This window comes from Python bivittatus, unplaced genomic scaffold, assembly GCF_059951505.1.
Source record: "Python bivittatus isolate LINGU-HERP-01145 unplaced genomic scaffold, Pbiv_v1 ctg000080_np1212, whole genome shotgun sequence".
NCBI lineage: Eukaryota > Metazoa > Chordata > Lepidosauria > Squamata > Pythonidae > Python > Python bivittatus.
In genome coordinates, this window is record NW_028277035.1 from 42,622,609 (window position 1) to 42,910,966 (window position 288,358).

Consider the following 288,358-nt stretch of genomic DNA (forward strand, 5'->3'; position numbering starts at 1 on the left):
GGCTGAGAGACAGAGTGACTGGCCCCAGGTCCCCCAACTGGCTTCATGCCTCAGGCAGGATTAGAATTCACAGTCTCCCGGTTTCCAACCTGGTGCCTTAACCACTACGCCAAACCGGCTCTCCTATATAACATTATTTGCCTTTGATATTGAATGACATTTAATATTAACATTACTTAATATTAATAATGACATTGAGAATTAAGATAAACCACTTAAAATTTGCAAGGGGACTGCCATAAATCTCTTAGGATGATCACAAGTCCTTTATAGCAGGGCTGTGGAATACTTTGGATTCGAGCCAGAAGAAATGCTTTAGTCTGCAAAGGAGTGCAGCTCCTTTCTATGACTCATTAAAAGCAACCTTACATTTTTTTTCAGGATTGCATCACTGGTGAAGGGAAGCTTCTAAAGTACCTTTTGTCAGTCAGATTGGAAGCACTGCACAGCTGTGGTTTTTAATACCCACGATCCATTCTGGTGTATCATTCTAACACTCCAGCTGAATTTATATGATCCAATCACAGAGTCTCCAGAACAAATACATAATTATTTTTAACATCTCTATATTAAGTCATTGGTATATATAATAGTAGGAGGTGATTTAAATCATCCTTTGGATTCCTTTCTAGACTGTAACATTTGATCACCCAAATTATATTCTCATTGTTCTAAAATTTTGCAACAGTATATGTCAGCATTTAATTGGGTAGATGATGGATGTTTGTTTAAACTTTCCAAATGGCATTATATTTTCCTTGATTCTATACCCAGAAATTGTTTCTGGCTAGATTATTTCCTGATATCACATTCTCTGATATCTGAAATTAAATGCATACTATAGATTCTATTATACTTTCAGACCATGTTGTATAAAACATATTGATTGTATTGGATTAATATAAAACTTTATTTAAATGGTTCTTGAATGCAGATTTGTTGAATGTTAAAAGATGCTATTAATGAGCTGGAACAGAGCTGAGTTTTTTATATCAACAGGAATTCAGTTATTATACTGTCTTTGCTATGGATTACCATTAAAGCATTTATTCAAGGTTAAATGATTGTATATTCTTCTTATAAAAAGAAGTAACAATTGGGTACAGTTAATATTTTAGAGGGAAAAATCAAAGAGTTATTAAATTTTTATGTATCCAATCTATCTCCTGACCAATACAGAGTTTTGATCTTCACTAAACACGAACTTAACAAGCTTAATATTTCCCAAATCAAAATTTTACAACATAGCACCAAAGAACAATATTTGGGGGAGAGTGGGAGGATCATTTCAAGATATCAAGAACTGTAGCTTTTTCATTTGTAGGGACTGGCTAAAAGCATTGTCATTCAGTACAGGAAGGGCACATATATACCTGCTTTGTAACAATGGATTGTTGATATGTCTGTCAATATTTGAATTAGCCTTTCCCCCACTCTTTTTTTTTCCTTTACAAAGTGACAGGGAAGAGGTCTTCTGTTCATATCTTTAGGAACTGTTCTGTTATAATATAATATCCCAAATCCTTTTTCCTTTCCTCCCTCCATTTTTCCTTTTGTGCTTGTTGTAGTGATCAAGCTTCAGAGAGCCCTAGATGAAGTGGATTATCTGATATTTGGACTTGGGTTTCAGACCTAGGGACAGGAGAGAAATAGCACTGGAACCTTGAGAGTAGGAGCATAGCCCCCTTGGTCCTATTAGACTCCCCAGTGGCTTTTGAAACCATCAGCCATGGCATCTTACTGCCTGCGGTTTGGAGGCAGCATGCTGTGCTGGTTCTATTCATATTTTAGCAGGTGGTTCTAGTTTGGGGGGTTGTGGTGGGACTCAAGCCCATGGGTATTCTGACATGGGGTCCAGCAAGGCCCAGTGCACTCTATCACATTTTAAGTAGTGGACCTGCTAGGGGAGGTCATCCATCAATTTCGGGTGAGATATCATCAGCACTTTAATGATACTCAGCTTCACATCACCATCCCAAGCCAGGCTGGAGATACTGTGGTAGTCCTAACCCAGTGCTTGGAGCTTGTAAGAATCTGGATGTGTAAAAACAAGACAGAGTTGCTATTAGTTCAGTGGCATTCCAGTTCCATGAGTGCCCTAGAACTATATTTCTCTAAACATGGAATGTCTTGTTTGGAGTTATATATACAGATTCATCTGAATCATCTTAACATAGCCATTGTTTATACTCATATTGAATTGAATATAGAGCTGCAAACATAAGATTCCTCTATTTCTTCTTTTCCTCAGTGCTTAACTATAAATAGAGTGAGAATTTTAGGAACTGTCAGTATGAAATTAAGAGGGAATAATTTTGCACAGATTATCCATTAGAGTTTTTAAAATGTGATTGTAGGTCCATGCCTGAATAGGGGCCAGTGTGATGTGTTGGTGAAAAGAACCTGACTGGGTGACTTTGGGCCAGGCACTGTCTCTCAGCCCCGCCTACCTCACAAAGTGGTTCCTGTGGAGCCAAATAGGAGGGAGCACTACATACATGACCTTGAGCTCCTGTAAAAAAAAGGTGGAATATAAATCTTATAAAAAATAAATATTATATATGAAGGAGAATTAAAGACAAAATACCTAGAGTTCTATTTGCTACTTTGCTCTTAAAACTATTAGATTTCATTCTTTTCATCTTATGTAGAACACCTTGAGGTGTAGTTTTCTCAGTTGAGCCTTTGCTGCACAAACTTCCCTCTTGCAGAACTGTGCATCTTATTCAATGTTAACACATGATTTAAGGAAGGATTCTGCTTCTCATTCCTTTGAAATAAGAAAACGTAGCTAACTGCAGACCTGATTGCTGCAATCCAGATATTAAATTAAAATTCCTTAGCCGTCTCCTGGAACTTCTTTACTATGAGGCTCACAAACCTGAATGGGAAATAGGATGATGAAGAGAGGAAATGGTCCAGTGTATCAGAGCTAGCTGAACTGGAATACTACGAGTTAATGCGAGCTGGCAGTTTGGGTACTGCAATACAAAAGTTAGATTGATCACAGAATATGAGCCATGAGTCCTGACCACTTCAAACAAGCAGTTGTGATGTGTAACTATATATCACGCATCACACTTGCAACCATGAACTTTGTGATGTACAACAATTCCATGTTATCATTTAACATGGAATTATTTAAATCAGGGATGAAAAACTTCTCCATTATTGATTCCCTTCTATCAGCCTCAACCAAAATAGCTTGTGGCCAGGAATAATGGGCTGAATTATATGAGACTGCACTGCTCCTTTGCAGAGGTATTAGATGAAGTGCAGTAAGGACTTGATTTATATCAAGCAAAATTACAAATAACACTGGGGATAATGCAACCATGTTATTGCAAAAATAATATTAGAGATCTGAACCCAATTTCTCATAGACTATCTAGTTTTTCAGACCTTGGATATGAGATAGCTTGGAAAAGGAGAATGTTCAGGAAGAAGATTCAGATAGCCAGGCAGTATTCTTCTAAAGCACATAGATTTCCAAATAATCTAAGGCCTTTTTTCTTTCTTTCTTTTTAAACTATAAAATAGGAATAGGTGATGTGGTGCTTTTCAGTTGTTTTGAATGAAAACTCCCACAATCTCCAACTATTGGCCATGCTGATTTCCACCCCAACAGAGAGCTCAAGATTAAATGTTCTAATTCCGGGTGGATCCATATTCTCTCAAAAGAATTTGAACAGCACCCCGGACAGCTCCATGGGGAGTTTCAGGCTGCAGATCTGTAAGAATATGTCCCCCAACTGAGACGTAAATCTCCCTGACTAGATCCAGTTCAGCTGAGAAACCCCTGTTCAGTTCAAGGGACCTAGCCTTCTCCAACAGCCATTAAATCCAAAGGTGTACAGAAAACTATTATTCTTCGGGATTGGTATCCTTGGACGTAGGGAAAGGAACACAACCTCCTTGACAGACAGATGTTGACAAAACAGGCAACTCTTGCACTGCATCTTTCAGGACAGTGGCCTTTGAGGATAGTTCTCTCTACCATTCTGATGCAACCTCCAAATGTCTCCTCCACTTCCACTGCCTGGAAGGTGCAAGAAAAGTGGCTACTACCCCTGTTTGCTCATTCCAGTCCATGACTGGAGTCACTTCTATGTGTCTTTTCCTTCCAGTCACAGTTAAGAATAATGAACAAAGGGGGAGAAGGTGAGAGTTAAAAAGAAATCAGTGATGCATGTGATATATTTACTTTTTGCAGATTTAGTTCCCATCTAAACCCCTGCCCCACTCCACTCAGAGGACTAAGTGGCAAACCTGTGCTGCAGCATGGTGAAAAACTCACCTGAAGAAATGCCAACAACTGGAGAGGATCCAGCAATCTTTTCCTTAGTTCTAAAGCTAAGAGGTTACAGTGAGTCACTGGTCTCTGCCACTCGAAAGAGCCAGGAGCTAGAACCCCAACATTACACAGGTCTGATACAGAACGCTGCGCAAAGATAGTGTGAGCATGTGTATCAACAAGCAGGCACCTCAAAACAGAAAGAGAACTGCTTCACAAAAAATAAGGATCCAAGATGACAAAAAGGGAGATACTACAAGCACATTTTTTGAAATGTAACATAGCAGCTTTGATATATGAGAAGTGCCAAGTCTCTGTTATTCTAACAAGCTGACTCTGAACTTTACTGCAGAAGGAGGAAAGAGATAAGAAGGCAACACCACGTATCTTTAAATCTGTCGCTTAGCTAAAGGCATACATTCGGTAAGCATCTGAATCATTGACAGCACAGCAGCAGTAAAATTCCACACTTAAATAAGCATGTGCAAAAATATAACTAAAAAGATGCACTATAACTGTATCACTGTAAATTGCAGATAGGATTCACATCACTGAATGATTAAATCCATATCAATAAATATGAGTATGTGTTTTGCACATGAAAATTAAATGTTATAGGAAAAGGGCTTTTTCCTGAGATGCAGATTTTCTGTATGCAAGGATATTGCTTTGTGGGAAAACTTTCTATTGCATGAATCTCCACTGATAGCCATCCAGTACAACCTGCAATGATGAAAAAATATTTTTTATTTATTACTGGAATTTATATGCTGCTCAGTTCCAAAAAAGATTGGACAACACATGCGTTTTGAATATGCACTGGGTACAAATACTTAAGTCACGGGGTTGCATTGTGATATCATAAGACGTTTCATTTTTTGCTCCCTCACTTGCTCCCTGCTGTGGACACTTACGTCTCCATCAGAAGTTTGAAATGGCACAGTCCAGATATTTGCATGCCACTTTAGTAATAATGGAGCCGCAAATAAAGAATAAGAAGATTACTGCTCCATATGTTTCCTTTTTTGCCTGATTCCAGACAACAAGGAAGTTCCCTAATGAATGTTACAGCTTTCTGAGCCTCTAAGAAAGTAGCCATGAACGTAATGCATTATGAGAAAGCAGGACATCTATGCTAAACAGGAATAAAGTTCCTATGGAAAGATCTAAAGCAAAGTAATGTTCATTTATTTCAATTTGTGGTAGCTTTTTCCTCTTTCATTTCACCTTCAGACTGTGCTCATGTTTATCTGTTCATGAGAGACGGAAACTGTCTATCACTAAAACAATGCTTATATTTAAACAATTAAATCTAGAGTAAAATAGCTATAATTCAGGAATGATAGAAAGAGCTACTATGCCCTAATGTGCTACTGTTGAAAAAAGGAGTAAAATCCAATACAGAGTATTCAAGGCTAGAGATGGAGGGTCAAGAAATCAAATTGGCTGGCCTAGCTAATTTATGGTACAGGGCCATGAAAGAGGATAAAAATTTAAAAGGACATATTATAAGACAAAGCTTGATAAAAGTATGGAACATTATGAGAAAAATAATAAGCTCAACAATTTCACCATTAGCCTCTCTTTTAAATGTTTTTTATGCTGGAGATAACTGTAGTAAGAAAAGCGCAATTACCTATGCATATATGATGCACTCAGATCCCATTAATAGACTAAAGACAAAAATTACTTGGCAAAGGCTGGAACATACCATGGTTAATGTACCTACAAATTGTTGGAAGAATGAAAATTGACCTCGAAAATGAGGGAGGGCTCTAAGAATAATGGCAGAATTTGAAATGCTCATACAGAATCAAGACAACCTATTAGGGCATATAAATAAATTGTTACTTAGATATGACATGGAGACAGAACAAGTAAAAATAGCATAATAAATGGATGCAAAGCTTCAAACAATCACAGTATAACAATGGGAAGAACTATGGGACAAATTATAAAATTTACTCCAAGTTATAACTTAAGTGAAAACAGGTATAAAATGTTTTATAGATGGTATACAACTCCATCAATAACTGCCAGGCTAGACAAATCATATAGTAATAAATGTTGGAAATGCCATGAGATAGAAGGAACATTTTACTATATGTGGTGGACATATTAAAATCTCAAAAGTATTGGAAAGATATACACAGCACTATACAGAGAATTTTAGAGATCAAATCTGAAATGAAACTACATTTTTTTTCTTACTAGGCATAACCAAGTCATATCAACAAAAAAATCACAATTTACTAAGATATATATTCTTGACCACAAGGATAAACTTAGCACAACATTGGAAAAGACATACATTACTGATGATACCAGACTGGGGAACTTAAACTTGGAGAATATGCAGAAATGGGGAAATTAACAGCATATATTCATAACAGAAGTTTTACTAAATTTAAGCAATAATGGCTTCCATATATATTACATATTACGCAACAAAGCAAATATAAGTAAAGTATGTTTTTTAAAAGGAAAAAGAACTGACCAAAGAAATGAAATCAGAAATACATGAACATTTTAAATGCTTATAAATATTGTATATCAGTCATAGTACAACAAAGGGGAAGTTAGAAACTAAATGTTCACTATAATGTTTTTAGTAGTTCTTCTTTTCCCTTTTTTTAATGTTACCTTTAAACAACAAATTAATGGAGACTTTGGCACTCAGCTCAGAGATTCAAAAAGATCTATAAAATCCTTTTCCTTATTGCTAAAAATAACATATGCTAGTTTTTATGGCTAGTTTTTCATCAACAATATACTGAGCACCAACTGTACAACTTCTGTAACTTCTTTGTCCACTTATTGATACTATACCTTTGCATTCATTCTTTTTTTCTTTTTTTCTTTTCACTTGTACATTTTCCCTTTAAAAAAAAAAAGTCAGCATAAAAATAAAAGCAATCAAGCTGGAAAAAAATTGTCCAGAGTCCTGATTCAGCTTGTTATATAATTATGAAGCTAAAATGTGCCATTCCAAATGATGGTTAGCCACTTTTGGCTTTAATATATCCAGTGAAGATGAGCTCCATCCCTCTGGATAACTGATTGTGTTGCTGAACTGCTTTTAGGATTAGAACAGACTCCCAAATTTTCTCAGTTCACTTGGGCTTAAAAGAAACAGGAATTTTGGCTAGTATTCATGCAGTGTCCAACAGATATCAAGTACAACATTGTTGTATTTTCCCTTGAAAATTTAAAGTATCCTACAGAGCCTCTGTGAGTTTGCTGTGGTGCCTCAAGGCACCACAGTGCAGTTTGAGAAATAGGGCTTTAGGACATTTTTCCTAACCTTCAATTAGAATTAATTTTCCTATAACTTAAATCTATTATTACATATTCTGCAACCTGGAGTGACTGAGAATGGGTCTTGGCCTTTTCTTGAGATGTTTCCTAGTTCTTTCCATTTCTTTTCATAAGACTTAGTTTCTAATACCCTGATCATCTTCATTGCCCTTCTCTAGACCTATTCCAATTTGTCTGACTCCTCAAAATGTGGCACTGGATACAATACTTACAGTGGTTCTGATCAACACAGAATAAAGTAGAACTATTACTTCTGGGTTGGTGCAATTTAAAACGGCATTCACCTGTTTTGCAGTCACATCCCAATGTTGTATCATCTGCTGATTTGATAAGCCTGCTCTTTACCTGTACCTTGTGGAAGCCCACTTGATGCATTGCTCCAATTTGACAAGGACACACGGATGAATATTTTTTTGAATATAATTTTCAAGCCAGCTATATGTCCACTTCCTGCTGTCCAGTGCACACATTGCTAGCCTGCTAATCTGATATCATGTGTACTTGCCAAACACATCTCTGAAATCAAGATATATAATGTCTATAGCTTTCCTACAGTTTAGTAAGGAAATTATATGAGTTTTTAAAAAGGGATAAAATTAATCTGGCAAGATTTCCTCTGGATAAAGCCATGATTACTATTCGTATTCACTGCTTTGTTTTCAAGGTGCTTACAGATTCAAGCACATTATGCTCTGGTCTGGAATCTTTTTAGATAATGATATCAGAATGATTGGGCTGTAGTTCCTTGGGTCTCCTTTTTCCTTCATTTTGAAGACAGAGACATTTGTAGTCTTCCAGTTATCATTTCTCCAGGACCTCTAAAGATAATGCATAACGATTCAGCTAATTCATTAACAAGCTTCTTCAGTAATCTAGAGAATCCTGGAGACTTAAACTTATTCAGAATAAATAGATATTCCTTGGCCTTGTTTCTATCAATCTCAGCCTTCACTTCTGCCCCTGCATCCTGCTCTTCAAAACCTCTTGTTGGAGAAGACTGTTATAAAAATATGAATGGAGTGATTCCACCTTTGTTATCTGTTGTTATTTTGCTCTTTTCATTGTATACTGGTTTTTTTTTTTAATTTTCTTTGCTAATAACTCAAAGTCATGTTTAAAGTTACAACAGCACAATCACATAAAAGGCACTGACAGCTTTATGGTTTAAACCATATAGGAGAAAACACTGTGAACATTGCTAACTCTATATGGCCTTCATCTGTTCCTATACTGGAAGTCATTGTCAACCATACTCAACAATTTGTATGCAGAACCCTAAACTAAGAATGAATGTAAGCATGCATGTTCTTCATCTCATAACTAACACTGAGTGATAGCATGTACTTTTGTGAAAGAACCATACAGATCCAAAGAACACCCTCCCCACCCCCACCCCAAAGATAGCAAGACAACTTCCATGTTGTCTTAAAACATCTTAAAGGCATACAGGTAAAGAGTTATCATAGAGCACATGATCTAATAACTTGTGATCTTACAGTATGCTTGTTGTTCATGTGTCAGCTTACATATGGAAGATTATATGACTTAGGTTATTCCTTATCTTTTACCTCTTGAGAAAAGAGGATTGTCTGCTAGACTTATAGATTTACCCAGAATCTATAGCTGTTTCTAGTATTTCTGCCCTGTCTACTTTACTTGGACAGTCACTTAGCCTGTCACATCTGTCAGGGATAATAATGTCCTATAATCCCCATACAGAGAAGGTTACACTTCATCACAGACCACAGCAGATTCTGTGTAATGCTGTTAGAGCAGAATTGACACAAGAATACATTAAAACACCATTTGACCTACTATATTTCCAAATCACACCCAAGGCAGTTAAGGCTGGAAATCAGCAAGTAGGTCAAGTGCTTTTGCTGATTTCTTTTCCAATCAACTATAACAAAAGAATATTGGCTATTATGGTTGAAGCCAGCACACACAATATTGGGGATAACTAGAAGGTTTTGCCACCAGATTGTAATGCTGAATGAAGAGGTAGCAGTACTGACCAGCTTCCTCTGTTGAAGAGATTATTCAAATACACAATGGGGGGTTAAAAAATGACCCCTATCAGAAGTGACCATCTAAATGAAGAAGAGCTAAGAGGGATGGCGGGTGGGGGGGATTGTCAATTTTACTTTTTTTTTTTTCCCAAAGAAAATAAATCTAGGTAATGCAGTCCCTAGAAATCTCTCAACTTGGGGAGTGACAGGTGTGCAGCAGAATGATATTGATCTTACCCAAGACAAAGTAAAGTGGCTCTCTAAGATCATCAAAAGATGGATGCATAGTCTGATGGCCCCAGGGACCATGGAGGTATCTGGCTGCCTCAAGGCAATTTTCCTCTTTGCATGTGCCAGCAACAGCAGGGACTTCCTGTTTAGAGAAAATCAGCACCAGCATTTTCAGTACAATCAGACTACTTTCATCTGTACAGTTATTATTTATTTGTTTGTTTGTTTGTTTATTTATCACATTTATATAGCCACCCATCTCACACAAGGTGATTCTGGGTGGCGTACAACAATTAAAAAAATAAATACATAAAAACAACTACATATAAAAAACTGTAAAAAACTGTTACATCTTAAATTCTGAATAGTTTTCATCCTAGTGAAGTGGGACCAAGCTCCATTGTTTCCAGTTATGTCATACTTTAGTACAGTGATTCTTAAACTGTATGACCCAATTACCCCTTTTCCTGGTCTTGATTAAGGTCACTACCCCCACAAAGCAAATAAACAAACAAGAGTCTGTTGTTTTACACGAGCACCTTGGCAGTGGCAGTCCCAAAAAGGATCCTCGACTCTCAAACAAGCAATTACAAATTGCTCCATTACCCCCAGGATACGCCCAAATTACCCCTTGGGAGTAAATGCACCCAGTTTAAGAACCACTGCTTTAATACATACATACTTACACACCCATCACACTACAGTATTTACTTTTAAGGTAAACAACATTACACAAATTTGAAAAAGGAGTAAGAAATAGTAGCCAAAGATGAGGGGGGAAAAATGAAAGGAAATATAGCTAAAATCTAAATTACACCAATACCGCATACTGTAACTGTCCATAACTTTCTATCCTTGCAAACCATTTTTGTTCACCATATCCATACACCACTTCATACATTGACCTTTTTCTTTAAACTTCTCACCTCTCATCCACATAAAACTTTCTGTCTTCCTTTTCCCCCTCAAGCCATTCACTCTTCCTTCATATCTGTGTTCTGTGATTTGATCCTCATTCATTTTTTCTATATGGCCTAGTACTTCCTTTGTAGTAGTCACTCACTTTAGTATTCACTCTACATTCATTCACCATCCATTCATTCTTGACCTTATCTCTTCTTGTTTTACTGCACATAGTTCTTAACTAACCCATTCATATTGAATTCAATTTAATTCTATGTTTTTTCTCAACATATCAAACTCTCCATTTCATATAAAAAGCAGGCATAAGTGCACATTCATGCACATTCATGCACATTTTACTTCTTTGAGCAAACATTCACTCCTCACAGCAGACCACATACTGCCTAGTATCTTGCTATCAGCATCTGAATGTCTTAAAATTTCTGCATCCGTTTTTCCACCTTTAGTAAAACATGTTACCAAGAAACAAAAATTCTTCTCCTTGCTCATGGACTTTTTTTTTCATTTATGTATAATTTGCAGTTGTTCAGTCAGTCTTCCCTGTCAAACACAACTACCTTATTATTTGATGCATTAAGTTTCAAATCCATGCACCTTCTTCCATAATGCAATCTCCCTAACATTTGCTGCATATCATTCGGATTCTCAGCTAACAACACTGTATCTCTGCATATAATACTATATACATATTCAGGTTCTCAGCCAACACAAAAAAGAATAGCTATAAAATTCTTCATAGATTTGTTCATAAGGACATTAAATAACCAATTGGATATTACATATCCTTGTCTTACTCCATGCTTTTGGTTGAATCCTACAGTAAACATTCTGTTTATCTTCATGCATGCTTTATAACTATCATATACCACTCTTAATTGAATTAATTAATCAAACTTCAACTCCATATCCATGCACAATTTTCCTTAAAATTCAAAATATTGTTGATTTGTCGATTTACCCAAACCATATGATATTCATTTTATGGTGAATAACTATATGATATTCATTTTATCATATGGTTTTGATAAATCAACAAATATACAATATTTTTTCTCACAAGCATTTCTCAATGGCTGAAGAAAAAAATAATAGCATTGTTTGAATCATCAAGTGCAATCTTCATGTACACATTAAATAACTCACACAGCCATTCCATAAGCAAACCATATCCACACTTTTCTCCACTTACACCACCTATACCTGTAGCCTTACCATTTTCAACATTCTCACAGCATTTATGACTTCATTTTCATTATTTCTGTTGAGTACTAACATTTATAGTATTAGTTTCTATTCCACTATTGAACAAATCACTCTCCTGCCCATACAAATCTTTAAAATACCTCTTCCAGATTCCCTCATTTCAGTTTCATCCCAAATAATTTCTTTTTTTTTAAATAACTTTGTTAGATTTTAAGATAAGCAAAATAAAAACGAACAAAAACTAATATTAAAGATAGAGAATAGAAAAGAAAGAATGAAAAAGAAGAAAGAGAATAAATTCAAAAGGAAGGAAGGAAGGAAGGAAGGAAGGAAGGAAGGAAGGAAGGAAGGAAGGAAGGAAGGAAGAAAGAAAGAAAGAAAGAAAGAAAGAAAGAAAGAAAGAAAGAAAGAAAGAAAGACTATACAAAACCATCCCAAGTAATTTCAACATTATTTATTTTTAATTCCACTCATTTTGCTGGAAGCTTGTTGTTCAGCTGTTTTCGCCTACTGTTGACTTCTATCTAGAATAAGGTTGGCTCATGTAACGGGCTGTGAGAATAACCTTGAGGAAGAGGAGGAAGAGCCACAGCCAAGGCAACAGTCAGAAAAGAGAAATCTGAGCCCACAGCAGGAATGGAATTTGAAAAAGCATCTCAGGCTTGTTGTTGTTTAGTTGTTAAGTCATGTCCGACTCTTCATGACCCCATGAACCATATTCCCCCAGGCCTTCCTATCCTTCACTGCCTCCCTGAGTTTGCTCAGTTTCATGCTCATTGCTTCAGTGATGCTATCTAACCATCTCATCCTCTGCCATCCTCTTCTCCTTTTGCCTTCAATCTTTCCCAGCATCAGGGTCTTCTCCAAAGAGATCTCTCTTCGCATTAGGTGACCAAAGTATCTGAGCTTGAGCTTCATTATCGATCCTTCCAATGAGCAATCAGGGTTGATTTCCTTTAAGATTGACTGGTTTGACCTCCTAGCAGTCCAGGGGACTCTCAAGAGTCTTCTCCAGCACCACAGTTCAAAGGCATCAATTCTTTGGCGCTCAGCCTTCTTTATGGTCCAGCTCTCACAGCCATACATTACTACTGGAAAAACCATAGCTTTGACTATGCGGATCTTTGTTGGCAAGGTGGCGTCTCTGCTTTTTAATATGCTATCTAGGCTTGCCATAGCTTTCCTCCCAAGGAGCAAGCGTCTTTTAATTTCATGGCTGCAGTCTCCGTCTGCGGTGATCTTGGAGCCCAAATAAATGAAGTCTGTTACTGCTTCCATTTCTACCCCTTCTATTTGCCAGGAATTGATGGGTCTAGATGCCATGATCTTAGTTTTTTTAATGTTGAGTTTCAAGCCAGCTTTTGCACTCTCCTCTTTCACCCTCATCAAGAGGCTCTTTAGTTCTTCTTCACTTTCTGCCATTAGGGTGGTATCGTCTGCATATCTGAGGTTGTTGATGATTCTCCCTGCAATCTTAATTCCGGCTTGTGATTCTTCCAGCCTGGCATTTCTCATGATGTACTCTGCATATAGGTTAAATAAGCAGGGTGACAGTATACAGCCTTGTCGTACTCCTTTCCCTATTTTGAACCAATCGGTTGTTCCATGACCGGTTCTAACTGTTGCTTCTTGGCCTGCATACAGATTTCTCAGAAGACAGGTAAGGTGGTCTGGTACTCCCATCTCTTTAAGAATTTGCCACAGTTTGTTGTGATCCACACAATCAAAGGCTTTTGCATAGTCAATGAAGCAGAAGTAGATATTTTTCTGGAACTCTCGTGCTTTCTCCATGATCCAGCAAATGTTGGTGATTTGATCTCTAGTTCCTCTGCCTCTTCGAAACCCAGCTTGTACATCCGGTAGTTCTTGGTTCATGTATTGCTGAAGCCTAGCTTGTAGGATTTTGAGCATAACCTTGCTAGCATGTGAAATGAGTGCAATTGTGTGATAGTTTGAGCATTATTTGGCATTGCCCTTCTTTGGAATTGGAACATAAACTGACCTTTTCCAATCCCGTGGCCACTGCTGCATTTTCCAAACTTGCTGGCATATTGAGTGCAGCACTTTAACACCATCATCTTTTAGTATTTTAAATAACTCAGCTGGAATACTGTCATCTCCACTAGCTTTGTTGTTAGCAATGCTTCCTAAGGCCCACTTGACTTCACTCTCTAGGATGTCTGGCTCAAGGTCAGTGATCACACCAGCGTGGACATCAGGGACATTAAGATCTTTCTTGTATAGTTCTTCTGTGTATTCTTGCTACCTCTTCTTAATCTCTTCTGCTTCTGTTAGGTCCCTGCCTTTTTTGTCCTTTATCATGCCCATCTTTGCACTAAACGTTCCGTTCATATCTCCAATTTTCTTGAAGAGATCTCTAGTCTTCCCCATTCTATTGTTTTCCTCGATTTCTTTGCATTGTTCATTTAAGAAGGCCTTCTTATCTCTCCTTGCTATTCTCTGGAAATCTGCATTCAGTTGCTTATATCTTTCCCTTTCACCCTTGCTTTTCGCATTCCTTCTTTCCACAGCTATTTGTAAAGCCTCATCAGACAGCCATTTTGCTTTCTTGCATTTCTTTTTCTTTGGGATGGTTTTAGTTGCTGCCTCCTGTACAATGTTACGGACCTCCGTCCATAGTTCTTCAGGCACTCTGTCTACCAAATCTAATCCTCTAAATCTATTCATCACCTTCACTGTGTACTCACAAGGAATATGATCTAAGGCATACCTGAGTGGTCTAGTGGTTTTCCCTACATTCTTCAATTTAAGCCTAAATTTTGCAGTAAGAAGCTCATGATCTGAGCCACAGTCAGCTCCTGGTCTTGTTTTTACTGTCTGTATAGAGCTTCTCCATCTTTGGCTGCAAAGTATATAATCAATCTGGTTTCGGTATTGACCATCTGGTGATGTCCATGTGTAGAGTCGTCTCTTGTGTTGTTGGAAAAGAGTGTTTGCTATGACTAGCTTGTTCTCTTGACAGAACTCTATTAGCCTTTGCCCTGCTTCATTTTGTACTCCAAGGCCAAACTTGCCTGTTATTCCGATTACTCCTTGACTTCCTACTTTAGCATTCCAATCCCCTATGATGAAAAGGACATCTTTTTTTGGTGCTAGTTCTAGAAGGTGTTGTAGGTCTTCATAGAAGCGGTCATCTTCAGCTTCTTCAGCATCAGTGGTTGGGGCATAGGCTTGGATGACTGTGATATTGAATGGTTTGCCTTGGATACACACTGAGATCATTCTGTCGTTTTTGAGGTTGTACCCCATTACTGCCTTTCCCATTCTCTTATTGATTATGAGTGCAACTCCATTTCTTCTAAGGGTTTCTTGCCCACAGTAGTAGATATAATGGTCACCCGAATTAAATTCACCCATTCCCATCCATTTCAGTTCGCTGATTCCCAAGATGTCGATGTTCAATCTTGTCATCTCATGTTTGACCACATCCAGCTTGCCTTGGTTCATAGATCTTACATTCCAGGTACCTATACAATATTGTTCTTTACAGCATCGGACCTTCTTTTCGCTTCCAGATACATCCACAGCTGAACGTCCTTTCGGCTTTGGCCCAGCCGCTTCACTCTTTCTGGAGCTACTTGGAATTGCCCTCCGCTCTTCCCCAGTAGCATATTGGACACCTTCCGACCTGAGGGGCTCATCTTCCGGCGTCATATCTTTTAGCCTTTTAACATTGTCCATGGGGTTTTCTTGGCAAGGATACTGGAGTGGGTTGCCATTTCCTTCTCCAGTGGACCACATTTTGTCAGAACTCTCTGTCATGACCTGTCCATCTTGGGTGGCTCTGCACGGTATAGCTCATGGTTTCACTGAGTTACGCAAGCCCCTTCGCCACGACAAGGCAGTGATCCATGAAGGGGTCCTTGACCTTCCCTAATTCTCTTGTAGATAAAGAGATCCTTTTTCAAACTTCCCATTAGGGTATCTTCACACACCACCATGGCATAATTCGTTTCACTCTGTTTTTCAGCTTCCACATGCTTTCCATTCATTCTGTCATATTTTCTGACATACATTTTAGTCCTTTCATTGATAATTACAAGCTTCACTTCCTTGCATTTATCTCTCAACTCCACAAAATCTGACCATCCTTCAAAATCATTACATCTTGTCTTTTCTCTAAGTTTCACAAACATAAGTTTCTTTCTTTCTTTCATACTAGTTTATATTGTTTCATTTCATTTATATTAATTCATTCATTCTCTTTGCCATTTACTCCTCTTACAAACTGCAGTCTTCCATCTGTCATGGTCATCACCAACTGGTCCCATATTTACTTCTGCCATACATTATGGCTTAGGTCAATTGAGGTTTACCTATAACACTTTTTAGTAACCTCCAGAAAGGGTAAATTAGCTTTCCAGCCTTAGTCAGATTCATACCGAATCTCTCCAACACCTTTTGGATTAAAAACAGCAATAGCAGTAACACTAAGGTACTGTAAACAAAATCATTTGGTTCTTAATTTTGATAAATTGAAAATGATGGTATTCGCTAAGAGAGCCATTCAACATTCCTGGAGAGTGGAAGGGCATAAATTAGAGCAAGTTAATACGTTCAAATACTTGGGGGTCGTTTTCTACTCAAGAGGCATTTGGAATTCTCACCAGAATTATGTGATGCAATCAGCCTTCAGGTCGATGATGCCATTAAACATTTTTTTATATGGATGGAGGACGATTAATTCCTGTAGCTTTAAAACTGTTTGAGGCCAAAACATTGGCTCAAATTCTTTATGGAGTACAAACAGGAATTTATGTGAAGAAGGAGCCGCAGGAAACCATGCAAACAAAATTCTTACGATCAATTTTAGCTGCTCCCAATGGAACTCCAAATGCCCAGCTAAGCCTCAAGACAGGTTAGGGCCTGGAAGATGATGATAATCTACTAGCTTAAAATACAATTCTTCCCAGCTGGACTAACTCCCTTAGTTTTAACATATAGTTTTTCTTCTCCCTGGAAACAGGCAGTAGAGCATAAGGTGGCTTCATATGGGCTCTCTCTGTCTTCCAACTTTGATATCAGTGGGCTTCAGGTCGATGATGCCATTAAACATTTTTTTATATGGGTGGAGGACGATTTGATTCTTACGATCAATTTTAGATTATGTGATCAATTTATCAATTGCATCACATAATCAAGCCAAACATCTAACTATTCAAAGAATAAGGGATGTAGAGTTCCAAACTGAAGTAAACAGGCCGTCCCAACATGATAGAATGTGGATAATAAAGGGAGGTAGGACCTATTTAACTGGTCCGCCCCGGGTGACTGATTGACCCAATTGGGTTCCAAAAGGAGCTGGGGGTTATACCCGAGGATCTGCTGCATGGTCCAGTGGAGGCCTTGGCTGCTGAGGCCTTGGACAAGATTGCGCCCGTGCGACCTCTCTTGACCCATCGAGCTCGACACTACCCATGGTTTATAGAGGAGTTGAGGGTCCTGAAAAGGATTAAGAGACTCTAGAGTACTGCTGGAGGAAAACAAGGACAGAACCCAACTGAACACAGGCTAGAGCCGCTATTAAGGCCTACCTTGTGGTGGTAAGAGCAGCGAAATGTCAATATCTCTCCAATCTTATTGCATCTGCAGAACGCCACCTGACAGCCCTGTTTAAGATAATGTGATCCCTCTTGGGAAAGGAGGGCCCAGTGGCCCATTTACAGGGCTGCGCAGAGGAGTTTTCTGGGCATCTGGAGGATAAAATTGCTCAGATCCATTCCCAGTCAGATTCCAAGCATGGGGCATGGCCTGTGGAGATGCCCAGGGTACGGACTTACCCTGTTATCTTGGAACAGTTTGATCCTGTTGGACCTGAGGAAGTGGACAGGGTCCTCTGGACTGTTAATGCCACCACTTGTCAACTAGACCCATGTCCCTCCTGGCTGGTCAAGACCACTCAGGATGTGACATGTGGGTCCAGGCGATGGCGAATTCATCCTTGAGGGAGGGGGTGTTTCCATTCATCTTTAAAGAGGCACTGGTGTTTCCCCTCCTCAAGAAACCATCCCTAGATCCCACCACATTGGACAATTTTCATCCAGTCTCCCACCTCCCCTTTTTAGGGAAGGTGGTTGAGAAGGTGGTGGCGTTGCAGTTCCAGGGGATACTGGATGAAACAGATTGTCTGGACCCAGTTTCAGGCCCAGATATGGGACAGAAACAATATTGGTCACATTCATGGATGATCTCTGGCAGGAGCAGGATGGGGGTAATGCATCCATCCTCACTCTTCTCGACCTCTCAGCAGTTTTCAATACCATTGACCATGGTATCCTTTTGGGCCAACTTAGGGAGCTGGGAGTGGGTGGCACAGTTTTCTGCTGGTTCACTTCTTTCCTCCAAGGTCAGTCCTAATCAGTGTTGCTTGGGAGCGAGAGGTCCAGCCCACAGTCCCTCTGTCATGGGGTGCCTCAGGGTTCGGCACTCTTTCCACTCCTTTTTAACATCTACATGAAACCACTGGGTGAGATCATCCATCACCATGGGATGAGGTATCATCAATATGCAGATGATACCCAGTTATACATCTCCTTCCCGGGTGAGGTGAGTGATGCTGTCACCACCCTTTCATGGTGCCTGGAAGCTATGGGGGTCTGGATAGGGTGCAACAGGCTTCACCTGAACCCTGGTAAGACAGAGTGGCTGTGGATTGGAGGCTCCTCTGTATCTTGGGGTTTACCATCTTTGGTCCTCGATGGGGTTGCACTGCCCCAGACGGACCTGGTATATAATCTGGGGTTCCTCCTGGCCTCATGACTCCTGCTCAAGGAGCAGGTGGCAGTCGTGGCCAGGAGGGCCTTTGCTCAACTTCATGTTGTGCACGAATTACGCCCCTTCATGGATCAGGAGTCCCTCCAGTCTGTCACTCACACCCTGGTCTTCTCTCATTTAGACTATTGCAATGCACTCTACATGGAGCTACCCTTGAAGAGTATCTGGAAGCTACAGTTGGTTCAAAATGCAGCCGTGCGGGCAATCTTGGGTACCCCAAGGATGGCACATGCAATACCTTTGCTGCGGGAGCTGCACTGGAGTTCCAGTTTGTTTCCGGATCCAAATCAAGGTGTTCGTTATCACCTTTAAAGCCCTACATGGCATGGGTCCAGGGTACCTGAGGGACCGTCTCACTCCCATTACATTGACCTCTCCCACCTGGTCCGGCAGAGAAGGCATGTTGCAGATCCCGTTGGTGAGAGAATGTTGACTGGCAGGTCCTAGGAGGAGAGCTTTCTCTGCTATTGCCCCCGCCCTATGGAATACTCTCCCCCCCAGAGGTGAGCTGGGCCCCTACCTCCCAATTTTTCAGAGGGAATTGAAGACTTGTCTCTGCCAACTTGCATGGGGCAAGGAAAGATACAACCTACCCTAGGGATGGCTGGCGCCTTGACAACACTCCCTGAGTTTATTAACACCTAATTAACATCAGCCTCTTGGAAGTATCATATAGGAAGTTTGTTTTGTAGCATTCATTAATTGATATTTATCCATTTTAATTAATGTTTATTCTGTTTTTACTGTAAAGCGCCCAGAGTCACTCTAGTGAGACGGGCAGTGACAAATTTGAAATTGTTGTTGTTGTTGTTTAGTCGTTAAGTCGTGTCCGACTCTTCGTGACCCCATGAACCATATTGTGCCAGGCCTTCCTGTCCTTCACTGCCTCCCTGAGTTTGCTCAGTTTCATGCTCATTGCTTCAGTGATGCTATCTAACCATCTCATCCTCTGCCGTCCTCTTCTCCTTTTGCCTTCAATCTTTAAATTTGAAATATAAATAAATAAATAAAAATAAAATAAACAGGGGTATATGGGAACCAGCATGGTATTTACAAACCGTAACTTTCTCCAAGTTGAGAATAGCTTTTTTTAAAGCTAGATACAACATTCTTCCATCAGCACTACTTCAAGGCAGGTATAATAAAATTGCCATAGTGGAGTGTATCTGTCCATGTGGCGATAAGGAAGTAGAAAACATCTCACACGTTTTATTACGTTGCAAATTTTATAGGGATATAAGATCTAATTACATTACACCCCTAACAGTCACCCAGGGAGACCAGACAAATTTTATCTGAATCATCTTCTCCAGGATCTAAAACCCGCTAATTACCTGCATAGTAGATAAATCTTGTATTGCTGCAATGAATGTAAGGCAAAAACGGCTAAAGGAGTAATTGGTTTAAGAGGATCGTTTTTACTTTTATTTTTTATTCTTGTTTTTACTTTTTACTTTTAATATCATATTTTTATTTCTTAATTAATAAGCTGCTAGGGGTATATTTACTCAAAATCATACTCTTTAGTTTTTAAACTTATTATTACTCAGGTAATCAATGTATTAATATGATTATAGAGGAGTGAATGTAATATTATTGTGTGATCTTTTCGTATATTATTTTATCAGTGTTTTATTCTGTCATTGTTCTCTTACATTTGCTGATCATTGACCACATAAAGACATGTTCTGTTCTGTTCATACTGAAGCCAGGATTCTCTATCAATGGTAAGGACAGTACCACCACATGCTGGCATATTGTGGCCACTATGCCACATGTATACTTTATCATGTTAAAATATTGGCATTGCATACTTAGTTCTTTTTTTAATCTAGAGGTAGAACCCCATTATGCCAAAGGAAAGTCAGAAGCACAGTCTGATGCAGATGCTCTCAGACTAATCAGTAACCCATCTGCTCACCCGCTAGGTGAGGACATTCTCAGCAGTCACATCCTTTATAGAACCATCTAAGACAGAAGTATGGACTTAAAAAAAAAAATACCACTTGAGCTTTGGTTTGGAAAAAGCAACAAGTTAACAGGGCTTTCCTACTCTGAGAAAACTCTATGAAAAATGAAGCGTTTGATTAAAATATCCACCAGCCAAAAAACAAAGCACTGAAATGAAAACTATAGTTAAGCTTGGAGCAGTAAGTAGTTAAGACAGCAGTGCAGCTGCAGAGAGAATTCTGGGCAAATCTATGAAGAGAAAGAATTCTAATTATTCTTCAGCATAATCAAAACTTTCCAAAAGGAAATCTTCCAAAGCAGTTCTTCATCCTCCTAAAACCGGCAAACTCTTCTTCTTGGAGATTACACTTGAAGCATGACACCTGAGGAATATTTGACTTTTGTTTACCCTTGACTGAAGAGAATTTCATATTTATGTGGCACTATGCACAGGGCTGCAAAAACGTAATTTCACTTGACACCTATTACAAAATTATTTTTCTTCCTTTAGGTGACAATTAATCTCTGTATTACAAAAGTTAACATTTGGAACTGCTCTGGTTTGATTGACTGTAAATTTCTCTTATTATCTGACAAAATTAATGAAATTAAATGCAACTTCTTGCTAAATCCTTGAAAAACAATATTAATTCACTTACCACAAAAAATGTTAGTAGACCATTTAGCCACAGATAAATAAGTCAATCACTGCAACATAAAAGTGTATTAACTAAAGTGTTTCTGCCTGAAGTGACTTCAGGTAAGTAATTATTTATATATCACATCTAAGAGATATTTTATTAGCAGCAAGGATCAGTACCTTAAAGTAAGGTTACATCTTTATTTCAAGCTAGCAGATAGGGAACATTTATCAAGTCACCAGAATGCATTCTAGAGCCCTTCCTTTCATTGTGTCTATGATATAATACAGGTATGTGATACAATAATGGGGAGACACATGTGTTTCTCTTTTTTTGCATGACATCCTGGATTCCCATACAAATGGCACATGAGTTTTTCATGCTTCTTGCATTTTGTCATGGTTACATTTAGTATACGTGTAATATATGTATACATACACACATAGATACACAGACCCTTCAATATATCATAGAAAGCAAAATATTGCATAACCTTTCAAATCTAAAATGCCTTTTGAAATGTTTTTATTTATTATTTTCTTCTTTGCAGTTATATACCACTCACTCCTACACATCATCCTGATCCACAATAGTTAACAGTCCATTTGCATCTGACAGGAAACAATCAAGAAATATATCAAAATTATTATCTCAAACTGTGACAAGAAATTAAAAGAAACCTTGAAAGATGGAAGAATTTAAAGTTATCCTGGTTAGGATCGATTGCAATTAGTAAAATGTACATATTACCCAAGATAAATGATTTATTTCAAATGGCCCCAATCAGAATTTCAGACAGATTCTTACAAGAATGGCAAGAAACTGCCAGTAAATTCATATGGAGTGGGAAAAGAGCCAGAGTCAAAGAAAAACTTTTACAAGGTTCCAAAGAGAGTAGTGGCCTTGCCCTTCCAAATCTAAAACTGTATCATAAAGCAAGCTGGCTAACAGAGTGGATAAAATCCCTGAATAGTTAACAACAGAATAAGTCAAAGTCAACATTAAAATCACTCAAAGTAAACTACAACCTTCATTAAGCTACCAAAAACATAAACAAAAATTACTTCATTGAAACAGTAAAAAGAAAAGCAATAAAATATATGATTAAAACAAGTTAAAATATATCAAATACATGAATAAAAATAGACAGCAAATAGACATGGCTACTATAGGGTAAAACTAAGGGGGGGGAAAGTACATTTTGATATTTTTCTTAAACAATAAGAAAGAAAAGGCCAGGTTAGAATTCAGTCTGGGCAGAAGGCAATCAGGGAGCTCAGCACATCTGGCAAGGACAGAAAATAAAAGCAGCCCTAGGTTCACATACAAATTCACATACAAATGATACTCAGCCTCACAATGTCTATTGTCCCCAGCAGCCATGTAAAGATGTTAAATAGCATAAGGACAGAACGGAGCCCTGCAGTATTCCATAGCCTAAAGATCACAGGGTGTAGCAGAAGTTCTCCAGTGCAACTTTCTGAAACCAACCCCCAGCTCCTGAAGGTGGCCCAGAAGACAACCATGGCTGATGGTATCAAAGACTGCTGAGATATCCAAGAACACAGGCAGGGACATATTACCCTCTCTTGTGCTTCCTTAGTAGATCAGGGTGATCAAAACCATCTCTTTGTTATGAGCCAGCCCAGACTAGCCTGAAATGGATCTAGATAATTCAGAAACAGTCTCTTAAAGAATTCTGCCACAAATCCAAGTTTTCAGAGCAAACCTGGGTGTTCATTCATAACGTATTCATAGGAGGATGAATTCCAGCAGGAATGAAATCTGGCTGGTGATTACTTTAAAAAAAGAGTATGCAGTAAGGACAAATGAAGGATTCCTTTACTTTTTAAAATGAATGAGGTGTCCAAGCCCTCTTTGCCACCTTTCTTTAAGCTTTAAAGATTCTGGCACACTTATTGCAATGCCAGCTCTTTACCAATGTTAGGCCTTTCTTTGGTACTTTCTGGAATGGCCGTGTAACAATAGAATTACATATCTGCTGGAAATTAAACATGGAAAAGTCTGAAAAGTTATTCTTTCACCCTGTAGTTTCACTCCCCGACGCCATTGCTCTCTTTCCATTCTTTAAAAAATTGAGTAAAGGCATCTGTCAAAACAGCAAAGCTATCACTGAGCCAAGACCCACCCAGCACCCCTATTAAAGTCCTTAACCTGTTCATCTTCCATCAATATAGCCTTTAATTTGGAAAATGACTTATTATAAACTGTCTGATTTATCCGTATTCCGTTTGCTGATAAAGGCTGAATTGCCAAAGCTCCCAACCATCAACATAATATTGAAACAATTTATTTCATACCCACTGTTTGTTGTGAAATTGGATGTGTTCTCTCTCTCTTTCACCCTCTTTCCCTCCCTCCTACTATCCCTCTCAATAAAGGAGAAAATCCATTTGAGGGATGCAGAGAAATGAGCTTCTTACTGAGATCCACACTTCACAGTTGGGATGGTGGGGGGAAGGTTTTGTTATCAGTCGAAAGATATTTTATAAATGAAAGTGTTTCCAGATTTTATAAGGAATTCCCTTATTTCTAGGCTTTTGTAAATCGTCTGTTAAAGGTATCAGCAATGGCTGGACAAGCTACTTCAGGAAAGCATTAACATTCTCAGCATGTTACACCTTTCAAAATGTGTTCTCTGGGCTGACTTGAACGGATGTATACTTTCTTCAAGGGGATGTTCTCTTATTCTGGTACGTGTGCAGAAATTTCCAATAAACCGAAAGACACTGGAAGTGAGCTATTTAGAAAGGGTGATAGGGAAGGGAAGGGAAGGGAAGGGAAGGGAAGGGAAGGGAAGGGAAGGGAAGGGAAGGGAAGGGAAGGGAAGGGAAGGGAAGGGAAGGGAAGGGAAGGGAGTACTGTCTGTGGATAGTTCTGACCCTGTCATTTAACCACTATAGTTTTTCACTGTAGTCCTGAGTCTCTGCAAGAGCTGATTCTCAGAACAACAAGAATTCTACTAGCCATTTCCAAAACAATCAGCAAGTAGAGTCTGCCCCTCTTTCACAGAAAATACAAGCTTCCTCCCGTACATATTGAAAGAGCACAAGAAAAAGAACTTGAATCTCCATATCCCAGTGTTTCTCAACCTTGGCAACTTTAAGATGTGTGGACTTCAACTCCCAGAATTCCCCAGCCAGGATGGGGGAATAAGTCCACTCATCTTAAAGTTACCAAGGTTGAGAAATGCTGCCCTATCCTAATTTCCCAATCTATAGGTTTAAAAGTACAGTACTCACTGGAATCCTTCTGTTGTTACTTTAACATTTTTTAAAAAATCAATTTTACTTAAAGTTCTGAGAGACATGAGATTGACCACTTCCTGTCCAGGCTGATACCAAGAAGCAATAGATACTGTAGCAATAGATATTGCTACAAATAGTTCTAAATAATATTTATTCATTTGTTTATTTCAATGGTTTATTAATTGTTTCTCAGAGCCAACTCTCATAACAATGTAACACACATGCCCCAATATAAACATCATAGGGAAAGCATAAAATAGATATAGTAACATAGATGCATGCGAAAAACTACTTCTGACAACACAATTCACTTAAGGAAATGGAAACATAAGAAAATTAACTCTTAGTGTTTCCTTAGGTGGCAGAACTAAAAAGACCAAGCAGAGCTACCAGTAATCAGATCTGTCTGTTGTGCTCACACAAGCTAAACAATTTTACTGCCAAGTACACAAGTCAGATCTTCAGTGTAGATCTTAGATTACAGGCAGAATCAACAAATGCAAGCAAAGACCCAGTTCCACCGTCATATTAAGGATTTTTTTTTTCAAAGATTATTGCCAGCACTTGGAACTTGGAATCAGAATTAAACTACAGAGCTCCTGATACTTCATGGAGTATCACCTTCTCAGCTTGACTTGACAGAAGACTTGGCAGAAGACTCCCAGATACACATCAGATAGATGAGAATCCTTACTAAAACAATAATTAAGCCATTTACAACAGTTGATGATTACAAATATTGGAAAGTTGTAATATTAGAGCTTATAAGTTTAAATTCCTGAGGCATCTTCCTCCTATCTTTCCAAATTAATAGTTGCTGGACGTGGTGCTTGGTATTCTTGAAGCTATGCACTTCTAGTATGTTTGCATACTTGCCCTCTCTAGCTTGGGAACCATCAGTTTCTGCCTTGGCTGCTTCAAGTCTTATCCCTGAACATCTACTGGAGTCAGCTGAGATAATAGGCAAAGTTTGACTCTCCTTCTCCATGACCAATTCACTTGGTTACATGATTATGGACAAATCCATTTCATTTATCTTACCCTATATCAAGTCATTACATCTTACAAAGATTGAATTGGTTGCCCTTAAAGTCACTCTCTTCAAAGGAAGGTCCAGGATTTGCTTGGAAGATCAGGATGTAACATCTGCCGTCAAGAAGTGTTTCAGCCTGTCCATTTAGAAATCTTCTAAGAAAAACATCTCTTACTTTATGTAATAAAGACAGTCCATTGACACATGAAACTTGCCTGCTAAAAGTGTATGGCTGGATCCATTTGTAAGAATTTCGAAGAGTTCTCCGGTAGTAGCAAACCCCTTGGCAACTTTCCCCTTTCAATTCCTCTTCTAAAGGCTAATGACTTCGATTATGGCCCACAATTAGATCAAACTCAGTGTCTAGACTAGCAAACAACATCTTCATGATTCCTGATTGATTTAAGTTGATGAGAAATGAGCCAAGGAAACCTTTTCATGCATGCCTCCAGCAGGATTTCGTGCAAACACGGCTGGTACTTCCGCTTCTGAAATGAGCTGACATAAATGTGTTATTAAACAAAACTATTGCTATGATTGATCTTCAAGGATTTTTTTTAATCTGTGGATATATTCAACAGGTTTTGGGGCAATAATCCTAACAGAGCTACTAGCTGATATCTGCAGTTGCCTTTTAGAATCTATATATTTAACGTTCATAGCCAGAAAACATTTTGTGATCCTAGCTAAAGATAATTTAATGTACCTAGTTAATTATGAGCACATATAACTGCTGTCAGTTTCAGTGGGCAGGTAAAACATGCTGTTTGATACTTAAATCAAATGGATCATAGGAAAAACTTATTTCCTTAATTGCCATAGCTGATCGTTTAGTGTCCTTTCATGGCTCGGAGTAGACTTGAAATTGGGCCTCCTTTTTCCTTGTGAAACACTGCAGGTTGGAGGAGATACTAAATATATGTGAACAGGTCAATAAAGTTTAAGAAAAATATGGTCTTTTGTCAAAATCCATGTACTATGTGTAAATCAAAGAAAGAAGAAGTAATTGGCTATTATTAAGTGATAACTGGGGAACAATGTTCTTACATTCCTAACATATACTTAATTCATTTTGACATTAAGTTTCTCAACCCCTAGCAAATTAAAATTGCAGTAATTTAAAAAAAAGAGCCAAAGAGCTCTTGAGATCTGAAAAATATTTATGAAGTACCCCAAAACACACACACACACACAATCTCTGTCTGTCTGTCTGTCTGTCTGTCTGTCTATCTAAGGAATGTCTGTCATCTTGATGCAATCCTGGGCAGCTGCAGAAGATAATCTTGTCGGCAGCAGCCATGAAATCCCTTCAGCCCACCAAGTGGGCCTGAGCGACTTCTTCTAATTTCCTTTGTCAACAAAAAAAAAATGGAAGAGCCAATAGCTCCCATTAGCAGACTCAAGCCTAATAAGTGTGAGGATTATAGAGTGGCTCTCACAGTGTCTCTCACACTGTACACATACACCCAGTTGCCAAGATTAATAATAGTAAGAGCAGTCTCATTTCATTATATCTATTTTTAAAAAAATCTCAGCACCCTCCCAAGAGCTCAGATATGGTTTATGCATTCTGAGGAGTTGAGCTATTTCAGGACTTGCTTATGATCTGTATTTGGGAGTTTTTTCCTTTGCAAACCAAAGGATGCTTTGCAAAGGAGGCTGTATCGCTAGGAGGAGTGGAATGGGTTAGTGTTAGGGCGGCCAGGGGTTCTACTATAGAAAGGCTATTCCTCTGTTTGAAGGCAAATTAGATTTGAAGAAAGTCCAAGTCAAGTTTTGTCCAAAGGTAAAATGACTTTAAAAGAGAAGAGAGTAGGGGTTGTTCATGAAGTAACCTATGAACAACAAACATAGGGGCAGAAGATGGAGTAGATACACAAGGCATTAGTTCACTGACTTCCCCACCATGCTAAAATAATTGTATTACATCAGATTATAGTAATGTGGGTTGGGTGGGTTTTTGGCAGCTGTACATGAAGCATTAGCAAATGGAAAGTTATACAATCTGTATCCTCTTTGGGTGATGTATTTCCCCCCTTCCTTTGGTGATGCCTCAATGCTGTTTAGAAGCCAGTGGCCATCTGCACAAAAACCTATAACCTTATTAGTGGTTGTAGTATTTTCTTCTACCTTTGCCAAGCAGGATCAACATGCAAACTATCTTCTCAGCACAGCCAACCAGATTTGGCAATGCCCCTCCTTATTCTGTTTATGAACTCTGAGGTGCAGTGCTTTTGAATGTCATGGTTCCACTTACTGATATTAGTGATACTAAAGACAAATATTTAATCTTCTCCCCTACCACACACAACTTCTACATACCAGTAAAGAAAACCTGAAAGCTGCAAAGACGGACGCACATTTCTAGCTGTTACTAGCAATCCACCCACTTACAACTCATTCAAATGCATTAAGTAACAGAACTCCCCCAAACCACTATTCTGGCACCTGGGTGTTTTTGCTGGCAATATGATGGATTATTGCTTTGCCTTGTGAGATAAACTGCATGACCTAAGTTTCACTGTGCATGTGTTTACATGTGTGTGATAGACAGAAAGAGAAACACAATCCCATTCATCAGAGCATTCTAGATAAGGCAAGAAGGGCTACTTTTGCTACTCTTAAGTATAATTCATGTGCTTCTGAAAGTCCTTTTGATTTGATTGATTACCTGCCATCAAGTAGCTGTTGACTCTTAGTGACCACACAGATAGATTTTCTCCATGACAATCTGTCCCTAACCTGATCTTTCAGGTCTTCCAGCCATATACTCATCACCACTGTAACTGAGTTCCTCTGCCTTGCTGCTGGTTGTCTTCTTCTTCTCTTGCTTTCTTTATACTTTATTGATATAGGCTATAGTGACAGAATCTTGCAAGCCTGATTGTGTTTTACCTCCCCTCCCTCCTACATCACAATGAATGCCTGGGAGTCTCTTCGGAATACGATCTTTTTTCCTAGGACTTAAGGTATGTGATTCCTTGAATAAGATTCCAGTTTATGTGGAAGCCTCCACACATACCTTTGTACATGCACAGACACAGATGAGAGGGAATATTGGTGACTGAATTGGAGGAGGGAGTACTACATCACTGTCATGGTTCTGTTTGCATTTTGGTTTGATTATTTTTCATAAAACAAGAATAAGGTTAATATCAGGCATATATTCATCCTGTAACAGATATTTAATGCTCTGCTTTATTTTTGTTAACAGTTTATCATTGTTTTACTGCTGGAATAGCTGTACATGACCCTCCCATTTGGCCATTGGAGACTTGGAAATGGTTTGCATGGGTATGTTCATCTGGATCACTACAACAGTAAATGTGATTTGCAACCCTGAATGGGACACTTGGATGTATCGTATGTTCCATTGTTGGGCAAACCTGTTCATTAGAGTCCGTTCAGACATCCACTTGCCAAAATTCAAGAGTAATTGATTGTACAAAACTCAAATTCATTCATCAATCACCCCTTGAAATCAAGTTATAAACTGATGGTGTAGTCCCTGAGATGCTTGGTATTAAGGAGCTAACATTTTACAAAGACAGTTTGCTGCTGGATCTGTTTTAGGATAGATGTCTTCTTCCTGCTGCAAAGGTCTCACTTTATTATAATAGTTTCATGCTAAATTACTGTTGCAGCAAACAGTAATATACTTCTCTTTGTGTGAGGTTTGAAAGATAGCGAAGACAGTTCTGAAAAGAATCATAGAGTGAAAATTGCAGGAAAACAGATTCTGGCTAAGCAGTAGAGACTTTCTAATGGTTAGAGCTATTTACCAGTGGCACAATATGTCTCAGGTGGGCATGACCTGAATTGCTATCTGTCAGAATGTTGAAACTGTAAGATTGCAATAAACTCCACAATTCTATGAAATGCAGTATAACTGCATAATTGTCAACTGAAAATAACAGTTAAAATATCCTTCATATTGCTACAGGTTTTATTGGTCCAGCAATATACAAGTAGGCCGCAATAAGTGCTGATAATGAATCCCATGAAACGATCACATTATTCAGATTCGCACTATTCAAAGTGATATTTCTATAGAAAATAGGGTAATTGGTTCCAGCTCAATGGAAATAGGCAATGAAAAATTTTAAACATAAATTCATTTATGTTTATTAATGAAATATAGCAGTAAAAGATTAAAAGAATATACTTACAACTTACATTTATTTTAACAAGTCTGCCTTTGAAGACTGCTCGGAGGCTGTAAGTAATGCAGAAAATGGTAGCGAGATTATTACCTAGACCACCCTTTGGTTATTTTTTTAACATAGTTTTAATGTTTTCTGTTGTTTTCTAATGGATTATAACCTGAGATCTTCTAGATAGATCTCATAAATATTTGAAATAAATAACTCAAGTGAACAAAGGACAAGCAGGAGGATAAATCCATATCCAAAGCATACCTGCTTTCTCCTGTATTCTGCTGTAGTTCTTCAAAATGAGCCTCTCCTTTTTTGACCTTTCCTTGAATGGAACCTTCCTTTTCTCCAATTTGCACACGCAATGATTAGCGCCTAAAACCCCAGTGGCAACTGCACATGCACTAGCCTCAACTGTACACATGCTAGCTTCACATTAACTGAATTTTGGCTCGCATTAAACATGGCCTGGTATCAATTTATAATTTGCACTAAATTAAATATCACACTATTCAAACTCACATTAATTGCGACCTACCTGTACTCCACATATGGACAAAGCAAAAACCAAGAGTAATATTTTAAGAAGAGCAGTAGTCAACTGCACCCCCTGCCCAAGTCCTGCTGTGCTGCCTTATCATGGCAGGAGGGTATTCCTGGGAGGGCTGAGCAAAGAACATCTGGAATATATGCCAAGAGTATATATTCCCAGCAGGGTCACCAAGGTATGAAGATCATTCCAGCTGCCCAGCTAAAGCAAGCAAGCACCTATATTGGGCATCTGTGATATGGGAAGATGCCAGAGACAGATGATCACGTTAGTGACAATGGCAAAGGCATCAGTTCATACTGTGTGGGAGAAGGCAGTGGTAAACCACTCCTGTATTTTTACCAAGAAAACCACATGGATAGAAAATATAAAATGATTGATGTTATAGTACTGGATCATGGACACCTCAGGTCATAGCACTCAACATAGTACTGAGGAATAGCTGAGGATCTTTCAGAGTACTAATGATGTTTATGACAATGGCTAGATTAAAGGCTTTGGGATGTCTAGTTGCTGATGTTGCCATACAGGAAAAGAAAATCTGAATCTGCAAAGTAGCTTACAGAAGGAACATGGAATGTAAAAAGCATGAACATGGGAAAGTTCAACACAAGATGAAATGAAACTACCATAAATTGACATCTTAAGCATCAGCAAACCAAGATGGCCTGGGATCAGACATTTTCAGTTAGAAGATCACACTGTTTATTACTCAGGAAATGAAAAACAAGGAAGACATGGTGTTGCTTTTATAGTTAGGAAGGGTATAGCAAGAACAGCACTGGGCTACAATGCAGCAATGACTGAATAATATCAATTAGGCCTCATGGACAATCCTTTAATATGACAATAATTCATGTTTATGCTCCAACCACCAATGCAGAAGAAAAGGAGGTTGATGAGTTTTATTATCAAGTTCAATTTGAAATTGATAGAACATGCAAGCAAAATGTGTTGCTTATAATTGGAGATTAGAATGGCAAAGTTGAAAACATGAAAGAAGAAAATGTAGTTGGACTGAAATGAAGCAGGAGACCAACTTATCAATTTCTGCCAAGCCAATTATTTCTTCTAACACTGTCTTCAAGCAACCAAAATGATGCGTCTACACATGGGCATCACCAGATGGAGTATACAGAAACCAAATTGACTATATTATTGCTAAAAGGAGGAGCTTAATTATGGCATCAAAGATGTGGAACAGATCATGAACTGCTCATGTGCAAGTTCCAAGTTAAGCTGAAGAAAAAGAAGAAAGCCAATCAGTTTTCACAATAAGATCTTGAACATATACCCACCATTTTCAAGGAGAACATCAAGAATTACTCTGAAGTCCGAAACCTCATTGATAGAGAACCAGAGGAATTATGGAATGAACTTTAAAAAATAAGTTGTTAAGGATGAATGTGGAAAGATACTGCCAAAAATGAAGAAAGAGAAGAAAGCAAACTGAGTGTCAGAATAAACCACGGAAATTGCCAGGAAGAGAAGAGAAACTGAATCCAAGAAATACAAAAATCTCAGGAAGAAACTTAACAAAGAGTTTCAGAGAGCTGTTAGAAGAAACAAGAAGGAATATTACAACAACATCTGTAAAGACATCAAAGATGGAAACAGAATAGAAAAGCAATGAAAATCTTTCAAAAGATCTCTGAACTCAGAAAGAGGTTCTAACCTTGAATTGGTATGCTAAAGGACTCCAATGGACAGTTAGTAATCAATTCAAAGGAGATCAAAGGAAGATGGAAGAAGTGTACTGAAACACTGTACAGTAGAGATGTCAACATCCAAGATACCTTAGAAGATATTCCCTACTTACAAGAACCTCTAGTACTAGAAGATGAAGTTAGATCAGCACTTTGGTTATTGCCAAGTCAGAAGGCTCCAGGAACTGGTGGAATACCCACTGAAATATGGCAAGCAACAGAAGAAGAATCAGTCAAGGTTCTAACCAAGCTATGCCAGCAAATCTGGAGAACAATACAGCGGCCAAGAAATTGGAAGAGGTCAATCTACATTCCAATACGAAAAAAGAATGTGCAAACTATTGTACAATTTCCTTAATTTCACATGCTCGCAAAATAATGCTTAGGATTATCCAATGCAGATTAAAGCCCTACATGGAAAAAAAGATGCCAGATGTTCAAGCTAGCTTTAGAAAAGGCTGACTTGATGACATTATTAGACATTATTATTGATGCATGCTGGATAACTAAGAAAGCGAAAGAATACCAAAAAGAAGTTACTATGTGCTCCACTGATTATAGAAAGGCCTTCAATTGTGCTGATCACATCAAGTTGTGGAATGTGCTCAGAAAAATGGGAATCCCAGAACATCTCATTGTCCCCATGAGAAACATATATACAGGTCAGGAAGCCACAGTATGGACAGAACATGGTGAAACAAGCTGGCTCCAGGTTGGCAAAGGGGTGTGAAAAGACTGTGTACTCTCCCCTTATTTATTCAGCCTATATGATAAAAGTATATTAAGGGAAGTTGGATTAGAGGAAGATGAGCATGGTTTTAAAATAGGAGGAAGAAATATCAATAACCTGTGCTATGCTGATGACACCACCCTGATAGCCAAAAATGCAAAGGATCTGCAACCTCTACTAATAACAGTTAAAGAGCAAAGTGAAAAATGGGACTAAAATTAAATATAAAGGACAAACTAATGACAACAGATAGAACAACCAGCCTTAGAATTGGCAATGAATATTTAAAATAAATATTAAATAAATATTTATTTATTTAATAAATTTTATTTATTTATTATTAAATTTGTATGCCGCCCATCTCCCCCAACGGGTGATGCTGGGTGGCTCACAATTAAAAATCAATAGCCCATAAACAATTAAAATACCCCACCAATAATTAAATTACTCAATCCATAAAAATCCACTATAAAACAAACCCTATACATAAATACTAAAGACATTCAAGATGACGGGGGGGGGGGTTAAAATCAATTACCCCACAAGCCACATCCACTGATGCAAGCCCCCATCTGGCCCCCAGGCCTTCTGGCATAACCAGGATTCCACACCTTTCCTAAAGGCCATGAGAGTAGGGGCACACCACACCTCAGGAGGCAGATTGTTCCATAGAGTGGGGGCACAGCAGAAAACGCCCTCTTCCTAGATCCCACCAGTCGAAATTCCTTGACTGGTGGAGTCTGCAACATGCCCCTTCTGCTGGACCAAGTTGGGTGGGCTGAGATAACAGGGGCGAGACGGCTCCTCAGATAACCTGGTCCTGTGCCATGAAGGGCTTTAAAGGTGATGACCAACACCTTGATTTGGACCCAGAAGCAAACTGGCAACCAATGCAGCTCGCATAACAGCGGGGTTATATGTGCCCCCCAAATGGCATTCAGAACTGGTTACCTGAGGGACTGCCTCTCCCCCACGAGTTCATCGCATCCCACCCGATCACACAGAGAGGGCATGCTCCAGACCCCTTCAGCAAAAGAACTCCGACTAGCGGGGTCCAGAAGACGGGCCTTCTCTGCTGTAGCCCCTGCCCTTTGGAATATCTTACCCCTGGAGGTGGGTTTGGCCCCCTCACTCCTGGCCTTTCGGAGGGATCTGAAGACCTGGATCTGCCATCTGGCCTGGGGCGAGGAGGGGGATCATCAAGTGTGGGGTTGGCTAGTCCCTTAGTGGCCTGGCACTGCTGCCTTGAACCATCGGCCTCCTGGATTTTTTCCCTTTTATTTTTGTGAATGTGAATTGTTATAGGTTTTAATTGTATATTTATTTATTGTTTTAACGTGTTGTGAGCTGCCCAGAGTCCCCCATTGGGGGGAGATGGACGGGGGACAAATTTAATAAATAAATTAAATAAATAAATTTCCTGTGACACTCGATGAAAGTGAAAGTTAAACTTTGAAGAAGCAGGATAGGAAGAATATTGACACCTTTCAACTCCTGTTGCAGAAGACTCCTGAGAATATCACAGACAGACAAGAAAACAAACCAGTGAATCATCAAACATATCAACCCAGAGTTCTCACTTGAGGGACAAATTACCAGGCTCAATTATCCTACTGTGGACACATTATGCAAAGACCCAGGTCTCTGGAAAAGGCTCTGATGCTGGGAAAGGTAGAAGGAGAGGATAACCAGCAGCAAGAGGGATGAACTCAGTTACAGTGGTGATGAGTGCACCACTGGAGAACCTGAAAGACCAGGTTAGGGACAGATTGTCATAGAGAAAATCTATGTGGTCACTAGGAGTCGAAAATGATTTGATATCACATCATCATCATCAATACTCAGCTGAAGTACTTGATTGATGAAAGCAATCTAGGAATGTATTTATTTCAAATGCACTCATCATCTTTCTCCTGAATTTTCTGTGAAAGGAAGGGTAGTAGTTTAGTTGTACAGCACAGGCTTTAGAGGCCGAAGATCTTAGGTATGATCCATAACAAGCTGCTGCCAGTCAAGGTAGACAGTAAATAGATCAGTGACCAGACAGAATGTAAGGCAGTTTCCTTTCATTTCATCCAGTCTTAAATTCACATAAGAATTACTTGGAGAATGTGGTATGAGAGGTATTCTTAATCTCCTCAAATTTTCTATTGCATGATCGATTACAGCAAGCATCTTCCTGTGCCAGAGAAGAGGTTAATGCACAAAGGAATGCTTGCCAAGTCTGGAAAAAGCTATACTTTGAAAAAGAGGTTATTTAAATATCTTTATAGCCCAATTATGAAGAATTGACTGCTTAGCTCAGTTATAAAGCAGGACTAGGGAACATCTCCAAACCCTTGGCAGATATTTATAATCACAATTGTTCTATTTAATGTAGCTCTCTTCAGAATTGGTTTAAAAATTCTGTGAATACTTTGTATTTATGTTTTTATTCAAGTAATAAAAAATCTTTCATAAAAGAGCAATATACAGTAAATATATACTGATTAGTCATGAAATCTTGGTACAAACCTTGTCATTTCAGTACTGGTCCCTCTTATTTCTAGATAGTATCTGTACATTTGTACTTGTTTTCCTCAACTTGGTCTTCCAAAGGTATTGGGAATATAAATTACATGATTCTGTTTGCCACATTGTCTGAGAATTCTGGAATATATATTCCCAACACATCTAAAGGGTACCAGGTTGGGGTAGACTTAGTTAGTTCACCTTCATGGGATAAATGGAGGATATGGAAGACAGATGAATCAATTGAATGTCAAGAGAATACTGATGTAACCTTGATTTGCCCCATTGTATTACAGAAAATAAATCTGTATCCACAGTAACAGCACTTAGAAGCCATATGTTTTATCTGTTGATTCAAGTAATTTACACTCTGCCCTCTATTAAACATGGTTTAAAATGGATCACAGTAACACATATAAAAATACAATACTGAAGCTACAATAAACTATACAAATCAAAACAGCAGACTGGGAGATTGGAAGACCAGCTAAAACCTTTATCTATTCAACAAAACATTTTTTTCCATGCTTCCACCAAAAGAGGTTTTAGAGTTACTTACAAAATGCAAACCACATCCTTAGACACACATTCAATATACATAATATCATGAAAGAATTAGGGAGGAGAAATGGGGCAAAAATTATAATCGTGGTTCATTCAGCTACACAATCAAGGTCTTTACACTGCATCTGTTCTCTGTCTTGATTGGCTTGTGATAGATAGATAGATAGATAGATAGATAGATAGATAGATAGATAGATAGATAGATAGATAGATAGGCAGGCAGGCAGGCAGGCAGGCAGGCAGGCAGGCAGGCAGGTGTGTGCACGCACGCACACACTTTGCTGTCTTTGTCAATAGAGTCAAACCTATTTAAAATGTGGTTGGGAGATCCCAGGTCTGTAGGCTAAACTGGGAAGTTAAAAAAAAATCCCAAAATAAAGCAATGGGCAACCACTTCTGTTTTACAGACAAGAAAACAAGATGGATGTGTCCATGAAGTCATCTGAAATCAAGCTTGACTTGAGAGGGACTTTACTTTTTATCTTAAAGTCAGGCTTAATTTGCTTTTCTTCTACTCCTATCAAGGGAAGAAGCTTGAAAAGAGAGAGAAAGGGGAAAAAAGGAGAGAAAGAAGTGGTTATCATGAGATGTATGGTAGCAGCTCACCAAACTGTTTACATATCTGTTCTCTCCTCAGGTGAGATCACTTGACAGAAAACCCCTGGAGAAGGCCTCCATGGGGAGAGTCTGCTGCTGTCAGCCCAGCTGCTGAAAACAGGAGAAAGGCTTTTTAAATAAGATTTTAATTGGCCGAAGACTTAGGTGAGAGAAAAGTGCTGCATCGGACATCCTATTTAAGGCCAAACTGGAGACATTTTCACAACTACCAGTAAAAAAAATTACACTGTATTTACCTCAGCTTGTTTACCTGTTAACTGCAGAGCAGTTATTACTTCCCATGGAAACAGCTCTGAAATTATTTACATTCAATGGGACTGAAATGAGCATACATTTATCACTGGCTGCATTTTGCTGGACGTACTGGTCCCTTGGCAAGGAAGGAAGGAAGGAAGGAAGGAAGGAAGGAAGGAAGGAAGGAAGGAAGGAAGGAAGGAAGGAAGGAAGGAAGGAAGGAAGGAAGGAAGGAGGGGAAAGAAAGTTTAAAAAAAAGAAAGAGGCCCTTCAGATAAAAGAAAGGGGAAGGAACAAATGAATGGGATTCAGCAATAGAGAAAAATGCTGATCTTCTCTCACCAGGCCACACTGACACTTTTGGAACTTATTCAGCTATGAATAACTTGCTAAATAATCATTATAATTAAAAAGGCTGAAAGAAAGGACACCTGCCCTCTTTGTGCCTGCTATGATAACCTGTCTCCTGTTTCAGCACATCCAGTGTAGCCTGTATAGAAAATATATTCTGTTTGGTTCTTTGCATTTTTTTTTTATCATTTGCTGCCTTATTCCCCACATGCATGTCATAATTTGAAATTTAAAAAAAATATTGGAATGCTTCACTTTCACAACACACTCTTTGAAAAAGTGATCAAAGCCAAAAAAAATCTGCCTTACAATTCTTAGCAGTATGGAACTGTGGAAGAAGAGAAGAGACACGTACTCAGTCTTGCCAACGTTGGAGGCCAGCGTCCATGGGGATAGCCAGAAGGTAAGCAAAAGACCAAATAATTAATATGGAAAAAGAAAGAGAATCCACCCCATTGAGCTAAATAAAAAGATCCATTACCATCTTGGAAAAGACACATTTTATTATAAATTCTCTAATACATTCATCTTCTTTTGCTTCCCAATGATTGGAAAAGGGCAAGAAATAGTAATTCAGATAAACAAGCATTGCAAACTCAAAGTGATATGTTGGTATACAGTGTCCATACTGCATATTGTGAATTAATAAGACTATGAACTCATTTTTCTGCATTTGGTGGAGGCAAATGCCAATATAACAGACCAACTGCAGTCAAATCAGCTAGGGTTTTCTCAAGGCATATATCAGAGTAATTATTCCCATTTCTGACATATGAATTAGTAAGCCAGCTATGAAGCTGTGGCTTTTCATTTTCACCCCAAAAGTCTTTAATAAACAAAATGTGTGGTTTTAAATAAAGTAATGTCATCCACATTTGCTCATAGTACAAATACCATAGGGAAATTTATAAACAAAGCTCCTGTCAATTCCACTACACAAGTTTAGGGCAAAGATTGCTTGCATTAGTTCAAACATTTGTGTGCTCATATATTCAGATCTCTGCTGCTTCAGCCCCAGTGGGACTTCCAGTTGTATTCTAATGGGAATGCAAGCATATGATTTTTTAGTAGAAAATCATGGCAGCTCTTGACAGGGAAATGTTTGGCTTCCTAACTCTGATTCCACAAACTGTTGTGACTTAGTAAAAAATAATACTGAAAACTCTCTGACATATATTTTTCCCCTCTGGCCACGCATTTCTCTCTGAGATTTTGACTGAGTATCTCATCACCATATAAATTCACAGAGGTTTGTGCTGAAGCCATTTCTCTGGTGACTGCAGCCTTTCCTAGCCATTCAGTCTTCTCATCAAACACCACCGCTGAAACATTCCTCCTTCTCATTTTCAATATTTAATCTAAGTGAAGGCCCTGCTTAAATCCCTACATTGCCTTGGATCCTAGAGGCTTTTATTAGGAGAAGAAAAATATTTTCCCAAATACCCAGATTTTGACCACATCTTAAAAATCTTACATACTCTAGTGTTATGGCTTTGTAATTCTTAACAGGAAGGCATTCCAAAAGATGGGTGCTACGGCCGAAAAGACCCACCCAGAAATCACTCCTAAAGACTAGGGTGGAAGATCACATACAATTAGCACAGGCCTTATTCAAGAAGCTTGAAGTGCAGTCCTGGAAGTAGATTTCTATTAGCTATAGGTATCCTTGGTAGAGCACTATACTGGTCACTCAAAAGGACTACTACATGGAGCAACATCCTGACCATTATATGCTTCAGATTTACTTTCATATGATCAGATTTAATCACCCGTCCACCCTTGTTTATTGCCTATCTTGATGTCTGGACCTAATGGTTATTAACCCAACTGACTTTGTTATCCAGCTCTTCCAATATGCTTATATGCCATTTTCAGACTTATTTAATAGCTTTGACAAGCTACAAGTGAACTATGAAGAACTTGTTCCTTATATTAACTGAAGCTTAATGCCGGAGGCTTTGTGAAACCTGGCCTCTGACAGCATGGTAGTTCTTGGACTCAGAATCCCACTCTGAAGCCAACTGATATGAGTGAGGACGAAGGAAGATCCCAGCTGACAAAGAAACAGCAGATACAATGCAGTGAACACTTATATTGAAAGGTATCAGCAATGAAACAGGTTGTGAAGAGAATGCATAGGAATAGTACTGCCATCCTTCTTGCTCTGGCAGGCCCTCTACCTTTGATGGATATACGAAAGATGGCAAAGTTGTAGGTGTTCCCACACACATAAACCCCCAGAATTAGACCGACAATCAAAGAGGGAGATGTGGAATCCCATTGATCACAGCCACTAGTGGCACTGCTTTCAGTACAATGCTTTACTCTTGTACCTTCAACCCTACTTCACTGCTAATGCCTGAAGGATCTCCATGGTGTGTTGACTTTTTGTTGCCTAGATCCTGAGAATCATTCTGTTGACTTTGCCCTTTGGAATTGCAACCGGGACCTGCTGCTCTGACTTTTGGACTGACTTGACTGACTTCTCTGGCTTTGCAAATTAGACTTAGCCTACGTAGGGATACTTCTGCCTCTCCCAATCTCTAAACCTGGATGCCTGGCTCAGGGCATTCTAGCAGGACCACTATGAGCTAAGGAGAAGAAAAAAATGTTGATTATTATGCTGTAATAGAGGTCTGTGGGAGTTTTGACTTTGTTGTAGTCTTATTCTTCCTCTCCCAGTCTGGCCTGTAGCCTCTACATTTTGGTTCCTTCACCAGCAGACTGACAAGAGGGGTGAAAGAGATACATGGACCGGGGTGTTCATGGGGAGGGTCAGTTACATCAAAATGGTGAGCACCATGAAACAACTAAAGCTCCACCCTTTTTACGTGTGTGTGATGCAGATGACAAACATTAAAAAGAGGCAGGGCTTCAGTTACCCAGATATGTCTGCATTTTGATGTCATCAACCCCTCCTATTTTTGTCTCAGAATTTTCTTCATTTTCCATAGAAAGGGGAAGTTGAACAATTAATATTTTGATGATAATTAGCTCCTTGGGAAGGAAATTGTCTATGATTCTTAAGGCAGTCTGTAAAGTGAGAGAATATTATTATAGTAGTAGTGTTCTAATTATTATGTCTCTATATTTTGACTGTAACAGGTAAAACCTTCATATCAATGATGTTAATAGCTGTCATAGATGTATTTGATTATCAGCACCTAACCTTCAAATGCTGTAAAATACCAAAGATTAAATATGTTGTTCCTTTCATTTCTTCCTTCCATTTCCATTCCTACAGATCTATGGATACTGCTTAAGAAACTTTAAGTTTCCTTCCATGAAAGTTTAATTGAAATATTTAATTTTTTTTAAGCAGCCATTAAAAACCAGTGAGCCAAACCAAATTAGATACAAGCATGCCGGCTATGCACAAATTCAGCTGTATAGTTGAATTTTCATAAATGTCTTTATTTTAAAAATTGTATGACTGTGCACACTTTATAAAATAAGCCTAGGTAGCTAACAGACACCTATACAAATAACAGAATACACAAAGTTAGAAACTCCTACACACCACCATAAGTGCCATAACACTCAAGAACACAAATGCTGGGTTCACCTCCAACCCTAGCTTAATGCCTGAGGAAAAAGCCAGGTCTTAATGGCTTTCTGGAAGACAAGAAGGGTAGTGGCCCTGTGAACCTCAGGAGGGATGTTCTTCTATAGGATAGGTGCAGAATGGTACAGGAAATGCTCACTTCTTAGGTTCCACCAAATGACAAAGATTTAATAGAGGGGACCTTGCATGAGCATAATTTATTCCAGGAAAGAATCTGTAGTTGCAGTATAGCACTTTGGTATAAGATTTTATTTTGAAAGAAGGAGATGTTATTCAATAACATAAATTATCCTTAACTGGCCACTGTATGCCCTCTGTGATAAAGCTAGCTATGCATTTGAGGACCCCCAAACAAGCATCAGCTGCTTAAAACAATATGATAGATGTTTCAAAATATAACTTAATCTGTTGGATATATCTCCACCTAGATTAACTCTAACCCTAACCCTAATGACACAGCAGTCAAAAGTGCACCCTTCACAGACATTTAACTCACTTTTTTGTATCAATCAAGTCATTTGTAAATGTTATTAATTCAGTAATGAAGGTGAAAGAAAGTAAGTTTTAACCTAACTCTGCATTCTGAAGCCCAGGGACCAATCAGGACCCACGAATGAGTCATCCCTGACTACCTGGACAAAGCAGCCATAACTCATCAAGATAAGAACCCTTGTGCTGCAGAGCTGATGCTTTTCACTTTGTTGAGATGCAGTAATGATGTAATCCATTCCAACAGTCCCTTCTGTGCCTCTTCTGGCTGCTGGAGCTGCTGAAGGAGCAACTTGGGGCAAAACAAGGCTAGCTTCATCTCATGATTTAGAAGTGATGGGCTGTGTTACTTAATGAACCAACTTCAGGGAAGCACTTTGACAGCCCTGGGAGGCTGGCCATTTACCTTTCATTCTTTATTTTTTTTCTTTATAGAATGAGGAGAGGAGAGAGGAGAAAAGGTGGTCTCCACGTGGTCTTAGCATTGCTCTTGAATCAACATCACACTTCAGTGGCTCCATGACATAATCTTTGTTTGCCATCTGAAGCAATTTATTTGAGGCTCAGTTGCAGTGTATCCAAAAACATTGCAAGGCTGAAACACCAAAGAATTCCAGAGTCTGGAAAACTCCTGCCTTCTAGCTCTAGGGTTCCCTCCCTCTCCTTTAGAGGCCTAGCTATGGTGGCATTTATTTATTATTCAGTCTTAGAGGCCGCTTCACTCTCAGCTGACAGTTTATATCAGTAAAATAGTTGAACATGGTAAATAACAACCATACACCATAAACAATCGATTGTATTACACTGAGGAAAATACTCTCCCAATGTAAACAATCATCAACTGCAACCAGAACCTTGAATCACCCTCAAAAGCCAGTGGGTAACCAGTGCAGTTCTCATTTCCTTTTTTGCTCCTTAAACTGAAATAGGCTTAACATTGTAACATGTAAGGCCAACAGTCCCATTCATTTTAAAAGTATTAAAGCAGCTGTAACAACATTACTCTGAAACATTTTCCTTATTTGAAAAAGGCTTGCTCTTAGATGCTTGTAGACGCTTGGCCAAAAATAAGCTTATTCCCTGAAATATGAGAAAGAAGGATAGAAAGAGAGAGAGAGAGAGAAGAGAGGGAGAGGAAACAGGTAGTCCCATTAGCAGCAAAATCTTGAAATGTTTTTAGGAATCAGCTAGCATTATTTTAGATGACTCTACCCATCTTAATCCTCTAAAGCCTAGCCTTTTCCAGTTTTTATCTCTTTCTGAAATAATTGATTAAAAGTTTATATATTTATCTAGATGTTTTTCTTCTGTTTCACTTGTCCATGTGTTTCTTTTCCTCTGTGGTTCTCTTGTGTTGCCACGCTCCCTTCCTGTATTTCATTAACTCTTATCTCCAAGGATCCAGTAGCACAAAATGAGATATCCATTTATTTCCTGAGACACGTCAACTGAAGTGTCACCTTTCTGGGCTGCCATTTCTACATATGTGATCAGAGGAATGAAACTGCACCCCATCATATCTCTAGAGTTTCCACAATTACATCACAATAGTTTCTGAGCAAATTACCATAAGGCTCTCACTGTTGAACCTCACTTGTAGCAAACCATGACCATCCATTTTCCTTGGTAAATACAAACAATCCATGACAGTCTTTGGGGGTAATATGTGGTGATATAGAGCATTTCACATTATAGTAAGTGTACAGAAATGTATCAAGTAGTGTAAATGCACAACCTAACACCCAGTGCTCTGACCCTGGAGTGGAGGTGGTCAGCAGAAAGTCAGCAGAATGCAAACAAACACCAGTGTTTATGGTACACATTGATACCATTAGGAAGGATACTACAAGTGTGAAAAGTAAGAGTAAGGTCAATCAAATAGCTTATCAAAGCATTCCAGAGGAAATGACACTGGATTACTACATTACCCCCTTAATCTTTCTGTTATCTATCTGTTTCAGTGTTATTACCAACATATACTGTATAATGTGGGGAGTGGGCTTGCTCAGGTTCCCTCCTGCAGTCTGCCATCAGGGAGCCCAGTGACTCACTGTAAGTATTTCCAATGGAGTATACTTTGTTGTTTCTATCTCCAAAATGCTTTGGTTTTGCTTTTAGTGAGTGTTTTCCTCACAACAGATGCATAATGTATTTGCATAAGTTTTTAGATCCTGTGGTCTAAAGCATCTAGTTCAGCTTGTGTCCAGTCACCAATACCTGCTATACAGCATATTACAGGGACAGCCCAAGAATTAATGACTTTGATTGTATTATCACCTTTCAACTTTAATTTTAAAGCTTTCCTAATTCATTTTACATATTCAGAGCTGGTTTTCTTTTTCACTTGGGCATTCAAGATATTATTTGTTTCTCAAACACCCAAATACTTGTAACTTTCCTCCATTGTCAATGCTTTGGTTTTAATGTCATTACATAGTTTAATTCCATCTGTATATTCATCTTTTTTTCTTTTTTTCTTTCTCTTTTTTTTCTTAATTGCCAGTGTTGAGCACTTGTCAATGCAAACTCCATTTTGACGTCATCATTAAAGTTTCAAACTACATTGAAAAACAATTGCATTTCTCTGGATGATTTTGCACATTGTTTCAAGACTTTCATGTAGAACAAATAGAAAACTTTTACCCCTTTCTTGGATAATTCATAGCCCAATGGAGTTTTATTCAAAATTATCATCAATGGAGTCAGAGCTATCTTAAAAAGCAATGGAGACAAGAGCCTTCTTGAAAAATTCCTCTTCTGATTTTGAGTTCACCAAGTTTTTCTATGCTTGCCATCAGTGTTGTTTTCCATTGTGTCATTGCATTGGAAAAACTTTGTAATAACTTTAAAAAACTTTGTAATTGAGTTATTAATCCCCTCAAAAAAATTGAATCATTTTTTAATCCAACTGTTGAGTAGTGAATGAAATGCATTTTTGTAATCTATCCAAGCCTTTGTCTGTTTTAGGCCTTTTAGAATTGTTTAATACTGTTTTGTCAATCAAAAGCTGGTCTTCTGTATTTTTGAAATTCTCTTTTTGCTCTTTAGGAGACCATGAATTCGAAATCAGATATTTATAGATGTTACCAGCTATGATACCTGTTAACAGCTGAAAGCTGAGAGGCAAAAATTGTGTTGGGTGTTGTTTCTTTTGTTTTATGGTTTGTGATCAAAACATTTGGTCTATAACAATCCTTGCTGCAATATTTGATTGAAATTATTTAGAAGACAAGAATCTGAACTGGATGATATTTGAACTAAAATCCACGAAATTCATTTTCCGGTTCTTCACCTTCTTAGCTTGCTCTTTTACAATCTCTGCTGTTATTACAATATTTCCATTTGTTTGGGTTTTGTTTGTTTTTCTGTATCAGGTATCCATGTGGCCATTTCATCATGCTTTATTTGGTTAACCCAAATGCTTTTCCAAAATTCCAATATTTCTTCTACATTTTTAGGGGATTAAGTCTGTTTTGTGTTTTCAGTTAAGCTTTGAAAAAAATGATTTGCATTATTTGTTTGAATTATCTATGTTTCTGGAATTCTTTGAATTATCTATTTTTCTGGAATTGTTTTTTCCTATTTCCATAATGTTCAGTTTTCTTAAAAGTTGCCACTATACTCTGTTTCAATTCTTCCATGACTTTAGCAGTCATTTCACTTATCCAGATTGTATCACTTTTTCAAACATTTTTATTTTGACATTTTTCAGGATTTTGTTTTAAATATTGTATGTTGTTAATATATTTTTGAAAATTAATTGGGTTTTTTTCCCAGTCTAATTTTGCACTTTGAGATTTGATTTTTAATAGGGTGGCTTGCTCTCAGTTTATAACCCAGGTTTTTTGTTATTATTTTTTCAAAGCTGTATAAGAGCTGACTATCTCTTTGATCATTCTTGTCATAATTGAGTGGGCAACCATGTTTGCCTCATGCAAAATTTTATTTAAATGTTTTCTTTGAGTAGATTTCAAAGCAGGTAATCTTTGCTTACAATTTCTTTCATGCATTCCAAACCATTTCCTCCAAATTGTTGTTGATATTTAGACAACTGTAGTTCTATTTCATTTATTTGAATTGGCTGTTCATTGGTTGCATCCAAATGGATATTTATGTTAACTTATTCTTCTACTGCTTTTCTAGCACATTTTTCTTCTTCTTCAATTTCATTTTTTCCTAGTATTTTTCAATTGTTGTTCCAATTTATCAGCTTCAGTGAAATACCTTGTTTCTGAGTATGAAGCATCTCTGATCCACAAGTTGTTCAGTGATAATTGATTCTGGAAATTTTGTTTTCCAAATTTCATACCTTCGTTTTGGAAACCACTAGTCAGTAGTTTGACTCACAATAGCATTTCATAATTTCTTGATTTTCATTGAGTGTCCAAATTTGTTGATGATTTCCTTCCGGCATTTCTGCAGTTCCTTGCCCTGCTTTCCTATCAGAAAACACCACACCTGTAGTTTACCTGTCACCTGGTGCCCAGGACCCATAGCTGCTATTATTATTATTACGGTTGGTCACACAGTCAGCCAGATGTTTAGACTGGATTTGGCATTTTTATCCACCTATCCAAGGACCTGGGATAGGCAAAAGTTGTTGTTAGATGGTGTTAAAGGTATTGTCGCAGGATGTATACTGTTCCAAGTAAAACTGCCTTTTGCAATTGACTGATGGTGGATTTTATCAATGCCGATGGTGTTCAAGTATTCACTCAACTCCTATTATAGTTTACAATACCTAACAGAAATAAACAAAATAAAATAGGACCTAGCATGACCTGGTAGACTTATTTCTGTTTATAACACTATCAGTACTCAGTGTAGATTCTTACTTTGTTTATTTGATAACAAAATGACAGCTAACAAATGTCCTTTTTTCCCTCTGAATCTTTACTTCTCTTTGATCTCTTTGTAATCAATAGTCCTTGGAGAGTACACATGAGGATCAGGTATATTGTGTAATTCATCAACATATCTGTATATATCTGTATATCAACATATCTGTTTATCAACATATCAACATAATATTACTGTAAACCGCCCAGAGTCACCCCACAGAGAGATGGGCAGTGACAAATTTGAAAAATAAATAAATAAATAAATAAATAAATAAATAAATAAATAAATAAATCATGGCATTGCCCTATCTAATGTACTTGGGGAAAAATGGGAACAAAATGTTTTTTTCTTTATTTCATTTCCTGAGTTTGTTTTATTACATACTGTTTCCCATTGTTATCTAGCTTCAAGTAATAATGGACACAGAGCTAAACTTGAACATGAAATGTGATGGATTCCATGGAATCAAAAAATGCATTGCGAAGACATAAGAAGCACACACAAAAAAGTGTTTGTGTGATTACTAAGCCTGAAGAAGATTTTTGCAGATTTTGTTTTTGAATAAATTTGTAAAGATGAAGTATTACCATAAATTTACTGATGGACAGATTTCCTCCTTGATCTCTGCTTTCCTTTGGGAGTAACCCAACTGATTTCAGTGAGCTGAGTGATTCTCAGATATAAATGGCAGAAGACAGACTTTAAGGTTCTGAGCTCGAACATTTTCTAAGGCAAGAAAGAAACTTTCAAGTCAACTTTGTAGAAAGCTGCAAACCCCCTGACAAATACCTTAAATCATATTCCACCCACTCCCCTTCCTTCTAGTTTCAAAGTGTGCTACCTGGAAGTTGAGAAAGGAAAGCTTACCATTTGGTAGTGAATTTGCTAATGGTGTTTTTAAAATATTTAAAATGCTCGCAAATATCTTATGCATTAGCCCCCAGCTGAAAGCAATAATGCTATAGGTTACAAAAGTAGCACATGAATCCACAACTTGTTCAGACTTATGGATTAGTAACTGGCTAAAGAGGGAGCAATAACAAGAATAAATAAATGACTGGTTCAGAAGTGGGATCCCCCAAATATCTGTGTTATGGCCAATGTTGATGGAAATATGGAAATATGGAACAAAAAAGTAATCATGTTTTAAAATGTCTAGAATAAAGAACAGATTACTCAAAGAGGTGAAATTTAAAACATCACTGGCCAACCCCTTCTTCTGTGATTTCTTGGTTAAAAAAATGCTTATGATAAGCTGCCACCCGCTAGGTTGAACCTCTTGATACCCTCTGATCCATTCAGTTGGACCTTCTCCCTTCACCAGCTCTAGAAAAAATAGAAAGAAATGTGTTTGGATTCTTCTTGCCCCAAGCCCACAAATACAGAACTTAACAAACATGTGCCTATTCTGCCACATAAGGGATAGTCTGCACATAGGAAGAATTTAATGAAAAATCCCCTTATTAAATAATGAAGCCAAATCTCTAGATACAAAAAGAGTTTATTGGGAAAAGGAAGATACAAGGAAAACAAAAGAAGGCAATAAGCAGACAGAGAATTCCAAGAAACATTGATACAGTCATCCTAGCTAATTTAGTTATTTGTTACTTCCTTGAATAAGCTATTGGGTTTCACACATATTAATGGTTCATTGCAGAGAGATTCATTAAGACAGAAATCACCTGGGATCTCTGCTTGGAAGGTGATAGGCAGACCCTCCTTGATCCTTCTTTTTCTCTTGAGAACATTCCTCATTTTTATAGTATACTGAACATAACTGAAAGCTAGACTATTGTTTTGTCTAGTCAAACAAAATGCTCCAACACTGACGTCCTAGGACCAGTAAACAAATTAGAAATTATCTACTAGCTAAACCCATGTTTTTAATGACACCTGATGGGATGATGAAGTTGCAGATTAGTTTTTACCAGTTATGCTAGTATCTAAATGGCATTACATGGGAGAGCCTTTGTTTCAGGAAATTCCATTTACCTCTCAGCTTGAGTTCATTTTATCAGATGCTTCAGAGAACACTGTTCTGCCCTACTAAAGTAGGGTTTGTCACAGCGGGCAATCAAGGTATTATATTTTTTGATAGGGCACAATTGTATCTTTTACAGGAACAGAGAAGGGTGTTTATCACCATCTCCTTACTTATACTTACAGGTAGGTGATTAACCAATCTCTACACTTACTTCCATCTAAGTAGTTTTGTGAACTGAACTGTGAAATATCAGTTGAAGCATAGCTTTGCTAGTCCAGATGGCACCAGACATAAATAGTGTAAACATGACATAACAACCATAAGTTGAACATTGTTTTTGTTCTTGTTTATTAAATGCCTTTTTTAAAAAAATCAATATTTAAAAAATATAAAGTTATAAACAGGTGTAGAGGACATTCTGTAATTGGTAAATTGCCAAGGGTGGGATTATTATAACTTATTTCTTACTATTGATGAGTAATAGTAAGTTCTCTGCCCAATGAAGAATGTTAGAACATAATCTTTATGACCTTAGCAAGATGCTACTGGCAGAACTGCTAGAGGTTAAATTATGTATGCTTCACAGAAAATGAATAAAAATAACCCCCCCCCCACCACCACCTGATTCTTCCTTAATATTGGAACATAATTCTCCCTATGGCTTCCTATGATTTCACACAATAGCTGATTCTGTCTAAGATATAATTATGCCCTCTTAATTAGCTTTAAAGGGTCTATAAAAATAGAGAGAGGATTTGTTTTTCCATAGCTATTTGCTAGAATGGATAAATAAATAAAGCCTCCTAAGATTCAGAGGCTTAATGTCAGTAAGGCCCAGTATTCCTAGATATGTCTGAATAGCTACTCTTGGAAACAGGATATGGAAATATATAAACTTTCCCAGGCTCTCCCAAGTCTCTTTCATTTAATTTCAGGGCTTTCCCCCAATCAACATGAGCCATGTTGGTTGGTTGCTTGGTTGGGAATTCTTGGATTTGTTTTCCCAATGTATCCGGATGGTGTCAGGCTGAAGAAAGATGTCCTTATTAGCCTGTCCATTATTACATTTACTGCAACCATAACTATACAGATGTGATTACTTATTATGATAAAGTTATAAACAGGTGTAGAGGACATTCTGTAATTGGTAAATTGCCAAGGGTGAGATTATTATAACTTATTTCTTACTATTGATGAGAAGATGACGTTCTCTGCCCAATGAAGAATGTTAGAACATAATCTATATGACCTTAGCAAGATGCTACTGGCAGAACTGTACTTTGCAACCAGGGCTCCAGAAACCTGGCCTTTAATAAGTTATTTAGTATTGTTCAGTTTACTTGTTTAGAATGCTTTGGGCATGTCTTATTTCTTTTGGGAATTCCTTACAGTTAATGAATTCCACTCCACACAGAATACTAAGCAGATTCTCTTAGGGTATTTTTCAGATGCCAAGCTTCAATATTACACAGGCAGACAAATGGGCTGAGAATAAATAAGGTTAAAAAGTAAAGTCTCCTTCAAGTCAAGCTTGACATCCTGCAGTTTTCTTGGCAGCAATATAGAAGTGGTTTGCATTGCGTTTTTCCGGGATGTAGACAGGCAAACAATTCTTTGCTTCTGTCAACTTCAGGGCAAATCCTACATTAGTCAGAATACTCATTCATATTAGAAATGCTTTCCCCCCTTCAGCTTCAACACTCCTTCAGAGAGGCTTACCTCACACACAAAAAATTTTTCAGGTCACAGGCCGCCTTGATGCCTTGCTCAGCACTTTTGCCCCTCCTAAACAACTATACCTGAACTTCAGTAGGTCTTAAGAGCTCTTATAAAGAAAAGAAAGAGCAAGAATCATGTCAGATCACTAGCTGCAGCCTTTAATTCTAGCAAGCCTAAAGAAATCACCCAAAGTCACTCTTCTATGGAGTCTTAATCTTCGGCTTCTCTTCTCCCTGGGCTTTTGTCTCTAATGTTACCATAGAACAGAGCCTCCAGTTGTTCCAAAGCCAAGGTGTTCATCAGGATATTCTTCCTGGGATGTACCATAGAAATGTAAACAATCTATAGTATTTTCTCTCTCTCTCTCTCTCGCTCTCTCTCTCTCCCTTTTTCCTTACCATTCAGTCATGTCCAATTCTTGGAGACTGTCTAGACAAGTCCCTGCAATTTTCTCGGCAAGGTTTTTCAGAAGCGCCTCCTTTCTAGGGTTGAGAGAAAGTGACTGGCCCAAGGTCACCCAGCTGGCTTTGGGCCTAAGGCAGGACTAGAACTCACTGCCTCCCACTTTCTACCCTGGCGCCCTAAGCACTAAATCAAACTGGCTCAATTTGTCTCAGTATTGTCTCATACCTGACAACCAAATGATTAATGCCATAAGTCAGAGAATAGTCATAATCTGCTTGAATGTTATCCTCTTGGTCTCATCTGTAATTCCATCAAAGCCTCATGGAATGTAACTGATGAGCAAATTCCAAGTAGGCTTGACCACCTGCCCCAAGCTCTTTCGCTCCAGTGGGTCTTGCACTGGAAAACCTGCCTAGTTTGTGTACTTGACAGCAGCAACTATTATTCAGTCATGAGAACATTCTCTCCCCTGCCCCCCGCCCAATGTGGTTGAATTGATGAAATTCATCAACAGCTATGTTTAAAATAGCTAAGAATTCTTTGAAGTTCAAAGCCAACTTTATATTTTCTCTCCCTTTTAAAGAATGGCAAACATTTATTTCCAGGCTTTGCATCTCCCACCTGTTTGTTCACCTACCACTGGGAACAAAGTGTTCATTAACACATCCCAGCAGTGATGTGTGATCCCTGATGGTGATTGCATCACACACTTTCACAGTGAATCTCTCTGTAACAATGGGATGAACCTATGAATATGAACTAGATGTTGAAGATTTGGAGATGGAGACTACGTAACTTCAAGACTTAGTTCTCCATGCATTAATATTTCAACACGCAGGCTGAACATAAAGCATTCATTAGTGGGTGCTGTGTTTTTCTTCTGCAGAACTTAGATTAAGATATTATGTTAAGATTTAATATAACTATTAAGACCAGTTTATCTAACTACAGTCCTAATTTCCTTGGACAGGTTATGATGAGATGTATTTGAGTGGGCTGAGTGTCCCCTTCATTGGGGTGGAAGGAGTCTGACCAAAGGTACATAGTTTTATTCCTATTGATAGTAGATAAAAGAAGACCTTCTGGCCTGAGATGTTCTGGGACAGTGGTGGTGTAACCCCAAATAGTATTTCCTCTATTCTGACTTGAAACTAGTACATACATACACACACACTTTGGAATCAATGTATAAAACTAAAAATGAAATGAATTGCACAAGCATTCTAGTTTTATTTTAGGGGATGTTTATTAGATGTATAGTTTGGCTTCATCCATGTAAAGCTTTTCCAGCCTCCACCACTCCCATCTGCAGCTCCATCTACTCTTACACTTCCATGACATTTTAAAAAAATAGAAATTAACATTATTATTTTACTTTATTTCACTTTAGATATTTATGAAGCCCTTCTATTTGAAAGAATACCATGGTGATGTCCATATACAGAACATGCAAACAATTCTTATATGGTAATATAGAAGATGAAGACTCTTAAAAATGCATTCAGTGAAAACTATCAATAACATTTTTTTAAATGGGTTTGATGTGATGAAAGCAATTTTTTAAAAAGATTGTTGTGCTCCAGGAGATCAATTATGAGGCACGTGAGCTTCTTCAATAAAAGGGAAGATTTATTTCTGATCTTATTGACATCTATTCCCTGTTTAATCTATTTGCCAGACACTATACATAACTATTCTTAGAAACTTTTGGAATCCCAAATGAGAACATTTCATACCTCTGATGCACTATAACCTGCCTGAGATGATGGTGTAATTTTTTTAAAATGTTATGTCTTTAAGACTTTTGATTCAGCATTGTGAATTAAATTTTAGTTCCATGCTAAATCATTTGGAACATTGTCTTAGCTTTGCAAGCTATGACCAGCCACTGTGGGAGAAAAAGCCTGCAGGACTTGATAAACTAGTTTTCCATAACTTGTGTCCTGCATAAATAATGGAATAATTCTCATTCTCCTAGGACAGCACTGATCATCCAACATATTTGGAAGATGGCAGGTTAAAGGAAGATTGTGGTAGCCTCTAGTTTATATCAACAGAATTCTTTTTTATTGTTATTTAATTCAATTGTGGCACTGCTCAACTACAAAGGGACAAGTCACAATATAAAAACAAAATACAGTAAGATAATAAAAATACAATAAGAGAAATAAGAAACAGAAATTCACAAAATGGCAACCCAGACTCACATCAAAACTTATACAATATATACGTCAAATGCCTCTAACAAGGAGATTCCATCTACTCTATCCCAAGACCTGGGAAAACAGGCTTGTCTTTAATGCCTTCTGGAACACCACCTGGGCAGGAGGCATAAATTGCCCAGCCTACTTGTATATGTGATAAAATGGAGAATATGGAGAATATAGATGCTGCTGCCATGCATGACAGTGAAACTAGTGACTTTCAGATCTTTCTACAGATAGCTAGATGATCACTTCTTAGAATTGCTCTTCGCAGTTTGCATAATTACATCTCTGAATTATTAATACGACCCAAGAGGTCTTGTATTGTATAGCTTCTAACTGAGCTATCCTCATGATATGAGATCTCCCAGGGCCTCCCTTAACTGGAAGCCATCAATAATATGGAATTTTGAATGTGCTATCACCTTTCTGAAGGTCTTGACCAACATATCCAATCACTTCTTTAAAAAACTCTTTAAGTGGATCCTATGGCCAAATAACTTACACTTCTTAAATTCAGTACTCTGGGGAAAGAGGCCACAATAGGGTACAACTAACCAGTGAAGAATAAACCACATAACAGATGATCTCATCCTGGTTTCTGCTCAAGATGAGTTCTTAATAGCTTAGTGATGGACTGCAATTTTCCTCTTAACTAATGCTGCACCCCTAATTGTAGGGGAAATCTACTATTTATTCTTTTCTTATGGTCCTTTAATTTGACTCTTCAGGACTCTTCGGATTCATTGGTACTGGAATACCCTTAGGAAACCCTTCCCAGGTGTGTTACACTAAACCTCCCATAGTATAGTCAACCTGAAGACCACCGGCTTGGGAAACAGCGATCAGGAGCTTAAAGCTGGGGGGCAAGTGCTGCCCTCCGAGAACAAGAATGACCGAGAGGCTGGTGTGAGTGAACAGGGGGAGCGGTTCAACGACCAGTTTATATCTCGCCGGACCACTACCTGGGAATCACTGTAGGACACTCCAAGCAAGCGATCTAACAGCCTGGGCACAAGCCGCCTTCGGTCTGCGCTCTTTGTAGCCAGGCACGAGCTAGCCGCCCCCCACCCCACCCGCGCTCAACGGGGCCAGTGCCTCCGCTCTCCATCCTCCCCCAGTGCCAAAGTTCCTTAATCCACGCCCTCATCCCTCAGCCTCGGGATTCCCCAAGCAGCCGGCAGAACGCCGAGCCTTGTGTGGTGTGAAACTGTGACTCTTTCCTCTCCCCCACCCGCACCCTCCCCTTTATCTTCCCGACACATCTGCTTGAGCACCGGCAAGGGATGGCGCACGTCGCGCACAGGCCGTCCGCCTGAGCGAGAGAGCCGCTATCGCTCGCCCCTTGCCCAACCACTGCACGGGAACGATGGCCTGGAGCCCCAGGTGCAGATGATGTGCTAGCCTCCCTGCCAGGCGCGAGAGGCGGCTATTTTTAGAAAGCCCTGCGATTCCCCCCTTTCCCTCCCCTCGTAAAGCCTGGAGCAGAACAGCGGCGCCGGGAGAGCGAGTCTAAGCACCAACGATCCCCGCTGGCGGAGCTGCCCGGGCGGCCAGCAGAGCGGAGCCCTTCCACTGCCCAGCGCCCAGGTGGGTAGGTACGCTTTTGGTCTCGTCGCCCCTTTCTCCGTCACCCCCTCGCTCCCGTGCTCCTCGGCCGCTCAGGCCCAGCAGCTTCGCCTAGAGCGAGAGAAAACAAGCGTGGTTCTTTAAGCCCCTCGGGGCTGGGCGTGTCCCCAGCCGCCGCTCGGCTGCTCCAGCTCACGGAAGCTCCGCGCCGGCCAGCGCGGCTTCCAATTCCCGGGTCTTCCGGGCGAAGAGATGGTGGGCGCGCGGGGAGAAAGGCTCTCCCGTCGTCTCCGCACACAGAGACATTCCCCGCCGTGCTCCGCCCGGGGCTCAAGGCTGCTTTTCTGGACTCTCTTCAGCCAAGGAGGGAAATGGCTTCGTTTGAGGGCCCTCCCGGTCGATCCCCTCCTCCTCATTCTTCTTTCTCACCAGCCAACCCTTCCCTCTATTCTTGTAGGGATGTGTGCAATGGGGAAACAGCTCCGGGCTGCCTTTAGGTTGAACAGGCAGGCCAGCCTCAGACGTAAGTCATGGAAGCTTCTGCAAGCCTCCCATTTCCTCTCCTTTCCCCTCCCAGCTCCTATTAATAGCAAGAAAGCTTTTGTCTCTCTTTGCACCCATTAATTATTCCCGTGACTGGCATTGGGAAGGGAGGGGAGGAGAGGTTTACAAAAAGAGAAGAAGAAGAAGAAGAAGAGGGGAGAGGAGGGAACAGACTCCTCTTCCCCTCTTATATAATCAGAGTAATAAAAGAGCAGTTGCGGGGAGGTCTGGCAGCAGCCTGGTGGGTGTGGGGGTTAATGTGGGATTCCCCAGCACAACCCCTATACACAGCTCTGCTTGGTTGTTAGGCTGTGTGCAAGCTGCATGGTGGGCCTGTCAGAGCAGCTCTAAGGTTAGGCAGAGAGCAACTACTGAGAGATCACACCAAGGTGTGAGGGAGGGATCTGTGTGCCATGCAGTCTACCCTGGCATCTCCCTCCTGCCACCGTCACCACCACCCCTCCGCTGCCACCCCACAAGACTTTCTCCTTCAGGTTCCATTTGGAAGAAACATTCATGCACCAGGCTGGTTGACTTTTGAACATATAATGGAAAGTTCAGCCCTGAGCAGATAAGGGCCATAAGTATATTTGGAGACTTGCAGGATGTTTTGAGTCAATGCCCTCTTCACCCTCACCCCAGCCCCAGCAATCATATAGAAAAGTTTGTAAGGAGGGGAAAGGGGCTAAAAGAGAACTAAAGCCACCTGGAATTGAATCTCTGAAGGGGAATCTGACCCTAGGTCTCCTGAACATTTTTGCAAATGTATTTGCTTTGATGTTATTTGCACTATCAGCAATGGAATGATAGAGCTCTTACAGAGGAAATGGCAAGTTTTTGCATTTTGATGAGGCTGTACATGCTCTCAACCAGATTGGCATTGACTCCATAAACAATATGGTTTAATTCTCTGAATAAACTCACTCAGCCTGTTCCTGGGCTAGACTGTTGCACATCAGATTATGGAGGTCCTAAGCAAAACTTGGCTGCCTCAAGGCTCAGAACTGATACAGATATTATGCACAAGCAAATGATAGAAATCCAGTTATTCACCACCACTCTTTCACCATGTACTGTCAAAGTTATTATTTACAAATGGGCATCTATAACCAGTGTCTTGTATACCATTTCTTCTTTTGGCTAATTATGATAAAATGAGGAGTAATCCCATTTTAATTTAATGCAGGCCAATTAAACACTATTTCTCATTAAGCATTCTTTCCAAATTAGTGGAGGAAATTAGTTTTATTACTTTTTTTCAAAGGGTTTAAAAGACTGGAGTAATAACTGTAGTCTTCTTCGTGATTAAGATAAATTTTCAGGTTTGCTAATCCAGAATAAATCCAATTTCTTTAGGAATGGGAAAAAAACAAACAAACTTGTGAGCATGTACCCAAAGAGCAGAGGGAAGCGATTTCTTTCTGATGTTCTAATCACTCTGATATATGAATGAAAGCTCTGGTAGCTGTATCAGCGGTAAGCCAGCTGAAAATTGGATTTCAGTTTTAAGACAAAAGTACGCTCGCATATTTATACTATTGTACCTCTGAATTTTGGCAGAAGTAATCATGGGGGGTTTTGAGGAGACATGCACCTTGCTGATCGGAGGATGCTCACTCCTGATGTAGAGTGCGATAGCTTAGTTTCCTCCAGGTAATTGTTGAGTCTTTTAATTAAATTGTTTTACGATGGCTTGCACCTTGTGACTGCATGTGATAATAGCATTGTTCTGAAGAAAGGAGGGAATCTTGTGTGAAGAGTGACAAGAATATATGCACTATCTGAAGCTTCATTAAACAGTTGGGATTTCTACAGTGAAGAGAACAGGCCCTCTCTAGGTAGCAATCTGGCCTAGCTCTTGATTTGCCATTTCTAGCAATTTGTGTTTATCCAGGTGGATAAGCAGGGGTCAGCAATGGCACAGAGAAAAAAGAATAGAAAACTGCAAGTGTGAAAAGGCAGACATCTTTATTTAGGGCATTATAAATTGAATAAATATAATATCTGTAATCTTTAGATCCTCTATTGCTGTGCCATTTTATCCTAATTCATGTTTATCAGATGGTCATAAAAGAGAAAAAAGGGCATGTCTTAAAATCTTTGGAAGGCATATGGCATATACTATACAATATAGATACTACCAGCAGAAAAGATAAAATTCGAAAATACCTGTAGAAGCTGATTCAGGCGGACAGGTTTTTAACCTGGAATCATTAGTCCATTTAAAGCTTACGTGGAGCGCACTGCTTCCTTGAGATAACAGAATTAAGGTTTGATATATCCGAAGGGAGACAGGTAGTGGGAGGCTAACTTGTATCATAATCAGAGTGTTACTTTTACAATATTAATGTCATCCATAATTCTTGTTCTGGAGAAAGTTGGAGACTTTAGCCTCATTCAAAAATGCAGATCTCTAGGTGTTCGTGTGATATTCAGTGCAGATGCCTGTAAGAAAACAGCTAAGAGTGGACTTCCACTAGAAGATGCACTGACTTCTAGTGAGCAACAACCCTGATAAAGCAGCTATATGTGAAGATGCTTTGCTCCTGCAGACATTACTGTTCACTGTGTAAGTTGCCCATACAGATGAGAGCTTCTCTGCTACTTACTTAGTGTTCCAGAACTCCTGAATGAAGCTTTTTTCAAAAGCAAAATGACAGGTAGCAATGGATTTCTGAATCTTTTTTGAAAGCATCGGAGGGTTTGGCTTCTTTGGTTGCTGTATACACTGAAGTTGCATTTGAAATGATCCCAACTAGACACAGCTATTAACACCTTGGAGAGAAAGATGAGAAACCGAGTTCACACCTTAACTCCTCCTAATGTTTACTTGGAGCACTTTGCACTCAAACTCACTAAACAGGCCCGACAGTATTGCTCATGGATTTTTATATGCGAAAAGAAGACAGGCCTCCGATTGGTAGATTATGCTTGTTTTGTTTGCAACTAAAATCCTTCATCAGTTGGGCAATGATCACATGTAACAAGTCACTTATATGTGCACGTACACATGCACACAGCTTATTCTTTGAGGGGAATAAAATGAAAATCAGCAATTGATCAGTGACATTGAAAGAAAATCTAATTTTTTGATAAATTACTGATCTGGATGTGTTTTACTTTTCTGTTGAATAACATTTTTGCCCTCCACAGGAACAGTTTAAAGCTAAGATGAGCATTTTTATCTAAGCTTCCCTCAGTGAAGAAACCTTATGTATTTCATTAACCCTCCCACTGCCATGAGTAAGACTTAGGTTTATTTTTCATAAGAATCACTCGTTGTTCAGACTCTGTGAATCTGAACTAAGGGAGATTCTAGGCAAATAAAGGGATTTTTAAAATGAAATTTGCTATCATGAGTAGCAATGCCCAAAATTTGTATTTCAAAAGATTAGACAAATTAATGGATGATATAGTTATTGGTGGCTTCTATCTGTTGAGACAGCCAATTTGGTGTAGTGGTTAAGGTATCAGGCTAGAAACCAGGAGACCTGCCTTAGGCATGAAGTCTGCTGGGTGACTTTGGGCCAGTCACACTCTCTCAGCCCTAGGAAGGAGGCAATGGCAAACCACTTCCAAATCTTGCCAAGAAAACCACATGGACTAGTCCAGGCAGTCTCCAGGAGTCAACAGTGACTCAAAGGCACACACCGACACACACATACACTATCTGTTGCTTCCCAGGAGGCTGCTATTACACAGTTGTTTTCGAGAGGCTGCTATTACGTAGTTGTTCTGCTTCTGGTCCTCTCATAGGCATATCTGGTTGGCCACTGTGAGAAAGGATGCTAATGTAGATGGTTCTTTAATTTTATCCAGCACAGTTCTTATTTAAAATGTGTCAGACTCCCCCAATAAAGCCATCATACATGATTTCTTCCTCTAAATTAAATACATTTTACTTCACTGCTTGACAGTTAAATAGAAGAATCAGGATTTTTGTTTTAAGAGTTGGAACATACCTTGGAGGACATTTAGCCCAACCCCCTAGCCAGGATTGACCAACTAAAAGTCTTGGCAAGCTTGTTTGATAAACTGAAAGCCTGGCTTTATCTTACCTGAATCTGAAACATTTATTTTTTAAGTAAGAAAGTTTTTCCAAGGTAAGGCTATCTCTGGGAGGCATTGGTGGTATATAACCCTTTGTAAACAACCACATATAAGTGTTACTTGAGAAAAAGCCTGGAAGTCCACATCTTTGAGTTGCTGCTAAATGCATAGTAATTCTGGACTCCTGCAGGGAAAAGTAGATGAAGCTGCAACAGTGATGGTGGCATTGACTGGCACTGTAATGCTTTCTTCTGCCTGTGAGGTTGCAGTGATTTTTTTTTTCTAAATGCAGCCTGCTATGTGCTAGAGCACCAGGTGCTTTCAAGATTTATTGTAGTTTTCCCCCATTCCTTTAAACTATTTTATTACAGTTTGCTGAATTTTCCTTCTGTCTTTATAATGAAGGATGAATTTAACATGGAACCCTCTTGAACTTTATTATAATGTAATACCCATCTAATATGGGTGACAAGAAGTCCCAGTTTTCATTTGTTGAGGAAGTTATTCAACTCGAGCATTACATCCAGAGAGGCTGTTTTCTTATTTATAATGCAATAAATATGAAGCAGTGATGTTCTCATATCTAGGCAATGAAATTCAAAAGGATCTTAGTTCCCAATTTGACCCATAAATTGTTCCTTTTTCTAGGCCAGGGACTGTTGCCGGACCTTTAGGCATTGGAATGAGGGCCACAGTTTCAATAACAACTCAGAATGTGTAATAGTAGCCAGGTGTGAATGAGCCAACATCAGAGAAATATCGTTTCCAGCATAATTTCACTCATTAGTATATTAAACATGTTTCTTTAGACTTTATGAGGAATGTATCTTGGTGGCATATATGGGCATGTACCTGCAACTATCATTAGAGTCTAGTTTGAGTCTTCCACATAGAAGCTGTAGATGACATGTAGTCATTGAGATTGATGCAGTTTCAGAAATTCCTTATTACTAAGAAAGATGCTGAGTCTTGCCAGAAAATTCATTTTCACAATTATATTATAAAATACCTGAAGTTATTATGGAGAAAGAATCAGAATTTCTACCACATGGTTGATTCATTGAATCCTATGCTCAGCATCTGAATAATATAGTCCCTTGAATTGGTTTCCAGGATAAAAGCAATGGTTCAAATAGCCAAAATAGTTTCTACAGTGTGTCGGAGCTTGAACCAGGGCACAGTAATAAATTTCTCTCTAGAAACTCAACTAGCACTTGGGAGCTAACAGCGAGAGTCAAGGACAAGGCTCAGATATACAAGTTGCTTTTATTACAGAAAAAAGAAGCCCAACTAACAAGATCAGTTACTGCAGAATCTAGCAATCCAGCCCATTTTATATATAAGCCCCAAGTTTTATCTTACATCCCTTCTTCTTGCCTGTATGTGGTAATGGACTTCATTTCTCAGTTTTGTATGTGGAGGGCAACTGCTCCATATTTTGATAACAATCCTGGTTATCAAAATAACCAGGTTTCAGGCTGTTTGACTCCAACCTTCGCAACTTCATTCATTACACAATCTAGGACAGCTAATGTCGAAGGCACTGGAATCATTTGGTATATAAGGTGGACAGCCATATCTATTTTCTAAATAAATACATTTTTTAAATACAGTAAATTATAGCCTATCGTTCACTCATAGCTTTGGCCAAAGAGGCAAAAAGCACCTGGAAAATGACATTGTTATTTCCTGGCCAATTTGACTCCATATCATTGTGGAGTTTGCTCTCTTATTTTTTTAACTAATATATTATTTAATTTAGTTTCAATCTACCTCCTCCTCCTCATCCTAAACCAGTTCCTCAGATTAAACTGTGGAATTTTTTTCTTCCAAAAATTCAGTATGAAAGAATTTATTCTGCCACTTCAACATCATAGCTAGCTGTAGCTCCATAATCTTGCATAGATGGATATGATATGAAAATCTTGCCAAACTATGATAGATTGTGTTTCATGTGTATGCTACTCTTCTTTGGGTGTGTTTAATCCTTTTTGCATTATTCTGATTTTCCTATGGCAAGTTGGCTTTGCATGTGTTTGAATACAATTTCAAGAAGTAGACACATTTAAGTGAGCCTAGGCAAAGCCTAAAAAATTCCCACTATTCTTGGCCAAATATTGATGCGATGTTTTGAATTAATGTGCATTAGCCAGCCAAAACTGAGCACTTCGAAAGCTCATTTGCTTTACATTTAGTGAGACAACAGTTATTAATGCTTGCCAGATCAGAGCCCAAAGGTAGTAGTTGCCTTGGTCCATTAAAATGGGCTGATACAATATCTTTTTCAGACATACTCAGTTGTAATGTGTGCATTAATTCCTTTTGTGTGTCTGTGAATATTTGTATTATTGGTATATATTGACAAGCATAAAATATACAGGAAAGTTGTGCATAAGCACAAGTTAATTGATATTTGTGGGAGCTGCAACATGCTGTTATTACCCAGTCATCTTCAAGGCTGATCAGGTTTTGAACTTTACAAAGATAAACAAATGGCCAGCTATCTATTCCAGGCAAAATTTGCAAATAGAGCAAGCAGTCAGCAAAGAACAGCACCATGGAGAGCTTCCTGCAGAGGCTAGAGGAGTTCTAAGTCTGACAGTAGCATAGCAGGCCCAAATTTCAGTCTGGGAATCAGTTTCCCATTTTGTTTTTGGGTTTTTTGGGGGGTTTTTTTCTTGAAGTCTTGGAGAAATGAAAAGATGGCTTTTCAATACAATGGGAGTTGAAAAATTAAAAAAAAACAAAACTTTCTCTCCTACATCAGGCTTCCCTAAGTCTGATGCCTTCTAAGAGTTTTGGGAGAGTGGTTCCCACAGTTGCCAACCAACACAGAGAGACATGCTGTGTGGGAACTAGAGAAACTGTAATCTCAACACATCTGGAGCACTCCTGGTTGGAAAAGATGATCTAAAAATTGTATAAGAAATAGGAAACGATTTAGAGGAGAGATTACAGCTGCTGAAAGCTGTTGAATATAGTTGAAAATGTGTCATTTTTACATCAAGGTAGTTTTCACTACCAACAATAATTGTTCCACAAAATATAATACACACTCTTGTATTAGCAGAAAGAGAAGAATATTTCCTAGAAATGTGCATGATGGTGTTGACATTGCAAAGCTGGATCTTTTTACCTAATATACTATCTAGTTAACATGTATGCTTGACATCCTTAAAATTACACTTTTCCTTTTAAAATGTATCACCAGTTCTTATAACATAAGAAAGTGCCTTAGTACAGATTAGTAACCAGCTGTCTACTTAGCCCACTGTTATCTGTTCCAACTAGCACCAGCTCTTAGAAATCTAATTCTGCCCTTTTCTCATCAATCACCACCTAACCCTTTTAAGTAGAGATGCCAGGAACTGAAGCCAGGAATTTCTGTATATGAGCCAGATGTGCTGATCCACTCTCCCAATTATGAAAACTCTAAAAACATAACAGTGTATCCACTATAGAATGGTAAACCAGATGTCAGCTCAAACCTTCTGGTATATACAGCATTTTCATTACAATGTCCAGCTCAGATTTTTAAAATGCCTCTCCTCAAAACTCACCTGGAATAATTTAGGACTGAACAATGTATCTACCCAAATAAATAGGCCGGATGAGCAAGAGACATGGGTTTAATATTCACACCTACCTATAGGGCTGGCCTCTTCCCAGGTGGTGAAATTGTACTAATTTCTCTACCATACTTTTTGATTCCTCCGATTCATGCCGATGATCATTGTTATCCAAACATTTGGATTTTTGTTTGCAGGGATGGGGGGAACATCATAGCAAACAGCATACAGAATCTGTTATTTTGGAGAACTTGGCAGGATTCACACATTGATACAAGAGTGGCCTTGGCAGTCAGATAATTCATAGGGAAACAGCACGTGGTACTGCTACCCCCATGAAATACTGGTGCTATCCCTTAACAGATAGGTGAAACAGATATGCTGGAGAGGGAAGAATATTTGAAGACAAGTGAGAAGCTGTCCTAAGAGAGCCATTTCTAAGCACGTGCAATGTGCATTTTTCTCTTCTGTACCTTATGCTCTTTGCTCACAGTGGTAGTTACCACAATGGTTATAGTCGCAGGTTCTTCTGATGCTTTAGTAAAGATAATGCGGTCATCTTAGGAAAGCTGCATCATTGCTGGGAAGAATAACAGTGACACCAAAAGGAAGGACATGATTGCAGGTTCAAACTGTCCTGACCTTGTCCTCTTCATCTGTGTGCATTTCCAGGGTGTGCACTGCCTTTGACATGTACTGCCTGACTGAGGAACTATTGCATTAGTTGCCTGAAGGAGCACTGCCTTGGCAATATAAAAAGGTAGGTGCATTTCCATTCTGCTCCCAAGTTGCTGCTTATTTGTTTATTCATTTATTGTATTTATATCCTGCCTTTTTTCTGAGAGCTCAAGGTAGTTTGCATGGGAGATCACCTCTAATTTTATCAATGTATCAATAATCAGTTGAGGGGCTGAGAGATACTGGCATCAGCTAATAAATGCTGTGGTTGAGTGGGAATTTGAGCCAACCCTTCCCTGGTTGACCTTAGCAACTATATTATAAGTTGCTCTTCTTGATTTTTTTGCAGTTTTGATTTTGGCAATGAGAGGAAAAGCAATTTTCCCAGTGACTTGTTGAATTTGTGTGGAGAAAGGTACAGATTGCTAACCTGGCTCTAGGATGTTTCGAGAGTAGATGCCGTCTTCAAACAGATGGCAGAGTAACAGAAGACAAGTTTTTGTATCCTTTGCTTATCCCATTTCTTTGTCCTGAAGGAATATTTGAAGCAATAGAAAAAAATATTAAATAAGTGCTAAGTAAACAAGTAAACTCCTTTGGATCCAGTTACTGGAGTATCCAAACATGAGAGTTGTTTAGTATGTGTATCCTGTAATTTGATATAGAAATGGACATGTAAAATAGGGGGCCTGAAAATAAGGAGAGGATAAATGCTTGGGTCAGTAACTGCAAAATTTGGTGTGGGCCCAGTTTGGTGGTTTGAAAGATAGCTCCTGATTTGATTTAAGCAGGCTATTTGATTGGACATCAGGTCTGAACCCAAACTGAAATTTCAGAAACCAAAACCTTATAACTCACACTGGCTAACATAAGAATGGCTGTCAATTTTATTTTTTAATAGAATGGAATGAAACTTGCGGACCGAAAGAGAAAAGTCTGCCCAGATTTAGAGAAATAGTTCAAAGTCAAGTTCCTTTGGGGTAAGGTTGATTTCTGATGACTGTGTGGACACAGGATGAAGGCGTTTTTAAAATGTTCCCATCTGTTCTGTGGCTGTGGGATTTACTGGTGGTCTTCAGTCCAAGTACTAACTAGGTCTGATCGTACTTGGCTTTTCGATCAGCCAAGATCTGCTAGTGCTGCCAGTTAGCTGGGTGGTTTTGTTTGCATGACATTTTGTTTTTGTTTTGTTAGCTTGTTTTTTAAAAGACAGAAAGTACCAGCAACTTTTGTGTTTGTTTTGGACTGAATTAGTTGCCAAATATTGTTGTATTCACTTATGTAAGTTTTAACATCTCTCTCCTAAAGTACTGGGTTTGGATAACTCCTAATGAACAATTCTTGATGATTGCTAGAGCTGTCAGTCATTCCTCTTTTTCCCAGTTTGCACAATGTTTTGTTTTACCCAACAGGAAAGACTTAAAATAGCACTCTTTGCTGGCAGAATCTTTACTCCTTGTAGCAGGGTAGAGCACTTCACTGTGCATGGAATGTTTAGATTCAGCTCTGATCCCTTTGGAGAAGCTACAGGAGATGTCTATAGAAGCCCAGGTTTGATCAAATCCAGTGCATGTACCCTGTTTGTGTACATATTACTTCACATTGTTGTACATTTCTATGAATGACCAACGTTGCACCTTATATTATTCATGCTTAATTATAATCACTGCTTCAGAGCAGGCTGCTTCTTGCATATAGATAACTTAGCAACTCCAATCAAGAGTTGAAATGATATCTAGGACCAAATTATAAAGTCATAGAGTTGGAAAGCACCTCAGAGATAATGTACAGTATTCCATCTCTTGCTGATGTAGGCATTCAACTTCTACAATGCCCAAAGAAGTGACCATCTAGTCTTTATTTGGAGATAAAGACATGTCTCCTCTGGACATGTTCTGTTTTATGAATATCCTTCTAAAACTGTTGTGACCACACTCCAGGTGGGATATGACCAAGGTGGAATAAAGTGATGCTATTATTTCTCAAGATATGGATGCTATATTTCTGTTGATGCAACATAAAACTGCATTTATTTTTTTAGCTTCTGCATCCACGCATACCTCTTGTTTCAAATATGGAACCTAAAGAAGTTGTGCTGCTAAAGGCTAACAAAGAGACAAGCGCTCTCGCTCTCTCCCTCTCCCTCTCTCTCTCTCTCTCTCTCTCTCCAGAGAACTGACAATTAGATACACCACAGTGTTACTTTGAAGGGAAGTACCCCTTTGTGGCCCTGATCTGGATGGAGGACCCCACTGATTTTCCACCAACCTGCCTCCCTGGTTATTTTTTCACAGATGTGTAGCATCTGGATCCTGAGCCCCTCCCACCTCGGCCCAGGCCTTCATCCCACCAATTTTAGAGTTTGCCTAGGTTGGTGTTTTCCCAATCTTGGAAAATCCAACTGTAGAGGATGACTGGAAACGGAAGGGGATATTTTTAAGGAAGTGTGGTTTAACATTAAGCTGCAGCAGTGAATTGGACTAATGGTATGAGTTAGTATAAGGAAGTTATCTAGTAGTCTGTGACTAATTAATGAGTAGTCTAATGATTAAACAGAATTGTTCAATGCTTTGCATACTTCCTTGCCTTTCTCTATAATTAGCAAAGCAGAACAAATGATGCAATATTGAAATGAATTAATTTCATCCCACAAAACATTGAGTTGATCTGTTTATAGAAATGGATTGTATTTCTACTGTGGCGTTAGAATGCCTCCTGACATTCTAATGCCAGGAAATTGTCACATCCATCTTTGATATGGATGCTTGGTATCAGTTGTGAAACTGCCTACATACAAAGCATGTGCATTACTCTTGCATAAAATCAGAAATACATGAAAAGCAGAGAGATGAACAGGATGCTTTTTAACATTCCTATACATTATCCTTTGAGGAGAGTATGGTTGCTTTCTTCAAAGCTTGATACTGGCCTTCTTTGTCACCTTTGAAGCATCTTTTAATTTTTTGCTATGGGGTAAAGAACTTTCTTTCATCTGAGCTTTCAGCTTCTTTTGTCTGAGAGGGAACTAAAGGGCAGTTAGTACTGTATTCTCCACACAACTTCTTTTAGTTATCTCCTATGCAATGCATTGTGCATTGCCATAAATATTAGTAGGCTGAATTCCTAGCCAGGGTGCATTTATATACAGCAATAGGAATATAACGTTTTATCAATGCCTTCTTATGAAAATAGGCCAAAAGGAGCTGTCACCCTAATGATAACATTTAAGATTGAATGCATTACAGATATTTGGTAGAAAATGGTAGTCAGACATCTTTGCAAAGAATGGAACCAAGTTAAATAGAAGTCTTAAATCGTGGAAGAAAAGCTACTATCACTGTTGTAGAGAATAGCCTAGAGTGTCGATTTTAGGAGGGGAGAAATTCAGAGACTTCAAACTTTTGCAAAGCAAAGTTAAACCAGGAGGGGTTGTTGTCTGCATATTTAATAATGCATGGTCCTGAGACTTGAAACTCAGTTCCATTTGGCAGAGCCATAAGATTAAAGAACAAGTTTGGATAAACCAAAATGGGCAAGTAGCATTCCATTCTAGTTTCTTTAGGGGTATTTCCCAGTCATTAGATTGCAAGCAACATGTCTGACATAAATAGGATTCTGTTACAATGCATTTTTAGGTGTAAAACAAGTATTCAGGAGGAGAGAACCTTTATTTTTATTTTCTTATTTCACTAGTTATTTTCTTGTTTTACTAGTTCCTGCCGTTCTTGCATTGGGTGTTGCATTTTCTGGCATTTCCAGCTCTGCTTGGAAACATTCATTCTCCACCTAGATGCCCATTGCTAAATAGGGAGCCAGCATCTTTCTCATGTGGGGGGAGTCATAGGAACTTTGGCAGCCTTTTCCCCACAGTAAAAGAATCTCTCTTCTTTCCCCTTGATCTCAGTGCAAAAACATATATATGGATTGTGTGTGTGCCTTTTTGTGAAAATTAAGCCTCCATGACATCCATTTCCTGAGGATACTCACATGTTCTCAAAATTCCAAATGTGCCAGTATCCCCCCAAAATTGCCAGAGAGAAAGGAGAACCCCAGAATTGCCAGAGAGAAGGGAGAACCATAGCTGAGCGATAGAGTATAAGATTTATGTGTAAAAGTACCCACGTCCATTTTCTGCTATTTTAAAAAGACCTCTTTCCAAAACTCCAGAAAGCGATCAGTCAGTATAAACCATATTGAGCTAGCAGACCAATGATTTCACTTCAGATATTATCTTCCTATTTGGAACGTTCAAGAGATTAGGCCCATAAAATTAGAGCCTTGGGGCGATACGCTTTTTAGTCATCAGTATTGCTAACACAGTTTTTGTCATGTTGGTGATAATATCAACCTACCATTCTCCAACTTGGTGACCTCCACTTTTCTCTAATAGCTAGCATGATTCAAGCTAGCATGGAAGTAGAGGCACCAGTCTGGGGAAAGCTTCTCACCATCCTTGGCAGGCTATTATGCTATCAAACAGGGTGAGCTGAAATTGGCCATGAGGCTCTGATGCTAGGGAGGAGATCTACAAACATAAAAAATAGCTATAACTATTTACTTTTTAAAAGGAAAAAATGAAATAAAACATGTTTAATAATGCTATTAATTTCTATTACATTTAATACACTGATTATAAAACTTTAGGGGATGTATGATCTTGTAGATGGCATCAGATTTCATCAGTGTGTGGAGTTAGCTTTGTTAAAGAGGCTTTTTATGAGTGTAACATTCAGCCTATTTCAATGTGTTGTCTTGATTATAGAAAGTGTTGAAAACCTACTTTCACAAAAATGTGTTCAAGAAAAAGGTTGAGGGCTGTCAGGGGCATTTCATTTAGAAGCTCATATTCTCTGTAAACTTTCATCCAAAAATCTTCTGGTGAAATTTTTTTCACTCAATTAATTATTTCAGTGTGACATCTGATAAGAGATCTGACAACATTTCTTCATGTTTAGGATAACTTGTTTCACTAGTGAAATGAAAGGATCAAAAAATCATTTCAATTAGCTTGGGATGAACTGGCTGAACACCTTCAATTTGTTCAGGAAACATTGAAATTCTTCAGAATGTAGCTTAAGAAATACTGATCTAGGAGTCAATTCCCTTTCCACCCCTACTCAGAGAAATCAATCCACACTGAAATCAGTCCACATTGAGAAATCAATCCACATTGATTGTTATTGTTTGATCCCCTTCTTAAGATGTCCATCAGGACTAGGATTCCTTTAGATAATTTTGTTGTCTGAATATGGTAGTCTTAATGGCAGGGAGCAAGATACCTGCACTGTTGAAAAGAGAGATGGAGGTAAATTAGTAATCTGAACCCTGAGTGTTGGCTGAGTGTAAAGTCTGGGCTTCATTTATTGAGCACAAAACAAATGGATGAATAGAATTAAATAAACTGAAATAGATTTAAGGGACTCAGACAGGAAATCAATTTGGAGCTTGAATAAGTAGCAATTGAATATTTGTAGGTAAATGAATGGAGAAAAATTGTATAGGAGTATGCATGTATGTTGGGAATGGAATACATATCTAATTATATTTAGTTTGTGGCTCTATCTTATCCACATTCTGCCTTTAGCTGTGACCAGCCAAATGGAAAACTTGAGAGGTATCAGGGCCACAACCTCCTTACCTGATTCCGTATTCATATACATACTGCTTCTAACCATAGAGATTCCATTACTGTAATCTGGAGTCAAGTCATAAAGAGAATGAAGAGACCCAAGAGAATGTGTAAGTCTCTTAGCAAGATAGAGTGATCTGAGTGCTATTTCGGAAGCACCAGCCTTGCTGGCAACTTATCAAGGTAAGTTATGGAAACATGGATTTTGGAAAAGCAGAAGAAAAGTCTTGAGAAAACAGATGGCCAAGTGAAGGCGGGAATAGGAAAGGAAGGTTGGAAGAGAAATGAAGGAAAAGGAAAAGATAAGTGGGAGGCAATGAACAAAGAAGACAGAGCATATGGGAGGAGGAGGAGGAGGAGGAGGAAGAGGAGGAGGAGGAGGAGGAGGAGGAGGAGGAGGAGGAGGAGGAGGAGGAGGAGGAGGAGGAGGAGGGTGATTAGCAAGATCCTTTGGCAGCAGCCTCAATGTGGATCAGTGACAGAATAGTTTCTGTAAACCAGTTGCAATAGTTTTCACTGCCACTTACTTTGACTCAGAAGACAGACAGCACTGAGGTGGTGTAGTGCTGGTGGTTTTACGGGAAGATTAGCAAAGAGGAATTGAGTAGTGCTGCATTCCTCTTTCCTTTAGGTACATGGGTCACAGAACACTATTGGCCATTCATGACAAGGGAACATTCCTCTGAAGACCACTTTTTGGCTCCGGTCTAGAAGTAGCATGAAATTCTACTAGTCAGTAGACATCCATAGTTTTCTCTTCCATGACTCTGTCTATCCCCTATAAAACAGTCTAAGCCAGTAGCCATCACTGTACAAGGGACCTAATTCTGTAATTTCACTGTGCCCTGCAACTATAACTTCCTTTAACATGTCGTGAATCTTCCATAGTTCAGCATTAGTGGACATCCCCTGAAAAATTAAGGGAAAAAAAAACACTCTTCACAGCTTGCAAAGATGTATGTACTTTAGGTCTTCTTTTACTCACCATTTTTCCTACCTAAACCCCCTGCGTAAACATTGCAAACTTGCCTTGTAGGGGAATCGCTTTTTCCAGCAATAGGTATTGAGGTACAGTATGGTGCAAAGGTTTTAGGCAGGTGTGAAAAAATACTGTAAAGTAAGAATGCTTTCAAAAATATATATTGTAATTGTTTATGTTTATCAATTTACAAAATGCAAAGTGAGTGAACAGAAGAGAAATCTAAATCAAATCAATATTTGGTGTGACTACCCTTTGGCTTCAAACCAGCATCCATTCTTACACTTGCACACTTTGTACACTTGCACAAAGTCAGGGATCTTGTAGGATTAGAGTCAGGTGTATAATTAACCAGTTATACCAAGCAGGTGCTAATGATCATCAATTTCATATGTAGGTTGAAACACAGTCATTAGCTGATACAGAAACAGCTTAAAACTGGGTGAGGAACAGCCAAACTCTGCTGCTAAGGTGAGGTTGTGGAAGACAGTTTCATGTCATAGGTCATACACCATGGCAAGACTAAGCACAGCAACAAGACACAAGGGAGTTGTACTGCATCAGCAAGGTCTCTCCCAGGCAAAAATTTCAAAGCAGACTGGGGTTTCAAGATGTGCTGTTCAAGCTCTTTTGAAGAAGCACAAAGAAATGGGCAATGTTGAGGACCGTAGACACAGTGGTCGGCCAAGGAAACTTAATGCGGCAGATGGAAGACACATCATCTTATTTCCCTTTGACATTGGAAGATGTCCAGCAGTGCCATCAGCACAGAACTGGTGGAAACCAGTGGGACCCAGGTACACCCATCTACTGTCTGGAGAAGTCTGGCCAGAAGTGATCTTCATGGAAGAATTGCAGCCAAAAAGCCATACCTCTAACATGGAAACAAGGCTAAGTGACTCAACTATGCATGAAAATATAGGAACTGGGATGCAGAAAAATGGCAGCAGGTGCTCTGGACTGATGAGTCAAAATTTGAAATATTTGGCTATAGCAGGAGGCAGTTTGTTCACCAAAGGGCTGGAGAGTGGTACAAAAATGAGTGTCTGCAAGCAACAGTGAAGCATGGTGGAGGTTCCTTGCAAGTTTGGTGCTGCATTTCTGCAGATGGAGCTGGAGATTTGGTCAGGATCAATGGTGTCCTCAATGCTGAAAAATATAGGCAGATACTTATCCATCATGCCATACCATCAGGGAGGCATGTGATTGGCCCCAAATTTATTCTGCAGCAGGACAACAACCCCAAACATGCAGCCAATGTCATTAAGAACTATCTTCAGCATAAAGAAGAACAAGGAGTCCTGGAAGTGATGGTTTGGCCCCCACAGAGCCCCGATCTCAACATCATCGAGTCTGTCTGGGATTGCATGAAGAGACAGAAGGATTTGAGGCAGCCTATATCCACAGGAGATCTGTGGTTAGTTCTCCAAGATGTTTGGAACAGCCTACCTGCCGAGTTCCTTCAAAAACTGTGTGCAAGTGTACCTAGAAGAATTGATGCTGTTTGGAAGGCTAAGGGTGGTGACACCAAATATTGATTTGACTTGGGTTTTTCTTCTGTTTGCTCACTTTGCATTTTGTAGATTGATAAACATAAACAATTACAATATATATTTTTGAAAGCATTCTTACTTTACAGCATTTTTCATACCTGTCTAAAACTTTTGCACAGTAGTGTATATTAACAAGAATTCTGTGTGATAGAACCAGATGTTTGTATAAGGACTTATCAACACTGGCTTTGCAATACAGCAGGATTCCCCTCCTTCCCTCATTGCAGTGGGCCCCTCTACAAGAAATGTGTTACCTTGACTACATAATCAACAAATGCCCCTTAGCCTAATTATACAAGGCTGGTATATGAGCCACTGTACCTATGATATGTACACTTGGCTTCAATGAAGTGAAGGAAGCTTGTGCAGCTTTCAGATGTCCGGGTCTGTTCTGTAAATTGAATGGGAAGTCCATGTGGATGGGAAAACTCTCTGTATCCATTAGATTATTTACAGTATGGCCATTAAAACAGTTCGCCTTTCTCTGTTCCAAATTTCACATTTTAGAGATATGAAAATAATTCATGGGACTGATTTTAGGCTTCTGAGTGAGCTAGTGATGATAATGCAAGCAGCCTTATAAAGGTTGGTATCCTGACATGCCTGGAGCACATTACAGCTCTTTCCATAGCATTCCCCTCATAATGCTGTGCCCATCTGCATGCAGCATGAGCAGAATGTGTTACCATTGGGGTAAAACTCTGTTCCCATGCACCCATGTGCAGCTGTAAAAGCACAAATGATTGCTTTATTTCTAAAAGAAAAATTGTTTGAAGTTCTGTTAGAGAGAGCGAGAGAGAGAGATGATCCCTGGGCAGTTCTAATTGTATGCCAATAGCCATTGTAACCCCACAATGGGAGAAGAAGAGCTTCCCTGCTGTAACTTTCTATTTTCTCTTGGACAGAGGAAGACATGCAGACATACAAGAGTCGATGGTTTCCTTGATGGTTTTCATGATCTGGTGCTCACACAATATAGTTTTGGGTGGAGGTGGACACAAGTTGGATCTTTGCAGTCATTGATTAATACTATGCCACTGAGCACCCCTTATGGACTTTTTGCTGAAAAAAAGAGAAAAATGTACTTGTGATTTATGGGTTTGAAGATTAAAAAGGGTAGCTTATGGAAAAAAGAAAATTATGATGTAACCTTAGAGAGGGTAAAATATAAATATATCTATAATCACTGTCAAGAAGATCGGAGGTTGCTTCTTTAGAATCCTTTCCTTTCCTTTCCTTTCCTTTCCTTTCCTTTCCTTTCCTTTCCTTTCCTTTCCTTTCCTTTCCTTTCCTTTCCTTTCTTTCTATTCTCTTTCTGTATTTCTTTTTCACTTTCTTATTACTTTTCTTTATTCTTTAATTTAAAATTTGTAGTGTTTTTAATTGTTGAAAAACTTCAATAAAAATTATTTTAAAAAAATACTATGCCACTGAGCTGAGTGGGGCTTACTCTTCTGGGAGAAAGCTTTGGGTATTTTAGGCTGAGATATCCTATGCACATTAATCTGTGAGGAAGCCTAATTTAATGTAGTGGACTTACTATATTTTTGAGCAGGCATGCAAAGGAATTGCTGTAAGTTGCCAGAGTAGCAACCACTTTTATATTTTCACTGTACAGACTATGAAATTAAGTTAAATGAGCAAAAGGAAAATTTCCATCCATCTTCTGTTGCCTAATGGCAGCTGTTCACCTTGAAGAAGTTTCCAGTCTCTTGGGAAGGTATGGGAGGGTAGGGTCTCTTTGTCTTTTTCAACCTTTCATTTGAATTTTAAAAATGGTAATAATGGGGAGGATATAGATAGAGTTGTGCAGTTTATTACTAGCCAGGTTGCCAGTAGTATTTCTCAACCACACACCATATGGCAATTGTAAGAGAAAAGGATATATGGTATCTGCAGGAAGAAACTCATTTTTCCCACTGATAAAATGTTATGGCTTGAGTGCTGTGAAGAAAATATCTTTTCTTCACAGTAAAAGCATAGCCTCGGGGGAACACCAGTGGACAGTGTGCTATAAATGAGAAGCAACACTTATTCATTTATATAATTAATGTATGAAGCAGCGGTCAGCAGAGTAACATAAGCACAAAATACAAATCCCAGCCCTAAAAGAATTAGAGTTTAAATACGTATTGCAGGAATGAGGAGACAAAAAAATGGGAGAAACAAAATGTGAAGTCAGGTTAACAGAGATGGTTATTTTAAGTTGCAATTTATGGATACATTCAAGTTAGTAGCCACGTTTGCATATTTATTACAGCAAAAAATAGAGAAGATAGACTGATGCAAAAGAGGAGAAGCCTCCTGTACCTTTAAAGTAGAATAGAAGAAGAATTTCAGTTGGGATACTTTTGCAAAACAGACTTTGAAATCATCTGTTCTACATCACAGTTCAAGGGGAAAGAGCCCCATCCTCATTTGCATCTGGCTGACCTTGTGCTAAAAGTTCCTTGAAATGAAAATCCTGGCTGAGAACAGAAGGTTGCTTCAATTTGATTCACTCACAATGCTAAAGCTGAGACCAAAAAGCAGGAGTGATGGTAGAAACACAGAGCATGTAACCTGGTACCTGTGAACATTGTGACCATAACCCCCAAACTTGCCGGCTGTCCTAGGCAATTCCCAGGAAGTCTTGGTCATCGATTTCTGGGAGTTCTGGTTCCAATGCATCTGGAGGGCACCAGTTTGAGGGAAGTTGCCCTACAGTATCTGTATAGCAAATTGGGAGCCCCAATTTAGTTGTTTTAAATTATTGTAAACTCTGTTTGAGAAGAGCAAAGAGGCCAAGTCATGTTGATATTTCCCCCAGGTTAAAACACTTAAGGTTGCCCTACCGAGAGAAGGGGCTTTATTTTTTGTTTTGGCACTACTGGGTTGAGCTCCGCCATCTTTGCTCCCTTTAGAATGACATTCCCAGGCAGCTGCGCTGGAGAGATAGTCTGCTTCTACTCAGCATCTGTCTGCTTGACACTGTAGCAGAATGAATAGAGTTTAAAAAATTTAAGAACAGAGACAAATGATTGTGCTTTGCCAGTTTAATACTTAACCATGCCGGCTTAACTTGATTCTGCTCTCAGCTTCCTCTGGTGTCAACAGCACCCTTTTACAAGTGTTCTAAATGAGGCCGTTATCCAACGCATTCCCTAATGTGTGATCCCTGCACAGCTTGCCTTGAGGTTTTACTGCTGCCCAGATATAATTCCTCCACTGTCATGTTTTGCAACAGCTCCCACTCCAGCTGTGTATTGTCTTTAGGGACTTTAAAAGTCCTATTTCACTAAGTAATTTTCCAGGGGTGATTGTTATTTTACACTTTCTGTTTTTTTAAAGTAAAATACAGAATTGGGGACAGTAAGAAAGGAACCTTTTAGAACTGAATCCATATGAATATTCCCACCATAGGATCAATTCTTCAGAACAACTTAGCAACAAAGACTGCGGATTTCCAACAATGGAAGTTTTTAATAATAGATCACACAAATGTAAAGGAAACTTAGATATAATTAATCCAGACTTAATATGCAGGGTGGCTGCCCACTGAGTGACCTTGCTGGCTTTTGCCTTACTAGCTTGTGCTTATTTATAAGCATATTTTAGGAGTGTCTAAGGTATTTGGAAAAGTAAAAAAAGGAGTGAATAGAAATCTGCCTTAAAATAAATCAAACTTTTCATTTAGTCCACTGTTGTGATGTGTATCAATCAGTGGCATCCACAGGGTGGCCCAAAAAGTCAAGTTAACAGTGCATTACTGATGCCCCACCCTTGTTGTATGTGCTTCAAATTCACACACACACACACACACATACAAAAGGGTAGATTCAATCTCACAATTACTGCTTTCTTGACTTCTTTCAACCCTTCTGTGGATCTCCTGGGTAGCAATACTAATAATGGAGGATCTTTGGTGCTTCAGTTGTTGCTGAACAACAACTTTGAGCATCCTTCCCCATTGGCCATGCTGGCTGGGACTATTGGAAATCATAGTTCCACAACTGAAATGCCATAAGTTTCTTTTCTCTGCTGTACATCCTTCAGTGCAAAGATCTTTCCTGTTACCTGCTCGAGTCTGAAGATAGGATCTTTTGTTTAAAAAGCATATATTCTGCCATTGAGTTATAGTTGCTCCCTTGACCTATGAACCTTAGAAGAGGAAAATACATCCAAATACTTTACATCCATTTTGACTATTCTTTGCAAGCACAGAAGCTTCAGTGGATATATTGAGTGATTTTGCCTCTCAGGATTTTCTGTTTTGCTTCTGACTAGTACAAACATGATCTAGAAGTATTGCAGTTCCTAGGCTGCAGCCCTGGATACACTTGGATGTACTTTTCAATAAATCCAGGGTACCAACTTCTAAGTATACATGCATTGGATCAGACTGTCACTGAATTGTGTTTATATTTAGGCCAGGATCAGAAAAATGCTTAGTTTAAAATACATATTTTAAAGAGCAGCCATACAAATCTTTTAAATAAATAGACGCTTCTAAATTCACACATGTCAAAAGAGCACTGAAATTGCATTAGTATCCTGAAAGCAGCAAGCATATACTTGTTTGCCAACATCTTAACTTATATACAACTTTTCCATTAACATTTTTGATAGTTTGGACAACACTTTAAAAAGTGGTATAGAGCATATGTTGGGATGGTGACATGTCCTGCTTGACAGAGGAGAATCTTCTATTTGAACAGCTGTCAGAAAATAGTCCTCAGAATGAAGGAAAATCTCACCCAAGCCATGTTTAAACATTTTTAAAAACCTAAAAGAGCAGGAGCTTTGAAGTTAGCCATTAAAACACAGCCTCTGAACACAGAAAGGAGGAGGCACCCAGGCTATCTGGTCAGAATTTTCCCACTGTGGTGGGAAAGCTGATGTTTCAATTTAAATTAGAGTAATTATTTCTAAATATGTATTTATATCAACCTTCTCTACCAGGCTGCCATTGCCAAATTCATAGTCACATTTGATGCTGGAGGGCACCAGACTGGGGAAGGGTTGCCTCACTACAAAAAAGCAAGCCCTCTTTGAGGTAGTCTTTTTTTGGTCACATGTGAGACCACTGTCACATCCAATCCACTCTGTTTTTAATTTCCAAGGCCAAGGATACTGCTGAAAATTTGTGTTTTATCACAGCCCTAACTCATAGGCCTCATTATTCTTGTGACTTGTGGTTATCTAAAGACTTTCCAAAGCATTTTTAATGCTATCTAAAACATTTCAAGCAGAGGCATTTTGTCTACAGGGGATGTGAAATAAAAATATTTTCAAGTACTTCATGAGAAAGTGAATGAGTGCTCTTCATTCTGGTGCCTTCACCAGATGGGTTGGACTACACGCTCTTAATTCCTAATACGGTAATTGAGCATGATGATGGTTGTAGTCCAATACATCATTTAACTTTTTGTTATGCCATGCAAGGGTCACCGATCCTGCTTTATTAATGCTCAGAACATTTGCTTTGTCTGTGTCAGTTTTTGCAGATAAATATAGTGTTCAAGAAGAGGCCCTGCTGGCCCATGACTTTTCAGACCCATTTGCCTTTCAGCTGCCACAAAGCCTCCAAACTCCCAAACATAGGCAGCCATGACTAATGGGCTCCACAGGCATTGACAGGAATCTTGCCTTCTCCGAACACACTTCAAGCTTGGCTCCAGCTGTGATGTCACTCTCAATCATCTCTATTAGTCACTTATGTTTCTGCTGCCACTTCCACAACCACACACCATTCCCAGTTCCTCTGATGCATCAACTGCTAAGCCTGAAATGGAACTGCTGGAAGAATCCTCCCCAGTGCCCTAATTCAGAGTTAAGCTAGCAGTTGAGCCAAATATTCTCGTTTTTAGAGTGGAGTCCCAGTTCTCCCCACTTAGGCTTCCTCTCTTGGAGCCAAACAATCACTCAGGGAAATGTTAAAGCAACAGCTGATGGCCAGCATAAATGTATTAATGACACTTCTGGGAAAGCAAGAATTATTAATCTTGAAACATGGCTCAGGTTGCCACTGATTACCTTTTTTTCCCCAAAACTGTTATTTTGTCCATAAAGTCTTATCAGCAATTTGCCACATACAGTTCACCACTGTGGAAGACTGGATATATCTTGTGCCAGCATGCAAGTCAAGAATCTTCTGTGCAGAATTTAGCATCCTGTGGAGTAAAAGAGTATCTTGCATCCCCTATATATGTTCTCTTGAGTCTTCTGTGAAGGATAAGCATATTATATATCTGCATGGAGATTTCTTTGATGAGTTTTTTGAGATTTTTTATAGAGAGGATATATGAATCATGCATTTTCTATATATGCTTTAAAATCGCATGAAATAAACTTTCCTTCCTTCCTTCCTTCCTTCCTTCCTTCCTTCCTTCCTTCCTTCCTTCCTTCCTTCCCTCCTTCCTTCCTTCTTTCTTTCTTTCTTTCTTTCTTTCTTTCTTTCTTTCTTTCTTTCTTTCTTTCTTTCTTCTGTTACATTGTCAAAGACTTGAGGCCAGTTGATATTTGTGTTTCGTCCTGGGTCTTTGGCTTACTGCCATGGTGTTTGATGTATTTGCCAACCCATTTTCCTGAGATTATTTTCCCTTCAGCATTCCCTTTTTCTTATTGGTTCACTTTTATGATTTTTTCAAATTGTAATTTCAAGGTTCTACCAAACTCCATGCCTTTCAATCTAGTAGTAGAACCTTGAAATCACAATTAAAAAAATCATAAAAGTGAACTGATAAGAAAAAGAGAAAGCTGAAGTGCGTGTAATGCTACAGTGCCTATTTTGCAACATTTTCTCCACTTTTGCCTTTGACTTCAGATCAGAGGAAAGGATTTGAAATTGGAAACCTCAAGGGAGAGGGGCTTTTCAGATGCTATTTTTCAGTGCTCACCTGCCCAGCTGTGAATACCCAGATAGTCTTTCCTTTTTAAACTTAAATTCCTGCATAGCTTCACAGCTACAGATACAATTACCAGACTTTTAAAAACAACCAGAAAGAACAGCATAACTTTTCACAGCCCTCTTCATCCCCAATAATAATAACAACAACACAATGCCTTGATATGAGGCACTAGATTGCATTATAGAAAGTACAGATACTATGTGGGTTAGTTAAGGTATGTCTACAGAAATCAAATGCTAGCACAGGATGCATCAGAGATGTATGGTGTTCTACTGTAAATGCTACTTTGTTCTAAAGATCCCTACATTCTTGTCATTCTTGTATATACTTGGAAGTAACTTTTAGACCTATTCATTTACTGCATTGTATTGTGCATTTTCTCTGAAATCTAAAGACAGCATACATGGGGGACTTCCCTAATTTAATCGTTACAACAGCCTTCTCAAGGGAGCTGGCCTGAGAAAGAGTGACTGACTCAAAGTCATCTGATGAGCTCCATGGTTGAGAGGGGATTTGAACCAGGTTTTCTGTCCAAGTTGAACACTTTGATCAACACGCCACACTTGGCTCTGCAACTGGGTAACCAGATCTCCTGTTGCTGATGCACAATGTACTTGCCATCGTTAGGCAAAAGAGAGAAAACATAAATGAAGTAAGTAGCAGAAAAGGTGTTAGGTAGAAATAAGTAATGCAAAATTATTATTATTATTATTATTATTATTATTATTATTATTATTATTTGAGGAGCATATGGCAAAAAAAGGGGGAAACAATAATAACTTCTTTAAATATATCTGAAACAGAAAAGCAGCTAAAAAAGCACTCTGACTGTTAGATGACAAAGGCAAGAAAGGGATGTTCAGAAAATATAAGATAGGTACCTGAGCCTATATTGACTTTTTCAGGGAAGGAATCAAAACAACTAAAGTAAATTGAGATAACAAGAGAAGGTAGTTTAGGAGATCTTGGGAGACTACACTGTAATAAATCACTGGGTCCTGATGGCATCTATCCAAGATTTCTGAAAGAATTCAAAGATGAAATTGCTGACCTCCTATCCAAAATATGTAACTTTTCATTAAGATCTGACTCAGTGCGAGGGGGCTGACAAATAGCCAGTGTGACACCAATTTTTAAAAAGGGACCCGGGGAAGATCCAGGAAATTATAGGCTGAACAGTTCAACATCTGTTCCATGCACAATTGGTAGAAGCGATAATCAAAGAAAAAATAAGCAGATAGGGAAATAAGCCATTAAAGGAAAATCAATATAGATTCAACAAAGGTAAATCCTGCTTCACTAACCTTCTACAGTTTTTTAAGAGTTTCAGCAGGATCATAGATGGAAGTGACTCTGTTAATGTTATATATCTGGGTTTTCAAAAAGCCTTGATAATGTTCCATATCAAAGTCTCTTGGGTAAATTTAGCAGTCAAGGGATAAAAGTGTAATGGGTAGAAGAGGAACAGGAGGAAGAGCCGCTACCAAGACAGTCAGGTAAAACAGTCAGGTAAAAGAAATCTGAGCCTGGGGCAGAAATGTAACCTGAGAAAGTGTCTCAGACAAGACCCTCCCTAGTTCTCACAAAGATAAAGGGGGGAAGGGGGAAGCACATTCAGACTTGCAAGTTTCTGTTACAATAACCTCATAATAAAAGTAGTATTAGCCTGTATGACTTTGGTTTCCTAGTCTGATCTACCTCATAGGGTTCACAAAAAGAGCCTGTCCTTTTGTGGACTGCTAATTGGTTAATAACAGAAAGCAAAGTAAGAATAAATAGTCAGTGGAGGAAAGTAAATTGTAAAATATCTTAAGGATCTGTATTGGGACCCATGCTTTTTAACTTGTTCATAAATGATCTTGACATTTATAACATAAATGATCTCAAGCAGTGAGCTGTCAGGTTTGCAGATATCACTGAATTATTCAGGATGAAAACCTGAAAAGTGATTTGTGAGAAGTTCAAGGAATTGGGTGAATGGTCAACAAAATAGCAAATGCGGTTCTCTTTAAAAATGTACATTGGGAGAAGGGATTCCTAATTTCACAAATACACTAATGGGATCTAAGTGTCTGCAATCAGGAAAAAGATTTTGGGGCCATCCTGAATAAGTTACTGAAAATGTTAACCTGCAATAGCTGTGAAAAAAGCAAGTTCCATGCGAGGGATCATTAGCACAGGGATTGAAAGTAAAATTTTCTGAAATACTGTATACAGTCCGGTCTCTATATTTGATGCAGGAGATTATAGTTGGAAAAAGTGCAGAAGAGGCAACTGAAATTATCAGGTTTTGAACACCTTTCCTATGAGCAAAGACTGGAGGATTTGGGAAGTTTTAGCTTGCAAAAATATGACTGAAAAGGAATGTGACTGTGGTGTATAAAATCATGCATGATGTGGATAAAGATGTATATAACATTATGCATTCTCCCTCTCAAAACAGCGCAAGCAGGATCACCCGAATAAGCTGATTGGAAGGAGATTGGAAGGAGATTTAGAACAGACAACAGAAAGCACTTGTTCACACAGTGCCTAATTAACCTGTGAAAATCAGTACTACAAGATGTGATGGCCATTAATTTGGAGGGTGTTAAATGGGGATTGGATAAATTCATAAAGGGCAGATCTGTCAAAACCTATTAAATGTAAAGATTTAGTGTTGCCTCAAGATTGCTGGCAGCATACTTCCAAATACCAGTAGCTGGAGAACAATAGTGGAAGAATGGTAGGTTTCCATCTCTTGCATGAAGGCCATTCCAGAGGCATCTGGTTGGCCACTGTGAGAAACAAAATGTTGTGTCATGATGGATTTTGGCCTGATCCAGCAAAGCAGGCATTCTTGGAAATCCATCATGTCCAGGACTGACCTGCTATCATTCTGTGCATACCTCTTTTATTTAGCTGGTTTTCATATTAAACTTACTTAGCCTATGTACTAGAAGCAGGCAGTCTGGTGTCCTCCAGAAGCTTTGGCTTTCAGTTCTTGTCAACTTCAATCAGCATACTGGATGGTGGAAGATAGTGGGGATTATAGATCATAACATCTAGGTGACCTTCCCCCTTGCTTTGTAACAGAGGGACCTAATATAATATGAGTCATGCTTGAAGAAATAAATTCAATGCCTGGATCGATTAGTACAGTGGCCCAGATTTTCCCATCCAGAACTCCTCCAGATGTGTGGACTTCAACTCCCAGAATTCCCCAGCCAGCATCACCATTTGTGAGGGCCGCAGATTGAGGAAGACTGCTGTTAACATGACTCCATTCTCTCATTTCATAGCAGCAAGAGCAGCTGCAATAGTTAATCAGGTGCTGAAAAGCTTGGTTTCGAAGAAATGCAGTAAATTATCCATTAACTGGTTTGTGGAGCTACAGCCTTGTTGTCTACAGTTTACAGAACAGCTTGCTTTACTCTGGGCAGCGTGCACATTAGCAGCTGTCATTGCTAAACAAGGTGTGTTTACATGAGCAGACCGAGATATGAGAAGCAGGTGGTTAAACACTTTTCTACCACTTCTTAAAATATCTCTTTTTTCAGTTTAGCCATTTTCATCACATAAACAAACATTTTAAGTTTATATCATTATACACCCTCATACAATGCAAAATTAAACAAGAAAAAATGTCAAAGTAAAACAGCAATATATCCATAGAAAACAACCAGCTGACGAAAACATGATTCATATTTGGATAGTTTAAAATAAATTGAAATACTAAAAATGTGTTTAAGTGCCTGAGTTCTAAACTGTTGGTTTTATTCTGGATATTATTGGACTGCAAACTACTTAGAGAAAGCCAGCACTTTGAGTTTGCCCAGAAGTAAATAGCCAGTGAAGCTGATTTAAGATTGGCAAAAGATGATTTGAGTGAGCAGCGCCAGTCAAATCTCAGGGCAATGAATTATGTACTAACTGAAATTTCCAAATTACATCCAGAGACAGCCATACCTGTAACACATTGGAGTACTGTAATTGAGTTGTGATATGTCAAGGCTTCATACCAAGTACAATAATTAAGCTCCCTGATATGCATACTCAAGCAATATGTTTAGATAAGTAGATTAATTGCAGAGAATTAGGAAGCCATTCATACAAAATGTTCTTCATCTAACAACACCCAGGAATCCTGCACTTTATATATGTTAGTCCCAAGGTATGAATCCTGGGTGTTCTTCTGTTTATATGACTAGTAGGCTATATGACTAATCATATCCCAGCCTTGAAGGTTTCTGCCCTATATCTCTATTTACAAAATTGCCTTTTCTGGTGTGAGAATCAGTGATAGATACTTGCCTCACCCACTTCAATCCTTATGGAATATTATTAGAGCATGGACAATCCTTTGGGAATATTACGAGAGCACGAATAACCATAATAATGTTGATCTGCAGGTTGGGGTCACAGTTAGTCACACTATAACCTAACTGGGTCACACAGGTTTTACAGCTATGGCAGTGCATGCTTCAAAAATGATTTTCAAAAGTGCAGCCTCTCTTTAAGTAGCTGGGTCTTTTTTTTCCCAGACCCAGTTGCTTTAACAAGTCAGCTGATTCAACATATAGATCTTTTTTCAAGTTTGCATGGTAGCCTGAAAAAAAGGTGCAACTGCCTTAAAAAGGTGCTGTGCTCGTACTCCCACAGGTTCCAGAATTCCTCTTCTAAAGCTTGCAGAGCCATTATTTGTTTGTTTGTTCATTTGTCAAATTTATATAGCCATCTCATCAAACCATCTCACAAACAAGTGACTCTGGGTGGTGTACAAGGCTAAAAACAATTAATTAATAAATACCAAACAATAGTAGTAAAAAATATTAAACGTCATAAAAAAAAACAAGCTAAAAGAGAAGAAATACTAGGCAAAGAGAGGTTAATGATAGTATAGCCACCTCAGTAATTCACCAGTCCCCTGGGTCCCCAGGCCTGATGGCACAACCAGGTTTTGAGGGACCTGTGGAAGGTCAGAAGTGATGAAGCCAGCCTCACTTCAGTGGGGAGGATATTCTATAACACGGGCACCACAGCACAAAAGGCCTGCCGCCTAGAACCTGCCAAATGTAGCTCTTGAGCTGATGGGACCTGCAGCATGCCATCTCTGCTGGATCTGGTGGGACAGGCAGATGTAATCAGGAGAGGCGGTCCCTCAGATAACCTAGTCCCATGCCATGTTAGGCTTTAATGTCAAAACCAGCACCTTGAATTGGACCCAGAACAGACTGGTAACCAATGCAGCTCATGGAGCAGAGGTGTAATGTGTATTCTATTAGAAACGCACATAACTGCCCACACTGCTGCATTTTGCACCAGCTGACGCTTCTGGATTCTTCCTGGACAGCCCCATGTAGAGAATACTACAGTAGTCCAACCAGGAGATGACTAGGGCATGAGTGACCATGAGTAAAGCCCCTCAATCTAGGAACAAGCACAATTGGCACACAATACAAAGTTATGCAAAAGCCCTCCTAGCCACGACTGCCACTTTTTGAGCAGGAGTCATGATTCTAGGAGGACCCTCAGATTGCACACTCATCCAGCACCAAAGATGGCATAGTCCTAGAACCAGTGGGCCCCAAAATCCAAAGCCACTCAGTCTTGTCAGGGTTAAGTTGAAGCCTGTTGTTCCACATCCAGACCCTCACAGCCTCCAGACACCGGGATAAGATGTCCACAGCATCACTTAATTCACCAGGAGCAGAGATGTATAATTGGGTATCATCAGCATACTGATGATACCTCACCCCATGGTGATGGATGAACTCACCCAGTAGCCTCAAGTAGATGTTGAATAGGAGGGGAGAGAGCACCAACCCCTGCAGCACCTCACACAGTAGAGGCCAAGGGTGGGATCTTTCCTCGCCAATCACAACCAAGTGAAATCAACCCTGGAGAAAGGAGGTGGACCAGCACAACACCATGCCACCCGCCCTCAATCCTCTGAGTCAATCCAGAAGGATACCATGGTCGATGTAATTATCATTACATATATTTATGAAGAAGAATTAAAAAGTATCATAAATCATATTTATAGATGTGTGTCTCTCATAAGCTGTGTGTATGATAAAAGTGGGTTCCCAAGTGTGAATAGGCTGAAGATAACAAAAGCAAAGAGTGGCTAACAATATGCTATATATCAGGAATGCAGGACCAAGAGCTACACTTACCAGGACCCCTCCAGATAGTAGGTGAGTCCAGATAAAGAAGTGCCTGAGGGACAGGACAAAAACTAAATTTGACTTAATATAAATGTAAAAGATGAAGACATTTTTGAGTCAAGCTCAACTACATCCATGTAGCTTTCTTGGCAATGTTACAGAAGTGGTTTGCCTTCTTCCAGGATATCTTTCTCAGTTTCTCAGTCTAGGGCTACCAAATGTGGGCTACAAAAATTTGGGTGATCAGTAGTAGGCTGCAAAGATCTGGTACCCAAATCTTACATCCCTGGAATTTGGTGATGATTCTCCCATCCATCTACGCCAAGAGATTATCAAAGGTCAGCTGGATGCTGCCACCTGCTGAATCATATACATGAATATATACATTTAGTTAAAATTAAATGGAATTAAGTACACCTAATAATATTATGCTCTGTAGATTTAATAATTTCATTATTTGTCTAATTAAAATTACAATTTGGTGGCAATTTTGGAGTTCCTCTGGGGAAGTGTTTGCAACACAATTGGATTGCTAGAGTGTCTCAAGCGGTGTTTTTCAAACTTGGCAACTTTAAGATGAGTAGACTTCAACTCCCAGAATTCCCTAGCTAGCATGCATGGGAAGTTGAAGTCCACACATTTTAAATTGCCAAGTTTGAAAAACACTGCTGTAGAGTCTCAATTTGGGTTCCTCTGATACAAATGAACACACGAGCCTCCTTTTTATTTGTATGTTTTGATTTTCATTTATTGGTACGTGCTTTTTATTTGATGCTGCAGCAGTCTGGCCATTTTATTACCTTGCAGATTTTATAATAACAATAATGGTGCCTATATAATTGCAAGTCCATGACTTGTCCAAGGAAACATTAAGCTATAATATCTGTTCTTATAGCAGTGTTCTAGATCTTGTAAATGGCTGCAGATTTTCTTCCTCTCCCAATACTGAGCTATTATACCTTTTCAGCAAATAAAATATTTGTTGCCAGCTTGTCTTTCATTTGTATATGCGACATCGCAAGGTTGTGTGTTTTATTATTTCTCTACCACTCTTTAATAAAAAGGGAGAGGAACGAGAGAGAAGCGGTCACGGCAGCAGGCAATGGAATAATGAAAAAGTAAATAAATTAGGCAGTAGACGATAAAATAGCAGGAGCAGTCCCTGAAACAAAGACATCAAATTTAGCCAGATAATAAATTTATCCAGATGTTGAGATGCCTGAGCAAAAATCTTTGCCTGATGTTGAGTTTGAATAGAAGCTGGGGCCAGGGAGGGCTCTGCTAAGAAGACTTTCCATAACTGAAAGATCCGCTGCCTCCCCATTAGATTATTGCAATCTGCTTTGTGCAGGGCTGCCTTTCTACAGACTAAGCAGACAAACTATGGCAAAATGCAGACTGTTGCCTAGGATATCAAAAATATTGTCAGGTATTTACTGATGTTCTGCCTGATTCCTTGCTATTATTTGGCCTTTGTGATCATACATCTCCTGTGTCTCTTCGATTGCAGTTTTAGAGAATTCGAATCAGAGGAAGCTGTCTTAAACCAGGTCTGGTTATTTGTCCATCTTGCTCAATGTTAGCTTCCCTGACAGCATTCTCCAATGTCAGAGAGGGTCTTTTCCGTCACCCACCAGATCCGTTAAGTGCAGATGCCAGGAACTGAACTTGTGCTCTTCTGCCTGCAAAGCAGCTGCTCTACCACTGAGCCTATAGTTCCCACCCCATTTTAAAAACAGAGATTTGTTGGCTTTTATTGTTTTACTGACTTTGTGGTAAGACAGTGTAAGGGCTTCAAGGAAAGGAGGTGGGGAAAAAATGAAACAAAAATTAATTGCTGACTAAGTTTTAAAAGAGCAGGTGGTTTACCATGCTTGGCCAAGAAAGTATGTGGTCTTCATACTTAAAACACCAAAATATTTGAGCCCAGAGATCCCGCTCAGCTCCCCCTTTTTCTTAAACTGATGTACCTTGACACCACTCACCCTCACCAGCTTCCTGAATCTAGAAGGGCAATTAGCAACATCTCTCCCTCTTGTTCCCTGCCCACAAAATGCTGAAATACATTTTCACAAATCTATATTGAGAAAAATGTTTACATATCTCATCAGATGGATGCAAAAGCAAACTTGGATGCTGAGTTCTGGTTGATATGGAGACTGAGAAACTTAGCATTGGCAGGCTTAGGGGAGTCTCAGAAACTAAAAAAAAAAAATGTTTTAAGAACTGTAGCCAAAAACCCCATAAAAACACAATTTTTAGCTGACTAAATACAGCTGCTTTAAGGGGGCCACAGAATGGGTGGCTGCACAGAGCCTCATAAAAATTTGGGGGGTCTCCCCACATGTCCCTCCCTCCCTGCGCTCTGCCTGCTGCTGCAATAGTCCTCTGTCTCCTGCTGTCCTACCAATCTTCTGTGTGCCTGCCTCATTTCAGGTTGAATTAGCAGTTGCATGCACTCCTGGCTCTTCCCAGGGGTGGACACTTTATAGGCTGAGAGAGGAAAGCCCTCTGCTCTACCAGCTAGCTACTGCTCAGGAGCACCCCCTCTTTTTCTGCTGGATTGTGCTGGACCTTACTTGGAGACTAGGGTTACCTTGTATGGGCTTCATTCTGGATTACCACTAGATGGCGGCATAGAGATACAGAAAACTCATTTGGATTTTTACTAGAAAGAGCACTGGTTAACTAGCTTATCCAAAATACCAAAATAAAAACTTCATTTAATTCAGATGGTCAAAAAGCAAAGATTTACAAAAAAGAGTAGGAAAGATTACTATCATTTGTTCTTCACCCTGTGTCACTGAGATGTGGACAGTGGTGGCAGAGAAAAGGATGCTTTTCAACATTTTAGAGTAATAGAAACTTTAGACAATGCCAGGAAAGTACAGTCAGGTCCAGAAATATTGGGACATCGACACAATTCTAACATCTTTGGCTCTATACACCACCACAATGGATTTGGAATGAAACAAACACAATGTGCGTTAACTGCAGACTGTCAGCTTTAATTTGAGGGTATGTACATCCAACTCAGGTGAACGGTGTAGGAATTACAACAGTTTGCATATGTGCCTCCCACTTGTGAAGGGACCAAAAGTAATGGGACAGAATAATAATCATACATCAAACTTTTCCTTTTTAATACTTGGTTGCAAATCTGTTGCATTCAATCACAGCCTGAAGCCTGGAACGCATAGACATCACCAGATGCTGGGTTTCATCCCTGGTGATGCTCTGCCAGGCCTCTACTGCAACTGTCTTCAGTTCCTGCTTGTTCTTAGTGCATTTTCCCTTCAGTTTTGTCTTCAGCAAGTGAAATGCATGCTCAATGGGATTCAGGTCAGGTGATTGACTTGGCCATTGCATAACATTCCACTTCTGTCCCTTCAAAAACTCTTTGGTTGCTTTTGCAGTATGCTTTGGGTCATTGTCCATCTGTACTGTGAAGCGCCATCCAATGAGTTCTGCAGCATTTGGCTGAATGTGAGCAGATAATATTGCCCGAAACACTGCAGAATTCATCCTGCTGCTTTGGTCAGCAGTCACATCATCAATAAATACAAGAGAACCAGTTCCATTGGCAGCCATACATGCCCATGCCATGACACTACCACCACCATGCTTCACTGATGAGGTGGTATGCTTAGGATCATGAGCAGTTCCTTTCCTTCTCCATACTCTTCTCTTCCCATCACTCTGGTACAAGTTGATCTTGGTCTCATCTGTCCATAGGATGTTGTTCCAGAACTGTGAAGGCTTGTTTAGATGTCGTTTGGCAAACTCTAATCTGGCCTTCCTGTTTTTGAGGCTCACCAATGGTTTACATCTTGTGGTGAACCCTCTGTATTCATTCTGGTGAAGTCTTCTTTTGATTGTTGACTTTGACACACATACACCTACCTCCTGGAGAGTGTTCTTGATCTGGCCAACTGTTGTGAAGGGTGTTTTCTTCACCAGGGAAAGGATTCTTCGGTCATCCACCACAGTTGTTTTCCGTTGTCTCCCGGGTCTTTTGGTGTTGCTGAGCTCACTGGTGCGTTCCTTCTTTTTGAGAATGTTCCAAACAGTTGTTTTGGCCACGCCTAATGTTCTTGCTATCTCTCTGATGGGTTTGTTTTGTTTCTTCAGCCTAATGATGGCTTGCTTCACTGATAGTGACAGCTCTTTGGATCTCATCTTGAGAGTAGACAGCAACAGATTCCAAATGCAAATAGCACACTTGAAATGAACTCTGGGCCTTTTATCTGCACATTGTAATTGGGGCACTGAGGGAATATCACACACCTGGCCATGGAACAGCTGAGAAGCCAATTGTCCCATTACTTTTGGTCCCTTCACAAGTGGGAGGCACATATGCAAACTGTTGTAATTCCTACACTGTTCACCTGAGTTGGATGTACATACCCTCAAATTAAAGCTGACAGTCTGCAGTTAACGCACATTGTGTTTGTTTCATCCAAATCCATTGTGGTGGTGTATAGAGCCAAAGATGTTAGAATTGTGTCAATGTCCCAATATTTCTGGACCTGACTGATCTATATCCATAGTAATCTGTATGGGTTTTGTGAGTACACAGCTAAACAGTACTCTTTATACTTTCAGGTCTATTTTTGTTGGAGGTACATTGGGAAAAAATATCACTCATCACTGTCCTTATTTATTTCATCCTGTCTTCCTTTCTTGGCCTATTTTAATGGCCATCCTAGCCCTGCAGGCAGAACCCTCCCACCCATCTCTTGGCTCGGAGGAGGAATTACTGGGGGAGGGGGGACTGCAAAGTGTGATGCCCTGAGACCCTGGGCCCCCTACCAGTGCCACTGACCAGGACTAGCAGTGAGGCCAACAATAATGGGCCCTACCTGCTGAGCTTGATGAAAGGGAGAGAATGGGCATTCTTTAAGAGTAAAATGGAACATGCAGGTAGAGGTGATCCAGTTGCCACTTGGACTTTGGACTTAGAAAAATCTTTGAACAGAGTCCCTCACCAAAGACCCTTGAGTAAGCTTAGTAGTTGTAGATTAGGAGGACAGGTCTTCATGCGTAAGCCACTGGCTGAAGGGCAGGAAGCAGGGGAGGAGTAAATGAATTCTAAGACATTATTTCTTAAATGTAAGAGGACTTTCAGAGGAAGACCATGTCTACTAAATTGAGGCTTTGCTGCAAATTACATCATTTACATCAGTTATATAATTATACAAAGGATGTATATTGAAGCAAATGATGTACATTCAGATTTAGTGGACTTTCAGATTTAACAGACATCCTTTCCCCCAAGTAGTATATTAAAGTGAGTTTATATGGAGTTGCTTTTAGAAACAAAAGACCATACTTTGTATATAGTTAATAATTAGTCCTTGGATTTTATTGCCCTTGGGTCTAGTTTCCAGAGGAAAGAGCCCATTGAGAGCTGCTTAGCTTTTGAATAATTCGTGTATCACAACTGTTGCTAGTCACCTTTAGGGGAAAAAAAATCTGCCATTGGTCTATTTGAATTGCAGGACTGTTTAGATTTTGTGATGTCTCTGTTCCTCATTTCCAAAGTGATGTGGATAAAACAATTTGGCAATATGACATTTCTCTGTTGTCCAATACAGGAAGGATCCATTGATATCTAATAACTAATGGATGCAAGGCTAAATTGCCTTTTATGTATTTTCAGCTTTTGTTCCAAATACTTCAGCTAACTCTTCTTCTGTGATTTGTGATCAGAAATGGTCTTCATGAGGTCTTCATTAGGTTTTCTGTATTCTTCATCAAGTTTTTATCAGGTTTTTTATTTTCTCAAAAAAGTCCATAGACCAGAGCGGCATGTATGTGTACACGCACGTGCATGCACAAATCCACACCCTTCCCACCTGAATGTTTGGGCATTGTAATACCAACTTGATGCCATCTAATAGCAAAGGGACTTGGAACAGCTACATATGCACATAAGGTAACAAAAACATTGTAAAAAATGTGAGCTAACTAATTTCATTCTGTGACCTAAGGTTTATTGATTTCCACCTTCCCTGTAACCTTAGTGCCCTCCCCAAGTTCTGAAACAGATTTTTTGTGGAGGTGAATGAGAATAGCTGAAAATTATATCCCTCCCTGTTTCATTTGTGGAAGCCTTTCATCACTGGAGGAATGAAAGAGTCTGCCCCATATCAGTTTGTTATAACCTAAAAGCAAACTAGTTTTCTTTACAAGTAATACTGTGAGCTGTTTATTTTACAGCACTCCCTTGTCAAATATTTGGTAGACTTATCATGAAGCATATAATATGATTTTGAACAAAAGACAAAACTTTTCAACTTGGGGGTTCCAGTCCAAGAAGTAGCTGGATTCAAGTATGCTTTAGCAGTCATGCTGTTGTAGCTTGTAATGTATTTTTGGACCAAATTCTGCATGCAGATTATGTCAGGATACAGGAGTATTCTCATGTCTATAATCCCAGATACAAGGTAACATTTGTTCTATAGATAATATGAGCTGGGACGGTTCTGCTCTCATTTTTCTGTAGAATTCCCCTGCAGAGTGGAAATAAATGCTTAGATTACTGGATCTCATCTCTTCAAAATCTTATGGTTAATACCATCACAAGTTTTCCCATCCCCATTCTCTGGACTAATAGTGGATACAGTTTCAGTTTGGATGCATAAACAGATGCAATCAGATTTCTTTATCCCGTGTCAGTCTTTTTTATTGTATTGGTCAAATATTGTAGACTAGAGATTAGTTTTCCACTTGTACTGTTAGCAGATGATAACATGTTAAAAGACATGAATACTAAGCCATAGAAATTTAAGGATGCTGATGCTGATTTTTAACACAGCTCTTAATTGCTGGTTCAGCATTTTTCTTCCTGACTGGATGGTAAGATTGCAGAATGATATTACATTGGTGAAGTTATAAGGCTCATTACAAAAGAGCTAATCTATTGCATGGACATGGACCAAGAAAGAGTGTTCTGACTTTGCAAAATCCTGGTATTGAGAAGAACATAGGGAAAGCCCTATTGGATCATCCTGTTACCTGCAGTAATAAAACAGTGTTTTATGGGAAACCAATAAGCATAAGAGTAGGCTACTTGTAGCTGTAGGATTACATTTAGTCCCCATCCCCTTTTTGAGGCCCTCAGAGCCTACTCTGATTATTATTGCTGAAAACTGTGCACAGTTTCTTGCCGTTCTAATGTTGAAAACAAATGGAAACTATATTACACTGTTCTCTTTCTTGAATTTCCAATTCTAAGCCTTCAGGTTCCCTGGAGAACAAAATTCCCTGTCACTTTTCTCACCAATAAATGGTTTTCTGCTGACCCTGTTGTCAGCATTGGGCAAGAAGCCCTTCAAAATTACGGACTTTTCCATACAAACACTCAGGTGTACAAAAGCCCACAAGCTTCATCTCACCGCAGGCCTCCCACCTCAGGAGCTTGTTTTAGATGACAGTCCCATAATTAGCATTAAAAAGTGACTGTCTTCTCTAAGGCTCCCATGGGGAGCTTCTACTCTCTTGGGCTTCTGCCAGGTGGAGTGCTTTGTTGTTCCAAAATAATTCTCACTATTGATGTGTCATCCCTGTGAATGAGCGCCAGGTGTAGGTTGGGCCTCAGTGGATGTTTATTTAAAGATGAGCACACCTGCCAAAGGTACCTGAGTCCCTATAGGGTATCAAAATAGGGAGAGGGAGGAAAACTGCTGGATACATAGGAATGCACACTTTTGAAGGCAGGTGAAATGTTTTATCAGCTTTTGCTTTCAGCTGCCCTGTGTAAAATTGATGTGCTCAAGTTTTCAGGACAGTGATAGAGAGAAGTAGGTTGTATTGTGCAAAGCCAGAACATAAGGGGACAGGTTGCTCACAAGTCTTGATGAAGTAAAAGGCCTAACGTAACTTAGGGTAGTTAACACAAATATTTTTATCTGCCCCTCTGGGTACAGTTCAAGGAGACAATTGATTCTGCTTTTCCCAGATACACCTCTGAACTTATTTCTGAGAAGACAATTTTGAAACCCCCTATTGCCGTGGGTTTGATCCATTTGTTGGTGACTTCCATTGATAGCTGCCTGTTGGCCCTGTTTAAGGTGACCTATTCCCTGCTGGGGAGGGATGGACCACAGGAACATCTTCAGGGCCACTGTGGGGAATTTTCTTGCTATCTGGGGACAAAGTTCATCAGATTTGCTCAGAATTGGACTCCAAATGGGCAGATCCAATTGAGGTGCCTTGGGGACAGTCTTGTGGATGATCTCGGTGAACCAGTGACTCTTGAGGATATGGTCAAGGTCCTCTGATCTGTGCATTCAGCCACTTGTTTATTAGATCCGGGACCTTCCTGGGTTATTAAAGGACCTGGGAAGTGACTGGTAGTTGGGTTGTGGAATCAAAACGCAGGACACAAAGGCAAAATAATCAAGGCTTCACTACAGTGTTTATTAGGCAGTATATACTGGAGAGGGACCCCACCAAAGGTTAGTGGGAGACACTCCCCCTGTAGGCAAAATGGATGCCCTGATATTTATACAGTTCTACAAGAAAGGGGAAGGGAAAAGAGCACATACGTATACATATTCATATGATGATGCAGGCATACCTAAATACATATTCATATGATGATGCAGGCATATTTAAATGAGCAATACTTCTCAAGTTACTTTCTGTCCCTGTTTTCGGCCGCTATCTACAAGGACGGAACAACTGCTATCTATAAGGAAAGCAATAGCGTTAGAGGAGAAGAAACAAATTGTTCAGGGTGCCAACTGCCAGGAAGAAGACATCCTCCCTTACATTGCTATTGGGGATGTTTGTGATAAGGGGTTTACAATCAGCCTAGTTCAAGGGTGCTGCACATTCCTTTATGTTTCAATTTTATTAAAGGGATCCCATTCATCTAAGGCCTCTAAAAACTTGCTTCTTTCACCCAAAGATATATTTTCCTCATTTTCCTCACAGGGTCCATGCAATGGGGTCAGCTTCACTGAGGGAGGGGGTGGTTTCCCTCTCTTTGAAAGAGGCAGTGGTGCATTCCCTCCTCAAAAAGCTCTTGCTGGACCTAACAATGCTGGACAGCTATTGTCCAGGCTCCAACCTTCCTTTTTTAGGGAAAGTTGTGAGAAGGTGGTCTGATAGCAGTTGCAGAGGATCTTGGAGGAAGCAGATTATTTCGATCCATTTCAGTCAGGTACAGTATGGGGACAGAGTTAGTTGTGCTTGCTGATGATCTTTGGTGGAGCTGGGATGTGGGGGAGGTGATCTCTCATTGATTTTCAGTACCATCAACCACAGTATCCTTCTAGACTGGCTGGGAGTGAGAGGCACTGTTTTATTCTGGTTCTCCTGCTTCCCCCTTGGCCAGTCACAGTCAATTTTGACAAAGGGGAAGAGGTCATGTCCCCAGCCTCTCACCTGTGGAGTGCCTCAGAACTCAATACTTTGACCCCTCCTGATTAACATCTACATGAAACTGCTGGGTGAGGTCATCCATCAGTTTGGGGTCCAGTATCACCAATACTCTAATGCTACTCATTGTATAATTCATATCTCAGCTGTCCAGGAGATACTGTCCATGTCCTGATCCAGAGCCTAAATGTTCTTGCAATCTAGATAGGGAGGAACAGATTCAAGCTCAATACTGACAAAGCTAAGTGGCTGTGGTTATTTGGGCTCCCTGGATCTGAGGATTTTTCATCTTTAGTCTTAGATGGGATCATACGTCCATTCAAGACTGGTGTGCAATCTGGGGGTCTTTCTGGACTCACAGCTCTTGCTCAAGGAGCAGGTGGCAACTGTAGCCAGGAGGGCCTTTGCACAGGATCACCTGGTGTATCGGTTGCTCCCTTTCCTAGGCCAGGAGGCACTTCAGGCAGTCACTCGTACCCTTGTCACCTCTTGACTGAATTACTACAATTTGTTCTACATGGGGCTGCGCTTAAAAACTACTTGAAGCTACATTTGGTCCAGAATGCAGCAGCATGGGTAGTAGTGGGTGTATCACGTTATGCCCATGTGTCATCCCTGCTTCATGAACTGTACTGGTTGCCAGTTGACTTCCAGTTGCAATTCAAGGTGCTTGTCATCATCTGTAAAGCCCTTCATAGCGTAGGGTCTGGTATTTGAGAGGCTGTCTATGTCTGATAATTCTGCCCACCCAGTCAGATTGAGCAGAGTGGGTATGCTCCAGGTCCACTCAATCAAACAGTGTCATCTATCAGGACTTAGGCAGCACACCTTCCCTGTTGTGGTGCCTGCCCTCTGGAAGAGCATTCTCCCAGAGTTTCATATGGCTCCCACACTACAGCTGTTCCGGAACTCATTAAAAATTATGGTTCTATTCCCAAACCTGGGGTAGGGTAGATGTCAAGCCTTTGTTAGTCTTTGTTGGCTTTGGGTACATTTGGTTGTTTTACTGTCATGGACACACATGTTTTTTATTGTTTGGAGTTGGGATCCCCTTCTCTCTGTGTATTGTAACCCACCCACAGTCTTTTGGAAGTTGGGCATTCTCTAAATCAAATGGATGGATGGATGGACAGACGGACAGACAGATAAATTGATCAATTCTCCTACAGATTTGTATGTGTGTGTAGGGTTTCAGGGAACATGGAACATTGTGCCAAACTTGCAGTTTTCAGCCTAATTTCAATAGCCTCTGCAAAACAAAACAAAAGTGGTTCACACTCTGAACTATTCATCTGGCCCTGCCAGCCCACTGAGTGTGATGTGGAAGAAGAACTACCATGAGAAGAAGGTATGAGAGCAGAAAAAAACAAATATCCATATGGCTTCCATCTAAGATTGTATTAAACATTAGCCTAGGAAATTCAGGTGAGATCACTTTTGTATTAAAATTTGGTGGAGTTCCAGAAACATTCAACAGTCTCACACTTACAAAATGCTCCTTTGTGTGCTGATTCTGTTTTGAAGATTGCCTCTGCTCCAGAAATACTCTTGTACACAAACACATGAGCACACACAATGCCCTTCAAACAGCTCCTACCCATGTCTTCATCTTTTTTGCCCTAAACACCAGCAGAAGCCGTATTCTCCTAGCTGCTAGCACATCCGCAGCATGTACATGTTTTCCAGTGGGAAATAGATTTGGTAGTCTCATTTCTGAAAGGGCAAGAAACACCCATGTGTTGCCCTCCAGGCTACTTTAAGATCATTCTGCAGGATTCCTCCATGGCATGCCATAGCTACACTTAGCCAAAGAGTGGGTTTTATTTTATTGCTCTGTGCCGTTCAAGCTGCCTATCATAACTGCTTGCCCAGTGTTCAGTGGGGATCCTGCCTTGCCAAATATTCAGACTGAATGCACAAGAAAGAGCAGAGAGCAGCGCCAACAGCAGGCTACTAGAACATCTGAGACATGAAGGACAGATGCGGGGGGCACGTGTCTTGGAGTAGATGATAAGCAGGAGCATGTATGCATATTATTATTGGGAATGCAAAGAGCATTCCCAATCACCTAAAGCTTTGTGCTGGTCTAAATGATTGTATTAAGGAAAGACAGGACATTGGGAGTGAAGCTTTTAAAACTGTGTGTGAAAGAATCATGTTTTTGAGTGCTTGTTTGAGTTTCACCTAAGTCTGATCTCTATCCTGACATGCTCTTTGACTATTCCTGGGTCACTGCTGTACCCCCATCATACTAAGAACACTATTTGCTGTAATAATTAAACAAGCACTGAAAGTCCCACCACTCCTCTCAGGCATTTCATCCCTCTTAATTTCTCCCACAGCTTCTTTTTCTTACTCATTCTGGTTCAATTAGATTATGAGCCTAAGGCTAGCATTTCTAGTGGGGAGGGAGATATCAGTTATTTTATGTTTTCCTGTGCAATCAATAGTAATAACAGTAACAATAACAGCATGATACTGCAACTGGGCACAGTTCTTTAAGAAGGGGCAGACGCCCGCCAGAACTGACCTATTCCTACTAACAAGTTATCCAAAAGGGTAAGATCAATTTCACTGGCAGCCACAGCCATTCCATGCATCTCACGTGCACCTTCCTGTTTGTTTATTTGGCGGACTGGCAGTGAGGAAGGGAGCTTTCTTTCCTTCTTGCAGTTCATGGCACAGCTCTGAGTTCAGGGGCAAAGCACCTGCTTCTATCAGGTGAAATGGGTACCCTTTTAGGATGCTCAGAGCACATTCAGTCAGGCACCTGTACAGACCATCTCACGGCCACAGCAGTTCCTTTATGCAGGGTGCTATGGAGAACAGATCTCTCCTGGCTTCTTCCTGGGAGATTATCTTTTTTTAAAAATGGTTTTCTTTTCTGCCTCTTTTTTTGAATGTGTCCAAGATTTCTTCCTATTGTTCTAGGCACCTACCCAATTGTCATGCACTCAGTTTACTTGTTTAAGCAATGGGATTTGTGTTGCTCAGTTGCTGGATCAAAAAAAATGTGGATCCAAAGGCCTGGTTTTAAATAGGCGCAGTGTTCCAGCCCCGCCTCCTTTATCTCCTACATTGCTGCTGTGTTCAAAAAATCCTTCAGTACATCTTAAAATAATGGGAATCTCTCTCTCTCCTCTATCCCTTCCTTTTGTTTTGCTGTGGACGTCAACTACTTCCAATACCTTTCCAAGATTGAGTTTGATTTACTTTATTCATTATTTATGTTTAGCATTTTTATCCTGCTGATTAGCCACAAGAAAGGCAATTTTTGTACTGAAATTGCTTTGATTGCTCTGGAAAATCTTTTCCAGGAAGAGACAGTAGAGGTCAATCTATTTTGCTTCTCCTGGTTTCTCGAAGGTTCTTGTTAACTTTTCGTTGTGGTATTCTATCTGCAGGATGATTTCCAGACAGTGATACAGAGCAAATAACATTCAGCCTGTGATAGTTTTGTCCTGTGGGGCTGTAGGATTTTATTCTATTCTCTGTGCTTTTTCATATTCATACTAGCCTGCCCTTGCCATCAAATCTGACTGGCTTGTCTTATTTCCCCACCACCATTAGAGGAAATATGTTGGGAATCATCTGAGATAAGCCTTCTCCAAGGAGTGTGCCATATGCCAATTTTATTGATATTTTGGCGCATTAAGCTCCATTTGTTCCACCAGGCATCTCTGAAAGCTTAACAGCTGCTATAATGCATGTCGTAGTACTCTGTGTGTGTGTGTGTTCGCACGCGCTTCATTTATTTTTCTCTTACTTCAGCTGCTCTTGATGTTATTGATGTTATTAATTTTTACTGAAGTGTTATTGATACTTTAAGTATTGATGGTTTTATATTGCTACCATCCCTGGGATGTTTTCATGAAGACTGATTCATAACTAGCAATACAGCAATAAATAAAAAATACTAAGTAAGTAGTTTTTTTATTTAGTATTTATAGAATTATTCTACAATTATTCAGGGATTGCTTCAGAATGATACATTTTAATGTTATTAGTTTAATTATTGTATTGGAGTATTACTGTAGACTTTATTGGTCATTATGTCTTAATATTATTTCTAGGCTGCCAAACTCCGAAACAACTTTGGGCAGCTTCACATTAAACACAGAATCATATAAAAAGAATAGCAGTAATTCAGAGGGAGCAGATCCCAAAAACATTCACTGTATCCCCTGATTTATAGGGGCCTGACCACACACTAACTCAAAACCTGGGGGAAGAGCCAGGTTTTTGAGGCTTGTTTAAAGGCAGGTAGACTGGGGGCTGGATAAACCTCTAGGGGGATGCTATTCCAGGGGCAGGTGTAACACAGAGAACCCTCGGTTCCTGGATCCTGCTAGATGACACTACCTAATCGATGGGACCCAAAACAAGTCAACTGTAGGACTGTATGGGATGGCAGACACTATGGGAGACAAATGGTCCCTCAGATAATTAAGCACTGTTCCATTTAGTGCTTTAAAGGTAATAAACAGCACCTTGAATTGCATACAAAAACTTATTGGTTACCATTAGAGTTCATGGAGCAGTGGTGTTATATAGGCATAGCAAGGCTTGCTCATCACTGCTTGTGCCACTGCCAGTTTGAATCAGCTGCACCCTCTAAATGGTCTTGAAGAACCTTCAAGGAAGGCTTCCTGATCCAGGAAAGGCCACAACTGGTGCACAAGCCACACCTGTACAAAGGCCTTCCTTCCCACAACTGTCACATGCTCCTTGAGGAAGAACCCCAGAATGTGCACCATTCCCAAATGGGGCAGTACAACCCCATTCAGGACCAGGGATGAAAGACCCTGGAACCAGGTGGTCCAAGAACAGGCAGCCACTCCGTTTTGCTAGAGCTGAGGTTGAGCCTGTTCCTCCCCACGCAGACCCCCACAGCCTCCAAGCACTGGGGCAAGACATCGACAGCATCTTTGGATTGACCAGGAGTCAAGATGTACAGTGGTACAGTATACTGATGATGCCTGACCCTAAATGGATGACATCTCCCTGCAGACTCATGTTAATATTAAACAAGAAGGATAAGAGTACCAAGCTCACAAATCTGGGCTTTGGACTAGGCTTCTTGTCCCCACCAGTAGCTGCAGAGAAAGGAGGAAAACCATTGCAACACTGTGCCTCCTTCCTCACTCCCTGCAGCCAGTCCAGAAAGATGCCATGTTTGATGGGATCAAAAGCCACTGAGAGATCAAGGGCAGCCAGGACTGTTGCACCCCTCCTATCCTAGCTCTGTCATAGGTCATCAACCAGGCAATCAGTGCCACCTCAGTACTATGTCCAAGCCTGAATAAGGTCCAGATAATCAATTTCTTCCAACAGCTCCCTGGGTGCTCTTCTGAAGTTTATTCTCCTGGAACTCCTTGGAAAACCAAATAGCCCTCCAGAATCGACATACATTACAGGCTGCATAGGAGCTATCTGATCTTAGGCCCTCGTCACCTGCCCATTCCAGGCAGAGACTAAGGCCTCAGACAGCCCACCATATCCTGAGGAAAAACAAAGCTCCCTTTGAAATTCATCTGGGTCTATCAGGTACCTGGGGTGGACTAATCTATTAAGTCCTACCTCCCTACAGCGGGGGCGGGGGGGGGGGGAAGCACCCGCAAACCAAAAAGCATATGGAAAATGATCTGACCATGACAAAGGATTGTTGGTAATGTCCTCCATTCTCAGATTATTTCACAACTGCCCCAAGACGAACACCAGATCTAGTGTGCAACCTCCAGTATGTTGCCAAGAACTCCTGAACTCAGTTGAGTTCAGTTATGTTAACTGTATTTTACTATTTTATGTTGTAGGCTGTATTGTGAATGTTTTATTAGTTATCCTGCAAGGCACTAAATTATGACTCCAAAATGTCTTACTCTGTCAGGTATAAATAAACTTTTTCCATTCCACAGTGCTGCAGCACTGAATTTTAGAGAGTTGAAGCAATACTTACTTTATTCTGTGGTAAAGGAATAGCAAAAAAAAAAAAAGTATCTTATTCTGTGTATCAGGAAATTGTATTTATTTAATTTCTAACTATCTGGAGTTTTGTTGGTTAGTATTGTTTGAAGACAGTTGTGTAATATTTTGCTGTTATGAATATTTTACTTTCTTAAAATATATTTCATATAAAAATTCTCATAACTGGAGGACAGACAGAATGGGGAGGATCATTTGATTTGGCAAATCTAGCCACTTCTCCATAGAAGACTGAAAGCAACAATGGGCAAAAGTGGGAAGGCAAGGGACCTCAGATCCACAAAGCTCTTTTTGTGGCAGAAGTAGAAAGTATGGAGGACTGGGCTGTACACCCATGCACGCACACATCCATGCAAGTCTCTCTATCTCTTCCATATTTTGAACCAATTTACTGGAAGAGAAAGCCCCATTGTCTTCCCTCCCAGCGGTCTTTCTGCAGATCAATATCCTGTTTGCAATATTCAGCAACCAAATTTGTGGAAGGAGGGAAGGAGGTTCTCCCCATCGCATCCCATCCCATCCCATCCCATCCTATCCCATCAGTTCTGCCAGGAAAGAGCTCTCTGGCAGCTTGCTGAAAATGCTGCAGGTGAGTACGTTGGACTGAGAAGAAATGTTTGTGTATTTCAGTAGTAGACTTTCCCTGGGTGGCTTGCCAAACAGCTGTTTAAGGGCTGCCAGGGGATATACAATATTTTGCTGGGAAAACAAGCTGATCAGCAAATGTTCGAGGGAGCACAAGCAGGGAGACAGAGAGGCAGCTGCCAAGACCCAGATGTGGTCTCCAGGATGTCTGCTGCCCTGCCTGGTAGATAGCAGGAGACAGAATAAAAGTAGGACAAAGGGACTATTGCAGAAGCATCACAGCAGTGGGGAGATACCCAAATGCTCTTAAAAACATTTTCCTTCAACATGCAGTTTTTTTTCTGGGGTTGGGAAATGATGGTAATTGCACATCTCTGCACCTCTAGGATGCTTCCTCAATACAGTAGTCCCTTTGTTAGGCTTCCACCTCGTTCATCCTTATCTGAGAAAGCCTTAATTGCCTATATATATTCCCACCGAGGAAATCTGGGGAAGTAAATCAACCATGTATGATGAAGATGTTAGCCACAAAGCTTGATGCACTGCTGAAAGTACTCTCACGATAGAATGGTGCAGTGAGAAGAATGTGATAATAAAACAGAATGACTCGCCACAGAAGACTGCACTGTGCCTTAATACAGTCCTGTCCTCTGTGGGGCTAAGCTTCATAAGAGTCGCTCTGAATGCATTTTGAATGAGAGGGTTGCTAGGGTGGCAATCCAGAGAATTGTTCTGTTTCTTTTAACGTGCAACCAAGAATAGGGATGCGGTTATGGTTTCTCCCACTTAGTCCTCTCTGATCCCCTCACTAACCACCCACTGCTGTTCTTGGGGAACAAAAGCCTTGCTTTTTTCTAGTAGATGGGAGAGGCACAAAAGGAGAAAAGATCACGGGGTAGCAAAACAGCCAAAATCCCCTGCAGCACTCTCTCTTGCAGTTGTGGGGTATTGCTTCTTGTACAAGTTTGTGTGAAGGTTGGTCCCTGAGTAAGTTTGGCGGAAACCCTTTGGACATACAGAGAGTAGCTCCTTCTGTGTGGGGCAGAATAATCAGCTGTATCATACAGAGGAGACACTTTGGTTATATAAAGGGTCACAGAGCGAATGGGCTATGACAACAGCAGCTGCCTTTTTCATTCCCAAGCACCATATTGTGGTGTTGCCCGTGTACCCAAAAGTAAATGAATAAACATTCTCACAAAATTCTTGCAGGTAAGGTGTTTGTGATTTTTCTTTTTTTAATAAGTAATTTATTTTTATTTTTACTTCATTGGGGGAAATGCCTCTTGGATGTCTGGGAGGTATGGAGTGATTTGTGGAGTCTTAAGATACATTGTTGTTGTTGTGACCTGTTCCTGACCAGGAAGACGTGTTGTTTGCCCTTGAGTCACAAATAGACAAACACAGGACCAAAAGATAAACAGCTTGCCTGCAGGCCTGTGAGGCTGGCAGAGAGGCTGTGGGAAGTCAGAAGTAGAACAGCTTTATTACAAGTTTGGAAACAAAGGTAACTCTGGGATTGTTCCCACTGATTCTGTGGGAAAAAGAGAAAAGGATGGCTTAAGATTTTGCTGAATCTGTAGGCCTCCCGTGGAACTGACATCCGGAAGCCTGAACATTTGGAAATTGCTTATTTTGTACCATCTCTGAAACTGTGGCAACCTTCATATTCATCTGCCCCGTTACACGTTCTGTTTGTTGGCTCCCTGTCAGTCTAGTTGCTGGAACCCACCAAGGATCCTTCCTTCCTTGCTTGCTTATGCAAGCCTTCTAGTGTTGCATAAACTTGTAATGATATTATTACAAGATTGTAGCTGGACAGTGAAATCTGTTCTTTTTATCCTGTTCCCATCCCTGTACCCCATTCCTTCTTCTCCCAGCTGGAAGCCTTCCATAGGTGTAGATTACAGCCTCCAGAACTTCTCAGTCAGCATGTCTGCAGCTGAGAATCTGAAGGCACTCTGGGTGGGAAGCCTTCAGCTTTAGAAATAGGAGAGAGGGAGCTTTGTACTGGAGGCTTGGCATTTGACCTAGCTTTGGGTAGAAAATAAGAAAGAGATTTCCCGGAATTCTTACTGCAAACTGGCAGAACTACTGCAGCAAGATACTTAAAATATACTTGTAATTCAACCCAATGTGCTGATATATTCATATCAATCCTTCCCCATCCACACTGGGAGATGAGGAATATTTCCATCTGCCCTAACTAGCAGACCAACAGAAAATGACTTCTCGGTTTTGTTCGGTCTTGATTTTAGTTCTCTGCAAAGCGCTGTTTCTTCACAGTTCAAAAAGCTTCCACAACATTCTCTGGGTCTGGCTGCCAGTTGTGTCTCTCTAGCGGACTTCTGTTATAACTGCAGCCTCCTTCCACCAGAAACAGGGAACAACCACTGTGAATGGGCAGCTGAAATATTTAAATACATTTGGACTTTAGCAAAGCTAAGAGAAGAAAGGAAACAGTCTGCATATAGTTGATCATGTATAAAAATCCCTTCTATGTCATGGTTCTATCAATAATTGTATAGCTACAATTTATTTATTTATTTATTTATTTATTTATTTATTTATGCAATTTCTATAGCCGCCCATCAAAATCCAAGTGATTCTGGGCAGTGAACAATTTCAATCATTAAAACCACTAAAACAATTACAAACAATTACATATGAAAAAGACACCCATAAGCAGGTATTATCTTGCTGCATTTAGGACAAACATTTCTACCAAATGTTTATTTTCTGTACCCACTTTTCCTAAATGTAATTAGCTTTGGTGAAAGCTAATTTGGTATAATGGTTAAAGGCACTATGCTAGAAATCAGGAGACCATGAATTCTAGTTCTGCCTTAGTCACAAAGCCAACTGGGTGACTTCTGGGCCAGTCACTCTCTCTCAGCACTAGGAAGAAAGCAGTGGCAAACTACTCCCAAAAATGTTGCCAAGAAAACTACATGGGCTTGTCTGCGTGGTTGCCAGAAGTCAAGACTGAGTTGAAGGCACAAAATAATAATAATAATAATAAAATTAAATTCAGTGCTTGAGGAAAGTCTCCACACAAATGTCATTGCGAGGTGCTTCTGAAGATGGATCCTGCTTCTACTGCATACTGAATATAAAATATGCAGGATTTCTGTATCTAAACAATGTAGGAGAATTACAATTAGAGAAGCACATGACATGATGTCTATTCATTGAGCCAAAAATCAATTTAAGGATGTGATTAGGAGACTGCTGGTGGCAGATAATCCAGCTCCCAGCGACTCATCATAGTTGAATGAGTGGTTCTATTTAGCAAGGTTTGCTGTATCATACTCTAAGGCAGTTTCAGAATATATGGCCAGTGAATATAAATAAAAATCTCACAAAGGTATAACTTGACCAGAAATAAACTAATCAGAGGTATCGTTAGCCAATTTAGCATTGTCTAGATTTCCAAAGTCTGGCACATTAAAGTTTTAAAACTTAATATCCCTTGGCATCATGGTCATATACTTTCCAGGATATCTCTGTACCCCCATACCAATGGGCAGCTTATACTGCTGTAGTCAGGATCCTCTTCTTGCCCAACAGAAAGCATCAGAAAAGAATAATTATGGTATGGAGAATGTGGCAATCCTGATAACCATGTACCTACTACTATCCACCAATCACAAATTGATTTCCTCACTACATCAACACCAGCCAAGCATGGATAGATTATTTTCACTTACAGAAAAGGGGAAATGACCATAGTTATCTAACCCTACCACATATACTACAGCACAATATATTATAGAGTCATAAAGTTCGAAAAAATACTTAGAAATCATCTAGTGTAGCCCCCTGCTCATGCAGGATCCACTAGATCTTCTCTGACAGATGACATCCAGACTCTCCTTGAAGATCCCTAACAAAGGAGAACTCACCACAGTTTCACTGGCTGACAGCATGTACAGTCAAAAAGTTACCCCCGATGTCCAGCCTGAATCTACTTCCTTGTGATTTTAACTCTTTGGTTCTGGTCCAGCTCTCTTGGGCAATAAAGAATGAGTCCACTCCCTGTTCTGTGTAACAACCCTTCAGATATTTCAGGACTGTCTTCGAGACTGGTATCAACCCTTCAGTCATCTTTTCTATAAGCTTTCATTATCCTTTAATAACCTTTAATTGTTCCTCGTAAGACTTGATTTCCAGATGTTTCACCATCTTGGTAGGTTTCCCCTGAATGTCCTTTTTGAACCTTGGTGCCCAGAACTGGACAGCTTTCCAAATGGGATCTCAACAGAGTGAAACAATTACTTCCCATGATCTGACTCTATGCTCTTATTAATGCACCCTAGATAGCATTTGCCTTTTTTAGTAGTTGCATCATATTTTGACTCATGTTTAACTTATGGCCAACCAAGATTTCTTTCATATGTACTACTGCCAAGTCATGTCTCTCCCATCCTGTATTAATATCTTACATTTTTTTCTACACAGAAGCAGGGTTTTATATTTCCCCATGCTAAATCCATCCTATTCATTTCAGCCCACTGCTCATGTCTGTCTACGTCTTTTTGAATCTTGTTTCTTTCATCAAAGAATTACTCCAAAGTTTATATCATCGGAAGACTTGTCTCCTCAGCTTTAGTGCAGGGACCAGAACAGAATTGTTGACATCACTCAATAAAAGCGTATCTCCAAAATTTCTCAACTGAGCATCATAAATTTAGCAAAAGATTGTGCTGTATTTTGTAGAGCAACCCTAAAGGATTTGGCTTCCATGTATCAAGACCAACACAAACAACAAGTGCCTCCATTTATTCAGACGTGTGTATTTAATTGCCTTCTCTCTCTTTTTTTGTAGTAATGTTATTAAAGATAATCACAACAGTAAAAAACTAATACAAACAAAAAAAATAGAAAAATGAAAGAATAGAAGGTGCAGAAAGAAAGAAAAAATTAAAAAGTAAGAATACAGTAAAGAAAAAGAAAAATATATAAAGAAGTGACTTCCCAACTTCATCACAAATATAAATAATTTTTGTAACTTATCACCTCCTCTTAAAATACAACAGATGAACTCTTCTTCCCATATCCCATCTCTTATCTATAAACTAACCCATAAAACATAGTCATTTCAGGCCTGGTATCAACAAATGTCCGTTAAGAGTTACCAGAAATAAAAACATGTCTATTTTAACCTTGATCAAACCAACCTTATATTCCTTCCTTTTACTTCTAGCAATCTTAACCTTAGTCCATTCAAATAATGCCGTAGAACTTGATTTCTTTTCATTTTTTCTTTGTCCCTTCTCACGAGATTCTTCAAAACTTTAACAAGCCTATTTTGTAAATCCAATATAGGAAAATTATCCTGGTCACTCTCTTGGTTTATTGTTTGTATATCCCTTTTAATTATTAAGATATCAGCCCATTTCTTTTGTATGTCCAGTGTAACATCTTTTTTCCATGTCATTCTTGTAGCCTGTCATTTGTAAATCCACTTTCAACTCAGTCACAATCTTGTCAGGTAAAACTTGTATCTCTGCCATAATATCATTAGACACAGTCTCTCCATAGAGGCAGATGTCTCTGTTGACACTATTAAAATTAACTTCTGAGTCCATTGTTCAAAAATATCCTTCAATTTGTTCAATGTTAGAATATTTTGCATCATTCTGTAATTGCAAGTTGACTTTATGTGTTCTCCTTTAATTATAATCTTTAGTTCTCTCTAGTTCCCAAGTTTTAAAATGTTTATCTTATTATTTTTTTAATTCAGATCAAAAGCATTTTCCCACAGGAAGGATTCTTTATAATTAATTCCAAAATCTTATTTCAAATTTCTCTGGACCCTTAGTCTGTTTGTAACTTTCTAAAATCAAAGTTTTAATCACCCTTTTGCTGTTTATTCCAAAAAAACCCAAACAAGTCCTTAAACATATAGTTAAAACTTTCTTTCACTAAGGATTGAAGGAAACTCACCCAGTGCTGTCAAACCTGTTGATCCAAAAATTCCTAATAGTTGAAAAGCCATTAACAAGCAATTTCCGAAAGTGATTAAAAAAAGAATTATACAAACATAGTGTCCTTTCAAAGGCACTGACTGCGATTTGAGCAAGATGGGTATTCCCTTATCTCCCAGAGTTCTAAACCTGCTGGAGAGCACTATCTTGCAGTCTCCTCATGAGGAGCAGCTGTCAGGAGTGCTTGTGGGCAATCTCAAGTCCTCTTCTTATCCAGAGAGGAATGATCAAAGAGCCAGTCTACTCTCCAGCTCTTCTTTCCACCATGTTTGCCAGCTCCGCTTTTCAGAGTCATCTTCAGACTGCCATTTCTTCCTCCAGAAGTCGTCTTTAATTGCCTTCTCAAAGTGCAATCTGGCCTACCTTCCAATGGCAAGCTGAGAATGCTGTGTTATAAAGCTTCCCAACACTCCAAGAACATACAGTTTTGTATACACATATCCTAAAAACTCGTGACATGTGCAATCTTTATGTTTCATTTGTGGCTGTGTCTTAGAGGAACTATTGGTATGTTGTTGCTGGCAAAGCCATCGTTCTTTAATTGAAGCAAAGGGTGGCAAATGTTTCAGAGTTTTCCAAAGGTTGCTGTCCTTCAGACAGCAAGCTAGTCTGGGGTCTGAGATGGTGACTTACTTTATTTATTTATTTATTTATTTGATTTTGATGCTGTCCAACTCTAGCTGACCCTGAGAGGTTCACAAAATGAAGAGCAACATAAAAAACAAGTGAACAGAAATGCAACAATCCAAAAAGAATTACAAGACAGTTACAAAATATTGGCAATTCAGACAATATAGCAATACAAACAACACCTCAAACAGAGGGGTCCCATCCACCCTACCCCACAGCATGGGAGAACAGGCAGGTTTTCAAGAGTTCAAATTACTTCAACATCAGAAAGACTTTACTTGTATGATGAATTGTTTTCTTCTGATAACAGTGAAAATAAAACTATAGTAATGATGAAACATACAAAGCACAAATCTAGAGGGAGGCTGAATGTGCTGTTTTGAACTGGTCTACACAAATTATGTGGATGCTTAGGAACTATGGCAAAATGCTTTATATTCAGCCAGATCATTTTTCTAGTTAACTCAGATGTGGGCATTCTATACCCCTATAGATTATTAAACTATATGGACTGATCTATTGGTAGTCTATGGATACCTAATATCCCTGATCATTGCCCATTCTGGCTAATGTTGATGACAATTAGAGTCCAACATCTGAAAGAGTACAGATGTCCCTCCTTAGTCTACCCCTGTTTGTCCTGCAGATTTTCACCATATTGTAGATGCCAGGGATTGGAGGATCCTTCTCTGTGCAAATAATATACACTACCACTGAGCCACAGCCTTTCCCTAGGTGTAAAAAGGTATGTAGAGGCTTCACAGACTTCACAGACTGCACATCTTTCCACCAGGAGCTTGAGGAAATCTTAATGGGGAAAATGTATATTTTTCAAGTGACATCAATGTCCCAGGTATGAGCAAAGTGTGTTTGTATCAGAACTAAGGTGTGTTCCTTGACATGCTACTTCTTCTCTATACAGTATATGATTTGGAGCTTGAAAGGATCTCCATTTCCAATGAAAATTCTGCATCCCAGTAGTGCTGATATCTACTAAAAAGAGCACATTGTAAAGTCTGCAGTGAATAGACCCCAACATTTTATGAATAAAGATCAGAGAGTAAACTTCACTGTAGCCTGCTGTGGCAATGGAGATTATGTAAACAAAAGACAGTGAAAGATGAAAGTTGATGATTGCTGTACAAGAAAGATGTGAGGGAGGGAGAAGCCACATGCATGGCTAGGTTCTGAGATTAGCTTTCTGTAATTATTCCCTCCTATGCAAAGCATAGAGGTCATTTGAAGAGCAAAGGTACTGTCACACATTTCATTTTTCAAGCAGCCCTGCAAACAGCAAGTGACACAGGTTTCCTATGCATAGCAGCCTTTACAATTGGAATGATATTCCAAGAAAGAATCTAATAGTGGGTTATAGTAGAGCAGATAGAAAATAATTTAATGCCTTGCTAAGTAAACATAGTATCATATACATAAAACATAAACATAAAATAATATCAAGACAAAACCAAAAAGAGTGACATAATGGGGCAAGCAATAAAAGGACAAATACAAAGCAGAGAATACCAGCTCTTGAATGACATTTGGTTATAGTATAGATACAATATCATATAGTGTAATAAAACAGATTATTCTTTAGGCTAAGACTAAAACTCAGAGCTAAAACTAATATTTTGGCGGTGATAGTGACAAGTATGTAAAATGTCTTATTTGGATCTGTGTCCTTTCCAATTACATTTAAAGCAACTTTTGATAATCATCAGTTGCTTGGAGGGATGAAAAAGCTGACTACATCAGTAGGTGTGTTACAGAGGGGCTTATGTGCTAACTCTTATTCATGTAATGGTTTGCATTATATTTTTCTGTTGATGTCACCCTGACACTTTGGCTCCAGAAATCTATTTTGTTCTGGAAAGAGCAGCTGAGCCAGATGTTGGGGGGGGGGAAGGCTACCAGAAATAAGATACAATTTGGAAGTTTTTATAAGGGTAGGATCATCACCGTGTGTGCATTTGCTCCATAAATTTATGGAGAAAACTACCATTGAGTGCTAGTGTCAAGTCACCATTATGCTGTTGATGTACCATCAAGTCAATGACCATATAGATTCATTTCACCATTGTGCTAACAAACCCACAATGTTATCTTTAAGTTGACATCTCCAGAGCTTTCAGAGGAAAAAAAAATGGTCCAATCTGAAAGTGTTCCCTCCTGGGCATCTCTTCTGGTAACTTTTGTTTTGCATGTAGATTTTTCTAAAGCAGCTCTATTCCATCTCAAGACATCCTCTCATCTGGACTCTCGCAGCAGTGAAATGCGAAGATGTCCCTTGACTTAGAGAATCCACTTGCTTTGCCTCAGGATCTCAAATCAAAATGACGGTGGAAAGGAGTCTCTGTACTGGGCAGGACACATGCCAAAACCCATTTTACTGGGGCAATCAAAGCAACATAAAAGAAAAAAAAAACCTTAAGTGTAAATTTTCAGGAACTTGAAGGCAAATAGTTTCAACACTCGGCATTTTCATCATCTATAAAATAAAATAAAATAAAATAAAATAAAAGGAACTTTTGCTCAGAAATGTATACCTTATTGAGAAAATTGGGGAAAAAAATAAATTCTAATACCCACTAGAATGTTTACAAGCAAGCATGAATTAAACAATTTGCTTTGAGAACCTTTTCCTCAGTTTTGGCTCTCTTGTGCTGACTAAAAGCAAGACAATTAATGAATCCTGTTAATGAACTGACAATTCTGGTTTTTTTTTTAGGAACATTCCTGTTATCATTCTGTCCCTTAGTTCCTTAACTTTTGGCATCCTGAATTCCCAACAGGGCTGGAAGCAGAAATAGATGAGACACTGAACTGTTATTGCAGTGAAGGCATGTAAAACGTTTAAGCAAATGCAAACAGATTTTTATCCCAGATTCTTGAAAATGCTGCATAACCCTAGTACTTCTCTAAGTTTCCTTAATTATGGAATGTACACACAGTGCATTCCTGCTTAATGCAGGAGATATGCATTCAGTGTTTGTGTGCACTTGACAAAACACACACAAACACATACATATGGAAAGGCATCCTTGATCTCCTGCTACTTACCCCGACAAGCTAACACAGTTGTTAGGAAGTACCTATAAATACTCAAGCAAAGAAATAATTATACTATGGGGAAAGAAAGGCTATTCCATAAATATCACATATGGCAAGCGTTAGATGGAACAATCCATGGTTCTGGAAATGAAATGCCTGTGCCTGGGAGAAAAAGAGGGGGAAAACCACAAAAAGATGATTTGCCAATCAAAGAATTTCTCACTGTGAAGCTTCTTTGTCTTTTAAATTTGCCTATCCCAAGGGAACTTGAAAAAACTATGAAACAAGCATCAATTTAACTTTTTAGATTTCCATATTGATCCAGTTTGGGAACGCAGCAGAGTCATGCTTGCCTTGCAATTTTGGGATTAACTAGTGACCTCCATGGCTTTTCCAATTATAATTAAAAACCCTAATTAAGAAGTATCTGATTCATAAACTACCCATCAGTACAGTCCATTTTGTCATTGGTTAACCATCCTGCCCTTTCAAAATGAAGACAGTGACAAGACTGTTTATTATAAGTAGAGTTGCATAGAGCACAAGCTGAATTTCCTTGTTGTTTTTCAGTCGTTAAGTTGTGTCCGACTCTTCGTGACCCCATGAACCATATTGCGCCAGGCCTTCCTGTCCTTCACTGCCTCCCTGAGTTTGCTCAGTTTCATGCTCATTGCTTCAGTGATGCTATCTAACCATCTCATCCTCTGCCATCCTCTTCTCCTGTTGCCTTCAATCTTTCCCAGCATCAGGGTCTTTTCCAAAGAGTCTTCTCTTCACATTAGGTGACCAAAGTATCTGAGCTTGAGCTTCATTATCAATCCTTCCAATGAGCAATCAGGGTTGATTTCCTTTAAGATTGACTGGTTTGACCTCCTAGCAGTCCAGGGGACTCTTAAGAGTCTTCTCCAGCACCACAGTTCAAAGGCATCAATTCTTCGGCGCTCAGCCTTCTTTATGGTCCAGCTCTCATAGCCATACATTACTACTGGAAAAATCATAGCTTTGACTATGCGGATCTTTGTCGGCAAGGTGACGTCTCTGCTTTTTAATATGCTATCTAGGTTTGCCATAGCTTTCCTCCCAAGGAGCAAGCGTCTTTTAATGTCATGGCTGCAGTCTCCGTCTGCAGGGATCTTGGAGCCCAAATAAATGAAGTCTGTTACTGCTTCCATTTCTACCCCTTCTATTTGCCAGGAATTGATGGGTCCAGATGCCACGATCTTAGTTTTTTTAATGTTGAGTTTCAAGCCAGCTTTCGCACTCTCCTCTTTCACCCTCATCAAGAGGCTCTTTAGTTCTTCTTCACTTTCTGCCATGAGGGTGATATCATCTGCATATCTGACGTTATTGATGTTTCTCCCTGCAATCTTAATTCTGGCTTGTGATTCTTCCAGCCTGGCATTTCTCATGATGTACTCTGCATATAGGTTAAATAAGCAGGGTGACAGTATACAGCCTTGTCGTACACCTTTCCCTATTTTGAACCAATCGGTTGTTCTATGACCGGTTCTAACTGTTGCTTCTTGGCCCACATAGATTTCTCAGGAGACAGGTAAGTTGGTCTGGTATCCCCATCTCTTTAAGAATTTGCCACAGTTTGTTGTGATCCACACAATCGAAAGCTTTTGCATAGTCAATGAAGCAGAAGTAGATGTTTTTCTGGAACTCTCGTGCTTTCTCCATGATCCAGCAAATGTTGGCAATTTGATCTCTAGTTCCTCTGCCTCTTCGAAACCCAGCTTGTACATCCGGTAGTTCTTGGTTCACATACTGCTGAAGCCTAGCTTGTAGGGTTTTGAGCATAATCTTGCTGGCATGTGAAATGAGTGCAATTGTGCAATAGTTTGAGCATTCTTTGGCATTTCCCTTCTTTGGAATTGGAACGTAAACTGACCTTTTCCAATCCTGTGGCCACTGTTGCGTTTTCCAAACTTGCTGGCATATTGAGTGCAGCACTTTAACAGCATCGTCTTTTAGTATTTTAAATAACTCAGCTGGAATACTGTCATCTCTGCTAGCTTTGTTGTTAGTAATGCTTCCTAAGGCCCACTTGACTTCTCTCTCTAGGATGTCCGGCCCAAGGCCAGTGACCCCACCAGCGTAGACATCAGGAACATTAAGATCTTTCTTGTATAGTTCTTCTGTGTATTCTTGCCACCTCTTCTTAATCTCTTCTGCTTCTGTTAGGTCCCTGCCTTTTTTGTCCTTTATCATGCCCATCTTTGCACTAAGCGTTCCTTTGATATCTCCAATTTTCTTGAAGAGATCTCTAGTCTTCCCCATTCTATTGTTTTCCTCGATTTCTTTGCATTGTTCATTTAAGAAGGCCTTCTTATCTCTCCTTGCTATTCTCTGGAAATCTGCATTCAGTTGCTTATATCTTTCCCTTTCACCCTTGCTTTTCGCATTCCTTCTTTCCACAGCTATTTGTAAAGCCTCATCAGACAGCCATTTTGCTTTCTTGCATTTCTTTTTCTTTGGGATGGTTTTAGTTGCTGCCTCCTGTACAATGTTACGGACCTCCGTCCATAGTTCTTCAGGCACTCTGTCTACCAAATCTAATCCTCTAAATCTATTCATCACCTTCACTGTGTACTCACAAGGAATATGATCTAAGGCATACCTGAGTGGTCTAGTGGTTTTCCCTACATTCTTCAATTTAAGCCTAAATTTTGCAGTAAGAAGCTCATGATCTGAGCCACAGTCAGCTCCTGGTCTTGTTTTTGCTGTCTGTATAGAGCTTCTCCATCTTTGGCTGCAAAGTATATAATCAATCTGGTTTCGGTATTGACCATCTGGTGATGTCCTTACTTCATCAGAAATCCAAATTCTTGCCTGAAATCTTAAAGCATTCTACACTCTGCAGAAGATTAGAGATTACCATAAAGAGGTATTAAGCATCTGAAAAAAATGTCATCCCTTATGACCTTTCCCTCACATAGCATACTGTATTATACAGTTCCTGTCCTAATGTTGTTGGGGAAGAACATGTGCTGGTATCTCATCCAGAACAACCATTTTTCATTGGGATGCATAGGAGGAGGAGAGCCACATTAGTTTATGGGAGCAGAAAATCAGGAAGAGTCTGGTAGTGCCTTTTCCAACTAACACATTGTATTAGAAGACATAAGCTTTCTAACTCCCTACAAAGTTGGGAGGGACAGACTTAACCCTCTCCTTTCCTTCTCAGATTTCACATTCCAACAATGGTGCATCTTTTTTTTCTTTTCTTTTCATAAATGTAAAAGTCCCTTTTCATTCTGTTGTTTTCTTTGCAGGTTACCTATTTCCACATACTGATGAGATATAGTCTAGGTTCTCTAACTGATATAGGAGTTTCACTTAAATAATAACGTGAAATGCAGATTGAGGAGGCCATCTAGAGATGGATGGTTGGGTTGGCTATCTTTCTGCCTGGTTGTATTGCTGTTTGTTTGAGAGACTGAGTTTCCCATCTTAAGCAGACATCTCCCCATATGCAATTATCTCCAAAAGACCAACAAGATAAAAAGCAGCATAAGTGGCTATGTGAAAATCTCTTTATGTATCAGCCTAGGGGAAACCACACAAAAAAGCCTCTGAAAATTGAGTTAACTGGTTTAATCCTTTCAAAAGATTAGGCATTTTGATAGTTATTTCCTGCTGGGGGCAGCATGGGGAGAGGAGGAGGAGGAGGTGTCAATAGATAATGCCCAACGCTAATGGGCTTGGGCTGACCTCCAAGGTTATTGCCTCAGCAGATAGTAGTAGCTGGCTGACCTTTGTCTCCTCTGGGAACTTAAAAGCAGAGTCAGGCCTGCTTAGTACTTGGATGGAAAGCTACCAGGGTGTTCTGTGGCACGTACATATGTGCATTTATAATCTGGAAGAAGGCAGTGGCAAGCAATGTATCATTACTGAGAAAATGACAAGAATATGGACATGTAGGCACTAGGAATCAAGCTTGATACATGCAACTCTTTACCAGTTTTTTGGACTTTAATCATTTTTTCCACCCACTCCTTCCATCTACCTGGAGAAAAACTGGCCAATGTGACTGGCTGCGCAACTAAAAAACTGTGCATACTTCTGAAGAGAAACTTTAGAGGAGGGGAAAGTAGTATGAAAACCAGGGTGATGCAATAGCTAAGCTGTTGGTCCACCCCCAAACATGGTCATTCATTATGGACATTTGGTCAGTCAATCTATCACAATGCCCAGTCTACCTCAGAAGGTTATAGTTGGAGGAATAAAATGAAGGGAGAATCCTGAGTAAGTACTGTCTAATACCTGGCTTAATCTGTGAAGACTAATTTAATCAAACTATTTATTTAAGGTGAAAAGCATTCCATTATAATGTTTAATTCACCCATTCAGCATGGTTTGCCAGTCTAGACCAATTCTTTACTTGAATTGGAGCCTTCCAGATATTCTGGACTACTCTCATCATCCTTATTCAGCACCAGGTTGAGGAAGGTAAAATAAAATATGAGGACATTCAGACAACACAACAAGCCCTAAACATGACCATTGATAAATGTGCTGATTCCCCTGCTGCCATCATCACCACCTCTAGCACATCTATATTTTTTAATTGGCACTGATATCATTGTAATTTGACATTGTCTCCTTCCAGGGTTGATATTCCTTCTCCTAAGTGATTTAATTTCCCTCATGCCTTCAGAACTCCAGTTGCCTTCACTCCCTTTGTGGATTACTCTTACTGTAACCCTTTCCCTTTTTACCTTACTGGAAAGCATGACTCTACCAGTTGTTCCTACTTTCATTAACATTTCTCTAAGGGTTGTTGAAGCAACTGATCCCTCTACATCAAGATGGTAATCCCCTGGAAGGGACTGTAAACTATAAGCTAAAATAATGAATATTTAGCATTTGAATGATGCAAATTCTGTAACAAGGGAAAAACCAATTTGGTGACCTTTCTAAATTTTACAAATTAACAAATGTGCATGATTTATTTTAAACTGTGCTAACTCTGGTTGCCCCAGGAAAGCAAAATGAGTCACATAAGGCTTTGAAGCTCCATGTCAGCAACATGAACCCCTATTGATAGAGCTGCACATTTTCACTTCCCACTTGTGCTCTAGCGAACAATTTTTGCAGCCTACTGAGGTTGAAGATTCTCATCCTTTCTCTCACTCTTGAAGCCACAAAATAGGTTTGTGGGCCAGGATAGTTGATCTGTGGAATCCTTGATACTCTCTGACCTTGGTTGTTTGCTTGCAGACATTTCATTACCTGACTAGGTAACATCATCAGTGCAAGTGAATGTGGGGTTTGCTCCCTGTTTATATACAGTAGCTTGCCCTGCTAGTGTTGGTGGGGGTGTGGTTTTCTCCTTGGTAGTTCCTTGATTAGGATATTGTTTTCTGTTCGATTGTTTGTCTGGTGTTAATCCCTGCTTAGCTGATAGTTGATCCCTGCAGCCATGGGGTGCTCCTGAAGCTGTAGAAATGATCTCTCCCTCCTTGCTCAGTATTGCAAAGAAGGATGGCTGCAGTTGCAGCTTCCCAGAGGAAGGCTGAAGCTTATATTTCCCAACATATTTGGTGAAACACAAAGGTTAAAATGATATCCAGCAGGATATTTTGCCCCACACATCTTGAACTGTAGAGCTAGAGGGAGAGATTTTCTTGTAATTTTATTGAGCTTCCAAGACCTTCTGAAGCCATGTAAATCTTCAGGTCCAAGCTGGAGAGGAGGATTAAGACTAATTCAGAAATCTCCTCCTCAATTTAATGGAGATTGTGGCTGACCTTTCACTTTATTTGAAAGGCTTAATGGGATGTTAGAATGGGATCCCAACATTGGTAGGTCATGAAAGCCGTTATTATTTCAAAGGTTTGGTTGGCCAGCAAAGCCAGTTCATTTGTTTTATTCCTGTTTATTTAACCTTCCCTCTGCTTTTTCAGATTTCAGCAGAGGAACTAGAACGTTTAAAAGAAGAAAGTTCTGTGTCAATTAACACATTCCATTCTCCCAAATATGTGCGTGTATCTATTATTGATCTCCTGGAGCATGCACCCCATAATGAGGTTTTGGGAGGTCAGGTTAGCTATTCTTAATACTAACACATAATACATTTTTAAAGTAAAGTAATGATTGGGCTTTCTATATAGAGAAAAGAGAGGAGCAGTTGAAAGAAGCTGTTGTACAGGGCATTCACATGACAAAAAAAGAAGAGGAGGTGGAAGAGAGGCTAAAGGGCTACTGCACCTTATGTGTAGAAACTGCCAAGAAGGAATGAATCATTCTAGAGATAAGATAAAATCTGTAAGAGAAAGAGAAGTTTTGGGTAATAGTTAAGCCTGTAGGTCTGGTTTATAACTTCAAGCAAAAAACAACAACTAAGCCTGAAATACACAACTAGGAGTTACACAACTGAAATATATGTTGTACATGTAATGATGTCGTCATGTAAATGATATAAATTGCCACAATGAAATTACTTCTTTATTTAATGGATGATGTCATGTTAATAGAACATTCATATAGATTCAACTACTTGAGGAATAACATTATTTGCAATCATAATAACATTATTAGCAATCAAGACTAATAGCATATACCAAATGTCTCTGGTATTTGCTGTTAGTCTTTTTCTACTGTTAAATCACACATACCCCATTGAAGGAAAAGCTATATGGGAGTGGCAAAACATGAAAAGGATCTTGAGCTGAGTCTGAAAAGTCAGAAAACCTAAAGGGAACAGAGAAATCATTTATTATTAACATGGCCAGGAAACTACAGAACATCTTGGCTTAGCTGCAAGAAGGTAACTATGTTGGATCTTGGTGACAATCTCTGAAGAAGGAACCCTGTAAAAAGAGGGAAGTCCCTCTATCTGATGACCACCCACATTTCTTCAGATGTCAACAGGCCCTGGAGCACAGCCTCCACAAGTTTCCTTCAGGTATGCAGGAAATTCTGTGATATTGCCATCCCTCTGCAGAAAATCTGTTCTCAGCCCTTTTTGTTAATTAAGTGGCAAGATATGAATTGTAAGCAATAGCTTGACTCTAGGATTATTTTAGGGAATATGAAATGATACAAGTTTATTGGAAAAGTTTTGTAAGGTTTATTTTTCATACTGAAGAAAAGGAATAGCTATTAGTAAAACCATGAACAGATGCAGACCTTTGCCAAAGAGGCAAGCCTCCTCCCTTGTACCTCAAAAAAGCAGAAGGAAAGAGGCAAGAGTTTTGCCATTGTCAATTCCCTATAGAGAGGTGTATTATTTGAAATTACAGTCCTTGCTGGATTTCTTAAGTTGAAACCTTAGCCTTTGTCTTTCTTCTCATAAATGCAATAATCAGAGCTCTTAGATTCTTGTCCCTTGGTTGAAGAGCAATCTCCACTTGACAGGTTTGTATTCTCACCCAGTAGAAGAGGTTCGAGATTTCCATTGGGAACTTCTCAGTGGGTGGGAGTGGCAGTTTAGTGGAAGGTATGGATAGTAGCTCCAAGCTTATTCTCATAGCGGAAAGAAAGCACAGTGGTCTGCAAAAGAAATTCTATCCCATCCTGTGACATACATTCCCTAATTGGGAAATTTGGACAGGAAAATAATTACGTACTAGAAAATTCTTAGAATACCATCTGCTATTCAGTTTGTCCCTAGGAGAAAGAGAACAAAAGCTACAGCAATAGCAGCAGCAGCAGCAGTATTCATGGCAAGTTATTTAAGCTTGGAGAAGCTTGCTAATGGTTACGAATGGTAGCAAGAGTAAAGAATAGTGGCATTGCGGATCTGATGATTGGTAGTAGCTTGTATAGAGATTCAGTAACGGCTTGCCATCTTGCACCAGTGAGCACTCTAAATAGGAGTGAAAGTCTTGTGCCTTTAGCAGAGTGCCATTTTGCAAATACAGGTTGTCTTCATTTAGCAACTGCCTCATACAGTGACCATTTGTCCTTACAACGGGGATGAAAAAGTAACTTTGCAACCAGTCCTCGCATTTATGACCTTTGCAGGTCCTTAAAGCAAAGGAAAGCTGAAGTAAGATCATAAACACAGTTGCAGTTTCACTTAGTGACCACTTCGCTTAACAACCGAGTTGCTGGCCCCAATTGTGGTCGCTAAACAAGAACTACCCATAGAGGGACTGTGTGATAGTATGTGGGAATGACCTTGGGAGACAGGAGGAAGACCCACTGTCTAGGCAATGGTCTGATAAGAGGCAGCTCAGTCTGCAGATGGGGGGAAAGCATGAGAAGCTTTTCAGAAGGGACCCTCCCTAGTCTTGTAAGATTGATGTTAGCCCTTTGAGATAGTCCAGACAAGAAGCACAACCAGGAGCATCAGCACTATCTTTATTGTTAGGTTACATTAAACAGAATCTTGCAAGACCGACAGCATTTCTCCCCTCCTCTCTTTTTAGTCTCCAGAGAACTAGGGAGGGTCCCTTCTGAAATGCTTCCTATGCTTTTCCCCCACCTGTGGACTGAGCTGCCTCTTACCAGATGGTTGTCTAGGCTGTGGGTCTTCCTCCTGTCTCCCAAGGTCATTCCCACATACCATCACAGACTGCCACTTTAGTGCTGTACATATACTAGGTTACTTTGTCTGATGCAAGGCAGACTTACGTTGTAACCTATGCCACCTGCTGAGCATTGCTACACACTTAGCTGTGTTCCTGCACAGAGATTTATTAATTTATTTGGTAAATTTATATAGCTGCCCATTCCACATACATGACTCTGAAAGGTGTACAGTTAAAAACACAAAAATAATACAACAAAATGACCAAAAACATAATAAAAATCATTTTAAAATATTAAAAAACAAAAAAATATGAAGTTACGGCCCTTGTGCTACTGCACTGGATCCTTTCCCCCCATCAGCAGTACTCCAAGGTGGAAGCTTATAGTCCTCCAGCTGACTGCCTTACAATCACGTTAGGTTTCACCTTCAGATGATCCTTTTCGGTTTCTTTACTTATGAATTAGGATTATAATAGTTGGAATGAGGTGTGTTGCTGATTGTATCAATTTTTAATCTCGATAGTCCAGTAAGTGGGAAATTGCTTGAGGTGAACTTTGATTCAAACAGAATCCAGCAACTATTTCCTGATTATATTATGGAAAGTTTGGTTGGACACTCTTACTGGTGAAGCCTATAGTCTGCAGTATTGTCTAGAGTTTGAGATTGAAATAAATGGAGCTTCAGTTCATTTCTCTCAGCTCTTTGTTGTAAATCCATCTGGGGACAGCAGGAATAGAGACACATAGGAAGACTTTTAAAATTCCACAATAAAAATTTCAACTTTTCTAAAACATAGATTCTGTGGGTGAAGAAGTCAAACATAGTCCAGTAAATTCCCCTAAAATAAAGTTATGCCTGTGTTGTCACTGAAACTATTGGGGTGTCAAAGGGTGTAATTTAAAAGCACCATGGTGGATCTTTGCTATTGGATATTCAGTTGTTTCCCTGTCACCTCATGCTTCCACCAGTCCAATGTTAGGCATTGTCATGCTTCCCTATGATGATTCAAAATTTCATCTAAAAAAATCTCATGAAAAACTTGAGAAGGCATCATCTTCTTGTTTGGGACCTCAGAGTAAACGCAATGCTGTCCAAGATACAGAAATGTCCTACCTTTAAGAATGCCAGTCAGTGGTTCCCGTTTTCACCCTTTATTGTAATGTTGCTACTTCGAAGCAAGAGTAGAAAGAAGATTCCTTCTCATGGAGGAATCATCCTGTCAATGGCTCTGTGGCTCTTTGACCTGCTGTACCATCTTCCCCAGTCTACTGTTCACTCAGAACTGCAAAAGATCTGTGGCCAGACAGCCTTCATGGTGTAATAGGCCTTCAAAGGGCCAGGCATCAGCTACCATCAGCATTGCTCCAGCCTGGCTTACCTTCTCCTGCTTGTAATGGTGAGACCATCATTTGACAGCTAAGGGGTAACACATCTTCAAATGAGCTGATTCCGAGAATGAGAGACTTTATGAACCAGCCCAGGGAACAAAAGAGAGATGTACAGTATGTCAGGCAACAATAGATTGGCTCTTTAATTCCACTGAGCTGTCATACCTATCTGCAATGAATTTCTACTCTGCTACATTATTTTTAATGAAGTAGGAAGTAAAAACTCCCCTCCTCCTTCAGTTGGGCTTGAGGAACAGGAGCTTTCAAACCCTCCACCATGGCCAGCTTGAAGTCTGGAAGGACAATATCCAGTTCCTCTGCAGATAATGGCATGCATAGGTGGTAAAAGGACTTTTCTGTCTTTTAAAAAAACTCTCCTTTTCCTGGCCTGGAATATTGGGACTATAATTCTTTGTTGCCCGCTCAAAATTTCTGTGGTGCTTCGCTGGTATTATTCTGCATGATTATTCACTGACTGCTGGCAGTTAGTCCTGTTGGTGTATAAAGAAATCCAAAATACTGTTGGTTGGTTTCCTCAAAGAAAAATGTAGGGGATCCGAGCAGGCACTGCAGGACAGATCTCGACTGATTGTGCGGTCTGAGGAACCATTTCCTAGAAGCGTCAGATGAAATCAGCTGCTTTACATTTAAAAAAAAATCAATTTCTAAAACCTCATGTTTGTAGAGCTCTTTAGTGCTTTGTTATATTTTGTTATTGCACTCATTGCAAGAAAGTAGATGGTTATAAAAAATAATAAGTTGATATTGGAATAAAGTAGGAAGAGTGAATACATCTACTCAGTTTCAATATAGGGAATGCAAAGACTCCCTTGAGTTTAGTTTAATTTCTGATAACTACCTGGATAAGTCCATGTAGTTTTCTTGGCAACAGTATGGAAGTGATACAGTTTCCCAACCTAATCTACAGCTATTGGTTTCCCATTTATCTCCCTTTAAAGTACTACCTGGGTACAACTCTGCTTAGCTTTTTTCAAGATCAGCCAAGTTCATCTTGGTGATGTCACCTGAGCTGGGGTATTACTCTTATTTAAATGCAAGACACGTGCCACTGAGTAATGTTATCCAGTTATCTTTAAATGTTTGCCTGTACATTAGGACATTATGAGAACCATTCGGTGTAGTGGTGAAGCTGCTGGTCTACAAACCAGGAGGCTATGAGTTCTAGTCCTCCCTTAGGCAGGAAAACCGGTTGGGTGACTCTGAGCCAGTCACTCTCTCTCAGCCCAACACACCTCACTGGGTTGCTGTTGTGGGGAAAATAGGAGGAGGAAGGAGTATTAGGTATATTTGTTGCTTTGAGTTATATATAAAAAAGGCGTCATCATCATCATCATTTGATCCAATATTCCGTAAGACTGCTACTGACCATTCAAGGGATAGATTGGGTGTTCCTAAAATAGCCCATCCTATCTCAGGTCAGTTTATGTGTAGGCTATCCCAGATTTAAAATGCAGTTAAGAAAACCAGAGAGTTCTGCCATCTCATTATCTAGCACGGAAAAAATACCTAATGGCAGCTATAGTTTTTTATTTTTATTTTTTTTAACTACGCAGGACAAAATTTGCAGAGGAATTTTAGATAGAGTGAGGAGGTAAAATACATTGTATTTTATATATAAAAAAAAAGATGTAGGAGTTTCAAGCTTTGCTCCTTTTTTTAATGCTTATAGCTATTTTCTTTTGGGTCAGAATGAGAGAAAATTTACAGTGATGAGAAAATCTTCCTATTATGAGGAACACCATTACAAACATAAAATGGATATATTGAGGGGGTTTTGCACAAAGGTAGGATTAATAGTAAGAAATAATGATGCCTCTTCCTAGATGTGATGGATCTAATTGTAGGAGTGAGAATGGAGAGAAGTACAAGAGATTAATTCACTGTTCCTTTTCATAAAATAGTTGCTAAGCCAATCAGATAGCTGAAATAGCTCACAAAACATCATCATCATTCATCATATAACTATAAGAATAGGAAATGAGATGGATCAAACAGTAAAACTAAGACTCTCTTTCAGATTTCTGAAGCCCTCCCAAGACAAGTGGGTGAAGCAATCAGTGGTGGTGTATTTCCAAAGGTCACTCTGATGGAGGCAATCAATGGTGGCCTTATTGCAAGGGTCACTCTGTCAATCCCTGAATCCAATATTCTCCTTTCTTTCCTTCTCTCTCTCCTTCGCATCAAGGTACTTTTCTCAAGCAAAACCTAACCTTTTGGGGTAGGCTTCTGTACTGCTGTCCAAATCAACAAATCTGGGCAGGAGCTTTATAGAGTCTTTTGAACCAGGATAAGGCAGATTGGATCTTTCTGTCTTGCCTGAGTAAGTAAAACTCAGTCCTAAATTGCCCAGAATTGCCCCAAGTTCAGGATTTATCCAGGTCAGAGCTCAGATCTATTCTTCCATTTCTCTACATTTTTCTATTCAGTCTTGTTAAGCCGCAAGAATTTGGGAAAGGAATGCTAGAACTTGTAGATCAGCATCTGGAGGATACATTTCTGCTCCTCTGAGCTGTTATAAACTCTCTTTTCAAAAAATCCATGTAGCTTCATAGTGATCCCTTTTACCTAAGCAATCATGCTCATACATGTACACACAAACACAGAGACACATGCACAGGGTCTGTATTCACACAACATGGTTCAGTCTGCTGCTATCTCAGAGTAAACATGTGAGCTACTGGCAGATGATCAGGCAAATGACAAGCAAATGGGGAGGGACCATCTTGGCAAAAAGCCCCGCAGAGATAGTTGAGAGACTGACCTTTCCTGCCATTTGTTTTAACTTCTCAAAAAAACAAAGGAGGTTGGGAAAATTTGTGGACGTTCAACTGGAGTTGGAACTAGAGCGTTCCAACCACCGTGTTAGGAAAGCTTCCCCACCATAGCCCCTTTTGACCCTTGTTTTATACACAGGCACACTCTTGTAGCCTGGGGTGGGGGGTAAAAAGCCAGGTAGACAGTGGGAGGGAGAAACCCCATTTTGCAAGACTGCAGGGTCTCTGGGTAGCAACAGAAAGGGAGGACTTCCTACTTAGGGAAACGGCGTGGGCATTTGTTTGTTTGTTTGTTTGTTCTTATCTATCACAGTTATATCCTAGACTCTCAGCAGCTCACACGACCCAAACAATCTCAGGCTGTTTCAGTTTAAGACTAAGCCTCTCTAACTCCATAGTTGAGTGGATCTAATGAATTGTCCAACACTAACCCCATTCAGATCCAGTTATTTGTGTTGTGTGAACAGGGCTACAGAACTGAGGGTCCCATGAGTCCTTGCCCAGAAAAGAAATGTGACCCAAGAGTCCTTACTGAGAGCAGGAGCTAGGATAATCCATTCTTTTGTCCCTCTGCCTATGGTTGCTCAGCCAGAGGGCATCTCACCTGTTAGCCCAGACCAGCCCAGACCAGCCCAGACCAGCCTCCAGCAGCTTGCCCTGAGATACCCCTTCCAGTATCATTAGGATCCAGCCTCCAGCTATCCTTTTCCCTTCCTCTTCCTGAGCTGATCTGCAGTGTGAGTTAGCCCAGGACTCCTTGCCTTGTCTGGGTGCTCTGCAGCCCAGTTCCTCTGTTCTCTAAACCACTGAGCATCCATACATCCATGTAATGTATGCAGAACAGTAATCATCATAGGAGGAGGAAGAATGAGGGAGACAGTAGTAACCATGTGTTTACTAATCATAAGATTAAAGCCAAGCAACTGTTATGGAAGAGGGGGTGGATTTTTACCAGAACAAGTTGTGCCCAGTTCCCATCTCCTAATCAAGGCAAAACATAACATTTGTTTTCTTTGAGGATGGAGAACGTTCCAGATCTGTATTTCTTGGGGAAAGGAACCCCAGGGAATGTTATTTCAGCATGGTCCATATTATATCCAGTGTTGTTGCTCGGTAAAGTGGGAATCTATCCAGATTAATATGTGGTGCTCTGCCACACTTCTGTGTTCGATCCCAGAATGAAAAACAAGACTAAGAGTTTTTTTGGATCAGAACCTGCAATCAAAATGAAATTTAAAACCTATACAGCGGTAGCTCCTATCAGCAGGCCCAGGAATGCCAAATATCCCAATCATATAAATACAGGATTAACTCTCCAGGTCAGGTAGTAAGTCATCTGACATTTGTGAATGGACAGCAGATGGACCTCCTTTGATACATCTGGCAACCCATTCAATATAGACAATCAAAAAATGTGAGCATGCTGGTGTACCTCAAAGCAGAATTTTTGGGAAAATCCAAATTTCTGACAAATTGTTGCCTTTGGTAAGTGAGACAAAGAAGTACTGGAGAGTTGTCTTTACCTTGGAAAACAGACCTGCCAGATTGTTGCATTTCTACCTGTAAAATGAAGCTAATGGTTCAGCTCTACCTTGCAGATACATCTGTTGATAGATGAATTAGAGGAAGTCGGTTTCTGCATGCTAGATTAATTAATTGATTATCTGTCTAAACACTAGACGTGTTTTTAGAATTCCATTTTGAAAGAAAAAATGGCAAAACTTTTCATGCTTTTATGAAACCATACATCAGACCATGCCAGAAGTGTCCTTAAGTGTTCCTTACTTTTCCTTATCCTATCCTAACATTAAATCTTCTGCACCAATATCCTGCCACATATCCTACTTCCCTTTTCAAAAAAACCAGCCTGCACCTGGAAATGAACCCCACTGACTCTCACTGTTCAGATATCTGCTCGTCTCTCGATGAGATTTTAGAACCAGAAAGTTCTTGATTGTGGCTGTCACAGTGCTAGATAAAATGATGGTTAGTGATCTTGTCAAGAAGGAAGTCTTTCTTCGAAAATGTGACATAAACCAAAATTCCATAAAATGCATACATGTCTCAGAAGCCAGACTGGAAAGCTCTGAACTAAAACTAGGGAAGATTAAATTGGTTGGGCTCGTATTTAATGCAAGCTTACCAAGTTCACTGTTCTCCAGTTTATCTGTAAACCAGAGCACAGATGCTGATGGCTAAATGTTGTGATGAATTTTACAACTCTAAAAATGTGTTTAAATGTGCGTATTTGGGGGAAGCACGTACAAAAAATGCATATGTTAAACTCCATAAGGATGCATTTTATGAGGAAAAAAATGTGTTCATTAAAAAAATTGAGCACAAATGTTAGATTTTAGGAACAGATCTCTGGAAAAAATGTGCATATTAGGAAAAGGACATATAAAATCTATCTTGTAGAGGAAAGTACATACAAAAATATGTAAAAAGGCAAAATCCCCACAAGAATGTGTATAATTGTCCTGTGCTGAACTTGGGGAAATAGGACAGAATGATTTTAAAGTGGATAACTAAGCTCAAGTTACTCGTGCCAGGCTTATCTAGTTCCATAGCAGGCATCTGCATACAGTTTATGGATTATCTGCCCACGTGGGAAGCAACTGTGCAAAGCTGTTATCCCTTGGTGCTTTTCACTGTGAGGCATCGTCCTGTGAACCATTTCAGTTTACCCACCAACAGATTAATCCAATTACCAAGAGGAGACGAAGGATTTTCAAGCAGAGTCGCAAAAGTCTTTGGAGCGTTCCCAACAATCAGCCTCAGATTCTCTACCCTCATTAGTCCCTCTCTCACCACCACTCCTCTCTCATACACTTATGTTGTACATCCGACAATAGGTCGTCAAAATTCTCCATGACAAACCAGATATACTTTTCTTCTTTCCCCCCTTAATGTTCTGTATTGTTGAAAGTTAACATTATAAGGCAGGAAATAAACATTTTCATTTAGAAAGGGTGCAACCTTCGGATGCAAACTATGAGCTTTTCCCTTAAAATTTTTATTACCTCCCCTGCCACCCCCACCCCCTCCCCCAAAAAGCTGTTCATTTTCAAATCCATTGAAAGGAAGAAAGAAGAAATGTGGGAGGGGGGAATGTCTGCATTTGAAACATACATTTTAATTTTCAAAAGTTTCTGGTTATGGGAAACCCACAAATGTTGTTAATCAAGAAGTTTTTTTAATAATAATAATAAAGTAATAATAATAATAATATCAAGACTTGCACATGCAAATGCCACCCCCATATCAAGTAATGCTTTTTCCTGACAAAAGACTTTGCATCAAATTGTGTATTTCATCTTAGTGATTAACCCTGCTGCTGAGACAAGTATTTCTATTTCATTCTTTTGCAGCCGCTTTGCTGAACACAGAGGGCTTTTTGGGGGGGGGGGGGCAAATCCCATTGAAAAAAGATTAGCCTCGTTCCCAGCTATCCCATATACAGATCCAACCCACACATAATGTTTATGAGCATTTATTTCACTGCTTGCTTATGAAGCCTCGAAATGTCACTCCTTCTGTTCTTGGAAAGTAACTTCATTAATTACAAATTACTTGTATGGGAAGCACCATGCAGAACAGCCTTTCCAATCCAGAGTGGATTACAAGCATCATCATCCCCAGTCTGCAATCTAAATAGCCATGCTAGGTAGAAATTGTAACAAGGTTGGGGAAAATAGAGGTACAGTAGATTGTACCTGGAACTTCCTTTTAGCTGTGTAAATTGCTTGATTTACCCAAGCTTGTCATGAGCTATAAATTGCATTTATTTTACATATTTCACTGCAGCACAAAGCTGCCTTCTGTGTCAGAATTTTCCAGTGCTAGAAGTAGCTTCTAATTCTTTTTTACTTTGATAGTTGTACTTTCTGTGCATGTATATTAACTCTGTGCACTAGGGACAATGGTAACCCAAATTTGCAACTTTTTAATATAATGTTACTGATTTTTTTATAAATAGCTCAAATAATAGCAATTGAAAACTAAACTCATTAATTGCATTCCAAAGTAATCAACCAAATCTATGTACTTAAAAAGAAAACAATATAATATAAGCTACAAAAGAAAAAAGAAAAAGTAGGAAAAACACTAAAACAATACTACGGTAACATTTCTCTACTTTTCTACAGCAGTAAAAATAATGTCATGGTTATATAAATTCTTGTAATTCAAATTTTGAACAACAAATTAAACCTAGGACCACATTTATCAATTGTTTGTAGTCTCAAGGCAGCAAGCTTTATTTGATAGACTTAAAGTCTTGCCTTTGTGCCTTTGTTCTAGCAATAGTGTTTTAATTCTTGCTTCGTTCTGACTCAAGTCCAAGTCTGCCTGCCTTCTGCATCTCCCTTCTCAGTCTTCTATTCATCTGTTAGTCCTAAATTGGTGCTACGTGGTAGTTAAGATCTCAAACACTCTGACACCTTTCTTCCTACAACCCTGGCATGCTGGTTCCTCGGCATGTTTGGTTTATTAAATTCTCTGGGTTCAAGAGCACCAGGAAGGTTTTAGCATCTGAACAACACTGATGCCTCTGGGAGGTTGGTAATTGGAACTGGTCCTTGTGCTGATTTGAGACTGGAGAGTTTTCTGTTCAAGGTATTGGACTTAATCAGGACTGAGAGAGAGTGCATACCTGCACGCAGAGCCCATTGTCACCTTTTGTAAGAAGAGAGAAGTGTGAGTTGTTCACACTTTGTTTCAGAGGAATAGCTGAATAAAAGACTCCAGATTTCATCTATAGTCACCTTTGGGATAGGAGTAGGAAAAGCTAGAATTAATAAGATGCCTACTTCTTATCCTCCTCTTACACAGAAAGCCACTCAAAACTCACAACACTGTTCATCTTCAGATAAAGATTGTTGTGAAACTTAATGCTCTGGTAACCTTTACAAAGATTTCTTTACAAAAAGAAATTTCTTTAATTCTTTACAAAATTACCAGAGCGTTCTCCCTTACTGCCCATCACCAAGAGTGGCTGAGAGAGCTTTTTAACCAACTGAAGATGGGATTAATATTTATTTTATTCAGCTTCCCTCCTTGATGGTTTATATCAGCAATATTGTAGCCTCAGTCTATGGCTCAAAAGTCCTTCCCATTGGGTAGATGTGATTAGGAGAATTGGATGCAAGGTTTCTGGATCATTTTGAAGTAGAAATAAATACCTTCTTTGCCTCATCGGGAAGTATGAGGAAAAGCTGCCTCAAAGGATCTTAAGAACTTTTAATCAGTTCCCAAAGAAGTATGTCTCTCTTCCAGGAACTGAGGATCACCGAAGAATGAAAGCCATGAATAAGGGTCACTTAGCCCTCTTCATCTTCACAGTGTCTCATATTCTTGCTGTTCAGTTGAGGAATAGTGAGAGGGAGACTGTGAAATCCTTCCATTTGCTCCCATTTAAGCTGTTTGCTGCTTATGTAGGCATGAGTGTTAGAAAATTGTGCATATGTGCACCTTGCATTTGCAAAATTGTGCATATGTACATTTGATCTATGTACGGTGTATATATGAGAGAAAAAGGCTCACGACACTACCCATTTCCATTGGTGAACCTGCTCCTTTGATTTTGATTCCACAAACTACTAGCATATTGCTCCCAATAAGTTCTTTATTAGGACAAACCCATTCCTGCAAATGGAAAGATTCTCCACTTCAGATTTATATTAAGCCCTCCAAGGAAAAAGGGCAAAGACTTGCAAATGTATTCCAATCTTACTGCAGAACTGTTAGATATAAAATTTTGTTATAACATATTGTGGGAAGAGAATTTAATATTATCATAGATGTGAAAAAAAATATTTGCTCTTCTGCCATTAAGTTGTGATGGCAAGGTGTGGGAGAAACAGTTTTAATTTTACTTAATTTTTAATTTTAATTTTAATTTTAATTGTGTGCCTGTTGGGATTTGCACAGTATGGTTTGTTTTCAGGCTATTACCCTATAAAAGAATATATTTTGAAAACCATAGATTTCCCTTTTGTCACAACAGAAATACAAAGGAAGGGAACCAAACCATTCCAGTTCATTAACATCAGATAGGTTGTCCTTCCTAAAAGAAAAACAATACTTTGTCTTAGTGGCTGTACTATATAAGAACATCTGCCTGTCTCTTTCTCAGAAAGAGTCTGGTAGCACCTTTTAAGACTTAACAAAACATAAACTTACTTCATCAGACATGCAGAGTGCCTTAACTGATGTAGGACCTAAATAAATAGCAATGAGGTGGTGGGGAAAAAGGGAGGGAGATAGGGTGGGTGTGCAGATGAATGTTCAAGGGGGACAGATTACAATTACCTTGCTAATTAACTATTGTAATGTGTTAAAACACCCATTGTGTTTGTTCAGACCATCTGAGATAGCCTGAAACCTACCGATGTATGTAACTTCAACTGTCTCAGGTGTGATGGCATAGTCTTTTTGCTCCAAAATATTTTCTTTGAGATCTGTAATGGAATGACCTAGGAGGCTAAAATGCTCTGCTATTACTTTGCCCTTGTCTTGAATCCTGATGTCATATTTGTGCCCATTAATTCTTTTCCACAAGTCTGGTCTGTGTCCTACATAGACTCCAGAGGGGCATGGTTGCAGACGATGGCATATATCACATTAGAGGAAGAACACAAGAAGCCTCTCTAGTTTTCTTATTTCTGGCTACTATAGAACAGCTTTCATCTTACAATCTTCTTTCTTTCTGTGTATGTGTCTCTTGCCTACCTGCACATGTGTATTTATTGAGATTATTTTCAAGTTTCATTCTCTATTAATGATTTTAATTCACGTTAGAATCAAAATCAGAGAGAGTTACCGTCACCACTCTTTATGGATTCTTCTCTGGTCATAGCTTACACTGTAGCTAATCAAGACCTTTACCCAAATCGTCCTAGACAAGCTTCCGCAGATTGGCTTGATCCTCATTCCGTGGCCTGGTAAATTTCTGTCATACAAAAGTTCTGCCTATCATGCTGGTTCTGTTCAACTCTGATTGGCTTGTATAAAATCCCAAAAAGTATCAACCACTGATGGAGAAACAAAAGTATGGAAAACATCCACAACCAAGTACATACCCTACTATCACCTCTCCCACAGTGACTTTGGCTCTTCTTCTGTAGAACCTCAGTGAAGGTTGAGATGGAAAATATAATAATGCTCATCATATCCTAACTTAACTTCTTGGATTGGTCCCAGCTCTTGATAACTCTCTGCCATCTCCTGATTATCATTTCTTAGACCCTGAGATAGGAAAGGAAAGCAGGAATCCCTGGAGGACCTGGTTTGGTTGCCCACCTCCTTGCTACATTTCCACAGATCCCAGACCTCCTGACATTTGTTGAGGCCTGTGCATTTCCCAGCTCCCAGTTCAGTTTCCAAAATTAGCTGAGATCTGGGCACAGTGCAGTGCCACGTGTACATTTAATGAAGTGAAGGAAATACGTCTCCTGACACACATACTGGTAGGCTTCAGTCTCCAATAATATGAATTTTAAATAATAAATATTTGCCAGTGGCCTTCCCTGATCAGAGTTAATTTGATCTGAGAAACTCTTTATCTCCTAGCTACCTATCTATCTACCTTGTAGAGTTAGATTAATTAGGAGATACTACCCATGTTCCTCTTCTGGGTTCTTATTAAATTGGCAATGAACCTTTTTTATTATATAAATGACTTTAGTTCTTAGCTTTGATTTAAGTCAAAGGAAACTAAGACAATGATTTCCCATTTCCTCTGATATAGCACAATAAAAGCTTGTTGTAATCAGAGATCTAAATGGGAATGTCTCCTGAGACCTAAACCTCAAAGGGGTAACGTCCTTTGATACTTTGCTGAAAACTGTCTTTTCCAATAATATGGTTATTCTGTCAGAACATGTCATAGGAAGCAATCTGTTCCCCACCACTATCACCAATTTCTCATGGTCTCCTTTGAAGATACTATGAATTAGTTGCAATAATCATCATATGTATGTATGTATGTATAACAATAGCTAGTCACTATATAGGATGTAAACACACAGGTAAGCACATATACAAAAACCTGATAAAGCAATCATGCAAAACAACCAATAAAGGAAGCAGAACAGAGCAGCAATAGTTAAAAGACCACATTGCAGCACAAAGTCAGAAAATGAAAATGCATGGGAGTGTTTTGATGTAGTGGTTAAGGCACCACACTAAAAACTAGGAGTCCATGAGTTCTAGTCTTGCCTTAGGCACAAACCCAGCTGGGTGACCTTGGGCTAGTCACTCTCTCTTGGCCCTGGAAGGAGGCAATGGCCAGCCACTTCTGAAAATGTTGCCAGGAAAACTGCAGGAACTCATCCAGGCAGTCTCCAGGTGTCAAGACTGACTCAAAGGCACACAAACACACAAAAATAAAAATGGGAACATATTAAATATATCTCCTGGAAGGAGGGATGGAATTGAAAAGACCCACTAAACCCATTGAAAAGACCCACTCCTGAATGTAACAGCTGTTTAAAATCATAAGCAAAATGATTTTAATGCTGAATCAGACCAAAACCCTGTCCAATACTTCATCCTGGTCAGGGAACAGGAGGTAGCCTACTCTTTGCAGGACCCTGTGAACCTGAACAACTGTCAACAAATAATTTGTTCTCCTTCTAGCTTTAGCCATGAAACATGGGGGAAAATGTCCCCATCATAGCTGTAGCTCTGGCTGCCAGGGAGTGAGAGCAGGATGCAGCTGGCCAGTACAGTTGGACTCACTTTGGGGTTCCGGAATTATCCAGTCTTGCCATGCTGGGAAGCAGGATGCTAAATAAAACACACATGATTTTAATCCAGCAGGCCCTTTCTTTGTATTAACCAGTTAACATGGCATCTCTTTAGCTGTATAGGCCACACTTGAATGGGAAGACCTGTCCATTCAAGAGAACAATGCATCAATCTCTTTTTATCATAATACTTTTTTAAAAGATACAACTGCATTATGGGAAATTGAGTATAGCATACGCTTGAAGCTATTCTCCAAAGTGTGAATGGATTTAGATTGATAGAAATTCTGCATAATATCCATGATTTTGTAAAAAAAAAATCCTCAAGATTTTTTGTTTGTTAATTTTCATTTAATTGTTTTATGAAATCCATTTTTCTGGAGCTTAAACCCAAAATGCTTGACTCCCCAGTTCTCTCATCCCCACAGAACAGTCAGACAGGAGAAAACAAACATCTCCACATATTCAGCTCCCTCCTCAAATCTCTGCACGATTAAAAAAGTCCTATTTCTGAGATGACCACCCAAAAATAAAATAATTTTCAATCTGTATCATAAAAAGCCATTAGCTGTGTTGCTAGGAAATATATAGACCAGAAATGAGAAATTGAAAGACTAAGTCAAGCATTGCAGCCCATCTAGCACAATCTGTTGCAGTAGTTGCCAACACATAGAGAAACACAGGATCCGGGAAAATGTTCAACCTGTGAAAGAAGATATTATGGCTGATTTAGGTCTGGAAATAAGTTTATTTTGTTTCCATGAACTTCGTATTCATTTGGAGTTCCTTTCAAAAGGGCCATGCATGCACACAGTGGGATCGTGTTTTAATTTTCTCTCCCCAAGAGCCCAAATCGTCATCTTCTTGTGCCACGTCGCAGGGCATTGTATTAAACTCTAGAAACTCAGTTAACCCTTTTGGAAGCAGGAGAAGCTGCCCCCCAAAGAACAGTGAGGGAAAGCAACATGGTTTCCTTCCACACACACATTTCAGAATCAGGGTTCAGATCACTCTCTGCAGATTTGCCCCAGGTCTAGACAAAAAGAGAAAATAAAAATAAAGAAAACGGGACAAGGTGTTCTTTGATGACCATCCCATATTTTTGGAACTCCCTTCCTTTCTCTGGAGACAAATCAGAATCTGAGCCCAAAGTGTTCAAGATTTTATGTGCAATTCCTAGTTTGAACTGGCCTTTTAATACTGATGTTTGTTTTTTACTTAAAGTTCTCTATTTTAGCCACACATTTTGCCAGTTTTAATTTTGCTATTCTGTTAATCATCCATAATTGAATAAATAAAAGTTTCATACTTTTTCTATTACACTGATAGATTGCCTTGTCTTTCCTTCCACTTTGCATCTTCTTAAATGTTATCTTCAATCTTATACTAAGGCAGTGAGTTCCACCAGCTATTGGCACTTTCTCAGAGAACACCTCCTTTTGTTAAAATTGAGATCCTTCCATCTTATTCATCTCTTTGTTGTATTAGGAGATCATAAGAACAATAGCTCTCTGTCTGCCTTCTCTGTACCATTCATTAGTTTCTCTGCTCATCTTAGCAACTATCTTATTTATTTCCTCTATAAAGGAAGCAATCTCTTTTATTTTCAGCTCCTCTGTATATGACACTCTCTCTAGGCCTTTAATCATTTTCATCACTTTGCTCTGAGACTCCTTTCAATATCCTTTCTGAGCAGGTTAGACCGGAAAGACTCTCATTCCGGTCTTGGGTGGTATTTTGGCTAAGAGTATTTTGATGCACATTTACTAGTAAATTTAAGCCTATTTATTTGGTCAGTGGAGTCTGTCTAGGGAGAGGACACAGATAGTAGTATTATCCCAGCCTCCTCTACCCCTGATCTTTTAATGTGGAACTAGCAGATCTGCATAGGGATTGTAATTACATTTGGCTGGAGGCATCTACAGTCCTCCATGTGAGCACAGATTCTGACTGTGTGGTCTCCCAGATGCATAGAGGATTCCAAAGCATTTTCTCCAGCTATGGAACACACTGCCATGGGAGTTGTGCTGGGGCCCCCATTGCCTCTTCTTCTTCAGAAAGGTATCAAGGTCTTCCTATTCCAGAGACCTGTTTGAGTTCTATTCAGGAGTACTATATCTGCTGTTTTAACCATTTATGTTTTCTTTTGTTCTGTCTTGAGCACCTAGGAGTAGAAAGGTGGGGTATAAATTACAATAGCAAAAAGAAAGTTATAATTTCCTTTTAGATCTCCATTTAGGATGGATAAGGCAAGTCTGGGATATAAGTCCTAAATGTCCTCTACAATTAGACAGTTAGTATAGCATCTTTCTATTTAGCACATCTTCCTCTGGTTTTCCTTAAAAGTCCTGAGGCCATCTCATAACAAATAGTTTTTCCAAGTAGATTATCCCAGTATAATTCTTAACAGTCCCTCTTCTTCTATAGATGATTTTTTTCCTAGTAGTCAAGAAAATGCTATGCTTTCTACTATGTATTTTAATTATAGAAACCTTTCAAACCGCAATGGCTATTTGAGAGACCATCTGTCTCCTATAGTTTGCCTATCCTGTGCAACCAGATAGGGTTGGCATACTCTGGGCCCCATCCATGGAGCAGCACCATCTGATGGAACTCAAGAAGTATGCCTTCTCTGGGGGGGAACTGTATCCCTCCAGATATTCAAATGGTCTGGTCTCCTTTGGACAAGCCCTGAAGACATGGCTCTTTCCCCAAGCTCTGGACTAGAGTGGGTAGGTAGCTGCTTTGCAGAAGTGATTGTGTTGGGAGAATATGGTTGTCTCTTCTCAGGGTTATCCGTCATTCTTTGTTGATTGGCTTGTTTCCATACTTTGTTTTTATTCTTGTAAGCCTCCTAGAATCATCCGGAGTCAGGCAGCCTCATAAATAAAATGAAATAAATAGGTTTCTTCCTCTTGTAACTGCTGCAAAACAATATTCTCAAAGAAACTACTTGTGTGTGGTCAAGTCCTATATGGATTATTTATGTGTATACAAGACATTTCCATAAAAACTGTTTGGTTTTTTTTATTTGCTGTTTTTGAAAATCCCACTCACTTTATTCAGTACCCTAAACAGCACTATTCCACATTCTTATTCACTTGTAGTTTCCCTTTCTAAAATGCAGTTCAGCAGATCTGATGAGATGGTAACTTTGAACCCCAGGATAGACCCGGAACAGCAAGCGGGGAGGACCAGTTTATTTTCTCTTGCCTCGTGTTTCTCTTTTCACTTTCTCCTGGGTGGGCAATCAACTGCATCAACTATAAGTACCTGCTTGGGCCCATTTACTAGCAGCAGTTCAGAAATGGTCTCACTTAAGAAGTTGGTTTTTCATTCTTCTTTATAAAGGGTAGCATTTTAAAATATCTGTTTAACAACTCAAAATATATTTGCAATCCAAGCTGTGGTCAGGGTTCAGTTATTAATTTCCTTGAAGATCACTCAGTGTACAAGACTTTCTGAGGAGTGTTGTGCTCAGTATCTGTTATGCAGAGTGCAGCTAGAATCACAGGTCATGCCAAAAATACACACCAGCATTAGAGAGATTTAAAGAATGCAATGTCCTTATCTTGTTCTCCAAAGAAATCCAGCCAGAAAATATAAAATATCTGGTTGTTTATTGAGAAAAATGCAAAACTACATAAAATACAAGTTTCATGCAAAAACATAGAAAAAATCACTTCTTCTCATATATGTGGCATCCAAGACTTATCCACTACACAAGTTTAACAAAGTCTCTAGCCAAAAAACTCTCAGAGAAGAGGTACACTACTTAGTTATTAGTTACTACTACATAGCCCATAAAACTGATTACATGATGGCTAAAATTCTACTGAGCAGCTGGGCATGTAATCCTCCCGTTTTATTGCCACCCCTTGAGTAACCAGCATACAGACGCCAATAGGTGGCAGTAAATAGCAGTATACGTGCAAACTAAGAATAACAATTTGCAGCTGAGCCTGACTTATTAGCCATAACAATATGTTTGAAGATAGCGAGATGCATTTCTTCCCATGAGAAACTCCTAACAGTATCACACAGCTATCATGTAGAAAAAGAGGGAGCTGGTTCTAGGAACCACCAATCTGAAAAAAAAACATCAGATTTCAGGGGAGTCTACTCAGGACAGGTTTAACCTATAGGGCCCACTGCTATGAAAAACCCAGTTTGATGTCTTGTTAAACAAACGGCCAGATTATATAGTCTTGTTTAATCATTAATGGGTTGTCTTCCGTGGAAGCAACCAGTCTTCTGTTCAGACCAATGATTAGGACTGGCAGCAGCTTGTTGGATATTCAATTAGTACAGATGTCAAAAATCTGGTGTCTTATTCTGGAGCATATGTGCTACTAGTAAGTCATAGCTCTCTGTAACTTCTTCCTTTCTTTTTGATTCAAGGTTTCTTCCTCTTTTTCAGGCATATGTTCTGTTAGATTGTTAGATTGCTTACTAACAAACTGTAGAGAGTGAGAAAGATGATATTGATGGAAATATGCAAGAATCATTACATATGCAAAGGGGGCTGAAACATTTTTTAAGTCCAGAGCAATAAGATAACATTTGGAAGTGGCTCAGGCAGGTACAACACAGACTTGTAAGATTTTCTTATTATAGCCAATCCCAATAGAAGTAGTTTTAGCTTACCTGTGTAGTTCATTTCCTGGTCTGGTCGACCTAGTGGGTCTGACCCAAACGATCTGAAATTGCCCAAAACAAAATGGCTAAACTAGGGTTTTTATGAACGCACTGTATGAAAAACTCATATTATATAGCACATATTTCCAGAACCTAATTACTCTTAAGACAAATACACACATATCCATACCTTATTTGTTTGTTGTTTATATGCATGTGCACCAGCCTGATGAGGAAATAAAATTGAAGGTAGCAAAATAAGCCAGTGAGGCTATACAAAAAGGCTTAGGAAGTGGAAAGACCAGATCATAGATGAAAAGTTCAGAACTGTAGATCTCATATCAGGAAGGTAAAAACTCAGAATGAGCTGAGGTTGACAAAGGGCTTCTTTAGATAACTTCCTTTAGAAAAGGAAAATAAAAGAATCGGTATACCAGCTGCCCAATGAAGAAAGCAGAACACAAATGGGTAACCTAGAAAAGGTAAAGCTACTCAGTGCCTATCTTGGTTCAGTTTTCTCCAACAAAAATGCTCTGTGTTCCAACAGGAAATTGTGAAGGGAAGGATGAAAGGGAAAGATTGAAACTAGTGACTGATAGAGACATGGATCAGGAATATCTCTTTATTTTGAATGAGTTTAAATCTTCAGGACCAGATGAATTGCCTGCTAGGGTACTGAAGGAACTAGCTGTTGTCTAGCCAAACCCTTATGTATTATCTTTAAGAAATCTAGAAAACTGGTAAATCATCAGATGATGGAGGATAGCAATCACATTATGGTGGGCAACACATGAAAACTGTAGTGTAAGTTCTCTTTCAACCATAGCTGAAATCCATGAAAAGCCATCCTACTATTGCAACAAGAAGGTTGGGAAGTTGTAATGATATGTGGGAATGACCTTGGGAGAGCGGGGCGGCAGGGGGGAAGAGATGTTGCCTAGGGAATTATCAGATAAGAGAGGGCATAGCCTCCAGCTTTATAACAGACAGAGAAAGAAACTCAGAAAGGAACCTCCCTTACTTACCAGGCTGTAAAAGAGACAACAGGAGATTTGTACTTTCAGACTTGCAAGATTCTGTTAATGTAGCCTTACAATAAAGTAGAATTAGCTTATCTGGTCATGTTTCCTGTCTGGTCTACCTGGGAAGGCTGACAGAAGTACTCATAATCCTTCCTGTTTCCATGAGCTGTTATTTTTCTCCTGCAGAGCTTCAAGGGTGTTATCTAAATTAGGCGAAAACCAGTGCTGACAATAATTTGTCATGTTAGCTTTTCCAAATGAGAAATATCAAAGTAGTTAATACTTGAGTTGAACCAGCGTGACTTTTTAAAAAGCTGTATTATTTCACTAAAGATTTTTCAAAAGATGAGTCACAACAACACCAATCTGATGGAATTTCTTAAACCTTGCAATGCCATGATCCCCTAAAATTTCAATAGGATTGACCTTTCTCATCACCTGGTATCACTAATTAAAAAACTGATCTAAATTGAAATCCTTGAGGAATACATTGGTTTTGGAATGTAAGACTGACCCAAAAACTATTCCATATATTAAAAAAATATTTTGAACCAGGTGGCATTTCTTGATAATAAAATGTGAGAAAAGTTATCCTGGTTGCTAGGATAGATCCTAGAACTGAAGGGATCCAGTTTGATACCCCTCTTGAATGTGGATGGTGAAAATAGATGTTATGACACACCACTGGATAATTTAAACAAATTTGAGGGCTTAGGGGCAGCTGCTGTAATCCTAAACTCTCCGGCATACTTTAGCAGGTAGATCTAATATAATTTTCTGCCCAGAGTCCTATTGAACTACACAGGTATATGTCCACATACAAAATTGGGAGATTTTTTCATTGATAAGCCACAATTATACACATCAAGTTCTGTTAAAAAAGAATCAGTAGAAGTTACATTTTTCATTAGGGGCTTAAGTCCCAGTGTTTTCAACGCAATTAGAGCTAAGCCATAAACTCACATTTTTCCCACAGTGCCTCAACAAGCCGACAGTCCAGAAAGCCTGTAGTGCAATCCTGTCAAGTCTGTGGGTTTGCTTGTACAAACAAAGCCCAATCCCTGGCAAATATGCTCCAGGCTTTCCTTCCTGCTCTGCCAGCACAAGCAAGAAAAATAGGAGATTTTGGCTTAGCTGCTCTAATGTGTACATTTTAATAACCGGTTCTCATGAATCAGACTGAACCAAGCTAGATTCCTTGAGATTGATCCTACTGTTGATCCTTTGAAATACTGCAGATAGCCTGCCCATGAAGGCAAGCAAATGTTCCATCCATAAATGTCATTGAGGAATTGCTAGGAAGTCAGGTGAAGAAGTGGCAATTTTGACTTCTGAAGCTATCTACTTGGGACACTGCCTGATGTAGGCCTTTCAGAGCACATTTATATTAACATGTGGGTCTGAAGTTTCCCACTTTTAATTGGATAGTATGAAAGGACCGTTGCATGGAATTTGTCTCCTTTCCTCCTGGCTCACAGATCAGTATGTAGGCTGCTCCCATCTTCCTTTCTATTGAATAGATAATGGCTCCTATCCATCGTTTTGGATGGGAGGATAAAACTCAATTACCAGTTTTCTCCTTTCAACACATCCCTGTAGCTTATAGTAGGAACAGCAAGTACCAAACTTAATGTTTTCCTCTTGTAAAACCCAGGAGGTTCCTGGAATGAGATGGTGCTGGGAGTAAAGTCCATTACTTACTAAACAATCACTTTAATTTCATTCCCTAATACTATTGGAATGCTCCAGTAGGTTTCAAGAACATGTAAAAGTACCCCCATAAGAGTTCCTCAGAGCCAAGATTTAATTTGAAGCCAGGAGGGCTGTTTGTACCTTGCAGCTGAATCTTCTTCCATGCCTGCCACTTCCCATGTGGCACTGAACACACATATTACCATAGGAAGGTCAGAAACACTCATATTCATTTCCATGTAAGGTATCCATCTCAGAAAAGACTACCCTGATGATATTTCAAGAGCTCTTTACCAGCATTGAATACCAGTAAGTCAGCAAAATACCTTAGGGTTGTAAAAGGAATTTGAGTGGATATACAGTTGAACTCTAAAATACAGAAAATTGGGGGAGAGTTTACACCTGGGGAGAGTATGGCTTTTTGTTGAAAATTATTCTAAGAACTACAATAATGATTGCAACTGTAAAAAGTTTTCTTCTGATTCTAAGGCACTTCTGTACATAAAATACAAGGTAGGAAATTTTAGTTGGATGTCAGGAAAAAATTCCTAACAGTAAGAGCTGTTCAGCAATGGAACAGACAGCCTTAGGAGGTGTAGAATTTCCTTTGCTGGAGATGTTTAAACAGAGACTGGATAGCCATTTGTTGAGAATGCTGTAGTAGTAGTGATTCCTGCCCTTGACAGGAGGAGATAACCTCAAACTCTTGGAAGGATACCTTCCAATCCTTACATTTGATGATGATGATGATGATGATTGTTATGATTATTTACACACAGTCTACTGATAAGTCTGATTAAATTTGGTATTTTTTACTATTGGATCCTTTCCAAGGATCTATAATAGCTAAAGATGCCATTGTAATATACTGTACATACTGTTCCAAGTAATGCAATATTTTGTAATTGGTGTGTTGAGATTCTATCCATTCCTATTGTGTCCAAGTGCTTCTCTAAATATTTTGATGTGGTACCAAAGACACCAAACACTATTGGCACTACTACTGTTGTCTTTTTCCATATTCACTTGATCTCTATTTGATGGTCTTTATATTTCCCTATTTTTTCCTGATTCTTTCTCACTGACTCTTACATCTCCAGCAACTTCAGTGTCAATTATCTATGCTTGTTACTTTGTAACTACAGTAATCTGGCATATTATGTGCTAAACATTTATCAGTTTGTATTTAGCAGTCCCATAGGATGTTCACCTTTTCATTCCCAACCACTTTTTCAATATTTTGATTCCACCAATTCTTTGTTGCTGGTAAATTGTAATTCTTACTAAGATTCCAATGAATCAGGGTGCCGTTTTATTATGTCTTTCTAAATACTCAGTATGCACAATCTTCTTACATTCACATTTAAGATGTTCAACAATCTCCTCCTGTTGTTTGCATAACTAGTATTTACTGTCATGCTGAGTTTTCTCAAATTTAGCTTTCATTACATTTGTACACAGGGACTGTTCTTGAGCTGCTAAAAGGAGCCTTTCCATTTCTTTCTTTATTGTGCCTTTTTTAACTATTGCCATATTTACATTTTTAATCTATATAATTTCTCTTCTTGGGAGTATGTTGAGATTGGCGGCCATGCAAATTGAATAAATAAATAAACAACAAACAAATAAATGTTTACCAATTATTTTGCTGGAATGCAAAAAGAAAAAGGAGTTTTTTTCTATAGAGTTCATACCAAGTTGTGCTTATGTGTTTGGGAAGAGGGATTGGTGTCACTTTATTGAGTTATTGAGTTATTTATTTAAATTTGGCACCACCCAATTCTAGAACCACTCTCCTTTTATCTATTAGTGGGATGGAATATGGTAACGTTTTAAACCTTAAAAACAGAACTGGATGTGGAGGAATAAAGGTGAGTTGCCAACTGGAGAGAGAGACAAAAAGATGCAGAGAATAATTGCTGCTTATTAAGGATTAGGGTTAGGTTAACCTTTATGTTTAAAGAACTTATGGTTGGGCTAACCCTTCATTTTATTTGTTTGTTTGTTTGTTTGTTTTTCAAATTTAGATACCATCCATCTCACAAAAAGTGACTTCATGCTAAACCAAAATGGGTTGGTTTGTTATTAGAGTGTTGTCTCTATCCAATCTCTTTGGTTTGTGAGAAAATTCACACAGTTGCTCCATGCCATCCTAACTCAGTGCATTTCCCTTTAATTCCTTCATAGCCTACCTTCTGTCCCCACCCCACCCCACCCCATCCCATACTTCCTAATGAGGTATTGGACTGCATTTCCCCTCCAATTTCATTTTCTAATTTAGCTGATGGGCCTCCAGTGGGGTCAGAGATATTTTTGGAAATAAAGACAGTACTGTTGCACCATGGTAGCTCCTGTATTTTTAAAATTAATTTCTTATGTTTATAAATGTAAAATGAAAAAATAAATGAAAATGAAAAAATCAGGTGAGGAACCTTGAAGATAGTTAGATATTTGGGGACTCCAGGGATGGAGGGAAAGACAGCAAATCTCTATCTTTCAGCCAAGGCTGGCAAGACATAATGCTGTGACCGTGTTTGTGAACCCAGAGCCATGATTTTGGAAATGTTGCCTTAAGCCAAAATCTAAAAATTTAAAAAGTCTGCTGAGCATAATTGCGGACTCTGACTTCATTGGTTCTAAGTTGGAGTAGGGGAAATTGCTAGAATGTTTTAACAGATCCTTACCTTCTGATCAGAACAACTCATTCTTTCCACAAACCCACTTCAGAAGTGGGACTACTTCTGAAGCAGCAGAGGGACTGATCAGCAGAGGAAATGGGGGAAAAAATCATAGTGAGTATATTGAAGTGCAGGGTAGAAGAGTAGAAATGAGCAAGGTTTGGATCCTCACTGGTGTATGTCCAATGCTTCAGTGAAGTAAATTAACCACTGAGAAGTCTTTTATTGACAAATATTTGAGCCACTGTCTGATTCCTGTTGTTGAATGCAAAGCTCTGATGAGTAATTTTAAGAGGATGCCAGTAGCTTAACATTTGCGACCTATGCTAGCCAGTTTTTCTTTGAATCAGCCGCAGCTAGCATTTTCTTGTGGCTTCATCAAAGGAGAAATTATTTTGGCGGTTAAACTGACTTATGTCATAATTTATGTTCAATGTATCGTTCAAATGAAGGTAGCTTTTGTATTTTTATTTTTATAAAAAGACGACCATAAAAATCTGGGTAAACATACTCACTTGCTTTAACTGTTCTTCATAGGACTTGATCTCTAGGCTCCTCACAATCTTGGTAGCCTTCCTCATTCCAGTTAGTCCATTTCTTTTTAGGCTGTGGTGTCCAGAATTGGACACAGGATTCCAAATGGGGCCTGACTAAGGCAGAGAGAATGAGACAATTACTCCCCATGGACTTTGTGCTTCTGTTCATACATCCCAAAATAGCATTTGTCTTTTTAGCAGCTACATCACAAGGTTGATTCATGTTCAACTTGTGATCTACTGGAACAGTGTTTCTCACATTGACAACTTTAAGATGTGTGAACTTCAACTCCCAGAATTCTAAGTTGCCGAGGTTGAGGAACACTGTACTAGAATACCAAATCCTCTTCACATATATTAGTGCAAGCCCCATCCCACCAATCTCTAAGTCTCTAAATCTCTCCACTCTCTTGATTCTCCCTTTGTCTCCAGTACTTTGAGTCCCAGTACTTGGCTGTATATTCTTTGTCTTCAAAATTGGAATTTCTAGGAAGCTGTTTGAGGATGATGTGGGTGGTAAGCTTGTTAAGGTTGCACAAAGCATAGGTGGTGTTATGATCATAAAGTGATAACCAGAGTCTATCTACACCAGGGAAGCCCAGACTAAGTCTGGATGATCAAGAATTTCAGATAACATCAGAGTAACCAGTTTTTTTGTAGTGACATTTAGAACTAGTCTTCAGTGTTGCCCGATTAAGCAAAATAAGCCAGATCAAAAGTCTCTTGCTCTGCTCGCTGAATTATTTTGAAATTAGAACAGGAATAACCCATAATTATCATACCCAGTTAGCCATACTAACCACCAGAGCAGCTTTTATTCTGAGTGAAGTCCAATCCCACAGGAAAAAGCATTGGTGCATTGATCTTTAATCCTTGAACATAATGAACACACCCAGCTCTAATTAGTGTACTCTTATTAAAATGGATTAAATCATTTTTGGTATCCATCAAGAGGAGAATGGAGGGACCCAGTGTTCTAAATGCTAGATGGGATGAAATTAAAAGACAAAATCCTCTCTGTTCTTTACATGAGGACACTGAATTTTTGAATGAATATATATATTTTTTTCCTTTTGATCAATTGCATGTTAATACTCTCTAATCAGCTTTGATGAAACACAAGATACTGAGGCTCAGCTGCAAAGGGAGTATTACTCTGAACTGTTGCCAGTTGCATGCCTTGTATTTATGAGGAATAAAAAGCTCTTGCTTTCAGATAAATCACTGGGATTTTTCTTTTTTTCTAATACCAGAAAAACAAATGAGCCTTATATCCCAGGTTGGTGGACATTAAGTCAGGCTGGGGAAGCTTTGCATTCTGACTTGCTGTCACAATGGATCTGCCTCTCTCAACTAACTGTAGGAGACTTGGCAAGAAGCTTATCTCTATTCACAAGCATCTTAAGAGATGCTTTGCTTAGTTTCAAACCAAGTTGTGTGTATAGGTTTCAAGCCAAGTTCCTGACTGCAGCATTCCCAAAGCTCCCATCCTATTGGTCTGAATTCTCCTGCATATTAGAATGAGGGACAGGAGAAGTCAATCTCCTTGAGTCATAAAACATAAAGCTCGTGATTGGTGTTGTTTGTGTTGTCAGTGGGAATGCTGAAGGAGAAATGGAAAATAGCTCCATGGATTTAGGTGAATTCCCAACAGCATTGTTGGGTGGTTTGTGATCCAGAGCATTAACTGCTTCACACATTGCATTTGTTTGGGGTTTTTAAGATACATTCTATATCTGCTAACAGAACTGTTATAATATGTGTCAGCAAATGTGTTTTCTGTCTACACACAAGATGTGCATATCAAGCAGCTGGCATTGCGTGATCTTTCTTTCTTGTGTACACAGTTCATAGTCACTAAAAATAAGATTCTCATTTCCTTTGCTACTTTTGGTGGAAAAGCCATTGACAGCTTGACCCTGTGAACAGGCCTTCCCCCAGCCTTAAAATACCAGTGCTAATTTAAGAGCACAACCACTGTTCGGGCTGAAAGGTGGGACTTCATTTCAACCCTACTGATAGTGTAGAAGCTCCTGAATGGGAGACTGCGCTATTATGTTGCTGCTGAGGTCATTTGGTTGGGACATTGGAGCAGTGCCTAAAGCAGGACAAGAGTTTGGTAATCTTGGCTGAACTCCAAGCTAAGCAGGGTCCATAAAGAAGAAAAGTTTTAGCTCGTTTCTTGTTTTGTTAGTTTCCTGTTTGAGGCAGGTTTTATGTACTTCACTTTACAGGTTAAGCATTCTGTTCACTCTTAGTAACCTCATTGTTTTGACCTTAGTGGTCTATAAGAGATGCCTAGAACTAGTACAATCATGTGCCACTCAGAGTTCCGTTGGATTATAGTGTTATATAAGCCCCAGGAAATAACCAACTGATGAACAAACAAACGAATGAATGAATGAATGAACCAACAAACCAGTATGGTAATTGGGATTCTACAGACCTAGCAGAAGGAGCCAAATTTGTTCCACTTGGGTTAATTTTTTTTACCTCAACTAAAACAACACAATGAAACACAACACAAAACAACTGTTGGGTTCTGCTACTAGAAATGGTTTGCAAAAGCCTCTAAACTGCACTGATGAATCAGTCCTTGAGGTTAAGCAAGCTGGCAACTAGCTTGTAAGTACAGGTGCATCCAGGTTGGACCCTGCTAATATAATGGTCAAGGTACACATGTCACAATGGAATTGAGTGGAATTTTTATTTATTTTATTTATTTATATATCACATTTGTCACCGCCCATCTCATTGAAATGACTCTGTTTTGCTAAAGATAGGCTAGTAAGCATGATGCATGGGAGTGTAGGAAGGAAACCGTTGGACCATCTATATTTTCCCTGTTTACCCCAAGGGAGGACAACCCGTAAGCCACACATAGCCCTCCAGCACCCATTTATGGTCCCCAAACACTGTATTTCTGGAAGGCCTCCTGCAAACTGCCAGCTGGTCAGGAGACTGAGGTGTAGCCGTCATCCGGAAAAGATTGCCTACCTGCATCTACATTGATGACCTTTGTCTCTCTTTTTAGCAGCAGCTGGAGATACCAGGGAATGAACCAGAAACCTACTGCATGCAAAGCATATACGCTGGGCTCTGTCCCCCAACCCTCGCCACGTGCAAAAATAAAATGGCTAAGGAATATAGGAAGCAGGCTGCTGCACTAAGGGAAGGGAGAACACTCAAAGGACATGTGCAACCTCCAATCCAACTCCCTTCAAGCTTGTCTATGTCAAGTCTAAGTTATTGCCAAGAGAGTGTTCAGATTCCCTCCTCTTGACTAAACAGTCACGTCCTAGGATAAACGTATTTTGCAGTTTGGCTAGATTGCCCACTGGCTCACAGTAGTCAAGAAGGTGAAGAAAAACACAGTAGTACAGTATCAGGTAACTTGCCTGAATTTGCATAAAGGTTAATGGATGGAAGAAGGAATAGGACTGCTATTGTGTAATCCACAATATGCCCTATTTTCCATCTGCTGTCTTCAGGTGGTTAATTTGTAATACTGTACAGTACATGAGATCGTAAGACAGCCTTCCAGATAGAATGGGTTACAATTGTTATTAACCCATGACGGCATCCACATTTGCAGGACACAAGGCTAAAGAAAAGTGCCTTGGATGGGGGGTGGGGGAGGGCGGAGAGATTTTTCAGTCTCAACAGTGCCAGAGTAATGCTAATCGTTTATACACTCTTTTTCAAACCCAGAGCCCTTAGATATGTTGTACTTTGTCTCCCAGATTTCCCACCAGTTAGCTGGGGAAGATGGACAGCAAAGTTCAGGCTATCTGGAAAATACCAGATTGGGGAAGGTTGATAGATGTGCAGTCCTGAAAGCTCTGTGTGTCTCTTTAAAGGCTGCTGTGTGGTATTCAGTATGCACAGAGTCACTCAAGTGTTTAGCTCGGCGGCACAATCCAGCGATCCGTTCACTCTTCCAGGTTGAGTTTGTTTCCCTGTGTGTCACTCAGATCAGTTTTTCACCTCAAGGCACAGGGAAGCACAGCTCTTCATCAAATTGCAGCCATTAGCAGGGGGGCACTCTGCCTATTTATCAGGCCTTTTAATCGTTCCTGACATGACCCCTCCGTCTCTTTCCCATTAATCACCATCAGGCTCCTGTAGCCAAGCACCGATTATTGAGAAGTTCACAGGGCTGGCTAAGCAATCGGAGGCTAATGGGTTCCAATAATGTGAAGCACTCCTTCTTGCCCCAATTCCTGGGCCAGACCTGGTGAATATGTCTTTCAACCATATGTTGCATCTGCCCAGACCTCCATTTCCCCCACTGCCTCTCTCCTTTCACACAGAATCCTTTCAGCTCTGCTTTCCTGTCAGTGGTTCTTCCCAAGCTGATCAGGCTCACTGAGAGTTTATCAACCCCAACAGGACAGTTTCATTCAGACTGACCTGATAAACAATTGCCCTTAGATATCCCTCCAGGGAAGTAGGCCCCAGTAGGTATTCCTGTGGTTATCCTGAGGACATTATTATAATAAAAAGCAAAAGACCATGCTCTTCCTCTGCTGGAAACATTACTTACTTTAGAGAGACAGAAGCTACAGGTGGGTGCGAGAAACCATAAGCAAAATTGTGTGTGTCCTGCAAAATAAACCACTGTCTTAAGCCAAGAAACCTGAATTATGTGATCAATCAAACTGAATCTATTTCACATAATGTACTTCATGACTTTGCATCATTTATTTGACTTCTGTTCCTAGTCATGAGGAAAGCAGGACCGGCCAGTGGAAATCTTACACAATTATACCTGACATTTTATCAAGCATCCCTTGTATGTTTTCCAGCCTTTTGATGGTTTTAATTTTTGCATCTATGAGGGCTCGAAACAATGTCCTTACTTTTGTATTTTTCATGCAGTTGCATGGAATTGTCTATTGCATCTAGCCCCTGACTGTTAAAAACACAACAGCAGACTGAGTTTTCAGTGGCAAGAATTTCTAGATCAAACATTTACTTTTGAGAAAATCAGGAAGGAAGACAATGGTGGGAAGGAGAACAATTGTCAATACCAATTTTATTCTCAACCTCCTCCCTCCCACAAACACACACACCTCCTTTAAATCAGCAGGAACCTGAGCAAGGGACAGCAAGTCCATAGAGGCAAATAGGTTGGAACCAAATTTCTACTATCTCAGCCGCCCAGAGCCCTCACCATAAGCTTGCCCAAGTGTGTGAGGGGGGTTCCATTTTAAATATAACAAATACAGCAAATATACCACCTTTCCCTCGTTTGTTTCGTTGTTTGTGCATGATGCTGCCCACTTCAGCATAAGGCTGCTGTTCCAGCCTTCTCTGCTTTTGCTTCACTCCCTCTCACACACGCTGTCTGTAACATCTCCTTTAGGTGAACACATCACCATGTCCCACCTAGTTTCTTGGGTTAGACAAGACATGGAGGTCATGCAGAAATAGCACAGAGATAAGGCAGCCTGGCATTTGTAGCCATCACTGTGCCTGCTGATACCCCCCTTAGTACTTGCCAGACTCCCTGCTCCGGCTGACTTTCTAATTTTGCATAGATTCATTCAATTGAAAATAAGGAGAAACAGATTTGCTACAAGTTGCCAGTATCATCTACATTTCTGAGAATGACCCAGGGTTCCCAGTGGTTTTCTTAGAAAATAAAAATGGTTGATGGCTGCAACCAAAACCTTTCATTGGAAAAGTATCCACCTACCTAGGGGGAAAAAAAAGACAAAACTAAACTAAGGCACATCCTAGAGCTGTGGTGGTGAGAGAGGGGCTACATAGGTGGTGGGGTATACCTTCATCTACTGTATTTACCTTCCAAATTTGTGAGTGGTCACGTTCATGATGGTAGCTATTTTAGGAATAGGCAAGCCCTTCATGAGAGCCCTATACGACATGCTCTTCAAATTCCACATTGTCCCCTAACACCAAAAGATTGGCTATTTCTACTTTCATAGAAAGAGAGATTGTGAAGTTTTTCCTTTCCACACTTTCTGCGTCCTTTGGCCATTTTGCAAATCATTGACTGTCCTCTCTTCCCAGCTGAGGTTCAGAATCCAAGCCAAAAAGAAGAAAGCTCCATGCAGCCAGAGCCAGGAGGGAAAGTACAGGAACAGAATCTGTTAATAGAAGTCCTCCATAATCCCCATTTTATTGTTATGTGAACAATTCCCCCATTTAAAATAAGTCTAATTTTGTTGTGCATATATAGGACTAGATGTTATAAGCCTCCCCTTAAGGGGAGGTGGTCTTGAGGCCTCTTCCATGAGGTCCACACCAGTAAAAATCACTATGGGAGGGAGGGAGGGAGGGAGGGAGGGAGGGAGGGAAGGCAGGCAGGCAGGCAGGCAGGCAGGCAGGCAGGCAGGCAGGCAGGCAGGCGTAGCTGCATAGCTTCTATAAGACCTCCCTTTCTGCAAGCTACTGACCACTAGGCCCAGAGCTCTAAATCTAAACGCACTGTATATGCATCAAGTGCAAGGCTTGTAGGTTCAAATCCTGTTAAAGGACTGAATGGAGGATACCTACACCTGAAGAGCCCCAGAGTTTCTTTATATTCATTAAGGATGTTCATATAATAAAAGACAAGTGCAAGAAAAGAAAAAGAAAACTAAAGAAACATAAATGACTTCTTTTTTTATTAAAACTTTTATTAAAATATATAAAAAGCACAGTTAAAATAAAAATCAGAAAGTATAGAAAAGAAAGAAGATAGAACTAAAAGAAAAAGACAAAAACTAAGATAGTGAGAACAGATAGAAAGATGAAATGGAAAGTGACTTCCAACTATCTCCAATACAGATATGAGTACAAATTTTAAAAAGGTTAATCTCTTTCCACTAATTAATCCAAATTCACATTATTTCTATCAGCACAAACCATCTAATCATGAAATCCCACAATCAAAGCTTCATTTTTTTTCCCACCCAAGCACATAATCTAAGAAGGGTTCCCATGAGGAGACAAATTTAGAAACAGTATTAATCTCTTATTAACGCTGCTAACTTTGCCATTTGAGCCAAATCCATTAATTTGATAATCCATTCTTCCACTGTAGATATTCGTGAGTCCTTCCATCTTTGCGCGTATAAGTCTCACAGCTGTGGTCAAGTATAGAAGCAAAGTTCCATGTTGTTTCTCCAGTCCTTTCTCCATCAAACCCAATAGGAACAGGATTGAATGGAGGATACCTACACCTGAAGAGCCCCAGAGTTTCTTTATATTCATTAAGGATGTTCATATAATAAAAGAAAAATCGAAAGAAAAAAGAGAAGAAAGAAAAACAAGTGCAAGAAAAGAAAAAGAAAACTAAAGAAACATATAAATGACTTCTGACCTTCTTTTCAACAGATAATTGCAATCTTAATGTCCCTCCTCCCTCTTAAATGTTTTACAAATCCCTCACCCCATCCTTTAGTCTGCATCTTTCTTAATCTTCAAATCCATACATCATCAATTCATTTTTTCTTCTTTCAGCAAAAAGTCCATATAAAGTCTCCAGTCTTTCAGAAAAGTTTTTGTTGTCTGTTGTCTGGTCAGTTTTGCCATTTCTGCTAATTCTGACATTTTCACAATCCATTTCTCCACTGAAGAGTCCCAATGAGGACAAATTTGGTGATGTAGTGCCTCCTATTGTTCAGTAGCTAATATAACACCTAAAACTATATAAGCCCCCATTAAGGGGAAGCAGTTATGAGGCTTCTAGCACGAGGCCCAGGCCAGTAAAAATTGCAAAAGTCTAATAAGAGAGCATATAGAAGAAAGGAAGGCAAACCTGTACTGGTTTTATATATAGGACAGTTTTCATCTGAGAGCCCCAAGCCAGGCTGACTTGGGCTGCACCTTTGCTTTAGTGGAAAATTTCTTCCCCACCTAATAATGCAGGTAATTGGACCTTTGGGTTCTCATCTCCATGGTGTTGGAGTGCCCAAGCATGTGGGGAGGGTGCACAAAATCCTTCAGTCCTCTTGTGTTGAGAGTTTTTTTTTTCAATGCAATCATTTCTCTTTAAGAAATAAACCTTCTTCCCTATCCACACACACACACTGACAAGACTGAAAAGAAAAGAGTTATTTTTGTTCAGCAGTCCCTCTAGGGAGAGCCCTGGGGATGAATAACTGAGAAGACAGCTTGGTCAGTGGCTATACATCCTCCCAGGGTTCAATGGCATGCAGATACTTGGCTTCACTTGCTGATTGTGGCCAAGAGGAATCATTAAGGGGGAGGGGGTGGAGCTCCCCTGGAGCTTCTAGGGGAAGAGAAAGTGAGGAATGGAAGGAGCTGGAGACTAAGTTCACAGCTCAGGCTGAAATGATCAAATGTTCTTGCCTGGATCTAAGAACCAGAGAAGACTTGCAGTTTGACCAAGTGACAGTGGGCCTATTGAAGATTGAAAGGAAGCATCAGAAAATGAGAAGATGTTTTTTAAAAATGTGATTCCCACTAGCATACTCTTGTCTTTCACTTTGCTGGCTCTGTATGTGGGATAACATCTCCCCAGGCACTTCACTTTATACTTGCCTCCCTCAACAGTACATCCCATTAGAATTTGCACCTTCCAAGCACAAACGTTTCTTCCTTCTTTTCTGTGTTGTTTGCCTCCTGCTTTAGTGGCTAAATGGAAGTGTGCCCGCAGACATAGGCACACAGATGGAGACACACTAAAAGGAATACAAAGCCCCAGACACACAAAGAAACACAAAGGGAGCTTAGCATCCATCTGTAATCCTGTCAAGGTAGGTGGCCTTGAGAAATAAATCACTGGCTCCCTTTCACCTCCTTGGTGAAAATTCAATGGTCCCAGCTTTTTTCTCCAGTCCACTGGTTCAGATGAAAGCTGGAAAAGAAACATACCCCCACCATGGAAGAAAAGGGAAATAGAAATGGCCTGCTTTTGAAAATGGCATGCAACATGTAAGAAACAATCCACTACTACAGACCCAGGTGTTAGAGTGATGGGATGCTGATGTTTCTAAAAGCATTGCTGGCTGAAAGTGGGGAGTTGGACTCTTTCGCTGGAAAGAAGGGCCAGATACAAAAGTTCTTCTCTGCCTCCTTTTTTGCTTACATTCTTGCCAAAGCTACCAGGGATTCTAATGTGACGTGACAGGGTAAGTCCTCCCCACTTACATATGTTCAGTCATAGCAAAATCAATTACTTTCCTTCAAGGGCAGGGCAAGAAACAGCAGTTGTTGTTGTTTTTCCAGTCATACTGAGCCTATCTTTAAAGGAGATTTGACAAATTCCCAGTCTGATTATATATTAGGTGTGCAAGTGCACACATACACACGTTCAGGCATCCCATCCAATCTGCATTATTTGCACAGATCTGTAGTTTGGAAGTGTGGTGATGTGGAGCAAGGAGTCTCATCTTTTGCACCAAAGAGAGGGATGGCATTTGAAAAAGAATCTGCAGAGGTCAATCCCAGTACTCCATTTATCTCTTTCTGCTCACTTTGGGGAGGCCTTGGACTGAGACACTGGAGCAGGAGCAGGAGAAGGGAGGAAACCACAACTGCTGTCACGATGCAGACTCTGAGTCCTCACATGTTCTGAGAAAATATGAAGACTGCCTGAAATTAGTTTCTTTAGACCAAACTTCCTCAAACTGTGATTCATGGGCCACTGTTGGTTCATCAGATCCCTTCCCATGATCTGCAGAATGGTTATTAATTTATTTCTTCTTCCCAATGGTGGAAATTGAGCATATTTCAATGAGGTTGCTAGCTATCCAGGAGTACTACAGAGCTCTGAGTATGATTCACATAATACAGCACTGGGTTTAAAAATGATACTTTAGAAACTGACAGCTTCCTCAGTTTCCAAAATAGACGTGAGTGATCTATTAAGATCCCCAGAAATGTTCAAGAGGCCCAGGAAAACAAAACCAGAGGAGTTCCAACCTCTTGGTAAACTGGGATTACATATGAAGGGGAGTGAGGGTGGTAGTAGGTGAGGCCTGACATGGGCTATGTAGGCCAATGGCTTGAAGAGGTGGGGCCACATCAAATACTTAAGATTACTCTTTTGTCCTGAGTTGGGGGGGATATTTGAGGGGGTCTTTTTAAAAAAAATATGCTAAATCTCTGTTGGGGCTTATTGTTTTCTATCTAAGTTTGGTGGAAAGCTGTTCTATTCCTTTTCAGTTACTACATTCCTGAAATGAGGTGGTACAATCAAAGGGTCCTTGAAAGGATACAAACAGGTTTTGAGGTTCCTGCTGTTAGTCCTGGACTTGTCTAGTCCAGACAAGAAGCACAACCAGGAGTACTAACTCTATCTTTGTTGTAAGGTTACATTAAGTGAATCTTGCAAGACTAAATATTTCTCCCCTCCTTTCCTTCTACCCTCAGGAAAACTAGAGAGAGTCCCTTCTGAAACCTTTCCTGCGTCATTCCCCCATCTGTGGGCTGAGACATCTTTTACATGCCAGTTGTCCTGTCTGCGGCTCTCCCTGCTGCCTCCCAAGGTCGTTCCCACATACCATTACCTGCAGTATAAGGCCTGCTGATGTCCTTCCCTTGCTTTATACCAGGGATGCAAAAAGTGCCACCTGCCGGCATCTCTTTTATCGCCCCAGGGGCCCTAAAAAGAGGATGGAAACAAAGTGTGGGCTCTTTTATATATTTGGGATGGGGGGTTCTGAGAGTCAAAATATATGCCTTCAACCCTGCAGTTGTTTAAGACACCAATTCACTCCTTAAAACACCTGAATCCCTTCACTTAAAGGGCCATGACTTTTAGAGATCTTTCAGTCTCAACATGTCACACAACATTTGGCACAACCCTGAGGCATGGACAGAAGTTATGCACTGCTGCTTTAACACACTTTATTCTCTCTCTTTATTTTCTGAGAACCAGTTTGGTGTAGTGGTTAAGGTACCAGGCTAGGAACCAGGAGACTGTGAGTTGTAGTCCTGCCTTGGGCACAAAACCAGCTGGGTGACTTTGGGCCAGTCACTCTCTCTCAGCCCTAGGAAGGAAGCAATGGCAAACTACTTCCAAAATCTTGCCAAGAAAACTGCAGGAATGTGTCCAGGCAGTCACCAGGAGTCAACACTGACTCAAAGGCACCAAAAAAAAATTCTTTGTAGACTATTGTGTAAACTCATTGGTTCTTGTCAGGTGGTTTTAGGATATTATCTGTAATTATTCAGCTCTCAAGCTTCCATAGTTCTGTGTTCCTTGGGACTCTGCATGCTACTTTTCTTATTTTCTAACTGGCTGTGCTTTGTTTCCTAACTGATATTCATTAACCTACCAGAAATCTCAATTAGAGGATCATTTGGATCTGGATTGCTTAGTGCATACTAGGCAAGAGTTTGAAGGATTCCTATAAATAGATATTTTCTTTGTAAAATTCTGGGATATGACAGGGGTAGCCTAAGGGCTCGTGGTCCTAATATTTTATTTTGAAAGGTAATCCTTAGGGTTAAAAGATAACCTGTTCGACTGGAGCATGTGAGGTTGCTATTCAGCAATGGCTGTAACCCTTGAACCTTCTAGGGTTGGATTATTAATGCTGCTTGGACAAGGGGAAGGAAATAATTAGCAAGCGAGCTGTAAGGAAATATTTGCTACCCAAGGGAATAAAAGGCCTATAATTTCCCACCCAACTTGCAATAGAAGAGGGAGAACAAGAATAATTACCATAATAAAAAAGAAAGTGAGAGAGCCAGCATTTCTATCACAGCATTTCTGTGACAAAAGGAGCTTAAGCTGGACAGATCTCCCTCAGTTTTGGGCTGAGATGGAGATGGAAAGCATTTGCAGAAGACTGAGTTAAATTTTTATTTGGCTTCCTTAATCATTTGAACCCAAGATGTAAGCTCCACACCAACACTGATGCAGCATCTATACCTGATAGATCATCTTTCTCCAGACTGATACCTGAACTACAACTACTACCTTCAACACTTTTAGGGGAGCAGCCATTGGGGGATGGCTGTCAAATTGGAGATATAAATAAAGTGATAGTATTAAAGAAGCCTGAAGAAGTGCATGAAAGGAGCAGGGCAAAAGCCCTTACCAAAAAGGCATTAATATCAGATCAATTGAAATTTCAGTGAAAATTATTTACTTTTTCATTGAGTTCATTAAGGATCAAAACTGATGAAACCAACATTTTTTAGCATCTTTGGTTTCAACTAAGGACTTATCCATACATCCTGGCTGATATCTTTTCCTCCCATTCTCAAGACGTTTTGAAATCCAATGACCCCCTAGCATATATTTCACCATTCCTCAGCAACAAGGCTTGGTAGAGTTGCTGCCATCACGTGAAGTTGTGGTGGTGCTCTTCAGCAAGCCAGGCCTGGAGAGGCCTAAGAGGGAGCCATGATGACAGGAGTGATTTGACCTGAGCTTCTCTTTTGAGTGACTGAGAAGAAGGGGCAGGAAAAGAACTCTCCCTGTTCCCCTTCAGTTCCACTCACCAGAACTCAGCCTTCTCTTCCCACCTTGCTCAGTGTTCCTGCAGCTGCTTTTATTTTCCATCTGTGCCAGGTGGAAAGGAGGGGAGTCACCGCTAGCACCACAGGCTTTCCACACCTGCCTCTCAGTTCTTTCCAGCAAATTGTTGGCTGAAGTCTTGCTCTTTGACTGATCACCCTGTACCATTACTATTTGGTGACTGCCCTGCTATAGATTCTGAGTACCTTTATTGTACTTTTTGATGTGCCTGTGTGAGAGAGGGGGAGAGATGAAATCCTAAGGATATTATGATAATATTTATGGAGTAAACACTCAAATTGTAGGATAAGTAAAAGTTACTGGTGAGGTCCAGCTCCCTGCTTACAAATGGGAATATCCATCTCATGGAAAACCCTAAATCTGACCTTCCAAAAGGTCAATATTCCCTTCAAACTGCAAACAAAAGAAAAGGATATTGCTGTATAAAAGAGACACCTGTTCTCTCTAGCAGACACAGTAGAAATGGGCACAAAGTCACAGAGTCCCTCAACTGTTTTGGAAAGGGGGGGGGGTGTCCTGCAATGGGCCAGTTGGATCCCAGCAGGTCACTAGCCTTTGGAATACTCATCCAGTATGCAATGCAGAATGTCTGCATAGGAGATCTTCCATTACTTTCCTGCTGGATCTCTTTGACCCAGCTTCAGCCTGCTTCAGCAACAGGCTGGCAACAATATGGAAGCTCTGTTGTGAGAATGTGCCCTCAACAAATGGTAGGTGGGCCATCTTGGAGCCAGAGCAAGGATGCTATGCAAATTTCAGCCCTTCAAGGTAGTCCAGACAAGCATAAACCATGGGTAGTAACATTACCTTTATTGTGAAGTTACAGTAACAGAATCCCACAAGTCTGAAAGTATTTCTCCCCTCCTTTACTTTTACTTTCCATAAAACTAGGGAGGGTCCCTTCTGAGGTGCTTTCTATGCCTCCTGTTTTTGTGGGCTGAGATATCTTTTGCATGTTGGCTGTCTAGGCTGCGGCTCTTCCTCCTGTCTCCCAGGGTCATTCCCACAGACCATTACAGCAGCAAATGAACTGTCAGACTGAATGTCTTTGTCCAGTGCAACATACCCCCAACCAAGTGTTCTCAAAATGTGTTGGATCATATCTCTCCTCATTTTCGAAGGCCATTCTGGGTGGTGATGATGGACCTTAATTCATCACAACTGAAGGGCACGAAATTGAAGATGACTGATGTAAAGTTTGTACATGTAGGAGCAAAGCAATTTGAGCGCCTTGAACTGTTCCCCCCAAAAGTACAATAAGCCCCCCAAAAGCCCATCCTCAAAAGCAACTATGAAGGGCAAATCATTTCTCTCAAGATCTGAGGTTTGTTTAAATGTTTACAGGAGATCCCTTGTGTCATTTCTCAGTTAAAAATACCCCTTATTGCTCAGAGTGTGTTTGCTTTGTGAAAAAATGCATGCCAGTGAGACAGACTGTAGTCTGCGGAGGACTGTTTTAATTGGGCAAATGCACAAAGGGGAAAATAAAACAAAGGCAGGCAGGTTAAACAACTTTCTCCTCCAACTCTGTTATTTCTCCAGAGAAATGGATGTGTGCGTACACACATACACTAGCTGCCCTTCAGTTGGGGGGAGAAAAACATCAGGAAAGTCCATCTCCCACATAACATGTAGTTGGGCTCATTGTTGTCTCAGAGCCGAAGGCTGGAGCGAGAACAGTGGCACCGTAGTGTGTGATCTACATGGGTGCTGCACAGCTCTTGCAGAAGCTTGTCAGTCCTGCAAAACGGCATTTGTTTTTTCCATTCATAGCTTGCTCCCACTGTTGAGCTGATGATTATTGGATTGCTTGCTGGGTTCCATAGGCCAGGCTTTTGTTCTCAGATGTAGAGCTTTCTGGTTTTTTGTTTGACTGGACTAATGGAAGAAGAGAATGCAGTTGCTCTACTTTGAGCAAGTAGTGGGATAACTATCAGGGTTTGTCTTTTTGATGCCAATGGGAATGTTGACAGCAATACCATGCTAAGGATTTCACAGTCCTGTTCATTAATGAGGTTATCTTGGGTGCTATTGTACCTTGACAGCAGCATCAGGGCAAGAAAGCAGAGGACATGTTAAATCAGAGCAAGGTTCTGGAAGAAATGAAGATTGGGAAACAGAGAAAGGAAAGAGGGCCAAGGTTCAATAGTTTCTCATCCATAGGCTGCACTTTGGCAATTAGCCTTTCTATGGCTTTGGAGGCTCTTGGACAAAAGTGAAGTCAGCACCTGAATGTGGCGAAACATATTTATTGGGTGTGTTTCTAATGAAACTGCTTCAAAGTGCAGATGCCAATGACTTCTCAAGCACTGCAGTGGAAGTGATTCTGGATATTCAGCCCACGGAAAAAACAGATTTGAGAGTAGGGATGGGAAACAGAATTTGTTCAAATTCCATCTGAGTACAAAGTTATCCAATTCACACTTCCTGACTGTTGCCAAGTTGGAACAGAAATACCTATCAAAAATCTTAAGTTTTTCAAATGTGAAAAATATCACAACCCAAAAATATACACATTAAAATACATTATACTGGGGAACATGTACATGTGGGGAAAGTATGATCAGATCTGGGTAAAATGGGGCATAATACATACAAATTTATATTTGGAGAAACGTTTCACACATTTTCCAGAGGACCTTATTCTAAAAAAATGCAAACTGTTGCAGAAGTAGCTCAGAACCAACTTAACCTTGGAAAAATGAGACCCAGAAAAAAAAGCACAATTGAGAGATTCTTCCCTACTTTTAAGTTGAAAGGCATTCCTTTATTAGTAACTTTGGCAGGAAAATCTCATTTAGAATGTGGTTCACAGTAAAATCTGTGTACAGGTAATCCTTGCTTAATGACAGCTCATTTAACGATAATTCAAAGTTACAACGACCTCAGAAAAAGTGATTTATGACCTGTACTTACACTTATGACCATTGCAAACCACCACACCACCCTCGCAGTCACGTGATCACGCGACCTTTTTTACAATAGTCATTAAGCAAATCACATGGTCATTAAGTGAATCACATGGTCATTAAGTTAATTTCAGCAAAAAAGTCCTTTGGAGAAGCTGGATTCGCTTAACAACCATGTGTTTCACTTAATGACTGCAGTGATTCACTTAACGACCATCAAAAAATGGTCATAAAATTGGGTCTGGTCATGTGGTGACTCACTTAACAACTACCCCACTTAACAACCAATTTCCTGGTCCCTATTGTAGTTGTTAAGTGAGGACTTCCCGTAATATACACCAATCCAGCAGTATTTCAGAAAGTTCTATTCATGAGAAGGAAATATGCTTTGAATTGTAGTCCAAACCAAAATCCAGTAAAGATAAACCTGCTTAAATGGAGTCACTGTTGAAACACCATCTATTTTACTATATCCATGTGGACAGTTGCTTTGGTAACTTGAACTTATGTTCTTGACCTCCATCAGGATTCTTTTCCATAAAGTAAATTTTAAGACACATAGCAGGCATTTGCAAGTCTTTGCCATTGGATTCTGCTGCGATGCCTGTGTAAGGCAATAAAGTCTAAAGGTTTTCACAAGTTCAGTGGGAATCTCTGACATTTTTAATGCTCAGGAAGTGAAATGGTACTGGAAATGTCTCTTGCATAAGCCTACTTTGGGAATTAAGTACCAGCATGTTTCAAAAGCCTTTTATTCTGGTAGGGCTTGCTCAAGGGAGGCTCTATGTGCCCACTGTCCAAACCTGCCTTTTCTCCAATGAATATACATTTTCATGAGCAAACCCTGAGCAGGACTATCCATAGTCTGTAACCTCTGAATTTTGCTTAGCTGCAGCCTGCCTTGTCCAACCTGTCCTCAACCCATTCATCTGCTCTTCTGGGGTCATGTTTTTCCTACTGTAGCTTCCCCAGAAGCATCAGTACCTGGGACAGAGAAAAGAAGTGGCATTTAAGATAAAAATTACAAGAGGAGATATCTAGATTGCTTTTCAGCAACAGTCCTAATGTGTCTAGGAAGCTGACAGCAGGTAATTGCTAGATCATTCCCCCACTTGTCTCAGTGATTAGCTTCTTTTGGTGCTCTTTCAGTTCCATTAAATGTGTGCAGAATGGAAACCCACCTCTGCTTCTCTTTTTTCCTCCTTCATAACTTGCCCCCACGGCCTGTAAGCACTAGCTATTTCGACAGTGATCCACTAGTTGAGTGAGATTGTGGCTTTTGTTAGACTGGCACTTTTTGATAATTTAGCTGTGCCTTACAGCCAGACATCTGAGGTAGTTAGGTGGTTAAAGACCAGAGCTTCAGCTGAGCGATTGCATTCTACAATGTTTCACTGATGAGCTCTTTCCTAGGTTTAGTCCTTCCAGTGTATCTGTGTCCATCATCACGAATGTCTTGCATTTCTAAAGGTCCCTATAGGGATTGTTTTAATCAACTTCCAAATTCTCTCCTTGCTAATGCTCTGCTGTGTGCACCAACCATTAAATAAAAGGCTCTGACAGAAATAAGTACAGAATTTAACAGTCCTCAATTTGCAGCCTTGGTTGATGGAGATTTTTTCATCATCTTTCTCCTTCCTGCTCAAGGAAATGAATAACATCACTATCTCGTTAATCTTTCTTCCAAAGCCACCACCATCACCTCCACAGTTTCTTAAAGAAGGCTAGTTTGTATTATTTCTTATCATGGCCCATTAGTTATGCAAAAGGGAACAGTGCTTTTCGAGATAAGTTCACGGAAGCTAAGGAACAAATCTGTTTTTATGGGGACACAAGTTGCTGTTGTAACATTTCCAAGTCTGGCATGCTAAAGTGCTTTCTGGGATAATAGCCATGATGCTTTATCTTAGGTAAATGCTTGTATGGGAGAAAAATAGGCCATTTTTACCCTGATGGCAATGACATAGCTTGTTGCATATACCTTAGATCCATTTTGTTGTCATTTTTATTGTTCATTCATTCATTCATTCATTCATTCACTTCCAACATTGTGTGATCCAACGGACATCATTTCAACAATATTGCCTGGCAATGACAAGATTCATTAGTCTGTACAGATTCAGAGTGTGTAGACCAGGTGAATAATAAGTCCTAAAAAGCCTGTATTGCAAAATCTAAAGCACGTGAGAAGAAAGCAAACAGATCATTCAGCATTATAAACATTCATGCAGACGTGCACACAGTGGTAGAAATGCTTACTCAAGAATAAATTCTTCTAAGCTCAGTGGGGCTTACTTCCTTAGTAATTCTGTTCAGGGTTGCAGACTCTGATGTTTTATTCACACAATCCATGGCCCATGGAGCAGAATGTGTGGAAAAGGAAGCACAATGGGGAGGAGGAGTCATCAAAGTGTGTATGAACTATATGCCAATTACATGGAGCCACCCTGCAAAATCCCCTTCATGGATCACTGCCTTGTCGTGGTGAAGGGGCTTGCATAACTCAGTGAAGCCATGAGCTATACCGTGCAGAGCCACCCAAGACGGACAGGTCATGACAGAGAGTTCTGACAAAATGTGGTCCACTGGAGAAGGAAATGGCAACCCACTCCAGGATCCTTGCCAAGAGAACCCCATGGACAGTGTTAAAAGGCTAAAAGATATGACGCCAGAAGATGAGCCCCTCAGGTCGGAAGGTGTCCAATATGCTACTGGGGAAGAGCGGAGGGCAATTCCAAGTAGCTCCAGAAAGAGTGAAGCAGCTGGGCCAAAGCCGAAAGGACGTTCAGCTGTGGATGTATCTGGAAGCGAAAAGAAGGTCCGATGCTGTAAAGAACAATATTGTATAGGTACCTGGAATGTAAGATCTATGAACCAAGGCAAGCTGGATGTGGTCAAACATGAGATGACAAGATTGAACATCGACATCTTGGGAATCAGCGAACTGAAATGGACGGGAATGGGTGAATTTAATTCGGGTGACCATTATATCTACTACTGTGGGCAAGAAACCCTTAGAAGAAATGGAGTTGCACTCATAGTGAATAAGAGAGTGGGAAAGGCAGTAATGGGCTACAACCTCAAAAACAACAGAATGATCTCAGTGCGTATCCAAGGCAAACCATTCAATATCACAGTCATCCAAGTCTATGCCCCAACCACTGATGCTGAAGAAGCTGAGGTTGACCGCTTCTATGAAGACCTACAACACCTTCTAGAACTAGCACCAAAAAAAGATGTCCTTTTCATCATAGGGGATTGGAATGCTAAAGTAGGAAGTCAAGGAGTAATCGGAATAACAGGCAAGTTTGGCCTTGGAGTACAAAATGAAGCAGGGCAAAGGCTAATAGAGTTCTGTCAAGAGAACAAGCTAGTCATAGCAAACACTCTTTTCCAACAACACAAGAGACGACTCTACACATGGACATCACCAGATGGTCAATACCGAAACCAGATTGATTATATACTTTGCAGCCAAAGATGGAGAAGCTCTATACAGACAGCAAAAACAAGACCAGGAGCTGACTGTGGCTCAGATCATGAGCTTCTTACTGCAAAATTTAGGCTTAAATTGAAGAATGTAGGGAAAACCACTAGACCACTCAGGTATGACTTAGATCATATTCCTTGTGAGTACACAGTGAAGGTGATGAATAGATTTAGAGGATTAGATTTGGTAGACAGAGTGCCTGAAGAACTATGGACAGAGGTCCGTAACATTGTACAGGAGGCAGCAACTAAAACCATCCCAAAGAAAAAGAAATGCAAGAAAGCAAAATGGCTGTCTGATGAGGCTTTACAAATAGCTGTGGAAAGAAGGAATGCGAAAAGCAAGGGTGAAAGGGAAAGATATAAGCAACTGAATGCAGATTTCCAGAGAATAGCAAGGAGAGATAAGAAGGCCTTCTTAAATGAACAATGCAAAGAAATCGAGGAAAACAATAGAATGGGGAAGACAAGAGATCTCTACAAGAAAATTGGAGATATGAAAGGAACGTTTAGTGCAAAGATGGGCATGATAAAAGACAAAAAAGGCAGGGACCTAACAGAAGCAGAAGAGATTAAGAGGTGGCAAGAATACACAGAAGAACTATACAAGAAAGATCTTAATGTCCCCGATGTCCATACTGGTGTGGTCGCTGACCTTGAGCCAGACATCCTAGAGAGTGAAGTCAAGTGGGCCTTAGGAAGCATTGCTAACAACAAAGCTAGCAGAGATGACAGTATTCCAGCCGAGTTATTTAAAATACTAAAAGATGATGGTGTTAAAGTGCTGCACTCAATACGCCAGCAAGTTTGGAAAACGCAACAGTGGCCACGGGATTGGAAAAGGTCAGTTTATGTTCCAATTCCAAAGAAGGGCAATGCCAAAGAATGCTCAAACTATCGCACAATTGCACTCATTTCACATGCTAGCAAGGTTATGCTCAAAATCCTACAAGCTAGGCTTCAGCAATACATGAACCGAGAACTACCGGATGTACAAGCTGGGTTTCGAAGAGGCAGAGGAACTAGAGATCAAATCGCCAACATTCAGTGGATCATGGAGAAAGCACGAGAGTTCCAGAAAAATATCTACTTCTGCTTCATTGACTATGCAAAAGCCTTTGATTGTGTCGATCACAACAAACTGTGGCAAATTCTTAAAGAGATGGGAGTACCAGACCACCTTACCTGTCTCCTGAGAAATCTGTATGCGGGACAAGAAGCAACAGTTAGAACCGGTCATGGAACAACCAATTGGTTCAAAATAGGGAAAGGTGTACGACAAGGCTGTATACTGTCACCCTGCTTATTTAACCTATATGCAGAGTACATCATGAGAAATGCCAGGCTGGAAGAATCACAAGCCGGAATTAAGATTGCAGGGAGAATCATCAACAACCTCAGATATGCGGACGATACCACCCTAATGGCAGAAAGTGAAGAAGAACTAAAGAGCCTCTTGATGAGGGTGAAAGAGGAGAGTGCAAAAGCTGGTTTGAAACTCAACATTAAAAAAACTAAGATCATGGCATCTGGACCCATCAATTCCTGGCAAATAGAAGGGGTAGAAATGGAAGCAGTAACAGACTTCATTTATTTGGGCTCCAAGATCACCGCAGACGGAGACTGCAGCCATGAAATTAAAAGACGCTTGCTCCTTGGGAGGAAAGCTATGGCAAGCCTAGATAGCATATTAAAAAGCAGAGACGTCACGTTGCCCACAAAGATCCGCATAGTCAAAGCTATGGTTTTTCCAGTAGTAATGTATGGCTGTGAGAGCTGGACCATAAAGAAGGCTGAGCGCCGAAGAATTGATGCCTTTGAACTGTGGTGCTGGAGGAGACTCTTGAGAGTCCCCTGGACTGCTAGGAGGTCAAACCAGTCAATCTTAAAGGAAATCAACCCTGATTGCTCATTGGAAGGATTGATAATGAAGCTCAAGCTCAGATACTTTGGTCACCTAATGCGAAGAGAGATCTCTTTGGAGAAGACCCTGATGCTGGGAAAGATTGAAGGCAAAAGGAGAAGAGGACGGCAGAGGATGAGATGGTTAGATAGCATCACTGAAGCAATGAGCATGAAACTGAGCAAACTCAGGGAGGCAGTGAAGGACAGGAAGGCCTGGCGCAATATGGTTCATGGGGTCACGAAGAGTCGGACATGACTTAATGACTAAACAACCCTGCAAAATGAAGAGATGGAATGCCAGTAGCAGCTTCACAGGTTCTCAAGATCTTCCCAAGTCAAAGATGATGCCAGCACTAGCTGTGTTCCTGAACAGGACTGCCTTCCCAGGCCTTGTGCCATGAAACTACTAAATTTCTCATGATGCCCTGAATCCTGTGCTGTGTTCAAGCAAGGGAGCTCATTGTCCATTTACCTCTAGGCAAGCTGAGATGTTTACTTGTAAGCAGATGCCTTAAAAAGCTGGTGCTTACCCCTGAATAAGAGCTTAAGCCTGCTGTTTCAAACTTCATATCTGTGCCTCTCACCATTCCTTATCTGATTTTAAGGTCCTGCAGATATGCAAGGGATAAACCAGGACCACAAAGGAGCACTAAGGGATGATTTTAAAAACATCAGATGATCAGTGATTATGAACAATGATGCATATACCCCCTTACGTGTCTTGAATCAATGGACAAGCTGTAGGGCTCCTTATCTGGACCTTTCTTTTCAGAAGGTATAAGTAATTCTCTTCTGTTGGTATAAGTAGAGATTTTCTTTCTCTTAGTTTCTTACTATAGTTAGTTTCTCTAAAATACAATTTCTTTGAGCACTAACAGCATTAAAGTACAATTGAAATCAATAAAATTATTACAGTTCAAATAGAAGTATAATTTCAACGCAAAGAGGTTTAAAATAAAAGGCACCCATAATTTAAAAGTTCTGGTTGAATAAATAGGTCAGTAGATCTTCATCTGGTGCTGAAAAGGATATTGGTGCCTAACTCCTTAACAACTCTGAGCAATTAAAAGAGAAAAAACAAGATATATTTGGGGAGGGGGGAGAAATCGCAACCGTCCAGAAGACTATACCAATTAAAAAACCCTAAACTATGGGGACAGCCACCCTATCCCAAGGCATGAGAGAACAACCAAGTTTTTAATGGTTTTCTGAATGTCAATAGGATGGGAGCTATAGGAATCTCTAGGGGGATATCAATCCAGAAGGCAAGCACCCTCCACAGAGAAGGTTCACATTCTGGATCCCGCAAGTTTACACTGTTTAATCAATGGGAGCCAGAACACATCCACCCTACCTGGTCTCATTGGATGGGCAGAAATAATTGGAGACACATAAACGTGGTAGCAAGGAAAAATTTCTGGGAAGATTGTTCTGAAAGCAGAATGCCATGGCTGAAAAGGTCCTGTACTAGTGATTATTTGTTTCACCTCATTGAAGGGAGCACTGGGGGCAGAGTTTCTAAAGAGATTTCTAGGGTTCAAATATAGGTAGAGATAGAGATAAGAATAGCCTGGTCCCAAGCTATTTTACATCTAAAATAAGGGCTTTATACAGGCCCAGCAATAAATTGGGGTCAGTGCAGCTGACAATCCACTGTACAATGTGATCGAAATACCTGGAACTAGAAGTATGCAGTGTGCTGCTTCTATTTAGTTTTACATTGTAATACACATTACTTTGTTATACTTTACTGAACTGTGTATCTTTACCTAAGAGCTGGGCTTAGCCAGTGAAAATAGGTGGGATATAATGAACCAATACATGAATGAAGAACTGAATGTCATCCAATAACAAGTTGTGTGAGACCAAGGGGGGTCTGAGCTCTTTTTACTTGGATCAGCAGCCACCTTCTGTGCTGCCTGGCAAACTGGTCTGGAAACCAAAGGGAGTTTTAAAAGCAGCTGGTTTAGGACTTGGGAGTCTGCTGTTCAAAGAGGGTGAGGGAGGGTATTCCTGCAGACTGATACAAGCAAGTTGTTTGGACCTTAGTTGCTCCTGGAAACTGGAACAAGTCCAGATCAGCAGCTGTTTGGAAGAGTGTTACACAGAAACGCCATCTGAGTTAGCAAAGAGGCGTGCACACACCTTGCTTTTTAGCACCTTCTTATACAACATTTGCTCTTACAGCAAAATCCATTGCTGGTAGGAAACTCACAAACTCTTAGAACTGTCATCTAAATTATAACTAGTCCTCTTAGGAGAGTGGGAATTGTTTTCATGAATACAGAAATAAATCAAGCAAGCAAGCAATTGCTTTCATGAATACAGAAATATAGAAATAAATAAATACATAAGCAAGCAATAATATGTCTTAATATTTAAATCCTTATCACATTATTACAATTTCTAGATAATTCACTCAGTTCTATGAATGAGTCATTTCTTCATATTATAGCAAACAATTTTATCTGTTCCATTTGTCCACCAAAACCATTGTCCTGGGAAATACAAATAGCGTAAGATGAATCTCCAGCATGGTACTTCTAGGAACTAGTGTGCCTACAGACTTCTCCATTTGCATCCACCAAGCTCAGCACCCCACCAGTCTTTTTTGTCAGTGTGTGAATAGGCAAGTTCCTCCCTCTCAAGGCTGCCATAGCATCCACAAGAGGATCTCAAAATTTTGGCTACATCTCTTAACTAAAAAACACTGGGGTATTTTTTTGGAGTCACATGATCAAAGTAAAACCATTTCCAGGTATTATATGTCTGCCCAGAGTGAAAAATGACTTGGTGGCACATAATCAATACAGGGAGTCCCCGGGTTAAGAACGCCCAGGATACAGACGACCCATAAGAATATTAAGGACAGAGCCTGTTGTAGCAAAATTCAAGTTAAATACAGAATGGTTTGAGTTCATTGCACAATATTACTTATACAGTGTTATACAATAAGACTGTTCCAGCTTACATACAAATTCGACTTAAGGACAGACCTTGGGGATGGAACTCGTTCTTAAACTGGGGACTACCTGTATAGGAGAACCAGATACGAGTTTTGAGGAAAATTGTACAAGTTGCTGAATGAATGCAATCTAGAAAGGCAGGAGGAAATATTCCATCAGTGGTCATGAATGGGTGGGTAGGAACAGGACAAGAAAATTCAGGAAAGATTGACTGGGACATTTGGAGTCCCAAGAATGAATGAGAATGGAGACTGTTTGGCAAGTATCTGCTTAGAAAAAAACTTTGTATAAGATACTTGTTTCAAATGTGTGTATTAAGCATAAGTGTGATGAGAGGTTCCAAATATTGGATAGCCCATTCTATGGTAATGACAGAAGTGGATCTTCAGAACAATTCATAGGGAAGAAAATCAAAGAAGTGAAAGAAATTAGAATGAAAATAGAATGGCTGCAGGGAAAGTAAGTATGAGTCCTGTATGAAAAAGTATTACAAGACAAACTACCAGTAGTCCTCGACTTACAGCCACAACTGGGATCAGAACTTCCATTGCTAAGTGATGCAGTCATTAAGTGAATTGCGCCTAATTTTACAATCTTTTTTGCTGTGGTTGTTAAGCAAATCACCAATGTCATTAAGCAAAACATGTGGTCGCTAAGCAACCCCAGCTTCCCCCATTGACTTTGCTTATCAGAAGCCCCTGGAAAGGTCGCAAATGGTGATCCTGTGACCCCAGGACACTACAACCACCATAAATGCATGCCATTTGCCAAGTGACCAAAGTTTGATCATATGACCATGGGAACACTGTGATGGTCATAAGTGTGAGGACAAGTCATGAGACACTTTTTCAGTGCCACGGTAACTTTGAATGGTCATTAAATGAATGGTCATAAATTGAGGGCTATCTGTAATCTCTCAACTGAATGAATAGAAAGCAGACGAAAAAGGATGTTAAAGTGGCTTGAAACAGAATGAAAAGAACTATGTTACAAAGTGCAGAAGTGAAAAGGTAGAATGATAAGATGAAGGGGATGAGGATGAGGAATAACAGTAACAGAAAGTTTATACCAAAAAAATAAATGTGACAGAAAGATATTGTATAATGTGTATAGGGAGAAAAAGATAATTGCCAAAAAAAAAAAATGAGCAAGGAACAGTTAATATTGAAAAGGTCACAGTCTTCAGATATCTGAAGGACTGTTGCACAGAAGGAGTGGATTAGTCTCTGTGCCCCAAGTGGCAGGAACAGAACCAATAGGTTAGCATTTCAAGGAAGGTATTTCAGGCTAAACATCAGGAAGAACTTTCTGACTCTATGGGCTGTCAGCCAGCTTTTCCATGTAAAGTAACGTTCCCATCACTAAAGATCTTCAAAAGTGTCTGGATGGTCATCTGTCAGAAATGCTTCAGTGGACCCTTCACTGAGCAGGGGATTGGACTAGGTGACCTCTAAGATACCTTCCAACTCTATGATTCTAATGCTGTGTTTCTCTACCTTGGCAACTTTAAGATGCGTGGACTTCACTCCCAGAATCCTCAGCCAACATGGCTGACTGGGAAATTCTGGGAATTGAAGTCCACACACCTTAAAGTTACCAAGGTTGAGAAACACTGTTCTAATGCAACAAAGAATATGAATCTATAACTTGGTGCATCAAAGACCAAGTAGCTGTGTTTCATAGGGAACAGAGTGAACAATTGCAAGTGCAACATATGTGGTGAAAATGTAAGATAGTAGATGAATTTGTATAATTTGGTAGAATATTTACTAAAAATAGAAAAAAAATTGAGAAATTCTAAGACACAACATTGTTAGTAGAATGGTAGTAGGTATTAAGTGATCTGCTGTAAAGTATGTTGTTGGAAGAAGTGAAAACTCATGTATAAGAGTGCTTGTACCCATTTTGTTAAATGGAAATGAGAGCTGGATATGTCCAGAGAAACAAAAATTAAATTATGTGAGAATGGAGGACTTAAATAGCATGTGGCAAAAACCAGAAGAGGTAGGGTCAAGACTGAATAGGTCTGGAATGAATGTGAACTATGAAAGTGTTCAGTAGAAATGGTTTGGTCATACAGAGAGAATAATTAAATCACAAAACAAATATATGAAAGAAGAATGAATGGGTTGAGAAGATAGGGAGGGATGAGAAACCCTGTGGTGAGTGGAGATGATAATATTCCCAAAAGGGAGAGGGAGGAATTTAAAGAACAAAATGTGGTGTGTGAAGTGACGTATAAACATGGTAGAAGCAAGGATAGTTTGCAAGGCCCAAAAGATATAATGTAGAAAGCTATAGCGAATGGTGTTGGTGTAAACCTGGTTTAGCTACATACACTTTTATTCTACTTACCGTTACTTTATGCCTTGCATTTCTTTAGGCTTCTATTTTTTTCTTCTCTTCTATGCTTTGCATAATGTTGCTTACCCCCAAAAGAAATAGCAGAGTAGTTATGGATGGATGGATATGTGTATGCATATTTTTTTACAAAAAGAGAGCTAGAGTAAATAAGGAATATATTAGCTGAGATTCTGCTGGTTAATTTTTCCAGCATTTGCATGCCACCTACTTGAACAACTCAGATTTAAGGCTGTTCTTGGTAGCACCATTTAGGGTTGTGTTTGAAGAATGAACAATAATTGCTGCAATTAGTTAATTTGGCTGACCTTGAAGACATGAAGAGTGATTAACAAACTGATAGTGATATGCCAGATTCCAAGAGCAGGGGCACAGGGTTTTTAAAAAATGCATTTTTTCATCTTATTTCCTTCTTGGACTAAGTGTGACCCTGATATTCAGCAGCCAGCTTTCAGAGGTAATATATCAGGACATTGTAGGAGGAGAGCCATGTTAATCCACTGTATCCAAAAATCAAAAAGAGTCTGGACAGGGAATAAATCTGACAGGGGAAAAGAGGCACATAAAAAGAATAATAATAAACAATTTCCTAGGCTCCTCACCTCAAGGAACCTCAGCATTTTGTTCTCCCAATCATTGTGGATTGTAAGGCAAATTCCCCATGTTCTCTCTTGATACGCTATAGTAGTGTTTGTCAGCCTTGACTCCCAGAATAAATAATCCTTCCATAAAGAGGAAATACATACATACATACATACATACATACATACATACATACATACATACATCCTCAAGTGGAGCTGAACTCCTGGTGACTTCATGAACGCATGCAAAAAAGAATCTTCCTACAGCCCTGGAATTTCTGGATGGTCTCCTATCCAAGTACTAATCAGGGCTGACCGCTCAGCCTCCAAACCTAGACAGGTCAAAGGCTGCCATCTGTTGAGGCTCCTTAAAGTAAAGAGCCTAGGAAGTTGTTTCTGGTGTTTGTTTTTTTCTTGTGACATGTTTTTTGAGTGTTTTTTGCTCAATCCCATCCCTTTGATATTAGTCAAGTTTACTATTGAGGGCGAAGGATGCGGCACCCCAGAATTCATCCTTCAGGGAACCCTGTTGAAGTGAGATGGAATTCAGCTTTTCAGACTCAGATCTAGGCTGTACCTTAAAAGGTTCTGTTTGGAAGGAACTGGATCTTTCCCACAGCCCTTTTCTGTTTTTAAAAGTCCTACTAGTGACAAGAGGAGCTTTTGAACAGCTGGGTTGTGCTCTGGGAGTGCGTGTATAGGGGAAGAAAGGGCTAGTGTGATTCCTGCTTCCGCAAAACTGCATCCCGCTGCAGCAATTAGCTGCCGCGTGATACTTTTCGCAAGACTGGTTGTGTCCTGGTGTAGGTGTGGGCTTGTCCTCGCCTTGTCCGGCAGCATTTTGCACCCTTTCTTTGAGGTCTGCAGGAGAGCAAAGGCGTCCGCGGGAGGTGCCACATTACAGCGGTTCCCCCCCTGGCATCCCTGACCTGTTCCACCCACGCCCACTCACACGCTGCTCCGGAGGGAGGGGAAAAAACTCGGCGTCCTCCCTCCGAAGAGCCAGCGGTCCCTGCCAGTGGCTCTGTGCCTAATTGCCGGGGCTCCGGAGAGTCAAAAAAGCCACCGATCAGGAAGTCGACGCTACGCGGCTTCTGGCTGGGACGCGTGACTAATACTAGCCAGCCGGCAGGGGGTGGGGGGTGGCAGAGAGGAGGAGAAAGGAGGGATGCCCTTGCGGCGAGATGCTAAGGAGGGAGGGGGCAGCGCGAGCCGCGCGTTGGTTCCCAGCCAGGGAGGCAGAGGAGGCTGAGCCTGCAGGATCCCCAGCATCATGCGCCGGCCCACTCCGTCAGGCAGCGCGGAGAGAGACGGGCAGGCGCGTCAGGGTTGCAGGAGAGTGATTGGAGCGGTGCCGTCAGGCTGCGGGAAGAGCGGGAGGCGGGCTCTGGGCGCCGCCGGACTGAAGAGAGCAGCCCCTTCCCTCTACCGGCCGCGGGCTTGCGGACCGCTCTGGGTGAGTGGGCGAGCGGGCCGGTCGGGAGCCCCGCGGGAAGGGGCAGGGGCGGGGCGCGCGGGGACGGACGGACGGACGGACGGACGGAGGGTTCCCTCCGGCCGCGGAGTGTCCAGGGAGAGCCCGCAGGGCCAGGAGTCGCCTCGGGAAGCTCGCTCTGGCCGCGGGGCGGGGTGAGGGGCTTGGACCCTCTTGCCGCAGCCGCCTCTCTCTCTGCGAGCTTGAGAAGGGCGAGTGGTTTCGGGGCTGCCCCCGCGAGCGCTCCTCGCCTGGCGAAGCCCTGAGAAGGAACTTGCAGCGCGCGGGCCGAGTTCTCGGGCGCTCCAGGCACCGTCCCTGCTTGCCGCCCGTCTGTCCGCTGCCTTGGGGGCTGTGCCCGGAATCGCCCCGCAAGAAGCCGGGAGTTCCCAGGAAGGAGCTGTCCAAGTTCTGGACTGACCTCCGTGCCTCGTTCGCGGAAGCAAGGCTGGGAGACCAGTGAGGGAGGCTGCGATCTCTGCCCGCTGCCCGGAGCGGAGCGGAGCGGAGCTGCGAGCTGCCTGCTCTGCATGTTAATAAGTCGGCAGTGCGGATGGTGGTTGGATAACGCGGGATGTGAAGAGGAAGGTGGAGGGCAACCGCACGTTATTCGCCATGCGTTAGGAGCGGGAGGAATGGACCAGGAGAACTTGGAGAGTGGAAACTGAAGGGGGAGGAGAAAAGGGGTGTCATGTGCGGTGCAGCTAACTCGCCTACAACCTGTCACACGCAGTCTTTCAAACAGACGAGAAAGCACCTAGCTCTCGGTGCCGGGTTGACCCCCATGAGCATCAGAAAATGCTGCGAGCTGCCCAGAAAGGTTGACACACACGCTCCACCTGCAGTCTGTCTACACGGCTGCTCTGCCAATTTCTCCCTTTGCTCTGTGCGCCTGTATTCCCCATATCTCCCACCATCGTCCTGGTCGTTCGGAACCAGCCAGTGAAAGGTGAATCGTGGGAATAAATGAGCCACCTACCTGCCCTCTGACAGGAAAGCAAACTCTCTCTGGGGTATTCTCCAGAGGCAAAAGTGAGGGTGTGGGGGAAGGGGAGGCAGCGGACAGGAGGTGGAAGTAGTTCATTTATTAATCCAATTTAAGAACTGTTGAGTGGCAAACAAAATAAAAACAGAAATTTGTTTACAAAAATAATCAAACTGCAACTAAAACTGCATCGATGCTCAACAAAAACACATAACCACTAGACAGATATGCCCATGCCAGAGCTCCCAGGCTAACATGCCAACCCCAATGCCTGGGGGAAGGGCCAGGTCTTCCCAGTCTTGTGGAAGGCCAACAGAGCAGGCTGTCCATATTTCAGAGAGGTGGATGCTCACTGACAGGAAAGGGATGCTGGTGATACTCGGCTGTGCATCTCGGCCCCAGGCCAGTCAAGCGACGCTGCCAAGCTGCTTTCCCAGTGCCTGAAGGGGAAGAACCAGCTTTGGCCCAGTCCTGTCAAGACTGAGCGGCTGTGGACTTTAGCCCCCACCCCCACCCTCAAACACCCTCAGGATCATAGAGACAGGGCAGTGGAGCATCCCTATCTACACAGAAGCAAAGCCCCAGAAAAGGTTCTATAGGTTTCCTTCACTTGCTTCTCTGGCTCAGGAAATGGGACAAAATCTGAGGTGGGAGATCTTTGGGGAACATGTGTCCATCCTCTTACCTCAGTCACATAGGGAAAAGGAGACTTCCAGCTATGCCCACTTTTGTTTCCTGTTTTGGAGATCTCTGGTCTCCATCTCTTCAATTTATCTGCTGGAGAACTAATGTGCAGAGTCTCTGTGCTCTGTCCAGCTAGACAGCTTGGTGAGAAATGAATCCTGAGGTTCCCAGCAGGGGCCTTTTCCTTCAGCCACTGAGGTTCAGCTGGTGGGACTGAAGGCAGCTGGATTCTCAGGACTCTCCCAGAACCGTCTCTTCTGCCCCAGCCGTCTGGAGGCGCTTGCTTTATGGTCCCCTTGCCTCCCTTCATAGTGGACTCCCCCCTCCCTCTTTTTACCTCACTTCCTCCTTCTAGCAGCTGGAGCTTTCAACTGGTGCAGTATCTCACCTTCAAACACCTGTCTGGGATATTAAGAAAATCAGCAAGAGGAGGCCTCACTAGCCCCTAGCAAGGAGGTTCAGAGATTCAGAGTACTTCAGGTTTCAGCACAAAAATCAAAAAGGCAAATATGGAGTCTCTCCCTCTCTGTTTTTCATTTCATTTGTTTGTATATGTGTACTTATGCGAGTGTGTGCGCATGTGTGTATTTTCATACGTGACACTCATAAAGGGCCTTTGAGTTTGTCAAATGCAACATTTTTTGAAAAGCCCTTGAGTTATATGTTTGATTCTTTTTTATGCCAATATCAAGCAATACCTCTAATGAAATACTCTCAGGAAAGGCAGTTCTGTAGTTTCTCTAGGCTGTTTTTTGTTCATCCTCCTGCCCATTATCCTACCCAGAATATTTCTTGAAAAAAGATTATTTCACAAATATGCATCTTACACAGGTGTAATTCTTCATGTAATTTGGGGGGGGGCAGTCTCCCTGCCACAAAAAGGCAGTAGATCTGCTCAGACATCTGCAGAGTTGCTATATAACACAAATAGATTATATTTTGTGTGCAAACAATTATCTGAAGTACAAATCACGTAGCTGTTTCATATAGCTTGCTTCCATCATACAGTTCATGACTGTTGCGGCTTCCAGATTATTTTGGGCACCTCTTCTGGTTTCAGATTCAGAATCTTACTTAAGTAGCATAAGTTAGTCTTATGAGCCCCTTGACACTTTTTTTTTTTTTGGCCCATACATATCTTTTCATGTATCTTATAGCACATATTTTATAGATAATAAATAGGTGTGGATCCTACAAAATGTTGCTTAGCTCTTCTACTCAGTCTGACATGGCATGCACTACTCGTAAAATATTCTACAGTCTTTGATATTTCATTAACTGCTACCACTGGTTAACAATAATCAGGCATCAGTTGTATGCTGGGTGTGTATGTTCTGTCCTGTGTGTATGTTCTGTCCTAGAATGCATGTGCCTCTTGTAAACAATTTCTTTATCTGGCTTTATTTGGCTTTATCTAGTTGGAACAGAACTTTCTGTTCTGGAAGACCTGGAGACCTTCACAATCTTAGAGTTTTGGGAGGAGACCCAGAATGGTTTTGGATGTTAGTGTTACCATTCACACATTAACTTTTCATATTCCCCCAGGATTATTAGTGTGCCCACTTACCATAGTCCTTCTGATATCAAAAGTGTTGATGTGTAAAATTAATTCAGTGTATCCTCAGAGCCTCTCTCTGATTACCTTACCTTTTCCATGACTGTGTTCTACTGCTGAGATCAGGGCTGGGCTGAGTTAGAGAATCTTGGCTTCAATTCAGTGCTGTCCCTCTGTTTCTGTCCCAGACCTTGATTTACCTACATGTATGTCCTCCTATATGACTTTTATCAGGTACAAAAACTATGCACAATATAACCTGCAGTCTTGATTGCAATTGCATACAGTCCAACCTTTATGCATCAGTCAGATGTACACTCTGTGTATATTTTTTTCCATACAGTATCACCTGTGTACATTCATAAAGACACAGTGCAGCTTCAGCACAACTTAACCATATGCTTGTTTCTCAGGTAGTAATAAAGCATGCTTATGTAATATAGATAGATTTTAAGTTCAGCTCGTGTGTAAGAGAGGAAAGCAGGAGTCAGCCCTCTTTCAGGAAGTGGAGAGCAGATCCTAATCAGGTGGGTCAAAATTTATTTTCCTATTCTGTGCATGCATTTAATGAAAATGGTAAATAGGGAGCATTTTAAGACAGTAGCACAAACTGCTTTTTGTTATTGGGGGATCTACCAGCTGGTTTGGCAACTTAACATTTCTTGATGCTGCTTTAACAATTGTTAATCTGTTTTAGAACATATTGCTTGTCTTATTTGTGATTTTTTTGTTGGTCACATGTTTGGTGCAGTGCAGTGCAGTGCAAAACATGGCTGTGCCAACCAACCTTCAGTCTCCTTACTTTGTGTCAAAAGTCCAAATCTCACTGGCCTTTTGACTCCAATCGCTTCCAGACTCTGCAATGGAAGATTCCGTAGGAAAGCTAGGCAGATGCTGAAGGATGCTGCCACCTGTGGCTCCTCTGAGATTAGAAACTGGTGTCCAAATGGAATTTCACTCACTCTCTCTCTCTCACACACACACACACACACACACACAATTCACACACTATGCAAAAAGCCCAGCTAATACTTTTCACTCTTTCAATCGCTACTGAACTGAGACAGAATTGGAAAGGACAAGCATTGTGTGAACAAACTGTTGAGTTACCTGGAATTCTGAAGGTGGATTTATCTGGCCAAAATGTATGTTGGTGGCTCACAGAATCTGTGTGAAATAATTTGGAGATTGGTTGCCTGCCCAAGGTGAGCTGGTCATGTGCAGGCATCAACACACACAGAATTTCTTTTTTTATATACTGTCAAAGTAAACCACTCTCAGCAGGAATACGTGATAGAATGTTCAGTACAGAGGCCCATGCATAATGATATTTTAATGATTAGTGAATCTATAGACTAAAAGCCAATGTAGATAGCATTTCTTCGTGATTTCCTCTTACCACCCATTGCCTGATGGTAATGTGAATTGACCAGCCTCAGCCTACTCAGTTGAGCTCACCTTCTTGCATTCCCCACCCCCTGCAGCCCGTTATTTAGTCAAGTTGAAGTGTCTTTAACATAAATATGTGTGCATATAATCATATATCACATACTGGAGAAAGCAAAAAAAGTTTAAGACAGTGAAAGGTGCCAATAGGAAAAGGGAAAGGGAAAGTCATATTTTTCACCAAATACAGAGAAAAGGAGGTGGAGGAGGAGGGGGTGTTTGATAGATTAGGTGTGAAAGAAACTGTGGATGTACATGTCTCTTCATGTGTCCATTCTGTGCAAGAAAGCCTGAGCATATGGCTGCTGGTAGACACCGTGTGGGTGGGAGAAAGAGAACTGCATTGTTGGGAAAGAGAGAGTGTGCAAGGATATTTGAGTCAGTGAGGATAATTATAAAAGTCTCTAATGGTCTGAGTAATAGTGAAAAATTATGTGTGCTTGTGCAAGAAATGGAGGGAGAACATAAATGTGTCTATTAAAATAGGAGGAAATATGTACTATAAAAATGTAGATATTCAGTGCAAGGAATGTGCTTGTAAAAATGAAGCCTGTGTGTGTGTGTAATGTAACTCACACTCCAGTCTAAACAATCAGGAGCATAGCATTACTTACAAAGTGTAGCCCAGTTTTTCCCTCCTTAATGCCTTCTAGATGTCTTAGAATGCAATTCCCATGATCCCCAGCCAGCCAGGCAGCACACCCATGACATGAAGGTTTCGTCCCATGCAAATGAAATCTCAGTTCTAAGGAGGCGTTTTCCTCAGATCCTCAGCTGGAGAGAAAAGGGTTATATTTCCTACCTTCTGGAATTCTGTTTTTGATCCCTGTACATATAACATCTAATTTCACTCTTTGTGTTTTCTCTGGAAACACCTTTGTAGGAGATCTTCAGATTGTGTATCCTGAAGGTACATTGCATAGGCAGCAGCAAGAAAGAAAGCATGCTTGTGCATTTAACAGGGCAGTGCAGATAAAGAACACAACAGCGGGGCTAATTTCTGAATGTGTATGTGGCAGCCAATGCAGACAGAACTTGGTCCTGAGGCCAGGCAATTGGCATTCCTGGCAGGTCTACACAGGGGCTTGACTGTCACCAACTGACACAGGATGCAAGCTGTTGGAGCTCCATAGATAATTTGTGGAGAGGAGAGGAGTTATTTGCTTGTTGACTGAAAAGCCTATCTCTTCTGCTGAATGTGTCTAAAATATTATTTCTACCCAGGGACAGGAGCTGTTTATAGGATATTCCATAGCATCTCAGGGTATGTTTTCATTACTGTGATGATCAGCCATTGTACTTGGATCCTCACTCCCTCCTGCATATATGTAGCTACTTCTTCTAATTCTATTTAATGGCATGATGAAATAACAACAGAGAAAGCCAGGCTGATCATAAAAAGAGAAAATTCTCCCTAGGAAATCTTGGCTCAAAATCAAGTTCAGTTGTAGATTTGCCAAATTTTTGCCTAACCCTATTTTCCTGTATAAAAGGGAGAATATTTGTGAGAAGGATGGTGGCAAATAAAACATGCCGGAACTAAAATTGTAATATTTATGGTAATTGTGGGAACAAAGAAGAACTGTATCCTGTAAAGTTCATGAAATATGAAATGAGTGAAGTATCTAAAAAGTCACAGTGGTTATTGACTGTCCACTGTTACTATAATTTTGTAAGCCATTATAAAGTTTCTTTTTGACCTAATGATATTAGAAAATGGAAATTGCCTTATAGCCTAGTTTCTTTATTTTTCTGTGCTGCCGTGTTGTTTCTGTATCATGCTTACCCCATCCCCTCTTTTTTCATTTTTTTTATACAGAGAAGTGCAATCTTATTTCTATAACTGGGCCAAAAGGCTTGTAATCTAACTAATATGCCAGCTAACTGATCATGATCAAGTAATATGCAGTTCTCAAATGTGAATTTTCAATATCTGAGTCTTCAGAAAAGATCAGTCTGACTCAAAATCTCACATTTTTATCAGACTGAAATTAGTCCAATAAAAAGTATCACCTTCCATGCCTTTTGTTTTTCATTTCTGAGGTATATTATCGATTAGTTTATAATTAATCTGTCTCTCTCCCGCAATCTGAAAAATCACAAAATACAAATGCTGCTGATTGGGGAAAAGAAAGTTGCATCCAGCCAGATGGTCTGTAGGCTCGGAACACTACTAGCCAGTTTTATTTGCCATTAGTGGGCAGTTGCAACAAATGAGCTCATAGGCCCTTTTCATCTCCAACAGTTATTATTCCCTGGCTTATTATTATTGCTTGGATTTATCTTGCCTATTACTCAATGGGAATTTTCTAACAGACCTCATTTTCCAAGCCTCATTTATTAAGATGTAGACTGTCCCTTAGATGGTATATATTCATAGTGGAAAAACGATTCCAGATTCTCTCCTGCATCCTATTGGAATTCCATTCTCCTAAGAAGGTGATTCCTTCTCTTGACTAAATACGTGATTCTAAAAAAATTAAGCTGCAGTTACCAGTGCTTAATCTAGAGGAAGCCCGTTTCTGTTAATGAGACCATCCCTCCAAAATAAGATCCTTGCAGACTGTAGCTTAATAGTCAACAGAGTACATGGGACACCTTTCTGCCAAAAGTTGCTGTAACTGTCTCAGCTGAGTTTCATCTTCTTCGGACTGACTCTGTACCAAAGCGCTGCTTCAGAGAGGTTTAGAGGAGAGAGATAACAGAGCACTACAACTGCTGCTTTTGTGGTGGAGTTTAAAAGCGCTGTAGAGGATAGAACATTGATGTTAAGTGTAACCGCACTGCTAACAAGCCATTATCTCCTGTGACCTGGACCGCAGCAGTGTTCGCTGCCTTCCAAAATGAACTTAATTACTAAGAAACAGCAGTGGCTAATCTATGGTAGACAGGACAGGATCAATTTTGTGGGGAGGCTGCCTGATAGTCAACAGCAGGAAAGAAAATGCACACATGCACACACATCATTCCCAACGTGATCTAAAGAAATCAGTTTTTATTTTCCATTTCAGAAACTAGCATAGAGATATGGATTTCTCACCTCAGCACACCACAGCAATTACAGGTCTAAGTGAGTTGTCAGCACAGCTTCCTAGCGGTAGATAGCAACTCACATTTCAAGATTAGAGCAAATGAGTCAGATTAAGATCTCCAGATCAGGTATGGTTTTTTTGTTTTTATTTTGTTTTGTTTTTTTCCCAGTCAGGCCACATTTTTACATATGGAGGCTTGTAAATGTTGGAGTGTCAGAAACATTCTAAATGACAAAAAGAGCATTGGTTAGTATATAGTTATATGGCAAAGAAAGCTGATAAAGTCAAAAGTTCATTTTATATCCTTTTCATTTCTAGTCGCTTCAAACAGATGGGGAGGGGGCAATTGAAAGACACCATGAAGAACTGAATGCCGTGCACATTGTTACTATCCATGTGATTATTTTGGTTCTGGATTGGGCATTCCATAATAATATCGCTGCAGTACTGCATGATACAAATACTGAATCATACAGATGGCAAATGACAGCAAAAGTCAGTTAACCCCACTTGAGTTTAACCATCCAGAACTCAACTGTATGATCCTATGCATCTCTACTCAGAAGTAAGTCCCACTAAGGTCAGTGGGGTTCGCTTCCCTCCCAGATTGCAAACTAATTAAGTTGGGCATAATTCCTAGTCCATTCCAAATCTAAAAGCAGATTATGAATTTACTTAGCTGTCAGGAACTACTTTGAAACAAAGTAACATTGATGAAATATTAAGATTAAGATCATTTCATTCATTCATCAAAATGAATTGCACCTAATGAAATACAGTTCTGGTGCTTGGAGATTTTCTGCCCTCTTTTCCAAAATGCATGGGGGGGGGGAATGAATCCAAAATATATTGCCATATGTTTCTTTCTGTGATGTAATAAATATATAAAGAATAATCTGAAGTACCTGAGCAATACCTGTTCTCAGATCTAAGATCAAGCCTTCAAAACTATGTCCCTGTCATTTCTATGATTATAGGACAATACACTGTTCACTGTTTTCTTTATCCAAACCTAAGTGAAAATGGTACACATAGACTCTACCTTAAATGAAAGCTTGGGGGGGGGCGGGTGGATCTACCTCCCTCCTCCTTAAAATCAGATATGATTTGCTCATGGCCATTCTTGTAGGATGAGTCCTGGCTCATATCTAGTCCTCTCAAGATACATCACATATTGACAGTTGTTTTCAGGCTGCTCCATCTCCTCAAAGGTCTTTTCCTAGAATCAGCTGATCCCTGTCAATCTATCCCTGGAGAAAGGACAAGAAAAAAGAATATGGAAAAAGGCATTTATTTACTAAAGTCACCTCATCATGCTATGTTGCTGAATGAGATCCAGCCACCCAGATCACTGTTGCAAGAGGATTGCCTTTCTGCATGCCTCAGGAAAAAAAGGCAGGGTAGAAGTGTAATCAATAACAATGAGGATTAGGTGTGTACATATGTGTATTGGTCTTCTTGAACTTTCCAGTTTTATGTCCAGAATTATGTTTTACACTTTCTTGGGAGAGAAGCCTTCTTTCATAATTCAAGCTGTGAACTAACACAAACTTACTTAGGACTGAGTTCTAATGAATTGGGTAGATACATGCACCATTAATGTATCTCATTCTCTGGAGATGGTTCCTGATAAACGCTCCCTTGGCTCCTAGCAAGTCATTGAGTGAAGAAAGTAATCAGTAGAAAAGGTATTTATGGCATTTAAATGGAGCAGCGTAAACCTGTTCTCTGTAGTTGGGGCTGCTTTAACTTTCAGATTCAGAGAAGTGGACAGAGGCTGATGAAAATAGGAATGTACAAATAATCAGGGATTATTTAGTATCAGGAGATGGAAAATGCCTAATAATGAAATAAAATGGCACTCATAAATTTGATTGCTATCTATGTGTGATTTGCAGGATATCCAGTATTTTCAAGACTGAATCTCCTTCATCACATCCAGAGATATAATATTCTAGCACCACATTCCCAGCCAATGTTAGACATGGGTCAGTCATAAACAACAGACATAGGTAGAGATCAGCCTACAAAACAAGAAGATTTGCAATATTTTTTGTTAAAACCCTCCTGATTTTACCTCTTGATTTTACCTCCTCTTTATCAGTGATCAGTTCAATTTAATATTGAAATGTCACTTGAGAAAATAAATGTATTCTAGGAAGTTGGCTATATTGCTTTTTGCAGCAAAAACAATTGTTAGTATTGATGTTCATATGTAAGGCTTAAATAGTAATAAATGATTCATGGCATGAGTTTTTGTCAGCAAATGCTAACTTCATTTAAGCCACGGTCGCTCCTACATGCTGCTCGTGAAGTGTCAGCATAATCCACAGAGTGCAATTTAGTAATGGATAAGCTGCCTCTGTTCTTAATGGACAGTTGTCGAATTTTAAATGATGGGACATTTTAAATTCAAGTTTAGCTGAACAGCACTTAGGGGTAATTTTGATGTATTTTTATTACAGAACTCAGACGTGAGACTGTGCATTGCTTATTTGCTACATTTATTCTTAAAAATGTATTCCAATAGACATCTTCCTCTCTAAAAAAAGAGTCAAAAGGTTGAGTTTTAAAGAGTGTGTAGCTCTTTGTAGTTCCATGGTTGAAGTTTTATGCTGGTTCACAATTTGCAGTTAACTCCTATTGAGTTCATTATCTGAACATTATTCTTGGTGCCAGAAAAGCTACAGGATCCAAAGAATGATGGATACATCCATAAATTTAACTGATTGTTGTTTTGACTTTAAAAAAATGTTGAAGCTGTGCTCATTTTTCTGTAGAAAGGATGGATATGACACCAGAATGTGTCTAGAGTCTGGTACACTTGTGCCTCTTAACAGCTAGGTTACTCTTGCATTGGTATTAGGTTCCTTGCATTGGACCTGGGTTTCTGGACACAGAATGAAGGAATGGATGACTCACTGGCCTGGGCCTAGTTCAACAGTCACTGTACTTTTTTCACATCATCCTGCTCAATTGATTTTGCCTCCCTTTCAGGTAGCCCCTGACTCAAAGCTTTTCATCAGCAGCACTGGATGAGAATTCTACAACTTCCTAGAACGTGGCAGCATTCTACAACTTCCTGTAACGTGGCAGCAGTATGGATTTTGTGATGAAACAAGCCTTAGGGGGTAAGTAACTCACTGTCTCCTCACTGTATTCTCTCCTCTCTTAGTGCTACTGTACTTAACATTTAAGGCTGAATTTCTGGTGGAGGCAGACCCTTCCCACCTTCCTTAATCTCATCTACCCTATTCAAAAGCTGAATGGGAATCAGAAGAGAAATCATTGTTTATTTCCTTCCACTTTTTCCTCAGGTAAGTGGTTTTTGGAGGTCTGTATATTGCAAATTCTACGTACCCATGGGAGATGGTGGATTAAGAAAATACATGTACTTCTGAGGAAGTGGTACCTCCATTAAATCACCTTCTTAGAAAAAAAGATTGTCATAATCCAATAACTTTTTTTTTTTTTTGGTCAGTTGACTAGCCCAATATAGAAAATACTAAATACATAGATTAAGGATAAGCAAATGGTCACAGTGGAAAATCCTGATTTATGGTGGGGGTTTTAGACATCCCCACCTCTGGATCCATGTGTTCCATTGGTCAGAGGTGAAGACATATTGAACTAAATCCCACCACTGCCATTTGGCATTTAATTTATCAAAAAGATGTGTTTTATCTGTGTTCTGTTAAAGTACGTTCAATTCACCTGCATGTGATCTAGAAATGATGCTAATAAGTGTGTGTGTGTGTGTGGTTAATGATGAAACAGCATTATTAGAAATCAATATAATAACAGGCAAACAGTTAAGATTTGCCCAAGGGAGGATGAATCTGTTTTAGTTTCAGTCCTGAATAGTTACACACTTCATCCCATTTCTGCTTTTTTTCCCAGATACACAAAAATAGAATGAACACATACACACACACGCACCAAGGTGTATTTTTCTTTAAATTTTGTCTGTATAAAATAAAATAGAAAAGGTTGTGCATCTTACAGTTAACCAATATTGAAAACACACAGGAGAAACTGATGATACTAGAGATCCTTTTAGCTTTGCTATCTTTGCTGGGTAAAGTTCAGATCAGATGAGTTTGGGGAAGTTCTCTTTGCACAAAGATACAGTGGTGCTTAAAAGTTTGTGAACCCTTTTGAATTTTCAATATTTCTACATAAATATGACCTAAAATGTGATCTGTTCTCCACACAAGTCCTAAAACTAGATAAAAAGAACCTAATTAAACGAATGAGTCAAAAACATACTTGTTCATTACTTTATTGAGGAAAATGTTCCAAAGCTACATACTGGTGTGTAGCAAAAGTATGTGAACTTTTGCTTTCAGTAACTGGTGTCCCCCGTGGGCAGCAATAACTGCAGCTAAACATTTCTGATAACTGTTGATCAGTTTTACACATCAGTTTGGAGGAATTTTAGCCCATTCCTCCTTACAGAACAGCTTCAACTCAGGGATGTTGGTAGGCTTCCTCACATGAACTGCCTGCTTCAGGTCCTTCCAAACATTTCTATAACATTAAGGTCAGGACTTTGACTTGGCCATTCCAAAACATTACTTTTCTTCTGCTTTAACCATTCTTTGGTGGTACAACTTGTGTGTTTTGCGTCAACTTGCTGCCTGACCCACTTTCTCTTGAGCTTCTGTTCATGGACAGATATCTTGACATTTTCCTGTAGAATTTGATGGTACAATTCAAAATTCACAGTCCCATCAATGATGACAAGCCATCCTGGTCCAGAGGCAGCAAAGTAGGACCAAACCATGATACTGCCACCACCATGTTTCAGAGATGGGATAAGGTTCTTATGCTGGAATGCAGTATTTGCCTTTCTCCAAACATAATGCTTTTCATTCAAGCCAAAAAATTCTATTTTGGTCTCATCCATCCACAAAACATTCTTCCAATAGCCTTCTGGCTTATCCATGTGGTCTTTCACAAACTGTAGATGGGCAGCAATGTTCTTTTTGGAGAGCATGGCTTTCTCCTTGCAACCCTGCCAGGCACACCGTTGTTGTTCAGTATTCTCCTGATGGTGGTCCCATGAACACTAATGAACCCCTTTAGTTCATTAGACATTACCCAGGGGTTTTTTGAGACCTCCTGGAGTATTACACGCCTTGCTTTTGGTGTGATCTTGGTTCATCAACCACTCTTGGGTGCTGAATTGCCTCCATTTATACAGAAACTGCCTCACAGTGGACTGGTGGGGTCCAAATACTTTGCAAATAGTTTTTTCCAGCCTGGTGAGCATCAACAACTGTTTTTCTGAGGTCCTCAGAAATCTTGTTCAAGCCATGACACGCTTCCAGATACCTATCTTGTGAAGATCAGACTTCAATAGTGAATACCCAGAATTCTATTCTTTAAATAAGGCAGGACCTTCCATACTCACACCTGATTATCATCCCATTGATGGAAACATCTGATTCTAATTTCCCCTTCAAATGAACTGGTAATCCTAGAAGTTCACATACTTTTGCCACACACAAATATGTAGCTTTTAAGCTCCACTGTACATCAGTCATGATTTTGTCAAAAAGGAGCAGTGACTCTAAATACTACATCCATACAGAATTTTTGCCTTTTACTACTAGACAAGGAAGTTTGGTAAGAAGTGGGCAAAGCTGAGAGGCTGCAAGACAGAGCCTGTGGGTGGGAGATGTCTTTTTTAGTAGTCCTCCTCTCTGCTCTGAAGCACGCACACCTTCCTCTCCAGGACAACAAGCCTGCCTGGCCAGGAGCAGCTCTGGTTTCTTCTCCTTCCTCTGCTGCCTCCTTCTTGGTGAGAGCACACATATTGCTTTCAACTTATTGGATAAGTTTGTTTTGTCTTCTACCAGAATGCTATAAAATTTTGACGTTCTCCCTTTTTCCCTATTAAGTGATGAATTTAGCCTAATTTCAAATTTAGTCATGGCTCTAGTCATTTGTGTTTTACCTGCCAGAAGTACGAAAACAGGTCTGTATGAAATCATGACTGAGCCAAATTTCCTAGAATTATAATATTCTCATTAAGCAAATCCTTTAAATAAGAAAATCTTTTCATTTCCCAACCTTGTTTAATTTTACCTCCATTATAAAACACATGACAAAATATTAATGGTTAGAGGGGCGATGGGTATGGAGTTAATTCAGGGGCCTATCTATTCCAAATTTAGAACACATTCAAAAGGAATTGATTTTGAGTATGTTTTCAGTACTTTAAGAATATTTTTTGCAAAAGGAAATGCCCTATTTTTTCCTATTGGTATATTTATATATTCAATTTTTAGCCAAAACATGAATGCTTGTGATTTTACCAAGCCACAAATGTTACTGATAAGTCACACCTTTGTTCAATTTCTATAGAGCTTCGGTTCTTATTCCTCAGAAGTAAAGGGCTACATCTTTTCAGAGGCACAGTTGTCATATTTACTATTTAATGAAAAGTAGAACAAGAACTAAATAGCTGGGAAGAGATTTATTATTTGTAAGAATATTGTTATATTGTATTTTAATTAATATTTATTCTTTTACTGTAAATTGCCCAGAGTTGCTTCCAGTGAGATGGGCGGTGACAAATGCGAAGAATGAATGAATGAATGAATGAATGAATGAATGAATGAATGAATGAATGAATGAATGAGGAAAATGTCCTCAAGTGGAACTCATCTCCTGATGAAATGCATTCATGCAGTTTTCTTGGCAATGTTACTGAAGTGATTTGTCATTTGTCGTCTTTGGAGGTATTTTGTGAACTTTCTCCTATCGTACAGCCCTGGAGTTCCCTGATCCCCCATCCTAGTACTTTTCAGAAGCCTAGGCTAATTCTCCCCCAGATCAGTATGGAATAATTCCCTTGATTTGCACCAATAGGATGCAATTCCAGAGCAATCAGTTTCCAGCTGATATTTTAGTGCAGGGCTGGAAAAGAGGGTTCTAGTGTGTATATAACTTGCCCCACTCAACTACCCCACCCACAAGTAACCAAGCCATTGTAATCCATCATAGTTTTGACCTCAAGTAGATGGCCAGATCATACTTAAGACTTTTTTTCTTGTCATACATGACTTTCTGGGATCTTGCAACCAGCAACTGTTGTTCCTGGTCTTGGCTGGTTTGGGTGAAATGAGGATAAATCACAGAAGCAAAGGAGGAGGAAGCTAGAACTTGTGATTAAACATCTTAGTCTCTGGGGGTTTCGGGAACCAAGGTTGACTTGCAACTCTAGATTGCTGAAAAAAATTGCTGTGGTAAATTAATGCTGCCGGGCTCTTAGCTGAGCTACTGTTAGCATAGCACAGTGCATAGCAAGTTTGAGGCTCCCTTGCACAGTTGGGAATAAACAATTGCTTCTTCCCATGGCAGAGAAGCATACAATTTACAACAGAGCAGGCCAGAAAAGTCTTCTGACTGAGAAGTTCACAGCTGACATTTACTCCAACAGATGTGGTTAGAGAAAGTTCCAAGGCCTGTAAAAAAAGAGGACTTAGTCACAGGTTATCTGTCTTTGCTTTAGAGTCTCTGAGAGATCAAGGCAGGGCACAGGGAGGTCCCTTTTCATTTTATCCTCAACATAAACTCTCTATAAAGTAGCTTCTCCGAGAGAAAGGACTGGCCCAATTTTACTCTGTGAGCAAAGTCAAATAAGATTTGAACCTGGACCTCAGAGTCCCAGTCCAACTCCTTTACAGCTACACTATGCTGACCGTCTGATTAGCTCTTGGATTTTACTTATCACTAATACTGAGGATTTTTTTTTTTAAGAAGACAGAATTGTCCAGGCCTTTGCCCCACAATGGCACAACCAACACCAGTATATCATGGCTATTTCTAATGCACAGTACAAAGATATTACTTGTATGATATTCTATTCAAGCTCAGAGAATTTTGCAGTAATGGGAAAACAGATAATTATGAGAGAAAGAGAGAGACCCTTCTGAAAAATACAGTGTTCTTACTCAGATGTCTAGTGACATCTGAGCTCCCTCTAGAGATCTGCCAAGGAAATTTGTCTCGGAGTGAAAATACTGTCTTCTTCTCACAACCAGGAAGATTACTGGCTCTGGGATTCTGCCCTGGAGAGATATTCCATCTAGAAAAGAAAGTGCAAATCACTGGCCCTGACATTATCTAATAGGTTTCAGCTTCTTTATAAGACAGGTGGAGAAGCTGGTAGCTATTTTGCCTGGCCCTACATCTGTCCACCCACCACCTCTTCCTTTTTCCTTAATAGTAGAAGTGGATGACGTCAGCCTCCTGGGAAATATTGAAATGATATGGGGATTTCCCTCAGCACCCCCTCTCACTATGTTTTCAAACATGTAATGTACAGGGGCCACGAAGGACATGGGTAAAATGTTGGGAGGAGAGGAGGAAAAAGACCCCGACGCCCAGAAGAAGGAAGAAGAGCGACAAGAAGCCTTGCGCCAGCAAGAGGAAGAGCGCAAGGCAAAGCACGCCCGCATGGAGGCTGAGCGGGAAAAGGTTCGACAGCAAATCCGCGATAAGGTGGGTCACCTCCCTGCCATTTTCCAATGAAACAGTCTATCATTAACACCTTGAGGGAGCGATTCGGAAGAAATGGCAAGAAAAGGATGGAGAGTAAGGCGACTGAGCTACAGGAAACTGGAGAAGTGATTACTGATCGTGATGGTTAAGGCTCGGATTTTATTTTTAAAGGACAAAACTCGATTTCGGGGAGCCACTCAGTCTAACCTGAATTATTTTAGATCGGCACTGATTGCCCATTGTTTAAAAAAATCTGTTAAACTTTTAACTTTTAAAAGGTTGTTGTTGAACTAGAACTGTGAGCATCCATTCTCCTGGGCATCCATGAAGGAGCAAGGGTTGAGGGGAACTTACTTGCTTCAGACATCATGACGTCATTACATAAACATGCCACGTTCATGATGATTTCATGATACGTGTCATCATTTTGACCTCATGATGCCTTGTTACAGATGCTACCATTTCTTATTATTGGCCATACATGGGCTGCTGGGAGTTGTAGTTTAACAACATCTGAAGATATTCCTGTCTTAGGGTTTGGCAGTTGGATGGCCACACCAGCTCCTGGTTGTTCATGCATCTGCTTTTTAATAAAGAGGGAAAGAGAGCCAGCAGTTTTGTCACAGAACTAGTTCACATCTAATTAGCCTTCCCGTGGCATAGGATTTCTGTCTAGCATGGGCTGGAGCAATTACAGGAGATGGGAATATTGCAAAACTCAATAGACAATATCCCTTACAGGTCCAGCATCTTGGACAATTATCTACAGCAGGAATGGAGATCTTCCAGGCCATGGGCTAAATCTTTCCCAGTTGCTCCATCTAGCCCACAGAGATCCAAACAAGGCCCCTCTCCTTCTTTGAACCCCCTGCTCTCTCCCTGAAACCCTGCCCCATCTGCCTTCCCATTGAAGGGCTGCAACTTCAAGTCTCTATTTCACTTGAAATGTGGCTTCCCTGGGGCTTCTCCCGGACTGTGCCTTTCCCAAAGGGGAACAATGAAGATTGGGCAAAGATGGCACCTGGGCAGCCAGCACCTGAAGGTAAGAATATATAAGTAGCCCTGCTGGATCATACCAAGGCCCATCTTAGCCCAGCATTTCATTTCTCAACCAGATGCCCATGAGGTGCAGCCAGATGTGCCCGTTCACTGCCCTGTGTTTTGGGAAATGCATGGGACAACTGAATTCCTAAAAGATACCCTCAGGGCTCCACTCCTTGAAGGAGCTTCTGGCACCTGGAAATGAGTCCTCCCCAAGAGCAGGATGACATCCAGAGAATGGGAAGGGAAAGAGTTAAGGGCCCACAGTCATGAAATCTGCACCCAGAGAAGAGGGCTGGCAAGGGATCTAATCCTGCTTTCCCCTTGATTGGCAGCATTCTGCCAGCAGGATGACCCTGTCTATAGTGAACAAAGCCTCACAGTCTCATCCCTCTTCACTAAGGGAAAGTGAATTAAAGCACTTTGATTTAACAAGGGCTGTTTCCATGAGCCTGTGGAGCTATTTGTACCCCATCGAAGCATCCCAGCATTGCTTCTTCCTCACTCCAGTAGTTCCAGATGGAAGGAAAAGAAACACACCTGCACGCAACATGGTTACATTCATTCACCTTCCAAAGGTTATTCCTTCTTTTACTCCCCACAAAGAACAGCCTTTTCTCTGTAGCTCTTATTCCAGGCCAACTATACTAGTTTAAAAAGCTTCTACTGGAGTCCAGCAACTAGAGGTGAAGTGGTCTCTGCTAGGCCATAAGATTACCAGCTTAGAGCATCTTTGGTGTGAACTTCTTTTTGTTGCTGATAATCCTTAATGTATGAAAGCTGGCCAGTATTCAGCTTCTTGATGCTAAGAGAAAGGGGGCTCTCTGCTATTGACAACAGTCATTCATTCATCCTCATTGGCTCAGTGCCCATCCACTATCCCTTTTTCAGTGCTTCCTTTTCTTAGGCAGGCTTTGACTTTTCCTTTCCTGATCTCTGGAAGGCAGACCCAGGAGCTACCCCTGGAGAAAGTGACAGTCTGTTCAGCTGAGGTGAAATGATCCAACCAGGCTTCCAAGCCGGCTCTCCCGCAGGGACTACATGCACTTGCTCATGAATGATTTCTTTCTGTGTCCCATTTCTCTGTTTGCACTGCAGCAAGAGGAGAATCATTCATGAATTTTTGGTATGTGGTCTCAAGGGGAATATAGTGTCTTTGGGCCAGGCATGAGCCATTGTAACCCGCCCCGAACTCTGTGTTCCTTGGCATCCTCCTTGCCATTTTGCTTCTCCTGGCTTACTTGTCTTGCAAGAGGAGAAAATAGGTCACTGGAAATAAACTAAAGATCATTCTCTGTCCCTTGTTTTTGTTTTTTTAAAAAAACTTAAAACAGTATGACCAGATTCTGCTATCCCTTTAAATAATTATGCAGAGATGGGAGAATTTAAGGCAGCGCTCTTCTCTCACCTTTTAATGTATCAGCCCTTTTTTACACTGCTTTTAGGAGTTTCAGAGCCTGGCCCTTCTCTACCGGCAGTGACCTCAATGAAGACAAGTTCCAGTTCATCACAATGTTGCCTATTCTCTCCAGAGTCATTCCCTCTGTCAATCACAGCCCCCTTTTGGCTCCAGTCAGCCTCAGAATATTAGCAGGGGTGCTGCAGGTCTGTCTATCATCCACACTAGAAATGGTAATATTAAGGCAATGTGCTTCTTACCTGCAATTCTCAAGATCCTTCTGCAGATGTAGATAGTGCATTAGTGTCTTCCAGTGACCAGCCCATGATATTTTTTTTTACCTGGGGCAGATGAAAATAGTGGATTGCAGGTTATGCAAAGGAACACATTATATTTTGCATTTGTTTAGGTTTTGTGTTTCCCTAGCCTTCTTCAGTGGATCATGAGAGGAGAGGGAAATGTTATGCAGGCACATAGCAACCTCAGATCCTTTAGCCAGATATCTAATGTAGCACTTACACTATTTAATCCAGCTTCCAACATGGGGCCTTAAAGTCATTGTCAAACTAGAACTCCCATTGTTTATATCCAGCATAGTCATTTGGCACAGTTGCTGTGGTTATTGTAAGCCACCTTTGGTCGAGTGGGCAAAGAATGTAAACTCTAAATGAATGAAAAAGCATAGAATTGTTTTCCAGATTTCCCATTAAAGTGAAAGATAAGGGTTAGAGTTACCTCTGATTCATTCAGGGTCCACGCACTGTTCCAGCTACTTGATGGCCCACCTAGATTCTGCCTTAGCTTAGACAGTAAAGAAGAGGGTTGGATTACAGGACTACATAGGGCAATAGAAGTTGCAGCTTCCTGTCTCTCAGTTTCAGGGAAGATTTAAAGATCTCTGTACAGTGTTCATGTTCCAGGATGATAACCCTAAGAACAGAATGTACAGTATCTCTATAGAAGCAATTGACTGGAGCAGCTAGTTCATCTGCAGAAGCCTGAGTGATTAAGTTAATGCAATCTTAATTAAGGACACCCATGGCCCAAGCCCCAAGAATGTTGTGGTCAAGATCCATCTTCTGCTGCGTCCCTCTGAGAAGTCTTGTATGTCTCCCCCACACAGTACGGCCTGAAGAAGAAAGAGGAGAAAGAGGCAGAGGAGAAGGCGGCACTGGAGCAGCCCTGTGAGGGGAGCCTGACACGACCCAAGAAAGCCATCCCAGCAGGCTGTGGGGATGATGAAGATGAGGATGAGGAGAGCATTCTGGATACGGTGCTCAAGTATCTGCCAGGTCCATTGCAGGACATGTTCAAGAAGTAGCTGCCATACCAGCCCAAGTCCCACCCAGAGTTTCCTGGTGTTGCCAACTCAACACTTGGTTCAGGCTTTTGGGTGGTGAAGGGACTTTCTTTTGGGGTTTCATGGGGCATTTTCCTTTCCAGATTTTGTTTCAAGGGGAGACTTCACACATGTCTTTGTGCCACAGGCCCTTCCCAGGCCATCCTCTTTTTCCCCAGGAGAAGCACATCAGGCACAGGACGCACTCCCCACCCTGCCCCCTTGCTACTCATCACTCTCAGCTGCTGGATTCCTTGGAGCCACAGGCTGGGCACTGCCAGGAGCTTGTCTCCCCCCCCCCCCGCCCCCACTTGGGCTTTCCCTTCCCAACACAGAGCTGGAGTGAAGTTCTGTGGTGCCAAAGTGCCAGCTGGCTAGATGGTCAAATCAAAGCAAAAACAAATGGGAACTGGGACCAAATTCAATGATGCAACCTCATGGGGTTTTGGAGGAGGAGGCAGCAGAGGGAGGCCAGGCCCCTGCACAATCCTCTGAGCCTGCCCTCCTCCCCCACATTCCTTAGCCCTGTGCTGACTGCCAAGCAGAGATGGTGGCCTGTTAATCTCTGTACCACTGTTCCTGCCTAATTTCTGGGGGCCAAGCCAGCCCCTGCACATTCCATCTCTGACCAAGGGAAGGACCAATTGGACACACACACACACACACACACACACACACACACTGCTCCCAGTCCTCACTTTGAGGGCTGTTGGCATATCATACAGTCTTGTTACATGCTTGGGGAGGAAGAGCTCATTCCTAAGAGGAATCAAACTCTAACCACAAGCACCAGTGTGGAGGCCCATTACAAAGAATTGTGAGTTATCAAGCAGAAAAATTTACCTTTGGTTCCTACACATATGAATACAAACATGTGTACTTCCATAGCAACACTAGGGCTGCTTAGGGGTCCTAAGATAGAGGTAACCCCTTTTGGGAGGTAAGGTGATTTTTCCCATTCCACAGGCCAGTAGTAGTATTTTATTTGAAAAAGCTCTCTGGCTGACACCGTTACAGACTTTTACAGAGTAAAAAGACAAGGCATGGAAATTACACTCCCCTTCCCATGCTGCAGAAAGCGATGAATGTAGAGGTTGCTTTATGGCTCAACTGACCAAAATGAAGACACTAAATGGAATGGGATGGGTTCACACATCCAACAGAGGATCCCTGCTTTCTTTAGGAGGTTCTAGGAATGCCCTAGAGAGCAGCACAGCCTCTCAAGCTGGGGAGTTTGAATTATCTACTAGACCAAGGGGTCTGTGTTGAAGCCAGTAAGCCCATCCCTGTCATATCTTGACCCTAGGACTCTACCAATCTGCTCCTCAGCGGAAACATAATGGTAAACACAAATATTAGCAGAATTGTTCTTGCATCTAAGATAGAAATCGTTGCCTTTTCTACTGCCCCCGTTTCCTCTTCCACTGAAAAGTCTAGAAACACTACAGGCATACATATTCAGACACACATGCTGATTCCAAAGGATGGGTCCTTCATGGTGTATGAGAAAACCTTCCCACTCTTCCATTTCTGCAGCCCAATATGCCCTGGGGGTGTGTTGGGCACCAGACCCACACTCCAGCACACACCAGTAGTTCCCTTTTACTGCACAGTTACATTCAGTCCCTGGCTGATCCTCCCCATTGTTTCTTCAGGGCCACAACATTACCCAAAATGGGGTGACTATGAGACAAGGGGGAAGGCTCACTGCTGGTTTGGCCTGCTGCCCTCTCCCCAGTACCAACAGTCCTTGGCCACTACTGAAAGCAAAATCAAAGTCCATCCTTTTATGGGGAAGTTTTGTAGTTTCATTCTTTCATTGTTTATTTGGGAAGAAGGAAGGCCTGGATTATTTGGTAAGTTTTCCTGGTACCCTGTCTCTTCTACTTTTGTTTGGGGATGGGATCAAGTTTGAATCTGGGAGTTATCTCCCTGCATCCAAGGTCCACCTTTCTTTCTATCTATCCTTCCTTTCTTCCTTAATAGTTAAAGCCATATCAGTTAGACTGCAATACTATCAACGCTAAAAACTCTGCAGGCTGCGCTCTGTCATGCTGTACAAAGGAGCGTCCTGGGGTCAGGGACCACCCTCTCACCCCCTTGCCTGCTTGTCTGTGTCTCTGGCCGCCCAACATGTTTTTGCATAGGTATCTCTGTAACAGGGTAAATCACCCCAACACCTGTTATTTGTCTTATTGTCTCTGCTAGTCACTCACTAGATGGTCATTGTATGGCCCCCATGGAGCTGGGAGCAAAGGGTCCTCAGGCAAAGTGAAGAGGGGACCAGGCTGGAGGTGGTAAGGGGACAGCCCATTAACACCTGTTTTGTCAATATAACATGAGATTGTCTGCAATCATCCATAGGACAAAAGAGTGTGATTGTGAGGGACCAGTGAGAGTCCTGCAAGTTCCATGTTGGTTGCTAGGCAAGCAAACTTTGTGCCAAAATGGCAGGACTTTGCCAGGGGTACACAGGTTGTCTATTGTCTACATAACCCTCCTGGTTGTATGTTGAAAACTGCAATAAATCTGCTTTTCACATGGGGCAAAGGGCTGATGCTGAAGCCAGCTTCCCAACTTGTGGTGATGCTGTTGCTCTCAGTTGACAAAATTACCACTACACCCTCTCGTTGGTATCCCCATCCCCCAGGGTAGGCAGAGAGAGGTACCAGTAAGCCTCTGGACCCCACCAGCCTGAGAGCTCCATTCTAGGCAAGAGCAAGAGACAGAAAGAAGCCATGTCTTGTAACATTGGAGGGACATGGAATGGCAATGCCCACAGAAAATGAGGTAAAATGAAACCTGGCTTCACCATGTGTGAATGTCCGTAGGGCCTCCTAGGCCCCATCTCACACGAAAAATATACAAATCATGAAGCTAAGCCTCTTCCTCTGCTACTAGGATAGGAGCAGAAGCCCCAAGCCACAGGAGACATATTTGTGCTGCAGCTCCTCCTTATTTCAGCATCCTCTTTACTGCTGGGGAGGAACCATTTTGGTGCCCCATGATCTTTGACCTCAGGTTTCTGACATTATCTTCATGTCACTGGGAGGAGTTGCAGGACACAGTTCCCAGGTCACCGAGATAACCAAGAGAAACCCCTGATGTTCTGCTTCAAATTTTAGTTAATGGAGCTGGAGCAGCTTCCAATTTGAAGTGTACATGCACTGCAGAGAGTATATGTGTGTTTATGTATGTGTGTGTGTGAGAATGAATGAATGAATGAATGAATGAGAGGAGGAATGAGAGGAGGAATGGAAAGAAAAGAAGGGATAAAAGCCAAAGTAAGTTCAGTGGTGGGTATTGGTCTGTTTCCCTCCTCCAGCTTTTCCCAACTTGGTGTCCTGCAATTGTGTTGGGACTTCATTTCCTCAAGTGCCCAAGCTGAGTTCCACCATATCTGGAGAGTTCTATCTTATCCCATATATAAAGGTTAAGATATCCTTCTAGGTCACCAGATGATGGGCAACTGTAGACTCCAGCTGCTTTTGCCAAAACAACAAAAGCAGCGTCATGCCATTGTGCTGCTGTCCCTTTTGGACGTGCAGGAAACATGATATGCATGTGTACAGAAGGGGCGTGGCCTATGTCATGGTGCTGCTTTGCTCAGATTGACCAGTTTGACTCCCTGCAGAGGCTGGTGACCAGACTCATTTTTGTTCCAACACTTTTTGTGGCCAAGAAACTTACACAGAAGGCTTGCCCGCTATGTGAGGCACACATGCATCATACAACCTGATGCATGTGCCTGTCATTGCTATGGATGAAAAGATGTTCATATGTCAGAGAGTGACCATTTGCAAGCATTCATGAGCAAAAGGTGGGTGAGAGAGAATAGCATAACAGGGTAAGAAGGCATGTTGAGTGTTTCTTGCATTACCTCCAAGCATATGGTGTGTGAGACCACAGGACAAGTGATTGGTGTATCTGTCTATGTGCCTGAACAGATCTTGAGGGACAGGTATGTCTTGCCATGAAACCAGGAGAAATGTTTGAGTCTGTTTCCCAGGTATCAGTCGAAGTGTGCCCCCAGTGAGTGTGCCATTTTTTTTTCAAATGGTTTCCAGGACAGGACGTCCTTTGGGGACTCACTACTGTCACAAAATAATTGACTCCAGCCTTCTGATGCATCCTGTCCTCTCCTTGGCTGGTGCCCAAGAACTAGTTGTCACATGCATGGAGTTGCTCTTGTCTACTTCCTCTTACTAGTCTGTGGGGGCAGTTGACTGCCCCATGTACTAACCCAGGGGGCTGTATGAATCATTCTGCCTTGCTTGCGCCATCTGCTTTCTAGAATCATTGTGTCTAATTGGCTAGTCCTCGTCCCACCTGCAACCACAAAGTGATGGGGCAACATGCATTCCATGGGCAGTCCAGTGCAAACACAGCTCCCTGCAGGCCCTTCAGGTTATTGCTGCTGGGGGGAGGCTGACAGGCAAGCTGTGCAGCTGAACCTGAGCCAAAGGAGTGCATGACTTCTGAGTTTTTTGTTTAACCTGGGCGCTGGCAGGGAGCTGGTAAATGCCCCTTTCCCAGTCTTTGTGGGGTGAAAGATGCAGGCAAAAGGGGCAAGGAAGAATTGAAGGGCTCCATCCATCCACCCTATGGTGACCATTCTGCTCTACCTAGTCTTTGAAGAAAAATAATAAAATAAAGAAGTTTGTACATTGCCCTGTGTCAACTGTCTCTGGGATCCAACAAGAAGGGATTCTGGTCACCATCGGCCCAGCTTCATAGCACGCAATGAATTGACCCAGCAATGCACCTGGGGAGAAGAATGATCAGAGAGCCAGAAGAAGCCTGGGGCCCTCTCCTTTTAGGACAACGTCTTGCCTGTCTGTAAAGGCTACAGAGGGATGCTGTTTTTCTGGGAGGGGGCAGGCCAGGGATGGAATTGAGTTGAGAGCTGTACGTACTTCAAAAATGAGTCCTTCTGTGTGAGTCTGAAAAAAGCTGCTACTGCTGCTCTAATGAATCAAATCATTATCACCATTAATATAGTTAGGAGTCACATTGATCATTGAATCTGCCTCTTAAAGCAGCAACAGCAGTAGCTTTTCTCTTTTATTGCCTGGCAAGAAACCTGAAAAATGTCTTGCACGCTTGGATGAATGGCACCAAGGTGCTGTTGTGTTTGCCCAAGTTTCAAAGCCATCTTCTGAAGCTTTCTTGCAATGTGCACATCAGCCTCCCTCACAGCAAACTGTACCAGGAGCAAAAAGAAAGCAAAAAAGAGAATTCTGACAGAAAGAAACCTAAGGATCCTGCAAACCTGGAAGGCCTCCAGTGGGAAGCACACTGACTCCCCTCCTCTACCTTTCCTTATTAGAACAGGGACAGCACACCTAATTGGGTCACAACAAGTGCAGATGCTTTCTCTTTAAAAAAGGGGCAGAGTGTGGTTTATTGTGTGGTTTATTTATTTATTCATTTTCAGGACTTATACGGCCGCCTATCTCATATGGTGACTCAAGGCGTCTCACAACAAACCATAAAAACATGGTTAAAAAGAAAAGTAACCTTCCCCCCAGGTCCCAGACCAAACAGCCTCCAACTCAACCCCCATCCTAGCCCAATGCTTGGGGGAAAAGCCAGGTCTTCACAACCCTCTGGAAGGCTAAAAGGGTGGGGATCCCTCAGATCTCAGGTGGGAGGCTCTTCCAAAGGGCTGGGGTGGCCACTGAGAAGGCGTCCCTCTGAGGTCCCATCAGATGGCAACATTTAAGGGAGGGGACCTGGAGTGTACCCACCCTATCTAAGTAGGAAGGGGCAATACCCTCAGGGAGAGGTGGTCCCACAAGTAACCTGGCCCTGTGCCATGTAGGGCTTTAAAGGTGATAACCAGCACCTTGAATTGCATCCAGAAAGCAACTGGAAGCCAGTGCAGCTCAGGGGTGAACCATGGGGTGCCCAAAACTGCATGTGCCACTGCATTCTGGACCAGTTGGAGTTTCTGGATGGTTTTCAAGGACAGCCCCATGTAGAGCACATTGCAGTAATCCAAACAGGAGGTGACTAAGGCATGGGTGACTGTGACCAAAGCCACTATAAGTTCCTTCTGGAGCAAGCAGAGTAGAACAAAGCCAGCTGAAAGCCCCCTCACCCAGAAGCTGGCCAGAGGTCCTTTGCTCCTTTACTCTTCCTGACAGTAGAATTGCATTGCATTGCATTGCTGAGTCTTGGTCACCTGTTAGGAAGCATGGCTGTTGGGCTATCAATTAACCAAGATCTGCCCTGATCATTTCAGGCAGAAGGACCACAATCCATCTCTACAATTTATGGCAGATTTCAAGGGTGACATTCAGAGGAAAATTAAATCTGTAGGCAAGTGCTGATGAAGAGGTTTGAATTTCCAATTGTTTAGCTATTTTATCTCCAATTCATACACACAAGTAATATTAGGAGGAGGAGGAAGAAGGAAATAAAAATAGAAATGGAATACAGCAATCTCCCAGTCTGCCATCTTACCCAGCTTTGCCAGCACATCAGCAATAAGACCTCTACTTTGATGTACCAGGACAGCAGTGAAAGCCCATCATTGAGAGACCTAACTGGCCAGGGAAATAATTCCAACACTTCAAAAGCCCTTTCCAGTGATGCCAGCCACACAAGTTTTCCTAAGGTTCAGTGATATGTATCTCATACCTGCTGCTGATAAAAGAATGGCATTTGTCCTTCTAGAGTTGTAAAATCAACTCTGAGGACTAATATGACAGTGTTTAAGAAGTTGGACTAGGGCTGAGGTGACCTAGGTTCAGGTCCATTCCAAGCATGGGATCGTACTAGGTTGGCTTTGGTCATTCTCACTCAGCCCACTGTACCTCACAAGATGTTTGTGGAAAAAATTGGTGGAAGGAGTGGAGGAACCATGCATGGCAACTAGCCTTTGAAGAACAGCAGGATATGAATTGAATGAACGGATAAAATGCATTTGTGACATCCTGAACTCATACAGTCCAGATGAGAGATTCCAAAGTAGTAGTAAATATACTGAAGAACAATACCATTGTAGTCTATCAAAAGTTCTTGAGAGAAAAGATTATCACTAGAACAGCAGTCCAAAATGTGGTTACAGTTAGACAGCATCACATCATCGGATTAATGGATTGTAGTAGCAGCACAGGGTGGGAATTCAGCAGTTTGGCATGCAATTTGGGTGACAATCAATAGGCTCAATAATAGCTTTTGCTAAATTAACTCCATCAAAATCCATTGTTTGCGTGCTGTAATACGTGATTGAGCAAACTGTCCCCATGGCTTTTAACATCATTCATGAGAGGTAGAAAGGAAGCCATCCCGGAAGAAACAGATTTCAGAATATATTCCTGGTAGCCACAATGTACTTATGATAAATTGGCAGAACTGGGAACAACGGTGGTTTTTCCGCTATGTGCTAGAGCTGTGCCAGGCCTGACTGTGCTGGCCGTATGCTTGCTCAGGGATGGCAGAAAATAGAGTCATTCTCCAACGCTATTAGAGGTATGGAAGTGATAAACACCAAGCAAGGAGCCAACAACTTGCCCAATGCAGGTTTGCTGCTTCTACTACTGCCTGCCCCTCATTTCCTCTTTCTGTGCCTCAGTTCTCAGTACATAGGCCACTCTCACCATTAATTACAACTTTGGGAACCAAGCAGTGGATTGAATTCAGAGCCTAGGAAAAGCCTAAGAAAAATGAACACATGTAAAAATGGCATGCAAACTATTTTACAGAACAATGTTGCTGCCATTTTCCTTTTGTTCCTAGGCTGAAGACCTAGGCTAAAGCTAGGTTCCTTTATCTTTTCCTGCTCTGACCTTTTCCTGGTCCATGATCAGCTACATCTGCTATAGACCATTTCCTCCCTAGCTAGAGATTCCAAACTTGTAAAATATAAGGCATTTCACCCCAAGGCAGGATCTCCTGCAGTGAGAGAGACAGGTGTGTTTATAGGAGGTGACTAAGGTGGGATCCCTCCAGGAATATTCTTGACAGGTAAAGCATTCTGTAACATGAATCATTCCTCCCGACTTTCCATACGTTACATTAAGGTTATGTGTATAGAGAAAGAGAAGGAGCAAAGATCAAATCCTTGCTATCCTCATAAAAGCATTTGCCTTCCTCTCTGTCACGCAAACTAATTTTTCTAGGTTTCTGTATAATTTAAGGTTTCCTTTATTATTCTGTTGGTAATCCAAAATATACTGGTGGATAAATGGCAACATTGATTCCTAAGTTTATAGAATATTTTCCCAACTATATCTATGTGGCTGCTATGAAAGAAAAGTAGTCTTTCAGTCCCCTTCCACAAAACCAGGTGGCTATCTCTGCACTTCCCAGGTTGTGGAGGGTCGAACTGCGCTGAAACAGAAAAACTGCCCTGAAATAGAAAAATACAACCGTCAAGATCAAGGTTCTTCTTCTCTTTGGCAGTCTGACTATCAGGTGTACAGCTGAGGCATGTAGGCAACTGCAAAGAAAAGGGAGGGGAAAGCTTAAACTCCTTAGAATCTGGCATGTGGCTTCTGAAAGAAAGACATATCAAAGAAGCCAGAGCAGGTAGACAAAAGAGGAAGGTTTTCTTCTAGGTTTAGCAGGGGATGCTGCTGGAGTGAAAGGCGATCAGGGAGACGTGAGCAGAGGAGGCAACGGCTGAGAGAGCCAGGAACCGGGCAATCCACAGCCAGGGAGAAGAGCCTGGGAAGGAGCAGAGGCAGAGGGAGCCAGAGAAGGAACTGGCAAAGAGTTGGCAGAAAAGAGCCCGGCCCCGGGCAGTAGACAGCAGCGAAGCAGAAAGGCTGGGTGGCTCCGGGGCTGCAGAGCTGGGCCACAGTGAATGCAGAAGGCGTGAGGTACAGAGCCTTCGCTGTAATTACAGGCAGGCAAAAAAAATGTTAGTATTTCTAAGTGGGTAGATAAGTATGTGTGGGAGGAGGGAAGAAAGTAACAGCTGCTCAGGATTTTGTATTACAAAGGAGTAGAGTTTGAATAATTTAGTTAAAAATTCTGTTAAGATTCTGATAGTTAGATTTTGATAGTGTGTGTATGTAGCCACACGCACATAAATAAGAGTAATTCTATCAGTAGAAATATTGTAAATACACTTTGGACTAGGTTTGTATAGTAATAAAGAGGACTGTGTTCACTTGTTGGGTGGGTGTGGCTTCCTATTCACCAACACAGGGACAAACTCCCATTGAACACAGTGGAACTTTCTTCTGCTTATGTTTACCGGGGACTGCACGTTATGTCTTTTAGGATCCCGTCACATTTTCATATGAACATTCGTTAAGATAGTCCTGTACAAAAGAAAGCATGGCTCCTCTACCTTTTCATCGTTATGTAGAAGGACTGAGAAGGTGCTTACAGTTCGATTACTGATCAGAACAGAACATGAGTAAGCAACATGATGAAATCCAAAACAGCTGAAGGACAAGTTCCATCAGCCCCAAACAATCTGGCCAATAGGTGATGATCATGGGAATATCATCTAAAACTTCTGGAGATTATCAGGTTTCCTCCACCCACCCACCTTAGACTCCAGATACTGGGCTAAATGGATTGGTGATCTTCCCCAAAATAGGGCAGTTTTCTGCGTTCATGACTTCTAACACTGGGTGAGAGAAAATGTATCCTGAATATTCAATGGAAAGTAGGTATATAAAACTTTGGGAAACCGGGCCACCATTATTTAATGGTGAATAATGAATTCAATTAATTCACCATTAATTCATTAATTAATTAATGTCCTAATTGAGAGAGAAAAAACCCCTCACATACTCCTATATCTATAGCAACTTAAAAGAAAATACATCCTATTGAATATTTGCTATTTTTAATCATTTAAAAGTGAAATAAGCTGTCTTTCAAGATAAAAACCCCTCTGAAGGGAGCATATCTCATTTCAAAGCTAATACTATACAGAATGTAAGCCTTGAAAGGAATCTTAGAGAACATCTAGTCCAACCCCTGAGCAGATCAGTGTTCAAAGCAAAAATAATAAAAAAAACATAGCCAGCAATAAGCCCAAGAGTGCTGTGTAAAGCCTTCATAGTCACAGTGGACAGGAAGATCTCTGGGGCTCAGGCTATTATTGCTGTTGTTGTTGGGAAATGAAATACAGAGTTGAAAAGAAAAATAATTCAGAGCCACTGCAGGGAAGCAGGACTTGTTCAACTGATGGACCCAACTGGGTTTCAAAGGAACGTTTTGGTTTTTCTGGAAGCTCAGAAGCACAGTTTGACTGAGGCCTTGGTCACAGCTTGGAATGAGCATGTGACAAGGACCTTGGATCAGACTGTGCCTGTGCAGACTCTCAGAGATCGCAGATCCCAGAGAACCCAGATCTGTGGGACCTGCAGGAGATGAAATGATGCGAGAGAAGCCTGGAATGCCGCTGTCAAAGGAGGAAGAGTGAGGCCAGCCAAGCACAGGTGGCAGCCTTTATGGGGACACACCTTGTGGCAATAAGAGCAGTGAAGCAAGCTCACTCCTCCTCCACATCTAAAGATAGCCAGCTGGTGGCCCAGGTCCCTTCTGGATATGGACAAAACTGGGAAACCCTTGCAGGGCTGCTGAGAAGAATATTCTTGGCATCTGTTGGATAAAATTGCTTGAGATAGAGAATAGAGTTGGATGCCAGCTGGGCTGATCCAGTGGAGGTAATCCAGGACACGTCGGAGTTTGGTTATCTGGGAGGAGTTTACGCTGGTTTCTCCTGAGGAAGTGGACAGAGTCCTCAGGGCTGTGAGTTCTGCCACCTGTGTTCTGGGCCCGTGTGCCCTGCCTGGTGGGTAAGGCCTCCTGGGAGGTAGCATGTGGTTGGGTCTAAGCAGTGATTTATGCCTCATTGTGGAAGTGGGTGGTGCTGCCTACCTTGAAGGAGGCTGTGGTATGACCCCTCTCAAAAGGCCATCCTTGGACCTGGCTACGTTGGACAACTTTCATTTGGTCTCCAACCTTCCTTTTAGGAAAGGTTGTTCAGAGAGTGGTAGGCACCCAGCTGCAAAGGGTCCTAGATAAAGCAGATCATCAGAAACTGGACCCTTTTCAGTCCAGTTGCAGTGCTATAGCACTGAGACAGCATTGATCAAACTCATGGATGACCTATGGAGGACACGGGATGGGGGTGGTGCATCTGTCCTAGCCCTATTGGATTTCTTGGCAGCATTCAATACTGTCGACCATGGTATCCTTCTGTACAGGCTCTAAGGGTTGAGATTGGGGGGGGCACTATTTCTTGGTGGTTCTCCTTCTGTGGCCAGTTCCAGTCAGTGTTGGGTGGGGGAGAGGTTGAGCTGTAGGTTTCTGCAATGTGGGGTGCCTCAGGGCTTAAATCTCTTGCCCCTCCTCTTTAACATCTACATGAGACTGCTGGGGGAGGTCATCTGGTAGCATGGGATATAGCATCATTAATATGCCGATAGCCAGTTATACATCTCCATCCCTAGCCAGCCAAGGCTCTAGGGCTTTGGGCCCCTGATCTGGTAAGGTGTCATCTCTGACTCTGGCCAGGATAGTACTCCTCCAGACAGATCTCGTATGCAATTTGGGGGTTCTCCCAGACCCACGGCTCCCACTCAAGGAGAAAATGGCAGCCCTGGCCAAGGGGCCTTTGCACAGATTCATCTTATGCATCAATTGTACCAATTCCTGGACCAGGAGGCCTTGTTCACAGCCACTCATGCCCTGGTCACTTCCCACCTGCATTACTGCAACACACTCTGCATGGGACTGCCCTTGAAGACCATTCAGAATTACAACTGGTCTAGAATGAAGCGACATGCACAGTTCTAACTGTTCCAAGGTTTGCCCATCTTATCGCTGCTGTGTGATCTGCACAGGCTTCCAGTTTATTTCCAGGAGCAATTCAAGGTGCTGGTTATCACCTTTAAAGCCCTGAATGGCATGGCTCCAGATTACCTGTGGGACTGCCTCTCCCTTAAAGTATCTGCCCATTCTACCAGGTCTGATAAGGTAGATGCATTCCATGTCCCTTTCCTTAAATGTCTGTTATCTGGTGGAAAGCACACCATCTCCATGGTGGCCCCTGTCCTGTGGAACTGATCTGGCAGGTCCCCACCTTCCTAACCTTCTGGACAGCCTTGAAGAGCTGGCTCTTCCCACAAGTGTTAGGGTAGGGTGAGGTCGGGACCCAGTACAGTTGAATGTGGATTTGTCAGGAGTGCTGCCTTTGTGCTGCAGGGAGTTTCTATTACAATTTTTTTATGGTTTTTATGTTTTTATTCTTGTTCTATGAGTTGCCCAGGGTTATGGTAGATAAGATGGGCAGCTAAGTAAGTCTTTTAAATAAATAAATAAATTAATTAATTAATTAATTAATTAAAATAAAATAAAATAAAATAAAATAAAATAAAATAAAAGCATTTCAAACATCCATATTCAACATTTATATAGATGAGGTAATCTATGGAAGAAAATAGCGTAGCTAATACATATGAACAAATTTGACTGATTTAGTCTTTTATTGTAGAGTTTTACAAATCTTTTTGTTGTGTTAATTTTTTTGGCCAAGGCAATTTCCCAGAATTTAAAATACTACCAGTCAACAATTTTGGCTGTCTAGTGTTTTGCAATAATGAGCTTAGCAGCTTACATAAGAAAATAAGATTTTCATATGTTGCATCCATTTGTATGCATTAGGAAATAGAGACAGTAAACATACTGTATTATTCATTATGAAAGCCTATTGGGTGTTTTTCTAATCTCTTCAAAAACTCTTGATCAAAGGAACTGACTAACTGGACAATGCCACCAAGGATAACAATATGTAGCAATGCATACATTATAAAGTATAAAGTATAATGTATAAAATATAAGATAGATTTTTCTTTTTCTTAGTTTGTATTTTTAGTTTGTACTTTTACTTGTTTAAAAAAATTCTTTAAGATTACAGATTGTTTTGTTAAAAAAAATAAATATTATAATTTTTTTTTTTAAGTAATATGTACCAATGTGTTTACATCCTATCAACACAACCTAGAAAGGCTGTAATGTATCACATGCAAGTTTAGTAAAATGTAATGGCACCTATGGGTTATCTCAATGGTCAATTCCTTATGACTTGCTAAAATAGATTTAGAGGATTAAAAAAATTAAAGTGAGATTCATCAAGTCCAAAATGGATCTTCCTACTAGAGATTTTTTAAGACATCCAAGGCCCCTGCTGTGTTTCACATAGAAGTTAGGATCCAGCCTGCTAGAAATCTGTAATAATGGAATCTGACAGATATTGCTTGTCCATTGAGTTCCAAAAATTGAAACCACTAATAAGAAAGTGTTATCCATCATGCCTGCCATCTTAATTGCTAGAACAGCATTTCTCAACCTTGGCAACTTTAAGATGTGTGGACTTCAACCCCCAGAATTCCCCAGCCAGCATGTCCACACATCTTAAAGTTGCCAAAGTTGAGAAACACTGCACTAGAGTAAAGATAATACAGAACAGTCTGGTTAACTTAATACAGTTGTATTTCCATTACCAAAAAAAGGTAAAGTCTCCTTTGAGTCAAACTCAGCTGCTGGGAATTACATGTCCTTGCTGGGTTCCTAGAAAGAATATGGAGACAGTTTGCCATTATCTTCCTCCAAGATGTTTTTTGACAATTTATCATATAGCTCCTGGAGTTTCTGGTGGTCTCTCAATTAAGTATTATCCAGGCCCAAACCTTTTGGAGGGAGGGCTGTAGATCAGCCAAGGATGATTAGTTGCTGTTATTGCTGTAGCATTCATCATTGCTGATTACTATATCATTTCAAAAAAGCCTACCCTGGGGTTGGTAGCATGTACCATCAAACTGCTCCATTCAACTAGACACCAGTATCTTATTTATTTTCAGTACTTCTCTTGGACCAGCAAAAGATGGCATAGAGCGTCCTGGGAAGCTATTTGTCTTCTGATAGATCAAGATTTTATGGTTAGTCATGACCAACCTGCAGCCATTTTTTTTAAAAAATCCCCATGTTCCAGATATGCCCCCCAACCCAAAAAGTTGCCTTCCCTGGCCTACACTGACTCAACGTTTTTCTGGATGCCCCAGCATGTTGTCTCTACAGCATGGCTTCCCTTTGAAGGAAACGCTGCTCCAGTTCAGAAAGCGGGTTCAGGAGTTAGGTCTTGATGAATAGCAGTTGAGGGATACCCAGTGCTACCTGCCTTGCTCCTTGGAAATTCGATAAAGGAAAAGCCACACAGGGCTAGTGGGAGGTCACAAAGAGGCAGAAACACAGCCTGCTTGAGCATCGTAAGAAACTCTCCAGCTCTCGGGCTGCCAGTTTCCTGAGGACAGCATTAGGGCTCAAGGACCGAGGCAGGCATTAGAGGGAGAGAGGATAATAGCAGCTCTTTGGGAGAAAGGGTTCCACCCTACTTAGCTTAAAATTAAGTAATGTCTATGATTAGTCTCCTGGAGCGCCATGGCAGTGGGTTGCCTGTGGAGATTCCTGGCAGGCCTCTGGTCCCAGCCCAAGCGCCGATGCTCCTGGGCCTCTCCAAAGAGCCTCTTCTGCTGACTCTCCTGTGGCAGCAGCCCAAGAGGACAAAAAGCTAGATTTTGTGTGTTTGGGGGTGGGGGGTGCAAGTGAGAGATGGAGAGGTCTCTCCTGTTTGACTAAGTCATGTTCTCCTTGGGAGCTTCCCAGAGACATCATTGTCCATTAACAGAAATGGCATACTGGATTTGATAAGTAAAAAAAAAAAAAATAGCCTTCTTGCCTATGAACAGTGGTATACAGCGGTTGTGAATCAAAATGCAGTAACTTGAGGAAAAATAGATTCCACAATATTTCCAGTCATCTCACAATTGGTCAATGGGCAAAGTCAAAGAGCCTGAGTGAGAGAAGTCTACTGAGCAGCAGAGAGGAAGTATAGCTTGGAAGGGAGCAAATGCTTTGCAGATCAATATTCCCAGATTCAATGGCTATGATTCCCAGTTAAAACAATAATAAAATAGAGAATGTGAAATTATCTCTCTTCTCTGAGACACAGGAGAACCAAAGAGACGGACCTGCTATAAGTAATTTCATATAGCCACATGAGTACAGTAGATCCCAAAAGTTAATACAACTTTTTTATATTCTTCTAAAGATAGCATGATTTAATTTATGTGCAACCCTATGACTTAACCTGAACTTGTCTGCTGGTAACTGCATACATGCAGCTATGCAGTTGCTCAGCATAAAATTACGGAAGTTATTTGCTCTTGCCTTCTTCCAAGATGCTTTTTTCAATTTCCCAGCCTAAAGCTCTGGCATTGCCTGGTGGTCTCCCATCTAAGCAGCCTCGACACTGTTTAGCTTCCAAACCAAGAATAGAGAGGCCAGGGTCTTCAACCAGCTGAAACTAAAATATAGATTACAATTCATAATTAAAACAAACAGTGCGGTGTTTTTTAAAAATCCATTAGCAGACAATTAAAATATGAAATCACACAATTCAGCAGAGAATATAACTAGAATTTAGTTCACAAAAGCATATGTTACTGTACTATTGTTAAGTCTGTTAGGAGGAAAATACCCTTCCTACCCGGGTGGTTTGTTTCCAAGCTGGGAAGAAATCAAAGACGCCAGACGATTGGTGAAGAGTTAAGGAAGCACTTTATTTTGCCCAAGATCAACAAAGGATGTTGGATGGCGGCCGCACCGAGCATCCCTTTGTCCCCTTTTTGAGAGATTTCTGCTCCATAGGTTTGAGCCAACTGTTAACAATATGGACACAGACTCAACCAGTCATATTCCCTTCCTCCTGTCCATGTTCTCTCACCATGATCACCTCATGCTGTCCTCATGACCATCAGCCAGCTAGTACAGCGTTGCTTTCTTTGCAACACTTGGAAAAGGTAAGTGGTTAACCACAGTGTCTATAAAGGCAACATCTACAACTAACCACAATACATAAGCCGAAGGCACAAGCTGTTGGTCCTTCTTATATACACAACTTTTTTGGTTTTGCTCACTAGTTCTTTCTTTATAAAGTGGCATTGCGATTGCTTACTATACCCCTTTGGCTTTTCTGCCAGCCTTTTATGTTTATGTTCTAAGCCTTTTTACAAGCAAATAAAGAAAATATTCCAACAAGTCTTTAAACAGTTACAGATTCTTTGTACTGATTGTGATAGTTGACTGAGTAAATTCATTTTTCAATTAAGTTACTTTAGCAAGTCATTCCAAATGAGGACAAAGCTTTCTTCTCTAATACAGAAGTGGAGATGGTTTTGTTAGCATAGGAGACTCTGTAGCCATACATTTAAGTTTAGTAATTTTTTTTCCCCAAAAACATTCCTAATTAAGAATTCAGCCTTTCAAAGCAGGCTGGAAGGATTGTTTCAATAACTGGACTTCAATAATTAAGGAAACAGAGAACCTTACCATATGCAAGAGAGAAAAAATCCACAATTATTTTAATACATCCAACTCTTAATTGAACCCATTTTTAAGATTGCACGCAAGCTCAAACTACTCAAACATTGATGCTGAGGTTTTTTTTAAGGAGAATGTTATGAAAAAAATTAGATTATACACAAAGGATATAAATGCCTTTTCTATATGCATTTCAAAACTTCAGCTCACAATATTTTACATAAACAGCAAATATTTTTCATATTATCTTGCATTACATGGAAAGATACTTTTTTTTGGTATTATGTTCTTTTTTATATTACCAAAGGTCCCTCCTCTGAGGGAATGTCATCTACAGAGACCGCAGGGGCAAGTCTTGGTGTTGGCCCCTTCTATGTAGCAACTTACAATTATCTGATCCTCTTCCACAGTATTGAGCTTCTGAAGGCTGCAGAGACTTTGGTCTTTAGGCAAGCATTTCTGGAGGATTAGCCTACCCCTGGAGGTGACACGTTTATAGTATGTTAGTTAGAAGTTTCCTATGTGATTAGATATCTTAAATCCAATTTTTAGTGGTCTGTAAACTGCTTAGAACCCACAGGAATTGAACAGCATAGAAGCTGTGGGGAAGAAGGATCCTCTTCGCTTTTTCTTTCTTTTACAAAGCATCATTTATTTATATTTTATTTAATTCCATATGTCACTGACTACTGGAGTGTCTCAGTGGTTTGAAATAAACACAAATTTAAAATCAAAATATTAACACAATTAAAAAACAATTTAAACTAATAGAAACAAAATTATTAACTATTAGCTATTTATCAACAGTTACAAATCTGTTCAAAGATAAGTACTTTAAGGGCCTTTTTAAAAGCTATTAGGCTCTTCAATGTTGAACCTATGATAGACCCAACCCTTCCTTTTAACTGTAATTTCTTTCCAAGCTTCCCCTGTTCTATTACTCTCCATAAAATCCTTACAATTAAAACCTGACTTCTGTAACAATGTCAGCCTTATAAGGTAGATCAAACTAAGAAACAAAAGCCATATAGGTCTGAAACCACTTTTACTGGAACAGCTATAGCAACAGAATCTTACAAGTCTGAATGTGCTTCCCTCCTCCCTCCCTTTACCTTCGAGTGAATTAGGGAGGGGCTAGTCTGAGAAGTTTACTCAAGTTAGTTTCTTGGAATGGACAAGCCTTGTCTGAAAGCTGCCTTGATAGTGGCTCTTCCTCTTGTCCTTCTGTGTTTCTGTCAGGTTCAGCCCAAAGAACTCCAAGAGACAATGCAAATACAGTTCTGTTGTGTTTATTAGCTTCAACCTCAAGACAGAAATCTCACCAGACTGAACCCAAGTTCCCCAGCCAGCCAGCCAGCCACAACACCGTGAATTCCTTAGGGAGGTGCCAGCCTCATCTTCTTGAACTTCCCATGCTCCTGTTTGGGACTAAGAACATGCTTATCTCCCTGAGCATGGCCTTCATAAGTCCATTCCATCAGAGTCAATTTTTTCATCAAGAATTTTATTTCATCTCATGATTACGATTATGTGCCATCAAGTCAGTGTTGACTCTTAGCAACCACATAGATAAATTTTTCCAGAATGATGTGTCCCCAACCTAGTCCTTCAGCTCTCTTAATGGTGCAGCCATCGCTGCTGTAATTGAGCCCATCCACCTTGCTGCTGGTCATCCTTGTCTTCTTTCTTTCCACCTTTCCCAGCATTATAAACTTCTCCAGAGAGTTAGGTCTTCACATAATGTGTCGAAAAGAATTTGAGCCTGGTCATTTGTCCCTCAAGTGAGAAGTCTGGTCCATTTGTTTGGTTTTTTTTAGCTATCCATGATATTCTCAGGAGTCTTCTCCAACATGTTTTATCTTATTTTACAGTTGTAAAATGATAAAACAGCTTAATTCAAAGATGCCTGAAATATTGTCCTCAGCTTAGCCAAGAGACACTTTATAGATCACCTGACCAGCATTGTATTATTTAGATATGGGATAAGGAGCAGAATGAACACCAATGTCAGATTATCTCACTTTGATCCTACCCAAAAGCCTGAACTATCAAGCCAGTCTGATTTGTCATGGTTAGTTACAGTCCATGATCCTCCCTGGACAATTTAGCGTATCTGTAATAAGTATTAGAGTCTTCATGATAGAGGAGGGAACAAGCCAAGAGCATCTAGTGGATTCCCCCATTCCTGCAGAGGACCCATCCTTTCAAGAGTAGCTGAGCACTGGCTTCCTGCAAGCTGCAGCTGAAGCATCCCCATAAGTCCTGGACTGCAGGCATTTGAGCTTGTCACCTTGGGAAGTTGCTTAACAAATGTCACTAATATTTCCTGGCAGAGAGTCATCATCACAAAAATGGAAAATGAGCTGAGATTAGTCCAACACTTGCAAACTCTCTGCAAAGGCAGCTGTGTGGAACATTTATCATTGCAGCTACTGTAGTAATCACACAGTAGCTGAATGTGTGCGTGTGCTTTCAATGTCATGCAAGCGCACCCTTGGTAAGGCAGAGACAAGCCTAAGTGAGAAAATATATTGCACTGCAAGTGTTGTCTCTTTTACTCAGTAGGCCACCTGCTATGCTAAGAGAAAGACAACCAAGTACCCTCCAGGTGGTTTGGATTAAATTCACAATCCCTTGCTGTCAGCCGTGCTGGCTGGAGCCCATAGGAACTTCAGACAGAAAGAGGAAAGGGGATGGCAAACTGGGACACCGAAAAGATCCAATTCAAGCTTTAAAAGGGAGAGTGGGAACTGGACAGCTTCATGCAGAAATCATGAAACGAAGATATCAAACATTTATTTCAGATACTGAATGGACTGCAGGCAGATGATCTCATGACCTTCAAGGTTTTTCAAAGGGAACTTATATCAGCCCATCCCACTCAGTCTGGCAGAAGGGGCATGTTGCAGACCCCACCAGTCAAGGAATTTCGACTGGTGGGGTCTTGGAAGAGGGCCTTTTCTGCCACGGCCCCTGCGCTGTGGAACAACTTACCACCCAAGGTGCAGTGTGTCCCCACTCTCATGGCCTTCAGGAAAAGTGTGAAATCTTGGCTATGCCAGATGGCCTGGGGGCCTGATGGGGGCTCACACCATTGGAATTGGCCTGTGGGGTAATTGATTCTAACCCCCCCCAATCATCTTGACTGTTTTTAGTCTTTTTATGTATATGGTCTTTTTATATAGTTTGACTTTTTAACTAAAGTAATGTGTTATTTATATTTTTTAACTGTTTTTGAGATTTGATTTTGTGAGCGACCCAGAGTCACCCTCTGCGGGAGATGGGGAGCATATAAATTTAATAAATATATAAACTCAGAGAGGTCAAGGGAACACCTGTTGACAAGTGTGTGATATATGCCTTTCACTTTGCATGGTTATAGGCACTTGAACTACTAACTGTAGTCTGTAGGCACTTGGACTACTTTAAGTGTAGTTAAAGTACTACATTAACTATAAGCTGTGGGCACTTGGACTATCCAAGTGAATGGTGGACTTATGACTTCCAGACTTCCAGACTGAACGGTAGATTAATGCCTTCCAGATTTCCAGATTTCTGCCTTCCAGACTTCCAGGCTTAAAATTTAGCGGCTCCTTGTGCATACATCACTCAAAGGCCTCTAATTGGAGCTTGTAATTGTCACAGGCTGCAGCCCTAGGCTTATTTCCAGTAAACTGACATTTTTTAGAAAATCACCATGGGATTTGATAGGAAGAAAAATACAAAGAAGAACCACAAATACATAGGTTTCAGGCTGAACAGATTAGAAGAAAAGCAGCCAAAACTGGTACTGTATTCCACGCCCCGACCTAAGCATCACACTGCCCTCCAATGGCATTAACAGGCAAAACTGATTCCATCAGGCAGAGAGAACTTGGAAATCCACTTTGTATCGGTGGGTTTCCCTTTCCCTGTTCAAGTCAAGACATGCTTGCTTACCTATCCCAGCATTAACAGGATATGTATCGATGTACTTACTGTATTGCTCTTCACTGAAAAAAATCCAGGTCAGTTTATGCTATAAACGAAAGCACATGACCCTAAGATATTTACAGTGTACACTCATTCTGTAATTTCTGTATATATGTAGAAGCATCCTGGATTTTGACTGAGGCTCAAAGGCCCAGTTAGAAAGGTAATCATAGCAGCTAAGGGAAACCTGCAACGTGAAAAAGGGAACAGCACAGAAGTCTGCCTCTGTAAGTTAAAAATGGTCCCTCATGAATTTGCATAATTTTTACACAGAATCCCCAACCCCCATCAAATTAATGCTCATGCTGACTATCTATAAATTGCACAATATTTTCACTTTGTCACAATAAATCAGTCCAAACCTAAACCCATCTCATGATATTTAAAGCATTTCTATAAACACAATCATACACAAAGATGTTTGCAAAATGACTCAAAGCCCTAAACGTATCTTTGGATACAGGTTAACTTGAGTTGCTGGTGACTTAAGGAAAATCTTTTCTAAAAATCACAAGGCTCCATGAGGCTTTGTGTCTCTGATCTTTGTTATCCTTTATCAGAAGCAAGCATCAGATCTGTAAGTTTAACTGAGCAATTGATAAATACCACTATAAGCTTTAATGGGATTGCTGGGGGGGAAATCTGCGTAAGAATCTTGAACATTCAAGAAGACCCATTTTGATTCTACTACAATTTTGCTTTTACACAAAGTGCCCATAATGGAAAATAAGGTAGGGTGAGAGAAACAACAGTAGGCTTTCCTTCTCACCCAGGCAATCTTTCAAAGCAAAAGATACTTTTGTTTGAATCAGCTAACATAAAGCAGCTACATAAAGCAGAATTCATCCTGGAAAAGATAGCCACAAGGAAGAAAGATCCATATGTCAGCTGAGCTTTCCAGCAAAAAGAAAACAAACTTTAAAAATTCTGGTTCTGTGTCAAGTCTTGTAGAGGACCTGTGAATATGGCTGCATCTGTAAGTACCATATATGGCATCTTCAGCAAACAAGATGACCCCATTACCACATTTGCAGTTTTGTTTTTATTAACATGATTTTGAGTGGATCCAGATATAGTCATCTAGATGTTTCAGAAACAACCCAAGGAATATACTGAATAAAAACACTGGAAAAAATGTTTGCAACCAGTTCTGATTATGTCTGTGGATGTTCATGTACAAAGATAAGAAAAAGGTATACCATCTACTTGCTATTTTTGTGGCTGATTTGCAATTGCTTCTAGCTCAAGATGTCTAATAACAGTAACAACTTTTTTGTCCTTAATTTTAGATGAAAAGGAATATTGGGAGAGTTAAGTGTGTATTTTTGGTAAATGAACTTAGAATCTGGCACCAATCACAAATGGCTTCCTTTTAAAAAGATCTGAAAAGCAAGTTCTACATTAAGTAAATACAATTTCTGGATTGAATATCTGTTCAGAGGCATTTTATTTTTTAACTCTTAGTATATGTTTCTTTGCTTGAGCACTTGCTTGTAACTACTGAAAAACAAAGTAGATACTGCAAGCCTGAACTCTTTGTACATCTTCTAGTATTTTTACTCACAGGAATGAATTAGTAAGCCTGAGTAAAAGTATGCCCTGCTGTAGTTAAAAAGTGTTACCCTTATTTTAACTTTTTTTCCAGTTGTTGTTGTTGTTGTTTTAGTAATTGCTTCCAAAAATTTTTCTTATGCAAAGACTATTCTGAATTAATTTCAGTCATCTTCAGTAACATTAGCATGTAATAAAACCAATCAAATTGGATAAATAACATGAAATCAAGTTCTTTCATAACCACTAACTGGCTAGATTACCTACGAATAATGAAGGAAAGGACTTTCACATTGGGAAAACGGAGCTGAAACACCAGCAATTAGGGTAACAATGGCAAGACCGAAAATATTAATACTGTTACACTTCCTTTTCTGGAAACAATTTCCTGACAGCATAGCTATTTTGATTGAAAATGAAAAACTGCAGAAGATTTAGATGAGCCGTACACACTCATCCATAAACAACAGCCAGCTGTGTCAAGCCAAAGCTTATCCAGTCAAGGTCCTGATTCTCAATCATCAACCAGGTGCTTCCAGAAAGCTTTCAATCAAGGCAAAGTCATCCCTAAGCCTGGCTTTCTTTGCTTCTTCGAGTGCTGCTATATCATTCCCCTCCAGAGGATGAATATTCCAAGGCTATATGATTTTTTCCCTAGAAGTTCAGTAAACTGCCCTTTAAACAACAATACACAATATTTTAGCAAATATCTTTATCCAAGTTACAAAAACAAGTTCATACAAAAATTAATATTATTTCCCAGCCTTACTCCTTTCATTACCCTAAGGTATAAAAGGAATTAAAGACACATTTATATATACATTTACTGAAAAGGAATGAATTAACTAGGTGAAAAGGAGAGTTTCAAACATGGCTAGGAGAAACCAGCATAATCCTCAGTCTTTGCATTCTCAAAAGAAGACACAGGAAAATGACAATGACATAGTAATCCAAGTTCACAGAAGATTTTGCCTCCTACATCCTCACTTAAACAGAGACTGTTGTCACGATGGAGGACACAACATACAAAAACTCAAAATGCATTGGCAGTTAAAATATTGGTAGTTCCCTGTAATTCTACAATCAAAATAGTGAATAACCTAGGCCCTCCAAAGGAATCAAAATCAGTTCAGCTTTTTTGCCTTCTAGGACTTTTGAGCAGTGTACAAAAACTTTTTAAAACTGACTTCCCAGACAAGGGAATTAAAATTCATGGCACTATTCTCTGCCATGAAGCAAAACAAACCCAGAGAGGAGTTGAACATGGCTTCTGAATGTTCTACACTGGCTTAGAATCCTAGATTATAAATACAGTCTCTAGCAGATTTCTCTTAAGAGTCATTGGGGAGACCAAAGAGCTTCACAGTGCCAGCTTCTCTACTGCTATCATATTTGCCATCTTTATCATCACAGGCGAAGGCTAATAGAGGGCGTTTTGGATGCCAAGCGACTGTGAAGGTTGGGGACTCGCACTGTACTTCCCAGAGCTTCTCCCCTAAAAAACAAAGACATAATTAGATATTGTCTTTGGGACAGGCTAACATAGTTCAAATCCTATATCCTTGGCTCATTATAGAGAAGAATGCAGTTTAGGAAGTGCTGTTGAAGAAGAATTTCTTTTATTCAAAATTATAAGGGCAATTCAAAAACCCCTCTCCAAGAATACAGCAGGATTTTCAGAATGGCTTATGGATATTCTGCCTGAGCTCTCCCAAGCATAAAACTCTGCCAGAGATATTTAAGTCCAAACAAAAAATCATACAGTGCAGAGGGCAGAAAAAAATATAAGATACATCAATGGGTGCATATATTTTACTAGCCCTTCTAAAAAAATAAATAAAGTCTGCATTCAGCTAATCTCTTCTCCTAGTAAAGGTTAAATTATTTTCCAGCTAGGCAGCAAGAAAGCTGGAATACTCACCAGTTTCTACTTCAGCAATATCAATGAAGTGATCTTCAGATGCTGAAGCCAGCATCTTACCGTCATGGCTGAAGCTCAAAGTCCTGACAGGCCAGTCAAGTCTAAGTGATGGATGCAGAGAAGGAAATAGAGAAATAAAAAAGATGGATTACAAGAGGAGGGATAAGTGCCTTTGGGCACTACTAAATAGTTTACGAAGCCAACATACCACCAATTTGTCATTCTTAGAACCTGGTATTTCAGAAGTAGAAATATTGCCATTGACCATGGAGGTGCCATTTAAGTACTATGACTAACAACTAATTTGTATTTCAATTATTAATAATCTTCTTTTAAAATTCTTTAAGTCAGAGACTGCAATACCTTGTAGTAACATATTCTATATGTTAATGATTTTTGTCCTTTTCTTAATCTACTGCCAATTAGTTTTGTTGAATTACTCTAATTTCTCATATTATTAGAGAGAAAAGGAAAACTCTCTCTAGTTAGTCACTATACTACCTAATTTATATTATGTATAAAATAATAGTTTACTAATTTGCATCCTGGTCTCTCTTCTAACTTTTTCCTAAGAAAAAATCCTTTACTTCATCCCATACTCCAAACGTAATTACACTTTAATACTCCATGAACACTAAGACAGGGCATTCATATTAAGTTTGTTTTCTTTCACAGAGTTTGTTTTCAAATTGTTTTTAAATTAAGATTTTAAATTTAAAATTGTTTAAAATATCCAAGCACACTGTCTCTTTTAAAGACAAAGCAGGATTTACTTTTTAATCAACTTAATACAGATAGGATCTATACAAATGATTTTTTAGTAAGGAATCACAGCAGCAGTGAAAGAACAAGAATGGAATTTAAAACAGTGTAACAAATAATACACTGAATCTCCTCCTCCTCCTCCTCCTCCTCCTCTTCATCATCATCATCATCATCTTCATTATTATTCCAGGATAACTATGTCATCACAGACCCTAGGACATAGGTGCTTCCATCCTATACAGTGGTACCTCTACTTACGAACGCTCCTACTTACGAAATTTTCGAGATACGACCAGCTCCGGCCCCAAAAATTTGCCTCTACTTACGAACTCGCCTCAACTTACGAACCGGATCCATGGCCATTTTCCCTGCTGCCACGCAGTCGCGGCTTCCTGTGGGCGAGATCGCGGTAGCAAGGAGACGTTCGGTGAGGCTTGTGGTGTGTTTTGTGGCGTTTTGGAAGGTTTTGGAAGGTGTTTGGTGTGCTTGTCAGCATGGCTCCAAAGAAAATGCAGAGCAGGCTTGGCAAGAATAAGGCTTTGAAGAAAAAAGTGACAATCGAACTGAAGAAGGACATTATAGAAAAGCACGATCGTGGTATTCGTGTGACTGATCTGGCCTCGGAGTACAAGATGGCGAAGTCGACCATCTCGACTATTTTGAAGAATAAAGATGCCATCAGAGGAGCTGATGTGGCAAAAGGAGTGACAATCTTAACGAGGAAGAGGACACAAGTGGTGGAAGAGGTGGAAGAGCTGTTGTTGGTGTGGCTGAATGAGAAACAGCTGGCAGGTGATAGCGTGAGTGAAGCTATCATCTGTGAAAAAGCCAGGAAGCTGCACAGTGATTTACTGCGGGAAAACCCCTCTACCAGCGCAGCAAGTGAGGAATTTAAAGCCAGCAGAGGCTGGTTTGAGAAATTCCGAAAGAGAAGTGGTATCCACAGTATGGCAAGACATGGTGAGACTTCCAGTTCTGACAAGGCTGCTGCAGAAGCCTACAAGAAAGACTTTGAGGACTTCATGAAGGTGGAAGGATACGTCGCTCAGCAACTGTTCAACTGCGATGAGACAGGGCTCTTCTGGAAGAAGATGCCAAACAGAACCTACATCATGCGGGAGGAAAAGGCGCTGCCAGGGCACAAGCCCATGAAGGACAGATTGACCCTTTTGCTGTGTGCGAACGCAAGCAGCGACCTGAAGATTAAGCCGCTGCTCGTGTACCATTCCCAGACCCCTCGTGCATTCAGGGACCACAATATGAACAAGGCCAGACTGCCTGTCATGTGGAGGGCCAATGCGAAAGCTTGGGTCACAAGGCAGTTGTTCATGGAATGGCTGCACAAGGTGTTCGCACCCTGCGTTAAAAAATACCTGTCTGACAACCAGCTGCCTGAAAGGTGCTTTCTCCTGATGGACAATGCCCCGGCACACCCTCCAGCCTTGGTGGATGACATGGACGCCGAGTACGACTTCATAAAGGTCAAGTTCCTCCCCCCCAACACACCTCTTCTGCAGCCCATGGACCAGCAAGTGATCTGCAATTTTAAGAAGTTGTACACAAAGGCACTCTTCACCAGGTGTTTCAATGTCACCGAAGAAACATCCTTGACTCTCAAAGAGTTTTGGAAAAAACATTTCAATGTCCTCCACTGCATCAGCCTAATTGACAAAGCCTGGCAAGATGTCACCTGCTGGACCTTAAACTCAGCCTGGAGGAAACTGTGGTCAGAATGTGTCGCTGAACGTGAGTTTGAAGGGTGTGATGCAGAGGTAGTGGAGGAGATTGTGTCCATGGGCAAGAGCATGGATCTGGTTGTGGATGATGCGGACATAGAGGAGCTTGTTGAGGACCATAAGGAGGAGCTGACCACAGAAGAACTTGCTGAGCTCCAGAGTGAGCAACAGAAAGCGCTTGGCGAGGAGCATTCCACTGAGGAAGAGGAGGAGGGGGAGGAGGTGAGCAGTGATGCGATAAAATCCGTCATGCAGAAATGGAATGAGTGCCAGGATTTCATTGAGAAGCACCACCCCAACAGAACTGTGACAACCAGAGCATTGAACATGATGAATGACAACGTGTTCTCTCATTTCCGGAGGGTTATGCAGCGCAGGAAAAAACAACTGACTTTAGACAGGTTTTTCCCCGGAACTGAGCCTGCAGCTAAGAGGCAAAGAAGAGAAGAAACCCCTGAAGGAGATCTCCCCGATGTCCTTTTGGATCGGGACTCTCCCTCCAAACAATAACTGCCTCCCCACCCCATTCTCCCTCTTCATACTGTGCTTTTTTTCATGTTTTTGTGGTTTAAAAATAAAATGCATATGTTTCAGAACTGTTTAACCATATGTATTTACATTGAACCTTATGGGGGAAATGTGCCTCGACTTGCGACCAAATTCGGAGGGCGGGTTAGCCGTATTTACATTGAACCTTATGGGGATATTTGCCTCGTGGTGTGACCAAATTCGGAGGGCGGAACGGATTAACCATATTTACATTGAACCTTATGGGAAAATTTACCTCGACTTGTGACCAACTCGACTTGCGATCAGAGTCACGGAACGGATTACGTTCGTAAGTAGAGGTACCACTGTATATTATTAGGCTCAGCTGCATAGGTCAAATACTGGCACTTCTATAGTGCATCCTTTCAATTACTCTGACCTTAGCACTGAGTTTTGATTATAAATATATTTCATTCTATTAACCTCAGAAAAGCAGTATTTATTTATCTACAAGTCTAAGATCTGGAAAAGTACCTTTTAACACTGGCTGACAACTCACCTAGAGAAGCATCGAACACATACCAACTCATCCACATCCCAGAGGCTAACCAATGCATCAGCACTTCCCGTAGCAAAATACTTGCCCATGGGGTCAAACTTGATACAAATGCAATTTGAAGGGTGGGCATTAATTGATTGAATGGGTTTCAGCTCTGGGTAACTGCAGAAAAGAGATGAAGACAGAATAAATTAAATGCACACACAATTCAGTAACTAGGATATACCCTGAAATATCTTGTTTAACAATCTCTAAATGTAAGACAGCCTCCTTATTACATAAGAGGAACCACAAGCTGCATAATCAAATAGCACATCTTATTTTATTCTAGCAGTGAGGAGCATTGGCAAATATAAAAGACAGTGTATGGCCCCTTTAAGTTTAATAATACATTTTAAAAATTTAAACAAATGTAGAGTAAAAAAACAAAAACAAAAATTTGTAGTCCATAAAGGTTTATGCCATATCAATATACAGGTCTTTTTGCTGCAAAAAAACAAGTACAGTGGGGCAAAAAAGTATTTAGTCAGCCACCAATTGTATAAGTTCTCCCACTTAAAAAGATGAGAGAGGCCTGTAATTTTCATCATAGGTATACCTCAACTATGAGAGACAAAATGGGGAAAAAAATCCAGAAAATCACATTGTCTGATTTTTAAAGAATTTATTTGCAAATCATGGTGGAAAATAAGTATTTGGTCAATATCAAAAGTTCATCTCAATACTTTGTTATATATCCTTTGTTGGCAATAACAGAGGTCAAACGTTTTCTGTAAGTCTTCACAAGGTTTTCACACACTGCTGCTGGTATTTTGGCCCATTCCTCCATGCAGATCTCCTCTAGAGCAGTGATGTTTTGGGGCTGTCGCTGGGCAACACGGACTTTCAACTCTCTCCAAAGGTTTTCCATGGAATTGAGATCTGGAGACTGGCTAGGCCACTCCAGGACCTTGAAATGCTTCTTACGAAGCCACTCCTTCGTTGCCCGGGCGGTGTGTTTGGGATCATTGTCATGCTGAAAGACCCAGCCACGTTTCATCTTCAATGCCCTTGCTGATGGAAGGAGGTGTTCACTCAAAATCTCACGATACATGGCCCCATTCATTCTTTCCTTTACATGGATCAGTCGTCCTGGTCCCTTTGCAGAAAAACAGCCCCAAAGCATGATGTTTCCACCCCCATGCTTCACAGTAGGTATGGTGTTCTTTGGATGCAACTCAGCATTCTCTCTCCTCCAAACACGACGAGTTGAGTTTAGACCAAAACGTTCTACTTTGGTTTCATCTGACCATATGACATTCTCCCAATCCTCTTCTGGATCATCCAAATGCTCTCTAGCAAACTTCAGACGGGCCCGGACATGTACTGGCTTAAGCAGGGGGACACATCTGGCATTGCAGGATTTGAGTCCCTGGCGGCGTAGTGTGTTACTGATGGTAGCCTTTGTTACTTTGGTCCCAGCTCTCTGCAGGTCATTCACTAGATCCCCCCGGGTGGTTCTGGGATTTTTGCTCACCGTTCTTGTGATCATTTTGACCCCACAGGGTGAGATCTTGCGTGGAGCCCCAGATCGAGGGAGATTATCAGTGGTCTTGTATGTCTTCCATTTTCTAATTATTGCTCCCACAGTTGATTTCTTCACACCAAGCTGCTTGCCTATTGCAGATTCAGTCTTCCCAGCCTGGTGCAGGTCTACAATTTTGTTTCTGGTGTCCTTCAACAGCTCTTTGGTCTTGGCCATAGTGGAGTTTGGAGTGTGACTGTTTGAGGTTGTGGACAGGTGTCTTTTATACTGATAACAAGGTCAAACAGGTGCCATTACTACAGGTGACGAGTGGAGGACAGAGGAGCCTCTTAAAGAAGTAGTTACAGGTCTGTGAGAGCCAGACATCTTGCTTGTTTGTAGGTGACCAAATACTTATTTTCCACCATGATTTGCAAATAAATTCTTTAAAAATCAGACAATGTGATTTTCTGGATTTTTTTCTCATTTTGTCTCTCATAGTTGAGGTATACCTATGATGAAAATTACAGGCCTCTCTCATCTTTTTAAGTGGGAGAACTTGCACAATTGGTGGCTGACTAAATACTTTTTTGCCCCACTGTATATCTATCCCAATCTGGAAAGACAGCCAAAAGGCAAAGAAAACTGAGATCTTTTGAGAGGAAGGGAGGTTGCTTCATGATTTGCTCACATAAGGAAATGAGAACACACAGGATAATAATTGCCCTTACTTAAGTCAGTTCAAATGCAAGAAAGAAATTTGTTTTAGCACAACAAAGATCTAAGCAGGGCCTAATAGTGAGATCCCTCTTCTGCTAGCAAATCTGGATGCCTGCATAATATTCTGGATCTGAGATCTTATCCCAATATTCCTCATCTGGTTTAGTGATAAACTGATTAAAAAGGGGAAATAGAATCTGATATTTGTATTTAGTTTTTAAAATACAGTACTTGATTAATAGCCCTTCATTTGAGTACCTTTCATTAGTGTCAAAATTGGGCAGAGATTAGGGTAAACGAAATACGAATCCCTGCTTGACCATGTAGCTCACTAGGTGACTTTAACTCAAGAGCCTCTCAGAATATTGCTCAGAGGAGAAAACAAGGGGACATCTCCATGTGTGCCATCTCAGGTTCCTTGGAGAGTAATGCAAAATCAACACCTAAGTTGAGGAAGAAAAGACGTAGCAAAGATCACCATTTAGAGGTGAAGAATTAAATTCATGCTATCTTGAATCTTAATATATCAGGAACAGTAAATGGAACAGAAGGAACTCTTCTGAGGAAGCAATATTATCTTCAGAGATATCCATGTAAATAGAATAGTATTTATATTACTGTTGTGTTCTTGATGCTCTCTGACCTTGATTGTTTTCTTGCAGGCTAGTCTGCTAATGAAACATCTGCAAGAAAACAACCAACCTCAGAGAGCACCAATTACCCAACAGTTCAACCTGAGCTACATATATTGTCTTCTATTTGCTTACAATCCTGAAATGAGAAGATACTGCAAAAAGCATTGCAGATGCTGCTTAGCTGAATAACATCACTGAAATGTTCAGAAGCAACCATGGAAGGTAAAACAAAGAAAAAATATTAAAAAATGCTGCATCTACATAGAAGGCAAGTACATCTTCCCATCACCACCTAGACCAAAAGACAAGACAGCCAACTCACTTGCTGTCCTTCCTAGAAAAGGCCATGGTGAAGGTACCTGAGGATGTTGATGCAACCGTTGCCATTGGTGAGGAAAAACATGTTGTTGTCATTGTTCCAAGATATCTCATTCACCTCAAACTTGAACTGCTCCTCAGCTTTGGACCGATGCGTCTTAGCATCAATGAATGTGACCACATCATCCTTATTCCCTACTGCAATAGTCTGGCCATCAGGGCTCCAGCAGATATTAATGTTTTCCCCTGTAAAGGAGTTAGAAGAAAAAACAAATCTGAGTTACTAATTGGAGCAAGAACAATACACACAGGCCCCTGTATTTGTAAAGTAGGGATCATAAAGAGAAAATACAACTTTATAGAACATATAATACTATATAGCTATACAACTATCCTTCCATGCTGTCTTTACATGACAATGAGCAACAGCAAAAAAATATCAGTCGCATCATTATGTAGCTGAGCTTTTGGAATGACATCCATTTTGAAGTAAAATATTCAAAGAATATTTCAGAAGAAAATATTAGTTTTAACTAGGTAATAACAATGTTGATAGCACCGAAACTGAAGAAAACTTGGAGCATGTACCTCAAATTAATAATTTTAGAATACAACTATTGTAAGAGTGCATTTCAGACTTGGCCATATATCTGAAGAGAAAAGAGAGAAGAAAGAGAATGATTTGGTAAAAATTACCATCAGAATCAACTTGTTCCTCCCTTAAAAGCAACATATATTTGTTATTTTGCCCCCAAGAGCTATTACTCAATTAAGATGAGAAATACCTTTCGTATTCACTGTGGCAATGCACTTAGTGGTTCGGACATCCCATATACGAATGGTTTTATCACCAGATGCCGTGACAAACAGATCTGGGTTACTGGGATGCCAGCACAACTGATCCACACTATCTCCATGGCCACGGTAATTGTTTTCCTTAACCTGAAGGGAAAAAAAACACAAAAATCTTCAACAAACTCTTCTGTGACTCACAATCATCTTATCACATACACTTCATCATCATCTAAATATCACTATATATCTTTGACTGATCAGGATTTGATTCAAGCCTTCTGTATGTACATTTTAAGAGAATTACAGAACAGTTGGCTAGGTAAGGTAGAAGAGGCTCTACTACCTTGTCCTACAGTCCTCCCCTGTAAACAACTGTTCCCAGATGTTTTAGAGACAATAATTAATTTGTTTATTGATAACAATATGGAAGTGGCTTGCTGTTGCCTTCTTCCAGGATGGTTCTTTAGCTTCCCAGTTTATCCTACTGCCCCAAGATTTTTTGGGTGATCTTTCATCCAAATACTAACCCAGTCCAATTGTATTTAAAATTTTAGGATCAGCTCAGGTCGGCTAGATGATGCCATCAAGTTTAATAAACTATTATTATTATTACCCCATCTACCCTCTGATATTCTGCTACAGAATTTCATCAGTAAAACAGTCATTTTTGTGTTTTTCTTTCCCAAAATTAAGGGTGGAAATGTGAGCAAGAGGCCTCTGGGGCCTAACCTGCCTCTATCCCACCCTTCCTCCTCCCAACTTCTGAATACCAGCTGGAAATTGGCATAACAAATACCAATTTCAGGGTTTTAAAGCCAGGGTGACATAGTTTGCCTCCCTTAGACCACTCCTTTCTCGCCCATCTGCCCCCCAAAACTCAAAAATAAGATATGGCTCCTGATAATATCACCATATCATTGGATGGCCTTCTGCAAGCTTGTGGAAGGTCAGAAGGTTGACTTGTAGCATACAACCCTTGAAACATTACCCAGCCCTGAGTCACGAAGTACTTTCTTGGTAACATAAGTCTTAGGAAGTACTTTCTCAGGCTTTCAGCACTTGGAAGTGATTAGTCATTTTCAAAAGCATCTCTCTATTACAAAGTTGTTTTATGGGTGTTTTCACATAACGGACACGCAAGTACACTGACTTAGACATGGGATTTTCAAACTTTTTCAGGATGCAGAAACTGTAGTTAAAAAAAATATTCCCAGAACTCTTATTGCCTGCCTTTCAGATACACAGAGTAATGAGCTATCATGAACACAAATGAGCCCCCCAGGAGGTGGGGCTTTTGAACATACCCCATCCTTTCCGCTCTACCTTAAAAGACTGCATGGTTGCCCTGGCTGGGTTCAAGTAAACTTTTTGTCCTTAGTTTCTCATAGAACCCTATCAGGTTTTCATAGAAACCTTGGGTTCCATGGAACACAGCTTGAAAAACCTGGCCTAGGCAATCACCATTCAATTTTCTTAATTTCGTGTCATCTGCAAATTTGATAATCATGCCCTCAACCTTTTCATCCAGGTCATTACTATGGATTCTATAATTCCAAAAGCATGGTATAAAGAAAATCCATTGTTTATACTTCCTCCAACAGTCTAAAAAAATGACTTTACATATGGACATCATCAGATGGAATACAATGAAATCATACTGACTACAAATTCTGCAAGCAATGATGGAGAAACTCTATTAGTCAGCCAAACCAAACCTAGTGCTGACTATGGCTCTCATCATGAACTCTTTCTTGCAAAATTACAATTTAAAGAGAACAAAATCATCACACCAACAACATACAGCTTCAGCAATATCCCATATTATTATGAAGGTAAAGAATCAATTTAATGTATTAGATTTCATAAACAGAGTGAAGGATAACAATCAAACTGGAAGAATTAGGGATTTATTTAAGAAAATTAAGAAATCATGGGATCTTTTTTGCAAAGATTGAGATGATAAAAGACAAACAAGGCAGAAACAACATTTAAATGAGAGACAGCCTGAATATACAGAAGAACTGTATTTAAAAAGATCTCAAGATCAAACATACATATAAAGATTTGATCAACGAACTGGAGCCAAACATGTTGGAAAGTGAATATTGGTAATAACAAATCTTCAAGAATTGATGAAATATCAGCTAACATGTTTAAAACTTTACAAGATGATGTTCTCGAAATGCTACTTGTGCTTTGTAAGCAGGTGTAGGAAACAGAACAGTGGCCTGAGCTTAAAAGGATCAATTTTTATTTCTAAATAAATACTAAAAAAGGGTTTTATTAAAGAATACACAAACTACCAGACAACTGCACTTATGCCACATACCAATAAAACAGTGTTCAAGATTTTGCAATCCATATTTCAACTATATGTGGAATGAGAGCTAACAGGTGACTTTACTTCCCTGGGCTCAAAAACTCACAGGGATGATGACCACAGCAATGAAATAAAAATATGTTTGCTACTTGGGAGAATGACCATGACAGATCCAAGCAAACTATTGATATGAAAAGTCATTACACTGTGGATTCCTTGCTGCTCTCTGAACTTCTTTGTTTGCTTACACATGTTTCACTACCCAACTAAGTAACATCATCAGTGCTAGTGAGTGTGGGGTTTGCTCCCTGTTTATATAGCTTGCCCTGCCAGTGTTGGTGGGGATAATGAAACAACTGGAAGCAAATAACCAAGCTCAGAGATCACTAAGGACTCAACAGTTCAACCCTCAGCTACATATACAGGTAGCCCTTCACTTACAACCACTCATTCAGCAACTGTTCAAAGTTACGACACCGCTGAACAAATGGTGGTTACTGCTGGTCCTCAGAGTTACAGCCACCCCAACTGTTTGCACTTACGACTGGTTGCCAAGCACCTCAAGATCATGTGACTGCCATCTGCAACCTTCCCTGCCAGCTTCCCCAGAAAGTCAGTGGGGAAGCCAGCAGGGAAAGTCGCAAGTTGCTGGGTTCAGTCTCCCCCACCTCCCCCACCTGGGTTCAGTCTCCCCTTCCCAGCCCCTCTGCGTTCATGCTGCACCAGCCACTCGTGCACCCCCATGCATCCTATCTGACCTGCACTGTACCCCTGCGCACCCTCCCCAGCCTGCATGGCACCTCTTGCACAACCCCACGCATCCTCCTCAACCCACACAGCACCTCTTGCACACCCAGCACAGACCCTCCCCAACCCTGCACACCCCCTCACCCCCTCCACCACCTGACAGCAGCCACTTACCTGCCTGCCAGCCTGGGATTTAAAACTTCCTGCTGGTTTCCCCACTGACTTTAGTTGTGGGAAGCCAGCAGGAAGTTGCCTTGCCTAACGACCATGGGATTCAGTTAAGAATGGCAACCAGGACTGCAGGGATTGCCATCGCTAAGCGATGTGGTCATGCTTTACGACCGCATCACTTAGCAACAGAAATTCTGGTCCCGATAGTCATCGTAAGTCAAGGACTACCTATATTCTCTTCCATTAGAGTCATCACACTGACAACAAAGATATGTACTGTCAAGACCATGTTTTTGTAACATATGATCATGAAAGCTGGGCCAGTGAAATGAATGCTTTTCAATAGCAACGCTGGAGAAAATTATCAAGAATACCTCAAGAACAAATCTTTGAATAACAACCAAAGTAAAATTATACAACTCAGTAGAAGCAGTAACAATGAAGTTAAAGTTTAAATGTTTTTGGATACAGTATGTAAAGGAAAGGAAGGAATCAGTAGGTAAGAGCCTGATACTTGGTAAAATCGAAAGCAATCAAAAAGTGGTAATTGGAAGAGAAGGTCGGAAAGCACCGTCACTGATAACACAAGCATGAGCTTGTGAGAACTCAAAGAAGGAATTACTGACAGACAATCCAGGCAAAATGATTTGTATCCGTTACGAACAGCCGGAAGCGACTAACAACTGAGCAAAAGCAAGCTCCATTGAGTTCAAGCAGGTTTACTTCCAGGCAGATATTGTCGTCCATTCCAAAAATGCTCCAATCCCCACATCCCCCGACAAGAGCCCAATGGACCTGCCGCCCTCTCCAGCTGCTGATGTCACTGATTCGCCACTTCTTCCACGCCCCCGCCCCTGGACTGACCAGCCGGTCTTTATCCAGCACGAAGACGCTGGCGGTCTTGTCGAAGGAGCCGGAGGCAAGACGGCGGCCACAGCAGCTCCAGGCCACCGAGTGGACCTTGGCCCCGTGCGCAGGGAATTCACGGCTCCGCGTGTTAGCTCGGAACAGCTCCTGCATGGCCTGCACATAAGGAGAAACAGCCATAGCAATCCAGCCTGACTCAAGCCAACGGAACTCGCTGAAAAGCTTTCCCTTCCGAGCTGCAAAGGTTGTACTTCCGTCGCGTCATTCATGTGGGCCGCGGAGGAAGACTCTGAGGGAGACTCGTTCTGAGTGTCGTGGAGATATAAAAGGACAGAGACACTCTTTCATTTGTGTCCCTGTGATGCATCCATTTCTCTTGTTGGTGGGACTCCTCTTCATTGAGTTTTGGGAAGGCGCGCTGTAGCTTTTAAAGAAAAAATGACAGCTCGCTATTTGAAAGAAAAAAACTAGAATGCCACATTTTATTGTAAAAATAAGAATGCATAACGAGAAGTAGCTTTTTATACCTGCTGCTCAGTTTAACTAATGTCGCTCTGCTTATGACATAGAAAGTTTCATCCCTTTGCCCTGTTTGGTATTACACAGAATCAGAAAAATAGAAACTTGGAAGTTGGATTTAGTACACCAAAATAGATCCTCCTTAACTGACATGATGTTTGTATGAAATTATTTCAAAGCCATCAAATTCTCAAAACCTGCCTCTGTAGAGGAAAGTCAAAAGGGATAAATGAAAAATATTTACAAGATTTTTAAGAAACATCTACGCGTACAAAGAAGTGAGCCATTCACTGGACTTACTTCCAAGCGATGATGTATAAGTCTGCTTATAGGGAAAGGTGTATGACAAGGCTGTATACTGTCACCCTGCTTATTTAACCTATATGCAGAGTACATCATGAGAAATGCCAGGCTGGAAGAATCACAAGCCGGAATTAAGATTGCAGGGAGAATCATCAACAACCTCAGATATGCGGACGATACCACCCTCATGGCAGAAAGTGAAGAAGAACTAAAGAGCCTCTTGATGAGGGTGAAAGAGGAGAGTGCAAAAGCTGGCTTGAAACTCAACATTAAAAAAACTAAGATCATGGCATCTGGACCCATCAATTCCTGGCAAATAGAAGGGGTAGAAATGGAAGCAGTAACGGACTTCATTTATTTGGGCTCCAAGATCACCGCAGACGGAGACTGCAGCCATGAAATTAAAAGATGCTTGCTCCTTGGGAGGAAAGCCATGGCAAGCCTAGATAGCATATTAAAAAGCAGAGACGTCACCTTGCCGACAAAGATCCGCATAGTCAAAGCTATGGTTTTTCCAGTAGTAATGTATGGCTGTGAGAGCTGGACCATAAAGAAGGCTGAGCGCCGAAGAATTGATGCCTTTGAACTGTGGTGCTGGAGAAGACTCTTGAGAGTTCCCTGGACTGCTAGGAGGTCAAACCAGTCAATCTTAAAGGAAATCAACCCTGATTGCTCATTGGAAGGATCGATAATGAAGCTCAAGCTCAGATACTTTGGTCACCTAATGCGAAGAGAGATCTCTTTGGAGAAGACCCTGATGCTGGGAAAGATTGAAGGCAAAAGGAGAAGAGGACGGCAGAGGATGAGATGGTTAGATAGCATCACTGAAGCAATGAGCATGAAACTGAGCAAACTCAGGGAGGCAGTGAAGGACAGGAAGGCCTGGCGCAATATGGTTCATGGGGTCACGAAGAGTCGGACACAACTTAACGACTAAACAACAATAAGTCTGCTACCTTCGCTCCGCCAAACATGAAAAAAAGTTAGGTTGCGGAAGTTTTGACATTATTGAAATAGGAGTCTTTGATGTCGCCAGGTGCCCTTATTGGGGAAATCAGTGCTTTTGAATGGCTATTTTGTTCTCAAGCTGCAGCTATTCCCAGCATTCAGAGGCAAGAACTATATTTGTTCAAATTGTGCCTGTTACACAATTTTTGTAATGTATTAAAAAGCTCTCTCCTTCGTTATCCTTGCTGCTATATAAGATTCCTAGGAAAACAGTATCATGGAGTTTCTAATCTCATCTGATTTTGTACTTATTGCAGTCAACTCCAAAGCCACTCTAAAGTTTCCCAAATCTTGCTTCAGGACTAACAATTATAAATATCTGGTGCTCCTACTTTATTTAACTGTTGTAAATCTATCAATAGAAAGATTAGATATATGTATAATATGTTTATATCTTCATAAATAGTTTGGTGTTGCTTAACATATACTAAGTTTTATCAGTGTTGCTCTTGTTCATGCCACAGCAATAGAGGCATTTTGCAAAACTTGAATTTCAAGGTTCCTTAACACATAACCTGAGTTTGGCACAGTACTAACCAAAGGCATACCCAATAGCTTGTTATCATACAAGATGTTATAAATTAATAATCCACATTTTGTGCTTAAGGCAATGATTTATTTTTGTATGGATGGATGTTAGTACCTGACATCTCTAAATCAAGAAAAGACAGACTTCAGGCTTGCAAAGACTGCTTTGGTTTTCATTAGAATTCCAAAGCCCATCATTCACAGCTATATTCAAAATAGGCGATATAGGTCAATAAACATATATCAAGAACTAAGGAATAGATGGCTCTTGGATTTATTTGGAATTCATAGTTAGTATGAGAATCAACCTGACAAGTCCTTAACATCCACTTCAGGTTTATGCCAAGGAATGATTTTATAGCAAGTTAGTCTGATGATGAGAGGAATATTTTGTTGTTATTGCTAGACGTTAGGTAATCAGATTCTCGTAAATATACTGACCTATAAATTGTAATTTCCTTCTACCCATCCTTGCCTAAATAATTCTATTCTCCACTGAAGAATCACAATTAGGTCTGTAAGAAACATGAGACAGACCAGAAAGGTCCATATGTTTAGCATATTTGGAGTAACTACAGATTTTTAAAAATCATTATTATTAAAAATAATAACCTAAACTACTCTGGGCGGCTTACAACAGGTAAAAAACAATCCAATAAAAACAAGTCAAAAACCAATATCAAACACATATATTTGTATAATATAATGGGGACGTGATTCTACTTGTTTCCAGTGGTTTTTGGGGCAAATTCCTTTCTTGACCTAGGCCATGACGGTACAGGAACTGTTACCCAGGAGTGTGACACCACTATCATGACCACTAACTTTGTTCAGATCAGCTATTCTACTATATACTGGAACTGGATACTTCCTAAGAGCAAGAAGCTCATTCCATCAAGAATATCTTTACACACAAACCTTTTGACCAGCAGGCAGGTAATAGTACACATGATACATTGTGTGCAGTATATTGTTGGAGAAAAATCTGTACAAGTGAACTCCTGTTTCATCCCATTTGCGACTTACAAGTTTTTTCTCCTTCTCAAGATGTGGTTTGCTTTGTCTACTCAAGCAAGACACCAGAGTACTTAAGTCTCCAAACTCTTTATTATAGGTTTGCAAAGCCAGGTCAAGCACATACAGACACGTTAAGCAACATTTCATGGGCAAAACCCCAACCCCGATACACAGGAAACAGGGTGTATTTAATCAAGCAACAAGGATGGATGGATGGATGGATGGATTTGTGCCTCTGAGTCAGTGTTGACTCCTGTGAGTCTGGTCACTTTTCTTGGCAAGATTATTTCAGAAGTAGCTTGCAATTGCCTGCTTCCTGGGGCTGAGAGAGAGTGACTGGCCCAAGGTCACTCAGCTGGCTTTGTGCCTAAAGCAGAACTAGAACTCACAGTTTCCCAGTTTCTAGCTTGGTGCCTTAACCACTATACCAAACTGGGTCTCAACAAGGAAAAACAGGATTATAAATATACATACATATATTTCTATTTCTATTTCTATTTTCTATTTCTTTTAGTTTGTATTAGTTTTTACTGTTGTAATTGCAATCTATATATAGTAATTTTATTAATTACAATTGCAATTACAACTGTAAAAACTAATACAAACTAAAAGAAAAAGAAAAGAAAATTAGAAATAGAAATAGAAATAGAAAAGAAAGAAAAATAAGAAAATAGTAAAGAAAAAGAAAAAGATATAAAGAAGTGACTTCCTCCTTCATCACAACAAGTGTAGATAATTTTAGTAAGTTATCACTTCTTAAAATACAACAAATGATCTCCCTGTATCCCATCTCTTATCTATAAAAAAATCCTTAAAGCCACGTCATTTCAGTCCTGATGTCAGCAAAAGTCCATTAAGGTCACCAGAAATAACAATGTATCTATTTTAACCTTGATCAAATAAACCAACTTTATATTCCTTCCTTTTACTTCTAACAATCTTGATCTTTAGTCCCTTCAAATAATGTCCTAGAACTTGATTTCTTTTCATGTTTTCTTTGTCCCTTCTCACAAAATTCTTCAAAACTTTAACAGCCTCTTTTAGGAATTAGAGATGCGCACATGAGATATGTATTCTCAGATACTGCTTATACATGCAGGTTTTTTTAAATAGTAATTTTATTAAAGATTATAATTTACAACAATAAAAACTAATACAAACTGAAAAAAAGAAAAGAAAAAGAAAAAATAGAAGGTGCAGAAAAAAAGAGAAAAAGACGAAAGAAAGAATAACAATATAGTAAAGAAAAGAAATATATAAAGAAGTGAGTTCCCCCTTCATCACAACAAGCATAAACAATTTTAGTAGCTTTTCGCCTTCTCTTAAAATACAACAAATGATCTCTTCTTCCCATATCCCATCTTATCTATAAACAATCCATAAAACCTCATCATTTCAGTCCTGATGTCAGCAAAAAGTCCATTAAGGGTTAATTGATTTCTTTTCATTTTTTCTTTGTCCCTACTTTAAAAAGTCTTCAAAGCTTTAAGAAGCCTCTTTTGTAAATCCAATATAGGAAAATTATCCAAGTCACTCTCTTGTTTTGTTATTTGTATATCCCTTTTAATTATTAAGACATCAACCGGTTTCTTTTGTATGTCCAGTGTAACAGCTTTTTCCATGTCATTCTTGTAGCCTGTTATTTTTAAATCCACCTTCAAATCAGTCTCGATCTTGTCAGGTAAAACTTGTTCCTCTTCCATAACATATTTTAAACATAGTCTGTCTATAGAGGCAAGCACTCTTAAAATTGACTTCTGGGTCCATTGTTCAAAAATATCTTCAATATGTCCAATGTTAAAATATTTTGTTTCATTCTGTATTAGTAAATCAAGTTTGAGTGTTCTTCTCCTTTAATTATAATCTTTAGTTCCCTCTACTGTCCATTTCTTAAAGTCTTATCTTATTATTTAAAAAAAAATCAAAACAAAAGCATTTTCCCATGGGAAGGATTCTTTATAATTAATTCCAAAAATCTTATTTCAAATTTACCTGGACCCTTAGTCCATTTGTAACTTTCTAAAATCAAAGTCTTAATCACCTTTTTGCTGTTTATTCCAAAACATTTTTTTTTTAAGTTCTTAAACTTGTAGTTAAAACTTCTTTCAGCACAGGTGATCCCATCCTCTCTCTGGGTAGCTGGTTTCTTCGTGCAACTGGTCTTAATATTAGCATCATATATGTTTCCATTGACAAGCCAGTTTGGTGTGGTTAAGGCACTGGGCTAGAAACTGGGAGGCCATGAGTTCTGATCCCGGCCAGCTAGGTGACCTTGGGCCAGTCCCTCTCTCTCAGCCCTAGGGAGGAGGCAATTTTTTTTTTAATTTATTTATCCAATTTATATAGCCGCCCATCTCACTTTTACAAACAACTCTGGGCAGCTTACAACAAAGTTAGAACAGGAAGAAATACCTAAAAAACCACTCGAATTATTAACAGTTAAAACATCAAAAACTATAAGAACTGAAATTAACAATTAAAACATCAAAAACAATGGCAAACCACTTCTGAAATCTTGCCAAGAAAACTGTAGGGACTTGTCTAGGCAATCGCCAGGAGTCAGAACTGACTCGAAGGCGCACCCGCACAAAATGTTTCCATTAAGAGCCTGTAATAGTCGCGCGTGACACCTCTCATCTGTTTCCCATTGTATCGTTGAGCTTCCTGACGGTATTTTGGCGTTCTAGCAAAGTGCTTGCTTCAGCCAGTTCCTTTCCCTTTTGCGGAATAAACGAAGACTTCAACTTAACGGAGATCCCTGTGCTTTGGGGAGAGTGTCCTAGCTGCAAAGGGTACTATAAGTTAGGAAATGAAGAAGTCTAGAATGGGTCGGGGGAAACCTTGCCGCGGAGAAAAAACAGAAACAACCCGGGGGGCGGGGGCGGGGGCGGGGGCGGGCGGGCTGGCCACGCCTCTCTCGCGTGCTACGCTCCCTGGCGGCGAACCGCGGGAAGGGGCGCGATGGCCGAAGGCGCGGCGCTCCGCCGAGAAGCGAGCTCGGGTGGGGAAAGCTCTGCGGCTTTCCCGCGGCTCCGCTGTCGGCGCTTGCTCCAGAAGCGAAAATGGAAGCGAGAGCCGCTGGACAGCAGTCCCTCGGAGCCCCCGGTGAGTTGGGCAGGGCAGGGCAGGGCAGGGCAGGGCAGGGCGTCGTTTGCCCGCAGTAAAGATGGTGGTGTTTCCTGCTTTCGCTGGATACGGGAGAGGACTCCTCTCGATTCTCGCCGCCCCGATTCTTCCCTTCCCACGTCTGGCGGATCGTCCCCTCGCTCCTTCCCGGCGGCCGCTTCTTTCCTCGCCGCGGTGCCGTCGAGGCTCGCAACCGGGGCTCGGATTTCCCGGCCAGTCGGGCTTTGGGGAGCGGGGAAGGATCCGTCCCTCTGAAGACACGGGTGGAAAAGCATGTGGGGATGTGAGGAGAGAGGAAACACGCCCCGTTTAACGATCGGTTTCTCTCTGCCCTGTACGGCGAAACTGCGCTGTCTTCTGAAATCCCACGGGCTCTTTTGCAGCTTCCTTATCCAGGGGCCCCTGCACGGCATTCCTTCCCTCTCAGGATGGCATTTATTGGAGAAGCGCTTGCCCCGCATTCTCCTTCCGAATCCTGTCTCGGTGCGTGATCCTCTTTTCCCTCGTTTCAGCCGTGAGCCGGCTTCTCACCGGCACTGAAGCAGACCGCAGAGCCATAGGAAGCTGCCCTCCATGGGGAGGCGTTTGTCCAGCTCGCCCAGTCCTACTGTCAACAGCTCTCCGGGGTCTCAGCCGCTCCTTCCCTGTCACCTGATCAGGGACTGAACCTTGGGTTTTCTGCAGGAGAAATATTTGGTCCGCCACTCAGCTGCGGTAATTCCCCAAATGTCTGCTCAAAAAAAAAAAAATAGTGGTTACAATTTAAAGGAATGACAATGGCCAATAACGATCAATTCCTTGTACCGCTCTAAGTGCTGCTGACAGATTAAACATGGAAACAGTCCCAACGTGAGGCTCACCAGGTGGTTCATACAATCCAAAATTAAAAGGTACTACTAGAAGCAAATCTGTGTAGCTCAGGGTTGAACTGGGGAGTCCTTGGGGTTCTCTGAGCTTGGTTGTTTTCTTGCAAACGTTTCATTACCCGGCTAGGTGACATCTTCAGTGCTAGAATAGAATGGGGAATTTGCTCTCTGTTTATATACCGTGGCATGCCCTGCCAGTGCCGGTGGGGGTTTTGTTTTGTTTTATTTTATTTTTTCCCTCTGGTAGTTCCTTGATTAAAAGGGTTGGGAGCAGGGGAGTAAGCAATCTCTTGGCACCATTTCTTGAAACTGAAATGTGATGACTTTGACAATTTAAAGAAAATCCTTGTCAATTTCATTGTTTATTTTATTGAAATATTACTATATAAATAATAACAAAAACATTATTTTACTTCTGCCTTGTTGGTTCCAAGGAGGAAAATTGGTGAAAGTAACGTGACTCTTGCTGAATCTTACTATTTTTCTTGTGGGGGAGGAGTTTGCAAGTGTGTGTGTTATGTTATCGTGGTGTAATATACCTGATTTAAAATCACAGGACAGCAAAGATCAGAAACTGTCTTAGGAAACCAAAGAAGAAATGGATGTCAGTTACAATCAAATCCATGAAATATCCATATTAAAGCATATAAAAACACTGTATGCGAACATCTAGAAATAGGTTCACAAGGTTTCCTGACTCTATATGGTTTGCTGTAAAAAAAGAAAATCCATCAAATGCATCACTGGGAGGGTGCACATCCAAAGGAAAAGAACAATCACAATCTATAGCAATTTCTGTAACAGTTTCTGCAGCAGTGGGATACACAGAATTGACACAGAATAAAAATTTTAATGCCCAGAGTTCTGTGCAATATGATTTCATAATACCATATTGGCCAAAGTTATTAATTCTCTAATAAGATTCTCCTATTAAATTGGCAGCCTTTTGAAAGCATTGAGAGCTTAAGCTGCTTTGATACAGGTGGGGCAGATTATTACTGGGGCTGATTGCTGAAAACACATCATATTGGTATTAAAATATATCCAGTCATTTGCCAGTTCACTTCTGTTCAGTTTCAATTCTAGTATGAACTTCGGAAACATGAGTGGCCTTGATATCTTAAAGAATTGCTTTTTCCCAGATGAAGTTGTCAATTAAGAAAAGCTTGAAAGCACATCTTCAGGTTCCCATCTGTCTAAGGTTAGCGGGTGGTTGCTAGAGAGAAGCTTTTCAGTGCTGCTTCCAAAAATTGCTTGTCTCCCTTCTTAGATAAATCAGTCTCACACATTTTTGTTTTAGCTCCAGTTGAAGGTCATCCTGAATGTGTATAGTTTAGTGGCGGTTCTAATTGTTTTATTTTATTTTACATTGAACATTTGCTTTTGTTCAAGTTATGATCACGTTTTAAAATATTTTGAAGGTACTGTTTAAAAAAACATGGATAGAAATAAATATCTTTCAAATAAATAGTAATTCCCAAGTTGGAATTACACATTCCAGATCTTATTAGAATTATCTGGTATAAAAATAACATTACTATGCCAAAAGATGAGTGACTATAATTCCCTGTGGGAGGCCTTCATTTGCTTCTTCCTCCAAACTGATACAGCTGTTTTAGCATGGTGCTGCTTACTAAGCAACCTTCCCTGTGATGATGCCCTCAGACATAATGGTGCTTAAAAGTTTGTGAACCCTTTTGAATTGTCAATATTTCTGCATAAATAAGACCTAAAATGTGATCTGTTCTCCTCACAAGTCCTAAAACTAGATAAAGGGAACCCAGTTAAACAAATGACTCAAAAACATTATATTTGTTCATTTATTTATTGAGAAAAATGATCCAAAGCTCTCAACCCATTCACTCTTCCTTCAGTCCTCATTCATTCTCTCTGTATGATCTTCTTCCGGTTATTCACTCACTTTTGTATTCAGTGCACATCACCCATTCATTCTTGGCCCCCTTTCTTCTTATTTTGCCACACAACCCATTCCCACTGCAGTCAACTTTTTGTTTTTTTGTTTTTCCTGATATACCCAACTTTCATTGTCATATAACAAGGAAGGCGGAAACACACTTTCATGCTCTCTTCATTTCTTTCAATGAACATTAATTTCTTTTAACATACTGTGAATATTTGCATATCTTAAAATTACTCAATTTTCCTTCTTTAGTAAACATTTTTCCAAAGTACAATAAATTCATCTACTTGCTCTTATTTTTTGCCATTTTTTGTATATCTTACAATTGTTCACTCCATTTTCCCTGTCAAACAGAACTACTTTAGTTTTCAGTAAATTAATGTTCAGATTCATACTTCTTATTGATAGTATATCTAACAGCACTACAAGCATTGTATTTATTTTATTTATTTATATATCAAATGTATATGGCTTCCCATCTCACAAAAAATGACTTTATCCATAATGAATGCAATAAAACAACCAAAAGGATATCAAGCATCCTTGTCTCACTTCCTGCTCAGTGTTAAACCTCTGCTAAAGATGCAATTTATTCACCTGCAGATTTATTCCCATCAGAATCATTGCATTCAGCAACCAACCTTCAGCTCCATATTTGCACAAAATGTCCCATAATTTAAGCCTGTTAACTATCATGTATTTTCTCTAAATCATGCAATAAGCTTTCCTTTTTTTCTTTCTTACATTCATATATTTCTCAGTGACCTACTGGAGAGCAAAAATGTGATGTATACTTCCTTTACCTGACATAAAGCCACATCGCATTTCACCTCTTGAACCCTTTCAATCAGAATTCTGCCACTTTCCTAGGCATATTTAATAGAATAATCCCTCTGTAGTTTTGCATTCATTCTTGTTACATTTCTCCTTGTATAAGGTAACAATGACATCATTCTTCCAATCATCAGACATAGGTGTAGCCATCACCCACACATTAAACAAGTTGTGCAGAATCACATATAGATTCTGATATTTATCCAGTGACACTTCTATTATTCTATCAATATGTCCAAGTTTACAATTTTTTAAAGTTCTCAAAGTATTTATGATTTCCTTTTCACCAATTATTTTCTTGGACACTAATTTTTATAACATTCAACTCTACTCTTTAACATACCATTCTGATATAGATCTCTAAAGTACGCCTTCCAGGATTCCCTTACTTCAGTTTAATCCCAAATAATGTCATCATTTTTATGTTTAAATCCATGCACTCTGCCAGAGGTCCCCCATTTAGCTATTTTCACTTGCTCCCCAAACATTTTTTTTTATTTCCATCAAAATTGTTCTACATTTTCTCAACCTCTTTCAATGTTAGCAATTCCTTGTTTTCTTTGACAACGTTCTTTACAGCTATTTTGTCTATAGACACATTTTTCAATATCTTTCTCTCATCCTCAATTTTTGCAGCATTCTCTTATATGAATTTTTTTCTTGTTGACAGCCTCTTTCACTTCATTCCACTGTTTCATACTTCCCATTTGTATAACTCGTATAATTTATTAGGCAGTTAATAATTGAGTAAATAATAATTGAGTAAATAAATAAAACTCCACATCTCCTATGCCAGTTAGGAACGTCATTTTTACTCAGTTCTAAGCAGCTTCCAGGGCATCTTTCATAATCTACTTTCCATTCATTCAATTGAATTTATCTTCTAATATTTTTCCATACAGGACTCATACTTTCCCTTCCTATCATTTTACTTTTATTCTTTTCACTAGTTTTCTTTCATGCCCATTTTCTTCTCAAGATCCACTCTTGACCTACCCCCCCCCAAAAAATCTCATTAAACTATATTCCTTCATGTATGCATGAATAAGCCTCATGTTTAAGGCACATATTTAAAACAGACCTCTTTCTAAACAAATACTTATTAAACTGTCACTATTCTTACCCTGTCTTGGATCTCTGAAGGGCCCAGTCTCTTTTTCTGTACTCTCTAATCTCATTCCCACTATCCATTTGTGTCCTAGCAAAATAAGTTTTCCCTTGAATTGCACTCATGCCAAAAGTTGCTCTATTTTGCTCAAAACTTTTTCCATTTTCACCATTTACTGGCATGTATCATGCAGCTGTTAACAACCAATGGATTCCTGCTTTCCTACACAGTCATAACAATCTGGATAATACCAGTTCATACTTTCTGACATACATTTCAGCTCCTTTGTTCATAACTAAACTATTTCTTCACTTCAACTCTACTCTACAAGATCAATCACCCTCATTTAGATCTATTGCATCCTTCCTGTTTCTCTTCAAACAGACACAGAAGATACCTGTTTTCTTTCTCTGATTTGAGTCATCAAGTCATGCAGTTTAGCATTTCCTCTTTCTACATTCTAAGTCACAAATCTTCCATATAACATGTTCATCACCAAACAGCTCCATAGATATGACCTCTGCTGCCCACTATGGCTTTGGTCATCAGGCTTTCCCAAAACACTTCTAGTAAGGCTTTTTTAGTGTTTGTACCCAGGCCAAAGTCAGTGCTTATGCTTTGTGTCAACCAGCAGCCAGAAAAATAAGGCAGAATCAACAACCACTTAAGCCTAAGTCTTAAGGAAAACCCATCTTGTGTAGGACTGTTAATATCCATATTGTGCGTTTTGCTGCTTTTTAAAATGAATTGTAGGCCACCTTGCAAATGTTGGTATAAGCAAAACTAGCCCCTGCTCATCCCTTGAGAAATCTCCCATTTGAATCTGTCTTGTGCCTGGCAGGTAGATCAGGACCTTTTATCTTGACAAATGAGAACCCAATTTTAGCATACTGGTTTCTTTACTCTTAAAAAATGCAACCCCTGTCATTTTTCATACTTCAGTTATAATTACTCATTTCATTAACCAAACAGTACGACTTGCAACGAAGTGTTGCAGTGTAGAGTACTTCTCCTAAAGGCACCCTGTTCCAGAATCCCATCTTCCATTCCCTTTCTTCCTTATCTGCCCATGTGGTGATGAGGAAGTTGAAGCTGTCTCACACGTATTATTACGTTGTAAATTTTATAGGGACATTAGGTCAATCTTCATCTTGCCCCTAATAGATAAATTTGCTGGGAGGCCAGATTACCTTTATGTGAATCATCTTCTTCAAGATTTAAAATCATTCATTACTTGTACAGTAGCTAAATTTTGTGTTACTGCAGTGAAAGTAAGACAAAACTGGTTAAAGATATAATTACCTTTGATCTAAATATTATTTCTCGTTTGATACATCTTAATAAATTGTTAGGGATATATATATATATATCTTTTATTTCATACTTATTAATGTTTTACATTTATACTACCAAGGGCAATAAATGTACCAATATAATAATAGAGGAGTGCTATACTATTGTGATTTATTTTGTTAGCTGTTAGTATATTATTATATTCATTTGCTTCACTCTGTTTCTTTTTTTTTTTTAATTTTGCTGGTCATTGACCAAATAAATATTGTATTGTTCCCTCTCTTCCTTTCCCCAGTCTCTCAATTCTCCATTTTTGTCAGGCCTAGCCCAAAGAACTCCTGGAGACCATGCAGGTTCAATCAGCAAGGTTTATTAGCCAGTGCCTGTTTACAGAATTCTTCTCAGACTGACCACTAGTTCCCAGGCACAGCTATTCACTATCTTCTGGAATGTTTAGGGATGCGCCAGCTTTCTCCGCTTATCTCTAGAGCGTTGCTCTGGAGACGAGAGCACCGTTTTCACCCCCCTTCCTCCATTCCAGTCCATCACATCTTTCCCCTTCAATAGATAGCATCTTAACTGAACACGCTCAGTCTTTGTTGGGCTATTTTGAGCTTTCTTAACTTTTCTTTCTTTTGCTTCCTGCCTCCTTTGCCCACAACCCTTCTTCCTCTTAAGCAAACCTTGATATTTCTCTGGGCTTACTCCTACTTGTCTCTTTCTTGTTTAAGGATAACAGGGGTGGATATGGCTATTTTGACTACATAAGGATCCACATTCAGAGAATCAGTTAGTCTTTTATATACAGGTATCAGTTTAACAATGTAGTGCTTTCTAGTCAGTACAACTAGTAGCAAGATTCTACTGAAAAGTGACTTTTCAAAAGTATTAAAAAACAAGATCCGATCAGATCATATTTTGGTAATCCAAAATCTCTGGAGAGTACCATGTTTCTAATCTCAGGTGGTGTCAGAATCCTTGCAATCAATTTACCACATTAATTGCCAGCTTGCTTGCTTGCTTCAGTTCTGCCATTAAGAGACATGGGGTGGGGGGTGCTGGAAGGATCTGGAAAGATGGGTGGAAGAAATGACCGTTAGAGGCAGATGGGCTGTTATCAAGGACTGAGGAACGCTCAAGGTCGTGCCACCGAGCGGCTGTGAGAAGACTGGGAGGTTAGGGGGGTGCAGGGGGGAAAGGAAAAAAAGGTAAAAGCAACTTTTGGCGCGCGCAGGCTCAGTCTTAGCAATGCCTTGGAACTGTACACCTGTTCTCAATAAATGAACTTTTTTTTGAACCATTACTGGTTGCAAGGAGAGTTACTGAAGTTGGGAGTTATGAGTGGCAGATCGTTACAAGTGGGTGCATACAGAATTTGGCATTTGCATTTTTTATAATTCCCTGTATATTTTAATGTTTATCCAGGATTCTGAGTGTGATTTTTCTCTTCAGTAGTTTATTCTAATAATCAGAGAACTGATTGTTGACCCTCAAAAGTTTGAAAGACTAGGAAATGGGGAATTGGGAAAAATAAGTTAAGATCAAGGCTTTTGGGAACTCTAGCCGGAGATAGGAGGTCAGAGTGGTGGATGTTTTCTTGCACAGACTCAATGAAAATTTGCAGGTCACTTTTCTGCTCCAATGAAATTCCGTTGACCCACTGATTCTGAGGCAGCTTTCAAATGCCACAAGATTCTAGCAAGAGAAGTTCAAATACCTGAAGTAATGGCAGTTAGACATCTCTTCTTCAGTTTCCAAGTCAGTTCAGAGGAAATGCATTTCTGCTTGGGCCTTTGATTTAGAACAATTGTTACCTGGAATTTTAGGCTTCATTATTAGTCTTATAATAAAGATGATATTAGCATTTTAGCATGGCATCCTTGCCTCCTTTTGAAGTTCAGGAAACCGTGGGTTTTTTTGGGGGGGGGGGTTTAGCCAAAGCCATTTCTATTTTTGCTATGCAAGAACTAACCTTTTCAGCAGCTAAACAATAGGGAGCGTATTGGGAAGTCCTTGAATAAACTTGCAAGTATTAAGAAAGATACAAACTCAACTGGGAAAGGGAGTGACATAACCCATAAATTTGCCACTTGTAGTGTTGCCTTTAAAACTCAGGCACCCCGAGTGGCATGGAGCTGAAGACCTATTCCCTGAATTTGGGAGAGAAAACCATTTTACCTTTGCAAAGGTGGCTTCTTAGCCTACCTGAAAATACAAATCACCCAGTAATTCAGACAAAGCAAAAAATGTCTATTAAGGGGGAGTCAAGTCTTTTTATAGGGTACAGAAACAAATGATACATACATTCAGTATGTGATACATCAGAAAGCAACTAATCAAACAAAAAACATTGATTACATATGATAATTGAACAATAGAAATATTGATTCCAAGTAACATTCCACAAGTGGCAAATTTATGGGTTATGTCACTCTCTTTCCCAGCCAGGTTTGTATCTTTAAAACTTGCAAGTGTATTCAAGGACTTTCAGAATACACTTGCAGCTCTCTGTTGTTTAGTTGCTGAAAAGGCAAGTTCTCAAATGTACCAAAAGAAATGGCCTTGGACCAGAAGCAAAACATGCTTTCCTAAAGTTAGAAAAGAGGCTTAGACTGCCATGTTAAAAATGCTAATATCACTTTTTTAAAATGCTAATAATGAAGCCTAAAATTCCAGGTAACAGTAGAATGTTATCTAGGATCAATGTTTTCAATTGTTTAATTCTAACATCTAATTAAAGTCTTCTATTGTTTGATTTGTTGCTTTCTGATGCATCACATATACCAAATGTACGTATCATTTGTTTCTGTACCCTATAAAGAGACTTGACTCCCCTTAATAAATGCTTTTTCCTTTGCCTGAAGTACTCATGATTTGTGCTGTCATTCATGCTATCCAGAGGGGCAAAAAAGCCACTTTGCAAAATAAGTCTGTCTCCTAAATTCAGGGATTAAGTTTTTATCAGCCCCACAGTGGCTGAATTTTAAAGGCAACACAACTGTATTCTCAAATGAACTTAATTCTCAAGGTGGGCAGTGAAAGTTGTTCCTGTTATAGCTGCTCACATGGAACCAAAATCTGATCTTTTCACATATGCTTAAATGTATACTTGCATTGCTGCTTCCTGTATTATGATTCCTTCACTGCAGCCTTTCCCAAGACCAGCATCCTCAGGACATGGAAAACTACAATGACCTTTATCCTCAGCCAATGCCATCAGAGGTTCCGCTCAGGAAAATCATCAGGCAGAACCTCTGAAGGTGCCTACTTCTGCCTGATTCACTATCATGACGGTGTTGCCTGGAATTTTAGGCTTCGTTATTAGCATTTTAAAGGTGATATTAGCATTTTTAGCATGGCAGTCTATGCTTTTTTTTAACTTTAGGAAACAAATGTTTTTTTCCTTTCAGCCAAAGGCCACTTCCTTTGAAGTGGGGGGGGGTGGGAACTAGCCTTCTCAGAAACTAAACAGTGGGAGTATATTCTGAAGTCCTTGAATATACTTGCGAGTGTTAAGAAAGAAACAAACCTGGGTGAAAAAGGAAAGGTTGCAACCCATAAATTTGCCACTTGTGGAATGTTATCTAGGACCGGGTCTTCTATTGTTTGATTTGTTGCTTCATGACCCACCTATCACAAATGTCAGACGTATGTAATTCTAAATAAAGACTTGACCTCACACTCTTAATAAACACTTTTCGCTTTGCCTGAAGTACTCATGGTTCATATTATTGCGAGTGGAGGGGGAGTCACTTTGCAAAGGTCTTGAGTGTTTCTCTTTCAAATTCAGGGACTAGGTTCTTTCCAGCTCCATGCCACTCGGGTGCCTGAGTTTCATAGGCAACAACAGAATGTTCTTTTTTCAGCTCCCCTATGTGAAACTTTACCCAGAAAGGCTGTGCTTAGGCAGCGTGTCCTCAGTATCTTGGCTGAAGCAACAGCAGCACTTCTGCTAATGTGTTAAGGTTCTCAGCATCCCTGTATCAGAAGGAATTAGTGTGGCATTGAGTTCCTGTTTGCCCTCCTGTGTAATGCTCTAATAAATTAATAGGAGGGGAAGTAGCTGGCCAGAAATTAATGTTGGAGGATGTTCTTTATTTCCCAGCTTTCCTGGAGGATAGTTGTTGTTGCATCTAATCTGGCTCAAAGTCACCAAGAGACTCCACGTTCAAGTGAATACTTGAACCTTTGCTTCTTTGGATCCATCCAGTACTTTAACAATCTTAAATTCTCTCCCTTCCCTTCCCTTCCCCTCCCTCTCTTTGTAGGATATTATTGATCTTACTAAAGAAGATATGGCTGTGAGAACAACAGCATGCAGTGACTTGGAGATAATTGATCTTACCGAGCCTGAAGAGGACATGGTCAGCTCTCTCCAGAACTGTAGCTACTTTGCCTGGGGCCTGAAGTCCTCAACTCCAGTCTCTCCTCCTAATTTTCTCACTGCTATTGATGCTGAGAGCAAATGTACTGTGCCAGTGGGCATGTGGGTTCAGGACTGTAAGCAATCTTCCCCTAAAGTGGATGTAGTGAAATCGGAGTACCTTCCAAGTAACAGCTTCTCTTGCCACTCCAACTACAGTGAGGAATCTGAAGGCAGCAGTCACACCACTTACAACAGTGATTTGGGCTCTTTGGGAAGCCCTCAGCTGGAATCTGATGTTTTTTCTTTCTCATCAGGCAGTGATAGCACTGAACACCCAACGTTCTTGGACTGTGTAGAAGCTCCTCAGGTTTGCCCATCTGAAGAAAACCCTAGCTTGCGGGTCTATCCCCTGCATCAGAGATTATCCCCAGGCCTCTGCTGCTCTTCTTTGAATACTTCCAAATCTGTAGCTGAAGCTGATCAGCCTTTGCTCCAGGCAAAAAGACCATGGAGTACCATGGAATCCAATGTTCAGGAACAATCCAAGCAGACTGATATCAAGGTCTGGTTGAAAACACTACCATATTGCCATAGGATGCCTGTGCATCACCCCTTTCTTCAAAATGTGGTATTGGAAAAGGAGTCAAGAAAGGTAATTTGCAGGAGATAGCCATATCCCAAGCAGGACTTTGAAATCCATATCCTGAGAACAATCTGGATTTTACAGTTTCTAAGATTCAGAATGATAGCGAGATACATTTGCTCCGTCACACATATATGCTTAGTTTAGATTGCAGAGCATAGTTTGATATGCAGGAAGCTGTGAGGTTGTCCAATTCAAATGAATTGACAGGTCTACATTTCCTACATTTCATAAACAAACCATGGGAAAATCATACTTTTTCATCAAAAAGTCAGTGCCACCTGCACTTGACACCAAGCTTATTTTAATTAGATGCTAACATGGTGGGGAACATAGCCATTTTTTCTTGGCAGGTTGTTTTTCTTATAATTTTTGGGTGTAAATATAGTAGGTGGTTTTATGTACACATACTGTACATCTGTTCTACTGAACCTGCAGATCCTAAGATTTAGTCTTCCCTTCTATCCAAAGCCAATGGTAGCATCAAAGCTGTTTGCACAACTAAAGATCTTTTTTCCAAGGGCATTACTTTTACCCCATTACAGTATTAAGGCATCAGCTTCCTAGTCCAAAAACAGTAGAAAAATGTTTTGGCATATGATAGAGATGGAGTGGGTCATACTGGGATTTTCAGCAGGCCTGGCCAGACTTTTGAGCATTATAATTCCACAGTTCAAGGCTTTATTATAAGAATTATGAACATCTTCTCCAAAATATAGCTTATAAAAGCAGTGTTCCTTTCTGATTTTGTTCAGATATCATCTAAGCCAAATTGTGATTTGTTTGGTTTTAGCTCAGTATGTTATGGAAATTCAGTCAACTGTACTAATTCAGTAAATTACAATGAAATAAACCATAAGTTTGCACAATGTGCAAATCTACCAAATCTCAACTATCAGGTGATGCCTTATTACATTCTGGTTTAACCGTTTTGTCTTGTTTTCTAAGAACTTAGTAACTAACAATCTCACTTCCTCTAGGAAGCACGAAGTTCATATTGAAATACATGTTCTAATTCCATGTCATCCTAGCAGTGTATGTTTCTTGCTGAATCTTCTTCCTTAATTGATTAATATATGTCAGACAGAACCTTAATTGATTCTTATTGTCAAACGGAATCTCTGGCTTGGATAATAAGAGGTAGAAGGCATCACACCAAAGAGGATGAGGATGAGGCCAAGCAGGTTGTAATATCCAACATCAGTTGAAGCTTGAGCCAAACAAAGCTATATAAATGCTCACTATAATGCATCCAGCATGATAAACCAAAATTGAGATCCCTAATGTGGTATCCGTGGGCACCTCCTTTAGCCACTACACCATTCTGTTAATTTCTTAAAGACTGTTGAAAAAGCAAGTACCAGCCTGTTTTCAAGAGAGTCCTTGGAGTCCATATAGACCTCTTAAAAAATAAAAATGGTAGATGGCTATAACCCAGTGTTTTGTTGGTAAATATATCTAGTGCCCTGAAAAAGACCAAACAATAGTAATAATGAATATCCTGGAGACAGCAGCTTGATATTATAATACACGTGAGATGAAGTCATTGTGCAAATAGCATGATTATGCAATGACTTCATCTCACATGTATTTAATAAAACTACATGAACCATGTCGTTTGTTTGATGATACCATCATGCTGGTATAGTCATTACTCTTCCATCCATTTGCCCTGCCCTCCAGTCATGCATACCTGTGGAGTGCATCAGGGAATCATCTCATCAGCCAGCTGATGGATATTGTATGATATTGGCCATACCTACTGTAGCAACCTTTTGAAAATGGGTAGGCCCCCACCCATTTTTTCTTTTCCTCTTTTTTGGAGAACCTATGAAATGTTCCTGCTGCTCCAAAAGAGGTTAGGGATCACTGAACTAGAGCAAACATTTTCTAATCTTCCCTTTTATGACAGCCGCCTTTGCAAAGTAGTGCTTAACATCACAGAGCTTTCAGTTTAGCTAAGAGGTTTAGTGTAAGACCAAACACACAAGTTCTTCTTCAATGCTAGTGATGATGCAAGCTTTGTGGGGAAGTCTGAATTAGAACATTTTTCACTTTCAGCCTAAAATTGAAAGAAATATGATTCCAACCAATGTCTATAATTTATGTTTAATAAACGAAATTATTTTTAAAAATGGGCAAACTTACCAATAGAATTATCTGAAGAAAAATGTTCACCCCATATAATTGCTACCCAAATATTATATGCATGTTGAATTTCCTTTATGCACAGGATAAAAGACTAAAAGCCCAACCTATTCCATTCCGAAGATTAAACATGGTGTCCAGCACAATTGAAGAGAATTTTTTCCAGGGAACCTTGGATTTCCTTATGGATTATGTATCCTGTCAATACTACCCACCAAAAGAGGTCACAACCTGTGTGGTCAGGCAGATTCTGCTGAGCCCAGAGCATCAAGAGGGGCAACAGGAGATACAGAAGGATGCTTACATGTTGTTGATGAAAATCCAGGCGTAAGTATTCTCCCAATCCTTCTGTATTTGGTGCTGTTTTGTATCAGGCCACTATTCTTTTTTAGCTTTGTGGCTGTGGTATCAATTAAGATCATAACTAATGAGGCAAAGCTTCCTCCCCATGGCAGACATTTTCTTTGACTTGATTTCAAAATGTCATAAGTGCCTTGGGCTCAAAATGAGTAGGTATCCCTGCCCTAAACTGATGTGCCCTAAGTATTAATAGTCTCTTTTTTATATATATAAATAGGACCCATAAGGAATCAATTAGATTGGATTTAATTTGAAATGTGTTACATCTAAACTGTTTAGCAGCAAGTTTTGACAAATATATGATGATATAAAAAGCTTAATTCTAATTTTTAGACTTCATCCAGCAACAGCTGATACAGTGGTGTGGGACTGGCAACTGCTAAATGAGGTCATGGAAGTGCAGGTATGTTGATGAGCCCCCTTTGGATGAGAAGAAAAGCTCAGAAACTCCTTCTCCTGTCTTGTCCTTGCAATGAAATTAAGGGTTTCAGAAGCTGCCCTGTGTAAAAGCAAAACACTTCTCTTCTATTGGCAAAACAGTTTGAATCAAACCAGCCTGCCTAAGACTACTTTGAAGATATTGCAGAAAAAGCCACTGAAGTTATTGTTAGTGAACCAGAGCTTATTAAACAATCCATCTTGGAACCACACAGGGAGGAACTGAAGTAAATTAACCCTAATATATGTGGTTTTGATGCAGCAAAATGGTCTGCTTTTCATACCTTGGGGATCTCTACATGTCCCCTGTATTCAACTTGAGAACCCTAATTGTTCTTGCAAAAATCTCTGCATAATGTAGCCTTCCTCTCATTCGTTGCTCACATTCAAGCCATCTGATTTCAAGTTTTCCTAAACCAAAGCTGAACTATATTTTTTACCATCTCTCAATGTTACATGCACTCCAAGGTTTGGCTTATGGTAAGTCACTCATACACTCACAACCTGTTGGGGCACGCAGATCTTGTAAGCCTCCCTTCCTTTGTACCTGGGTTTTCCAGATAGGTGCGGCTAGAGCAGACAAGACACACATCCCTGGTCAACAGCTGGGAAATAATTAGGAACACACACAAATCACTTTCAGTGGAATACTGAGGCACATCAGGTTCCTTGGAATACATGAAGACCCAATGAATTTAAAGTAGCAGCAAAACTTTACTGATTACAATGTGCATTTGCTCTCTCTCTCTCAAACCCACCCTCATCCCCATTTACCCACACCCTTCTCAACTAGGCTGCCAGGCATTAGCTAGAGGGACAGAAGCCACCAAGTCTGGATCCAGAAGGACTCAGAGAATGAGCGGGCTTCAGGACCCCTTTTATCCCCCAAAGTCCTTGCTTTGTTGATTTACAAATCTTGAGTTCTTGATGAGACTGGCCTCAGGCCCAGCCTCCTTTGTCTGCTTCAGGTGACATTTTTCCTTTGTTTCCTTAATTACTTGTTTCCTTTTGATCTACCTCCCCAAAGGGATCTTTTTGACAAGATTCCTGGCTTTTGTCCTCTCTGCTTACATCATCTTTAGGTTATGGCAGCTTCAGCCTAGTCTCACATTAGGTGAAGCCTGGCTTTTTGCACACAAAGTGTCACTCTTTTGTCAGCAACAGAGTTGTTGATGCAATACGGGGTGGGATTTGCCCCACAACTGTTAGTCACTTTCATGTCCCCTGACCTCCATTCTCCACCACATGGTATGTCAGCAGGCATACCAGCAGATTTTGCACTAAGTAAACATAGAGGACTCTCCTGATTCAGTCAGTACCACCCTAATGACCTGCCAGAATGCTGGGCTGGGGATCTGGAGCATTGCTTCTCCATCATGACCCCCATGTTATGAAATAGCCTTCCCTCAGAGGAAAGATTTCCCCAATATTGATTGCCTGCCTGCAGTTGATTTAGTTGAAGCGCTTCTGGAGGGCTTTTAGTTTAGTTTAGATATGGGATGACACCATCATGTGACTGCTCTGGTGTAGGGCTCCATTTTTTTAGAATGCTTCTGTTTATTACTGTTTTGTATTTACTGTGGGTAAATATATTTTTACTGTGTGTAAATACAGTATTGTGTGTAAATACAGTACAATTTACTGGGTGTAAATTACTATGGGTAAATACCTCAAATTTTGCAGCCAAATCCATCTGTGGATCAGGCCCTTATTTTTGTTTTTGTGTGGGCTGCATGCATAACATTCACAAGTATCAACAGGCCCTTTTTAAAACCCGGCTGGTATAAAATGCTAAAACCACAAAATACATCACAAATCAATCAGTCAAAAGATTGTTCTAGTCCAGAACATGGTGCAAACCCAGCCATTGAGATATACCTTTTTTTTACTGCTTCCTATGACAATACCAGTTTTTCACCTCAGTTTGTCCATTATGTCAGTAACTAATTGACTGGGTGGGCCTTCCTCTATGGGGGCAGATCAGTTGCTTTATAGTGGTACCTAACATTGTGATTCATTATTCTGTCTCTGAAACTGTCTGACTTCCACAGGAAGAGATGATTCCTGGCCGACTCCTGTTCTTGCAGTATGTGATACAGACCTTAGAAGATGACTTCCAAAGGATGATCAGGACTGATGTTCTGCACAGATCCATTGCCAAGGCAGTGCTTTCCTGTGACAAGTGCTTCGGAAATGTCAAGTAATTTGTATTTTCACTCACAGAGCAGGATCCTGGGGCTCTGGAAAAATCTCTTATTTCCAAATATGCTCCACTGCTTGGACCCATTGCTGCCTTTGGCAACAACAAACTTGTCTGAGCGTCAGCTAAAGCAATGGGGCTAGAAGGGGGGTGGTGGTGAAGCAAATGGCAGGTAGGGCACTTAATCCTCTCTCTTTCTGGCTTTTTCTGTTTCTCTTTTTCTTTCTATGCACATAGCAGGCTGCCAAATAAGAGACAGACTGCTCTTGTCCAAGGTCTGATTTGCTTGTATGCAAAGGACTTTGGGATTTAGGATGAGGGCTGCAAGTTCCCTACCACCCACCTAGAACATTATAAAAAAGAGTGAAGCCTCATTTGGACAAAACTGAATTGCATGTATGAGCGGGACTTCCGGGGAAGAAATGGCAAACTGTAGAAGGCTCTGTGGAAAGCAGAGTAAACAACTGTGGCGGAATGAAGAACCATCAAGTAGACCTGTTCTTTGTAATTCCTCTGGACAAGGAGAGAACTTGAGATCACCCACAAGTGCTCCAGATAGCTGCTCCTCACAAGGAGACCGCAAGACAGCAGTCTCCGGTGGATTTAGAGTTCTGGGAGATGAGAGAATAGCCATCTTGCTCAAACCACAGTCGACACCTGTAAAAGGACACCGGGTTTGCATATTTCCTTTCCTATTCACTTTTGGAAATTGCTTGTTAACTGCTTTTCAGTTATTAGGGACCTTTGGATCAATAGGTTTTACAGCATTGGGTGAATTTCAATCCTTAGTGAAAGAAGTTTTAAATACAAGTTAAAGGACTTTAAAAAAATTTCTGGAATAAACAGCAGAAGGGTGATTAAAACTTTGATTTTAGAAAGTTACAAATGGACTAAGAGTCCAGATAAATTTGAAATAAGATTTTGGAATTAATTATAAAGAACCCTTCCTGTGGGAAAATGCTTTTGTTTTGAATTTTTTAAGAAAACATAGTAAGATAAGACTTTAGAAATTGGAACTAGAAGGAACTAAAGATTACAATTAAAGGAGAAGAACACTCAAACTCAACTTACTAATACAGAATGAAGCAAAATATTTTAACATATTGAAGGCTATTCAGTATTGGACATATTGAAGGCTGTTATTGAACAATGGACCCAGAAGTTAATTTTAAGAGTACCTGCCTGAATAGACAGACTTTGTTTAAAAGATGCTATGGAAGAGGAACAAGTATTACCTGACATGATTGAGACTGATTTGAAGGTGGATTTAAAAATGGCAGGCTACAAGAATGACATGGAAAAAGCAGTTACACTGGACATACAAAAGAAACCGGTTGATGTCTTAATAATTAAAAGGGATATACAAACAACAACCAAGAGAGTAACCTGGATAATTTTCCCATATTGGATTTACAAAAGAGGCTTGTTAAAGTTTTGAAGACTTTTGTAAATAGGGGCAAAGAAAAAATGAAAAGAAATCAATTAACCCTTAATGGGCTGTTTGCTGACATCAGGACTGAAATGACGAGGTTTTATGGATTTGTTTATAGAAAAGATGGGATATGGGAAGAAGAGATCATTTGTTGTATTTTAAAAGAAGGTGATAAGTTACTAAAATTGTTTATGCTTGTTGTGATGAAGAGGGAACTCACTTCTTTATATATTTCTTTTCTTTACTATATTCTTATTTTTTCTTTTCTCTTTTTTTTCTTTTCTGCACCTTCTATTTTTCTTTTTCTTTTCTTTTTTCAGTTTGTATTAGTTTTTACTGTTATAAATTATGATCTTTAATAAAATTACTATTAAAAAAAACCTGCATGTATAAGCAGTATCTGAGAATATGTATCTCATGCGCACATCTCTAATTCCTATTCCTATGCAGGGAAGTGATTGAATGGCTAATAGCTGTTGTCACTGGGGCCAGAAATTCCCAGCACAGAAAATACATACAGGAAGCCAGAAGTCTATTGACAGACAAATCCAGAGCTCAGAGCTGCAACTCCTCTCCAGAACTGCCCTTAAATAAGACAGAACAGAAAGAGGATGCCTCCATACAATTTCAGATTCAAAAGTAAGCAGATTCAAAATTTTGCTTTCTTTGAGATTCATACTATAGTGTGTTTTTCTCCTTGAAGATCCTAATCTTAAATAAAACAGTATCTGTTGTTTTATGTGAGAAAACAAACCTTTCCAAACTTGGGATGGCCTAAACACATTCAGAAAGTGTTAATGGTATAGAGTGCACTTGGTTGTGACTAATTTAAAATGTAAATATTTATTTATTTATATATATAGCTGCCCATCTCACAAGTGTGACTCTAAGCGGCTCACAACAGTTAAACACAACTGTCCTAAAACCACAATTAAAATTCAATAAAACATAATCACAGTCGGTGAATGTAAATCATACATCCATTTAATATTGCCATTGCCAAGGCTCGCCATTACTGCTGGACCCCCAGGCATGATGGCACAGCCAAATCTTCAGGCCCTTCCTCAATCTACATGCCGGGGGAATGACCTTCCAAAGGACAGGTGCCATGGCAGAAAAGGCTCTGTTCCTCGGTGCCACCAGATGACATTTCTTAGTAGAGGGGACCCATAACATGCCTCCCTTGCCAGATCTGATGGGATGGATAGCTGTAACGAGGGAGAGGCAGTCTCTCAAATATCCTGATCCCATGCTACATAGGGCTTTATAGGTCTTTACCAGCACCTTGAATTGCACCTGGAAGCACACCAGTAGCCAATGAAGCAGAGGTGTAACAAGTGCTGCTCAAGGAGTGCACGTAACTGCCCATACCACCACATTTGGCACCAGATGCAGCTTCCAAATGGTCTTCAAGGGCAGCCCCATGTACAGCATGTTACAGTAATCCATATACTATACATAGGTACGTATGTATTACAATGGTAATTAAGAATGTCCATTGTCAGTACATTGGGGAGCTGCACAGTACAAACCTCTCATCCGGTTTCAGTTGATGCCAACAGAAAAGAAAGATCAGTATCCTTTTGGACAGGGCCTCCCTCCTGTTATAAGAGTGGTGCAAAAAATAACAGTAACAGAAGTATTGGTAGACACATGTGATATGACTACTCTTCACGGGAAGAGCATTCAGACAGTCTCCAACTATGTGGTAGCTCAACCAGAGGAAGCAGTTTTGACAGCAACCCCACCTCAAGGGGCAAATTGCTTGGAATTGGCTCTCATCTCATTCATTCACTTTCCCAAGGCTATATGAGTTTCATTAAACAGCAGGATCTAAATGGTGTTGTCTACCGCAATTCAAGAAATAAACTCAGATTCCTCAGTCTTCTGAAATGACTGATCTGAAGGTTGCAATGATTGCCTTAGCCTGTGGTTTCATACTTCCACTATATGGTGGAGGTCAGCTGAGTAACATTTGGTTTCTCTGGGTTAGGGAAGCGGCACTTCTGCAGAGGATGCTTTCTATAGCAGTTGAAGTGGACAAGTCTCCAAATTGCAGTGCCAATAAAATTGCAGGTGTGGTGTTTGATTTCCTGTGGAAAATTCCCAAGCATTGCCAAAGGTAAGGGATAAGTAAACAACTATTGAGTTCACTCTTTCTCAGAACTGACTTCTGTGTTGATTGCTCAACACTGTATTGGCAGCGTTCTCATTATATTCCTAGGTCGTCAGACAGGCAGTTCTGAGCAAAGACCAAGTGCTGAATCTGTGCTTTTTCTAAGAGAAGATGACTAAATGTCTACCACAGATTTGGAGAGCCATGCCAAAGTACTTTTTTGAGTACAGAAAGAACAAACTGCATGCCCTTGCTTTTTTAACTACATGTTCCCAGGTGGATACATTTGTATGATGCAAATATAGGGTTCCTTGAGACTAGAGAAATCTGTGGATCTCCAAATGTAGCTAAACTAGTTCCCAGTATCTCTATCACCATTACCGGTAATGAAGGTTACTAGAGTACAGCCACATCTGGAAGTCCATAGATTCCCAGATGTGTCCAGTAACAAAATAAGCTAATTTTTTAAAAGACCTTTCAAAGCACACAGAGGCTGGTCAGCCAAGCAACAGCAGAATCATGGCTGAGCTTGTAAAAGTCTATAAAAAGGTGGCCAGGAGAAATCAAAGTCACTGATCACTTCATTAATTGTAAGGTTTCTAAAAATGAAATTGAAAATGAAATACTTTCATTTTCCACCATAAATACATTTGAATTTCTCTCACCTTGTCCCACCTTGGGGAAAAAAGATCCGCAGAAGATGAGGGGAGAGACTTTTGACCAACTTTACCTCCATATATGGATCATGGCTAATCACTGATGTCTTCTTCATGAACTTCTTGTGACCTGCTGGTAATCTACTATATTTTGTGGCAGTAAATTCCATAATTACACATTTTACAGAAAAAGTACATATTTTAATCTGACCTGAATTTGTTGCCATTCAGATATACTGAATGATGCCAAAATCTAATATTGTATGAATGAAAAATACTTACAGCGATCCACTGTCTGCCCTTGTTCAGTTTTATAAACTTCTGTAACATCTCCCTTTAATTTAGAAAACATGTTCTGAATCAGATATAACAAAAATTAACAGACAACTAATCTATTTGCCAGTGCTTACTTGGTTCCCCCACCCACTCAGTATACAGGATCTGTATGGGTCTTTTGCAGTCTGGTGCCTATCAGATGGTTTGACTGCAACTCCCAATACGCCTCAGGCTGAGGTGTGGTTCAGCACACCTAAAGGATGGCCAATGGAAGAAGACTGGTTTGACTTCACTCCCATGGCAATAAGGCACAATTTGGTTAAAATTTAATTATAAAGCAGTTAGGGAAAATACAGTTGACATTCAGCTATGTTCTAGAGAAAGGCATCTGTAAGATCCTTTAATCTATTTAAATTAGCCCAACTTAAACTGGAAGGTACTATGTTAGGAAATGTTGATGTACATTTAAAGGCAACATGCTAAAAATTCAGGCTTAAGTTTTCCAGTTAATGTCTAATTCTACAAATTATGCATTTTTTGCTAATAATATCTTTATAGAATTCTGTCATATGCCTAGTTTCTTGAGAAAAGTATTAATGAGCTGGTTTTAGAACTGGTTATAGGTTGTAAAATTTACTAGTAGTAGCGTAGAAGCCTAAATTACATAGCAGCACATTTCAGTTTCATCCCCAGGTCACCTTGTAAACGTTCCATTTAATAATTTTATGGCTATAGTTTTAGTATTTCAAAATCAGCCATTATCATATTTCTATAGTGCAGCATATCACATTAATCAATTTGTCCTTCAGGCTATGAGTGTTAAGCGTGGCTGTTTATCAAATTGAAATCAAGCAGATAAGCTTAGGATGAAATCTATCCTGACCTCGACTGAACATTTCTCCAGGTGCCACAAAGTAAACATCTGTAGCAGGATAGCATGTTTTAATTTTTCTGCCTGCAATAATTGAGGTATATAAGAGATAGTCACCAAACCTTTTAAGTGAACTTCACTGGTCATAGAAAGAGCTTGCATTTTTCTCTAATCCACAGAGAATTGAGACCACCTGTGCTGCTGATTTATCTTTGCCTGAACAAGTTTCATTTGATCGGACAATGCAGATTCAGAGAAGACTGTTTCATTTGACTTCCTTGTTTCATTATATTGTTCCTTTGATTTAGATACAAGCCTCTGTGAAATTACTGGTCAAAAGGTAGCATAGAAAATGAAACTTTTCACTATATCCAGTGTATCCACTTGCAGGGACATCTTCCTGAGCACAATGGAGTCCCACCTTCTACGATGCAAAGTGTTGGAGCTCATTTTCGAACATAGCTGCCCAATACAAACCAAACAGCCTTTGTCTTTGGCAAAAATATTGCATTTTCTGAACCACTTTTCTCTGGGGCTACCATATCAGGTAAATTCAGTGCTTGCTTCCTTCATTTATACTGACAGGACTAAAACCTGAAATGTTAACTGTGCTCATCCCTACAATGTTTATGCACTGCTTAATATGAGTGTGTTGTTACCAAAAGCTCTTTGAAGTATACTATTTAAAAACACTTTTAAAATATCAATATGCAGCATTTGTAAAATCCTAAATAAAACCCTTCTGTTTACAGGACAATGAAGCAACATGGCAGAGATGGGATGAGATGCTTAATCAACTGAACTTCTTGTTGCTGAGTTACCGTACTATAGTTCTAGGTGAGCAACTTGCTTATGGCTCATTAATTTCTCTGCATAACTGTCTGATCAATGGTCTGTACTGTCAGCTAGAAAACTACTTAATAGAGCATCTTGTACGCAGAGACGTGCAAAATATTCAAAGCCTGAAATGGCTATTTCAGGTATTACAAGCTTGGAAGAAAACACCTTACACTCTAACATGTGGTCCCTAACTTTGGATAAAAATGAAGTGTTTCATTCCATGTAGTTTGGGGTTCCAGTGTTTTACAATTGGCTTATTTCTGTTTGTCTTTCATTCTTCCAAACCACGGAGTCTGGGAGAAGCGTAAGCCAATAAAATGTCAGGTATGTCTTTCTTCCCTGCTGCCATTGGTTGGAGTTAATCAAATGGAGGGCAGGCCAAAAGTAAGGGGTAAATATACATTTGAGCTTAAAAACTATCTGGAACAGAAATTATTTGCTTGATAGGTTTGCTTCCATTTTAAAATTATTTGCTATTGGGAAGTTCAAAGGTATCCATATGGTCAATGTTTCTTTTTTAGGTGGCAATCCAACTGTAAAAGTACACAATCTGTTGCCTACTTTACTTTGTAACTGAGCTGGAGTCTGCCAAAGGCAAAAGCTGTTACTTTAACTTTGCAGCAATGCTAAATACAAGAAATGTGCATTACACAACCATGTGTTTTTGGAAGAAGCCTCAACCCAATAATCTTTTTACAGTTGTGTTGTTTATATTGAATGAATTTACTGCTGGTACTTCATTGCTGGACTCAGTTTTGAACCTGTTTAGGCAGACACTGACTGTGAAGAGCAACTGTTGCTTTCATTATTGTGGGAATTTTAAAACTGTTTTAAAAAATTAAATCATTCCATTGACTGAGCAAGGGATAATTTTGAGTTCTCATTGCTTCTATGAATTCAGTGTTTCAAGTGGAGCTGTTTTGTACTGAACTTAGTATAAAGCTATTTTTATTTTGTGTGCAACCTTAGAGGTTTGCCATCACTCACTAATACCAAACAGGAGCAATTATGTATGGAAAAATACTTCTGTTTAATTGACAGAATTACATGCTGGAAGCATATTCCATTGTATAGAGATGCAATCCTCAGAGTATCTTGGAATTCTAGCATTTTTAAAAACTGACTTTTTCACACATTAATTTTAATTCACATGGGATGAAATAGAATTTTGCCTGTTACAACTACTACATGTTAATTAGAGCCTTAAATATCAATCTGGTGGTAAAGCATAATCTTTATAACTAACTTTCAACAACTGCTTCTACCCCTTTTTTATAGGGCACTTAAGAAGCTCAGTTTGTGAACGTATTAATTTAATTAACAGAGCTGCTAAACCCAAACTACAGTTACATGATTATATTGAAAAAAGGGATATAAAGCACAGCATTAAGAGCTTCCGCAAAAAACTCTGCCAAATTCTGGGACTGCCAATTCCCTCATCCATCAAAGAAAAGACTGAACTACTTCAAGTATTGCTTTTCACTGCTATGGATATCTAACTAGAAGGGCTATTGGATGGCTGAAAGATGGACTTCTTCCAAGTGGAAAGTAAGCGTAATAAGTTATTTTTAAAAAATTAAAGATTAAGCCCTCTTTCTTTGTATTTCAGTAAAATGCACTGTATTCCCAGTCACTGGATAGCTCAAGGACTTGTCAAGTTTATTCTAAATTTTTGTTAACATACAGGTTTGTCTGTCTAGTTTTATTGCCATTCAAGTTTTGTACACCTTTTATAATAAATTATTTTATTAGCTGAAAAGCAGAATGAACTTTGTCTTTTTTTAAGATGGCAGGTTACTGGAGATTAGATAGATGTACAGGACTATATTTATACAGATGTCAGTTCACTGAGAATAGGACATGCTCCCAGATAAATCTTAGTAACAGATAATACATGCAAGGCTGAGATCTTGCTATAATAAGTACCATATTTTTCAGTCTATAAGACAATACTTTTTTCTAAAATCATTACACTAAAAATTGAAGGGTGTCTTATGCAAGGACATAAGCCGAGGAGAGAATCGCGCGGTTGCGAAACTGCCCATACTTTGTCTCTGCAAACAGGCTTCCTCCAATCACGAGTGAAATTGCTGATAGCTTGTCTCTGCAAACAGACTTCCTCCAATCACGAGCCTTATGTAACTGACGTCAGCTGATGGTGAACAAACCAATTGGAACACATCCCGTTGGAGGTGGAGAGCGTGTAGGCAGTGTACAGATGTGACAGGGACCGGTAATATCAGAGCTTTCTGAGCCCATAAAGATGTCGGAAAATAAAAAAATAAATAAGCTAATGTCTTACTCTGCAAAATTCAAACTGAATGTAATCAGTTATGCAAAAGAGCATGGAAATAGAGCTGGAGAGAGACAGTTTGGACCTCCTCCCACTGAGTGTAGGTAAATGTTACCTAATTACTAAATAAAAATGTGTTCTGCACTATCTTTAAAATATTGATTTCTTAATTTTGGGTTGGAAAAGTGGGGGTCATCTTATACATGGGGGTGTCTTATTAACGGAAAAATACGGTAACCCTCAGTTAAGGATAATCATCGGGACCAGAATTTCCATTGCTAAGCAATGCAGTTGTAAAGCACAATGTCACATGACCGTGTCGTTTAGCGACAGCAATCCCAGCTGCCGTCAATAAGCAAGGATCATGGGTCACTGAATTCCAGGCGGCCCGCAGGCAGGTAAGTGGCTGCTGCCAGGCAGGGGAAGGTATGTCGGTGGCTGGCACAAGCACGGTGGGGCTGGGGGTGGCTGCTGCTGGGTGGGGGAAAGAATGGGAGCAACTTACTGGAGCGACTTGTGACCTTTCCTGCCAGCTTCCCCATTGACTTTGCTTGTGGAAGCTGGCAGAGAAGGTCGCAAATGGCAATCACATGACCGTGCGATGCTGCAACTGTCATAAGTGCAAGCTAGCTGCAAGCGCTTAGATCACGATCACGTGACTGTGGGAGTGCTTGGACAGCAAGAACTTTGAGGACCAGTCATAAGTACCACTTGTTCAGTGCCATAACTTTGAACGGTCATTGAATGAGTGGTCATTAAACAAGGACTATCTGTATACTATGCAATAGGCATACCTCTAGATTAATTCATGTTTGTTTATTCTGCAAAAGTATTAGGCATAGAGACATGAGCACAAAACACTACCAAATAAATTAAACATTAAGCAAGAAGCAGGATCACTGTCTCCTGGGTACAAGCAGTGATGAGCTGATACAGCACTATCAAAGCAATACAGGTCCAAGCTGCAGATGTTGTGAAGAAAAAAGATGAAGCTGGATTGTTAAGTCTCTTAGATATAGCAGCACCCACAATTTATAGGAAACAAAATTTGGATTTAATAGGACATAGAGCCAATTTAGACATAAAAAAGGTTCATGAAATATGCTGTTTGAGATGCTGTTGAGAAAGAAAGAAAGGATTTATATAATGGAATGCTTCTAAGTTGCCATCTCACTACTGTAATATCATTCAACAGCCTTAAACTAAAAAAGAAAGAAACAATATATGCCCATTTGCCTTAGAGCATATACCAAACACTTTTATCTTTCATGATATCTCTGAATGATTCTAAAATAGAAATCTGAGAAAATAGGTGTTCAATCAAGCATTAATAGTAACATTCACACATTGAGCAGCTGAATTAAAATATTCCCATGTTCTTTTAAATAATTTTATTTTGGATTCCTTTGCCTCCCAAAGAAGCCTAAATAGGAATGACTATTGTACTTTCTATGACATTCTGTTTCACATTCTTTTCATAGAAAGCATGGCTACAATTTTCAAACTCCAAGGGATTTCAGTTCTTAGATTCCCTTATTAAAAAAGAGTCTGGCTACTTTAGGAATGAAGAAATTTGCCTACATTCAACTTTATGCTGAATCATTTGATTTCAACAACAACAATAACAAAACCCACCATAAACAATACCATATTTCATGCCACAGGTCTAGAAGGGGAACTTACTTAATTCTAAAACTTTCTTAGACATGGAACTTTTATGTATGAAAACAGCAAGAGTGACTGCATTTGAAAAATAATTCCTCCAGGAACAACACCTTAGCAAACCATAACATTTCCTTTTTTTTTTTTCCTGGATTCCCTTCAAGCTTCAAAAAAAAACATTTAGATATTAAAAAATAATGCAGTGTCTATTGATAATCTGGTCTGAACATCAGCATCAAATCTAGTAGTGGGAGCGCAAATATTCAAAACAGCTTCAACAGTTTTGTAGGTTTCCTTTTTGAAGTATAGCTGTATAAAGAAGCACAGGATTTGTTGTCAGAATTTCACTAATAGGATCACTTTGATTTATAGTGTACCCAGAGAGCCATTTGAGAGGGGGAAAAGCAATAAATTCAGAAAGCTGCCCAGACCTCATTTCATCACCATTTATAATTCTGAGCTAGAAGGCATAGAGTTGTCTTTTTTTATCAGGGGTTCATGAATGGAATGGAGTCTACCCTATCAGATAGCAAGAACATAATTGCGCCATTTAAGTAGAAATACTCCTAAAATCCAGAGGGAGCAAGCACATTCAAGTCCCGGGGTTTAAGACTGTGAGAATGCGGAGACCGCCTCTTTTCTTCCATATGTGGAATATCCATCTTGGGAGGCTTGAAATCTGCAGAGTCCTCTGACATCCTGGTGGTCTGTACACGCATCAGTTCCACTGGAGATGGCTTCTGAGCACCCTTATATGTCTGAATGGTAAAGCCCCCTAAGGCAATATATAGTAATACAAAATAGATTATAATAGATCCTTCAATATATACCTTTGCTACTACTAGAACTTCAGCAAAAGATACAAACTGGAAGAGGAAAATGAAAAGCATTATTATTGACAATGTTTGATAGCAGCTCTTCCAAAGTTGGCAGGAATTTTTCCAGTTCTTTGAAGATAAACTATCATAGCACTGTGATACTCCCAGAGAGGCTACTCTACCCTTCTCACCCTGATCTCACAGCCTCAGCATCCCCATTTGCGACATACAAATCCAAAGTAGGTGGTCTTGCAGATATCTAGGTGCCAAGCCATAAATAACATTATAGGTTAAAATCCACACTTTGAAATGTACCCAGAATCCTAGTGTAGCCAATAGGCAGTACATTGCACTAGGGATTCTCATACGCCAGGAGAGGGGCTCTGTACAAACTGCAGCTTCCAAGTAGCCTTCAAAGGCAGCCTCACATGAAGCACACTGTAATAGCTGATTCAAGAGGAGATGAGGATATGGGTGACCACTGCGCCAAGGCGTCATGTTCCAAGAAGGGCCACAAGAGCAATCATTATCTGGGGGATTCTGTTCCAAAGGGCAGGTGCTGCAATAAATATACGCTTCCAGGATCCCATCAGATAACACCGCTTAATGGATGGGACCCAGGGCATTCCCATCTAGCAGTAGCTATGAATCTAGGAAAACCCCTGTGACCCCTCAAGTCACAGGCTTACTTCTTCCAAGAATGCCTCTCTATCCAGACTTTTCACTGCAACTGGTAAACTGCCAAATAGTTTCTGGACAAATAACATGTCTGTCTTACATGGATTCAACTTCAGCTTGTTTATTCCTATCCAGACCCCAAGATCATCTGAGCCCTGATTCAGGATTTTCACAGAATTCCAGCCCAGGATGGCTATATACAATTGGGTATCATCAGCATACTGATGAATGGAGCCCCCCAGCATCTTCATGTAAATGTTAAATTATAACAGGAAGAGACAGAAATGAACCAGAGCAACCATTTGGATGAACTACCCCATTATTACTGACTGAATCACTGCAGAACAGTACCCCCAACTCCCAAATCTCACAGAAGGTTCATAAAGATATCATGGTTGATGGTACTAAAGGGTGCCAGGAGGTCTAAAAGGACCAGCAGTGGTGCACTCCCTCACCATCCAAGGTTTCAACACAGGTTATCCACCAGGGCAACCAACCTACATTTAGAGCCTCACCACTCTGCAACCATCCTCAAAAAGGGACTGTTGGGGACCAAGAGGTAGTTGTCAAGTCTGGCAAGGTCCAGAGAAGTCTTCATCAGAAGGAAGCAACACCACCACCTTCAAGATGGAGGATATAACCGTTCCCTCCCGAAGACATTAGGTATCTCCCATATCTAGCCCCTCACCTCCCCCATGCTCCCCAAAAGAACCAAGTAGGACATGGATCCCACAGATAATCCTATCCACTCAGTCATCAAGCTGAAACATATTCCAAGTAACCTTGCAAAATGATACTCCAATAACTTCCTCTGACTTCACCCATGCACAGTCCAAGCCAAAGGAGATTACAGTGATTTTATCAGCCAAGTGTTGCCCCAAGATCTTAAAAGTGGTCCTCAGAAAAATCTTCCTGCATTCCAAACAGGCACAGACCACCCTAAATAGAGCTGCAGGAACACAATCAGGGCAGAGAAGTAAAAAGTGCATTAAGTGCCTTGGTCACCTCCATATTCGAGAGATCAACCAGGTATTCAAAATGATTGTCTACTAGATTGCTAGGAACATCCTGGAGTGCCTCTGGAATCTATCCCAGATCTATCAGGCACCTGAGGCAGATCATTTTAAGTGATACTCCTTCTGGAAGTTCTCAGAAGAAATGAGTATTGTAATCACCAGAGTATGATCTGACCAGACAAAGGACTAGCTCTTACATCCTCCAATTTCAGATCAGATGTCAACATTCGTAAGTAAAAACCAGATCTCACATATGACTGCCTATGTGTATCAGACCTGAGATTACTTGGAACAAACACATGATTGCCATTGTGGCCATGAATTCCATAAAGATCCCCAGCACTAGCAGCCAAGGATACTCTATCCCCAGACCTGTGATAAGCTCCAGAAGGGATCTTGTTGCCCAGCAAGGTGAATGGCACACAAGCAAGATAGCTTGTCCCTATGGCCCAACACTGTAAATAGGCATCAGCAGACTACCAGTTCCAGCATGGGGTTCCTGGTCACTGCTAGACTGTCCTACCAATCAGCACTACCCCACCTCCCCTACCTTGGGATCATGAAATGCAACTCAGTAGATTTTTCAAACAGCAACACTGCTACTCTCCCCCATCATATCTCAGTAATACACTCCTGGAACTCTTACACTCCCTTTCAATAGTTGAGGGTTCCTATTCTATTGTAATTCATTTAGAAGAGCTTATCAAATTGTAATATGGAAAACTTCACCACCAGCCACTAATCAGATATTTTTTACTGAAGAAGTAACCAGAACTTACTATTAGCAAAACAAAAGCTCTACCAATTGAACTACAGCTACAATGAAATATCTGATCATATCTTAATTTATACTTTTTTAATTCTGAACCCCTGTAAAGTGTATTTAATTTATTCTTTTTTATATAAAAATCATGTTTTCTCAAAATAATACTATACCTGACTCAGTGGTAGATCTCTGAAGAGCTCTAGGTCCGAAAATGCTCCATTTTTCAGGTGGTACTTTATCACCATCACCACTGTTGGAATCCATGGAAGCACGATCAGGACCAGTGACAGAAGCATACGTTCCATGACTAAACCAGCCCCTTCAGTGAAAGAACCAGAAACCAAAACAGGGGAACTAGACTTTTGTGCATCAGATTTCCACAAGCATCTCTACCCCACAGATACTCTCACTTCAAGTAAATTTAAAACAGAACATAAATCTAGGGGAACTTTATATGAAGTGTTTCACAAAATACCCATCAACGGTAAGAACACAACATCTGGAGAATCAAACAGATTCCTAATATGAATACTTAAAATATGCAAAGGAATCTAGGTGTTCAAGACATTCAGACAATTTGTGATTTTACTTTCCTTTTAGGAAATTTACCTGTATGAGCGCTTGGGAGAAGAATGAGGAGTGCTGCTTGGTGTGGACTGGGCAGAAGAGGCCTGTTTATCTTCTTTAACCATCTCTCCACTTTGCATCTTCAAATTCTGTTAGAAAGGCAACAGACAAACATTTGGAAACTTTCTGAATTTAACCTAAACCCCACCAATAATCAAAGTTGATTCCACATTTTTTGTCAGCACAGCTTTATGAAAGCATTTGATGATATGTAAAAAAGCTTCATTCAAGATTATAGATTTTTATGGAAATAAGTAGATATATTTCAGAGCATACCATTTTGAAGTCACATCTCTCTATTTCTATCTAGCCAGTTTAGCATGAACTGCGACAGGCAGATAAAAAAAAAAAAATAGCTGCCTCCCAGTAGCAGTAAGTTAAAATGCCCTTCCTCAAAAAGGCTGGATTGTGATACCATGGAAACAGGGGCTTATAGTGTTACTTTCACTGCCAATGCATTGATACTGAATCAAGAATTCACAGCGCTATATTTGCATTAAGAATGTACTAATTCATCAAGAAGAGACCATTTTGTTCCCACTCAGAATATTCCATTTCCCAGATGATCATGCGATTCTGGAGGAGTGGTTTCTAGAAGTAAATTATGCAGGCCAGAAATGGCTTGAAATGCTCCAGGGGTTATCATACATTAGCCACTTCTGGTTCAGAGGATTTACTTCTGGGTACTGACAAACCACCTGCAGAATGGCATAGTCCAGAAAAAAATGAAATGTTGCAGGGTTCTCCAGAATTTTCCAGTCCTGGATTAACAAATTTTGCACATTCCCCATTTACACATACTTTAAACACACATCCAAAAATGTATAACAGAAAAAATAATGAATCACAAATGTGTCAAAGATGCACAGCAATAAACGTCTCTTCCCTCCACACTTGGTTCTGTAAAATAATAACTAACCATCTCCACCAACTAGAGTAATTGACTGACTAAAGCATAGTAGGGCCCAAGCACCTTACATGGAATGACTCAGCCACACGATGATATTTTGTTTCTTCTGCAGTGAGGCCTTTGTGTGGAGTGTATCCGGCATCTCTTAGCCCTGCCTGCTGTTCAAATTGCTGAATGCTCTCCTGGGTTTGTTCTAGAATGGACAACAATACACATTCACACATTTCTCCAAACTGTGCTGCCTACTATAGTTTTCTAAGAGCGATGTCATAAACATCCATAGTCACTAACTAGTAAAGTAGAGTGTGGAATTTCTTTAAACCGTTTATACCATGTATAACAAAGGTTCTAGAACATTCTGAACATGGAAACTTTAGAAAATGGAAATGAGGACTTGATGTAGATCATAACAGCAAGATAATTTAGGACTGTATCAATGGCTCAGAATTCTTTCATTCACATAAATACACACACTTTCCCTCTCCCATTTGTTCTAGAGTCAGATTTTTTAAGCTTTATTCCAGCATGTTCTAATGATTTCTTCCATATAGGTTTCTATGCAAAGAAATAAAACACTGCTAAGTAGCAAGCTACCAAGCACAAGAGCAGTATTAAGTTCTGGGAATGCCAGAACTTAATAATGCTACCCTTCAAGGTTTTTTCTCTTCAGGTCAAAAACACTGCCATTCCTTGTTGCTTTTTTTGGTAAATGAGGTCCCAGTGCCCTTATGCTGAGGCAGATCATTAATAATCTAACTCTGTACTATTTCAACTGACATCAGCTTCCAAGATTTCAGTCTTCAGCAGGAGACAACAGGATATGAACTTTGATCCTTAGATACTGAAACAAAATATTCTACCACTAAGATACAGAGTTTTTAAATATTAAAATACATTTCATCATCATTTTTCCTAAATAAAACATTTTCTACATTAAAGTAAACCTTGCTAGACAATTTTAATTAGATGGGAAAGAAAAGTAACCTTGGATGATACAGATTTGCAGAACTCATCTTCCATGCTGTTGTGTTACTAGACAAATAGAGTTCTCCCTTAAGCAGGAGAGCCAGCTGAGTGACCCTGGGCCAATCATTCTCTCTCAGCCCAACTCACCTCACAGTGTTATTGTTGTGGAGAAAATAGGAGGCAGGAACATTATGTACACTGCCTGGAGTTGCACAAAAATAAAGGCAGTGTATCACTCAATCACATAAATAAAATTCAAGAACATCTGCTCAATAGCAAGATCACACTAAGGGTTTCTAAAGCTATGGCAGACCAAACACAGAAAGGGGTATAAAGCTTTAAATTACATTATATTATAGTCCTAATTCAAGCACTGATTATGAAGTTACACAGCCTATTTTCCAATTATCTGCCCATTAATAGAATGTGCATATTATTGCCAACCTTTTGATTTTTCAACCTAATTCTCTATTACGTCAGTATGTTCTTTATTTCCCACAAAGATGTACCAGCTACCAATACACAAGTGGCAAGAAACTGCCTCCCCCAGCCATTCGTTAGAAGACGTTTGTTGGACAAACCAAGTATGTTAGCCAAACTAATGAATGGTAGATGGTGGTAGATGATCAATACTATCACAAAAGTGCAATACAGTGGTATAACAGTTGGGAAACATTTTTCAGTTTTTCATTGGCTAGTTTGCACTTGAGGTATAACAGGTATCAGAATCAAAGTGGTGGTTGTGACATTTTATTAGAATTTAAAGATCTGTCACCTCCTATTATGGTATGCAATTTTTCCCTCTGCACAAATAGAACTATGTCTTAATTCAGAAGAACATCAGAAATAATTCACAAATAAATGGGAAACAACCTACATTGCAAAATTCTCTGTGCAAATTAACTTGCCTACCAGAGGAATGCAAGAGCTCTTACTTGCAATGAGAGAATTCATGATGATGTGGGTGGCTTTGGCCTTCACTACTGGTATCTTGTTCACCTCAGAGGAAGATGAGGGAATTTTGACAGAGGAATGCATGCTAGTCTCCCCTTCCTCAACCTGTACAGAGGAAGCCAGGTACAGTTTGAGGAGAAAGAGACAAAACTAGGAGAATTCCATATAAAACTCCTGATCTCATGGAGAAAAGTTTTGGAACCCTTGCATTGAACGCAATACTCTTAAGTTGATGTATTTCCACTTTCTTGCCTACAATGTTCTTACCTTGTACTGTATAGCATTTTGAAACCACCAATCTTGTAGCCATTTGATAACAAGAATTCACTAAATAAGCCACTTTAATTTTCACTGGAAAAAGTCTGCTACAGAAATAAATAAAAAGGCTCTTCTCTCAATAATTCTCTCCACTTTTTGTCATTAACTTCCTGCTTAAGGTGACAAGCACAATTTTCAGGCTATTCACTATTTCTGAAAAACAGACCATGTATCAGAATGACAACCACAACTGCTTCCTCCCCTTATTAAAAAACACTCTTTGTTTTATATAAGATACAAAGTTATTTTAGTTATTTAAGGCTAGTACAGTGGTGCCTCTACTTACGAACGCCCCTACTTACGAATTTTTCAAGATACGACCAGCTCCAGCCCCAAAAATTTGCCTCTACTTACGAACTCGCCTCGACTTACGAACCGGATCCGCGGCCATTTTCTGCCCGTTCCACGTGGTCCGCGGCCATTTTCCGCCCATTCCACGTGGTCCGCGGCCATTTTTCCGCCCGTTCCACGTGGTCCGCGGCCATTTTTCCGCCCGTTCCACGTGGTCCGCGGCCGTTTTTCCGCCCGTTCCACGTCGTCTGCGGCCATTTTTCCGCCCTGCCGCGTGGTCAGCGGCCGTTTTTCCGCCCCTGCCGCGTGGTCCGCGGACGCCGGAACGGATTAACGGTAATTACATTGAACCTTATGGGAAAATTTACTTCAACTTGCGACCAACTCGACTTGCGATCAGAGTCACGGAACGGATTAAGTTCGTAAGTAGAGGTACCACTGTATAGTTTATTTATGAATTTCAGATTTTCAGTCTGTGTTATAAGTATCAATTCCTTCTATATTAAAACAGTAATAAAGACTTTACAGAATGAGTAAACTGGGCTTGTAGTTTTTATCTGTTTCCTTCAGTTTAACCTAACATTTCCAAAATAAGCTTCAGAGCATGCAGTTTATACTCAGTGCAGAATATACTTTTTCATAGAAAAGGTTTTAATTAAATACATGCCTTTGCTCAAAGTACTCTAAGAATAATATCTCCTCTCCACTGTTGTCTCTCATTCTTTTTATAAGAAACATTTTACCAAGTCTTATCAGTGTAGAACTGTGTCATTTTTAAAAGATGTTTACCTCTAAGGATTTATGGCTTTAAAAAATATATCACCTCTTCTAATCAAATGCTTCAATATGCTTAATTTCAGTTGTTAGTTAGGAAATAAACTGTCATCTCCTGCTCAACAGGAAAATATCACTAGAAACCTCATACTATCTCTTTATTTGCTCAACAGACTGCATACCTGGGAAAGCTTTTCATATTTGTGTTCTGGAATGACTGGTTGTTTCCACAAGATATTGGAGGTCATATTTGAAGGAGGAGGAGTCATTGGTGCTGTATCCTCCAGGGCATCATCATAACTGAATGCCCGACGACTCATTCCAATTGGCTGGGATATCTTCCCTAGAAGGCTTCCAGAGCCATGTTCAATAGCTAAGGATAGAGAGTGAGATTTCACACAACGATTTGAACTTTTAGTATTTTACCTTTTCACAAGCAGAATAGGTAATATTAAACCTCCTTTCATTAAGGGCCTTCTAGGATCAGTACCATAATTTTGGAACATTTTTGATGCAATTAAGTCTTAATGATCAAATGAAGCTATATCATACTACACCATGATTTAACACAATCTTTTCTATTGAGGTCCACGCTGCTTAGAAATGATAAACAAGGCTGAAGCAAGAGGTGGATAAGGACACTAATTCTCACCAAATCTACTTTTCTTCTCAGCACATCTTTTCTACCCATATTCAGAGTAATTTCTCTGAATTACTGTCAGAGAAAACGTAGATTTTTTTTTCAAGGATCTCGCTTGATCCCTTACAAATGTCTTATAAAATTGGCCTAAAGACTTCATGTTGCCCTAGAGTCATGGTTGCCCACCCTTGATTTAAATATAATATTTTGTTTTGTAGGTTCATTTCAAATATGACATGCGAAAATTGTTAGGGCTACAAAATTCTTAGCCAAATGTTTTAAAAATGTAGAATGCAGAATTACTGAAAGACAATTTTTTAATATCAAAATCTTATATACCATTGATTTTCTTCAGCATGGCATGCTATTGATTTCCTTCAATATAAGACATTTAGGACAGGGGATGAACCAGATTTCCTAACGTGCACACACATTGATTATGTGTCATGAAGAGGTGTTGACTATTAGTGATTACATTCATAGATTTTCTCCATGATCTTTCCCCAGCCTGGTCTTCCAATGGTGCACTCATCACCACTGCAACTGAAGCCATCCACCTTGCTGCTGGTCATCCTCTCCTCTTTTTTCCACCTTTCCTAGCCTTCTCCAGGGAGCTAGGTCTTTGTGGGTTTTTTAATAATAATTTTATTAAAGATTGCAAAAGAAAAGAAAAAAGAAAATATAGAAAAAAGAAAAAGAAAAAAAGTATAGCAAAGCAAAAAAAAATTTATAAAGTAACTTCCCCCTTGTCACAAGTATAAAAAATTTTTACAACTCATCACCTTCTCTTAGAAACAATCTCTTCATCCATATCTCATCTCCTTATTTATAAACAAATCTTAAAACTTCATCATTCAATCAGCAAAAATTCATTAAGGGTTCCCAGAAGTAACAACATACCTATTTTAAACTTAATCCGATAAACCCACTTTATAATCTTTCCTTTTACTTTTATATGTCATCTTTTATCTATAAAGACGTCCCCAAAACCTTGTCATTCAATCTTAGTCCATAAAAATCCATTAAGGCTTACCAGAAATAACCACATAACTATTTTAACCTTAATCAAATAAACTTAAAGTACAAAATCAGCTCTTCTTCCCCTATCTCATCTCTGGTCTAAACAAAGCCTTAAAACCTCATCATTCAGTACTGGTCAGCAAAAAAACATTAATGATTATCAGAGATAGCAACACATCTATTTTAACCTTGATTAAATAAACCAACTTTATATTCCTTCCCCTTACTCCCAATAGTCTTGGCCTTTAATCCCTTTAAATAATATCCTAGAAGTCGATTTCTTTTCATCTTTTGTCTCTTCTCACAGAATCCTTGAAAACTTTAACAGAAAAGGAAAGTTCTCTTTCCTAGAACTTGATTCCTTTTCATTTTTTTCTTTGCCTTTTGTCACAGAATTCTTCAAAACTTTTAACAGGCCTCTTTTGTACATCCAATATAAAAAAATTACCAGTATCACTCTTCTGGTTTATTATTTGTATGTCCCTTTTAATTATTAAAGCCTCAGTTGGTATTATTGTATATCCAGTACTTCATCTCCTTCCATATCATTCTTGTAGCCTGTCATTTCCAAATCCACATTTAAATCAACTTCATTCGTATCCAGTAGAAACTGTACCTCTTCCACATCATCATTTACAAATCATCTATCTATGATGGCAGATATTTTCAAAATTAACTTCTGAGTTCACTGTTTACAAATATCTTTCAATACATCTGATGTTAAAGTATTTTGCTCCATTCTGTATTAGCAAGTCAAATTTAGGTGTTCTTCTCCTTTAATTGCAATCTTTAGTTCCCTATCATGCTTCTATTTTTAGAATTCAAAAACATCAGCAGTTTCCCATGGGAAGGATTTATATAATTAATTTAAACTTTTTATTTCAAATCCATCTGGACCCTTATAATGTTCCAAAATCAACACTCAAATTACCCTTTTGCTGTTTAATCCAAAAAGTTTTTTTTCTAAGTCCTTAAATTCAAACTTAAAACTATCTTCGCTAAGGATTGAAGTAATCTTACCTAGTGAATGCCATAAAACTTGCCGTTCTGAAGGTTCTCAATATTTAAAAAACAATTTAAAAAGTAATTCCAAAAGTGATTAAGAAATGAGGATCGGCCAAACTTTTTGTCCATATAGGTTACATTATAACTGCAAGCCAGTTGGTATCCCTCAACTCCCAGCTGCTCAACTCACAAGCAACCACAAAAACCTCGGTTCCTGCTGTCTATGTATGAGTAGCAGCTGTCCAGAGTATATGTGGGCGATCTTATGCGCTCTCCTCTCTCTGGAGAGATTTCAGTGGCCCAGATCCAGCATCCAGTAAGTGTGAGCCAGTAGCCAAGTGCCCAAATTGCGATCACGTGACTGCAGGGACACTGAGACAGCTGGAACTTCAAGGACTGGTCATAAGTACCACTCATTCAGTGCCACTGCAACTTTAAATGGTTGCTGAACAAGTGGACAGTAAGCGAGGACTACCTGTATTACTAGAGCTTGGAGATCCTTTGCATTTTCAGCTATCAGAGTAATGTCATCAGCAATAGCACAGGTTATTGATGTCTCTTGATATTTCTTGATGTTTCTTGATTTTAAAACCATGCTCATCTTCTTCCAATCCAGATTCCCTTAATATATATTCAGCATTAGGTTAAATAAATAAGGGGAGAGTATACAGCATTGTCTCACTTCTTCGCCAACCTGGAGCCAGTCCATTTCACCATGTTCTGTCCAAACTGTGGCTTCTTGACCTGTACATAGATTTCATGTGAGACAATGAGATGTTCTAGGATTCCAATTTTTCTAAGCACATTCTATAGTTTAATATGATGATACAACTGAAGGCCTTTCTATAATCAAGGAAGCACATATTGACTTCTTTTTGGCATTCTCTGGCTTTTTCAATTATCCAGCATGCATCAGCAATAACGTCTGGTGATCCTTGGCCTTTTCCATAGCCAGTTTAAACACCTGGCATCTTTTTTTCCATGTAGGGCTCTAATCTGCATTGGATGATCCTAAGCATTATTTTGTTAGCATGTGTAATTATGCGTATTATATGATAAGTTTGCATACTCCTTTAAGTCTCCTTTTTCTAGTATTAGAATGTAGTTCAGGGTTCCCCAAAGTGGTCAGTATCAGCCCCCAAGGGTCGATGAGACTATCCATTGTTGTTATTATTACTATGCCTAGTACTATTAGTTAAAGTAATATTTATTAAATTACTTTCATATAATAAATGTTTGGGGGTCAATGAACAATCTGAAACTTCATGAAGGGGTCGATGAGCTGAAGAATTTGGGAACCCCTGATGTAGATGAACCTTCTTCAGTCTCCAGATAAGAGCATTGTGTCATTCTCCAGATTTGCTGGCATAGCTTGGTTGTTCTTCTTCTGTTGTTTGACTTATTTCTAACACTAGAGGTTCTTTTAAGTAAGGAATATCATATAAGGTATCTTGGCTGTTGACATCTCTGTACATCTGTACTACACAGTATTTCAGTACACTCCTTCCATCTTTGTTTGATCTCTGAATCAATTACTGTCTGTCCATTGCCATCCATTAGCATACCAATTTGAGGTTGGATTCTCCTTCTGAATTCAGAGATCTTTTGGAAGACTTCCTTTGTTTTTCCATGTCTGTTTCCATCTTCAATATCTTTACAGATGCCATTGTAATATTGTTCTTATCTCTTCTAACAGCTCTCTGAAACCTTTTGTTAAATTCCTGCCTCAGATTTTTTTCTTTCTTGGCTTTGGCTTCTCTTCACAGCAATTTCCACAATTTGTTCTGACATCCAGTTTGCTTTCTTCCAAGTACAGGGGGGCGGGGGGGATATGAAAAGGTAATGCTGGAAAATTCTTACTTATAAATGCATGAAGGATTTTGTAATTAAAGATATGTAATAGCCTAATCTACTGTCCCAAAATAGTTAACTTTTTTCCACACATGGTCAAGGAAGAGAGGTACACTAGCTTTCCAATCAAAACAAACATGCTCAATAGCAAATTAAAATCAGGACTCAACAGAATACATGCTAACATTAGAATAATTAAACACATAATCCTGTAGATACCATATAAAACCTCTAATAAGAAAGAGAAGATGAGAATATAGCATTTTTCTCATAACAGAACCAGTCATTTTGCAAGTTTAAATATTACCATCCAGCTAGCCAATCTCAATAATTAATATCTCTATTTAAAAGAAGAAAGCTAACAGGCATAATATGTTAGTTCAAAACTAACTGAAACAAAACAGTCTCCTTAGAGCAGAGCCAGAACTTCAGAGTATTAGAATCATACAGCTAAAAAAAAAATTTAGACCATGAAGACCAACCTCCTATTCAGTGAGGAATCCAAATGAAAACATTTAGCCAGGAGGCTGCGTAGCTTATTCTTGAATATATCCACTGAAGAGTGTGGCGGGGGGATGTTTCTACCTACCCATCTCTATGGGCCTTTATACATCTAAATATAAACAAGCCCTCCTCAAAACAGTAATATTAAACTCTTGACAAACATGAATTGGAAACTAAATATTACAATTGCTACTGCACCCTATTTAAATATATGTGAATTCTTTGTCAATTACTTTTACCAGGAATATCTGTTCGTCTTGAAGTCATGATTGTAATTCCAGATGCTTCACTATTTAGAAATCCAGGGCAGGACTGCTGTTACCTAATAAAAATATAAGGTATTTTGGTCTGTAACAATTAGACTAGAATAAAATATCTTGGATTATAATAAAACCAAGAATATTATGAGATAGTTCTAAATCTTTTATTTTTAAAGAATGGATGCTAGCTAACATTTAATTTGAAGGCAACAATTTAATTATATAACATTAGAAATTAATTTGGGTATTATCCTAATAAAGCTTGTTATGAGAAGAAAAAATAATAGCTAAAAGATCTTACCACAAGTTATGATGACAGAAAGATGTCAAAATAGAGCATTCTCGTGTTGAAGCTGAAACTATCAAATCATCCCCAGGAGCTTCCATGCAGAAAGACTAACAAAAATTAAGAAGCAAGAAATTTTTTTAAAGTTAAAGCAGTATGACAAATTGCAGCAGATGTGTATATTTTCTCAGTATTATTAGATATGCTAAGAATTGCTTTAACTACTTCAAAGAAATCTAACAGGGTAATTCTCCAATCACGAAATGCCTCCATCTGGAGATTCTGCAACTTTTGATATGGTCCTGACTAAAATATCTAGCTAGTTATACCAAAGAAACCTCAACTCGGTTGGGGAGGGGAGAAAAGGGTAGCTGAAAAAAACACATGTCCCATATGATAAAAGTTAGCATATTAATACTGGAACAATACTACAGCATTACAGCACTCAGCACATTACAGCCCAATCAGAATCTAGTAATCACATAGTGTAGGAAAGATATGTATCCCTTTCTATGTTCTACCTACATTTTTGCATTATAGTTTTTCAATCACATCATTAATATTCAGTTTTGAAATACTTGTAGACTTTAGTGATTTGGTGATTTAATATTCTGTGTTAGTCATTTTAGTATAATATATAGTTTTATATAATAGTACTGTACACCAATTACATAGATTTATATAGCTTCATTCATAATTAACTTCATAATCCTTCTCCTATGTACAATCCTCATGGTATTGGTATTAGGTTTTTTCATTTGTCCTAGCACCTTCAATTTTAGTTATTATAATAAGCTAAGTATTGGTACAATGGGATGACTTTAATTTTAATACTGAATGTAAATTTTGTTGATCAAATGACCAAAATAAGGATTATCTGATACATGAAGCAACATTTATATAAATAAATAAATAAATTTACACCTATTTTAAACTTAAAGATCTTTAACTACAAGATAAGGGTATTAAAATAGAAATCTACTTATTGAATTATCACACATTCAAAAGTTAACACAAGTATTTACCTCACAAACCTACATAAGCACATAATTCAAGTACACAGACCACTATTTTAGGAGAGATTTACTAATAGGGAAACCCAAGACTTAACAGAGACATATTCCCCTACAGCACTGTACTAAAATGACATGGATGCACATAATAAAATAAAAATAGAAGCATCTAGCTATAAGTAATAGTAACCATGGTCTGTCATCTATCATTCTACCATCATCACTCTTTACCAAAGTTACAGATTTTACTTCCTAATTTACAAAGGAACTTAATTTGATTTTAAGGTCACCCATCTCCCAAGTTCCTGGGTAGTGTATAAAACATACTCAAACAATACTCATTTATGGTCTCATACCAACATTTTGCCTGGCTTACGTTCAGTTAAAGAACTGCACAAACACAGGAGAGACTGTTATGAATTGTTATATAAATGCAAATAAGAGGAAAATGAACAAAGTTCATTTTAGAACTTTTGAAGTCTTGCCCAAGCTTCTCTAAAGTACAGGGTGGTAACATGCATAAAGCACATCTACAGTTCATTCTGATGCAACCCTCCACCTAATTTAAAAGAGCTTTAAGTAATAACTGCTGAGCTTTACAATTATAACCTTTCCCTCACTAAAAGTAAAGGAAGAAGGCAGAAAGAAAAAGATGTTGAGGTAGTCACTAGGAGTAAAAAATGACTTGATGGCACATAGTCAACCAATCGCCGCTACCACAGATAATTATATTTAGATACATATATAAACATACTGCTTATGTTTATGGTTTAACATATTGTTAAACTGGAGAATTCACTTCTAACAGTCATTATAATAGCAGCCAAGTTAGATGGTTTTAAAAGAGGACTGGCTCAGCAGATTCACAGAAAACCAAAGTATCAATGGCTGCTACTACCAGTGGCTGTTTACTGCACTATCTCCTGAACCAAGGCAGCATATCTTAAATGCTGGCTCCTGGAAAGCAGCACTGGAAAGGAGCCATAGCTGTCCAGGGCTGTGAGCTTCCCAAGGGCATCCACTTGACTACTGTGCTGAACTCCATTTATTTATTTATCGCTTGGCACATTCATGTTGCAATTCAGTAGAATAAAAACACAAGGAATAAAATACAGAATATGAAATATAAAATATAAAATTATAAACATATGTCTAGATTACAAAAATAATTTTTTACTTCATTTGTCACAGCCAGGAAATCAGCGAAATCTCCATTATAGGCTCTGTTTCGGCACTCTGTCACTATACGTTGGATAGTTTGGTTTTCAGCCCCACAATCACACACCAGTGGTCTTATTTTGGCCCATTTATAAAGGGCATCTGCACATCTACCACGGCCCATGCGAATTCTGTTCAGTGTTGTCCATATCGCACGGGGCTGGTCAAAGCCGGATGGCTTCTCTGAGATGCAGAGTAAGCTTCGACCCCGAACTGAACTGAACTGAACTCCACGAACTACCGCCTATTCCGTCTTTCTACCCACTCCGGCTCAGTAACTTCTGAGGCATTTGGAACAGGGAGAAGAAAACAAGGCCTTTAGTATTACTGTGCAGTTTATTCAGAAATCTCAGCGTTGTTTACATTATTAAGCACTACTTAGCAGCTGCCAAAAAAAAAAAAGGTAAAATATTTTCCGGAGCGGGTAGAGCAGAGGAAAGAAAACGCACGCAAAGCTCAGCGTGTCTGAGAGCGGAGCCGCTCTGCTCCAGCCCTAAGACGTTCAGGAGAGAAAAATAAGCACTGAGCCGAAGAGGGCCACGGGAGGCGTGTTTACACGGAAGCAAATCCCGGGGCATCCCACAGGACCTCCTCTCTTTAAGTGGCAGGAGGGCCGGCCAAGTTCGCTGCTTCGGGTTCGCCATATGCGGCACCTTCTGCCTCTTCCCCACACTTCGTTTCCCGGGAGGGAGATTTCAGAGTCACGCAAAACCAGCCCCCTCAGGCCACCCCGGACCCGCTTCGCACGGCTTAGCCCCGCACCGTAAGCGACCACCAGCAACCTCGCCCTTCGCTAGCCGCCAACAGGTCCCGGCGCAGCTAGCCTCGCTCGCCTTTCGAGGACGTACCTGTCTTGGGCTGCCTGCAGCCCCCGCACCGGGTTCTCCCAGTACTAACAGACCCGCCGGGGCCGCACGTCGGTCGAAAGAAGCCGGCACAACAAGCTCCCCGCAAGCAGGCCTGAGTCACCGAGGCTCGGAGCCGCCATGGCGCAAATGAAGCTGGGAAGAAGAGACGAAGATCGAGCTACCCGATCCAGCCCGCCCACCGCGAATGCCTGGCGTACAGCCGCCAGCAGCGGGCGCCGTAGCGCCTAGGCTGAAAGTCTCGCGAGAATCTGCTGGTCGCGTTTTTACACGCGGGGGGCGGCTGCGAGTGAAGTTCCAGGTTCAGCGAGTTGAACGGGGTTAGCGCTTTGTTGTGGTGGTGAAGGCATCAGGCCAGAAACTGGGAGAGTGTGAGTGCCAGTCCCGCCTTAGGCATGAAGCCAGCTGAGTGGCCTTGGGCCAGTCATTCTCTCTCAGTCCTAGGAAGGAGGCAACGGCGAACCACTTCTGAAATCTCGCCAAGAAAACTGTAGGGACTAATTCGCCAGGAGTCAAGACTGACTCGGAGGCACTAAAAAAGAAAAAAGAAATAATACTAAAGCTCGTTTGCTCTGAAATAATGGGAAGTGTAACTTGTTCTTTATTATACTTTCCCGCCTTTCCTTCAGGAGCTCAAGGCCCTGTACATAACACTCCTTCATTTTTTCTTGGTTTTGTATCATTGCAGCCAACTTTACACCTTTATGCAGCATAAAGGTGAAACTCGAAAAATTAGAATATCATGCAAATGTTCATTTATGTCAGTAAGACAACTCAAAAGGTGAAACCAATATATGAGATAGACGCATTACATGCAAAGCGAGATATGTCAAGCCTTACTTTGGTATAATTGTGATGATTATGGCGTACAGCTTATGAAAACCCCAAATTCACAATCTCAGAAAATTAGAATAGTGTGAAAAGGTTCAATATTCTAGGCTCAAAGTGTCCCACTCTAATCAGCTAATGAATCCATAACACCTGCAAAGAGTTCCTGAGCCTTTAAATGGTCTCTCAGGCTGGTTCAGTAGGAATCACAAGCATGGGAAAGACTGCTGACCTGGCAGTTGTGCAGAAAACCATCACTGACACCCTCCATAAAGAGGGAAAGCCCCAAAAGGTAATTGCAAAAGAAGTTGGATGTTCCCAAAGTGCTGTATCAAAGCACACCAATAGAAGGTTACGTGGAAGGGAAAAGTGTGGTAGACAAAGGTGCACAAGCAGCAGGGATGACCGCAGGCTAGAGAGGATTGTCAGGAAAAGGCCATTCAAAAGTGTTGGGGACTTTCACAAGGAGTGGACTGAGGCTGGAGTTAGTGCATCAAGAGCCACCACACACAGACGGATCCCGAACATGGGCTTCAAATGTATTCCTCTTGTCAAGCCGCTCCTGAACAACAAACAACGTCAGAAGCGTCTTACCTGGGCTACAGAAAAAAAGAACTAGTCTGTTGCCCAGTGGTCCAAAGTCCTCTTTTCTGATGAGAGCAACTTTTGCATCTCATTTGGGAACCAAGGACCCAGAGTCTGGAGGAAGAATGGAGAGGCACACAATGCACGATGCTTGAAGTCCAGTGTGAAGTTTCCACAGTCTGTGTTGATTTGGGGGGCCATGTCATCTGCTGGTGTTGGTCCACTGTGCTTCATTAAGTCCAGGGTCAACGCAGCCGTCTACCAGGAGATTTTGGAGCACTTCATGCTTCCTTCCGCAGACGAGCTTTATGGGGATGCTGACTTCATTTTACAGCAGGACTTGGCTGCCACACTGCCAAAAGTACCAAAACCTGGTTCAATGACCATGGGATTACTGTGCTTGATTGGCCAGCAAACTCGCCTGACCTGAACCCCATAGAGAATCTATGGGGCATTGCCAAGAGGAAGATGAGGGACATGAGACCGAACAATGCAGCGGAGCTGAAGGCCGCTATTGAAGCATCCTGGTCTTCCATAACACCTCAGCAGTGCCACAGGCTGATACCATCCATGCCACGCCGCACTGCGGCAGTCATTGCTGCAAAAGGGGCCCAAACCAAGTACTGAGTACATATGCATGCTTCTACTTTGCAGAGGTCCGATATTGTTCTATTTCCAATCCTTGTGTTATTGATGTCATGTAATATTCTAATTTTCTGAGATTGTGAATTTGGGGTTTTCATAAGCTGTACGCCATAATCAAGGAAATCAACCCTGATTGCTCATTGGAAGGATTGATAATTAAGCTCAAGCTCAGATATTTTGGTCACCTAATGCGGACTCTTTGGAAAAGACCCTGATGCTGGGAAAGATTGAAGGCAAAAGGAGAAGAGGACGGCAGAGGATGAGATGGTTAGATAGCATCACTGAAGCAATGAGCATGAAAATGAGCAAACTCAGGGAGGCAGTGAAGGACAGGAAGGCCTGGTGCAATATGGTTCATGGGGTCATGAAGAGTCGGACACAACTTAATGACTGAACAATAACAACAACGCCATAATCATCACAATTATACCAAAGTAAGGCTTGACATATCTCGCTTTGCATGTAATGCGTCTATCTCATATATTGGTTTCACCTTTTGAGTTGCCTTACTGACATAAATGAACATTTGCATGATATTCTAATTTTTCAAGTTTCACCTGTATTTAGTGCATGTAGTTGCGCAGCTGAGATAACAAAAGTGCATACAGGTGTCATTAACATTTAAAAGTCGAAAGTGGATTAGAAGAGATGGTACATTTGCAAGACACCAAGATTTTATTGTGACCGTTTACTGCAGTTCTTTTAATTCTTTCCAACCCAACAGATTGGAAGGAAATGATGACTGTCTGCAGGAAAACTCTCCAGTGAGACTAAATTTGATATGGCAGGGAGAGGGTGGCCAAAGAAAAGGATTACGTTTAAAAATGGGCTGGTTGTGGCTGGAGGCTGCAGAGAAAAAAAATCAAGACAAAATTCCCCCAACACACCTGTATTTGGAAGAGGCAGGTGGGCAGCATCTCAGAATGTTTGGCCTCCTTTCTAAGCCCCTGTGGTCACGTGACCCAGAGCAGAACATATGCTACCCACTGTATTTCCAGGGACACATTAGGCACACTGATCTTAGTACAATTCATTTCTCAATAAATGGAGACAGCTACTTTTAAAGTTTCAACATTTCCTCTGAGTCTGTATTATTCTCCCAACTCAAGGCATTTCCCTTTTTTTTGGGGGGGGGGGAACTACATATATCTAAGACACGTAAAACAAGGTAAGTCATACAGAGCATGATTTCTGGAATTCTTTCCAACTTTTTTTTACCCATCATGGACATAGGAAGGATCTATATATTCCTCTCTCTTGTGAAGTAACTTGTTGAATCTGCATGCGTGGTGTGTGCTTCCACTTAGCCTTTGTATTGTGTCTGTGGCAACATCATGGGAATCCAGCAGAATAAAGATATTGGCTGGGGCACATTTTTTATCATGGTTAAATGCAATCGGTAACCCATCTCAGAAACTGCCTCTCATATGAGCCTTTTCTTTGCCTCTGAGGCCCCTCCTGTTGTTCCCCTTCTGTCAAAATGGTAGGAACACAAGAAAGTCTTTACTGTCATGGCCCCCAGATTATGGAATTTTTTCTCCATGGTTTGCCTTGATGGGGTTACACTTACTGTTCAGGAGTTCTTCTACAACCATTATTGTCATTGGTGGTCTATGCCTGGCTAGTATACCATTGGTAATAGGTGACCTATTACCTAACTCATATGGTATATCAGCTGTGCCCATTTCTGCTTGGCCATATTGATTCAAGTATTGATAACAGCAGCCCTGCATTACTGTAATATGCTGTATGGTGACATCTTTGGGACAAGTCCTGAAATAACAACTTGTACAAAATGCAATAGTAAGTTATTGTCTGGGATGCTGTGCGGTGCCAGCAAGTCTACAGATTCAGATTAATATACAAAGACCTGTGCATCTCAGGATCAGATTAACTTGAGAATCATCCTTAATTACATTGGTGTTGTAAGGAAGTAAGATCTTTCAGGGAGGTCCTGTTCTCCATATACTGTTTACCAAAAAGCTATGAGGGATTATTATGTTTATGTGCCATCAAGTCATTTTCGACTCCTAGTGACCCCACAGATAGATTTTCTCCATGATATGGGAGATGAAGCAAATGAAAAAATACCTAGAGCTATGGTAGCCTAAGACCAAAAGTCAACATGACCAAGCATTGATGTATGCCCAGACTCAGGCCTATACAGTGATGATTTATTGTTATTAAATTTATTGAATACATTTATTAAACACAGCATGCACTCCCTATTCTTATTGCACCTGCGGATTCCCAACCAGTGGCCCTGATCAGGATGACTTGGTCCTCTTAGGGAGGGACAGAATAGATGAAACAAACCCAGGATCAAAAAGTGAAAAGAGGTCTTGTAGGAGCAATCTTGTTCAGTGCTGCCATCATTTCCTTATATTGGCTTTCTCCAGCCATTAACTCCCCTAACATTATCTTTCAACAATTATCTTTTTATGGTTATATTTGGAAGAGTAGTATACAAATACTTTTAGTAAACATATGAAAATAGAAAAGTGCTTAAATATGCTCAAATATTTGCCTAGGAGGGCCTTTGCATAGCTTTACAAAATAAATCAGTTTCAAAAAACGTAAGAGCTATAACTTATCAAACATTATTCTAGATATATTTCTCTTATTCATTCCAAAAAACCCAGGACATTTCTACAATACTGTGGAACATTATTGCATTAAACCACGTTTTATTAAATAAACTACAGTATCTATGGTCACACAAAGCAGGCTGTGAGGGTCTGGATGGGGAACAACAGGCTTCAACTGAACCCTGGCAAGAGTGAGTGACTTTGGATTTTGGGGCCTTCTGGTGCTAGGGCTATGCCATCTTTGGTACTGAATGGGATTGCACTGCCCCAGACAGACCCTGTGTGCAGTCTGGGGGTCCTCCTGGAGTCACAACTCCTGCTTGAAGAGCAGGTAGCAGTTGTGGCTAGGAGGGCCTTTGCACAGCTTCGTGTTGTGTACCAGTTGCACCCATTCCTAGATCAGAGGGACCTAATCAGTCACTCATGCCCTGGTCACCTCCCATTTGGACTTCTGTAATGGGCTCTACATGGGGCTGCCCTTGAAGAGTATCCGGAAGCTTCAGCTGGTGGAAAATGCAGCGGCACAGGCAGTTATGTGTGCCCCTAGGGCAGTACATGTTACACCTCTGCTCTGCGAGCTGCACTGGTTGCCAGTTTGCTTCTGGGCCCAATTCAAGGTGCTGTTTTTGATCTTTAAAGCCCTTCATGGCATGAGGCCAGGTTACCTAAGGGAGTGCCTCTCCCAGATTACATCTGCCTCTCCCATCAGGTCTGGCAGACAAGGCATGCTGCGGGTCCCATCTGCCAGATAATTACATTTGGTGGGTCCCAGGAGGCAGGCTGCCTCTTCTGTGGCACCCACCTTGTGGAATCTTCTCCCCCCAGAAGTGAGATTAGCTTCATCTGTCTTAACATTCGGCAAGTCCCTCAAGACCTGGCTATGTGATGAGGCCTGGGGCTCCTGGGGGACAGGGAAGATTTTGCGATGGCTCCCTTATTAATTTTATCCCCTCCAGTTTTTTGTGTGCTTTTATAGTTTTTATTTGTAATTGTTTTTATGTATTTATTCTTTTTAATTGTTGTACACCACCCAGAGTCACTTTGTATGTGATAGGTGACTATATAAATATGATATCATATGATAATGATAAATAAATAAATGATAAACCCAAACCAAACCAAGTGTGAATTCAGCTATTAACTCTCTTGTGGACTTTGAAGGTAGCATACTCCTCAGTAATCTTTTTTATAACCCCCAACTGACTTCACACATAATACTAAGCCATAAACCATGGCTTATAAACCATAATAGATACGTTAATACAATGTCAAAATCAGGCAACCTATATTATAGCTTAGCGCCAAATGGGAACCTAATCATTGTGTTATTCAACAAGAGAGGGAATAAAATCACCTTCAGCATAAATGTCTCAGCAAGGCCAAACAGCATCCTCACCAAAACCTTGTTCCCTACTTCTATGGTGAAGGGGTTTTCTTAAGGAAAAAAAAAAAATAGTTTTACATCCTGAACTTCATTTTTATAACTGTAAGTGTTGAGGTGGCTTATACTCTCCTCAGTAGCCTTTCCTAGTTCCAGATATATGAAAATTCATTGTGGTTGCTCATGGTGAGATTCATAGACTCCACCTATCCCAAAGTTACCTTTCTTAACTCTACTTAAGGACTGAGCTCCAATACTGAATGCTAGTGCTGGGGGTGAGCCTACGTACTGGTTCAAATAGGCCTGTTTCTCTGTTGTAGAGCTGCTTGGGTGCATTCAGCTCATTAGTCATGTGTATAATAAAAATTATTTGTACTTCCTTTGCATCCTGTCACTTCAAAGTTAAACATACTTCATGTGACACCCACTAGGTAACTGCATTTCTAAGCCAACATTCCTAAGATTGCAGTAGGCAAACACATTTCATTCATGTTTACTTGGAAATTAGTTGAAGGGCTTATGCAATCCTGAATCCAAATGTCTAATGGACTTCAAGAACACCAGACAGTGGAATTAGGTGGCAGGAGAAGCATAAAGTTTGATATTGAATCAAGTAGGTAGGTTATTAGATCAGTGAGTAACACACACCTCTACCTGCAAATGGCCCCCTATCTGTGACATCTGTAAGCAGAGCAGAGAAACATTCCTCCCCACAATCTTTTGGAATCCCAGCCTCTTAGTTTCAATACAGAGAAAAATGGGCCAGTATAACTAGTATAAAGCTATTCCCTCTATTTTTCCACTTACAATGGGAAAAGCAACGTTCCTGACCCTGACGTATTTGCTGTATATGCAGGACAGGCTTTTTTGTTTTTAATCTAGTGTCCTTCCGAAGTGTTGAACTACAATTCCCATCATCCAAACAAGCATGGCCGTGTTGTTTTGAAGTTATCACCCAACATGTGGAGCCCATCACCTTGAGGACGGCTCGTGAGGACCAGCAAACTCTTGGTGGGAACTGGACAGAGCGAGCCCGTCCCCTTTAAGATGACGAGTGACGTCAGCTATACTCGGCCCACGGCTTGCCGCTGTTGCCACCGGCCGGGAAATTCTCCGGCTGCTGCTTAAATTAAGCGCGAGCGGTTCGATCAGCTGGAGGTGCTTGTCGGAGACTTCCTAACAGGCGAGCTGCTGAGCTCGGTTGCGCCGGGGGACACGCGGCCGAATAAAGGAAAGGACCTGCTAAACCGAGCAGTAACGCGGGGAAGCTTCCGGCCGACCGGAGATCCCTGGCGGCCGGTTCCCTGGCCCATGGCTCCTGCTGGTGCCCTCAGACACCTGAGCTTGGCGCTGGGAGCAGCGGTGGCAGCCCTCGGTTCCCTCCTTTTCATTGCGTGGAAAATGTACTTCCGAGACCCCAACGACAGCTGTGTCGGCTGGAGAGGACGCTGGGAGCAGCAGCTGGAAGCGGAGCTGCGAGCGCGTGAGGCGCATAAGGAAGCGGAGGTAAGGGAGCCCCTCTCTGCAGCCGGCTCTTCCGCAGCCTGGAGCGAATGCTTCTGCTCAGAGAGCACTTCGTAGCTGCATCCGCCTCTGCCTTGGAAATGGGGGCAGAGACGCTGCGCGTGGCTGCGACTGTAGGGAAGCGTTTAGCAGGTTTTTAGGAAACAAGATTATTGTCTGGGGCTGTTGTTATGTTCACCTATGACAAGCTTAAGATCTTAGTGGTTTGTGTGTACAATCTCCGTTTATGGGGCCAAAGGAAGATCTTGAGAGCCAGTGTGGTCTAATGGTTAAAGGTGCCAGGCTAGAAACTGGGAGACTTGGGATTTTAGTTTAGGCACAAGCTCAGCTGGGTGATTTTGGGTCCCTCATGCTCCCTCTCAGCCATAGGAAGAAGCCAACAGCAACCCATTTATGAATTGGGGACTTGTTCAGATAGCTTTGAAGAAAAGCAGAAAAAATCAGGGTGAGAGGGTGGGGCTTAAGAGACCAGCCCTATAAGGATGAACTTCTAGGGTTAATGGACAAATTAATCATTCACTAACATTAAGGACCTAGAAATTCAACTGCTAATCTGATAAAATTGCTTAAGATAATGACAAATTATGCAATCTTCTTATCAGAGGCTGGAAAGCTGCCAGTACAATATTTATTGAAAGGAGACCAATAACAAGGATCAGGAAATAACAGATAAGTTGTCCCAATTTAAGAATTGAAAAACATCATAAAAGGTAGTAGAATTATAAATGCCATTAAGAAATAAGCTTGCTGAGAGGAAATTAGACTTCTATAAAAGAAAGTCTTGCATCACCTTTTGGTAATCTTGTAGAGTGATAAAGAAGGTATAAAAGGTTAAATCTAAAAATATTCCCTAGCTAGTTATTTTAGAAACTGTTTGACAAAGTCCTTCATGAAAAGATTCTGAGAAGACTTATGGTAGAACTTCATGGACATGCACACACAGAGTCATACTGAGCCCAACAACTGCATATAGGATTGCAAACTTCAATCTTAATTTCTATGGTGGCACCATAGAAATATATGGAAGGGAAGTCAAGAGGACTGTGATTAATTGCTTGGCTGTTAAGCTCTTCTGGACTAACCTCACCTTTGATCAGGTGCTGATTTTGCCCTTCTAATGCTACAGTCCAGGGTCACCCTTTAATGTTGAACGGTGAGAAAGTTAGGCAAAAGAAGTAAGATCTCACATAATTCATAACTAGGTTCTGGGATATGCTGACAGAAAATGTAGTAATGGCCACCAAGTTGGAGAGCTTTAAAAAGAGGATTAGAGTCAATTAAATGAAGGCTAAGCATCAATTATAGGACCAGTTTGGTGTAGGCATCAGGCTAGAAATAGGGAGAATGTGACTTTTAGTCTTGCCTAAGCACAAAACCAGTTGGGTGGCCTTGGGCCAGTCACTTTCTCTCAGCCCTAGGAAGGAGGCAAAGGCAAATCACTTCTGAAAAACCTTGCCCAGAAAACTACAGGGACTTGTCCAGGCAGTCTCTGAGAACTGGACACAATTGAACGGATTTTTTAAAAAAATTACCTCATGTAACCACTCTCAATATTGTTTCCTGGTGAAGATGAACAGGAGGGTACTACTGAGTATTGTCCTCTCTTGTGGGTTTCTCACAGACACTGGCCACTATGGGATCAAACTCCTGGACAAAATAAGCTTCTGATCTGTTCCATTGGGGCTCTTCTTACATTTTGGTGGTAACAGCTTATAAAAGTAATACACTAAAAAAAGATAACTTTTTGTAACAAAGGATTTTGCAATGTGAACAGATTTAGAGAGGAGAGAACAAGGGCCTGCAATTGGGTGAAGATGAAAAGAGGCAGGCTTTCTCAGTTGACTTCCTCATTCTGTTCCTGTGTAGATTATGAAAATTCTCCTAATGCCACTGTTTCTCTCATTATCATAAAAGATTCCTTAAGATGCAGTGCTAGTGAGGGCTCCGCCTCTTCTAGGCTAAGTTGGTTAACTTCCTGAGCTTTTATCCAGGTATCATCATATGTTGGTACAAACTATTTCTTGAATAAATGCCCAACTCATTCTGATGGCTGGAGCTGACCACAGTGGTCCATGTCTCAGTCATTTCTGGTTTGCTATACATAGAACTCCTCTTGACGAGTGTTTCCACTTGTGAAAAATGTGGAAGGCTTGTTGCTTTTGTTTTACTCATACTACACCAGTCTTATACTAATACCACTGACTTCCTGTTTGTTTTCACTGGTATAATTCAAGGTGCTGGTACTTATCCTTACAGAGGTAGGTAGAGGATTTAAAGGACTGCTACCCCCATGTATGAGTTTGCCCATATTTTTATAATAATGTTAGGAAGTTTTTAATGAATTCTTTCACCAAGAAAGGCAATACTGTATGGAATTTCTATGTAGGAAGGTTAAGTGTTGGCTGCTTCCTTGTTTTGTTTTGAATGACAAAGGTTATCCCTTTATTATCTGTAAGGTTTATAAACTGCTTTAATCCACTAGGTTCTAAGTAGTATATAGGAGGTAAATACAGTTAATAAACCCCCCTTTCAACTCACAAAAATTTTATTTTCATCTTTTGTGCTAACCCCACTCAACTATTCAGTCACCAAAGCCCTCCAATCTCTGGAAGCTGTGAGATGGGGGCCAATTCCTACTCTTCTGGTGAAGGAGGAGAGGTATTCCAGATAAGGATAGCCAGGACTGAGAATGCCTCCTCTGTGTTCTCTCCTGTCCTACTTCTTGATAGAAGCGGACCTCTGGATTAGGCAGGCAGAATGAGTAACAGGATTACACAGCTTCCTAAAAGCCAGAATGAAAAGGCCTCATCACATACAGGGGAGAGGGGTATTTTCTAGAGGAGGGGGGCAGGTACTAAGGCATGCTTAACTATCCCCTGAAGGTGATGGTCTCAAATTGAGGGGACATGTAGCAAACCCTACTAGATCTTACCAGCTGACTGGATCTTATCAGGCAGGCTGGTGTTATAGGAAGAAGGTGGTCCTACGGACACCTAGGCCCTGAACCATAAAGAGCTTTAAAGGTGAACACCAGCACCTTGAAGGAAGCCAACTGGCAACTAGGGCAGCTCTTAAAGATGTTACATAGGTGCCTCACGGTGTATCCATCAGCACCTGAGCTGCTGCATTCTGGACTAGAATGCTCCAAATCCTCTTCAGGGGCATCCCCATGTACAGCACATTGCAATAGTTCAATCAAGAACTAAGGCCTGACTGACATTGAGTTATGCCTGCCTTTCCTGGAAAGCTTACAATTGGCACACTAAATGGATCCACTAGCTCAACTTTCCCCACTTCCAGGTAACATTACAAAACATTTCCTCTGTCCCCTCATTGGATCCTATCCATCTAGCTTCCAACTTCGAACACATATGAGAATTTTGTTCATGAAATAACCGGCCCATCATATCCTATGCTTGGTGGGTCTTCCAGCCTGCCCAAGTCATTCTAAACCAGGGATTCTCAACCTTTTTGAAGCTGCCGCCCCGCTAAGGAGCGGAAAATTTTTCAATGCCACCCTTTGTGAAAATCCTGTAATTTAGGGTATGGCGGGGGGGGGGGGAGTTACTGAATTATAAAAGGCAAAAATTTTAAGTAATTTTTTTCAGTAGACTTACACACCAAATTTATTCAATTTAACTCGATACTTTTGCCCTGGAAGGTAATTGCATTCCTTTTATTAAAATTAAAATGACTAATGCAAAAAAAATGCTTAAATGCTCTTTTATGTAAATATGTTTATTTCAAAATGCTGTAAATACATTTATTTATTTTTTTGATGCTTGTTTAAATTTTTTTAATTTTTAATTTTATTTTTTTAATTTTTTGCAAATGCTTTTTTAATGTTTAAAAATTCTTTATTCTTAATTAGATAATTTAAAAAAAATAGCAAAAAAATACGCTAAAAGAGTAATATAAATGAAACATGCTTGATTATGTCAGTGGGACGGTTGTGCTTGATGGTTCAGAGCCATTTTCTGAACGTTCAGTTCAATATTGTTAAAGAGATGAAGGCGCAAGTCCCCTCTTTCCACGATTTGGAGTCGACTTCTCTTTTTTGTAATTAGATCAGTCACAGCACTGAATCCTCGCTCGACAAGGTAGGAGGAAGGGAAGGCAATTAAAAATTGAAGCTGCAAATTAATTCCATTGAATTAAAAATATGATGAGGGAAAGATAACTATTTCTCAAAATTAATAATTCATGACCACGATAAAGAACTAATAAGTGCACTTACCTAGCCGACTGGCCAAATAAACAATGAAAGTAAATCGAAACTAAGGGGAAAAAACAGAAATGAAGCCAACGAAAAGCAACTCAAGAAACCCAGGTCAAATCAAACATTCATATTGAAAGGACGCTCAATGCACGCGCTGCGATTAATCACGCGGGAAAACAGCTGACGCATGCGCTGTGCTGGTTGGGATCAGAGAAGAATCGTAGTGTCGAGTTCTTCAAGATCAGCCTACCTAGAATACAAATTCATCTCACCATTCTTAGAAGTGCGTGAGGGCAGCCGTCGCGTAAGTTCGTTTTATTGCTGGTACAAATGGTGTAAACCGGATAATCGATTTAATAAATTTTTGGGGGAGTTTTAAAATTAAGTTCGAATGTCAAAACATGCTCATCGCCCCTCTACCTCCCAAAACATGCCCACCGCCCCCCTACCGCCCAAAACAAGTTCACCGCCCCTCAGCATCCTCCCACCGCCCGTTGAGAACCAATGTTCTAAACAGTGCAGCTGAATGGCATTCCACAGATGCAAGAAAGGCAGAGAACAAGTTCTGCTTTGCTGCTCTTATCACTACAAGGTAGGCTTGAACTTGAGCTTAAGGTTGTTTTCTATCTCCTTATACTTGCTCCTCAAATTCTGCCAGTGACAAGCCAGGTGTCTCTTCACCCATTTCATTTCATGGAGCTCCTTGAAAAGCCAAGGAACCCTCTGAGATGATTCAATGATTAAGAGACCACACAGGAAAAAGCCTAACTACACCTTGGGTCATTTCTGTTGTCTAAATGCTAATCAAGTACTTGGGAGAACTGCCTTCTAGATTGCTGGGAAATTTAAATCTTATCTTTAAATTATTCTAAATGCACTTCTGTGAATGAGTTCGAGTGTCATTCTCTATGAATAGGATTTTAAATGTTTTCTTGTCTAATTACCTGGAAGTTCTTTCTATGCAGCCATTGATTTATTGTATAAATAAATCTGTTTCTCCCTTGTTGGTAGTTATTTGAAGTCAAAGACAGTTGAGGTTACTTAATCCACTCGGGCATGATTTTTTGAGTGTCCCCTCTTTCCACATAAACTCTCTGGCTCTTTATTGGCACCAGTGCTTTCACTCCATCCCCCATCCCCAAATCCTTCATAGTCACACATAGTGGTACTAATTAAATGAATCAGTGATAGAGGTTTGGAGCAATTACTTTTATTTATTACTCATATGTGTGATTTATCATCCTTTCTTTAAAGAATGGGGTCCTAAATTAATCTACCATCAGCCTCCAAATTGGACTAGGGTAAGTCATTATTCTTCCCTAAAGCTGTCAAAAATAAGTGACCAATTTGCTAAATTTATAGATCAGCTATGCTCTTGACAAGCAGGAATATCCTGAATACTACCCGTAACTTAGATTAATTATCTTTTCCTGCTTGCCAAGTGTCTCATTTGAATATTTTAGCACAGCCATTTTTTTCAGTGATAAGCCAGGGTTACAAGGTTTTCCATTACATTTTAACCAATAACAACTGCTTGAACTAAACCTGAACTCTTTTTCTCATAGCAGCCACATTACTGCGAATACCAGGTTTTGGTTCTCGGTTTGGATGGAGCTGGAAAAAGCACCATTCTTCACTATGTGTGTAGTCCAGAAGCCAAGAAGTGCATAGCACCTACTCAAGGCTTCAACTCAATGCAGCTGCAGGCCAGCGGGCTCCAGATGGACCTTCTAGAAGGTAAGTCCTGTTTGGCAACAGGGCATAATCTGCAACACACTGCACGTGGGGCAGGGTAAGGCATAGTAATGTATGAAAGATCGGTGAGAATCTTTTTCCCTTCTATCATACCAGTCACTGGCTTTGTTCACAGAAACTACACATAACTTGATAACTA

General features: G+C 40.2%; 5 protein-coding genes across 12 annotated transcripts in view; 3 read left to right on the plus strand and 2 right to left on the minus strand.

Moving 5' to 3' along the window:
* The first annotated feature begins 53,567 nt into the window (after nucleotides 1-53,567).
* On the plus strand, nucleotides 53,568-195,484 carry CPLX2 (complexin 2). 2 transcript variants are annotated; one of them, XM_088133910.1, is made up of 5 exons: nucleotides 53,568-53,887; nucleotides 62,697-62,784; nucleotides 180,368-180,501; nucleotides 185,709-185,884; nucleotides 189,448-195,484. In XM_088133910.1, exons 3-5 carry the CDS (start codon nucleotides 180,471-180,473, stop codon nucleotides 189,643-189,645), a joined length of 405 nt encoding a protein of 134 aa, XP_087990036.1. In that variant the 5' UTR covers nucleotides 53,568-53,887; nucleotides 62,697-62,784; nucleotides 180,368-180,470; the 3' UTR covers nucleotides 189,646-195,484. The 2 variants fall into 2 exon arrangements, with proteins under 2 accessions (XP_087990036.1, XP_087990035.1); XM_088133909.1 differs by having other exon boundaries at nucleotides 53,568-53,883.
* Nucleotides 195,485-201,995: 6,511 nt separating this feature from the next.
* On the minus strand, nucleotides 201,996-225,316 carry THOC3 (THO complex subunit 3). The gene is made up of 6 exons (XM_088133911.1): nucleotides 225,087-225,316; nucleotides 220,975-221,131; nucleotides 220,231-220,435; nucleotides 217,013-217,174; nucleotides 213,464-213,564; nucleotides 201,996-213,037 (listed from the first exon to the last, which is right to left on the minus strand). Exons 1-6 carry the CDS (start codon nucleotides 225,267-225,269, stop codon nucleotides 212,874-212,876), a joined length of 972 nt encoding a protein of 323 aa, XP_087990037.1. The 5' UTR covers nucleotides 225,270-225,316; the 3' UTR covers nucleotides 201,996-212,873.
* A 5,514-nt stretch (nucleotides 225,317-230,830) lies between these two features.
* On the plus strand, nucleotides 230,831-256,383 carry SIMC1 (SUMO interacting motifs containing 1). Of its 4 annotated transcripts, XM_088133914.1 has the most exons (12): nucleotides 231,429-231,569; nucleotides 232,103-232,480; nucleotides 240,762-240,947; nucleotides 241,881-242,630; nucleotides 244,855-245,096; nucleotides 245,463-245,532; nucleotides 247,619-247,767; nucleotides 249,650-249,838; nucleotides 251,193-251,321; nucleotides 253,509-253,665; nucleotides 253,871-253,955; nucleotides 255,237-255,698. In XM_088133914.1, exons 3-12 carry the CDS (start codon nucleotides 240,900-240,902, stop codon nucleotides 255,455-255,457), a joined length of 2,040 nt encoding a protein of 679 aa, XP_087990040.1. In that variant the 5' UTR covers nucleotides 231,429-231,569; nucleotides 232,103-232,480; nucleotides 240,762-240,899; the 3' UTR covers nucleotides 255,458-255,698. The 4 variants fall into 4 exon arrangements, with proteins under 4 accessions (XP_087990039.1, XP_087990038.1, XP_087990040.1 ...); XM_088133913.1 differs by lacking the exons at nucleotides 232,103-232,480; nucleotides 240,762-240,947 and adding an exon at nucleotides 256,023-256,383 and having other exon boundaries at nucleotides 230,831-231,569; nucleotides 255,237-255,506; XM_088133915.1 differs by lacking the exon at nucleotides 232,103-232,480 and having other exon boundaries at nucleotides 231,435-231,569.
* Nucleotides 256,384-257,627: 1,244 nt separating this feature from the next.
* KIAA1191 (KIAA1191 ortholog) lies at nucleotides 257,628-274,894 on the minus strand. Of its 3 annotated transcripts, none has more exons than XM_088133918.1 (9): nucleotides 274,677-274,894; nucleotides 271,613-271,707; nucleotides 271,285-271,373; nucleotides 266,214-266,404; nucleotides 264,630-264,753; nucleotides 262,797-262,921; nucleotides 261,801-261,907; nucleotides 261,362-261,441; nucleotides 257,628-258,688 (listed from the first exon to the last, which is right to left on the minus strand). In XM_088133918.1, exons 3-9 carry the CDS (start codon nucleotides 271,316-271,318, stop codon nucleotides 258,480-258,482), a joined length of 870 nt encoding a protein of 289 aa, XP_087990044.1. In that variant the 5' UTR covers nucleotides 271,319-271,373; nucleotides 271,613-271,707; nucleotides 274,677-274,894; the 3' UTR covers nucleotides 257,628-258,479. The 3 variants fall into 3 exon arrangements, with proteins under 3 accessions (XP_087990044.1, XP_087990043.1, XP_087990042.1); XM_088133917.1 differs by having other exon boundaries at nucleotides 261,362-261,510; nucleotides 271,291-271,373; nucleotides 274,677-274,893; XM_088133916.1 differs by having other exon boundaries at nucleotides 261,362-261,510; nucleotides 274,677-274,893.
* Nucleotides 274,895-281,806: 6,912 nt separating this feature from the next.
* The window catches only part of ARL10 (ARF like GTPase 10), an 8,114-nt gene continuing 1,562 nt past the window's right edge, over nucleotides 281,807-288,358 (plus strand). For both annotated transcript variants that reach the window (XM_088133919.1, XM_088133920.1), the window contains exons 1-2: nucleotides 281,807-282,227; nucleotides 288,030-288,201. In XM_088133919.1, the coding sequence (XP_087990045.1) occupies nucleotides 282,033-282,227; nucleotides 288,030-288,201 (367 nt within the window). In that variant the 5' untranslated portion in view covers nucleotides 281,807-282,032. The remainder of the gene's footprint in view (nucleotides 282,228-288,029; nucleotides 288,202-288,358) is intronic.

Excerpts from the sequence above, each read along its gene's own strand:
- CPLX2 (XM_088133910.1), top strand. The coding sequence starts at position 180,471 with ATGGATTTTGTGATGAAACAAGCCTTAGGGG. Across the intron at positions 180,502-185,708 it reads GATGAAACAAGCCTTAGGGG|GGGCCACGAAGGACATGGGT; the intron begins GTAAGTAACTCA and ends TGTAATGTACAG. Across the intron at positions 185,885-189,447 it reads GACAGCAAATCCGCGATAAG|TACGGCCTGAAGAAGAAAGA; the intron begins GTGGGTCACCTC and ends TCCCCCACACAG.
- THOC3 (XM_088133911.1), bottom strand. The coding sequence starts at position 225,269 with ATGGCTGTTTCTCCTTATGTGCAGGCCATGCAGGAGCTGTTCCGAGCT. Across the intron at positions 221,132-225,086 it reads TGCTGGATAAAGACCGGCTG|GTTAAGGAAAACAATTACCG; the intron begins GTCAGTCCAGGG and ends TTTTCCCTTCAG. Across the intron at positions 213,565-217,012 it reads TGTGTTCGATGCTTCTCTAG|ACTTGACTGGCCTGTCAGGA; the intron begins GTGAGTTGTCAG and ends TCCATCACTTAG.
- SIMC1 (XM_088133913.1), top strand. The coding sequence starts at position 231,426 with ATGGCCGAAGGCGCGGCGCTCCGCCGAGAAGCGAGCTCGGGTGGGGAA. Across the intron at positions 249,839-251,192 it reads ATACAATTTCAGATTCAAAA|GGAAGCGGCACTTCTGCAGA; the intron begins GTAAGCAGATTC and ends TCTCTGGGTTAG. Across the intron at positions 253,956-255,236 it reads TTACCGTACTATAGTTCTAG|GGCACTTAAGAAGCTCAGTT; the intron begins GTGAGCAACTTG and ends CCTTTTTTATAG.
- KIAA1191 (XM_088133916.1), bottom strand. The coding sequence starts at position 271,318 with ATGACTTCAAGACGAACAGATATTCCTGGTAAAA. Across the intron at positions 262,922-264,629 it reads CATGAATTCTCTCATTGCAA|AACAAACCCAGGAGAGCATT; the intron begins GTAAGAGCTCTT and ends TGTCCATTCTAG. Across the intron at positions 261,908-262,796 it reads GTGTGGCTGAGTCATTCCAT|AATTTGAAGATGCAAAGTGG; the intron begins GTAAGGTGCTTG and ends CCTTTCTAACAG.